Raw genomic sequence first — 233,932 nt, 5'->3', positions numbered from 1 at the left:
GAATGTTTATTAGTAAGTTGCTTTGGAAAATTCTGAGAAAAATAATTTCTAAATCCTGCTGATTCTTAACTCTTTGAGGCCTAAGCAATTTTATTTCTTAAAATATAGATTTGGCTTTTAAGACAATTTATACATTCCCCCACTAAATGCTTATCCAACTTGACTTTGTGGAGCCCTGAATGTTCCTGGTATAAATGCAATATATAAATACTCTGAAATCAAAGCAGTTTTAAAAAGTCTTCCATGGTATATGATTTTATATGATACGTCTTCTACCGCTAAGGAAAGCATTCACACAGGAGGATAAAAATAGTTGTATAATTTTTAACCTTATTTCAGTATGCAAATTCAACCTCTTCCTTTCACATTATAAAGACCTGTAAAAAAATCAATAGCTACAGTCTATGTTTTATAATTGTTACAAAATGTCTTTCCCAGTAAATTTACAAAAAGTTCATAGCACAAAAGAATTGACTGAATAAGCCAAGTATAATTTAAGTAAGAAACAGAGATTTAAATAGTAATTTGAAATAACAGACTTTTTTCAAAATCGTTAAGTATAAATTAGTAAAACTTCAAATTTCAAAAATGCTATAATCTCCCTCCAACAATAGTTGCTAAATATAAATGCCCTACATAAATAATGAAGATGAAACCATCTGGTGAAAACTAGTTACATTTAGGGACTTGAAATTACAAAAAAACTTAAAGTTCCCGAAAATAAGTATTTCTCTAGCAAAGCATTAGAAATCTGACTAGAAATAGTGCCCTAATTATGACTGTTTGTACATGAATCTCCAACATTTTTTTCAAGAGATCGAGGATGCAATTAGATTTAGTTTTTTCAGCAATAAAATATACAATTACTACTTATTGTTAGGCTCTTTTGCCTCAGTTCAAATACCCCCACATTTCAAGTAAAACTCACTTTAGGTAGTGACCAGAAACAGGAAAAGAAAAAAGTAGTCACAATGAGCACTATAATATTCATGGTATAGAACTTGAGAAGACTAGCAAAGAGCTATCACAATGTGCACTGTTCAGAATAATTATACAATGCATATCTTTGCCCCAAGAACAATACTACAAATCACAGTGAAACTGTAGAACAGTGAAGACAAGAGATCTTTAAAGGAGACACATTACCTTTCAAAGGAAAAACAAACTGATAACTTATTTTTAAAAAATATTTTACTTATTTATTTTTAGAGAGAAGGGATGGGAGGGAGAAAGAGAAGGAGAGAAACATCAGTGTAAGAGAGAAACATTGATTGGTTACATCTTGTACACACCCGGACTTGGGATCGAACCCGCAATCAAGGCACGTGCCCTGACTGGGAATCAAACTGGTGACTGTTTAATCTATTCTTAGAAAAAAATTTTTTCCTGCATGGAGTAAGCATGATTCTCAGGTTATTAAAAACTAAGGGGAGCCTTGACTGGTGTGTCTCAGTGAGTTGGTCATTGTCTAGCAAACTGGAAGGCTGGCAGTTTGATTCCTGGTTGGGGCACATGCCTGGACTGCAGGCTGGGTCCCTGGATGGGAGCATGCAAGGGGCAACAGACCATGTTTCTCTCACACATCGTAAATCCATGTTTCTCTTCCTCTCTTTCTCCCTCCCTTATCCCTCTCTAAAAATAAATAAATAACATCTAAAAAAAAAAACTGAGGGGAGTTTGCCATTAGCTAACCTTCACTAAAGGAGAATCTAAAGATATATGCCTGACCTGTGGACATGGACAACGATGTGATGAAGGCCTGCGAGAATTGGGAGGCAGGGGCTGGGTGGAGGTGGGAAAAAGGGGGAAAGTGTAATAGTGAAAACAATAAAAAGTAAAGAAAAAAAAAGAGTGTACTAGAGATAGGAGGAAAGTGATCACATATGCAATGTCTGAGATACAAATGAAATGAAGACTTCCAGTAACAGCCTGATTGAGTAACAGCATTTACATTTAGGCTCCTGCCTGAAACACCACCACCAAGAAAATGAAGGGGTAGGAGAGAAGGCTTAAAAAGGGGTGGGAGGAACCTTTTCCTCTCCATTGTAGTGATCATTCCATGTAAGTAGAAACATCACATTGCACATTTTAAATATATGCTGTTTATTGTATGTTATTCATACTTCAATAACTCTACAGTATTTTAAAAAGAAATGGAGAGCAGCCCTGGTCAGTGTGGCTCAGTTGGCTGGAGCATCGTCCCATAGACTGAAAGGTCCTGGTTTGGATTCCCAGTCAGGGCACATGACCAGGTTGCAGGATCAATCCCCGTGGGGGAGAGTACGAGAAGGCAACCAATGTATGTTTCTCTCTCTCTCTCTCTCTCTCTTTCTCTCTTCCTCTCCCTCTAGAAGCAGTGAAAAAATGTTCTTGGATGAGGATTTAAAAAAAAAAGAAATGGAGATCAGAGGAATGCTAAATGTATGGATAAATATAAACAATATAAAATGATGAATGTAAAAAACAGCAACATTAACATTTTAAGAAAAGAATTGACATGCATGATCATAATAGCATATTATTCCAGAAGGAAATAATAATTCTGATGGGGATGAGGGTAAAGTTCAGGAAATGGGTAAAAGGACTGATTCACTTGAGACTTCGCTAAGTTAATTATGCACATTATTTTGGGGTAAACAGAAAGAATAGTATGAGAGTGTATTCTCATACTATTAACACTTCTAAACACTATTGGATATAATAGAATTAGAAAAAAATAATTAATCAGTCCAATATAGAAGGCAAAGAGAGAAAAGTAATCATAGAAAATTTTGGACAAATAGAAAGCACAAAATAAGATGATGCGTAATGTAAATAAATTAAATGCCTTCATCAAATACAAAGACTGTCAGACTTATTTAAAAAAAAAATCAGCTCTCTCCTGTTACAATTAACATATCTAAAATATGTTTCCAAAATAGTTGAAAGTAAGAGGATGGAAAAAGTTATATATCTTTATATGCCAGGAAAACATCAAATAAAAAGCTGGTGTACCTCTATTAAAATCAAACAAAATATACTTTAAGGCAAAAATCATTACTAGAAAAAACCAGGGTTGTTTTATTATATGAAAAGGGTCAAATCCTAAGAAAATACAACAAATTTAAATTGCTATGTACCTATTAAGATAGCTTCAAAATCTAAAAAGCAAAAGTGTTCTCTATGATTAATTTCGGCCAATGAGACCTAAGTAGAATTGTGGTGGAGCAATTTCCTTACATAAAAGCCAGCGTGTGACCTTTGGCTCTTTTGTTCATGCTTTCCTCCTTCCTGTTGGCTGGACATGGTTCGACCATGGAAATGAGGGCCCGGCACAGTGGAGGGACCTGGATCCCTCTGGACTTTGCAGAGTGGAACCCGTGGGGCGGACGGCTCACTCCAGACTGCTGTAATAAAGTTCTGCCCACTGTAAGCCACTGTTTTTGGAGTCTCTTTCTATCACCAGAAACCTAATCCTGACTACAGATTGAGTTTACAGAAGCTAAGGAAGTAGAATCTTTTCAAAGGAGGGGGAAACCCGTCATGGCTTTCCTAATCCCAAAGTGTTCCTGTGATGTTATTATAACACTTAGGTAATCAAAATGAGAGAAGAAAAAATAGTTTCCTCATATGACAACTGCAATATGTTGCATATGGTTTTTAAATCTATGCTTCTGTCTCTTACTCTCTGCTGATTTGCCAGTTAGGAAGGAAATAGAAGATTAATTTGGTTCATTTAGACTTCTTTTTCTTTTTTTGACTTCAAACACTTAATACCCATGGAAATTGCTACAAGGTCCATTTGTGCTTTACATCTTCTATGGAAATTTAATTGATTAAATGGAATATTCCTCAGAGGTGCACAGATTCTAATTTCTGTTCTATAATATCTGACTACAATCTGCTACTATTGTTGTTTTTCAATCCAGTGACAAGACCCAGAGAGGAATTGCTCAAGCACAAACGCTTGCCAGGAAATACTATAGGAAAAAGAAAATTAAACATAAAGTCAAAGGAGGATTTCAATGTGGATAACCAAAGCCTGCAACCTTGCTAAATGCTCTTCATGACCCAAACCCTGAAAGCTAGTAGATTCTGGCACATTTTGATTGGTTCAGATCCACATGGGAGTGCATCAGAGGGAGTGGCCTAAGTCCTCGAAGAGCACAGCAGCTTGGGGAGCTCTATCAGTGAACTGAAAAAGGGGTTTCCCAACTTGGGAACCCATGAACTCTTCCCAAAGGGCATGTGGGCATAGATGGTTTATAGGAAATCAACTTCTAGATTCTACATTCTTTCTAAAATTTATATATCTGAAAATGTTCCTATGTGCAAAACATCATCCTGTGTTTTTCCTCTTACCTCCCTCTTTACAATCATCCTTCTCCCACTTTACAAGACTTTGAGATATATTCCAGTCAATGAAATCATCTCATCATTGAATCTGATTTTCTTACAAATATAAATCACACTGAATGGTAAAACTGATTTTCATTGCAAAAAATTGTGTCCATCATTTCATTATTAGAAAAGGATAATTTGGTTTTTATCTATTTAATGTACAAAGTTGAAGTGCAAAATACTACTAGTCACCCAAAGAATGCTTCTATTCTCAAACTAAGTAATATCCTCCCTTAGTCATGTTCTCATTTGGTAAAGACACATGATTTACTAGGCATCTGGAAACTATTCTTTTAAGACGTCTTCACTGCTTCCTTTGGTGTTATTGGGAGACATCACCCGGATATTATTAATCCTCAGTTTGTTTTTCCAAAATATCAAGTCTCACATTAAATCTGTAATTCTCCATGAGGATTTCTGGAGTAATCACTTGTTGGCCAGACTACACATTTTCTATATCAAATAACTTTTTCAACATTCCAGTGTAGTTTGCTCTGCGTTTCTACTTTTTAAAATCCAAAACAGGTACAAAGTGCTACTTGATGTAAAATAGGGTTAAACATTTTTTAGACTGTTCTCTATTCTTAGTTATACAAAAGAAAGCACTTATAATAAGAAATATTTTGAATAAAATAATTTATAAAAATATTTAGAGTATGCCCTGGCTGGTTGGCTCTGTTGGTTGGTGCATTGTCTACACCAAAATGTTGTGGGTACAATCCCTAATTTTGGCAGAGATGAGAGGCATCCCACTGGTGTTTCTCTCTCTTCCCTCCTCTTTCTCTAAAATCAATAAACATATCCTAGCGTGATGATTAGAAATATCTTTAGAATAATTGCATAAAATTAAAGAAGCAAATCAGAACACTTAACCATTAATTCTGGCCATTTGTCCTAGATATTCTTATTGGAAGATGGAGAATACGATAAGATGGAGAATATATGGAACACCATTACATTCATAATGTAATGGAAGTAAAGGCCAAAATTAGAACACATTTGATGAATGATGAATAACATAATGAAGAGTGCTTTGGTAGACTGAATTATTAATTCCAGTGATTCTTTCACTCTGCTGTGGTGGTGTCATATATCCACAGCCTTGCCATGGCTTCATGGGGTGCAAACTCCACCCTTGCATTCTGGCTTGGCCATGTGACCTGTTTTGGTCAATACGGTGCCAGTTGACATGATTCAGAGACTTGGAACGTCCATGGAAGTGATTCACCATGACACAAAACATGCCACAGATAGACATGGCCCCTGAGTTGGGTTCCAGAAGGAGACATGTGTAGCAGATTCACAGACTAGAACCAAGCCCTGAAAACAGCCGGAAGCAGAGACACTTAGGCCAAAACTGCATCGACCAAATTACAATGGAATCTGCAATCGACCTAAAGTCCCATGAGTGTAAGTGTATGTGTATCATTGAGTTTTGGGTTGATTTGCTATGCAGTATTATTGCAGCAATAGTTAATTGTTACAGAAGCTTTACCTCCTTTAGTGGCCTGTGTCCATCCTGACTAGATTTATTAAAGTCTAGATTATGCTTAGCCAGGCCTACATGATGGAGAATGAGCTTCCTATAACATGGTTGCTCCTGGTTATGATTTTTTTCTTAAAAACCATAGTGATGGGCAACAGCTCTTACAGTTGTCTTTGGTAGTGCTCAGCATATCCATATTTGTAAATAACATGCTTGAACTGCTTCGTGATTTTTTTTTAGAGACTCATTGACCTTTTACTTTGGAAGAAGAAGATATGATTCTGTTACTATCACTTCTGCCCCATGCTACTCACATTCTTCCCCTGTTCCAACACCTGCAAATTCGATTGGAAGGTCTCTTAAATGTCAGTATATGTAGCTTGTTCTTTTGAGGATGGTCAGTTCCAATCGTTTTGCCTAAAAATGTAAGTTAGGTTGCTAGTGTGAGAAACATGGCCAAGGAGAAGGGGCTGAGGGAATTCTCAACATTCAGTGTGCCCGCACTTACTCATTTCCTATGATTTCAAAAAACTGGTTGGTGCCCTAATTTATAAACCTTTCTTTTGGGGACAATGATATGGGGATCCAGCTACTAAGCAGTCTTCCTGTTTTTGGTCCACTCTACCTTCAAAGATGCCTCCAAGTTCTGGGACTTTCCAGGGTCTGTGATTTGTAAGTGCTTTATTTTTATTGGCTTTGATCCCTTGAAGCTTCCTCCTCTCTCTTGAGCCATTTCAGCTCTTCTGCTTTCTATTATCCATATTTTTTTAAATAAGCTGCATCTATTTCATCTTCCCTCCCCTTCTCTTTCCCTATTGTCATTTTAGTGTTTTTTTTTTTAATGTGCCCACGCCCATATTTGACTGGGAGTCTAGTAATGTGGCATGTAGGTTTAGTTAATCATATAGACCACCTTTTAATCACTTTTATAGCTGTTGTTCAAATTGGGAAGAGAATGTACCTCTCTAGTTTCACTATCTTTTTCTTTTAGACAGTACTGAAGCTTATAACGTGCTTGCCCTATTCCTCAAAGAGTTCAATTTGAGATTACAGTCATTTTGATTATTTTCTCACTCAAATTTTCCAGTTAAAAAGCCAATAAACTGCATTAGATGTAAATACAAGATGAAGATCAGAGAAAATACTTTTCTTCCATGAAGTTACTTCAAGTCAAAATGGTTAAGGTTATCTTATGGTTTTACTCTATAATCAAAATTATTTTGTTTTATACATAATAACCTGTTATACTTTGATATTTGACTTATGACCTAATTGTAATGTATGTGTATATATATATATATAAAAAATTTAAATTTACTGAGAAATGTCCTATGTCTATTGTTTTTATACTGTCCTGACTTTTTACTACAGGAAGACAGGCTCATTGTAACACATCAAAATATAAAGAGGTGTATAAATAAACAAATTAATAATTCTTCCCCACCCATTCATTTTTTAAGGTAATGTATATTATTGGTTTGCTGTATAGCTAGTCACAATTTGTACATATACCTAAAAAGTAATATGTTAAAGTTCTTTCACTAATTTAAGACATGGGGAGTTGAGATACAATAAAGAATTTATTCTAGAATGAGGGCCTAGGATGAGATGTAAAATTGTGAAGTCTGTAACTGGAAAGTCAATTTCCTGATTCACCCATATTGAAGTTATAGAAGGGAAATGAGTGGATTTCCAGGGGGGGAGCTTTTTTAGAGAGAACTGTGCTAGCCATCTCTTCTCTGCTCACCTGCCCCCAACCTCATTTCAGAAGGAAGGAAGAAGAGGGCTTTAAGGAAACCAGTTAGCTTAATATGTGTCCTTTGCCTGGTGCAGTTGGAAGTGGGGTAGGACACAGTGGACAGGCCTAGGGGATGAGTGACAGGCTGGGTCTAGCGGCTTTGGCTCTAAAGTACAGGAACGCTTTTAATGTGATGGGATTGGCCTGCACTTTCAGAGTTTGTTGGGTAAATAATGTGTGTGTTCTTCCTGTGGGCCAGATTTAGGCTGTGGGGGTAGGGGAGCAATACACTGGTGGGTTTGGAGGAGGAGGGACGGCAGCTGTAAGACCTCCAAAAACAGTAGATGTACGAACTGCTAGATTCCCAAGACTATAGCCTGAATGGAGAAACTTGTTCTGGGACGGAGTGAAACAATGGAAACGGCAGCAACAGTACAAAGTTTCTGAAGAGCCAAGAGAAACAACCACAAGAGAAAGAGCCAGTTTAGGCTCCATGCAGAGAATACAAAACTACCTTACTGACAGGGCAGATAACCTAGAATTTTCCTTGTCCTGTTCACACTCCTCCTTTCATGTCTTTTCTCACCTGAATGGTTACAGTGAAACTCCAGGTAGGAACTAGCAGAGATAGGCAGAAATAAGAAGCTGACCATGTATTCTACATGTCCCATGGCTGGTACTTTGGCCGATCTGGGATCCCTGCTTTTTGGGATGACCCAGGCCTTTATTTATGAGAGGTCTTGCTCTCTTTAGGATGTGGTTGCTGTGATTTCCAATTCACAGTTCTCACAAGGCATGGAAGTACTAAGAGCTGGACAAGTGAATCCCCAGCCTCTTGGCCCTTGGGTTCTAGGCATCCTTCCTGGTGGTAGCATCTTAACTGTCACAGCGATCATGGTCAGTCAATGACCTGACTAGCACAGTAACTCCTTATTGTTTGGTGGAGTTCACTGGCATGAGGACCACAGAGTAGCCAGGTGGTAGTCACAGCTTCAAGTTTAAGGGAACTCTTACTGTATTTCCTGTTGGAAGCAATTCCCTCATGGGAACTAGAGCTTGTAAATTGGCAGAGCCCAAGGTTGTGGGAGTTGGAAACTCCAATTCCACAAGTGCGTCACTAAGAGTTATGGTGGGAAGGTTCATGCCTTGGTTTGCATACCCATGAATTCTAGCTATTAGGTAAAAATTGTGCTACCTGTCAACTGTGAATTCAGTGCCTATACCAACATGTTGGGGGATGGACACCCAATCCAGTAAGGTGTTGTACCATACTGGCACAGGTGGGACTTTGACACGCCACTCCACTATCCTAATACAATGGCAGCCTCAGGGTAATGGGGGTCATGGTAAGATCAGTGGCACTCACAGTCATAAGCCTATTGCTGCATCTCTGTTGCTCTGAAATGAACCTCTTGTTCCGAGGCAATATATTACCTGAATTGGATAACCCAGTTCTGCCAACAGAGTGCCAGGCACATATTGTTATACAAAAGAGCATTAATTGAATCACTTAATATCTAGGAGGTTAGAATCTAAGGAGATGGAGTCATTTCATTTCCAGACCATTGGCCTTGGTCTGCAGTATGTGTCACTAAGAAATACTTTTGGGCACAGGGAGGCAGTTGAGGCTGGACTTCTTTGATTGTTGGTTTTGTCTGTAAAGGAAGGTAGGACCTGGAGAATTTGGTATTTATCAGACTTCATAACATTTTCTATCATCAGAATTCCTGTTGAAATGTCCCCCCAAATTTTGCCGTTGAGAGGCAATCTTGTACAAAAATGAGATCTAACTACATTATTGTACAATATAAGTGACTATACATTCTCATAAGACTTACGAGGTTTCACATGCCAGAGTCCTTTCCTGACTGAGGTACTGGATACTGAAACCAACCTTGCCTCTTACCTTCTCCTGGTTATGACTTGTAAATTCTTCGTTGGCTGCCTCACACCAGTGGACCCGTGTCTAAAGCAGGTGACTGGGCTCCTGAAACCTGCTGACTTCTCTGTTTACAGAACATAATGTATTCAACTGTGCCCCACCCACCCAGAAAATTCATATGCTGAAATCACAGCACCTCAAAATGCAACCTTATAGGAGATAGAGTCTTATAGAGGTAATCAAGTTAAAATTAGTTACTGGGAGGAAGGGGACCTAATCCAATGTGACTGGTGTCCTTAGAAAAGGAGAATATTTGCACACAGAGATAGGCATATAGGAGAATGTCACACGATTATGAAGATGGCCTTCAGAAAGCCAAGGAGAAAAGCCTGGAAGAGATCCTTCCCTCACATCCTTGGGAATGAACAACCTTGATTTTGGACGTCTAAGCTCCAGAACTGTGAGACAGTAAGTTTCTGTTGTTTAAGTCATCCAGTCTATGGTACCTTGTTATGGCAGCCCTATCAGATGAATACATAGAATCTATGCCTGAACTCTATTATGCACCAGAGGAGCTGGCCTAAGCCAGGGTGGGTGGTACAGAGAGCATATTTAACTGACATAAAGTTGCAGGGATGGGCCAAAAACTTTCAAGTCTTTCCCAGGAGCCCTTGGCAGATTCTCTAAAGTTCCTTTGGAAGAACTGGGTCACATGCCCATGTGCTGGCTGTAGGCAGTGCTGGGAAAGGCCTCTCTGCTCCAGCAAGCTTCTGGGTGCGCTCTCAGTGTTAAAGGCTCTTTACTAAAACACAGCCATTTAGAATCATCATACTTGCTCTACCAACTGTGTACTAGGAAATGTGGGCATTGCCTTTCTGGTGTTTAGCTCAATAAAGAATGTCAGGTAGCAAGCCATCTTTGACCAGGTGATTAATCAGTTTCATTCTTTCCTTGTGTCAGTCACTTTTCTAGACTTGAAAGAGACAGAAAATGTCCCCATTTCTTGGAGCTTAGTAGTGGTAGGAGACAGGCAATAAAACAGACTAGCTGAGATAGGTCCTACTGGGAGCGACTATGTGGCTTTGTTAGTTTGGGCAGTCTACACTCTGTGGGAGGTAGTCTCTTGTGCTGAGAGCTGAAGGCCAATCAAGTTAGTGCCTCAACGAGGCAAGGAAAAATTGGAATAAGCCAGATGGGAATTGTTCAAATTTAAATATTATTACATGCTTTTTTTTTTTTCTTGGAAAAATCTCAGGTTACTAAGTTCAAATTTTGCCATCAGATTAAGTCATGGTATATTCTGACACTTGGAGTGAATTTGGTATGGGCATACTTTGGAGATATTGCAGGTTTGATTCCATATCATCGCAATAAAGCAAGTCATGATCTTTTTGCTGGTGGGGAACCTTGCTTTCAGTTAGTACAACATGCAACATCTGTGAAGCGCGATAAAGCAAGGTACAGTAAAACAAGGTATGCCTGCAAGTGAGGACACAGGTGCTCAGGTGTGGTGAGCCCTGGATTCTTCTAGCTGCAAACCGAACAACAGTCCTGAAATTTATAGTTCTCTAAGCCCAGTGCTACTCACATATTATATAACTGATTAAAATCCACAGGTAAAAATCAAGTCCCCAAAGGAGCTTCCCTGCTTCTAGGACTATTCCAGTCTCCAGTTTTACAGGCTGGACTCTGAGCTTCAGTAGATTGTGACTTGCATCAACTCTACAGGTATGGTGCTGTGGTTGTCTCAGAGCATAACCTATCCATTTTTTGAATTCAGATTATGTATCTATTGGCACATAATCTTCCTTTCTGACTCGTTGCAACTGTAGGCTTTTCCAGAGATAGAGGTCTGATCAGGCAACATGATTCCACTGCAGCAACTTTCAAACTCTCAGAAAAAGAAGAGCGGAACCAAAACAAAGGCCAAATATCTCAATCTCATTTCTTTACGTGTCTGCAGAGAGGCTCAGTTTTTCAGTCAGGACAGTATAATATCCTGACATCTTGTGAAAGCTCTAACATCATTACATACCTGCATCTTGGGCTTTAGGGCAAGAATCCCGTTTTAGTTCCTAAATAGTCTACCAACTTAAATTATCCAGCGCTGGTCCCTAAACACTCACCCTCACCCCTCCCCCTGCCCCCCGCAAGATTGAGGCTCATTTTCTTTTTCCCCCCACTTCCCTCACAGAATTGGAGCTCTTACTGGAGTGTCTACTGATGCGGTCAAGGATTTTCTTATTGGATAAAGGTAAAAAGCACTAAAAACCATGGAGAAATGTTTTCATTCCGTCCAATTCTCTGAAATAAACTGCTCAAGAGCAGCATCTGCTTTTCCAGTGAGTTTTAGAATGTTCTACCACATTTGCTTTTGGAAAAAAACATTTAAGCCTCAAATATCCTGTGAGAGGCCCTATGCTAGTTTTGAGAACTCAGTTGTAACTTAGGTAGAACACCTGTCTGGAAGCCTGTAGCAAAACACAAAACGGCGTTTCTAACGCCTATTTTCTCTTTCTTTCTGTTGTATTAAGTTGCTGCGAACACCCCTAACTGCGGGTGACCTTAATTAAGGTACACATAATCCACAGGGTGAAGCGAGGCGGAGCGAGTTCATGGGAAAGGAGGCGGAAAAACAGTGTTTCCAGGGAGGTGACCAAAACGGAGCAGCGGGGTGCAGCCCTGAGCGGGCAGGGCGTCCCGGGACTTGTGGCGGCGGCGAGGCGGGGCAGGAGCGCGGGGTGGGGGCGCAGGCTCAGCTCCGCGGTGCGGCGGGGGCTCCGACCCTTCTTCTGCCCGGCCGCGACGCTCTGCGCGCACGCGGGGTGCCGGCCGTTTAGCTCGCTCCTAGCAACCGGCGGGCGCGCACTAGTGGGCCGCCGTGGAGCCGGGCGCTGCAGGTGAGTGCCCGGCGCGGGCGCAGGGTAGCCTTCTGAAGCCCGCCCCTCCCGGGGGCCGGGACTGCGGCCTGCGCTCGGCCAGCGCGGCGTCTTTGCAGCCCTCCGCGTGGTTCGAGGAAGGGGGCCTCTCCCGGACCCCGCTTCAGTCCCTCTGGCCCTCTTTCAGTTCTCTCCTCGGCTGGAGAGCCGCCCCGCTCCCCTGCTCGCACTACCCCCATCCAGCCCCGGCCTCCTCGCAGACCCCTGCTTTTCCCCGGACCTGGGGGTTTTCTACTTCTTCGCCCCGCGCCCCCAGCTCTTTATCTGCTCTACCTCTCTGGCCGTATCCCTGCCTCTCTTGCCCCCTTCGCCTTTCTCCTCGCGCTTTGCAGTTTTGCCTCCTCCTCCTCTGTACATTGTCTTCGCTGCCTGCCCCTTCCCGCTTTTCCTCATACCCCTCACCCTTGGACCTCTTTACTCCAACTCGGACGCTTTTCGTGTCAGTTCTGAAATTTTAGTTTTTCTGCAGGTCTCATTGAGGAGCGTTATCATTCTCAGAATGCCGGTGACTCCTAATCCATGGTACCAGCCACATTTCTAGATCTCAGAACGGATGCTCACATTCCCGTAGCCTCATAAGGAATTCAGTTTTGCAGAAATTATACATGAGTGGGTTTCATTTTATTACAGTAACTGGAAGCTTGTAACTGACCATTAGGGAAACAGATTCTATTATACTTATTAGGTTAGTAGAGAAAATAAGTGCCAAGTGATTCTCCATTTATGGAAACACACACATGCACAGAAACTTTTGTCCTAATTTTGGTTGTTAAATATCTTTAACATCTTACTGTAATTCAAAGATATGTACTATGTGTTCACATGCCTTCGTATGCTTTTGGCTTAAGCAACAAACCATGTTGCTTAGGTCAAAAGAACGCATGGACTAGCAATGGATAGTAGTAACTGGGGAGCATCTTCTCTTGGTAAAAAGTGTTCGTTTTTGTTTTTTTTCTCCTGAGTCATACTGGCCATTTTGAACACCACTGGAATTAGTTGAATGAACACTGTAGTTTTCATTTTCTTGTTAAATTAAGCCATCAGGAATTTCTAATAAGATGAAAAACCACCGCATTACCCTGTTTTCATTTAAAAACTCAGGCCTGCAAAACACTTATACCTTTTTAATATTTTTAAGGTCTCATACATCATCTCCTCTTCTTTGGGATGCTCATAGAACCCCTGAGATTTTCTTAGGCCTTTGCTGAGCAATTTTGTTGAATCAAGCCTGTCCATTGCTGCAGCTCCTGATTTGCTAGACTGAGAAAAACAATTTTAAAGAGATTCAAGTATGTTACACTTAAATTTCTATAAAAAATTTATCATGATGAAAAGAAGAACTTTTTGCATTTATTAGCTTTTTAAGTGTCTTCCAGGGAGTGGCTATATGGTATGTTGCCTTTCACAGTTTTCTTTTTTTTTTCCTTTCAGATTTTTAAAAAATTGTTTGATTGCAGTTGTCCCCACTTTTCCCCCATTACGCTCCTCTGCCCTCCCCACCTACAACATTCAATCCTCTCCCTCCCTTTGTTTTTGTTCATGGGTCCTTTATACATGTTCCTTGACTTGACCCTTCCCCTTCTTTCTCTGTTATCCTTCTCCCCCATCCCCTCTGGTTACTGTCAGTTTGTTCTTTATTTCAATGTCTCTGGTTCTGTTTTGCTCACTTGTTTGTTTTGTCGATTAGGTTCCACTTACAGGCGAGATCACATGGTATTTGTCTTTCGCTGCCTGGCTTATTTCACTTAGCATTATGTTCTCCAGTTCCATCCATGCTGTTGTGAAGGGTAGGAGCTCCTTCTTTCTTTCTGCTGTGCAGTATTCCATTGTATCAATGTACCACAGTTTTTTGATTCACTCATTTATGCAATCTATGTAATTTCACAGTTTTCTTGAAAAAGATAAAAGAAGGAAATGCTGCACACACTGTAGCTTTATAAGATCACCAAAACAAGTGTTATGCTTAACATTAAAAACAAACAGAACTGTCCACCTGAGTCTTTCTGTATAAGATGAAGCTACTGAGTATTTGCACTTATTCTTAGTTTGCACTAATTCTCACAATACTGGGAAACTTAAGAGTGTCACACATTCACATCAGTTCATGTCCTTGTGTTTGGCACCTTCCAGTAGAAACAACACTCTGGAGTACTAAAGCAAATGCACAAAACAAATTCATACCTTAGCGATGTACATTTTATTTTACTAGCACTTTCATAGATACATGTACATAAGCACATGTCTCAACCCTATCTGATACAATACTCAGTTTTTATAGCAGATATATTATAGTGCCTGCTTTGCTATTCAGTAAACAAAATTATAGACAGTAATCCTACATGTGTGCATAGTTTTAAATAATGATAGTACCCTAACTGTAAAATAAAGGAAAATTAAAAGAAAAATAATTGTACTAAAGTATCAGCATGAATAAATAATGAAGTAGTCAGATGGTCTAGCCTTACATAGAATTACTGCCAATGTATTAGCTCTAAGTGAAACTGAAGCAGACATATCATTGAAACTTAAATTGTGTGACTAGTGGAGCCGTCAATGGTGTGACTTTCCAAAATGCTGAGCTCTTGGTAAAGGTCCATATAACACAAAGTATGTACAGCCTTCCTCTGATTTATTTGGTAGTTGCAATCCTGGAAAATCCAGTGTTTATTAAAACTGTGAAAAAATACTTTGTGATTATTTGTAAAGTGGAGTACTTATCTGAAGTTTTTCATCTGCCTGATACCTGGAGATTGCAGCAGAATTCTTCCATGCGGGGGACTGTTTTGGACATTGCAGGACATCTGGACCCTCATCACTAAATGCCAGTGATGTTCTCATTCTCTCCTTTTGATGATGAACTGTCTGTACAATATATCTGTACTGCTACTCAGAAGGTGATACCACCCCATGAGAACCACTGATATAAACATCCCTGTTGCTGAATTGCAAAGTAAAATCCCCCAGTTATTTCTGTAGAATCTTGCTACGTCTATGCTTTTACAGTAATAATGAGGGGAACACTAATTATATTCTATGTTTAACTTTATAACCATTCTAATATTCTGGAAGATTCTAATTATCCATGTTATTACAAATGAATAAACAGGCAAGTATAATTTATCTAAAGAAAGTAACGAATATCTATTATGAATCAATGTTGGAACTTGTTTTCTAACTTGGTTCTTATTTAGTGTTTCAGAGAATGATATCTTTTTAAAAAATATTCTTTTAAAGACAAAGTTAGCCAGAGTGATATTTATTTAATTTTAATTTCTGTTTTAAATTTTAATGCTAGACTGTTTTGGTAACTGATTTTGATAAATAGCCTAACAAAGATTTTCTTCTGTTCTTACATTTCTCACATTTGCTCCTAAGAAAGTTATAAATTGCAATAAAATATGGGCAGAGAGTAGAGTATTTGGATTGCTCAAATGTCCTGGATGATAGGATCAGTATGTGGTATACCTATTTTTAGAGAAAATTAAAATTATATTTCACAATAATGTTCTTATTCTATTTCTTATTAATTCCTAAGGGACTTGGGGAACTCTCAGAGCTTCCAGAATCATGTTCATCAGTCATCTTTGCGCTGATGCCGATGTGATGACGATAAGAAAGGATAACAAAATTAATAACATCACTTTAAACAATGTGTGGCCCAGCTCAAAAGAGCATTGCTCATTTTACCTTCGTCCCCAGCAGAGCTGCAAATCAAAGGCCAATTCTTTTTTCCACTCAGGAGTTTTCTGTTTCCATCTGGGCCCTGGGGAAATGAGGAAGAAGTATTCATTTCAGGGCAGACAGAAATTGGAAAATCCTTAAGTCCAAAGTTTTACTCAGAGCTGGATTAGTGAATATTAACTATTTTATTGAATTGAGCAATTAGATAATTAAAAAAAATCAACCTCTAAGATGAATAAACAGAATGTGGGTTGGGCAGAACTAGTTTAAGATCTTGAAAGTAAAAAATTTCCAGTGAAAAGGTAGATGCTGTCTCTCTTCTCTGATATAGGGTGTGCTAAACTCAACGCTGAGTATTGTTGGACCCATGGGTGTGGCACTGACAAGATCAGCGCAGTGGACTGCCGCTGGATATGGAACGAGAACCCTGGAAATTACCCCTCTCAATGAAGCAATATTGAAAGAAATTATTATATTTGTGGAGAATTTCATCTATAAACACCCCCAAGAGGCAAAATATGTTTTTGTAGAACCACTTGAATGGAAGACCGATTTGGACCCCTCAGCGTTTGAATCGGGTTATGTTGTCAGGTAAGTCAGCTAATTGCTTCTGGAATTGAATTATCTTCATTGTACATATTTTTATGGATTGATTGTGGATTTTGGGCAAGTCATTTAACATCTATGAATCTCAGAGGATTGAAAGTGGAAGGTAGGGGGTGGGTAGGGCAGGGGAGAGTAATGGGGGGAAAATGGGGACAACTGTAATTGAACAATAAAAAAAAAACCAAACCTGTGAATCTCAGAAATCTTCTAACCCTGGAATTGCAAACCGGAGGTGCTCGGGTGAAATCTAGGATGTTTTGTTTGACCAACACACTAATTTTCAATTTCAATTTGAACTTCTTTTGCTAGGGGATGCATTCTCCAGGTCCTGCTGCCAGCATTAGCTGTCGTTTGCTGTCTGGCCCTTCCTCTCATCTGTGTTGCCTACCAGACGCCAGTAGGCATTGCTTTTGTAACTTCTGATGTAGACATACCTTCTGGCATTTAGATCTATCAGTTTCTGAGGTGACAGAGGGAGAATGGCAAATTTTGCTCAATACAAGGGAGGGACTTGTTAACAAGAAATATTATCTTCAAATGAGAACTTTAAAAATCTGAGTGTAAAAAAAGAAAATTCTACTTCCATTTTACCTCATAAGCCATCAATTTATTGCTTTTGAACAGAGCCAAATTATAAATTTTATATAAATTTAAATAAATGTTATATATTATATAAATATAAATTATAATTATCTATTATATATAAATTTATATATATATATATATATATATATCATATTTTGTTTTGGTCAGCTTCTGTTTATTTTCCACTTCAGGCATTCTGATCTTCTTTGGTTTTGCATGTGGACTTTTAAAGTCTGACATATCAAGAACAGCTCCCTAACTAGCCAAAACTTCCTAGAGATGCCTTTTCCATTTTTCCCCTTTGGAGTTATTTGTGAGAATAAAACTCATAATTTTATTTTTAGAACTGTAAAACCATTCTTGAACTGCAGTTCAAGAACTCTCTAGTTCTGACATCATGCTCTACCTTTTCTCTGAATTCTGAAATCTTTTTAAAAAATATATTTTATTTCTAACTCTGCTATGGTCACTTTCTGCCATAGTGTTTATTGTTCTTTGTTGCTCCCACCTGCGTTCAATGTAGTATCATACATTCTTCTTTTCTTAACCTTTGAAAGGTGAACTCATCTGCAAAACCAATTAAAAACATGAATGACTTAGTGTAAAGACAGACTTAAAGCAGATGTCAAAGGGTGTCAAGATTGTCACTGTATCTTGGCTCTGTACTAATTTTCTAATTTCTTTTTGCTTTATATATCTCTGCACACAGTATTTATATACAGTGCTCCCTCTTCAGCAGGGTATTTGATGTTTTGATACCATGTATGTTTTGAACCAACTACCCCTTAATTGTCTTCCTCTGTCAAATTTACTATGCAACTTTTCCTTGGGCCAACTTTTCTACCCTTCATTCTTGCTTGTGACCTTTATTGATGGTACTGTTGATATTGGAAGGGATGCAAAGGTTCTGATAGTGCTTGTGGTATTTGAAACAAACATGCCTATGTGGCTTGATAAAAAACCAGGTAGGTACTGATAGCCCTGAAAAAGGTAAAGTCAATAGCTGAAATTTTGGTAATAATGGAAAATGACAAATGCTTTCACACCCAGGTCTTCATCACACCCATTGTTCCACTGCACAGCCCCTCCCCAGCCACAGAACTATCAGCAACCCATAGTAAGTTGGAATTGACTATGTCTAGCAACGTAACAAGTGATGTAAACCAGAGATGTTTCAAGAGCTAGAAGAATGTATTAGTAAAACAGCTCTAGCTACCTTATTCTTTTGTTCCCATGCACTCTTCTTGCTTAGCTGCTGGCCCTTAGCACGCTGGTAATGCTCTTATTTAAAGAGGGGAAGCTGTCCTTTTCAGGCAGGATTCAGGTCTGTAAATGCAGGTGGATGGCCAAAGCCATTATGAAGGATTTGGGCCTGGAGTCTCTGTATGTGTTCCTACTAAATAGGGTATCTTTGGATGTTTTAGAATAAAGGCAGATTCTTCTTTCTATACATTCTCTAAGGCCTCCTGTTGCAACACCAAGTCAGTTTTATCTACACTGAAAGTTGGTTGAAGTAGGTAAGCTTTTTTTTTTTTTGTTGATCTCTGCAGATATTTTGGGGAATATATTTATACCTGTGGCCGCACTTCTCATTTGATGTTGTGTATCTCCAAATGCACCCTCTGCAGCAGTCAATAAAAATTTGATCAGCCTTTTTCTGCATTAGGTTTTTTGGCATCTGACATTCAAACTGATCCTTGAGTCACACACTGAAAAGGTTTTACATTTCATCAGCTCTCTTCTTTCCTTTTTTGCAGGTTGATTTTAACTGAATACATAGGCATGGTGCTTTGCACATGTTGTATGATTCATTCTTTTCCTTCAGAATCATTCCCAGTGTGCAGCTGTTCAACCTGTAATAACATTTGTCATCATCTCTCCGTGTTCAGTTTGGGCAGGGGGCGTATCTCTTCTTTCATTTTAATGGAAATCATAGGTCTCCTTATTACCATTTTCAATTGCTTTTGTTCTTGTCCGACAGGATGAGATTAATAATCTTCCTGAAACACCTCAGAATGAAGCCCAGATCCACTGTAAACTAAAGACAGATGACACCGCTCAATGGTAACACCATCTGTTGGTGGTACACGCAGCTGGGGTCCTTTGATTCTTTAGAATCTAGCTCAGAAATTGATAAATTGGATAAGCATTCAGAATCACTTTGTAAAAATGTTACCTGTTCTTTTCTCTTTTTCTCTGGTAGAACAGTAATTTTTGAATCAAATTTACTTTGATATTGCAATATTTTAGTTGTGACTCTTGCTCTGCTTTGTCTCATGACCTGCATGAGTCGGGACAAAGTTATATGCTGCTAAGAGCCCTGAATGGATGAGGAGTCAGGACGCCTTGTGCAGTGGCCCTTTTCCCCACAGTGATGCACAAATCGCTCACGAGTCATACCTGTCTTGTCCTTAGTTTTCTGACCAACACCATGAAGGGATGAATTACGTGATCTCCAACCTAAAATAATGTATTTTGATAAAATTTCTAAGTCAGAGTGTTAGGATCATTAGCCATACTTTTTTTTTTTATTGGGCTATTTGTTTTTCATTCCTGAGAATTATTAAATTGTTTCTCAACTCTAGACTTATGTCCTATGTGGCTATTTAAGTTACAATGTTCTGGACACCAACCTAGACACTGGGGACTAGATAAATTTTCTTGCTGAGTATTTTTAGCTCCCTTCTGCAATTCCAGTTTAAAAGTTTCTTGATTGGGTCAGTGGATTTCATTTACAGCACATTCTTCTTGACCTTCATGAGGGGGTGCAGCATTTTTCCTTGTAAGAGTTCTTTTTTATTCAGGTGGGAGAAACTGTGAGCCCACAAACTGAAACCTGCTCTTCCACATCGTCCTTATAGCTGGCTCTGTTAAGTTACAGGTTTCAACTGGTAGGAGCAATGAAAAGTGTCACCTGTGCGCTTCAGTTCTCCCTTTTTCCACAAGGAATTTCACTTTCTCAAGTTAGTAGCTTGATATTGTTGGCATTATTTCAGCCTATAACTTAGTTCTCACCATCCACTTAGCACTGGTGTTCAGTCTTGATTTCAGGCCTTTAAGAAATCTCCCGAGTCCTAAGGGGATTACTCCGAAAGGTGTATTTTAGAGAAAATACACATTTTGTACACAATGCACATCACTGGCCAGTCTAAGAATATTTTATTCCTTCATTTTTTTCCCTATTATATTGGTTGAACAGCTTCTGTGTGCAGATACAATGTGAAGTACTGGGATAGAGCAGTGGGCAAGACTTTTAAAAAGCCTGTCTTAGCTTCCTATTGCTGCTGTAACAAATTACTTTATGCTCAATGGTTTAACACAACACAGCTTTATTGTTTTATGGTTCTGGAGGTGAAAAGTCTAAAATGAGCCTGCGAGCTAAAATGAATGTTGGCAGGGCCATGTTTCTTCTGGGAGCTGAGAGAAATTCATTCTTGCCTTTTCCAGCTTCTAGAGTCCACCTGCATTCCCTGGCTCCTGACTCTGCATTTCTTTGACCTCTGATTCCATTGTTACTTCACCTTCACTGACTTCACCCTTCCTGCCTTCCTCTTCTAAACACACTTACTGATTATATTGTAACAACCTAGATATTTCAGAGTAGTCTTTTTATCTCAAGATCCTTAACTTAATCCATCTGCAAAGTCCCTTTTGTCTCATATAGTAACATATTCACAGGATTTGTGGACTAGGATATGAACAATTGGGGAAGACCTTATTCTGACTCCTGCAGTTTCTATCCTCTTATTTCTGTTCTAGGGAAATAGTGTTAAGTAGTGGATAGTCTGAGTTTGTCAGATTTACTTTTTTCACATCTATTTATCTGCATTATAATTTAAAATGTGTTAGATTAAATCTTAAGATGTGGGCAGTTTTCCTAGGGATATCAGCATGTACTGAAAACCTAGGCAGCTTAATTAATGTTGTAAGTGATGGAAATCTATAGGGATATCACTGCCGTAAAAAATCTTAATATTTTTAAAATGCCAAATTTAAAAAAAAATCATTAAAATGGACAGAAACACAAATCTAGGAGAACCAGTAATTTTTGATCAGGAAAAGCCCATTTAGGAAGACTGCTTAAAATCCTAAAGTAAACCTAATTAAGGTGTTTGGAGTGGAAAAATGATCTACAGAGAGGATCTAGTTTGTCTTTTTTCATAGCTCTTTTGTTCATAAACAACACAGAGTAGCCAAGAAGATTTCTAACCACTAATTGCTATGGTGTAAAAATTGTATAAATAAAAAAACATTAGAAATCCTCAAAACATGAATGGTTCTGTGGAATTAGTGATTTTAAAAGATGTCAAACACATTGTTAGAAAAACAAAAACTCGTTGAATTCATGTTAGTTTTTAAGAAATTGCCTAAAATTTTCTTTCTGAGTATATATCATATTGCTCACTGTGATTTCTAATGAAGTGGGAAAATGGCTGAGCTTCTAACAAGAGGTATTTATATTCTCTGTTTTATAATGACACATGGGAATAATTAGCTGAAATATCTTAAATTCAACTTCTGCTGGCATCCAGGTAACCCTAAGCTTTCACTTTTTTTCATTTTTAGTGCAACAACAGTCAAATCAGAAGAAGCTGATAAAAATGGACAGCCTTTGCTATTTCTTTCTGTACCGCAAATTAAAGTTCGGAGCTTTGGGCAGCTGTCATGCTTGTTATTTATTGCCAAAGATACAAAGCTGAAGGAAGCACAAGCGTGCATTGAAGGTGATGTTTACACTCCAATCTGTGATTTGAACTTTTAGAAACATAATCTGGGGACAAATAATTTGTTACAGTCTTTTGAAAAAAGCTCTGTAACCTAAAAGGTAAAAAGTAATATGTTCAGCTTCATAAAAATGTCATTAATTTTACTTGGCTGAAATGTTATGCTGATATCAAATTTCTACTTTAAAATGAAAGGCCTAATATATTACCACTAGTAAGCTTCTAGATTTCTAATTTTAAAGAGAGCCTTTTTAGCTTCTGAACAACCTGAGGCTTGTAGCCTTTAAGGTCCATGTCAGGCGAGAAGACTGATGTCTGTGACCAGAATCCACACTCTCCCCTCACATACTGCTATGACGGATGACGACTTCTTTCCTTTAAAGGGAATGTAAGCTCTTCCTTTAGCAGAGAGAGTCCCTAATCATCTCCCTTTCCATTTGTCTCAGTGCTATTCCATTATAGACTATACAACTGCTGTGACAGTTACAGTCATTCAATGAGAAGTATTTTCCCTCTCTATTAAGGATATATAGTGTGCTGATTATTGTCTAATCTTTTACCATCCAAACAAGAATGTGACCAATTGCCTGTTATCATTGTGCTCTAAATATTTCTTAGGAAAAATACCTAGTGATATTCTGTATGGGTTTTGCTTTCTTGGAATCATCCAACCAGTGGGTCCTATGCCAAGGTACCTGAGTTCTGCCTCCCAACATCCTTTGCCACTGCTCATTGCTGTGAGATGGGAAGATGGCCTTTCCTCTTCTCTTTTTAAATTTGATTTAGGTGTGTACCTTAGGACAACAGTCCCTTTTTCTTCCTTGCCTACTCTTCCCTCTTGTGCTGTCCTGTACACCATAGCTGCTTTCATGAGGAGGAATGACATCTTGAGAGTAAAGCTGAATTCGAGAAGATAGTTAATAGGAATACAGTTGTTCACTAAATTCAACTCATATACATTTAATACACAGACTGCTGTATATCTAGATTGGCTAGATATGTGGTTTTTGCTGCATTTTGCCCTTTATAGGCACAACGCCTAGTTTTAGGTCCAAATTACATGGTTCCTGGCAATTTGGGAGTCAGTTTTGTATCTTTCCCAAGAATTCACCTAGTACTGCTTTTCATGAATTTTTATAGATGACATTCATAAGGTTGATAAGTTGAGATTGCATGATGGGAAGTACAAGGAAAGAGACCCAACTTTCCTTCCATCTCGCATCATGCATTCTTTCCTCAGCCCTGTGCCTTCTGCTCTTTCCTGGTGGCATAGCCCATATGCTATTGGGGAGTTAATGCCATTCTGTACTTCTCTTCTTTCATTCAGGTGAGTTTTCTGAATTAGTCGCATAGTCACTTCCCTTTTCCTTGTCCAAATGCGTATATATTTCATCTTGAATTTTTCCTAAACATTTTTTCTTTCTCCCTCATTCTCAATCATATATATTTTAGCCTTTATCCAACTCTGTTTTTAGCATCTCTAGATTAATCTTCCACATCTGTGTCAGCCTTGTACATGAGTTGGTATTTATGTTTTTCACTATAGTTTTGGTATGTGTGTAAATACTGACTAGATTACTTTTTCCAACTCTAACATCAAGAGACATTGAAAAGATAAGCAGTTTGAGCAGATGGAGAAGACTGGCAGGAGATCCATAGACTAAGGGAAGCATGCTATTTGGGAAAGAAGCATGCATTTGTGAATCCTGAGCATTGGTACACACACACACACACACACACATATGCAGCTCTAGTGATGATTCTTGTAAGGAGACCAGTACTTCCCTATCTTCAAATCAATTCTGAATATATTAATTGATGCCTATTTTGAACAATGCCTCATGGTCAACTAAAAAAACAAACCAACCAGGAATGTCTTGGCTTTTGTCCTATTAGGGAGGTGACATCTATATAGATAATATTACTATACAAGATAGAACATCTCAAAAGGTATAAGAAAGTTCCTAAATTCAGTAAATCTGAGGAGTGGACATTGATTCTAATTGGGTTCATTAGAGAAAACATAACGAAAGAAACAGCTGAGTGGGCGTCGATAGGTTTGTTCATCTTTGTGTTATAATAGAAGACAAGAGAATAACTTTTATTTATTTACTTCTTTTGGTCAGCTAACAGAAATCCTATGGCAAAAATCCTGGGCTTCGATTATAACACAGTGAAAGGAGACTCATCTGTATTCAATATTCTTGATAAAATTACTAATGATGATGATCCTGAAAGTGAGATTAGGATGAAGATTGCCATTCTGCTTAAGCAGCTGGATCTGCACCTTCTCAATCATTCTCTGAAACACATTTCATTGTGAGTATTTAAAAAAATAAACCTGTGAGTATTATAAAAATTAATTACAGAAAGTGCTTTTTTAAGGAAAAAACAAGAAAAATAAAGTATGGAAGTTATTGCTATTGATTTAACATTCTTTTTTTGGAAAAAAATTGTTTATTGCATGGATATTTCTAGTTCTAAAAATAAAAATTTTCTCTCAACATTGCTAAAATATTCTAATTGGGTTTCATCTAATTCTGAAGACACTAAGTGACCTTAGAATTTCCAGAGTCTCTTTAAATTAAAACTCTTAAATAAATTAAATTATAATGCAAATATCATGTACAGTTTAGCAGTTTTAAAACTTGTTCATTTTTCTAATGTTTTCTAGTATTATGGTATTATAATTAAGATATAAGGTGAATATTTAAATTAGTATATTTAATATTGTGTTAAACATTAGTCAGTAATCCCTGGATGGTTTGACAGTGTTATGAGATTATAACATGGCTCAAATTAGCTGCAACTTTGTTATTGTATAATTTAACTACAATTTTAATTATAAGAATGTTTCCCTTGACATAATGGAACGCTGACATGTATTTTTTGTAGAGGTTTTTAAAAAATGTTTTAAATGAATATCTAAACATTTGTTTCAGAGAAATACGTTTAAATCCAGAGGCAATTAAAAACGATGTAGAACTGCTCAAACGTTTCTCAGGCAAAGGAGAAGAAACGGTCTTGGAATCTATCAAATATACCTCAGGTTTATATCTTCTCAGATTCATTTATGTTATATATGTTTTCATAATTATTTTTCAAAATGCTTCAACAGCTACACTGGAATTTAATATTAAGTAAATGAAAACAAGTCCTGGCTGGTGGGGCTCAGTTGGTTGGAGTGTAGTCCTGTAAACCAAGAGGCGGAGGGTTTGATCCCCAGTTAGGCTATTTATGGAGACAACCAATAGACATTTCTCTCTCACATTGGTATTTCTCTCTCTGTCTCTGTCTCCTTTCCTCTCTCTCTAAAAGCAATGAAAAAATGTTCTTGAGTGAGAATTTAAAAAAAAAGAAAAAGCAGTTTTAATAATATTTCTTTTTAGGAGCCAACATATTTTACAGAACTCTAAACTGATTGAAAATTGGTTTCAGATTATGAATTTTCAAATGGATGTCGAGCCCCACCTTGGAGACAAATTCTTGGGGAAATTTGTTACGTGCTGGTGAAACCACATGATGCCGAAACTTTGTGCATTACTTGCAGTGCAGAAGGAGTATTTTTAAATGGTGTAAGTAATATTTATAAAACAGTATTGACATTGTTACTTAGCTTGATGTCTGTAAGTGCAGACACGTCTCTAGGATTGAACCCTAATGACCCCAGAAAGTAGAATATTGTTCTGTGGGATTCAGGCAGATTCGTTTGTTATGTGTATTTGCTGGGCCAATCCAACGTTGTCTCAGAATAAGCGCCATGGCAGGTCATTAAGTCAGCCTTCTGACAAATGGCCTTCCAAGGGACTCATTCCACTTCATAAAATGAGCACTGAGGCAACACAGACATAATAACTTCAACTTCCTCCCTAAGATTTGAGGGGCAAAGAGAAGAGGAGGGGAATTGTCAAAGTGTAGATGCCTGAAGAGGTGTCCCATGAAGCTGGGACCCTGATGTCTGGGAAGGGGCCACTGCCAGGCTGTGCTGGTGCCTTAGGATCTCAGAGGAGGGCCCTTGCATAGCTGGGACTCGGACCTCTGGAGAGTATAGACCCTGCTTGCCTTGGTGACGGTCCCTTAGGAGCTCCGAGGAGGAGTCCCCGCACAACTGGTACTTAACACCTCTGAGGAACGGTCCCTTCCAGACTGTGCTGGTCCCCTTGGAGCTCAGGTGGCTTCTATGACACCAGGACCTAGACCTCTGAGGAGTGAGTGGTGCCCCAGTAGTGCTGGTCCCTCAGGAGCGTAGAGGAGGATCTTGGCAGAACTAAGACCCAGGTCTTTGAAGATGGTGCCCTGCTAGGCTGACGATGGTATTTCCAGGGGTGTGTGATGAGCCCTGTTCTGAAGAAAAAACTCTGGAAATTAGAACCAACTGTTGCCATTGGAAACAATGGCCACTGCCAGGGATGTGGGACTGTTGCTGGGTTGACTAACAGGAACAAGGGATAACTAAGAGGGAGGGTGTCCCTTCTCCTCCTTTTACTTCCTGATGATTGAAGTGAACCTAACCTGGCAAAGGAGGAACGCAGTTTTGCAGATTCTCAGCCCAAGTATCACAAAGGAGAGTGTGGTAGGTGGGGAAGCTTCAAGCGGAGACAGATATAGCACATAACCTTCTGACATTTTTAGGTTAAAAAATCTTTGACTCTCATACTTGCTCACTGGACTTAGCTAGAAAGAGCTCAGCTTTCTCCTCTGCAACACCCTGTCCTCAGTGTCTTCAATGTAGTTTTGGGTCTCACCAGCAAAATTCTGGAGGGAGGACACAAATCCTTAATGGGGACCCAGCTATTACAGGGGAGTGACTGGAGAGTTGTCACACCTGGACTTGGGTTGGTATTGAATTGCTGTTGCTGTCTTCTAATTACTTGTAGGCACTTTTTCTGACACACCTTAGGGGCATTTCTTATCAGATGACATTTAGCTTATTTCTGCATTAGGAGGCAGAGATGACCTATATATAACTTTGCTTTTGGTTTGTTTTGTTACTTTAGAAAAGTGAAATCTCCACTTTGAAAATAAGAGGTTAAAAAAAAAAGAATGATTTTCTTTGACTGTCTAGAGTGGGACAAGGAGCCTTTGCTTCTTACAAAAGGCTATTTATTAATCCACAGACAAGTTTATTTGATGGAAACATCTAAGTATTCCTCTTAGTTTAAAAAATGAAACTGTTCAGTAATTACAAAAAAAGTATAACATACTGAAGTTATATGTACATATGTTGTATATATAGTCACATAGATACGTATACATATATATGTATTTGGTTGATGAAGAATAATAGGGGTAGGAAAGAAGAGGGACATGATAAAAAGAAAGAGACAAGGAGGGAGACAGAGGCAGAGGGTGGAGGGACAGGTGGTTGCAGAGAGATCATAACCCTAAAAAAGAATCCTGGAGCAACCATGCTACACACAGAACAAGAGCAGTGTGACAAATAGAAACACAGTCATTTCCACGGTGACATTCTCATCTTCAGACCTTTTGTGACTTCGTCAGAAGCTATTGAAGTCATAATGCACTTTCGCATTAGAGGAGCACAGAAGGAAGGAGGTCTTATTTCTGTGTTGAATAGCAGAGTGCCCCACCGCAGATAGGAGGTGCTCAGTAGAGGCTTGCTGAATGAATGAGTGAATGGATAACATTAAGTTAAGAGGGAAGGGTTTCACCTTTACGCTTCATGTATAAAGACTGCCACATGGGTCCTTTAGAGAAGAAAACAAGATGTGCACTTGGGTTGTGATGCATTGATCAGGTTTTTATATTGCTATTACATTAATAATAGCATCAGACTTTTTCTCTCAAAGGGCAAAACAGATGATGACGGGGAAATTAATTATGAGAGAAAAGGAGCGATTTATAAAGACCTTGTCACATTTTTAAAAGATAAATCAGCAAAATTTTCAGAAGTTATGTCCAAACAGGTAAGCTTTATAGTCTCTTTTGAGCTTTCATTGCATTATATTACTTGACAACAACTTTTTATAGTATATAGCATATATATAGTATATAGTGTTAAATGATTAACCTAAGGATAAAGGACTCAGTCCTGTTAATGAAACCTAGATGTTTTGATTATTTTCATCGCATGATTACTCCCTGACTGAATTGTCATAATCAGTGTGCCAACTGCATGTGCACAGGATTTTTTTTGTGTACTCCCTGGTATTTGAAATAGTGCTGAACAAAGAAACCAGTCAGTATAATATTTTGTGAAATAAAATTCTGGTTAAAGCTGCCATAGATAAGGAATGACAGGCAAGAACGATAACGTGATACACTTAAGCCAGGCTGATTTTCAAGCTGGTGGCACTTCAATAGACCCACACGAGATAGGTCATCGGGTCCACTTTCTTCCTGACCCCGCCACTTCTGGAGCGTTCCATCTTCTCCCCAGACTGCTCCTTCCCCTGCCACGGCACATCCCTTGGTCGTCATCCTGTGAATGCTCTTTGTTTCCTAGTGTTTGAGCACTTGTTTCCGGGACCCAAGTTTTCCTTTGTTATTACTGTTCTTTTTATAACTCTATATACATAAAATGTAAAAGTTGCCATTTTAACCATTGTAAGTGTATCATTCAATGGTATTAATTACATTTACAATACTTTGCAGCCATTACTCCTGTCTCTTCCAGATCTTTTTCATCATCCCCAACTAAAACTTGTACCCATTAAGCAATTACTTCCCAATTCTCCTTCTCCCAACTCCTGGTAAACTCTAATCTACTTCCTATGTCTATGAATTTGCCTATTTTAGAGATTTCATGTAAGTGAAATCATATAGTTGTCCTTTGTGTTTGGCTTATTTCACTTAGCATAATGTTTTTAAGGTTCATCCATGTTGTGGCATGTATCAGAACTTTATTCCTTTTTATGACTCAATAATATTCCACTTATATGTATATACTGATTTTGTTTATGCATTCATCTATTGATGAATACATTTTTTGTTTATTGTGAAAAATGCTATGAATATTGGTGTACAAGTGTGTGTTTGCATCCCTGTTTTCAATTGTTTTGGGTATATGCCTAGGAATATAATTTCTGGGTCAAATGGTAATTCTATGTTCAATGTTCATTCATTCATTCATTCATTTATTTAATCTTTATGGGGAAGTGTGAATCCTAAAATTTTGTTCTTATTTTTCAAGACCATTTTGACTATTTGGAGTTTTTTTACTTTGTATGTGAATTTTAGGATTGGTTTTATCATTTCTGAAAAAACAATTGAGATTTTGATAGGGATTCTACTGAATCTGTAGATTGTTTTTGTTTGTATAGTGCTGTCATCTTAACAATATTAAGTCTTCCAATCTGTGAACATCGGATGTTTTTCCATTTGTTTATATCTTTTTTCATTCCTTTCTGCAATGTTTTATAGTTTTCAGTGTACTTGTCTTTTGCCTCCTTGGTTAAATTTATTCCTAAGTATTTTGTTCTTTTTGATGTTATTGTTAGTGAAATTATTTTCTTAATTTCCTTTTTGATTGTCCACTGCTAATGTATAGAAACACAACTTATTTTTCAGTGTTAAAATCAGATCTGATTTTTAATGTGAAATTCAAAATTGAATCCTGTAACTTTGCTAAATTCACTTTTAACTCATTTTTTTTAATCTTTAGATTTGTCTACGTATAAGATTAAGTCCTCTCTGAATAGAGATAGTCTTCTTCCTTTCCAATTTGAATTTGTTTTTCTTTTACTTGCTTAATTACTGTGGCTAGAACTTTCAGTGTTGAATGCAAGTGATGAAAGCAGGCTTCTCGTCTTATTCCTGATCTTAGTGGAAAAGCTTTTAGGCTTTCCCCATTAAATATGATATTACCTGTGGGCTTTTCATATATGGCTTTTATCATATTCCTTTCTGTTCAGTTTTCCTTTTCTTGGCACATCCCTTCATTTTGGTAGAGTTTCCTGAGTTGCAAAGGTATGTTGGAGGGAAAATTTGAGGATTAGCATGCCTGAAAAAGTCTTTATTCTTCTCTCACTTGTTGTTTCTATAATGTCAGTTTGAAAATAATTTTTACTTAGAATTTTAAAGACTTTTTTTTTTTATGTGACTGTTTTGGCTTTTGCCATCTAATGAAGTTTTTAGAATTTTCTCTTAGCCCTGATATTCTGTAATTTTCATGATGATATGTTTAGTGCCAGTTGTGTGTTTTTTCATTAATGATGACATATGTTCACTAAAAATGGAAAAATACTGTTTGCATTATATCTTTAATCATGTTTTCCTCTCTGTTCTCTTTTTGAAACTTTCTTGCTGGATGTTGGATCTCTGAGATTGATCCTCTGATTATCTTTTCTGTCACCACCCCCCTGCCATTTCTATAAATATTTCTTTACTTTATCTTTGAAACGTTGTGTATGTCTTTAAAATTTAAGCTCTCTTATTTTTAACATTTTTTATTAATATTTATTTTTACCCATCATATGCTTTTATTTCTCCTGGGCAAAACCTAGGAGTTAAATGCCAAGGTCATATGACAGTTGTTTAACTTTTAAGCAACTGATAGACTGCTTTCCAAAGTGGTTGCAGTATTTTACATTCATTCTGGCAGTCTGTGAGAGTTCCAGTTCTTCCACATAGTCATCAATAATGGACAAGCCTTTAATTTTAGACATTTTTTATAGGTATATAGTGGTACCTCACTGAATTTTAACTAGCATGTCTTAAATGTACCTTTTCATATGTTTATTTGTCATTCAGTATGTCTTATGTGCTGAAGGGTCTATTCAGATCTTTTTCCTATTTTCTATTAGATTGTTCGATTTCTTATTTTTGAGTTGTGAGAGGTCTTTATATATGCATTTGGCGATGTATTCTGTCAGATATATGATTTGTAAATATTTTCTCCCAGTTTGTGGCTTGTCATTTCATTCTCTAAATAGGGTCTTTCAAAGAGCAAATGTCCTCGATTTTGAAGTCCAACTTATTAGTTTTCTTATACTGTCGTATCTAATAAAGCTTTGTCAGATGCAACTAATGTCTCAAGATGTTCTCCAATGTATTCCTCTAGATGTTTTCTAATGCCCTGTTTTACATTTTAGATTGATGATACATTTTAAGATATTGTTGTACATTAGGTAAGGTATGGATCAAAGTTGGATCTAGTTGTTTCAGCACTGTTTTTTGAGATAACTACCCTTTGTCCACTGAATTACCTTTATATCTTTGTCAAAAATTAGTTACTGATTTGTGTGGGTATATTTCTGTTTCTTAATTTCTTTATACCAATATCACACTGTCTCGATTACTATAGTTTTATAATAAGTCTTGAAGTCAGGTAGAGTCAGTACTCCAATGTTGTTCTTTTTCAAAGTTGTTTGACTATTCTGAGTCTTTGGCATGTTCATTAGAATATTTAAGTCTGTTTTTAAATTTCTTCATAAAAAGCCTGAAGAACTTGTGATTAAGATGGTGTGGAATACGCAGATAAGTTTAGGGAGGACTTACATCTTAACAATATTGAAGCTTCCAGTCCATGAATGTAGTACATATCCCATTTATTTAGGTCTGTCTTAATCTCTCTCAGTAATGCTTTGTAACTTGCTGTGCAGAGGTCTTACACATCTCTTGGGAAACCTGTCTATATTCATATTTGGGGGCTATTGTTAATCCTAGGTTTAAAATTTTTATTTCTGATTATTTGTTGCTGTTATATGAAGAAACACCTGATTTTTGTATGTTGACTTTATATCCTGAAACCTTGCTAAACTTATTAGTTCTAGTATCTGGTTTGTAGATTCCAGAGGGTTTTCTATGTAGATGATCATGTTGTCTGTGAATAAAGATCATTTTACCTCTTCCTTTCCAATCTCAGTCATTTTATTTCTTTTTCTTTCCTTAATGCACTAGCTGGAACCTCCAGTATAGAATTGAAAAGAAGTGGTTTCTTGTTCCTAATGGCAAAGGGAAAACTTTTTGTTTCTTATTAAGTACGATATTAGCTGTAGGTTTTTCACAGATGACATTTATAAGATTGAGGAAGTTCCCCTCTATTTCAAGTTATTGAGAACTTTTATTAGGAACAATGTTGGATTTTTATCAAATGATATTTCTGTACCTATTGAGTTAATTATGTGTTTTTTTCTTTTTTAGTTTAATGTGAATTGTGTTGATTTTTCTGGGACAAACTTCATTTGTTCAGGATGTATTATTCTTTTTATCTTTTTGGATTTAATTTCCTAAGATTTTATTTAAAAGTTTTACATCTGTTTAAAAAATTATTGATGTGTAGCTTTTTTTCCTTTAATATCTTTATCTGGATTTGGGATCAGAGTAATACTGGCCTTAAGAATTTGTTGGGAACTTTTCCTCCTCCTCAAGTCTCTGAAAAGTTTGGTGTTCTTTCTATTTTAAAAGATTGGTAGAACTCACCAGTGAAACCATATGGGACAGAAGTGTTGTTGTGGGAAAGTTTTAAACTACAGGTTCAACACATTTACTAGTTACAGGGCCACACAGGTTATCTGTTTTTCCTTGAGGGAGCTTTGGCAGATTGCCTTTAAAGGGATTTGTTCATTTCATCTAAGTTGTTGAATTTATTGGCAAAAACTTATTCATATTATTCTCTTATTAGATTTTAATATCTGTGGAATCTATAGCTGTTTTTACCTCTCTCATTCCTGATATTGGTCATTGTGTTTTATTTTTTCTTGATCTGTCAGGCTAGAAGTCTTTCAGTTTCTCAATATCTTCTAAGAACCAGCTTTTGGTTGCAATGATTTTTCTGTATTTTTTTTCTACTTCACATTGTTATTTATTATTTCTTTCATTTTCTACTTTGGGTTTCACTTACTCTTATTTCTCTATTTTTTTGTCATTCATTTAATTTAACCTAGCCAAAGTTTTTTATTGATTAGAGAGAGAGAGAAAGGAAGGGGGGAGAGAGAGAAACATTGATTTGTTGTTCCACTTATTTATGCATTCATTGGTTGCTTCTTGTATGCGCCCTGACTGGGGATTGAATCTGCAACCTTGGCATATCGGGATGACGCTGTAACCAACTGGGCTATTCGGCCAGGGACTAATCTAGTCATATTCATATTTAATGGTTTGGTGGTTTCAAGTGTGAATACTATTTTACTTGGAGCATATAAAAAAAGGGTCATAAACTAAAAATTTTCACATTAATTAAAAGAATTCTCTTAAATCTACATTCTGCTATATAGAGAAGCTATTAATCTTTTGGAGAAGGGCATTCCCCAGGGGATACATTAACCTTCTGGTGCTAACACGTGAGCATCTCATTAGGGGCAGCAGAGTGGTAAAATGTAGGGCAGTCTTCACTTTTTAAAAAAAATTGTAAACGTGGATATATTTTATTGATTTTATTTTTTGTTTTTCTTTTTTTGTTGTTGACACTATTACAGAGGTCCCTCGTTTCCCTCCCTTTAGCCTCCCTCCACCCAGCTCTCACCCCCTTCCCTGGCCTTCACCAAATTTGTGTGTCCATGGGCTATGCATATATGCATATTGGCGGATCTATTCCAGTCCCCCCATCCTCCTCTCCTCTGAAGTCTGTCAGTCTGTTTCACGTATCCATGCCTCTGGTGTTATTTTATTTGTTTTGTTCACGAGATTCCACATGTGAGTGAGATCATATGCTCTTTGTCTTTCTCTGACTGGCTTATTTTGCTTAGCATTATGTTCTCCAGATCCATTCATGCTGTCACAAAGGGTAAGTTTCTTCTTCTTTTTTTACAGTCATATAGTATTCCATTGTGTAAAAGTACCACATCTTTTTTATCCACACATATACTGATGGACACTTGGGCTATTTCCAGATTCTTTTCCTACCATAGTGGTTGACAGTTGGGAGGTGCATCCTGTTTTTTTTTACATTCTTTTTTTACATTGTTTGGCCTGTGTTGGGTTTCTGGTACTCTTCTTCTTGTTTTGTAAGGTGGTGTGTTAGATTGTTGATTTAAGAATTTTCTTCTTTTTGAATATGAGCATTTAATGCAATAAATTTTCCACAAAAAGCTTAAGCTGCCTCTCACATATTTTGATATGTTTTATTTTCATTTTCATTGTTTTGTGTACTTTAAGGAAAGTTTTTCTTGACACTTCCTCTTTGATCTATAGATTATTTAGAAGTCTACTGTTTAGTGTACAAGTATTCAGAGATTTTCCTATTATGTTTCTGTTAAGGTTAGTTTGATTTCATGTGGTCAGAGGTTACACTCTGAATTACTTTAATTTTAAAAAATTTGTTGAGATGTGTTGTATGACCTAGGTCTATCTTGGTGTATACAGGGTGGGGCAAAAGTAGGTTTACAGTTTCTCCTATGGGAAATAATACAATAATTGATAAATAATAATACAAGAATATACTCTGTGTTTCACATACTCACAACCTAGTTTTGCCACACTCTGTACCTTTTAGATGCTTGAACAGAATGTATATTCTGCTGTATTGGGTGTCATGTTCTATAAATGTGGATTAAATTACATGGTCTTGGGTGGTGGTGAGTTCTTCTGTGTCCTTGCTGATTTTCTATCAGTTGTTGAGAGAGGTGTGTTGAAGTCCTCCAACTGTAACTGTGGGTTTGTCTTTATTTCTCCTTTTAGTTCTGTTTGTTTTTGTGTTTACACCTCTGCTTATGAATTTAGGATGATTATGTCTTTTTGATAGATTGACCAAAATTTCATCATAATATAATGTCCCTCTCTGTGCTTGGTAACTTTTTTCTAAAGTCTACTTAATCTGATGTTAATATAGTCACTTCTGCTTTCTTTTAACTAATGTTTCCATGGTATATTTTTCCCTTTTACTTTCAAGCTACCTATATCATTTTATTTAAGTTAAATTTATTGTAGACAACCTGTAAATTCAGTCATTTTTTAAAATCCACTCCGTGAAACTCTTATTTACTTATTGATGTGTTTAGATAATTTACATTTACTTATTGATATGTAAAGGTTTTAAGTCTGCCAGTTTACTTTTGTTTTCTGTTTATTCCTTCTGTTTTTCATTTCTATTTTTTCCAGTTTTTCTTTGGGTTGAATATTTTTTTGAATTACATTTTCATTTACCCCTAGTATTTTGAGTGTATCTATTTGTACAGATTTTTTTTTTGGTTGTTACTATAGGTATTGTATTATATTATGCATACATAATTATCATAATCTACTTAACAGTTTATCAGTTTGTGTGAAGTATAGAAATCATATCTCTCTTCAAGTACCTTACCCTCTCTCATTTATAATCTAGTTGTCTTTATTTCCTCTACATACATTGATAACCAATGAGACAATGTTATAATTTGTGCTTCAACCATCAAACATCATTTAGAAAACTCAAGAGGAAAAAGCCTTTTATATTTACCCCTAATTTTATTCTGACCATTGTTTTCTTCCTTGCAAGTTTCCTTCTTTTACTATATCCTTTCTGTTTAAGAACTTACTCCTTTAAGGTAGGTCTGTTAGTGACAAATTCTCTTAGCTTTCCTTCATCTGAGAACATCTTGAATTCTCCTTCATTCCTGAAGAATGTTTTCACTGAGTATGGTATTCTGGGTTGACAGTTCTTTACTTTCAGCACTTGAAAAATGTTGTTCTAGTCCTTCATGGTTTCTCATGAGAAATCTGTTATTGTAATTGTTTTTTCCCTTTTAGGTAAAATATTGTTATTCTCTCGCTGCTAAGAATTTTCCTTGTCTTTAGTTTTATGGTTTGATTATTATGTGTCTTGGCATGGATTTTGGGGTTTATTGTGTTTAGGTTTTTTTCGGCTTCTTAAATTTGAGATTTATGTCTTTTTCCAAGTTTGGAAAAATTTCAGACATTATTAGAATACGTTTGCAGTCTGACTTTCTTACTCTTCTCCTTCTGGGTCTGTGATGACATGCATGTTGGATGTTTTTGTTATGGACCCACAGATCTCTAGGCTCTGTTCACTTTTTTCTAATCTGTTTTCTCTTTGTTGTTCAGATTGGGTAATTTCTCTTGCTATATCTTCAAAGTAATATATTCTCTCCTCTCTCCTCTCCGTCCTCTTGCTGAACCTATCCAGTGAGTTACTTTGGTTTATAGATTTCAGTTTTGAGATTTCTCTCCAGTTCTTCTTTATATCTTCTACTTATTTTCTGAGACTTTCTAGTATTTCATTTGTTTTAAATCTCCATAATTACTCATTAAAGCATTTTTATGATGGCTGCTTTAAAATCTTGTCAGATTATTCTAACATCTATTTCATCTTGGTATAAGCATCTATTCATCATCTTCTCTCATTCAAGTTGTGATCTTCCTAATTCTTGGTATAATGAGTGATTTTTTATTGTCTGAGACATTTTGGCACTTATATTGTGAAACTTTGCATTGTATTTAAAGCTTTTGTTTTAGCAGTCCTTCTCTGACACCTCACTGATAGAGGTCTGGGGTTATAGCAAGGTGGGAGTAGAAGTCCAATTTCCCCACTTAGTCACCATTGACAGCGCTGGTGGTACGGGTGCATCATTACTGCTGGGCAGAGTTGGAAGTCCCATCTCCCCACTGGGCCTCTACTACACGACCCTGGGTAAGAGGGGGGAGGGTGCTTTATTACATTCTTGCCGTGGGGCCTCCACTGAAACCATGGAAGATGAGCCCATCACTGCTTGGGTGTGGTGATATTACGGTCATTGTAATAAAAGTTTAGTGCCATTGTACTAACAGAAGGTATTTTGTTATGATTTTAGTTCTTTTAAATATGTTGATGTATATGTGTCATATATATATATATCTTTGTATATGTAATTAATTTGTCTGACATTAAATAATATTGCATAATTTCATAAATAGTTTTAGTGCCTTACAATAGTATATCCTGAGTGCTTCTCCCTATCTTTTGTAATATTGTTGTCATACATTTTGTTTTACATATTATTAAACCTTCAAAACATTGTTACTATTTTTCTTCAGTAAATTACATTTTACAATGATTAAAAGTAATAGTCTTTTATATATATTTTTGCCATTTCTATAGATTTTCATTTCTGTGTATAGATCCATGTTTCTGTCTGTTATGATATTCCTTGTGAATAAAGAACTTCATTAACACTTCTTCTAGCACAGGCCTCCTGACAATGAATTTTCTTGATTTTTGTACATCTGGGAAAGCCTTTATTTTTACCTTCATCTTTGAAAGATTTTTTTATGTTGCAGTGTAGAGTTTTGGGTTGATAGGCTTTATTTTTCTTTTTCCCTGTTAGGACTTTAATGATATAATTCTCATTTCTTATGGCTTGCATTGCTTCTGATGAAATGTCTATTTTAATTTTATGTTCCTCCTCTGTCTACGATGTCTTTCATCTCTGAATAGATAAAGATGTTCTCTTTATCCTTGGTTTCAGCACTTTGAATATGATGAATCCCAGTCAATGTAGGGTTTGAATTTAATCTTTTCTAAGGTTGGTGAGAAGTGAGGAGGGTCAGCCCTGTGGTTGTATCTGTTTGTGCTGCAGTGGAGGTGAAGTTTAGAAACATTACTGTCAGTCAATTTCCAATGAAGGATTTGATTGTAAAGTTGTCTTTATTCAATTTGTGTCACTAAGCAACACAAGTAAGATGTATCTGAGACTTTTTTTCTGAATTTATCACCAATGTTAATTTTCATTTAGCTCTAGATGATTTCCAAAGTGGTATCATTATAAATATTATTATTAATTTTTTCTTTAATACAGCAAATTAAATTGAATGAAGAATTGCAAAAGGAAAAGGATCAGCCTAATGAGACACATAAGAAGAAAGAAGCAGATGCCTTACCTAAAACTAGTAATGGTTCAGACAAGAGTATGCTGCAGAAGAAACAAATTAATTTGGGGAAACGTCAAATGACCAAGAGATTAGAGCCAAGTTTAAACTGGAAGACCACTGGTGATTTCAAAGCGTATGTAGACATTTGCATGATGGGATTTTTAAAACATCTTCAGTGAGCACGTTTGCTTAATTTTTCACATAACTTTATTTCATAGTAGAAGAATACAGAGTAGTAAAAAAAATACCTCCTTCCACAATATAAGTTGATACCTTCCTGCTCCTCCTTCCTATTTCAAGCAGAGAGACTTGACAGTCAACAGGGTTTGTATGTGGGCTCTGTGAAGGGAAGGGAACAACACAGTTCATTTTCATGTAAGTGGTGAGTCAGGGCAAATAGCTCATGAAAAAGATATTAAAACACATGGAGAAATCACATGGGCTACTCTATTAACTGGGAGGTGAAATTTTTAATTCAGCCTTTTTCATGTACATATTTTTTTCAATTAAGATTTACTTAAGTATTTAATGAAGACCACATAGGTGCCAAGGACTGTGCTAAACCTGGGAACATGAAAAATCAGATACAATCCCTCCTGTAATGCTGGGTGGGGAAGGTAGAAAAATAGCAACTATGATCAGGGCAGTACGCTACTAGATTAGAAGGTACAGAGTGAAGGACTTTCACGATGATGGCAGCCTGTGAAGGCCTGCTCCTAGTGCAAAGCAATACTGAACAAACTCTATAATTATATAGAATGCATAGCTGTGCTTAAAGGACAAAAATGTGTGTGTAGATGAGGCTGGAGCTCATCATCATTCTCTGTGTCAGAAAGACATATTATTTGGGTGCATGAAAATGTTGGAATATTTGTATACATTTCTATTTTAAATTTCCTATTAGTCCGCATAAAGTAATTAATAAAGGTGTCATGTTTTTAGCCACAGAATGTCGCTAAGAGACACCCACAAGGAAAAACGTGGGGGAAGACTTGAAAAGTCAGCGCCGTCTGTTTCACCTGGAAAAACACATGCCGTTCGGTATGTTTCTGTTAACATGACTAGTTTTTAAAAGCCATTTCTTACACAGTGCACTAATGTTAATCAATGGCATTCTTACTGTTATATATTGACAGTTACTAGGAATGTTGTAAGAATGATTATATTGAATTTCTTTTAGTGCAGAGTTACTGGAAGAAATGGCAGAAATCTTACATTATCACTTGGAAAAAAACAAACTTTAAGAAGAAGCTCTACTACAGTTACACTGTTTTGGGGGAATCAACATAATAAACTCTTCAGTTTGACTAGTTATTGAACTTTTCATTTTGAAATATCTGTAGATTCACAAAAAGTTGCAGAGATAGTACAGAGAGGTCTCATTTACCCTTTACCTAGCTTCCCCCATGGTTACATCTTGAGTAACTATGGTGCAGTTTCAAAACCAGGAGATTACCATCAGTAGCACATATATGTATACTTCCACACCATTCTATCACATGTAGATTGGTGTGGTGACTATGGCAATCGGGAGACAAAACTGCTCCTGTGACCACACAGAACCCCCTCCTGCTGCCCCTTTATACTCACACCTTTTCCCCCTTCATTCCCAATTCCTGGCAACTATTCATCTGTTTTCCATTTCTAATATTTTGTTATTTTGAAAATGTTGTATAAATAGAATCGCACATTTTTGATACTGACTCTTTTTTCATCACCATAATACCCTTGACGTTCATTTAAGTTGTTGCATGAATTCATAGTGTCCCTTTTTATTTCTACCTAGCATTTCATGGTATGGATGTACCATAGTTTAATTATACACCTATTGAGGGAAGTTTTAGTTCTTCACAGTTTTTGGATATTAAAAATAAAGCAGCTGTGAACAATCATATACAAGTTTTCATTTCTCTAGGATAAATGCCCAACTGCTTACATGTATAATAATTGTGTGTTTTGTTTTTTAAGAAATTGACAAATTCTTCCAGAGTAGCTGTACCTTTTTACTATCCCACCAGCAATGAATGAGACTCAGTTTCTTATCCTTTCCAGCATTTGGTATTGCACCATTTTTAAATTTTAGCTGTACTAAAAGATGTGTAGTGATGTCTCATTGTTGTCTTAGCATTTCTATAATGGCTAGTGATATTGAACATCTTTTCATGAGCTTATTGCTTATGTACATTCTTCATTGGTGTCTCTGTATGTCTTTTGCTTATCTTCTAATCAGATCACTTTTTTTAAATGTTGAGTTTTGAGAGTTCTTTATCTATTTTGGATATCCTTGGTTGGATGTGTAGTTTGCAAATATTTTCTCCTCTCTATAACTTGTGGTTTCATTCTCCTAATATAGGGTCTCTCATAAAACACGTTTTTAATTTTGATAAAATTTGGTTTATCAGTTTTTTCTCATATGGGTTGTGCTTTTATGGATTGTCATGTCTAAGAACTCTTCAGTAAGCCCTTAGTCCTGAAGATTACCATCTTTGTTTTTCTCTAAAAATTTTGATTAAAGACTGTGATCCATTTTGAGTTAATTTTATAAGGTATTAAACTTAGGCCAAGGTTCATTTTCTTTGCTTATGGATATCCAGATAGCCTTTTCACCATTGAATTGCTTTTGTACTTTTGTCAAAAATCATTTGGGTGTAGTTATGTGGGTCTATTTCTGGGTCTCTATTATGTTGAGTTGATTTCAATATCTGGCTCTTCAGTACCACACTATCTTGATTATAGCTGTATAGTAAATCTTGAAATCTGGGAAAGTGATTCTTCTCACATTTAAAAAAAAGTTTTAGTTATTTTCTTTATTTCCACATAAATTTAGAATCTTGCTGTATCTATTAAAAAACATGCTGAGGATTTTGCTGTCTTTACTGTGTAGACTCTTCTAATCTATGAATACTATATGTGTCTCTATTTATTTAGGTTTTTATTTTTTTCAGCAGCATTTCATAGTTTTCAGCATCCAGGTTCTACAAGTTTTGTTAGATTTAGATCTAGAACTAGGGAATCTAGTGCTATGTTGAATAGCAGTGGTCAAAGTGGACATCCTTGTTTGTTCTTGATTTTAGGGGGGAAGCATTCAGTCTTTCATGAGTTAGTATGGTGATAGTGTAGGTTTTGTACATATTCTTTATCAAGTTGAGGAAGTGCCCCTGTTCTTGGTTTTCTGAGAGTTTTTAATCACTTATGTACATGTTGCTAAAAGAGTAACATTATAACCATGTCCCTGCTGTAGCATGAATACATTTATTATATGTTGTTGTTATTCCCAGTAAGACTGTCAGTAAGATTGAGGAAGTTTTTAGTGAGAGCTCCTCAGAGAGCGAAGAAGATGAAGAACCACCTGATCATCGTCAAGAAGCAAATGCTGATCTGCCATCAGAATACTGGCAAATTCAGAAGCTGGTGAAATATTTGAAGGTAAGGCAGACTTTCTGTACTGTGTTTGCGATGTTTATTTTAAACTCTTTCCCCAAAAATGTATATTTGCTTCCAAGTTTATTGTATGTTTCTTTCAAATAAGGGTTGTAGGCTTCCCTATTTTTATTTAAATGTGTTCAAGGGAAGGTCTTATTACCTCAAGGGTAACAAGGTTCGTTCTCATGGAGCAGCCAGGCTGCCTGGTACCAGCTCTCTTCCCTAGCTGGGGAAGCCACCAGATACTGTGACTTGCCACTGTGTTTTTGATTTGCAGTATGGTGTAATGGAAAGAGCATGGCTTTGCAAGTTGGACTTGAACTAAATTTTATGCTGTTATCACTAGCAGCGTGGCTGTTGAAAAGTTGGTTTTGAGCCTTATTTCTTTCTACCCATGGAATAAAAGAAATATCTATCCTATAGGATTAATTTAAGGATTGAAGAAACATTTGAAACATGTGGCATAGTGTCTGATACATTGTAGGTGCTTAAAATACATTTCCATTATTCTCTTCACTAAGAGCACATGTGTGAAAACATTGTATGTAATAATTGGCCCTATAATGTTGTATTTAAGTTGCATGGGGGGAACAACTCAAGGAAAATTATTTGCCAAAATTCAGATTAATATTAACTTCTGATATCAGATAGCTGATACTGATAATTTTTGATATCAGATAGCTGATATTTAGGCCATGTCTAAAGCTATAGCCCAGAAGTACTTGTGAAAACAACATTTTGACGTACTGTTTTCCGTGTCTTTGGTCAAATCAACATGGGCATTTGCAAGTGGCTTTGCATAATTAAAGATATTTTTATGACTCCTAAAGTGCTAATGGGTACTTTTTTTGTGCTTTTGATGTCTTCCCAAGCTGACTGATAAAATAGTCTATTTGTGCCTATTTTTGTGATGTCATGAAGGCGCTCTGCATGGACACAACCTTCTAGGTGTGTTAGTTGAAAAAGTTTTCCCTGCAAGAAAAATGTGCCCCCTTGCTCTGATGGATACAGACTCAGATGCAGTTCTCAGGAAAAAAAAAAGTTTTCCTGAATTCTGAATCCCTAGGTAAAGTAGCCAAGAAATTGAGAAAATGGGAAAAACTGTTCTAATTCTCCTTGGAGAGTTAAAATTTAGACATTATTGATTCGAATAAAGTTACCAAATCATTGAAAGCAAGAGCAGTTAATTATCTTAACTTTGGTGATCACTCCACAGTGTATATGTATATCAAATCACCACATTGTACACTTAAAGTAGAGACAATTATATTTGTTGATTATTCCTCAATAAAGTTTAAAAAAAAAACAACGAAGAAAATGCTGACAGCACAGTCAAAATTGAAAGTAGACATTTCCAAGTGTCAGGACAGGAGCAAGTAGGAGAGAAGTGGTCACAGACTGATCAGGCAGCCTTGCTTGTAGCAGTTGCCATGTTCTAAATGTGTGTCTGCTGCTAACGGTGAGTCATTCTTGCATAACCATTAATATGTTTATGCGCATAGTATACTTTGTACAAATTCTAGTAGTGGTGTTCCAAGAAATAACAAATTTGGAAGCAAAATAAGTTGTTAAATTTTAATTGAAATTTCCACCTGTGATTCTATGTAGCCTTGTCAAGCTTGCTAAGTAGATCTGAATGTTATGTTATTTGGATGTACTACCCAATAATTTTGCTGGCTTTTTTTTCAGTGTTTGAATATTATTACAATTTGTTCTTTCTAAGTAATTTAACAGAAGAAATGCAAAGAGAAGATGATGTGAATATGTTGTGGAACACTCCATTTTAAAACCAGAAACTGATCTAAAATCTGAAGTAGCTAAAAAACAAAGACTTCAGTGGCCAAACCAGAATCAGGACAAACAGATAAAATATTGTCATCCTTAAAAAAGGAAATGACTTATGTGGAGCAAACCCTAATGTCCACCTTGGCTATACTTTTGGAAGCCTCTTAACAATTTGACCAATGTCAATGCAAAATGAAAGATTTTTTTTTTTTACATCTGGAGTATTAGTCATAAAACAAAAACCAACACTGTTGGGTAGGACAATTAATGCTCTGTGTGCTTTAAAATTTTCATTTTAAGAATTATATATTATAAATGATATTGATTATAATCTTTCAATGTTTAAGATGGCTTTTACTTGGCATTTATTTTATATTAATATTCCCTTCTTTTAGTGTTTTTTTGTCTCAAATATCAGGTGGAGATCTTTTTAAAATGTTATTACAATATATATAGTTTTTTTTTTATAGAAAACCTCTGGAAATTTCAGTATTTCTCTCACAAAAAAAATGATTCACTGTTTAATGTTATGGAAATTATTCTCTAGTATGGTCATGATTATTATTTTATAAATATAAATAAATTTTAGGAGAAAGTATGGAGTAACTTATGATTTCTGGAATTCCTGGGAATTCTGGTTTCTTATTCCAAATCTTGAAGATTCATATCTGTTGGGAATTTGGACACACCAGCAGGGAGTATAGGCTGAAGCTCAAGCCGCATGGTCCTGTACCCACTTCACAGGTGCCTTTGTTAACAAACTGTACAATCAGCAAGACAGTTCAGCTGAGCATCATGGCATGATGTCTAGACTCAAGGAGACCTTCCTGACAGTACCATGATCCTTTACTGAACTATAGAGCTGCCCATGGTCTCTCCCCTACTTTTAAGGAGCATGTCAGCTGGGGGAAGACTGGCAATGCAACATTTTGTCACCCAGTCTTGTGCAGCTTGAGCCAGATAAGCGTGGGTGGTCAGACATGGCCTTTGGAAGATTTGGAATGGCCCTGTTGTTGATTCGAAGAATTCTGGGCTATTAACTGCATTTCATTATTAAAATGAAAAGAGTCAAAGGGGCAGAAACATCAGCAGGGCCAGGAACAGAATTACAGAGTAGTAGTTAGAAGCATGGTCTTTGATGTCAGAAAGGCTTCAGTTGACTTGGAATCTGCCATTTACTAGCTCAGTGGCCTTGGAGTTGGTGGACCTCTCTAGACTTAACTTTGCTCATTGGTCATGATGGCAAAATAAAAGTTTCCATATTTTAGGATTATTATGCACAATAAGTGAAATCTAATACATGTAATGTATTGGCAATAATAATACTTCCTATTACATACTATTACCATAGAGAGTGTTTGGTGTGGAGATTTGACACACACAGGTGGCCTTCAACTTTTGTTTAAGTTTTCTAGCAACCAACAGAAGGAGGGAAATGCAGTGAGTTACTACAGTGAGGGAAAGACTGACCATAATAAGATAGAACCGACCCAGTTGCCCATGTGTATAACCCACTCTGGTGATAAGAGCAGGAAGAGTTTTCTCTATGAGGACTTACTAGGGCAGCCTGTGAATGAGGTAATGAATGATTTCTTCAATAATAGCCTCCCAGTGAACATAGCAAAGAGGTTCTCCAAATAGTTTAATTATTGGATAACTATCCTAAGTTTTTCAACTATTTAAGATAAATCCACATAATACCAGGCCAAAAAGGGATGCACTATTTCTGTCCCAAAACAGCTAAGGAAAACATTTATTGATGAAGTGCTACTTAAGCTTGCACAAGTTCTTCATCAATAAATTATGTGCAAATGTGATACTTTTGGCCAGACAGTAAATTGCTTGGAATTATTATAGTTCCCACAGGTAAATATTCTTAGCATGGCCAATAAAAGAAAAAGTATATCTACAAATGATTTCAAGGTTTTGACACAGATAAATGTTTTATATGGAGACACAAAAGGATATTAAAAGTCTATGAAATGCAAAATCGAATGTCTCTAGGCAATCTCAAAATAAATTTTAATGACATTTTAATTTATAAAAATATGCCTAAATGTAGACTTAAACTAGCAGAGAAATGTTAATGTTGACATGACTTTCTACTTATAATTTTCCAAGTACAGCAATGTCTGTGATTGTTGAAAAAAATTTGATGAGCTCATTAATACCCAAATAGGTTGATGAACTATAGCTTATTATTTATCCAGAGCTATGAGCTCAGATCTTGGCACTCAAGTAAAGGGAGTTTGTATTTAATTATTTGGCTTTGACATACGTTCATTACATCGTGCAAGTTTTATATATGTATATATTCTTTTAATCTGGATTTTTTAGAAACAATTTAAATTTTAAACTAATGAATACTTTGCATTTTTATTCACCAACCTTCCAACTTCTTTTTTCCCACATAGCTGACGACTCTGTACCCTAATTCTAAAGAAGCAGTAAACCCTTTCTTAGCCACCTTAGTGAGATACACTTATATTCTGCCTTCTTCTATCATTACGGTTCAGCAGGTCTGTCTTATCAGCTGCTTCTTAAGTGGAAAGACCATATTAAATTTGCATCTTGCAGAGGTCTCGCTAGTAAGCACAGCCTCGCCTTCCCACTCTTTGCCCAGAAGGTGTGGTGGGGAGAGCACAAGGCCCTTGGGGGACCAGGCTGCGCTTTTTTTCACACTTGGGTCTTTGAGAGCAGTTCTTCTTCCTTCTGAACTAGTCATTCCTTCTAATGTCGCTCTCTTTCCCCAACTTCTCTTCCTCCCCTCTTCTTTTCTGCTCCCTTTCTCCTTGTAGGTGTGCTATTTTGTATACCAACAATATTTGCTAGCTTTGTATGGGTATTATTTTTTCCCTGGCCAGGACTGCTTCAAAATATTACAGTTTGCTTTGGATCAGTTCCAGTGACTGGGGGACATGGTTTGTTAAGGTATATGCATCACACTAATTCTGTGAATCTCTCTAAAAGTACAGAAGCTTACTCATTTCTAATGAGGGATGTGGAGAACTCCTTTGTGAAATAGGAGGAGAGTTGGAGGGCTTTTTTTTCTTTGTAAATGTGGACTTATGAGTCACAAGTATTATAACATAAACTAGTACAAATGGGTTCTCTTTGGTAATGTGAGATAAAATGTTGAAAGGCCATAATTATAGTAGACCTGCATTTCCTGCACATTAGTGTAAGTATTCTTAAAGGGAAGAGAGAACCTCAGGACCCAAGGTTTTAAGCCCACTGAAATCCATTTCAGTGCAGATTGGGTACAGAATTTAATACCATAGGATCAATAGATCCAAGAGAAAAATGAGAAGTCTAGAGTGAAGCCAAGAAATGGTTGTCAGCTTTGAGGTGATCTGGAGGGATTTCAAAACCTGGGTCCAGAATCATGCTTTCCCCGCCTGAAGGCATTTCCCAGGACGGTGAGTTGAGGGTGAGATGTCTGTACCATCCTGGCCTCAGCTCCAGGCTCAGGTGGAGTAATGTGAGCAAGCAATTTGGAGACATCTGCCCCTGCTCTGAAGTGCTCTGTTGGGCTGGTCTATTTTTGATTACTTGCTCCAATAATGGAGGAATCTAGGATCAATACCCAGGCCTATTTCCCCAGGTAACCCCCTTCCTGGATGCCTATTTCTGCACCTGGGATTTTGATAAGAGTTCACCTGCGAGGGCAGAACAAAAGGATTGATTGAAAAAGCTGAGTCCAGCAAGGTGGCATGCAAAATGAATCCGACTGGGAAGTGATAAGGGGCTTGTGTTGATAGTGGGGCTGTTTTGGGGGCTTGGACTAGGATACTGTCCTCGGAAACACAAAGAGATGACCAAAAAAGGCAGAAGGCCAGTTTATAAGGTAGGTTTGGTTTAGGACAGGTTAAGTGTGAAGACAGTGAAATACCCAAATAGATATAGCCCATGCAATAGTTGGAAATGAAGGATTGAAATTCAAATTATTCATAAAAAATGAAGCTACCTGTTTGGGAGCTGGGGGAATGAATGAGACTGAGGAGCAAGACTAGAGCCTGTGGGCCTGTTTTTGTATTTTTATCCATAATTGGATGTGATCTCTTAATAGCTAATCAGAAAGTTGCTGCCTCTCACTTGAGTTGGCATTGGGTAGGCCAAAAAGTATATTTTCTCTGTAAAATAAAATACACACTTTTTCATTTTCACCAATTACTTTATTGATTTGGATATTTTGAGTATGTTGACTATCTCCCACTATTGGCTTCTAGTGGGTAGAGGCCAGGGGTGCTGCTAAATATTTTCCAATGCATAAGACAGTCGCACAGCAAATAATTATTTGGGCAAAATGTCACTAGTATTAAGAAACTTCTCAAACCACTTTTGACATGTTTGATCAGTCACAGCATCTTCTCTATACACTTCACAAATCTTTTTTTGCATTTCAGTTGCATTTTTACCTTTCTTGAAATAATAAAGCATAATATGTTGGAAAACGCATATTTTCTTCCATCTTCAATATTAAAAATGGCTGCACAAAAGTTCACCAATTTTGATGTTTTCTTTAAATGAACACTGATATAACAGCTATCACAATACGATATAAAAAAATTGTTTCAAATGAAGTTAAACACTAGAGTTATCATATGGAAAGAACATAGTGGACTTTCTGGCCAACCTAATGCAACAAAGAATATTTTTTGGATCAGAACCACTATACTAAAACTGGTGGTCTTTCCTCCTATAAGCAGATTGCATCATTGGCCTTAAAAAAAAAATAAAGTAGCATTTTATTTGCTACTTTCATGCAACTAGCTCTTTGACACAAAAGATTAATGAAAGGAAGATAAATAATTTGGAAGATTTGAAGCAAAAAGAGAAAAATGTCTATTTTTAAGGTAAGCTTTCTTTGCATTGAAAGCTGCTATATACTAAAACACAGAGGAACTAGATATGAAGACTAGGGAGATTATGGGCTTTTTAATGGAAAAATCACAAATGTGGTACCAGCCTTGAATGTAATACTGGGGAAGTCCTTGGTTCCTGTGTTCTGGGGAAATAGTGATATTGTGTGAACACCTGTCCCTCAGTGGAAAATGTGTGCTGTAGATGGCTGAGTGGCAGCTTATGATGACAGCTGGACATCACCACACTTTTATCCTCTCCTCCCAGACGTGTTGGTGAGGGGTAGTGCCCACTTTATTCATTCTATGTGGTCAGTTTCATAAACCACTTGTTTTGGTCTCACCTTGCACATGAGCCAGGGGTCTTGATAGTTTTCCTTCTGTTCTGTCATGGATCCACAAATTCAGAATTCTCAGGCCATGAAAAGTAAAGGTGCTGGATGATTCCCTGACTTAGCAGGGGCGAGGACTCTTCTTCAGAGTCACATCGAAAGGAGGACCATATCGCAAATCCCACAAGGCTTCCCAAGAAACACTCAGGGCTCCCTCCCTGGCAAGGCCTGGATTATCAGCAGTGACATTCTCAAACATGAAAACTTTGGTTAAGATTGCTTTTGTGGTGCTCAATTCTTGATCCTTGACAAACTGATTAAACAAAACACACCCTGCTTAATTGGTTAAATAGTTCTTCTCAGTGGTAATTGGGAATGAAAGTAGGCTTGCCTACTTTCATGGTGCTTTTTACTTTGTTGCACTTCACAAATGTGTTTTTTACAAATTGAAGGCAAGACCATCCACCAGCAGAAATATTACAACTCGAGTTATTGTGATACTTTATCATGGTGGTCTGAAATCCAACCTGTAACATCTCCAAGGTATGCCTGCATGTAATTTTCATCACAGGAATGTGATGTACTTTACAATCAATTCCCGTTAATTAAATTCCTTTCCCATTACTTGAGTTTTGGAGTGTCAGGTAGTGTGATCTTAGTTTCATTGGTGGAAAAGCTGAGAAATGCTGTGCTCTTGGCCACACAGAAGGTGGCTGCGGGCCAGGACGGCATCCAGGTTTCTATCTTTATTGCCAGTTGCCTGGTTATTCTGTCCCGCTCTCAAGAAATTTAGGGCCCTAGGGGCCCACAGGCCTTGCTGTTGTAAGTTCCTATTTTCTCTCATTTGGTTTTCTTCACTTGTGTAATCAGTAAACTAAACTGGGATCACTTCTTAAGAAAGAAATTCAATGGCCATTTTTGCAAGGCCTTTGAGAGTGTGCTCTTTCACGAGGTTTTAAGATAGTGCAGTGTTATTATTGTTGAAAAGGATTGTTCATAAATGGAAAACTATGATCACTGTTTATGCACCCAAACACCAGTAGTTAGAAAGGATAATTAGCTCCTCTTTCCTGAGGAACGGTCTTTTAAATGAAGACGTGTATTGTTAACATTGATATAGCTTAACTTAGAAAACATCTCCATGATACAAAGGGAAGAAGGACTTGGTGTGTAAAAAAAAACCTATGTGCTGGAAGTCTTAAGATATTTTAAATCCCAATAGCTAACAAAATTTTTATTCAGTAGAGTTTGCCATTTCTGTTTTTCTTTTTAAAATAATATTGTTTAAGAAATGAATACATTTTAAGTATCTGGATTTTCTGAGATGTGTGTTATTTGTATGTTTATACAGAGGGAAAATGTGGGTTTACAGTTGTATGAAAAACAATTTATTCTTGTTTTATTATTTATTAATTATTGTATTTATTATGAATGACTGTAAACCTACTTTTGCCCACTGCTGTATTGCCCACACACAAACAAAAAGAATTAATTCCTTTTATTTTTATTGCAAAGAAGATGGTGGAAGTGATGGATAGGCTTCTCATATCTACAAATAAAATAACATTTTTAGTTTTGAGTTTTAATCTCTTGTTGCCTCCTGGCTATCCTAAATAAATAAAAGTAAAGAAAAAGAAAAGATAATTAGATGAGTATGGTAATACAATGCTACTGAATCATAAAAATTTACTCCACCACTAGCTATATTATATGGCCATATCAACTTAACTACTGATAAATGACAATATTAAAAACCTTATGGGAAATCTCTTAAGCTTTAACCATTCATTCGTTTATGAATGCACAGAGTGAATTAGCCCAGATAGAGCATAATTATATGATACACACTGTCCATTGAGTTATTCATAAGATTTTTGATTGGGAAGAATTTGGATATCTAAGGCAATTTTATATAATGATCTTAAAATGTTTCTGAGGAATCTGCTGACTGATCTGTCACCCCATTTTTTGTTCTGCAAAGTATGCTTCCCCTTCAAATTTATTTTAGAGGCTAAAAATATTGGAGAAAAGTAGCACTGCATAGTTCTCAGTTTATGTAAGGTAGTAGGCTGCTTTACTTTTTATTTAAAAAATGCATATTCAGTGGAAGCATATACTGTGCCCATGAATAGAGACAACTAACATCATTAAAATGTCTGTGCTACCTACCCAAAGCAATCTATAGATTCAACGTGATTCCTATCAAACTACCAATGACACATTTTATAAAACTAGAAAAAATGCAAAAATTTATGTTGAACCACAAAAGACCCTGAATAGCCACAGCACTCTTGAAAAAGAAGAAGAAAGTTGGAGGTATCACCTACCTGGTATCAAACTATGCTACAGGGCTATAGTAATAAAAACAGTATGGTACTGGCCTAAAAAAACAGACATACAGATCAATGGAACAGAATAGAAAGTCCAGAAATAAACCCACACATATATGGTCAATTAATATTTGAAAAATGAGGAAAGAACATACAATGGGATCAAGACAGCCTATTCAATAAGTGGTGTTGGTAAAATTGGATCGATACATGCAAAAATCAGAAATTATACCACCTTACATCATATACAAGAATAAACTCAAAATGGATTAATGACTTCAATATAAGAACTGAAACCATATAACTCTTGAAGAAAACATAAGCAATAAAATCTTGGACATTTCTCTTAGCAATGTATTTTCTGACATATCTCTTCGGCAAGGTAAACAAAAGGACAAATAAACAAATGGGACTACATCAAACTAAAAAGTTTTTGCCAAACAAGGGACACAATCAACAAAAAGAAAAGACAGCATACTGAATGGGAGAACATATTTGCCAATGATGCATTCGATAAGGGTTAACATCCAAAATTTATAAAGAACTCATACAACTCAACACCAAAGAAAACAAACAATCCAATTAAAAAATGGACAGAGGACCTAAATAACCACCTCTCCAATGAGGACATACAGATGGCCAATAGGCATATGAAAAGATGTTCAACATCACTAATCACAGAAATGCAATTAAAGTCACAGTGAGATATCACCTCACATCTGTCAAAATGGCTATCAAATCAACTAACAACAAGTGTTGGTGAGAATGTAGGGAGAGAGAATCCTCATGCATGGGGAATGCAGATTGGTGCAGCCACCGTGGAAAACAGTATGGATGGCCCTCAAAAAATTAATATTGAACTGCCTCCTCACCCAGTGATTTCTGTACTGGGTTTATATACAAAGAAACCCAAAACACTGATTTGAACGAATTTATGCATCTCTATGTTCTTTGCTGCATTATTTACCACAGCCAAGCTATGGAAGCAACCCAAGTGCTCATCCATCATCAGTAGATGAGTGGATAAAAAAGTGGTGGTACATATATATAATGGAATATTATTTGGCCATAAACAAGAATGAAATCTTACCATTTGTGACAACATGGATGGATCTAGAGGGTATTATGTATGCTAAATGAAATAGATCAAAGAAAAAATACCATATGATTTTACTTATATGTGGAATCTGAAGAACAAAATAAATGAATAAGCAAAATAGAAACAGACTTATAGATGCAGAGAACAGACCAATGGTGGCTAGAGGGAAGGAGTGGTGGGAGGATGGGTGATAAAGGTGAAGGGATTAAGAAGCATAAATTGGTAGTTATAAAACAGTCATGGAGATGTAACATACAGGATAAGGAATATAGTCAGTAATATTGTAATGACTGGATGGTGCCATGTGGATACTGGAAATATCAAGGGAAACATTTTGTATATGATTACCTAGCCATTGTGCTACACACCTGAAACTATAATTGCAAAAAATAAAAACAAACAAATGAAAAACACATTCATGCCCTGCTACAGCAGCCTGCATGCTGAAGAATTTCTAAAGGAGTAGGAGGTACCAGATTTGGTGTAAGTGAGCTTTCATTTTACATACGCTTATAATATCTGTTGTAATCATTTTTGGAAAGTGTATATTTGTAGAATGAATATTAAACTTCATGTCCCTTTTTGGTCCACTAGTCTCTGAGATTCCGGCTGGCCGGGGCTGTAACTCTTTCCCAGCCTTTGCTCTCTGGGTTGGTGTGGCTGTCTCACTGTGGCCTCCTAAAATTTCTGTGACATGCAGGACATAGCAGAAGCATGCTACTCTTTTGGTTCTCCCCTACTGCCTTCTGCACTTAACGTCTTACAATATTCTAAAATGCATTAGCATATGCTTGTTGTAAATATTCAAGCCATGTAAAAGAATAAAAGTGAAAGCTGCCTTCCAGATATTTCTGTTAATATACATACATATTTTATCCATAAAACAAAGGCACATTATTTGTTATTCTACAATTTTCTTTTCATATATAGTGTTAAGTCTTGGTGATCTTTCTTATCTGCTTCAGTACTTTTAATTGTTGCATAGTATATTTCACTCTAGGTACTGGATGGGGCAGAAGTAGGTTTAGAGTTTGTATGGAAAATAGTACAGTAATTAATAAGTAATAATATAAGAATAAGTGTTTTGCATGCTCACAACTGTAAACCTCCTTTTGCCCCATGCCATAAATATCAATAATGTAATGGTTCCCTTTTTGATAACTGGTTAGGTTATCTCCCAAATCACTTTTTGTTACTACAACAAGGCTACATGAAATATTTTTACATATTGTTTAATATATAAACTATTTCTGTAGAATAACCATTTTGAAATGGAATCACAGGTCAAAGAGTATGCACATTTAAAATTTTGATAGTTCTACTGGAGAGAGGTTGTTCAATGGGTATAAAAATTTCACTCATGCAAGATGATTAAGTTCTAGAGATGCGCCGTGCAGCATAGTGCCTCTAGTTAACATTACCGTATTGTGCACTTAAATAAGTTAAGAAGGTATATCTCATGTTAAGTGGTTTTACCACAAAAAAGGAGGGGGCATAGGGAAACTTTTGGAGGTGATGGAGTTGTCTGTTACCTTGATTGTGGTGATGGCTTCACAGGTGTATGCATATGTCCAAGCTCATCAAGTTGTATACATTCAGTATGTGCAGCTTTTGTATATCAACTATACCTCAATAAAGCTCTTTTAATGAAAAGAAAGAATATGTGCCCAATAGGTTTGAGAAGTAGTGCGTTAATTTTTTTTTTAATTTAAAGGGAAATAAGGAAAAATAAAAAGCCAACCAAGCTTGTTTATATAAAAATTTTTTTGACACTCTCTACAGAAAGCAAACATCAGTTTACCCTCTACCAGTAATATACCAATGTTTTTCAACTTTAATACAGAATGAGATCAGCAAGGCTCTTAAACACAAAACAAAACAAAGGCCCTAATTCCCAGGTAGCATTCATGGAAGTATTAATTGAATTGGTCTGGAAAATGTCTGGGCATTAATAGTTTTTAAGCTCCATTTTTTTTTTATTTTAGCCAGTTTGGATGGGGAAAAATGTATATCATGTGAATTTGCTGATTCTTTATTACTAGTAAGACTGATAATTTTTTGCATATGTCAAGTAGCCATTGTATTATATACCTTGCCTATTTTTCTATGTGGTTTTTTGCTTTTGGTTCTAGGCAAACTAGTCCTTTACCATGTTATTTGCAATTTTTTTTAATTTGTCATAATGTCATTTTATCTATACTTTATTATAAAAACTTAGAAATTGTACATTAATAATTATAACAACTATTTTCTTCATAGGTTATGGGTTTTGTGTCTTAGGAACTAGAAAAGTTTTTCTGAAGCCAAAACAGAAATATTTTCTATTTCCTTCTGGTAGTTTTAAAGCTTTTAAAAATGTTCAGGTCCATCTGGATTTCATTGTTTTTCTCTAGATGGTTAGTCAATTGTATCACACATTATTGGCTCATTCACTCCTTGCTCTAATGATCTGAGAGGCTATTTACTTTTACTAAATGCTATACTCGCATGTGAGGGTTTGTTTCTGGATCTTTCTCTGTTGGTTGAATTGATTTATTTGGGTGTTCCCATGCCAGTTCCATACTAATTATTATAGCTTTTGTATATTTTAATACTTGATCGGGCAGAAAGTTTTGTTAAAATATTTTAAACTAATTTATCAATTACTTTGTGATAAATTGCAATTTTAATTACATTGAGTTATCCTATTCAGAAATATGGTTTGACCCTTTATTTATTTATTTTTTTGTGTACTTTAATAAAACTTACTTGTTTTTATCCATATTTCTAACACATTTCCTCTGAGATTTAATCAAATTTTTGTTATTATTATTTTGCTAATTTTGACATGGGAACATTTTTCAGATTACACATTTTTATTTGTTATTCTTAGTGTATGGATGTATGGAGAATTACTAATTTTTTTAATGTTGCCCTGTATCCAGCCACTTTACTGAGCTATTTTACTAATTATCATAATTATTGTTATTTACTAATCCTTTTAGGAAAACAGTTACATTTGATACAAACTTTTCCTCATTGTAAAGACTAGGACAGCCCAGGGGAGTGTCAGTGTCTATAAATGTTCCATTTAAAAAGAATGTGTAGAGAATTCTTTCATTGTTCTTTACCTATTCTCAATAAAAATGCTTAGCAAGCTTGTAAAATAGCAATCTGAGTCCAATTTCTTTTTTCCTCTGGAAGAATATTTTCTTATTTTCCTTCCTGGATTTCTCTAGTCCCATCTCTTGAGTCTTAGGTTTATGAGGGCTGAATCATCAGTATAAAAATCAGTTTGCAAATAAATGGAAGGCAAAACAATATATTTTACGGCTTTGACTTTTGTGGTCATATGTCACTCACTTTGAGCATTGACTTTTACCATTTTGGATCCTGGGAGAGGGAGAGCCTCCGTAAGCCAAAGCTCTATGTTGGGCCCCAGGCCCTCTGTCGTCATTAATAAACAGTCATTGGCAGGGGCTCCCTTCTCTTGCTGAGTGGCATGTTTGGAGGAAACATGCTGGGAGCATAGAAAGTCAGCTGGATGGCTGTGTGAGGGCTGTGTCACCTCGCTGGGTCTCGCCCTCTGCCTCTTGGTTGCAGGCAGTGGGAACAGGAAAAGAGGGTCCTCTGTCCCCACTCATGCCTCTGCCTGCCTTCTTGTCTCACTGCTGCTGTACGGGGCTCTGACAATAGCTGGTAATGGCCCTTTGAGTGTGTGGCCCATCAGAGTTTCGTGTACTAGCTTTATAATATCCTTTTCTGAACCAAGTTACTCGAATTTTTTACCGCACATGATTAGTCATGCTGGCCTCCTAATCCAAGTTATTCCCTTCTTTAGCCCCTTTTCTGCATGGCTGCTGTAGCCGGAGTGGTCCCTACAAGTCCATACTGGCCCCCTCTAGCCAGGGGCCTCTTCAGCCAGAATGATTTCTTAAAAATGTATCAGCTCATGTTAGTCTTCTCCATCCCCGCCCCTCCTCCCCAAAAAGCAACAGCCCTTGAATATTTCCTATCACTCTTCAATAAAGACTAAAATTTTCAGCCTGACCTGCCAGCCCAGCTGGCTTTGTTGCCCACCTGTTTCATCTCTGACTACTCTGCGGCTGCCCGCTCTCTGGGTCTCAGTCACACTGGCCTTCTTTAGGTCTTCAACATGCCATGCCTCACTCCACTGCAGGGCTTTGGCAAATACTACATTCTCTGACTGACACGCTTTTCATCACTTCCCTCCACCTCCAGGGAAAGCACCCATTCTTTGTCCAGACCTCCGTCCAGGCATACATTCCTCAGGAAAACCTTCCCTGATGCCCTTGCCTGGTCCCCTATTATAAGCTTCTGTAGCCCCATGCTCTTCTTCCTACAGCACTTCTCATACTTAAAGTTTTCATATGTTTGGATGAGCTTTAAAAAAATTAAAATCTTCTCCACTAAATTGTGAGCTCCATGAAGGCGAACACCGTGTCTGTATTTGTTTACCTGATGTCCAGGGGCCTAGCTAGCATTAGACTTGGTGAATAGTAAGTGAGCAAGTCTGTTGAATGAAAGAATACGAAAACAATTTCAGGCAGCTTGCTTCCTGATTTGATCTTGGATTCATTCTTCATCTCAACTTAATAAATGTTATTTGTTCCTTATCAGCAATAAAGAGGCTGGAGAGGGTATTGCTTTGTATACTAAATAGGACGATGCATTTTATTTCAAAGATTGTATTTAAGACAATGAAAAACATTATTTAGAAAAGTATCTTGAATTCATCCTTCCTTTCAAAAAGAAATTTTGAGGAAAATGAGAGAAATCAGTATTTATTCAACCTTTGCATGTTTGAAAATTGATTGTGACAATGAACAAATGCCTCCTGGTTGTAGAAGGGAATGTGAGCTGCAAAATATCTGCAGGTGGACAGAGCCAGGAGAGATCTGACAAGAAACAGGGAAAGGAAGACAACCAGCAAAGGAATTACATTAATTTAAGGAGTAGAAAAGCTTATTGGAAGCATTCTTCAAAACCCTTCAGAAGCTAGTAAAATAATATTTTACTATGTTTTCTCCAGCTCTTAAAACATCACAAATGCAAATACATGATAAAATGTGAAAATAAGGATTGGCAACTAATTACATTCTCAGGGGAGATTTCATTAGAAAATAACCGTATTTGTAGTGCCTCTCCACAGTTAGATGTTTATGGCATTTGGTAAAGGGGAACGAACATTTGAAAATCCTTTGACATAGCTGGTATTTAAAGGATAGCAATTGGCTAACATTTGTGGCTCTGTACGTTGAATATTTTGGCTCCAATCCTCTGGTATTCATTCTGAAAGATTTATAATCCTTCGGGGAGTGTGGTCAGTGACAAGGGTAGAACTAAATCCTGAAATGTGGAAAAACTAACTTTCCCTAACATAAAACTGTTCTAAAAAAAAATCCCTCAAGTCTATGACTATGTTTCCAGATTTTCAGAAAAAGCTCTTGATTTACACAAATTTCTTTTCTATACGGATCTAACTTTTAATGATAAATGTAAATTTTCCACCTTTTGGCTTCAAAAATGGTCTAGAGGTAATTCAGAAAAATATATAATCTTACCTTTTGGGCATCTGCTGCAGTCCCATGACTTTTAAAAAATGTATTTTATTGGTTATAGTGTAAATAATGAAATGAAGTTCAAAGGATGGAAATAATCTAGAAGAGAAAAATTGAGAGACCTTGAAATGAAATAGGAAACGACGATTGTGCTGAGTGTATAAAGGATAAAATTGCTACCAAAGAAAATATAATGCAAGAATAGCAGTCAAGAAGGTCCTTGATCATGTACAGCTGAGAATGTCAGGACTGCATTCTTCAGAGAGCTCGGAGACTCTCCTGGCTTGACTGAGCATGACATGCTATCTGACGTCTTCTTGTTTTCCAGTCATGCTTGGGTCTGAAGCCACTGCCTAAAGAGCTCTCACTCTGAAGCTCTTGGTTTGCAGCTTCAAACGTGTAATGTTAAGAGCCCAGCTCTGTTCCTGCAGGTACCCCAGGGGAACTTTCTGGTTCCTTTTAACCACTTAAATTCAGAAAAAGAGCCTTGATTAATGAATTGTTTTTCTTTGCTTTGCTTTTTTCTACATTATTTCCTTTACTTAATTATAGTTAGCATGTAGATTCTTCTTTATGGTTTACAAAATATATGCCTTTTGGTTTTCTAAGAGGCACCAGAAGTGCCAGCGTGTGGTGGCCCAGTGCCCCTAAAACAAGGGAGTTTACAAAGCCGACAGTAGTATATAGATACTTACTATTATATGTTTCAAAACCATCTGTGGGAAACTTGGTGGTGGTACAGTTTCTCTTGATATTGAGAAAAGGATGTAAGAGCTGCAAGAACAAAACTTATTATGTTAAATGTAAATAATAAAATTAAGGTTGTCATTCTAAACTTAATTTAGAATATAGGGCACAGCCTAGATTACCCAGAAGGAAAATTAGTATAAAAATGGAAATAGTCAGTGGTATCACCACAGGATAGTGGTTCACGACATCTTTAGAAATATGAAGGGAATTTTCTGGAAAGAAGTAAGAGGAAAGGTTAAACTGTTCCATTTTGACTTTTGATGCTTGCCCTCTGGTAATGCCATTTCAGTTTCTTATTTAAAAAGTAACATATTGTGTTGAATTTACAAGAGAATTTGTGTACTAGCGTGTGCGATATGGAGGGCATTGGGCATTTTTGTGCTAAGTCCATATATTACATATATGTACACATATATAACAGATACGGCAATATAAGTTAATGATTAGCAAATGAAAATAAAGATGATTTGTAGTGAGAAAGATTTCTTTGAGATCATTTGTACTATGCTTTTTTCCCTTTCTATTGAATTTAGTGGGGTGACATGGAACAAAATTATACAGGTTTCAGGTGCACAATTCTACAACACATCCTCTGCACACTGTATTGTGTGTTCACCACCCTAAGTCAAGCCTCCTTCCATCACCATTTATCCCCCTATATCCTCCTCCACCTCCCTTCATCCCCCCTCACTCTGGCAATCCCCACACTGTTGTCCATGTCCACGACTTTTCTCTCTCTCTCTTTTTTTTTTGGTTAATCCCTTTACCCCCTCCCCGACCCAGCCCCCTTCACCCTGACAGCTATCAGCTTATCTATGAGTCTTTTATAATTTTGCTTGTTAGTTCATTTTGTAAGATTCCACATGTGGATGAAATCATATGCTACTTGTCTTTCCCTGACTGGCTTATTTCACTTAGTGTAATACTCTCCAGGTCCATGTGTGTTGTCAAAAAAGGGGAAGATTTACATCTTTTTTATGGCCAAGTAGTATGCCATTGTGTAAATGTACTACAGCTTTTTTGTCCACTCATGTACTGATGAACACCTGGGCTGCTTCCAAATCCTGGCTATTGTAAATAACATTGCAATAAACTTACGGGTGCATATATTCATTTGAATTAGTGTTTCAGGTTTCTTCAGTTATATTCTGAGAAGTGAAATCACTGAGTCATAAGATAGTTCAATGTTTAATTTTTTGAGGTAAGTCGATACTTCTTTCCATGATGGCTGCATGTCTGCATTCCCACCAACAGTTCAAGAGGGATCCCTTTTCTCCACATCCTTGCCAGCACTTATTGTTAGTTGATTTATTGATGATACCCGCTCTGACACAGTATGAGGTAAAATCTCATTGTAGTTTTAATTTGTATTTCTCTGATGATTACTGATGGTGAGCATCTCTTTATATGTCTGTTGGCCACTTGTATATCCTCTTTGGAAAAGTGTCTCTTCAGGTTGTCTTCCCATTTTTAATTAGATTGTTTTCTTTGGTGTTGAATTATAGTTGTTTATAAATTTTGGATATTCATTATCAGATGTATCATTGGCAAACATGTTCTCCAATTCAATGGGTTATATTTTCATTTTGGTGATGGGTTTATTTGCTGTGCAAAAACTTTTTAGTTTCATATAGTCCCATTTGTTTATTTTTTTCTTTTGTTTCACTTGCCCAAGGGTGTAGATAAGAAAATATTTGCTACAAGAAATGTCTAATATATTACTGCCTAAACTTCTAGGATTTTTTGGTTTTGAGTCTACTGTTTAAATCATTAATCCATTTTGAGTTTATTCTTGTATACAATGTAAGAAGGTGGTCTAGTTTCTTTTTTTAACGTACATAGCATTCCCAACAGCATCTATTGAAGAGACTGTCTTTACCCCATTGTGTGTTTTTCCTCCTTTATCAAATATTAATTGACTATTACCATTAGTATCTTGATAGGCATTGCTTTGAATCTGTAGATTGCTTTGGATATAATGGACATTTTAATAATGTTATTTCTTCCGATCCATGAACATGGTATATGCTTCCACTTATTTATGTCTTCTTCAATTTCTTTCTCCAGTGTCTTACAAATTTCTGAGTACAGGTCTTTTACATCCTTGGTTAAATTTATTCCTAGGTATTTTATTGTTTTTGAATCAATTGGAAATGGCATTATTTTCTTACTCTCCCCTTCTGTTAGCTCATTATTGGTGTATAAAAATGCAACTGATTCCTGGCTATTTATTTTGTATCCTGCTATTTTACTGAATCCACTTATCAGTTCTAGTAGTTTTCTTTTTTTTGTAAACTCTTTAGGGTTCTCTATAAACAGTATCATGCCATTTGCAAATAATTACAGTTTTACATTTCCTTTCTAATTGGATGAGTTTTATATCTTCTTCTTTTATGATTGCTGTGGGTAGGACTTCTAGTAGTATGTTGAATACGAGTGGTGAAAGCAGACTTCCCTGTCATGTTCCCTACCTTAATGGGAACACTTGTAGTTGTTGCTCATTGAATATGGTGTAGGCTGTGGGTTTGCCATATATGGCCTTTATTATGTTGAGGTATGTTCCCTCTATTCCTGCCTTACTGAGAGTTTTTATTATGAATTGGTGCTGGATTTTATAAATGTGTTTTCTGCATCTATTGCATAATCATGTGGGTTTTCTTTTATACTTACCCAATATTTATTGTTTTTAGAGAGAGAGGAAGGCAGTGGGTAAAGGGGGGAAGTGAGAAAGAGAGAGAGAGAAGAGGGGGGAGGGAAGAAGAGAGAAACATTGATTGGCTGATGGGGGGGTCAAACCCACAACGTAGTTATGTTCTCTGACTGGGAATTGAACCTGCAACATTTTGTTGTAGAGGATGATGCTCCAATCAACTGAGCCACCTGGTCAGGGCAATCATGTGCTTTTTATCCTTCATTTTGTTTATGTGATGTATCACATTAATTGATTTGTGGATGTTGTACTAACCTTGTACTCCTGGAATTAATCCCGCTTGATCTTGGTGTATGACCTTTTCAATGTATTGCTGGATCCAGTTTGCTAATGGTTGAGGATTTTAGCATCTGTGTTCATCAGGGATATTAGCTTATAATTTTATTTCTCTGTAGTGTCTTTTTCTGGTCTTGAAATTAGTATCTTGCTGTCTTCACAAGAAGAGCTTGGGAGCATTCTGTCCTCTTGAGATTTTAGAATAGTTTGAGAAGGATTCAAATTAGTTCTTTGAATGTTTGATAAAATTCACCTGTGAAGCCATTGGGTACAGGACTTCTGTTTGTTGGGAGTTTTTTGATTACTGCTTCAATTTCACTAGGAGTGATCTGTCTATTCAGATTCTCTGATTCTTCCTGATTTAGTATGGGAATTCAGTTCTACTAATTTATCCATTTTGTCCAGATTGTACAATTTGTTGGCATAGAGTTATTTGTAATATTTTCTTACAATCTTTTGTATTTCTTTTGTGTCAGTTGTTACTTCTCTTTCATTTTTTATTTATTTGAGTCCTCTCTCTCTTTTTTCTTTATCAGTCTAGTTAAAAGTATGTCAATCTTGTTTATATTTTGAAAGAATCAACTCTTGGATTTATTGATATTTTGCATTGTTATTTCAGATTATATTTTACTTATTTCTGCACTGACATTTATTATGTCCTTCCTTTTATTCACCTTGGGCTTGTTTTCTTTTTTTTTCTTTCTTTTTTTTTTTTACCAGTTCCTTTAAGTGTAAAGTTAGATTGTTTATTTCAAATTCTTTTTGTTTCTTGAGATAGGCCTGCAATACTATGAATTTCCCTCTTAGGACTGCTTTTTCTGTGTCCCACAGATTTTTGATTGTGTATTCTCATATTTTATTTGTTTCAAGGTATCTTTGATTTCTTCCTTGACTTCATTGTTAACCATTCATTGTTGAGTAACATTTTATTTAGCCTCCATGTCTTTGTGTGTTTTTCAGGGTTTTTTAAAAATTGATTTCTAGTTTTATACCATTGTGGTCAGAGAAGATGCTTAATATGATTTCAATCTGCAGATATTTATTAAGACTTGTTTTGTGTTCTAACATGTGGTCTATCCTAGAAAACATTTCTTGTGCACTTGGAAATTATGTATCTGCTGCTTTGGGATGAAATGCTCTGAAGATATCAATTAAATCCTTCTGATTTAATGTGTCATTTAAGGCTGTTCCTTGTTGATTTACTGTCTGGAAGATCTATCCACTGATGTTAATGGGGTGTTAAAATCCCAGACTATGTGTTTCTGTCAGTCTCTCCCTTTATGTCCATCGATATTTGCTTCACATATTTAGGTGCACCTATGTTGGGTGCATAAATGTTTACTAGGGTTATATCCTCTTGTTGGATTGTTCCCTTTATCATTATGTAATGTCTTTCTTCATCTCTTATTATAGCCTTGGTTTTAAAGTCTATTTTGTCAGATATAAGTACTGCTACCTCAGCTTTTTTTTTGTTTCCATTTGCAAGAAATATCTTTTTCTATCCTTTTACTTTTATCTTTCATTTCATTCTGGTGGGTCTCTTGTGAATGGCATATATATGAGTCATGTTTGTTTTTTTTCCCCATTCAGCTACGCTGTGTCTTCTTATTGGAGTGTTTAAGCCACTTACAGTACATTTAAAGTGATTATTTATAGGTACATACTTATTGCCATTTTAATCTTTTAACCATATTCCTCTCTCTTTCCTTCTTCTTCATCTTATTTTTCTTCTTCTTTCTCCTTCTCCCCTTCCCCTCCCATTCCTTCCCCGTCTTCTTTCCCCCTCCTCTCCGCTTCTTCCTCCTCCCTATAACATTTCTTGTAATTCTGGTTTGTGGTACCAAACTCATTTAGCTTTCCCTTGTCTGGAAAGATCTTTATTTTCCTTCAATTTTAAATGATAGCCTTGTTGGGTAAACTAGTCTTGGGTGTAGGTGTTTGCTTTCCATTACTTCAAATATTTCATGCCAATCTCTTCTGGCCTGAAATGTTTCTGTTGTGGAATTAGATGACAGTCATATGGGATCTTCCTTGTTAGATAACTATTTCTCTTGTGGCTTTTAAGATCCTTCCTTGTCTTTAATCTTCGCTGTTTTAATTATGATGTGTCTTGGTGTGGGCCTCCCTGTGTCCATCTTATTTGGGACTCTGCACTTCATGGCCTTGTGTGGCTTTCTTTTTTCATCAGGTGAGGGAAATTTTTGGTCATTATTCCTTCAGATAGGTTCTCTATCCCTTGCTCACTTTCTTCTCCTTCTGGTATCTCTATGATGCGAATGTTTTTACAGTTCATGTTGTCCCATAGGTCTCTTAAGGCTTAAAGTATCCTCATTTTTTAAAACTCTTTTTTAATTTTTTCTGCTCTGATTTGGTGGGGTTTTTTTCCTGCCTTAATTTCCCAAACACTGATTAGATCCTCTGCTTCATCCAGCTTATAATCTACTGATTCTTTCTTCGAGTATAGTCTTCATTTCAGGTATTTTTTTCTTCATTTATGATTGGTCCTTTTTTATTGTTTCTGTGTCCTTTGTCATGCTTTTGAGCATTCTTAGAACCATTACTTTGAACTCTACATCTGACAAATTGTTTGCCTCCATTTCATTGAGCTCTTTTTCTAGAGATTTCTCCTGTTCTTTCATTTGGGGTCTGTGTGTGGGTGTGTGTGCATTTTGGCTGCCTCTTTGTGTTTTTGTATGTATTAGATAGATCTGCTATGACTCCCATTCTTCATGGGATGGCCTTCTATGGAGTCCAGTGGTGCCATCTCCTTGATCACCTGACCTGGTTGCTCCAGGAATGCCCCTTGTATGGGTAATGTGGGCCCACTTGCTGTAACTGAATCTTGGTTGCTATTGGCCTATTTGTACATGAGATCAGTCCGCAGGCTGGATGACTGTGACGCTCAACCCTGACTATGGTGTGTGGGCTGCTGTGCAGGTGCTGATCATACAGTGTGGAATTCACCTCTGCATGGTTTGGTGCCTGCTTAGATCTCCCTTAAGATATGCTGCTTGTGAAGCTCATTGGATCCTCCTCCGGATGTTTTCTAATGCTGGTCATTGGGTGTATTGGTTCTGGTCCTCTTGGGAGATACTCTGGTGCAGACCAGTGTCAGATGCTGCCTCTGACTGGCCCTTGCCAGCCTGTTTGGAGCTATCAGCAATCCACAATTGTGGCTGCTTTTGCTTGGCCTGGGTGCATGTGAGAAGGACCCACCTGCACACCAAGGCTGGCTTTTACCAGCACCAGGCCTGGGAGTAGGACTGCAAAAATCCTAATGTACCTGGACAAGATCTGTCTGTCTGCCTTCTCTGTTGGCTGCCTGTAAGGCTCAACCACTGAAAGAGTCTCTGGCTGTATTCCCCAGTAAGACATAAGCTCCACATGGTGGGGCAAGAGTTTTCTAAATCCTCCACATGGTGGGGCAAGACCAGATTGTGGGCTCTTGCCTTCTTCCAGCCTGATGCTTATGGAGGGGAGTGCTCCCTCTAAAAAAGATGGTGTCTGCAGTGTGGGAGAGTGACTCAGCACAAAGATTCTTGTCACTGTCCCTTTATCTGTCTCTGAGAGTCACGAACCCCAGACTCACTCCATACAACTCTAATCTGCTCTGCCTTCCTTCTGATGGAGGCCAGTGTGAAAAGCTATAAACGAGCTTTTGTGTATTGGCCCTTAAAAGGATGTCTGTGTTTGTAGAGGACTCCCACCTCTTCCTGGTGGACAGAAACCTTGCTGTTTTTCACAGCCAGATGTTATGTGGGTGCCTCTTCCCAGTTCTTGTGCTCTGGGCTAGGGAGCCCAGCTTGGGGTTTAGAACCCATGCTCCTCAAGGGGATCCCTTCATGGCTGAGGTCCCTACTGCTATGTGAGTGGCTCCAGCCTTTTTGCATCATTGCCCTTCCTACCAAGTCCTTGTGTGGCTTCTGCAAATCCTTAGTTATAAGACTCCTGTTTAGCTAGTCTTCATTTGGTTACTCTGGATGATTGTTCTATATTTTAGTTGTAATTCCAGTTTGGTCCTGGGATGAGGTGAGTGTAGCTTCTACCTCCTCCACTGCTATCTTGGATCCTCTAAATCGAGGTGCGCCAAACAGAACGTCTGGAAACAGACCTCATTGAGAAAGCTCTGAGGAAGCAAAGATCCCAGGAACCCTGAAGCCTTTCCATCACAGCTGCTTCTTTGAGGGTCACCATACTGCCCTCTGGGATCCTTACTCCTGCAGCTGGGTAGGATAGATCTTAGCAAACTCAGCATGTGATTTTCAGTTGAGGACTTTCACTTTTTCACATAAAAGAGGCACTTTAATGGCTCCTTTTTGACAAAAGCAAATATTCAACAACACTACTCATGAGCTTTGGGGACATTATTATTTAAAATAACAGTTAACAGTTACTTGAACATAATCACCTCAACAACTGCCTATGAAGTCGGTACTATGTTTTGAGGTAGAAAACTAAGGCTGTCTCTTATGAGCACCTTTTATAAAATAGTTTATTCTTAGCTTTTATGTCTTCTGAACTATTTCGGTGTCTTCTGAACAATTTTAGTGCTTATCCTATAACTTTTATTTACTAGTCAGTCTTAATATCAGTAGAAATAACATGCACTATGATATGTTCTTCAGAAGATTTTCAGGCATTAATGCACAGTGGACATTGCAAAAGAGTCTGCAACAACTTCTGATTTTAATTTGCTAGCAGGTCAGTTTCACTATCAACATTGATTTTTTAAAAAATCTCACAGATAGTTTTATTGCAAAGGAATGGTTCTCCATTACTCTACATGTGTTGATTGATTTGTATGATTCTCAAGGCTGGGCCAGCAGTTTGCTCATGACAGTGAAGCTTTGTATTGTTATCCTTCAGTTACCCACTGCATCCTCACCAGTTAATAGAATTGCCTCCTCTTTTGTAGTCCCACAGCCCTTAGTCTACCTTTTCTTGTTCTCAGTATGGACTGCTTTACCGCTTCTCACATGGTTTCCCTTTCTCCAGGTTTTCCTTGTTGCAAGAATGTATGTACATATATATACCTATGAACATATGTAAATCTGTATGAATAATTTTCAGACATGGTTTGCATGGCACAGTATAGTGTTCAATAACTACAGGAACCACCTGTTACCTCTACATAAGACTTGTATTCTTGAGTTGCTCTATCAAGGCTTGCCCCTTGACTATTTAATACACTAATACCACCTAATGTTGTAGCTGTTTAAAGCAGGCAGACCACCTTTAAAAGTTGACTCGTAATTGGAATAATGTTTTATAACACTCTGTACAGCTTTTGTGTGTGTGTGTGCTTTAGCTCTACGTGATTCATTTAACACATTATAACCCACTCAGAGAACTTTTAAAACAAGTAATGTGCTATGTGTATGGGGAGACATATTTCCCAGTTCATGGATTTATAACTGTTTAGAGAGTGATCTTATTTAACCTTTTTGTGGCATGGCGTTTTCCTAGGGAGGAAATCAGATAGCTACGGTGATTGCATTGTGCTCAATGAAGGATTTCAATTTAGCGCAAGAGACCTGCCAGTTGGCAATCAGGGATGCTGGAGGTCTTGAAGTTTTAATCAATTTACTTGATACAGACGAAGTCAAATGTAAGGTGAGTGGCTTTGTCATTATGAATGAGGGACCTGTTTATATCCTGTCATGGGTTTCTTCTTAGTGCTAGTGTCTGCCATTCCTGCTGCCTGGTTCTCATCTCTGCTATTGTTACTGATAACCTGCTACTTTTGCTGGTAGCTGCTCTTCTCATCTCTCTGCTTTTCTTCTGTCTCTTCTGATTCTTTCCATTAGTACATGCTTCTTAAATGATGAGTGTTTATTTATATAATTGAAGGAAAATACAGAGACTGTAACACCTGGGAATAGAAAATTTTTCTCTAAAAACTTAATTGAGGGAAAGTTTTTGGTAGACTTTAAAAATACATCACTGGTTCTGTATTAGGCACACATTCATCTATAACCTTTTTTTTTCCCTCATTTAGATTGGTTCATTAAAAATCCTGAAGGAAATCAGTCATAATCCTCAAATCAGACGTAATATTGTTGACCTTGGGGGCTTACCACTTATGGTTAATATACTTGATTCTCCACATAAGAGTCTGAAATGTTTGGCAGCTGAGACAATTGCGAATGTTGCCAAGTTTAGAAGAGCCCGGTGGACAGTGAGACACCATGGGGGCATCACTAAACTGGTGAGTACCACTGCCATCGTCGTTAGCACGCCAGCTGCCACAGAGATATCAGCTCCCTGCTGTCCTTCGTTGCCACACCCAGACATTAGATAACCACAGGGCATGTTCTGGGCATCTTCTTTTCACATAGTGTCCTTGAAAATTGTTTTTGTACATTCATACTAGCAGGTGGCCAAAAAAATTATTAAAGCTTATTTTGCAAAGATATAAAATTTAAAAAATAGATTACTTTTTACCTGTTGCATTGGTAGGGATAGACTCATGTCTGTTTACAGTGTTGGTGAGGGGTGGAGAGCGCCTGTGCAGTGGGAAACAGCCTGGTAGCCCTCGCCCTCTAACGTGGTGATCTCACCATGAGGATTGTTCCCGAAGTGACAGAGGTGCAGGCATTCATCTTACTGTCATTAAGAAGAGAGACAACTGAAAACAGTGTGTTTTACAATATGAGATTAGTAAAATAATTTGCAGTTTATCTGTAAGAAACATCTGTTTTCAGCTATCAGTATTGTGTTTGGGAAGCTGATTTAGTAACAAGGAATACATCTATATTTAATGCTATATAAAACCATAAGAGGATTAAAACAGATGGACGTATGATCCCAAGTTTTAAAAACCTACCTAAAAAGTACAGAGATGATACTTGAAATACAGAAATTTGTTCATAGTGGTTTTCTCTGAAATGATTACCAAATTTTCTTCCTATTTTCCATATAAGCCAGTTTGTTGTAGAGTATTACTTTTATAATAAAAACACGATTATTTCAATAATTGTCATGGAAAGATAAAGGTTATTCTGCTCAACACCTTTGCTGTGGCAGGAAAGTCCTTAATAAAGTACAACATGGAAATGCATTTCTACCCTTCTTAGTAAGGATCAGCAGATCTTGTGTCTGTCCCACAGCTTGTATTTATCACTTTTGTACTTTAAATTCCTTAAGGTGAGGGGTGTATCATGTATATTGTAGTGTCATCCACACTACTTAGTCCCATACCTTAAACATATAAAGAGGTAATAATTATATATTGAATTAATATGGATTTAAAGTGAATATATGCACAGTGAAAGTGTTCCAAAATTTAATAAAAAAGATTCTGTTTTCATTTGTAATCTGTAGAGCACTATATGTTATGATTATTTGCTTCAAAAATAGCATGGGTTTATGGATGGATAGATGGACAAATATATGGTTAGCTATGTGATAAAACAAATATGACAGAATGTTTATTATAGAATCTAGATGATAGGTATGTGGATATTGCTGTATAGCTGGTGCGCAATTCTTTCAGCCTTTGCATATGTTTGAAAATGTTCATAATAAAATATTTGGAAAGGTAGTTATAATTATGATTATCATTATTTGCTTAAATAACAAAATCATATGGTAAGCTTCTGTGGCTTTCCACTGAAACTACTCCCATTGAATTATAATAAAGAAAATAAAAGCTGGACTTGGAGCACAGCTTGGCCCCTCCAGTGTGCAGCCAAGCCTGGCAGGGGCAGCCAAAAACTGTGGACTGCTTGTAGCTTTGAATAGGTTGTTGAGGGCCACAGTGGACAGCATCTGACACTGGCTTGCACTAGCTTCAGACAACATTGGAGTAGGATCTAAAGGGAGATCCCAGCAGGCTGGCACTAAACTCTGCTGAGAAAGTTGCCACTTGTTCTTTTTTATTATTTTCTTTATTTTTTCTTTATTTATTGCTTTACTGTTATTTTTTGTTTTTTTTAATTTTTCTTTTTTGTTTCATATCTTATTTTCCTATTCCTTTTCTTTCTTTTCTTTAAATTTTAATTTTTTGTTCAAATACATTTGTCTCCACCTTCCCACCAACACTTTCCTCTGCCCCGCTCCCCCACCTCCCTCCCTCAATCCTTCCCCACTTTGGCTTTGTCCATGGGTCCTTTATACATGTTCCTTGACTTGACCCTTCCCTTTCCTTTTCTTGCCCCCCCCCTTCCCTCTTGACTGTGTTGGTTTCTTTTTTCTTTCAGTGTTTCTGGTTATATTTTCCTTGCTTGTTTGTTTTTGTTGGTTATGTCCCACTTATAGGTGAGATCATATGGTATTTGTCTTTCGCCCTCTGGCTTATTTCACTTAGCATAATGCTTTTCAGTTCTATCCATGCTGTTGCAAAAGGTAGTAGCTCTTTTATTCCTTTTCTTACTCTATTTTTCTTCATTTTTCCTTTTCTTACATTTTTATTTCTCTTTTTTTTTCCATTTTTCTTTTCCTATTCTTTATATATTTTCTCTTCATACCTTTCATATTCTTCCTTCTTTCCTTTTCTTCTTGTATTCTTCTTTATTATTTCTTCTTTTCCCCTTTCTTACTCCTTTTATTTTGTTGTTGTTGTTGTTTTGTTTGTTTTTGTTTTGTTCTCTCAACATGTACACAACAGTTTGCACAATGTGATCAGGGTTGAGCCTCTCAGTCAGCCAGGCTGAGGGGATGAACAGGCCAAAAATAATCAAGAACCACGTAACACACACACAAGGGACATTCCTAGAGCATCCAGCTCTGGAGATCAAGGAGGCTGCACCACTGGACCCCACAGGACACCAACTACATAAGGCCACTCCAAGAAGACTGAGAGTCATAGCAGTTCTATCTAATACATAGAAACAAATGCAAAGAAACAGCCAAAGTGGTAATACAAAGAACAACACCCAAATGAAAGAAAGGTAGGAATCTCCAGAGAAAGGGCTAAATGAAATGGAGACAAGCAATTTATCAGCCCTGTAGTTCAAAGTAATTGTTATAAGGATGCTCAAGGAAGTTAGAACTACAAGGAACTTAATGAGACCTACAATAAACCTAGTGAGAACAGCATTATCATGAAGAAGAACATAGAAACCATGATTAAGAACCAGTCTGAAATGAAGACTACAATATCTGAAATGAAGAATACAGCAGAAGGAATTAAAAGTGGGGTGGAGGAAGCAAAGGGTGAATCAGCAATTTGGAAGACAATGTAGAAAAAAAAATCAGAGAAACAAAAAGAAAAAATCCCTAAAAAGAATGAGAATAATTTAAGAGAACATTGTGATAACATGAAACATAACAATATCTACATCATAAGGATGGATACCAGGAGAAGAAAGTGAGCACAGGATAGAAATCCTGTTTGAAGAAATAATGAAAGAAAACTTCCCTAACCTGGTGAAGGAAAATGTGACACAAGTGCAGGAAGCAGAGAGTCTCAATCAAGATGAACCCAAAGAGACCCACACCAAGGAACATTGTATTGAAAATGGCAAATATTAAAGATAAAGAGAGAATCTTAAAGGCAGAAAGAGAGAAACAGTTATCTACTAGGGAGTTTCCATCAGGCTGCCACATGATTTCTCAACAGAAACACATCAGGCAAGGAGGGATTGTCAAGAAGTGTTCAGAGTAATGAAAAGAAAGGACCTGCAACCAAGGATACTCTTGACAACATGGCTGTCAGGGAAATAATTGGAGGTGAAATAAAGAGCGTCTCAGACAAAAACAATAACAATAACAATGACAATGCTAAAAGAGTTCATTGCCACCAAACCAGCATTGCAACAAATGTTAAAGGGACTACTTTAAGAAGAAGAAATAGAGAGAGAGAGAAATATAGGTATAAAAAAATGGCAATAAATAAATACCTATCAATAATAACCTTAAATGTAAATGGATTAAACATTCCCATCAAATTACATAGAGTAGCTGAATGGATAAGAAAACATGTCCTTGATATATACTGTCTACAAGTGACATACCTCAGAACAAAAGATACACACAGGCTGAAAGTGAAGGTATGGAAAAATAATTTATGCAAATGGAAATGAAAAAAAGCTGGGGTAGCAATACTTATATCTGACAAAATATACTTCAAAACAAAGACCATAACAAGAGACAAAGAAGATCACTACATAATACTGAAGGGATTGATCCAACAAGCAGAAATGACCCTTGTAAACATGCATGCACCCAATATAGGAGCACCTGAATATATATATTTAAAAAAACTATTGATGGACTTTAAGGGAGAGATCACACTTTAATACCCTACTGTCACTACTGAATAGATCTTCCAGACCTGCCCCCCCCCCCAAATCAACAATGAAACAGTGACTTTAAACAACACACTAGATCAGATAGATTTAAGTGATCTTTACAGAACATTTTATCCCAAAGCATCAGAATATACATTCTTCTCCACAGTTCTTGCAGCATTCTCAAAGATAGAACACAAGTTAGGACACATGACAAGTCAACATATTCAGAAAGGTTGATATCATATCAAGCATCTTTTCAGATGACAGTGGCTTGAAACTAGAAATCAACTATAATTAAAAAAACTCAAAAATATTCAAACAGTTGAAGGCTAAATAACATGTCATCAAACAATGAATGGGTTACCAGTGAGATCAAGGAAGATATTAAAATTACCTTGAAACAAATGAAAATGAAGACACAATAATTCAAAATCTATGGGACACAGCAAAAGCATTTCTGAGATGAAAGTACATAGCATTACAGGTCTACCTGAAGACGCAAGAAAAATCTTGAATAAACTATCAAACCCTACACCTAAAAGAACTAGGAAAAAAAATGACAAGAATAGCTCAGAATGAGCAGAAGGAAAGAAATAATAAAGATCAGGACAGAAATAAATGGCATAGTATCTTAAAAAAAATACAAAAGAACAGTGAAATGAAGAGTTGGTTCTTTGAAAAGATAAACAAGATTGACAAACTTTTAGCCCAACTCATCAAGAAACAGAGAGGATCCAGAAAAATAAAATCAGAAATGAAAGGGGAGTAGTAACAACAGACATTACATAAATGTATGAAAAACTATATGCCAACAAATTGGACCATCTGAGAGATATGGACAAATTACTAGAAATATGCAATCTACAAAACTAAATCAGAAAGAATCAGAATACCTGATTAGACTGATAACAGCTAATGAACTTGAAGCAGTAATAGAAAAAAACAGTTCCAGCAGACAAAAGTCCTGGGCAGAATGACTTCATTGGCAAATTTTACCAAATATTCAAAGAAGAACTAACACCTATTCTCCTCAAACTATTCCATAAAATTCAAGAGGAGGGAAGACTTCCAAGCCTTTTTTATGAGGCCAACATTATCCTAATTCCAAAACCAGATAAAGACACTACAAAAAAGAAAATTGTAGGCCAATATCTCCAATGAACATAGATGCTAAAATCCCCAACAAACTTAACAAATCAGATCCAGTAATACATTTAAAAGACCATATAGCATGATCAAGTGTGATTTATTCCAGGGAAACAACTTGAAACAATATCCACATATCAATAAATGTGATAAACCACATAAATGAAATGGAGGATAAAAATCACATGATTATATCAATAGATGCAGAAAAAGCATGTGATAAAATCCAGCACCCACTAATGACAAAAATGCTTAGTAAACTGGGAATACAGGCATCATACCTCAACATGATAAAGGCCATAAATGAAAAAACTACAGCCAACATCATACTCAATGGGCAAAAACTAAAAACATTTTTCTTAAGTTCAGGAACAAAACAGGGATGTCCAATTTTACCACTCTTAAGCAATATAGTAGTGGACGTCCTAGCCACAGTGATCAGAAAGAAGAAATAAATGGTATCCGAATTAGAAAAGAGGAGGTAAAACTGTCATTTATATGCAAAGGACATAAACCATAAAGTCTATACCAAAAAACTAGACCTAATAAATGAATTCAATAAAGGAGCAGGATACAAAATTAATATCCAGAAATTGGTGCCATTTTTGTACACCAATAATGAATTCTCAGAAAGAGAAACTAAGAAAACAATCCCTTTTACTATTGCACCAAAAAAAAAAAAAGTACCTAAAAATAAACTAAACCAAGGATGTAAAAGTCCTATACTTGGAAAACTATAGGACATCGAGAAATAAATAGAGGAAGATATAAACAAATGGAAGCATATACTGTGTTCGTGGATTGGAAGAATTAACATCATTAAAATGTCCAAACTACACAAAGCAATCTATAGATTCAATGCAATTCCTATTAAAATACCAATAACATATTTCATAGATCTAGAATAAATATTTCAAATATTTATATTGAACCGAAAAAGACCCCAAATACCTTCAGCAGTCTTGAGAAAGAAGAACAAAGTTAGATGGATTACAATACTAGATATCAAAATATAATACAGAGCCATTGTAATCAAAACATCCTGGTACTGGCACAAAAGCAGGCACATAGATTGATGGAATAGAGCAGGGAGCCCAGAAATATACCCACACCTTTATGGTCAAATTAAAATTTGATAAAGGACTCAAGAGCATATGATAGAGTAAAAATAGTCTCTTAAATATATGGTGTTAGAAAAATTGGACAATTATCTGCAAACAAATATGACTAGACCACCAGCGTACACCATACACAATAATTAACTCAAAATGGATAAAAGACTGAAGCCACAAAACCATAAAAATCCTAGAAGAAAACAGGCAGCAAAATCTCAGACATCTCTCAGAGCAATAGTTTTGTTGATATGTCTCCGAGGGCAAGCAAAACACAGGGGAAAAAACCCCTCAAATGTGATCACATCAAACTAAAAAGCTTCTGCACTACAAAATCAAGAGGGAACACACTGCAGGGGAGAACATCTTCGCCAATAATACATCTGATAAATGGTTAATCTCCAAAATATATAAAGAACTTATACAACTCAACACTAAAATGTTTAATGTCACTGATCATCAGAGAGATCTAAATTAAAACAACCATGAGGTATCACCTCACAACTGCCAGAATGGCTACTGTTAATAAATCAAGAAGCAACGAGTGCTAGCAAGGATATGGAAAAAAGGGAACTGTAGTGCACTGCTGGTTGTAATGTGGACTGGTGCAGCCACTGTGGAAAGCAGTATGGAATTTCCTCAAAAAATTAAAAATCAAACTACCTTTTGACTCAGTGATCCCACTTCTGATATATATCCTAAGAATCCCAAAACAACAATTAGAAAGAATGTATGTACTACTATGTACACAGCAGAGTTATTGACAATACCAAAACCTGGAAACACCCCAAGTGCCCATCAGTTGAGCAGTGGATAAAAAAGCTGTGGTACATTTACACAATGGAATATTATAAGGCTGTAAAAGAGAAGGGATTCTTACCCTTTGCAACAGCATGGATGGACCCAGAGATTGTTATGCTAAGCAAAATAAGCCAGTCAGATAAAGACAAATACCATATGATCTCACTAATATGTGGAATTTGATGAACAAATTAAACTAACAAAATAAAACCAGAGGCATGGATACATGGAACAGACTGGCAAATGTCAGGAGAGGAGGTGGATAAAAGACAGTAAAGGAATTAGCTGAAGAACATACATGCATAGCCCGCGGATATAGACAATGGTGTGGTGAGGCCAGGGGAAGGGGTGGCAGGGGCTGAGTGGAGGTGAGCAGAAGGGGGCAAAATGGGGACATCTGTAATAGTGTCAAGAATATATAATTTAAAAATAAGTGAATAAAATTAATGACTTGTATTATCAAGGGAAAAAAGAAACAGATTGGGAGGCCTGGTTTCCCTTCCTTCATGGACACCCTGACATATAAACTGCCTTTTGTAACATCTTTAGTGACTGGTTATTGCAAAGAAAAGAGAGGATCCTGGCAGCTGTGCCATTTGATTTGGTTGGATTGGTAGTGCAGGTAGAGGGCTGTGTCTCATGGTTTTCATAGTGCATAGACCACTTAGTTCTCATTAGAAAGTTCTAATGACTTTAGGGATCCTGCCTTTCTGAAAAACCAAGCTGAGGATGTGGTTTACAGATCTTACTAATATAAATGTTTGAGCCATATTAAGAAAACACTGTTTTGATAGGATTAAATTGCTTGTGGGAAAGAAATGTAAAAGCTTGCAAATCTGGGGGAATGTATATTGAAGGGTGTTGCTTCTTTGCTTTCACTGACTGCTGTGTAGTATGAAAGTTAGTTTTAAAGCATGTTCTTATTTTTTATGGAGGTGAGCTTGGTAGCAAGCCTCTAGCCACTGTGAGATAAATTAAGTTTTATTGGAAAGATTCCCATGTACACTATGTTTATCTATTTTGTAGGTCGCTCTACTCGACTGTGCACAGAATTCTGCAACACCTGCTCAATCAAGTCTGTTTGACGCCAGAGATGAGGAGGTGGCTCGCTGTGGGGCGCTGGCACTGTGGAGCTGCAGTAAGAGTTATGCAAATAAAGAAGCCATACGTAAGGCTGGGGGCATTCCGTTGTTGGCTCGGTTGCTGAAGACGTCGCATGGAAACATGCTGATTCCAGTGGTGGGGACATTGCAAGAATGTGCATCAGAGGTACTCAGGCCATTTACCTTGAATTTCTTTAGCTGAAAAACAATTTGTAAGGTTATCATGACTGCTAAGAATTTTTTTTCAAGAATTCAGCAGCCTATTAGAGAAGATGACGCTAATAGAACAATAATTAAAATGGTATTTGTGTGATTTATTTTTGAAAACATTGACTAAATTCTTATTGTTATAGCAATGTTAACCTTGGACTTTAGTGTTTTTTCTAAGAAAGTTTATTCAGTGTAATTATTAAGAAATGTAAATAGATACTTACATGTGCATTATATATTCATAAATATTTATATTCATATTCCTAGGAAAACTACCGAGCTGCAATCAAAGCAGAAAGGATAATTGAAAATCTAGTAAAGAACCTAAATAGTGAGAATGAGCAACTGCAGGAACACTGTGCCATGGCCATCTACCAGGTAAAGTGGATCCTCTGGACATTCCTGGTATTCTTCAACATGTAGGTTAAGACAATGTTTCTAAACATGAGATCTCAGTTTTCGGGGAGTGAAACTCAGAAATCTGCATTTTTTACAAGAACCCCAGGGGTTTTCATGCACGGGAGGTCTGAGAACCACTGTCCTGTGCTAATGACAGATGCCTGTATATTTTAGAGAGAAACCTTCCCTCTAACATGTCTGATTATTTACAGTTCTATGAGACACTTGCATATTTTTGCCTGCTGAAATGATTTGCTTGGTGTAAAATAGCTAAAAATGTGTATGGTCTCTTTTTATATATCCCATTCAAATACAGTGGTCTTGGAGAAATTTATCTCCTACCAAGGCAAGATGGATGAATGAGTGCATGTGTGTATATATTCCTGTTTTATCTGTTTGTTTATTTTCATCTTCATTTTTTGGTGGGTTATAAATTTCACAGTTTATCAGGTTCTCAAATGACAATTTCATTCAACATTATTCACTCTAATGTTGATGAGATGTTGTAGTAACTTAACTCTTGTTTACATCAATTAGCCTATGGTGAAATTCTTTTCATTATGTCTTTTTGTTTAAAGTCTGTTTGTTATGTCTGTTTGTTTAAACAGAACCTGTTGGTGATATTAAGTGAGGACTTATTGTATACCAAAAAAACAGATTAGAATGGTAAAAGGGAAGAAAAGATGGCTGATTACTGGCCATGTCAGCTTCTGCCTAATCAGAATAGATTTCCTAGAGGAATGCATTTTAAAATGTTCTACATGAGAGTGTACCCCAAAGATAGAGTCAGAAAGAAGGTTCATATCAAAAAAATATTGCAATAATTTTTTAGGGACACCATAACAAAGTACAACACAGTGGGTGGCTTAAACAACAGATATTTATTTCCTTATAGTTCTGGAGGCTAGAAGTCTGAGATCAAGTGTCAACAGAGTTGGTTCCTTCTGATGTCTCTGTCCTTGGCTGGTAAATGCCTGTCTTTGTGCTTACATGTCATTCTCCCTCTGTTTCACTTGATCTTTCCTCAGTGTCTTAATATCCTCTTCTTATAAGGAAATGTGTCATATTGTTTTGACACCTCAATGACTTCATTTAACTTTAATTACCTCTTTAAAGGCCCTGTCTTCACATACAGTCACATTCTGAGGTACAGGGGTTGGGACTCCAACTTATGAGTTTTGAGGACGTGCAACCGGCTCATAGCAAAAACATATAGTCTTGACTGTATATGTACCTCATATGAGTAACCATTAAGGGTCAGCTAGGAATAATGATTAATTTTTGAAAGTTGCAACTGAACCAGAATAGAAAGTCACAAATGGAAGTATGGCAGGTGCCTCATGGTGCATTACAATGAGGATTCCTTCTAGTGGTGTTCATTGATGATGCATTATATGTATCTGTTATCATGTGGCCTCAGAGACCAACTGTATGCTGAAGACAATAGCAAACCTCACTAAATCATCTTTTGGCTCTATAACCTGAGAAGGATGATCAGTTGGGAATATCTGTGCAGTACACATCTATTTCAAAGGATGACTCAAACATGAATAAACATATTTGAATAAAATGTCAGTTTCTATTGATATAACCCACTGCTCTGGGCAACATTATTGGGAGAAATTCCTCATCTCTTAGATTTTGTGAGTCATTGAAGATCTGAGTCAATTCCTGTCACTGGTCTATATTCTCTGCTATGTTTTTCGAGACTCTGGGTTGCATCACTGCAGAAATCTTCCATCCATGTATGTGGCATTCTAGGTTCCCACCTCAGAACTGGCTTGGGAGAATTGTTAAAATATGCTATGTACAAACTGCTAAACATCACCAAAACCATGTAAGAGAGGACAGACATTGCCTATAGAGAGGAATTATTCAATATATTTTACTTGGAGGCACCCTTAAAAAATTAGACTCTGAAAAGAATGTTCGTGTCTACTAGAATGGCAGCCTCTTTAATTATTCCTGAAATCTTGATGTGCCTTGCTAACTAATAACCTCTGACTTGACTTTTTGTATAGTGTGCTGAAGATGAGGAAACCCGTGACCTGGTTAGGCTGCATGGAGGACTTAAACCCCTGGCCAGTTTGCTCAATAACACTGATAATAAAGAACGTTTGGCCGCTGTCACAGGGGCAATATGGAAATGCTCCATCAGCAAAGAGAATGTAACCAAGTAAGAGAAGGCATTATATTTTCTGTAATAAAAATAAGGCCACCAAAACATGGTCTTATAATTTAATACTATTTTAAGAAAGGGTCAATTCTTATGCTACTCCTATAGTTTTTATAGATGCACATTTTGGACCAATTTGGCAGAATTAAGGAATTCTTAGAAATGGAAGACCCCTACTTCCTATCCCATCATCTGGCGATGGTTTTCTGTGCCCCACCAGGGCTCAGGGGCTTGCTGACATAATCTTTATGTGCAAATGGGCTGTTTTGCATATGGGCAGCCACTTAAGAGAGAAATATTTCTTGTATTTCTAGCAGAGACCTATTGAGGTGAGGAGATGAATTTTCCACTGAATCTTGAAAGATGGAAGTGGTTCCATTCTTCTTCCTTTTATGAAGATAAACAAGATGAGTCAGCTAAATACCACCTAACCAGTTAATCTTAAAGAGTAGTGATTTTGAAATGATTTCATTGAATTTCAAAGTATTTGTAAACTTTATGACCATTTGATTTAATCTAATGTTCAAATTCATCTCTTCATTTATTTATACAGTTCTCACTCTCTATGATGGATGTTCTGAGGCAACCCTTCCTTGTCCCAGTGTGATGATTATCTTAAACCAAAAAAAAAAAAATCACATGTCCAATTTAACACAAAATAGATTTATTTTGCTTTGTTTATATACAATGGCCTCTGTAACATAGAGAAAAAGTGGAATTGTTGCTGCTCAAATTCGGAAGAAGTTGGAGTTTTTTTAGAGGCTATACAGCATAGTGGTTAAGGGCAGAAATGGCTGGATGTGCGTGCCAGCTTCACTATTTACCAACCTTCCGATTAACTTTTTGAAAATGGAAATTATAATAGCATCTACATCATAGTGTTTTTTTAAAGGATGAAATGAGCGTATAGTTGGCATTGAGTAATTTTTAGCTATTAGTATTATTACTATTAATTATCATCAGCTAACTTTATACCAAAAATAATACTGTTTTCCTCGTTCCTTCCTTTCCCATCTCTTTTCCTTGTCATAAACCTAGGTTTCGGGAATACAAAGCCATTGAAACTTTGGTGGGACTTTTAACTGACCAACCCGAAGAAGTTCTTGTGAATGTGGTTGGTGCGCTGGGAGAATGTTGCCAAGAATACGAAAACCGAGTCATTGTCCGGAAATGTGGTGGCATTCAGCCACTTGTGAACCTCCTCGTTGGAATAAACTATGCTCTTCTTGTCAATGTGACAAAAGCAATTGCTGCTTGTGCAGTAGAACCTGAAAGTATGACGTAAGTGGCACTACAGACTGAAAGATTTTGAGAGCATTAGGGGAAACTGGTAGCCATGGAATACTGTCATCACTTAAAACTGGTGTGCACGAATGATGAAAAAGTAAAATTCATTTATGTATAAATAACCACCAGGTTACCCACTCATGACTTACAGAGCCAAATTGTTCCCTTGGATGAGCTGGAAGCCTGAAGCTGGGCATATTGGGAGGACTTCAAATACCCAGTAATCAACTTTGCATGCAGAAACCTTAATCAACAAAAATTTTCTTTGTACCCCAGGGAAGAATTATCTGCCTCACTGAGATTTTAGGTAGTTCTAGGAAGAATTTCTATTGTATCCTTCTTGTTTCTCAATTCAAGTCAACAAACATATTTCGAACACCTAATAAGAGCTGTGAACACATGAGAGGAAAAAACAAAGGATATTAAGCTCTGATCTTGGTCCTTGAGCAAATTATTGTCTAATTAAGAAGGCTTAAATGTGGGGCAATTTAAGATCAATAGCAAGATTGTATATCTAGAAAAGAAGGACCCTGTATGGGTCAAAGTTGTTGTCTTAGGAGTCTTCAGAAAATCAGAAACAACAGGGTGTAAGGGGGAGGAGAGAGAAAGAGAAACAGAGAGATTGGTTGATTCATAGACTTTAGGAATTGGCTTATGCGATTGTGGAGGCTTGGCAAATCCAGATTCTGACTGAGTAGGCTAGCAGTTTGGAGACTTAGGAAAGAGTTGTAGTTTGAGTTCAAAGGCAGTCTTCTGGGAGAACTCTTTCTTGCTCAGGGAGGTTAGTCTTTGTTTTATTAAAGCCTTCAACTGATTAGACAAAGCCTACTGATTAGGGGTGGTGGACTTGACTTTACTCAAAGTCCACCAATTTAATGTTAATATCACCCCCCAAAAATCTTCATAAAAATAGGTAGGATAATATTCAGCCAAATATCTGGGCATCCCTTAGCCCAGTCAAATTGACACATAAAAATGAGCTATCATAAATTCACCCCTTTTCAACTTGGCACTCGTACATGCATCTCAAACTGTACTTAATCTCTATATAAATACAATAATAATAAGGTCATACTTCTGTCTAATTATCTTGCATATAACTAAAATGCACTGATCATTTTCCCAGAAAGAGAAGCAAAGTCCTTGGGTGAGGTTTAATCTTACTGATATCCTGTAACTTAAATATACTATGATGTAAAGTTAACAAGGCTTAAAAACTATGATATAAAGTCATGATACATGATAAGAGGATAGGAGAGGAAAGAAAACAAAGATACACACACACACTTATAACAAAGTAGGAAGAAATACCTGACAGCCACAGTCCTCATTTCTGTATCTGGTCACATGGCTGTCACTGGTATTTGTAACTACCTTCTTTTACTACCCAGTAAGTTAAGGTCATGCGGAAAGTAAAAATTTTGCTAGTATGTCACTAGGGTTAATAGTAAGTACTACTCCCATTCCCACACCTTGATTCCTGGACCAATGAATTCTGACTGTGGGAGAAATAGCATCATATTGTTTACAGGTAGATAGCTCCATTGACCCAACCTGTAGAATTCCAGAAGTCTAAGAGCCTTCCTGCATTTCATCCCATCTTTGTTCCTTTCAGTCCAAGATGACAGTTTTTCTATTGAAGTAGTTGATTGGATCCATGACTCACACCTGTAATTTCTTTGTCATATGGTTGTCTAATTATATCCTTGATGTTTTATTTCTCTGGAATGTACTCTTTCATTTTTTTCCAATACAAATAAGCTGAACATTTTTGAAATCTTCAGATTTGGTTCCTTTCAGCTTAACAATTCTCTCTCCTCTTGCATTTTACTATAATTAGTAAGGAATAACCAAGCTGCACCTTTATCACTTTGTTTAAAAATCTTTTTCTGGTAAAAATCCATGTTTGTCACTCACAAGTTTTACCTTCCAAAAAGTCCTTGAACACAATTCAGATAAGTGTCTTGCCACTTTACAACAAGGATAACCTTTCCTCTACTTCTAATGACACATTCCTCATTTCCATCTGAGATCTCGACAGAGTCACCTTTAGCTACTTGCACATTTTTAGGTCACAGCAGCACCCTACTCCCCAGTACCAAAATCTATTAGTTTTCTAGGGCTGCCATAACAAATTACCACAGACTGGGTGCTCAAACAACAGACATTTATTTTCTCACAGTTCTGGAGGCTGTAAATCCAAGATTGGTCCTGGCAGGGTTGGTTTTTCCTAAGGCCTCTTTCCTTAGCTTGCATATGGCCACCCTCTTGCTGCCACCTCACATGGTAGTTCCTTTGTGCACTTGTGCCCCTGGCATCTCCCTGTGTGTCCTCATCTATTTTTATAAGGGCAGCAGTCAGATTGGATTAGGACCTCCCCAAAGGACTCCATTTGAACTTAATCACTTATTTAAAGACCCTATCTCCAAATATAGTTATATTCTGAGGTACTCAACATAGGAACATTTGGGAGCCATAATTCAGCCCATAACAATTGTCATAGTTAGTTCTCTGGAGGAAGTGGATAAAGTATATCATTAATGAATAGAACCTATTCAAATGCATGGAAGAATAGAGAAACATGACTGAGGGACACATAACTAGAGACCTGAACAGTGAGAGAGCATGCAAGAATGGAAAGACCAATCTGAGGAAGACGAAAGTAGGAGATACAGTCTACAAATGCGATGAGGTCAGACGAAGAGCCCTTGATGGCTAATTTTATCTTCCTGAAATCTCAGCATCACCTTCTTGAAGCTGTGTGGGCATTTAGCCTAGCAGGTGCTATGGAGCAAGAGATCAGTCTCCATGCCTACTTTACTAATACCGGATAAAGACAAAACATTAGGGAAGTTTCCATTGTCTCAATACTCTGGCTCTGCCCCATTTTGAGTTCTATTGACTCCTCTGATTCCATTAAGAAATGAGGTAAAAGGCTGAGTCATTCAGACAATACTAATCAGAAGTTTTCAAGCTATTAAGGAGGTAATTTAAATTTAGGACTTGTATTATATAAGTAGTGGACTTTAGGACAGGCTAACATAGAGCTTACATATTTTAATAGGTTATATATTTTTATTTTGAGTTATTTATTGAGGAGAAAAAATATATATCCTATACCGTTTCATTTTGATTCACTCATTTATAACTCATTTAGGGGCTGCTGTGTACAGATATACCCTGCATAGCTGTAGGGAGTGCTATTCACATAGACTGCTATGTAAAGAGCACCATACATTGTGTGGCCATATATGAAACCCTGCTAAAGTGCAGTTTACTGTCTATTTCATAATTTGATTTACTACAGAAGGCTTATACCCTGTGCCAATAGTTTCTGGTAGTATCTTCTTCTTTCAGCCCACCTTCCTGGCCTTTGAAAAGAAGAATCATTTGTATTTGATTGTTTAGGCCTTCTCCCTTCACAGGAAACAAAAAGTCTTTTGGGTTCTCATCACATCGTCTAACCACATGGCAGATACATAGGTACTAATGCCTCCATAACTCCTTTTGAATTTGGTTATTAGAGTCTTAGTCTCAGGTATTTCAGATACTAAGGAACACATGTTGCATACATGCTAACTTTAAGGAAAGAATATTAGCTGGACTTATTAAACAATTTTCTAATATATTTATCTTTTTGAAAAACATGGTATTCATAGAACCTGATAAACACTTGTCAGAAATGATTTTATTTATTTGGATCTTTGGCTCCTCAAAACATTGTTTTTTGTCTATTCAAGTCTACTAACTACCACCAACTACCTCTGAACTTTTTTTGAATATATCTCCTCCTTTCTGCTGTCATTTGAGGTTCTGTCATTGTTTACCTGGACTAGTAAAGCAGGTTCTATTTGGTCTTACCAAGGTCTCTCCCTTCCCTTTCCATGCCTTCCTGCGCAGTCTTGAAATTTATTTTTCTGAGCTGTAGATTTGATAATGTTGTTTCCTTGGCCCAAAGAACCTTCAGTGACTTCTCAATGCTTTAAAAAGAAAACAAACAAACAAACCAACAAACAAACCCCTAAGTTCCTTAGCCTGGTATTCAAAGCATTTGCCTTCTGACCCCATTCTACCTCTCAAGCTTCATCTTTTCCCTGCAAGTGTTACCTAGAGTTATAATGTTACTTGTGTTCTACTTATTCATTGAGCAAATATTTATCAAAAATCCAAAAACATTGTGATTGACAGAAGAGCAACTGGGTAGGAAGTGGTTACTTTAGCTGGACTGGAAGGAAAAAAGAGGAAGTGGAAGAGAGGAAAGGGGTCTCTGGGAGGATAATATCTGAGTCAAGACCTGATAGATGAGAAGGCACCTGAGGGAAGAACATATTAGACAAAGAGTGGCAAGCACAGAAGCTCTGAAATGGGAGTAAGCTTCACTTGAGAAGCTACCTTGAAATATTTTTATGGCTTTCATATAAATTTTATTATTGTCTGCTTTGTTAGTAGTATATGTTTTTCTATATCACTGTGTGACTATGTCACAAATCATCTTTTTATGACAACTACTGATTTCATAATAAATACGACAAATTTTATTTGTATAGATTACAACTTATTCTTGCAAAACTCCTGCTTCTCTTCTATATCTTAGATTTAATGATTTCCACATAAGTCATTTGTAGGTTATCTAGTTAGTGCCTAAAAATTCATCATTACATTGTTTTCCACAATGGGCCTCCAAACTCCTTTCAATATAAAGTAAATTTTTATATTTATTAATTTTTTAATTGATTCCATTCAAGAAAAGGCCAGACAGAAACAGCTACAAACATTTTTTATTTTGACTCTTATAAAATGTATGTTTTGAAGCAACAAAATGTAATGAAAGAAAAAGAATGACTCAGTGATAAACAGTAGGCCTTAAGGACATTTTGAGTGAATTGGGGAGACAAAGAAATAATTTTAAAATAGAGTAAATGATAAGATATCAATAAATAAAAAGTTTTTGGTAAATACGCAGAACTATTTTTTGGACTTTATGAGAGGCTTGACTTCTGGGTAATAATATGCAAACTGCAATAAAGAGCAGAAGTAGAAAAAAGTCCCAAACAAGGAAGTGGCTGTAACTCCAAATCTTAAATGTGAACTCACCTGCAAAATGCTGTGAATTATTGGCCTGTGTCTAAGATGCTGTCAGCTAGCACATGCCTCTTCAGATGGCAGGCTTTTCCCCCCAGGTAAGTATCATGGTCATGAGATGCAGAGCAGACATTTGTTTCATAGAGAACAGAGACTAAAGGAGTGAATGGGCCTTGGGAGAAATGAAGAATTTCCCACCAGAGACCTAGTTTTGCATTATAAAACATCAGGATAGTGGAACCTAAGGAAAAGTCATATGGATATGTCATTTTCTGTTGTCTACAATGGTCTCCTAGCCCAAGGAGACTGCCAGATACTTAGGAGAAAATAGGATACTAGAGACCATGATTGCCAGATGACAACACAGTGAAACTATAAGTTCATAGAGATTTGTCATTAGCTAGATCCACTATTTGAATGCTCAAAACTTAATGAAGATGTGTTTTTAGGACAAAGAGAATTGCAGATTTTTGTGGGATTATGTTTGAAGTAATTTCATCACAAAGAGAAACAGGTAAATTCAGATAAATAATTTTGCCACAATTGCAAGGCCATTTATAAAACAGCTAAAAGAAATTATGTAAAGTTTTACAAAAAGACCTGACAATACAATTTAAATAGTTGTAAAAAGCAAGTTGTAGAGTCCAGAAGAGAAATAGAAAAGTCATTGAATTAAAAGCCTGGATAGAAGCAAAAGAAATATATGCATGGTATATAGGAAATAGAAAATGAAATTAAAAAGAAAGATAAATTATAATAGAGAAATTGATAAATATTGAACCCCAGGAGATCCAACATAAAAATAATTGGTGTTCTTTAAGAAGAGGTTGGAACCAATGGACTATGATCTTAATGAAAGATATAACAGAAAAAATTTTTTTGTGAATCTGTAGGTAAAAAGACCCTACTAATATTGATGCAAAATGGCCAATAGTTACACATCCTGATAAAACTTATTTGCACTTCAAAAATAGAGGAAAAGTTCAGTGTATGTAGGCAAAAGGAGCAAGCTGTGAGGATAGATTATCTTTAAACTCCTCCACAGCTTGTTTTAATGTTGAAAGACATTTGTTGAGTGACGAAATCCCTCAGATGAACATCCTGAGGGAGAGAAAATACTGTCCAAGAATTTTACACCTAGTCAAGTCTCTCTTCAAATATATAGGCAATAATACATTCTTTATCATATAAGAAACTAATGAATATAATACTCACTAGCTCTTGAAAAACTGCTTGGTTACAAAAGTCTTATCAATCAAGAACTTAGGAGTATTTCAAAATAGCAAAACTGTGGCTAAAAGGTGCAAATGGAGACCATTGAATTCATTTAAACATTAAGCTAAAACGTAACAATAGAGGAATTACCATTTGGGGGATCCTCTGCATTTTATGGATATTGATAATTATAATGTAATAATACAACTGACAAAAGTAAAAACAAAGTCAGTGCAGGGTGGATAAGTGTGCAAATTTTATCCTCTTCCATATAAATCAATAGATACTGTACACAACATTATTTTTACCTATCATCTATCCATTCATTTATCTTTCTTTTATCGATCCCTCTATCCTTTATCTAGCTATAGGCATAAGGTGATATCCAGAATAATTAATATTAACTGTTCATGATTGTTATTTCTTGATGGTAAGATTTGGGATCATTTTTATTTTCTTCTTTGTATTTTTCTATACAGTCTGTATTGTAAATATATATCATCTTTACAAAATCAAAGTCCTTGTTTAATACCTTGCACTACCTCAGTTTATTTTGTATAGGCTATACTGTTTGAGAGTATGATTCTGGAGTCATTGTCAGGAAGGCCAGTCTCATCATTTACCAATTATATTTCCTTTAACAAATTATTGAACCACTTGGTTCCTTGGTTAAATATATACAATGGGAATAGTAAAGGTAACTTTTCCATTGGGTTGTTGTAATGATTAAATGAATATATAAAATGCTTGATACATAATAAGTGCTAGGTAAATGTTGGCTAGTATTGTTCATGTAGCAGTAGTGCCAATTAATAGTTATTGTAAGTGATAATACATAAATAGAAGATTAAAGTCAGACCACATAGTATCTACACTTATCTACAGATTAGTCCCTTTATTCTGTTTCCCATATTATGTTAATTATTATATTTAATTTGCTGCAACTTGAGAACAAGGGGGCCCTAATTGGTGAGTAATTCACTTTAAACTTTCGCCTACAAACAAGGAGCTTTCAGAGTAGGTATAGGCATGTAAATAGGCGATTATAATTTAGGCCTTTGTGCATTATGCTGATAAGTTTGGATCTTGTTTTAAAACATATTGAATATTATTAAAGGATTTTAAGCATAACTTGAGGCAGAGAAACTTGTTAGGAGATCATCACATGCCAGAGGTGAAGGTAGCTTAACCTATGCCGGTGAAATATAATGTAATAAAGAATAAAGAAATTGACAGATTAAGAGATATAGAGAAAATGGATAGGACCAGGTGAATGATTAAACTAGAGGAATAATGGTACCACTTACTAATATAGACAATATAGTTAGAGGGCTGGTGAAGGAAGAATCAACTTCACAAGGGGAGAAACAAGGAGAAATTGTTCATCATAATATATTTAATGCTTAATCCAGTTCCAGGCTCCGGTAGGTACCCAACAAACATTTATTGTATAATGAATGAATGGTGAATTCAGTTATGGTTGGGTTGACCTTGAGGTTCCTTTGGAACATACAAGTGGTGATGGCAACTAGACAATTAGATATTCATGTCTTAAAACTTACAGTAGAGATATGGATTGGCCATACAGTACTATGAATACTTGGTAGCTGAAGTTATGCATATATGTGAGAGATTGTGAGGAAAAGAAAGCAATGTAAAATGAGAGGGACAGAAACAGAATCCTATTGAACCCGATCTTTTAAGGAAAATTGAAAGAACAAAAGAAGTACCTATAAAGAAACTGAGAGGGATGAGCCAGGGAAACTTCTAGAAGAATTATTGAAAAAACAAAGGGAAGAGAATGTTTAAAGGAGCTTAAGGTGGTCAAAAATGTCAAATTCTATGACAAGGCCTCATAAAATGAAGACTAAACTGACCTCTCTTGTGCAAGAAGGAGGTTGATGAATTCTTTTGTACTTATAAATATGGTTTTCCCACATTGTTTTCGTAAACGCACTAAGGCAGTTTCAGAAAGAGTATTTTGAGCTCGGTAAGAATCCAAACAGCATTACGCTTGGCATCGTGTTTTAGACATGGCTATTATCGCTAGATTTGTAGGATTTATTGCATCTTTGAGTTTTAAGTTACATGGTAAAGAAATTTCAAATACCTCTCCCCTGTGTAAGTCTTAAGTAATTTATGGATTAGGAACTTATTTTAATGACAAGCAGTTTTATGTTGTAATGATTTGTCTGAAGCTGTTGCTAAAAGTTAGATCTCATATCAGGATAAACCTATACTCATAGCACAGTTTTACTAACTTTGTGCAATAGAATGCATAAGTTAATTCTCTTCCCTTAATAATAATATTTTGGCCACTGAATCAAAAGTGGTTTTTCAGAAACTAATTATTTCATGTGTGATTTTTTTTTAGTACTTTAGGCCACTGCTTTTAAAAACTCAATATAAATTATTGGATATTAATTGTGTCCTTCCCTAGGATCTGAAATGGAAGAGATACCTTGACATAAGTTTATAAAAATAGGTTTATTCATGCTTTGTTTTCCTTTCTCATTGACTTTTAATGTGTCTTTGATATGTATAGAATTCATTGGGGGTAAGTTGGCCTTCAAGCATATAAAATCACATCAATATTACAAAAAACAGGTAACACTAGTGTTTTGTGGAATGTTATTTTCTAATAAAATTCTACCAAAATTTAAACAACAAAAAATATAACAACTAAAAATTTAAGAAATACCTTCTATTTATTTCCCACACTTAAGGATCTTTACTTTTGCTTTTTAAAATTTTATTTAAATAACATTAGACTAATAGAAAACTGCAATAACAGAGAGAGTGCAGAGTATAGGGAGTTCCCAGGTACTTATTATCCAGCTTCTCCTAACATTCCACATAACCTGAGTGAAATTATAGAAACTTCATTTTTTTCAAGTACTTTTGTTTTTTTACTTTGAGGAATGTTTTAAAAATTTTTTCATGTGGATTCTGTCCATTTTAGTTCAATTCATTCCCAAGTATTTAATCTTCCTCATCGGTGGTGTAAATGTTTTTTCTTTTTGCACTTATGTCCTTGAACTGATTGTCTCGATGAACACAACTGAGTTTTGGATGTTAATTCAATATTTTGCTGCCTTACAAAATTCTCTTACTCTGTGACTTCATTTTACTCTTAATTCTCTAGCACAGTGGTAGACAAACTATAGCCCACAGGCCAAATCCTGCTTTTGTAAATAAAGTTTTATTGAACATAGTCACATTTATATTGTCTTTGGCCACTTTTATGCTACAGTGGCAAAACTTAGTAGTTACAACAAAAACTGAATGACCCACAAAGTCTAAGTTCTTATCTAGCCTTTCACAGAAACATTTGCTGACTCTACTTTAAGAAATTCCAGAGAAAGTTTTATTTTTTCATAAATTCTTATTCTTTAAATTGATTTCTCTTTTCTAATTTCATTAGCTAATTCCATAGTAAAATGTTGACTAGTAGTGGAGATAGTGGGTCTCTTTGCCTTGTTCCTGATTTCAGTGGAAATGCCTCTAGTGTTTCTCTATTAAGTAAAATAATGTCTTGAGCACTGAAGTTTATATATTTTATCCCATTAAAAAACTTTTTCAATTTCTATTTTAAAGTGTCTTTTAATCAGAAGTAGGTGTTGAATTCCATTAAAGGCTTTTAAAGGATTAGTTCTCTAAGTTCCAGTTTGATTTTTCCCTTCTATCTCTTATTATGGTGAATGATATTAATGGGTTTTCAAACACTGAACTAACCTAGCATTCCAGGAGTGTTTCATTTGGTCGTAAAGTACTATTTTCTCAATGTGGTATAAGATTCCACTTGATAATATTTTACTGAGTATTTTTGTAATGATATTGATGATTGATATTGATCTGTAGTATTTTTATTACATTACTTTTTAATGGTATTTTTTCCATTACCATTTACCACTCTACTCTGTTCCACCTCCACACACTCCCGTCCCCCTGCAACCCCCACATTGTTGTCTATGTCCATGAGTTTTTTCTCTTTTTTTCCTTTTTACTCAATCCCTCCAGACCCCCAACCTCCCCACTCCCACAGGTGTGAGCCTGCTCTCTATCAGTGAGTCTCTCTCTGTTTTTGATTGTTAGTTCAGTTTGCTCATTAGATTATACAATATGAGTGAAATCATATGGTAATGTCTTTCTCTGACTGGCTTATTTAATTTAGCATGCTGTTTTCCAGGCCCCTCCATGCTGTCGCAAAGGATAAAATTTTCTTTTTTTTCTTCTTATGGGCCAGTAGTATTGCACTGTGTAAATGTACTATAGCTTTTATCCACTCATTTACTCATGGACACTTAGGCTACATCCAAATATTGAGTATTGTAAATAATGCAGCAATGATCATAGGGGTGGATATATTCTTTTAAATTAGTATTGTAGGTTTCTTTGGATAAAATCCCAGAGTGGAATTGCTGGGTCAATAGGCTGCTCCATTTTTAATTTTTCCAGGTTAACTCCATACTGCTTTCCACAGTGGCTGCACCAATCTGCATTCCCACCAACAGTGCTCAGGGGGTCTCATTTCTCCACATCCTCGCCTGCACTTGCTGATTTATTGATGATAGCCATTCTGATAGGTGTGAGGTGATATCTTATTGTGGTTTTATTTTGAATTTCTCTGATGATTAGGGATGTTGAGCATCTTCTCATATGTCTGTTGGCCACCTATATGTCCTCTTTGGAGAAGTGTCTAGTCCGGTCCTTTGCCTATTTTTTATTTGGATTTTTTTTTTTGGCGTTGACTTTTATAAGTTCTTTAAGAATTTTGGGTATTAAAGCTCTTAACAGATGTATCATTGGTGAATATTTTCTCCCATTCAGTGTGTTGTCTTTTTATTTGTTGATGGTTTCCTTTGCTGTGCAAAAACCTTTTAGTTTGTTGTAGACCCATTTGTTTATTTCTTCTCTTGCTTTTCTTGGCTGAAAAGATATATCAGAAAAAATATTGCAATCAGTAATGTTCAAGATTTTACTGCCCATGTTTTCTTCTAGGATATTTATGATTCTGAGTGTAACATTTAAGTCTTTATCCCATGTTGAATTTCTTCCTTTGTGTGGCATAAGAAATTGGTCTAGTTTATGTTTTGCATATATCTGTCCAATTTTCCCATCGCCATTTATTGAATAAATCATCTTTAACCCATTGTATGTTTTTGCCTCCTTTCTTACATATTAACTATAAAGGCGTGGGTTTATTTCTGGGCTCTCTATTCTGTTCCATTGATCTATATGTTTGTTTTTATGCCAGTACCATGCTGTTTTGATTATTATGAACTTGAAGGATAGTTTTCTCTTAGGTAGTGTCATTCCTACAACTTTCTTATTCTCTTTCTCCTTCTTCTTCTTTCTTCTCCTTCTCCTCTTTCTCCTTTTCCTTCCCCTTAGCCTCCTCCTCCTCCTCCTCCTACTGCCCCTTCTCCTCCTCCTCCTCCTCCTCCTCCTTCTCCTCCTCCTTTTCCTTCCCCTCCTCCTCCTCCTACTTCTTCTACCAATGTTGCTATTTAGGGTCTTTTGTGGTTCCATATGAATTTTTGGAATATTTGTTCTAGTTGTGTGAAATACACCATTTGTACTTTGACAGAAATAACGTTGAATCTGTAGATTGCTTTGGGTGATATGGGCATTATAATGATGTTAATTCTTCCTATCCATGAACATGGTATATGCTTCCACTTATTTGTATCTTCTTCAGTTTCTTTCTTCAGTGTCTTATAATTGTCCAAGTACAAGTCTTTTGCCTCCTTGGTTAAATTTATTCCAAGGTTTTTAATTTTTTGGAAGCAGTTATGAATGGGATTGTTTTCTTCCTTTCCCTTTCTGATTCTTCATTATTGGCATATAAAAATGCAACTAATTTCTAGATAGTAATTTTGTATCCTGCTACTTTGAATTCATTTATCAGTTCCAGTTTTTTGGTGGAATCTTTAGGGTTCAAATATGCACTATCATGTCATCTGCAAATAATGACAGTTTTACTTCTTCCTTTTCAACTTGGATGCCTTTTATTTCTTCTTGTTTGATTGCTATGGCTAGGATTTCCAGGACTTTGTTGACTACAAGTGGCAAATGTGGACATCCCTGTCTTGTTCCTGATATTAAGGGGAATGCTTGTAGTTTTTGCTCATTGAGTATGATGTTGGCTGTTGGTTTGTCAAATATTGCCTTTATTACATTAATGTATATTCCCTTTATTCCCACTTTTCTGAGCATTTTTATCATAAATTAGTGCTGTATTTTATCTTTTTTTTTTTACATCTATTGATATAGTCATGTGTTTTTTTATCCTTAATTTTCTTTGTGTTGTATCATATTTACTAATTTGTGGTTATTGAACTAACCTTGCATCCCCAGAATAAATCCAGCTTGATCTCGTATATTATCTTTTTGATGTATTTCTCTATGTGGTTTGCTAATATTTTGTTGAGGATTAGCATCTATGTTCACCAGGATTATTGGCCTATAATCTTTTTTTGTAGTGTCTTTATCTGGTTTTGGAATTAGAATAATGTTGGGCTCATAAAATAATCTTGGGAGTGTTCTTTCCTCCTGAATTTTTTGGAATAGTTGAAGGAGAGTATTAGATTTTATCTGAATATTTGTTAAAATTCACTTGTGAAGCTTTCTGGTCCAGGCATTTATTTTCTGGGAATTTTTTGATTAATGCTTCAATTTCACTAGTGTATTCTGTCTATTCAGATTCTCTAATTTTTTCCTTATTTAGTTTTGGAATATTGTATATATCTAGGAATTTATCCATTTTTTCCTGATTGTCTCATTTGTTGGCATATAGTTGTTCACAATACTTTCTTACAATCCTTTGTATGTTTTTGGTGTCAGTTGTTACTTCTCTTTCATTTCAGATTTTATTTACTTTGGTTTCTCTCTCTCTCTCTCTCCCCCCCTCCCTCCCTCTCTTTTGATGAGTCTTGTTAAAGTTTTGTCAGTGTTATTTATCTCTTCAAAGAACCAACTCTTGGTTTTATTGATATTTTGTAAGGTTTTTATTCTCTCTGTCATTTATTTCTGCTTTGATATTTATTATTTCCTTTCTTCTGCTTACTCTGGGCTTTGTTGTTCTTTTTTATTCTTCATATATTTTTTCTGTTACCATTTATTCCTCTTTTACACCCCTCCTGCCCCCGCAATCACCAGACTGTTTTTCATGCCCATGAGTACTTTTTCCTTTTTGCCTGATCCCTGTGTTTTTTTGTAGTTCTTCTAAGTGTAGGGTTAGATTGTTTACTTGAGATTTTTCTTGCTATGAAATTCCCTTTTAGGATTTCTTTTGTTGTGTTCTGTAGATTTTGCGTTGTATGTTCATTTGTTTCCAGGCAACTTTTGATATCTTCCTTGATCTCATTGTTAACACATTCATTGTTTACTAACATGTTATTTAGCCTACATGTGTTTGAATATATTTCAGTTTTATTATTGCAATTACTATTTTTTTTTACCATTGTGGACAGAACAGATGCTTGACATGATTTTAACCTTATTGTATTTATTAAGACTTATTTTATTTCCTAACCTGGTCTATCTTTGAGATTTTTCCATGTGCGCTTGAGAAGAATGTATGTTCTATCTGCTTTGAGATGAAATGTTCTGTAAATATCAATTTAATCTATTTGAACCAATGTGTTGTCTAAAGTCACCATCGCTTTGTTGATTTTTTGGTAATTCTCACCTGAGGATATATTCATTGATTTTAGAGAGAGAAGAAGGGAGAAAGAAAGAGACAGACAGACAGAGACAGAGAGGCAGAGACACAGAGAGAGATACATTGATGTGAGAGAAACATCGATCAGTTGCTTCCCAGGGATCAAACCTGCAACCTAGGTATGTGCTTTGATGGGAATCTAACCAGAAACATTTTAGTGTACAAGATGATGCTCCAACCAACTGTGACACCCAACCAGGGAACTTTGGGGATTTTTTTTCGTCTGGAAGATCTATCCATTGATGTCACTGGGATGTTAAAATTCCATACTATGACTGTATTGCTGTTGATATCTCCCTTAAAAAATGTTGGGTGTGTATATGTTTACAAGGATAATATCCTTTTGTTGAATCAACTCCTTTACTATTATGTAGTGACCTTCTTTGTCTCTCTATGGTCTTTGTTGTGAAGTCTATTTGGTCTGATATAAGTATTGCTACCCCAGCTTTTCCATTTGCAAGGAATACTTTTTTCTGTCCCTTCACTTTCAGTCTGCTTATATCTTTTGTTCTGGGGTGGGTCTCTGGTAGATAGGATATATATATATAGGACAGTCATCTGGGCTCAGGAGGATATATGGAAAGAGTCTCCAATTGGGCATGGTGCCAGGGGACCCCACAGTAGGTGCCCAAGTACTTCATCCTAGTCCCAGACAATAGCTTCTGAGGGAGACACTCCAATTTTCTCAGCTCTGAGCAGCACTCCCACCTGTGGAACTGAACTCAGTAGGGTGGGGCCACTGGGCCTAGGGAAGGCAGCTCCTAACATTCTCCCATTGGGGGTGGTGCCAGAAAGCCTGTATGGATGGGGTGGGCACTTCTTACCCTTCCCAGAGTAACGGGTGCTGAGCTCACAGAAGATATAGGAGTGCCCCGCACCAGCCTGCCAAGGTAGCCACACAACCCACGACCTGCCCATCTGATTCCTGGACTGAAGCCTCCCCAGGAGACATGTTCTGCAAGTGCTAGCTCTGCACAGTTCACTGATCCCCCTGTATGACTGAACTAAGCAGGGCAGGGCCACACAATGGCAGGGCAAGCCTAGTGATTCAGCAGGTATGGGGGAGATGTTGGCTGTGCACTCCAGGTGGGAAGAATGGTCTTCTTTCCAAAGATACCCAGTTCAATCACTGCCTGAGTCTCCTCCAAGAGCGTCTCCAGAAAAAGAGCACCACAAAAGTCCCTGCTGGGTGCAGCCATCAGGCCTCTCTGCAGGGCCCGAGCATGGCAGAGTAGTGTTGCCAACAGTTGGAGGACTGAGTAGTGTACTCTTCAGGCTGGTGCTGTAACAATGGGAGTGATCCACCCTGGGAAGGTGGCATCTGGGTCTCCAGCAGACTCCCTTCTCTCCCAGGTAGACTGAGTCCCCACGGATTTTCACCATCAGATGCTATGCAGGCTCCTCTTCCCCTCCTTGCTCTGGGTTAGGGATCCCTGCATGGGGAGGGAGTTTTGCAGCCAAAATATCCCCCTGGCTTCTCTATGTCATTTGTGGGCATGGGGGCCTTCTCTACCTCCTTGGTTAAAATGTTTCAGTTCAGCTAGCCTTTAGTTGATTATTCACATTGATTGCTCTATAATTTAGATATCAATCCAGTCTGGGGCCAGGAGTAGGCGAGTGTAGCTTCCCCCTACTCTGCAGCCATCTTGGGCTTATTTTAGTTGGGTTGTATGAATTCCTTATACAGTCATATCTCAGTACTTGTTGGCTTCAGAACTTATCAAACCCTGTATTTGTCATATCTGATGAGAAAAATATGTTTCAACACTCGGTACTTGCTTGGGACTCATTGCACATGCTACAGCTTGTATGGGTCACAGTGCTATCCTGCAAAAGAAAATGCTTCATTGTTCAGTACTCATTGGTTTCGGCACTCATCACAAGTTCTGGAATGAATTAATGGTGAGTACTGAGGTATTATTGTATATTTTGATTATTTACATTTGATCGGATAGTGTGCAAATATTTTCTCCCATTTCAGACTGCTTGTTCATTTTGTTTATTGTTTTCTTTGCTAAGTAAAAGCACATATGAATATAGAGTGAAGATATTTTTCTATAAATTCTCAGAGGATTTTATATCCAGCCTTGCTAGATATAAAATCTTTGGTTCCCACTTTCTTTCATTGAATTTTAAAAAATGCTGCTTCATTGTTGCCTTGTTTCATACCCTTTTTTAAAAAAAGTCTGATACTAGGCTAATTCTTTCATCTTTGTAAGTTACTTGATCATTCTGTCTGGAGGCCCTGAAGATTTTTTTCTTTATTTTTTTTTAACATTCTAATACTTTTACTAGGTTTGTCTCAGAGTTGATTGCTAACTATAGTTAACCTGAATAATAGTTTATACAGGAAAGACAGGATAAATGCTTTTATCTTCCTTTTGAAAAAAATCAATTTTCAAATATATGTGTTGTCAGGAACCCTAGCAGCTTCAACAGTGATAAGAAAGGCTGTTTTTTTTTATTTTTTTGATTTTTTATGAACTCATGGATCTTCATGATTTACCTCAGTTCCTACTGTTCTTTTATACAAAATGTCTGGTATACATGATTCAAGACATGCTAACATCCTAATATCTTAACTTTTTCATTATTTCAAAATAACCTTAAAATCTAAAGGTTAGCTTTCAGATTTAGGTAGCTGCTTATAAAAGAGTAAATTTCATGTTCCTTAGAAGATAATAAAAAAAAGTGTTTCTGCCATGGCTGGTGCTCAGTTGGTCGGCTAGTGTTTTGCAAACCAAAAGGTCGCAGGTTTGATTCCCACTCAGAGCACAAGCCTAAGCTGTGGTTTCCCAATCTGGATGCATATGAAAGGCAACCAATCAATGTTACTCTCCATTTCTTTCTCCTCCCTTCCCTCCCTTCAATAAAGTGTTTCTATTAATATTCTATAAATACCTAGGATTCTAAGAAATTTTACATAATTTACCTAAATATATACTAATTCCTAGAATTTATTCTATAAAATGTTTATCTTCCACACATTGTAAAATAAACATTTGCTGAACTGATTGTTACATGGTCTAGTGTTATGTGATCATGTAATGAAAGACTCTTTTTTAAAAACATATACACAAGGATAGAATTAAAACTTACCATGGAATCTGTAACTCTAAATATCCTGTGTTCTGTGGTATAAACATAATTATGTTGCCTTTACATAGTGCCTTTTTAAAAATTTTACATTAGGTTTATTTATTCATTTTAAAAAGGGAAAAAAGGAAAACTAAGCTTGTTTGTATACAGAAGAGACTTAATCTCTTTGTGGCTGCCCAGAGATTTCTTTTACCACAGAAACAGTCTTTTTAGGGTTTATATAAGACATAAAATAGAATGTGTGCTTAACATGTTTGTATCAATAAGAACATTTTTACTTCCTTTTACATTTCTTTTATTATTTCTTTTTCATCTGTATACCTTTTAAGGAATATGGATTTAACTGAGATAACAAAATGCCAATTGAAAAGTACTATGTAAATCATTTAATCTTCTGAGTCTTAGTTTTCTCATTGTAAAACAAGCTCTAGGGACTTTCAATTTGAGGATTATGTGGATTTTATTTCTGCACATTATATATCTCATCCAGCCAGTTGTGATATGGGCTTAGTTCAATAGCTGAATAAGTGGGCTGTTCACTACTATTTCCTGTGAGAGAGGAAAGTGTGCATGTTCACAATGAAATTAAAAACACTTTAAAAACTTTTAGCCCTGGTTGGTGTGGCTTAGTGGATTGAGCGCTGGCCCGTGAACTAAAGGGGTGCCAGTTCGATTCCCAGTCAGGGCACGTGCCTGGGTTGCAGCCAGGTCCCTGGTGTGGCTTGTGAGAGGCAACCACACATTGATGTTTCTCTCCCTCTCTTTCTCCTTCCCTTCCCCTCTCTAAAAATAAATAAATAAATAAATAAATAATCTTTAAAAAAAATCTTTTAATTTATAAAATGTAACACACATGAAGTACAAATGTAAGTGGACACATTGGTAAATTATTGGAAAGGGAAGACTCATGTAACTGCCATCCAAGCCAAGGAGAATATTTTCCTTCCTCAGGAACCTCCCTCGCAGCCCCTCCTTTCATAGCCCCCTTAGTGCCACCTCTCCTCACTCTAGAGGGAGCCTCTCTCTTGCCTTTTATGGTAATTAGAATCTTGCTTTGTTTTCATAGTTTTATGCTTGACAGTGCATCACTATAAAATATAGGGTAATTTTGTTTCTCTTTAGAAACAAATGGAAATATATAGAATGTGTCGGATTTTGTCTGACTTTTTTTGTTCAAAATTTTAGATTACTAGTTCAGTTTGATACATTTTAACAATTGCATTCACTGGTATAACTACCAGCCAAAAGAAAATATAAAATAGTTTCTTCCCTCAAGAAAATTTACTCATGTATTATCCAATCAAACCCTACTCCCACCCTAAGGAACCACCTTTTGACTTCCATAGCTATAGATTAGTTTTGGTATTCTGAGAGTGGAATTTCTGAGTCCTAGGGTAGAAGTTTAACTTTATTAGAAACTTCCAAATAGCATGCAAAAGTCATTGTACAGTTTAACATTCCCATCACTGGCAGAATTTGGTGGTGTTAGTCTTTAAAAAAAATTTAATCCTTCTAATAGAAAAAAATGGTATGTCATTGTAGATTTCATTTGCATTTTTCTTATAGCTAATGATGTTGAGTAACTTCCCATGTGCTTATTGCCCATGTGTATTATTTTGTAGTCTATTCAAGTGTTTTGTCCATTTTAAATTGGATTGTTTTAGTGATTTAAAGAAGTTCTTTACATATTCTGGATACAAATCCATTGTTAGATTTATGTGCTAAAGAATAATTTTCCCTGTCTCTGTGTCTCTTTTAATCAGTCCCTCTCAGACAGATCATGGCCCATTGTTTTTATAACCTATGAGCTAAAATTTGTTTTAAAAAACAAAAACAAAACAAAGAAGAATATGCAACAGAGATCATGTTACTTACAAAGCAAAAAATATTCCCTATATTTATCTTTACATAAAAAGTTTGTTAATCCTTGCTCAAGTGGTTCATCAGCATTATTCATCTTGTTTTTATTACTTTATTTCTTGTACTTATTTAGGGTTTACTTTTTTGCTGCCTTTTCTAGCTTAAAGTGAAAGTTGTTACTGTTGATATTATAGGCCAATTCTTTACTAATATAAGTATTGCATTTAAAGTTATACATTTCCCTCTAAACACTGTTTTAGCTCTATTACACAAATGTAAATTGTGTTTTCATTTTTATTCAATTCAAAATATTTCCTACTTTGTGCGTTCTCTTTGGCCTGGGTAAAAATGTAAATTTATCCAATAATAATTTTAATGTCTAATATTTAGGGAGTTTATCTTACTACTGCAAACATTTAGGGGTGTTTATAGTTGCATCAGACCGTTTTTACAGTTATCCTTCTGCCTCCAGAAGTGGTAGGTGTCTTATCATTGGGTGACCATAAATATTAACATTTGTGTTGGTGCATTTTTCACTGTTTTAGGAAAACCTTCCCTCCATTGCCTTTAATGCACTCATTGAAATTATGTACATTTTTTAATAGAGGAAAGAAAGGATAAATTATGTTTTGTTTATGCATCCAACATGTTATACAGAGTTGGTTAAGCCACTCTACTTTCCATGGTGGAAGGCAAGATGGGTTTGGTGGCCCAGCATGAGGTGTCATGAGTTCATAGGAAATCTCTGTGTGCAGGGGAAACCAGGGGTGGGATATCCAATCCAATGAAATAATTAGAGCATTCTTTGGGGGCACAACTTAATGTGGGCAGACAGAACCCAACAGATTGAGGGGGGATATCCCCAATGAGAACCAACTGTTTTGTGGTGACAGAGCCTGAACTGGGCGATGAGGTGTCAAGACAATGAAATAGCCTGGTGTGAGAAGTTGGAGGCAGAGCAGGGTGAGGAATGCAGACACACAAGTGAAAGGTGGTCCAACATATGTTCCTAGAATCAAAATAGGCTAAAGGGAGTGTCCAGGTGCTGGGTCAGCCCAGCATGGTGAACCAGAGCCAAAGCTGGTGAGGAGAACATCTACCAAGGACATGGGACAGGGATGAAGATGGAAGATTGGTTATATACAGGGAGACTGGGCAGATAACTAAAGATGCAAGTCAGTTTCTCACTGTCAGTGAAGGGAATTACAGGGTGAAAATAAGAAATAAACAAATCTACAACTATGGTAGAAGATTTTAATAGCCCTTTGTAGAGTTGATTAAAAAAATAGAAAAAAAAAGTGAAGATATAGAAGACTGAACAACACACCTAAACAGCTGGCCTAACCAACATTTTTAAAACACTATACACAACAAATGCTAAGTATACATTTCTTCCCCCAGAGCAAAAGGAATATTTAGAAGATAGACCACATGTCAGAGCCATAAAGCTGAATATGAAAGAAATACAATCACAGAAAATATAATCTCTGACCACATAGTTTTAAACTAGAAATCAACCACAATGCAGTATCTGGAAAATATCCAAAATTTTAGAAATTGAGCAAGCCTTGCAAATAACCCTGGAACAAAGAGAGCTCACAAAGAAAAGTAGGAAATATTTTGAATTGAATAAAAATGGAAATATAATTTATGGTTGTATAACAGAGCTAAAACAGTATTTTGAGGGAAATGTATACTTTAAATTCTTATATTAGAAAAGAATTGACCTATAATATCAGTAATAACAACTTTCACTTTAAGCTAGTAAAAGCAGCAAACATTAACCCCCCCAAAATATAATAAATAAAATAATAAAAATAAGATAATCTTGATAAACCACCTGTTTTCTGATTGTATAAAGTGATTGAGGACATTTTCTCTATGCTCCAACATTAAGAGTTGATGAATGTGAGGTTGACTGAATAACTTTGTTTAATGTTTATCGATAATGACTATTTCTCCGTGTTGGAGACAACACTGGATACTGGAATACTCTCCCCTAGGGCCCCCTGGCCGGCTCTCTCACCTGGTCGTTATTGCTCAAATGTCACTGTTTCATGGACGCTGTCTCCTTGCACTCTGCACTTCCATCCACTGCCCTCTGTTCCTCTTCTCTGTTTTACTTTTCTCCGGTCACTTTTCAGCATTTCATATATTATATAGATTTCTCTTTATTTTATATCTTTTCCCAGTACCTAGATTTCTCTTTTGTCTTATATCTTTTCCCAAAAGAATATAAGCTCTACACTCCACAAGAGCATGAATTTCTGTTTGCTTTCATAATGAAAAAAACTCCTCGTGCCTCAAAATTTGCCTGGTACATGATAGTCAATCTGTTAATATTTACTGTAAGAATAAATATTTTTTTCTGAGAAAAAGTTTTTAGAGCTTTTCTAATCATATAGCTTACAGAACTATCAAAGGATAGACTATCATCCTCCTTAACCACGGCCAAGGAATTCTGGAACATACCTTTCCAGAGGCTGGTACATTGACATCTTTTTTCCAGATTTGGTCTGCCCTAGCTCTTTAAAATAATACATAGAGATAAAATACAACCTTTCAGAATTTTTATTAAAAAGTAAAATTCTTTTTTAACCATGGTTTTTCATAAGGATGATAATTTAATTCTGATATTCACGTATGTTTCCATTTTTACTGAATTGCCAACTTGGTTTCCAGACCTATAGGTTTCATTTGCATCCTTTAATGTGGTTTAACAACATCAAGTTCTTTGAGGCCAACCACATTTTTTAGTTTGAGCCATTGTCTTACAACAGTATTTATCAGTGTAATTTTCGGCAAATATTAAGAACATTTTGGAAATCATGCAAAATTATGGTTTCAAAATAGATGTATTGTCATTGCCAGAAAGAAATGCTACCACCTTAGCCATGCCCACTATGTGGGCACAAATGCTTCACGTTTGTTCGTATGTGTGGTCTCAATGGGCAGGCAAGCCAGCCAGACCTCTTAGCAATTCTGGCAAATGTTAATATAATAAAAGAAACTGAGAAACATAAGCACTGTGTCTGTTTTGGTTTGTTTGGTTTTTTTTTAAAATAGGCAGAATATGTATATGTATTCGTCTTTCGAGAACTGTTATTCTGCCAGCCATGCAGTTTGATTTCTATGATAAAATTAAAGATTTTGACATAATTCAGTTTTATTTTTAATAATGTCAAAGAATTAATGTTAAATTGTATTGATATTAAAAACAAGAAGAGTTAACATAGTACTGGAAATGAATTCAGAGCAAGATGCTGATCAAAATAAAAAACTTTGTGAAAGGAGGTAGGCCTACTGCAAAGGGACAGTGGTGTAAATTAATGCCATCTATTAGACCATCATTGTATATGCAAAAAGCAAAAAAGTTGTACAAAAATTCTATACAAATGCACTTTGGAATTAGAGACAACTTCAAATGAAAACTTATTCTACTGGTTAGATTTAGAATTTGAACATTTGCTTTGCAAGTATGAGGTTAAAAATGAATGTATTTGTGTTGGAGAGGTTTTTGATTCATTGAGAAGGGAGGCTGTCTTGTTGTGGGCCCACCAGATGCTCACTGACCACTGTAGTGTGCTTCAGACATAGTGGGTGACGTATGGTCCTTCTCTCTAGGCGATTACACAATAATTGGGGAAGTACGAAGCATGGCCACAATAAGGCACAGCACTGTATTACGACTGCCAGAAAGGGGACAGCAAAACTCAAAGGAAGCTCAAAGGCAGGAGAAGCTGGAGGATCTGTGGGAGAGGCTTTGTTTTTAAAAAGGTCCTCTTAAAAGATGGATTGTTATAGAAAACATTGGCGATGATGTGGGCAAAGGCTTATTTATAGTTGGGAGAATTTCTGTGGGCTGTGAGGAAACCAGTGTCTCCCTTATGTGTTTGCAGGGGACCCCCTGCATGCATCTTTTGTAGCATTTGTTACATAGATTACAATGGTCTCTTTATCTCCCTCACTAGACTCTAGTTTCCTGAAGGACAATTAAAATCCTCATTACCTGTATTTATGAATTTCTATCCCTGCTGAGATTTATTTGTAACCTCAAAATCAATATTTAGAGCACTTTGCCGTAATTAACAGACGTGTGCAGAGTAGTGAAAAATTTGCGTCACCTGATGAGTGTTTCCAGCTGAGGCCGAACAAGGCCATTCTCTGCCTTCTGGTTTTAACTCACACCGTAAACAGGTATCCTTTCCACAGTCTATTTAGTGTCATGTTTTTCGCAGTTTTATGCTTTGAGCTGGTGATTTTGTTTAAAATGGCCCCTGAGCAGAGTGCTGCAGAGCTGTCTTGTCTAGTGTTCCTAAGTGCAGGGAGGCTGTGATGTGCGTAAGAAAGAAAATGTGTTTGATAATCCTCATAGTGCTCTTGGCCATGGGTTCCATGTTAATGAACCAACCATCTATATTGAATAAGGTGCCTTTGAACAGAAACACACATAAAACAAGGTTATATACTGATCAGTTTTTTAAAATGTTCTGACCAGAGGCTTTCAGGCACAAAATTTTCTATATCCCCTAGGAGCTATAGTTCAGTGTTTACTAATTCACTGTTTGCAGTGACTTTATAGAACGTACCTACCTAAGTAATGAGAATTGTATCTGTCAAGTCAGTGTGCTTAGCACTTAGTATTTAAAAGATGGCACAAGAAGTTTAGGAACAAATGCCTGCATATGGGGAATTAGGAGGAATAAACCAGCGCACTGGAAATGTTAAATACTGAGTTCAGGAACTGGGGTATTGATACCATACAGGCAATGGAAGCTGTTTGGAGACTTTATCCTGCGGTGATCTGTGAGTGTTGATTGAATGTGCTACATGGTGTGATGAACAGAATAAACAACCCTGGGGACCGCTCTCAAGGGGTTACTGCAGAAGCTTCAGGAAGATGAGTTTCCCAGGGATTTACAGGATCCATTGGAACTGAGGGAAACTGAAGACAGAAAACCAAGTTTTGTAGCTACTGCAGCAATCCTGATAGGCGGTTGCAAAGACCAGCATTAGGGTGTTGCAAGGAGAATAGAGGAGTATGGGGGTGGGTATCAAGTTATTGTGAAGTAAACATCAACAGTCAATGTCTGGGTGCCGAGGGACGTGGAGGTGGAAGGACAAAATAAAATCTGAAGTTTAACTTTTAATTTTGCCTCTGACTTTGTTAGCTCCTGTGTTTGCAAATGTTTTCTGAAAATGTTTTTCTCCTCTAAGGTTAGTGCTCTGTAATGTACTGAGTTCTCTTCAGACACTAGCAGTGGGGTTACAGTCCTCATCCTTTATAACTAACCAGCTGATGAACTGCATTGGGTTTGGCGTGAGAGCTGGGGCAATAGGTCTGATTTTCATAGTTAATTGTGAAATTTTGCAGGGTGGGGGAGGGGTGGCCTCAAGAATTGGGTTATCCTTTAAACTTGTTTTAAACTGAAAATGTGTGCCATCCAAGTGACTTCCACTGTAACGATAAGTTATCTCCAGCCTTATAGAGATGAATATTACTAATGCAGATTTTATTACTACATTATGAGAGGGTAAGAAATCTATCATTTCATTTGCTGAGAAAATACAGAGACCTGGGGACCAGCACTAATTATGATTTCAGTGACATATGTAAAGCAGTAAGCTAAAAAGTTTGTAAAGTAAATCCTTCTTTGTGAAGTGCTCAGTATCTATTTTTTATAGTTTCCATAAATTGAGAAATAAAACTTTGTTTTCACGCAGAATGAAATCAGAAAGCTTTAGGTTTAGGTTTAGTTAAACTTTAGGTTAAAATACTTTCTCAATACACTTTTTTTCTTATTCAAACTTATTTTTTAAAGAAACAGTTTATATCTTACTATAAGTTATTTGCATTACTGGTTGTTTTATATGGTTATGTGAAAATGACATCCTACTTGGAACCATTGGAATAATACATTTTTTTATCTGGAAAATTCATCTCAGATAATCAAGAAATGTAGATGTAGATGATTTTATGTTTTCAAGAAAAAAATTGAATGGCATTTTAAGCTAGTAGTATTTATTCTATCTGTGGCTAAATACCACATGTGTTTAACGCAAGTTGAGGTTAAAAATTAAAGGAATCTTGATGTTCTTTATCTCTTCTCATCTGCTTTGAGTTTAACATATCTTTCTGAACAAAGCCATGTTTGTAAAGGATATTAAGTTTTGTTTAGCCTTCTTCTCAACTGCAAGTACTCCGTGGACCTTAATGCGAGGTTCTGCTCCCTGGACTGATTGATATATAAACAGAAGACAGATGGTGTAGAGATGACTCTGATGATAATTCATTTTTCAGCTAGTCATGAAGATATTTTGATTACAGAGTATTTAAGTAATTATAACACAGTCTGCAATGTTAGTCTTGCTGAAAAGGGAGCACATGGAAAACAACTTACGTGTTTTTCATGCCTAACAAAGGATGCACTGTGGTGTAATGATTTTAATTCCTAATGCTAGATTAGGACTGGAGGGGTTTAAAATATGTCACATTGTAAGGTAAGTCAGCTAAACACAGACCAAATAAAAAAGGTAACTCCGCAGTTTTGAGGCATAAATATTTGTTTTGGGAAGTATTTAGATGTTACTATGTGAAAGAAAGCAGTATTTTTACATTTAGGTAACAGTCTGTGTACAGCTAATTAAAAAATTACATGGCTTGATTTTAACTTTATGTGAATCGTAGTTCCCATGGAGTTTGCTTTCCATGTCATGAATTTAAAGCCGAAATCAGAACCCTCACAATTCAACAACAGGCTATATCCCTACTGTTGTGAAAGTTTTGAGGAAAAATCCAAGCAAAATATCAGAAGGAGAAAAACTAATTAGAATTGTGGAAATAGATAGACCACTTACATTTCCATTTGCACATATGAATTACAATTTATACCTCTATTTTTTGTTTGCTTGTTTGTTTTACAATAGAATAATTGCTCGCTTAGATGGAGTTCGTTTGTTGTGGTCCTTGCTGAAAAATCCTCAGCCAGATGTGAAGGCCAGTGCGGCTTGGGCCCTCTGTCCCTGCATCCAAAATGCTAAGGTAACAGAATACAGATCAGTTAATTCTGGGATCTCTAATACTATATTGAATAGAGTCGCAACAGGTCAATAATTGCTTTTGACTTATTTTTGGTCAGGTTTATCTAGTGGGAAAGAGCACTGAATATCTGTGCCAAAATAATTTTTGAGCAATGCCTTTTCCTGGTCAGTTTTTAAATGCCAGACGAAACTAGGCTAAGATGGCAGTGCTTATGAAGTCCTGCCTGGCTGGTACAATTGAAACAAGTACCCCAGGTAAATCAAGGTGAAGAGTTGGCCATTTTAATTTCTTGGATGATAAGAAATTTGTCTGCATTCATTAGCTGCTTCCAGAAACGCAAGTTCTATCTTACTTATAGCCTGAAACAACAGTGAAAGATCACTACATTTTTTGTTACCTTGAAAAATTAATTTTACAAATTCCACTTTCTTGTTTACCAATAAGGACTGGATATAAAAACCTCTAGATAAAATGTTTTACGAATACAAACACTGAACTGTAAGTTCCTGAAGTCTTTTAGCTCTTCATTTGTAAATTTCATTATCTTTAAAAGTTCCTTTTCAGCGTATTTTGGTTTTGTTAAATTTTTGGCTATAGGTTTATAGATGTCCCTTTAAGATTTTTCTTGCTAGAAAGATATTTTTCTCTGTTCAATATTTTTATTTTATTTTATTTACTTTTTATTTATTGATTTTAGAGACAGAGGGGAAGGAAGGGGTGGGGGAGAGAAAGAGAGAAAGAAATGTCTATTTGTTGTTCTACTCATTCGTGCATTTATTGGTTGACTCTTGTATGTGCCCTGACCAGGAATTAAGCCCACAACCTTGGTGTATTGGGATGATGCTTTAACCAACTAAGCTACCCGGCCAGGGCTCTCTGCTGAATATTTTTATCTAAAGGATTTAATTTCTATAATAAATATAATGTGACTCTAAATATCATCCTAAATATTTGTGACTATAAAACAATCTTTTGTAAAAAGTGAATTGTGTTGTATACTAATAGTAGAGGGAGACCTCTTACAAACTGGTTAATAGAAAACCATTTTTTACATTAGCAAAATAATAAATAAAAATAAAACACCTCAAATGTTAACCTACAGGACAATGGACAGCAGTCATATATCATGTGGCAGCGAAAAATAAATGTTTTTTAGCAAGCTATACATCAATGTCGCTATATCTCATAAACATATTGAGCAAAATAAAAAGTTTCAGAAGTAGATATACAATATAATTCTTATTATACAGGATTCAAAGAAAATTTTGAAATGCAAAATATAAATGATATTATTTGGGGAACAAGAAAGAAGCCTATTGGGGAAAGTACTACACGTCCTTGAAGGATATCCTCATTAGTTATATGAACTAATCAGCCCAGCCCTTCTATCATGATATGAACAACTAAGGATCAGCAAATATTTAAAGAAAGCTAATGATATTGGAGACAAGCCCAGATTAGAAAGAAGAACGAACTTTAAAGGAAACAAAGATAATGTAAGAAATATAACATAACCTTAAATTTTAAAAATTAATTTACTCAGAATGACCTAAGGGGAATACTCTGCCCAACATGGCTGCTACAAAGAAAGAAGTATTCATGGACTGAGAGAGTATTTTTGGAAGTTAAAACTATATTTGGCAAAATAATAAATTTAATAGAAGAGACAAATACTAGACTGGATATGACTAAGTAATACTCTGGAAGAGAAAGTCTAGTAAATAACTAAGAATGTAAAATAAAATTAAAAAGACAATAGGACTTGAAACATGCAAAAATAAAGACAGCAATGGAAAGAAAGAAACAATCATTTAAAAAAATGTGTGTGTGGGTGTGGGGAAGTTTCTGTAAACTGAAGAGATAAGGAAAGATTACAGTCTTCAGTTTGAAAAGACTCACTTAGTGCCAAGCAGGGAAAGCAACATTATCTATGCTTGACACAGATTCAAATTTGATGTTTCCAGAGTCTAAAGGAAGGAAAAAAAGTTACATAAGAATAACAATTATACCAGTATTAGACTTAACATCATTTGCAATAAACTCTAAAAGAAAATGGACTTTTAGGAGAAAATATTTTTTATTCTAAAATATATATCCAGCAAAACTAGTACTTAACTGAGTGTAAAGACTGAATAAACACATTTTTTTTTTAGAATTGTCAGGACTCAGGAAACATCACAAATGAACTGTTTCTGAAACGAATACTTTAGAATATTTTCCAAGAAAGCGTAAGTTTCTAAGAAAAAGAATAATGAGTTATAGAAACAATAATGAACAAATAATTAGAATTTATAGTCAAATATGAATTTGTGTTGATAATATATCTTTCAAATTATTAAGAATTTCTTAAAAAGTAATGGCATAAAATAAAATAAAAGCAGACATCACCACAGTAACAATTCATATGATTTAAAAAACTAGTTAGGTAGTGGAAGGCAATAGGTAAAATATACTAAAGGTTTTTACTTTTTCCGGGGAACGATGTTATGGATACTGGTTGATTATCCATAATCACCAAAAATGTAAATTTAAATATAGAAGCCAATATTATCATCGGTGAGATACCATTTTATATAGTTAATATTTCTACTTAGTGCTTTTATTATGTGTAAATTATGCCGTTAGTCTTAGGGACTTTAACTCCAAATCGGCCTACTTACTATTTGGCCTTAGGAGATGTTCCAATATATTCATATTCGGTATTTCTGCCCAGAATTTCTGTCTGGAATAGCCAACTGATCCCCTATGCTAGCAACCTAAATTGAACCACATTCAAACTTTAAACACAACACAGCCTGCCTCTCTTCAAGCTCTTTGCCCCAAGACCTAGACTAGGTCCAAGTCTCCACGAAGACCCCCTATTTGTTCCATTTTTCTTAACTTCTCCCGCCCACTGCATGCTGTGAACTCCTACCAATTTAGTGTTTTTGAATTCTTCTCAAGAAGGAGAAACTTAGTTCCCTTATCACGCCTGAGGGAAAGATGGACTCATGAAGAATAGATCTCTGCTTGTTCACTTCACTTCCAAGAAGACTTTTTGCGTGATTCCTTTGTGAAGAAAAACCCCCATGGCTCCTGAAAATACAGGCTGTTTTAAACTTGGAGAACTTCAAAAATGTAATGCTACAAACTTTGAAATCTGTTATTTGGTCTACCACTCTGGGGGTATATTTTAAAAATGTCTTTGGTGCATGTGCCATTTGGAGGACCATTTGGTGGGGTACCATTGTGTCGATAATGGGGAAGGCTCTGCATGTGCGCGGGAAGGGCTACATGGGCCATCTCAGTACCTTCTGCTCACTTCTGCTGTGAACCTAAAACTGCTCTAAAAATAGTCTGTTGTTTTGAAAGAGCCTTTTAAAAATCATTTGAAAGTTTTATTATTTAACTCTCTTTTATACTTGTTCAGTTTTAGAAACTTTGAAGTAAAATTTTAACTGTAATGCTTTCAGTCAGTGCCATCTTCAATGAGAAATTTAAAAGTTAAAATTAAAAAAATGTTTTTCAAAATTCACAAAACTAAACAAGTGAAAATGAAATGTATATAATTGCATTTTCAAATGTTGAGGCTTTTATACTTCTGAAGGAATTATAGGATAAAACTGCACTAAGACTTTGGGGCCATGCTATATTTATCTTAAGCTTTAAACAATGTTTAAACAACGTTGCTTAAACAGCATTTTACATTTTATTGATTAATCCTTTTCAGACTAAACCAAATCAGTATTTAAAATCCATGAATTATTGATCTATTTGTTTTTATAATACTTATACCAAAAATGAATCACAAATCAAAAATAGAAAAGGTTTTGTACTTGATTCAATTTTTAACTTATGACACAGGAATCTAAGGGTTGAATGAGCTTTCCTGTCAGTTTCATCCTGTGTTACAGCAAAGGAGCACAACATCGTCTGTTACTTTCCTTGGCTGCCTTTAGGTACCTGTGAAAGCCCCAAGATATAAAATGATGCCAGAGAGAAACATATTGTAATATTAATAGTTATTGGACTGCATTTATACTTATAAGCATTTACATTTAAATTTTCCATTTTGCCTTGAAGAGCTGTGTGGCAATGCATGAATGTAGTAAAATTAAAAGTTAGCGATGATTAATTTAATCTCTGGGTATATCAAATAATTTCATTAATTCAGTAACATTTATTTAGCACTAACTCTTTGCTGAACCCTGTGAAGGTACACATTATATTTTGTACAGCCTCCTTTTTTATGCATCTCAACCTTCATGCAATTAAGTTTCCAGTTTTTAAAAAACAGTGGGAGGTTAAATGAAACAAACTTTTACTTGAGCCTTTCTAGAATGTTCTTTCACATAGGGAGAGCAAATAAACTTACCTTTAACCTATTGGTAAAAATTTGACCATTTTCCCAGGGATATGTTTTTATAATTGACGTTGTGTCATAGGTGAAAGAGCAGTATTTGCCTTGGTCATTTGTAAAGTCATAGTGCATTTTACAATCAATTGCCGTTTAGATTAGCTTAAATAATGTGGATTAAGAGACTTGTAAATGTTTGTATGTATGGAATTTCTTTATGATCGTATTCTATATCACCATCCAAAACTTATCCCACTTGATTAAATTCAATTTAGCATTTTAAAGTAGCATTTTATATATTGTTTTTAAGTAAATTAAAATTGTTTGCTAATAGAATTATACATTCTCAGGAAGAGTAAAGGCAGGAAGTGGGGTTTTTGTTTGTTTGTTTGTTGTTTTGTTTTTTTTTTTTTTAGTATGCTAGGCCCTCAGCTTGCTAAAAATATTAGAACCAGACAAGATCATGCCAGAAATGTTGGCCCATTCTTTCCTCCATCTCCCCACCACTCCCCCATTCAGGTAAGGTTTCTAAGAAAAGTTGCCTTTTATTTTTTAAGAAAGCATTTCCACCTTTTTTTACATAAGATACTTTGCAAGTCATTTTAGACTTATTAAGTGATGAATCATAGGATTTGGCATTATTTTGAAATAAATAACCTCTTTGTCTGGATTATCGGCACTGGCAGTAATGCCGCAGAAACCGGCCATAGTCAGTGATAGCGGAGAGCGGCGCGCAGGGGAGGAGAGCACAAGCACGTCTTCAGACAAGTTGCTGCCCCTTCAGGGTCCTGCCGCGATTGCGAGGCATGGCGAAACCTAAGCTCACGATGTATGTGTCCATGTGGAATGGATACGGTGAAATGGCAATCGTTTGAAACAGATGTTATCCATTTTTTATATTGTTAACAGCATACATATTAGAACACATTGTCAGATCTATCTGTGAAGAAAATGAGATGTAATAATACTTCTGGTGAATATGTTGCATCTTTTCCTACTTGGAAATATTTAAAGCTACCGATCAGTGAATGAGCCAGGCAATCAAGTACCACAGTCAAAGACTTCAGTAATAAATTGTGGGATAATTGAGACAAAAAGATTGATGATGTAAGTTTGCATGGTAATTATTTTGTTGTTATGTGCATGAAACAAATGGAATGTGGAATTTTCATAATATCCTACACTTTCACTAGTAGACCAGTGTCTCAATTAGAAGGTTTGAAAATTTCCTTCATTTTGAAGAAAGTCAGTATTTAATAGTTTTTGGTAGCTTATCAGTGATAAAGTAAATCTCTTAGTGAAAAAAGTATATTTTGCCAGCTTGATAATTATCTGTCCTTTCTTTATATGATTAGAAAATCAAAGTGTGAACTGTGCATTTGTTTTATGGTCTTGTATAAAACTCAAAAGTTTATCTAAGACAAAAAAACAAAGAAGACCATCTTTAAAAATTACTCAGTGTTCAGTCTATCAAGAACTGAAACAAAGAGAGCTGAACTAAAGTGAACTAATTACAGAAAATTCAGTGCATATTTTTCAAATTTTTATTTCAGTGTGTACCATTTAAAGTGTTTTCTGGGTTAGACATAAGGAAAGTTTATGTTGTTGTTTTTCAGTTAAGATTGCTAAAAAGGACAGATCCTAAGATTTGACCTCTGCGGTGATCTTATTTAGTAAACTTCCTGAGCTTCAAGTATGCTCGCAGACAAGTAACTGCTTTGTGAAAGTGGGAGAGATTTGTAACTGAAAGTGAAAAGCTGTTCCTTTCAAGCTGAACGATCAAACACATTTTTTGAGAAAAACAGTGGTTGAACAGGTGTTTAGTATTAGGAACTTGTGATGTAAAGAATGCAACAACTGAATCTGGCAAAAATCCATGTAGTATTAAATTCTTTGTTCATAAGAAGCAAAGCTCTAGGCTGCAGAAAGTCAAATCAAATTTGTGCAAAATGCAAAATCTCGTATAAAAATGTATAATTGTGTTACATCATTTACAATCATTTTCATGCCTTTTGCCCACATTTATATAAAAATATCACTGCATTTTTATATTTCTTTTTGTCAGTGTTGCAAGATAGTGTTTAATTTCCTCAGTTGTTTCTTTTGTTAAGGACTAAAAGATATTTATTAAGAAAAAAGTAAAAGTTAATACTTTTAGCCCTTTCATAAGAAGCGATTCACAGAAGTCATATTAATTTATAATCACCACTTCCTTATAAGTTAGATAGGAAACAGATATTCTTATTTTAGAATAAATGCTCTGAATGTGTAAGTAAGTTGTAGTATTAGGAAGAAAACTTAAATAATCTCTTTCAAATCAGTAATAAATCTATGAGATAATTTGCATTGTAACCTTCTTAAACTTAATTTTGCTAGTTGTTTAGAAAATAATGTCTGGTTTTGAATGTTGATCTTGGAGGAAAAAAAAATCTCTGGTAATTTTAAAACCAGTGGCCTTAGGATCAGCTCTAAACAGAGAAGCCAGTCAAAGATATTTGAGCATGATTACTCCAAGGAGAAGAGAAGAAATTAATTTCTGTGAGGTCCAAATACAAGCTTGGGCAGTTTTAGTCAGGAATGTTGAGTGCTGTGTAGATGAGGCCAACCTCCCGACTACAGGTGTGACAGAACACAGCTGATCAAACAGGACAGGAATTTGACATCACTCCCTGTTTAACTTCAGCTGCCCAATGAGCCATGCCCAATCAGTAAGCCACAGAGAACCTGGAGGAGCCTTGTGTAGGCGGAGCAGTTTCATACTAAGAATCCTGCCATAAACACGTTTATGAGCTTGGATTTGGTCATGTTTGGGCCCAGAATGTATAGCTGTCCAACAATGTGCCAAAGACTCTGTACTTTTTTCCCCCAATCTAAAACCTCTTTAAAATATGATTTGTGTTTTTCGTTCTGCCTGCCTATTTTGGGTCTGCTATCATTTTTAACTCACCAAACATATAGTTCTCAGTGTGCTGTTCCTCTGGCCCCCGGTCCCTAAAATCCTAAAAGAATAAAGTGAACTATATTACAAATTATTTTCTGTATGCCAGATTTTCAAGTGGGGATAGGAAGGGCCAGAACAAAAGCGAGGGTGTTAAGAAGCTTCTCCAGATCACAGCTAAAAGTGTCACCATTAGCATTTAGCTAGAAAAGGGGAGCAAAGGGACTTAGAAACTGAGCTGGATAAACTGGTGGACATAAATAAGCCTTTTTGCTTCACCAGGAAGCTACCACTCTTCACCTCCGAGGGGATCATGGCATTGCTCCACCAAGGGGATTAACATTCTTCCCTTCCCCTACTCCGGTACCAGATTGTTGGGAGGCACAGAGGAAGATGCTGGACTATTGAGCCCTATCAGTTTAACTAGGAGGTACAAACCCATTATGGGCTGGTAAAAGCTTGGGAAGTTGATTGGTCATTTTGAGGGGGCACCTGGTCTGTGCCAAGCCCAGGCTGATGTGGTCCCAGGGGAACAAAGAATCTCTCTCTCTCTCTCTCTCTCTCTCTCTCTCTCTCTCTCTCTCGCCCCTCTCTCCCCAACCCTCATCCGGTGATGCACTGGCCTTATTTGTTCATGTGTTCCCTCACCCAGGAACACATGACCATGTGGGTCTAGCAACTACCGGGCCTGTGGCAGATGGCGTGGGCTCCAAAATGACAAAGCTCTCTCCCGCTTGCCTGATGACGCACACTTGCATGGTGTATGGACCTGCCCTCTCTGTAGCTGTGTGGCCTCTACATGCATGCTCCGGGAGGGAGCCTGAACACTGCAACACAGCAGTGGACTGCAATGGGAAACACACACTAAGCTAGCTGGATGCTGCACTGGATTGGACAGGCCTGTAACATGGAGCAGAAACTCTGGACAATGGCTTTTGCTTTGGCCTTGCTGAGGTTAATGTTGGAATTTTTCACGGCAAGGTAGATAGAGATAAGACATTGGGAAGTCAGGAAGGAGCCCCCTTAATTTTACATCATCAATATACCATATGAAAGAGTCCCATCCTCCCATGCAGGCCTCAGGAAATTCTTTTCCTCTAGACACTGAGAGAACTTGTTTTCCACAGATAACAAAAGGACCACTATCTATAGGTCAAACTTGTTGCTTTCACTTGAATTCTTCTCCTCTGCTGCTGCTTTCCTATTCCATGCTTCTTAGCCCCAACTTCAAAAAGGGCTGCAATGGAGTTTGCTAGTCTAGGGAGGGGAAAGACTAACAGAGATTAGTAAACAAAATTGAAAGTTACAACTGAAGGTATAACTTATTCTAAATAGGTATGTACAAAATTGTGCGAACAATTAGCTACTTATGAAACCATTCACCCATTTAATTTTGAAAGTACCGTTATCAGTAATGTTACTTTATTATAGAACCTCTTCCATTAAATTAATTATATCATTCTATCTACCTTAGCCAGAAACACCCAAGAGCACACATTGCACTTCGTCACTGTCAGAATTCATTGCCTCAGATCTCATTGGGACCTTAGTTCCTAGTCACCAGGTTGTATCCCTCCACTTCTCTAGGCACATAGCTTCACACAAGAAATATCCATAGGCAACAGTTGGTAGTAATATTTTTTGTATTACTTTTTTTATTGCCTCCTTTTATGTATGTGGAAGCCCTTCTGTTACCTTTGTTTTCAAGAAGTGAACTATATTTGGGTTCCCTCTTTGGAATACTTTTATTATACTGCTTCTGGACCCTAAACTCAGGATGCTCATGACTTCAGCTGCATTGTATTTTGGATTATTTTCTTCTAAGAGTATTATAGTTCAAGGTTTACAAGTAAGTGTTTAGTTCATTTTGAGTAATTTTTTATATGATATAACATAAGGGTCCAACTTCATTCTTTTGTATATGAAATTCCAGTGTTCCCAGGGTCATTTATTGAAGATTTTACTTTTCCCATTGAATGTTCCTGGGAGTATTTTGGTCATGACAGAATGGCTTTGTTAAATATCATTTAAAATAATAGACAAGGGATTATTTCTGGGTCTCTATTCTGTTTTATTGGTCTACATGCTTGTTTTTATATCACACTCACACTCTTTTGATTACTGTGGCTTTGTAGTATGTTTTGAAATCAGGATATGTGAGACCTCCAATTTTGTTCTTCTTTTTCGAGATTGTTTTGGCTATTTAGGGTCCTTTGAGATTATGTATGGATATTAGAATGGATTTTTCTATTTCCACAAAAAAATTGTGATTTTGATAGGGATTGTATTGAACCTATAGATCACTGTGGGTAGTATTGACCTGTTAACAATGTTAAGTCTTTTAGTCTAAGAACAAAAGATGTATTTTTTAATTATTTTTGTTGACATTATTACAGATGCCCCCCATTTTCTCCCCTTTGTCTCCCTCTACCCAGCCCTTACTGCCCCCCCCGCGGTGTTCACCACAGTGTTGTCTGTGTCTATGGGCTGTGCATATATGTATGTATGATCTTTGGCTCGTCTCTTCCAGTTACCCCCACCACTTCCCTTCCGAGATCTGTCAGTCTGTTCCATGTGTCCATGCCTCTGGTTTTATATTGTTAGCCAGTTTATTTTGTTCATTAGATTACGCATATGAGTGCAATCATATGTTATTTGTTTTCTTTTTCTGACTGGCTTATTTTGCTTAACATAATAATCTCCAGGTCCATCCATGCTATCACAAAGGGTAAGAGTTCTTTCTTTTTTTATAGCTGGGTACTCTTCCATTGTGTAAATATATCACAGCTTTTTTATACACTCATCTACTGATGGGCATTTGCGTTGTTTCCAGATCTTGGCTGTTGTAAATAATGCTGTTATGAACATAGTTGTGCGTATATTTTTTTCTGATTGGTGTTTTGAGATTCTTAGGATATATTCCCAGAAGTGAGATCGTAGGGTCAAATGCAGTTCCATTTTTAATTTTTTGAAGAAACTCCATATTCTTTTCCACAATGGCTACACCAGTCTGCCTTCCAACCAGCAGTGCACGAGGGTTATTTTTCTCCATATCCTTGCCAACACTTGTTGTTTGTTGGTTTATTAATAGTAGACATTAATAGTGGTAGGTGTGAAGTGTTACCTCATGGATGTTTTCATTTACATCGCTCTGATAATTAGTGATGTTGAGCATGTTTTCATATGTCTACTGACCATCTGTGTGTCCTCTTTGGAGAAGTGTCTATTCAGGTCCTTTGTCCATTTTTTAATTGAATTGTTTCTATTCTTGGTGTTGAGTTGTGTAAATTCTTTATAGATTTTGGGGACTAACCCCTTATCAGATGTATCATTGGCAAATATGTTCTCTCGTGTGATGGGGCCCTTTTCACTTTGTTGATGGTTTCTTTTGCTGTGCAGAAGCTTTTCAGTATTGTGTAGTCCCATTTTTAAAATTTTTTTCCTGTGTTTCCATTGCCTTAGAAGACATAATCAGCAAAAATATTTCTCTGAGAGATGTCTGAGATTTTACAGACTATGTTTTCTTCTAGGATTTTTATGGTTTTGCAACTTACATTAAAATCTTTTATCCATTTTGAGTTTATTCTTGTGTATGGTGTAAGTTGGTGGTTTATTTTTATTTTTTTGCACATGCATGTCCAATTTTCCCAACACTATTGAAGAGACTATTTTTACTCCATTGTATGCTCTTGGCTCCTTTGTCAAATATTAATTGGTTGTAAAGGCATAGGTTTATTATTTGGCTCTCTGTTCTGTTTCATCAATGTGTATACCTGTTCTTGTGCCTGTACCAGGCTATTGTGATTACAATGGCCTTGTTGTATAGTTTAATATCAGGTATTGTGATCTCTCCAACTTTGTTTTTCTTTCTCATGATTACTAAAGCTATTCAGGATCTTCTTTGATTCTATAAAAATTTTTGGAATATTAGTTCTAGATCTGTGAAATATGCTACTGGTATTTTAAAAGAAATTGTGTTGAATATGTAGATTGCTTTGGGTAGTATGGACATTTTAATGATGTTAATTCTTCCAATCCATGAACAGGAGGATATCTTCCCATTTATTTGTATCTTCTTTAATTTCTTTCAGCAACATTTTGTAGTTTTTAGTGTACTAGTCTTTTGCATTTTAGGCTAAGTCCCTTTCTATGTATTTTATCATATTTAATGCTATCATAAATGGCACTGTTTCCTTAATTTCCGTTTTGGATTTTTCATTATTCCTGTGTAGAAAACAACTTCTACATGTTGATTTTGTGTCTTATAACTTTGCTGAATTCATTTATTAACTCTATTAGTTTGTTTTAGAATCTGTAGGTTTTTCTACATTTAAGATCATTTAATTTGTGAAGAGAGATAATTTTACTATCTCCAATATGGAGATTTTTTATTTCTTTGTCTTCTCTTTCAGCAGTTTGATTATAATGTGTCTCAGTGTATATCTCTTCAGGTTTACCCTAAAGTATGCTGAGTCTCTAGTGTGTGCCCTTTCCCAAGGAGACAAAAAGATATTGCTAAGACCTATGCCAGAGAGTTTACTGCCTATGTTTTCTTCTAGGAGTTTTATGGTTTCAGGTCTTACATGTAAGCTTTTAATCTATTTTGAGTTTATTTTTGTATATGGTGTAAGAAAGTGGTCCCATTTCATTTTTTAATGTTTCTGACTAATTTTACTAATACCACTTATTGAACAGACTGTCATTTCCCCATTGCATATTCTTCCCTCCTTTGTCATCGATTAATTAACCATATAAGTGAGGGTTTATTTCTGGGCTTTCTGTTCAGTTCCATTGATCTCTGTGCCTGTTTTTGTGCTGGCTCTGATTTGATTATTATAGCTTTGTAGTATAGTTTGAAATTAGGGAGTATATACTTTCAACTTTATTCTTTCTCAAAATTGCTTTGGCTATTTAGGATCTTTTGTGATTGCATATAAATCTTAGGATTATTGTCTGAGTTCTGAGAAGGATGCATTTAATAGTTTGATGGGATTGCATTGAATATGTAGATTGCTTTGGGTAATATGGACATTTTAATAACATTAATTCTTCCAGTACATGAGCATGATATATCTTTTCATTTATTTGTTTCCTCTTCAATGTATTACATTTTTCAGAGTACAAGCCTTTTATCCCCTTAGTTAAATTTATTCCTAGGTATTTTATTCTTTCTGATAAAAATGTAAATGGAATTATTTTCTTAACTTTTCCTTCTGCTAGTTCATTAGTGTACAGAAATGCATCAAGTTTCTGTATATTAACTTTCTATCCTGAAACTTTACTGAACTCACTAATTCTAGTATTTTTTGGTGAAATCCTTAGGGTTCTCTATATATTGATATCATGTATCTGCAAATAATGACATTATTACTTTTTCCTTTACAATTTGAATGCCTTTTATTTCTTTCTTTCATTTATTTTTCTTATCTGATTGCTCTGGCTAGGACTTCCCATATTATGTTTAACGTAAGCAGGGAGAGTGGGCATTATCTTCTTCCTGGTCTTAGAGGGAAAGCTTTTTCTCACCACTGAGGATGTTGCTGTGGGTTTGTAGTTACTGATCTTCATGAGGTTTCCTTCTATATGATGAGTTATGTACAGCTTTCAAGGCTCTCTTTTTTTAAATATATATTTTATTGATCATGCTATTACGGTTGTCCCATTTTTTTCTCCCCTATATTCCCCTCCACCCTGCACCCCGCCTCCCACTAGCATCCCCCCTTCCCCTGCTTAGTTCATGTGCATGGGTCATCCATATAAGTTCTTTGGTTTCTCCATTTCCTATACTATTCTTAACCTCTCCCTGTCTGTTTTGTACCTACCATTTATGCTTCTTACTCCCTGTACATTTTCTCCCATCCTCCCTCCTCCATATCCCCTCTCATCTCCATTTCTGTGATTCTGTTCTGTTCTAGTTGTTTGCTTAGTTTGTTTTTATTTATTTATTTTTTAGGTTCAGTTGTTGATAGTTGTGAGTTTGTTGTCATTTTACTGTTCATAGTTTTTGATCTTCTTCTTCTTCTTAGACCAACCTCTTTAACATTTCATATAATAAGGGCTTGGTGATGATAAACTCCTTTAACTTTACCTTATCTGGAAAACATTCTATCTGCCCTTCCATTCTAAATGATAGCTATGCTGGATAGAGTAATCTTGGATGTAGATCTTTGCCTTTCATGACTTCGAATACTTCTTTCCAGCCCCTTCTTGCCTGCAAGGTTTCTTTTGAGAAAGCAGCTGATAGTCTTATGGGAACTCCTTTGTAGGTAACTCACTCCTTTCCTCTTGCTGATTTTAAGATTCTCTCCTTATCTTTAATCTTTGGTGATGTGATTATGATGTTCCTTGGTGTGTGCTTCCTTGGGTCCAACTTCTTGGGGACTCTGAGCTTCCTGGACCTCCTAGAAGTCTATTTCTTTGGCCAGATTGGAGAAGTTCTCCTAAATTATTTTTTTCAAATAAGTTTTCAGTTTCTTGCTCTTCCTCTTCTCCTTCTGGCACCCCTATGATTCGGATGTTGGAATGTTTTAAGTTGTCCCAGAGGTTCCTGTCGCTCCTCATTTTTTTGAACTTGTGTTTCTTCATTCTGTTCTGGTTGAAAGTTTATCTCTTCCTTCTGCTCCCAATCATTGACTTGAGTCTGGTTTCCTTTCCTTTACTGTTGGTTCCATGTAAATTTTTCTTTATTTCATTTTGCATTGCCTTCAAGGTTCTTTTTTGGCCTTTCACCTATTTGATTATGATGAGTCTAGGTACATATTTCTTAGTTTAAAGACTCCACCCTTTACAACATAACAGGTGTGCTGAGACAAAGAAATATGGCCCAAATGAAAAAACAGATCAAAACTCTAGAAAAAGAGCTAGCGATGAGGAGATAGACAACCTATCAGATGCAGAGTTCGAAACACTGGGTATCAGGATGGTCACAGAATTGACTGAGCTTGGCCCAAAATGGAGGAAGAAATGAAGGCTACATAAAGTGAAATAAAGAAAAATAGAAAGGGAACCAGCAGTGAAGGGAAGGAGACTGAGAGGCACTCAAATCAATGATTTGGAACAACAGGAAGAAATAAACATCCAACCAGAACAGAATGAAGAAACATGAATTCAAAAAAAATGATGACAGGCTTAGGAACCTCTGGGACAACTTTAAGCGCTCCAACATCCAAATCATAGGGCTGCCAGAAGAGGAAAAGCAAAAAGTTGAAAACTTATTTGGACAAATAATGAAGGAAGACTTCCCCAATCTGGTGAGGAAGTAGACTTCCTGGAAGTCCAGGAAGCCCAGAGAGTCCCAAAGAAATTGTACCCAAGGGGGAACACACCAAGGTACATCATAATTAAGTTACCCAAGATTAAAGATAAGGAGAGAATCTTAAAAGCACCAAGAGGAAAGGAGAGTGTTACCTACAAAGGAGTGCCCGTAGACTCTCAGCTGATTTCTCAAAAGAAACCTTATGGGCAAGAAGGGACTGGGAAGAAGTATTCAGTCACTAAAAGCAAGGATCTACATCCAAGAGTATTCTATCCAGCAAAGCTATCATTTAGAATGGAAGGGTAGATAAAATGCTTCCCAGATAAGGTAAAGTTAAAGGAATTCATCATCACCAAGCCCTTATTATATGAAATGTTAAAGGGACTTATCTAAGAAATAGAAGAAGATCAAAAACTATGGACAATCAAATGAAAACAAGCTCATAATTATCAACACCTGAACCTAAAAAACAAACACAAAATGTAAGCAAACAACTAGAACGGAACAATCACAGAAATGGAGATCACGTGGAGGGTTATCAGTGGGGAGGGGGAGAAGAATGGGAGGGGAAAGGTGCAGGGAAGAAGAAGCATAATTGATAGGCATGAAATAGACAGGGGGAGGTTAAGAACAGTATAGGAAATAGAGAATCCAAAGAACTTATATGTATGACCCATGAACATAAAGTAAGGAGGGAGGAGAATGTTGGTGGGCAGGGTGGTGCAGGGTGGAGGGGGGAAAAAGGGGACAAAAAAATGGAGACAACTGTAATAGCATAATCAATAAAATATACTTAAAAATAAATAAAAATTAAAAAAGAAAAGTAAAGGAATTCATTAAGATATTGGTTATAGAGGTTACAATTTCTCATCATATTTGGAAAGCTTTTGCCATTATTTTTTTCAAATATTCTCTCTTGTCTTCTCTTTCTCCTCTTCCAGAATTTCCATATATGTATATTGGTGTCCTGTTGGTCCCTGAGGATGTGTTTATTTTTTTTCTTTTTGTTCTTCAGAGTAGGTAATATGAATTGACATATCTTCAAGTTTACTGAATCTCTCTTTTTCCTGCTCAGATGTGATGTTGACCCATTTAGTGAATTTTCCTTCATTTATTGTACTTTTCAATTCAAGTATTTATAATTGATTTCTTTTCACATAATTTAAATCTCTTTATTGATATTCTCTGCTTCTTGATATATTGTTATCAGACTTTAATTGTTTAATCACGGTTTCCTTTAGTTCCTTGGCGGGGGGGGAATATATATATATATATACACACACACACACACACACACACACACACACACACACACTGATTTAAAGTCTTTATCTAATAAGTCCAACATGGTAAAGGCTTCCTTAGTGTTAGATTTTATTGACTGTTTTCTTTGCCTGGGGCATACTTTGGGACACACTTGGCTATTTTTTAAATGTCTCATAACTTTTTGTTGGAAATGATTTTAAATGATATAATGTAGAACCTCTGAAAATTAGATTTCCCTCTTTTCAGGGTTTATGTTCTTGCTATTTGTTGTTGTTTGGTTGTTTTTTTTTTTCTGTTTTTCGTGGGTTTTTTTTTTTTTTTTGCTAGTGTCTGTTTGTTGGTGACTTTCTTGGATTCATTCTGCAATATCTGTGTTTTTTGCCGGCACGACCACTGGGTTCTCTGCTCAGTTAGTTCATCAGCTAGCCAATGAGTTGACAGAGATTTTCTTAAATGACTTGCAAATTGAGTTTCTCACCCTTTGGTGAGGGTTTCTGTGTGCATTTTATGGTGCACATGGAACACTCCAAAGTATACAACTCTGTCTTACCCCTCACTTCTGCTTTCATAGTACCTCAAGTTCAGTCAGAGGTGAGCAGTTGGACTCTCAGGTCTTTTTTGGACATGTGCATAACCCTTTGAATGTGGCATTTTAGGTCCCCAGGAGTATGTTGGAGTTTTTCAAAGCCCTCTATAGACATCTCATTTTAAAGATTTTCCTTTTAATGTTTTTTTGGCCAGCCTGTTGTCTCAGCTGATATTAACATCTCAAACACGTTTTTGTTAAATAATCGCCACTGATAGACTTTCCTCACTGAGTGAGCCCTGAGGTAAAGACATACCTTTGGAGTTTGTCCTAGATGATACCACTCAGGCTCACTAGTGATCATTCTGTTGGAATGGCGCTCTTTTGGGAGCTCTAAACCTGTCCTTCCCCTTCTGTGTATGCGAGGCTTCCAGTTTTCCCAGACACCATGGTCATAATGCTTTTGGTTTTCAAGGCTGTTGCAGAGCTGGGGATAGGGATATGAGAATAGGCAAAGTTAAAATAATACAGAGCTCACTGTTCTTACTGAGATGCAGACATTGTTTTTGAATAAACACTCACATCAGTTTTTAATTTATTTTGACAGTTCTTAAAAAGTTGATTTTGCCATTATTTTGCCATAATTCTCATTGCTGTTATATAGGATCAGATCATAGAGGATCAGGATACCTCTGTTTATTCTTAAACTAAATATGGGCATTTGAGTTAATCATTTTTACAATGATGCTATGCTTTTGGAAGTAACAGCAACATAATTGGACAATTACCCAGATTGGCTTTTCTTCACTTAGGATACACATACCTTCAGGGCTTTAAAAAATATTCTCATACAAGGGCGCTGATCACTGTTCTATGTGTTGAGATTGAGGTCTAGGCATTCATATTTCTAAGAAATCAACTCATGTGATTATTATGTGAGACCAAGGCTGGGAACCACTGATCTAGATCTTAATCATTTTGAACCCCACAACATAATATCATGCCTGATATTTCTGAGGCTTCTAATCTTCCAAATAAATGAATGAATGTATGAATGAAAGTGTTTTGATGGTATAAATAAACATATTTATTATCTAATGACAAAGATGTATTTGTGGCAACTCATTCTTTTTTAGATTTTAAAAAAAGGATTGAATATGTAGTAAAATATTTATTGCTATCTTAGTTATGTATATGAAAATAATTAGAAAATAATACTAATAGCAGCTATTATCATATTCCAGGCACTTTGAAATATGCTTTATATGTATCCTCTTAACAACCCTTAAGAGATAAATACTACTATTAGTTCTATTTTACAGATGAGGAAATTGAAACTTAGAAGTTAAGCAGCTTGTTCAAAGCCATATAGCTAATTGATGAAGCTGGGATATGCCCCAGGTGTTCTCACTGTGTAATTTAAGCTCTAAACCCAGTGGTTCTCAAACTCTGATGCACACTGGCATCACCTAGAGATCTCTATGGATGCTGGCTTCCACCGCCATACCTTCTGATGTAATTAGTGTGGGGTACAACGTGGGCTTAGGGGATGTTAAAAATTCCCCTGGATGCTTCTCGTGTGCAACAAAGTTTGAGAACTACTGTCTTAAAAACTGTATTTTATGATTACCTGAGGAATTTAACATCAGAATGCTTGGATAAAGTTTTTACTTCAAACTATCCAAATAGCTTGCTTGGTTTCTCAAAGTATTATATAGAAACATATAATGTATATTTTTACATGTTATATAAAAAAAGTTTATCTCTTTCCCTTGAAAATTGTTCAACCCAATTTTGCTAGAATTCCCATAAGGGTAGTATGTGTGAATCCTGGCTGTGTAGTAATTCATTTGTAAAAGATATTAGGATTGTGGCTAATTCAAAGTTTAATGTGAACAAATAGGGTAAAATGACTGCTGAATTAGTGCATACAGTCAGCCACACTAGCAGAAGTATGGTTTCTAGGTCACAGAATATAAGAATTCCACTATACTCTGCCCTATGCAGACCCCGTCTGGAATTCTGTGTTAGTCTTTGGGCATGTTTTAAGAGAAATTTTGATAAATTCAAAATGAGGCCTATGAAAACCACTTAATATGGAAATCAGTCAAAGATACATATTACATAAGATAAGGTAAACAAAATACCAGGCTTTAAATATGAGAACATTCAAGCAAATGAAGATTAGTGACAGTTAGTATAATGTTATATTTCAGGTTCATTATGAGTTGAATAGACTTATCTGCTGAACTGGGAAGCTAACCACTTATTTATACAAAAATGTGATGTAACAGACCCAACAAGTAAACTTTTGCAAAAACAATCTCTTCATAACTGAAAACTCTGTTTTGTTTTTATAAATATGCCATTACATATAGTTAAATATTTTTCTGTCATTTTTTGGTTTCAAGTGTTGTTCTTAGCCTGATCCACGCAATGTGCTCTTCAGATGCAACTGACTAGATGTTAACAGGAAATTGCTTCATTTATCTTAATCTGTGGGTTATTGAGCACCAATGAGAAAAATGTTTAAATAAATAATATTTTTAAATTTAAAAATTATATACATATAAATGCATATGTATATTATAAATAATAACTTTTTATGATAATATGACAAATTTGTTTAGCACCTGTACTACTTATAAATTTCTTTTAAATACATCATTGCTTAAGAAAGTTGTTTAATTAACTCTGTGAGCATCTGGATACACAATAGTACCTCACAATTTAGACCTCCTTGTTAACAAAATATTGCATCTAAAGTAGAATCAACAATGTAAAATGTAAAAATCACAATTGCCTGTGATTTTTAAGAAAATTGTTTAAATTGTTAAATTAGGCTAAGGAAGTGTAAAAAATCAGAATTAGTAAGTGTATTTTCCTTATTTTTCTTGTGATTTAATTGGATTAAGCTGCTCTCAAAGTATAATGCATTTTCTGCCATGGTAGACTATGAGGGCTGCATCATTTATTTTACCTGAAATTTATTTATTTTTCTTTAGTTCAGAAGCGAAAGGGTAAAAATTGATGTTCCAATTTTGATTTTTGAAGAACTACATTGGAAAGTGTAAAGTAATTCTAAATCAGCTATATATAGATTTATGTATTTAAAGCTGTAGGACTTGTTTAGTAGGAAGAGAGCAAGGATCTAATTGTGACAGAGCCATAAGATTGTTTCCTTGAGTATACAATGTGGGGCAAAACTAGGTTTACAGTTGTAGCTATGGAAAATAATACAAGAATTAATAAATAATACAAAAATAAATTCTGTGTTTTGTGTACTTACAACTGTAAACCTACTTTTGCCCCACCCTGTATATAGGTTGTATTTAAAGTTTTAAAAACATTTAACTTATTGAATATACTTTTATTTATTTACTTATTTATTTTTTATTGTTATTCAATTACAGTTGTACCCATTTTCCCCCCATTACTCTCCCCCTCCCTACCCCCGACACCTCCCACATTCAGTCCTCTCCCCTCCCCTGTTGTCTTTGTCCATGGGTCCTTTATATGTGTTCCTTGGTGACTTTTCCCCTTCTTTGCCCCATTATGTCCCTCCTCTCTCCCCTCTGGTTACTGTCCGTTTGTTCTTTATTTCCATGTCTCTGGTTCTATTTTGCTCACTTCTTTATTTTGATTAGGTTCCACTTATAGGTAAGATCCTATGGTATTTGCCTTTCACTGCCTGGCTTATTTCACTTAGCAAAATGCTCTCCAGTTCCATCCATGCTGTAGCAAAGGGTAGGAGTTCCTTCTTTCTTTCTGCTGTGTAGTATCCCATTGTGTAAATATACCATAGTTTTTTGATCCACTCATTTACTGATGGGCACTTAGGCTGTTTTTAGCACTTGGCTATTATAAATTGCACTGATATTTCACAGGTATATAACAAACATTTCAAGACTTTATAACCTTATTCGGGGAACCATAAATGACCCCGAATAACCCCAACAATTTTGGGAAAGAAGAACAAAGTAGAAGGGATCATAATACCTGATATCAAAGTATATTACAAGCCCACTGTAATCAAAACTGTCTGATACTATCATAAGAACAGATACATAGATCAATGGAACAGAATAGAGAGCCCAGAAGTAAACCCATGTCTCTATGGCCAATTAATATTCCACAAGGGGGGCAGGAGTATAAAATGGAATAAAAATAGCCTCTTCAACAAATGGTGTTGGGAGATCTGGACAGCTACATGTAAAAAAATGAAACTCTACCACCATCTTACACCATACACAAAAAATAAATTCAAGAGGAGTAAAAGACTTAAATATAAGTTTAAGGACTTCTATGACACCATAGAAGTCCTAGAGGAGAACATAGGAAATTTCAGATATCCCATGCAGCAGTATTTTCACCGATATGTTCCCTAGAGCAGGGGACATAAAGGAAAGAATAAACAAATGGGACTTCATCAAATTAAAAAGCTTCTGCATGGCTAAAGAAAACATCAGCAAAATGAAAAGGGAACCAACCATATGGGAAAATATATTTGCCAATTACACCTCAGACAAGGGTTTTATCTCCAAAATATATTTAAAAAATCACACGACTCTGATCCAGGAAGACAAACAATACAATTAAAAAATCAGCAAAGGACCTGAACAGACACTTCTCCAAGGAGAACATACAGAGGGCCAGAGACATATGAGAGGATGCTCAGCATCAGATGCAAATCAAAACAGCAATGAGATACCATTTCACACCAATCAGAATGGCCATCATAAACAGATCAACAAACAATAAGTGCTGGCGAAGCTGTGGAGAAGAGGAAATCCTAGTACACTGTTGGTGGGAATGCCAACTGGTGTAGTCACTGTGGAAAACAGTATGGAATTTCCTCAAAAAACTAAAAATGAAACTGTTGACCTGGGAATTCCACTGCTGGGATTATACACTAAGAATCCTGAAACACCAATTCAAAAGTACCTATGCACCCAATGTTCATATGAATATACTTTCAGAATAAAATTTGCCTGTTTAATTTTGGTTTCTGACATGCTATTCTAATGTGAATGTAGCATTTTTGAAATTTTTTATATGCAATGTGCTATTTCAAAATCTTTTCCAAATACTATATTATGCATTGTTTGGTCTTTATATGGCATAAAGCAGGGGTTTTATAGACTTTCAGGATTAAAATTTCTGCTTTAAGTCATGTCGCACTTGCTTATATGTGCTTTAAAGTTGTATTATGTACAAGGGCTTTCCAGAAAAAGTCCAGCCATTGCTAATATAACGAGAATGGTTTGCATGACATAGATGTAACCTGGCAGCCAAAGAGAGTGGACTGGAATGTGTATGCATGAACAATGATGACTTCACTGTACTAGTAAGTGGGGGCAGTAGATGCGATTGAATGAGCATGTGTACTGTGTGGCTGTCACATTCAAAATGACTGAGTGAGTGGAGCAGTGAGTCTGTATCAAATTTTACATTAAGCTTGAACAGTCCTCTGCAGACACTATTCAAATGATTCAGAAGGCCCCAGCTATGGGCAACTGGTGATTGGCAGCTTTATCACAACAACATGCCTACTCATGAATCATGTCTGGAGCAGAGATTTTTGCAAAACATCAAATCATCCAGATGATTCAGCACCCTTACAGCCCAGATTTGGTGCCCTGTGACTTCTGGCTTTTCCCAAAACTAAAATCATCTTTGAAAGGGAAGAAATTTCAAAACATCAGTGAGATTCAGGAAAATACGACAGGGCAGCTGATGGTGATTCTAACAAAGGATTTTGCAGAGTGTTTTGAACAGTGGGAGCGATGCTGGGAGAACTGTGTGAGGTCCCAAGGTGCCTACTTTGAAGAGGACTGAGGTGTCATTGTCCTACATACAATGTTTCTTGTATCTTGTATCTTCTTCAATAAATGTCTCTATTTTTCATATTAAATGGCTGGATACCTTCTGGACAGACCTCTTAAACCTTACCTTATCAGAAAACTGTCAACTTTTTTTGCTGGAGGCAAGAGAGGGAGTTTCATACCTATTAGATTATGAACTAATTGGAAATAATTTGGGTCTATGCCAAAATATTCAGTTTTCTATTCTATTCATTAATCTGTAAATAATGTATTAATATTTTCTTATTAGTTGAATTTTAATCAAATGTATTCAGCTACTTCATATTCTTCATCTTATTTGTGTATTTGACCTAATTTTGTTTAATTTGAACTTGACATCTTTTCCTAGTATTCAACCATTCAAGCTTTAATAGCACTATGAAGGTGTTTCAGGCTCTCTTTTTTAAATTACTGTTTTTGTTTGTCTTAGAAATGTCATTGGAAAAATAGCTCCATCATTTTTAAAATTGTACTCCTCTAAGTCGTGAAGATCATCTCACTGTTTATAAACTAGGTGTAACCTGATAAATATAATTGTTGGTACTTCCAATGTATTTAAGCCCACAGTGTATAGTGAAAAGACACTAAATAAGGAATTGGGAAATCTAAAGTTTTTAGTTTTATCACTAACCATTCATGAACCTTGAGCCTTCTCGTCTATAAAATGGGGATCTCATGCCTCCTTAAGGCAGACCTGTGAAGATGAGATAAGTGTGCGGAAGTCCTTTGTAAACTGCAAAAAGAAAAAAGGGGGGATATCTGTTGTTATTACAAGTAGTAGTAGTAAGGGTTTTTCTATTACTGATGAAAATTTTAATTGTGTATAACCCATATTGTACCAGTGGTGAAATTGGCAAAGACTAGTTTTTAAGATATGTGAGAAGGTGGAAAATGTGGTGAATTTGCCCAGTTGCTTAGCATTAATGAAATACAATTTTGGCAGGGTAATTACTTTTTCCACCCTCAAATATACTGTCTCCCGTTCCATAAAAACTATGTGAGGCACGATGTCATATGTTTAAAATTTTAAACTGAAAAAGAAAGAAAGAAAGAAAGAAGTCTCACCTTCAAAACAAATAAACAAACTTTAGAGAGGTCTGGAAGCTCGAGTCTTAACATTTCACTGTCCCACAGACTAAAAATTATAAGGCCTTGTTGCGCCGTGCCCATGATCTCACTGAGACTTTGGCTCCCGATATATCATACCAGGCACCTTAGGAAGTTCTTGGATCAGAGGCAGATGTGATCACTTTTGTTATTTTTCCCAGTATCGTCCCAGTTCTGTGACTTACTGTGTATACTGATAAAGCAGCAAGAGAATCAGGCTGTCCCAAGACTGTGAGAGTGACTTGATCATATCAATTTATATTCCTTCTTACAGAGTTAAAACTCTTTTCTTTTTAATGTTTGTGACTATGGTTAAGTATTTAAACTTATAATCTCCTTTTTTAAATTTTTTTCATAATTCAACAAACATGTATTGATAATCCATTGAGTGACAGAGGCCAAACTATATACCAAGAGAGAATCAAAGAACAAGACCAGGGGTCTCTTATGGAAGAACTCACAAATTATTGGGGAAAGGACCAATAAAAAAATAATTACAATATAATGAAAAATGGCTTTGGTATTAAGTAGCCAAATCAGATTTTAGTATCGATTGATTCAGCAGTTCAACAATGTCATCAAGAACCCAGGCTATTCTTCCTGCTTTCTGCTCTGCCAGTCTTGGTGTGACCTGTGATTATTCCTTATTATAAATAGGAAAACTTTTCGAGAAGATTCCTAGGAGACATCACCTCAGAACTCATTGGCCATAATTGAGCCATAACTAGCCCACCCCTAAACAAATCATTGACAAAGGGAATGAGACTTTCAGAATAGGCCTAGGACAGTCAAGGATGTCTCTGGAGTGTAGAGGCACTTTCTCCTGATGCTTGTGTGTGAGAGATACTCAAACAAAATCAAAGCTTGGCAAACACAGGGGAATGAGGAAATGGATTTAGGAGAAAAACATCTACAAGGATACAGAGGGAAAGGAGTGGGAGGAAAAGCATGGAGAAGATAGTATTGATTGAAACTACTATTTTAAACATGTATTAGAGAACAAATTGATGCTTGCCAGATGGGTGGGGGGTTGGGAGACAGGGTGGAAAAAGTGAAAGGGATTAAGAAGTACAAATTGCCAGTTATAAAAATAGTCATGTAAAGCACAGCATAGAAAATATAGTCAATAATATAGTAATAACTATTTATAGTGTCAGATGGGTACTAGGCTTATCAGAGTGATCATTTCACAAGGTATATAAATGTTTAACCACTATGCTGTACACCTGAAACTAATATAATATTGTATGCCACTATAACTGAAAAATAAATTTAAAAAAACAAAAATGAAAAGAACAAGTAATGGAGAAATAGATGCTTATGTTATTCTTGGAAGAAAGCTCATCGATATATCAAATATAATGGAATTTCAGGAGCCATGATAGAGACATTATTAAAGATATACAGCATCTCAATTTAATCTAGCAGGGAAAAAACTAGATCATAAAAGTTTGGCTGAGAAAGTAACCTTTGGCTTGAATATTCCCAAATAGAATAAGTGAAAAAGAAAATAATGTGAAGATACATTTTTATAGAAGGTTGGGCTCTAAAGTAAGCACATAAGAAAAAAATCAGAGTGAAATTTAACCTTATATATTCCTGAAATTGCCCATTCAGTATACATGCAGTATCATAGTCTACAGTCCTGTAGGATTTTAACTGTAAAGTCCCAGACCATGTTAGTCTAAAGGACAGAAAAGAAATCATGCCTACATGGTCTATGCATGAAGATGATTCTGCTTTTAAAGTTACTTTTTAAAGAGGAATAAATAGAAGATTCTATTGTTTTTACTTGTCTATTCTATTTTAATATGAAATCTCTGTAATCACTTAAACACAGGGCTTCAAAACTTATGAACCAAAAACTGATAGAACTGAAAGGAGAAATAGAAAAATCCACAATTATGGTGGGAAATTGCAACACTTCTTTCATTGCAGTCAACAGGAAAAAAACAGAAAATAAATGAGGATATAGAAGACCTAAACAATTGTACCAACCAACTTAAATATAACGGATAATTATTAAACATTTCACCAAACAACACCAGAACACACATTCTTTTAAAGTGCATTTGGCACATTTACAAAGTGGGACTATATTCTGAGCCATGAAACAAACCTTAAGGAATCATAAAAATTAAAATCATTCAAATTCTTTAATTATAGAAGCCAATAGCAGAAGGATAGCTGGAAAATTCCCAAATGTTTTGAAATTTAAAGGCATTCTTCTAAATAACCATGAGCCAAATAAAGAACTCACAAGAAAATTAGAAAATATTTTGAATTGAATGAAAATGAAAACAAAGCATATTTAGCATTGTGGATACATTCACAACACTGCTTAGAGGAAAATTCATAGTGTTACAGACCTAAAGCAAATAAAGAATAGGTAAGTTTTTACTTTTAAAAACTAGTGAAAGAGGGCAAATAAATCCCAAAATAAAAAAGAGGAAAGGAAATAATAGTTAAAAGAAGAAATTAATGAAATTAAAAGCAGAAAAAAAAAACGATAGAAAAATAAAAGGCTGGTTCTAGGGAGAAAAATCAATAAAATTGATATACTTCTATTTACTTTGCTCAAGAGAAAAAAAGAAGATACAAATTACCAGTGTCAAGGATTTAAAAAAAGGGAACATCATTATAGGGCCTACAAACACTAAAAGGATAATAAGCAGATGTTATGATCTAGATATTAAACTACTCTGACTTACTCTAAGAAAATTATGCTTAAAAACAAAAACAAAAAAACCCCTGACCCTGACTGGTGTGGTTCAGTGGGTTGGGTGCCGTCCTGCAAACTGAAAGATCGCCAGTTTTATTTCTGGTCAGGGCAAATGCCTGGGTTGCAGGCCAGGTCCCTGTTTGGGGGCATGAAAATGCAACCAATCGATGTTTCTCTTGCACATCAATGTTTCTCTTCCTCGTTTTTTCCGTCCCTTCTCCTCTCTCTAAAAAAATAAATAAGTAAAATCTTAAAAAAACCCAACAACCCTGTTCATAGATGTTTATAGAGGATTTATTCATAATTCAAAAATCTGGAAAGAGTCCAAATACCCTTTATATGGTAAATAGATGAAGAGTGGTACATCCACAAAATAGAATGTTTTAACAATAGAATGATTTAACAATAAAAATGGATAGAATACTGCTACATGAAACACTATGGATTAATTTCAAATGTGTTAGAAACCATATTCAAAAGGCCTATACTATATCATTCCACCTATAAGACATTCCAGAAAAGGCAAAAATATAGAGACAGAATCAGATAAAAGGTTTCTAGGTACTGGGAGCAGGAAGAGGTTTTAACTCTAACAGGATAACATGAGGGAATTTTGGGGGTGATGGGAAGGTTCTATAACTTGAGTGTGTTGGTGGTTACATGACTAACGTATTTGACAGAACTCAGAACTGTACTGCAAAAAAGTGATTTTTACTGTTCACTAAAAAAAAAAATGAAAAAGAAAAACAATTTCTATGACTTTAAAAAAAGATGTATTAAAGGCTAAGTCAGTTTTCAGGACTGAGTAGAAGTTTAGGAAAACATCCAGATAAATAAAATAACGTCGTTAAAGATGTAAAAAACATGACACCCTAAGGAACAACCATAATCCTAGAAGCTGGACTATAGTTTATGCAGACGAGTATACTGGGAAATATGCCCTGGTCAGGGGGCTCAGTTTGTTGGAACATCATTCCATACACCAAAAGGTTGCAGGTTTGATCCCCCACCAGGGCACAAACCCAGGTTGTGGTTTCAGTTCCCAGTCGCAGCAGATATAGGGGGTAACCAATTGATGTTTCTCTCTCACATTGATGTCTCTCTCTCTACCTCTCTCTCCCCCTCCCTCCCATCCTCTCTTTCTAATATCAATAAGCATATACTTGGGTGAGGATTAAAAAAAAAAAGGGTATACTGGGAAATAAGAGGATAAGGTTGGTCCAGATAGTGAAATGTATGCTGAAGAAAATGAATCACCAATAGAGGATTTTAAGAAATCAGCAGTCCCTTCCTTTCTCATTGTCTCTCGTCTTTTTGGAGGTCTGACTCATTATCAAGCAGACTCCTCAGGAAGGGTCTGCACTAGCAGCGTTCTTTGAAGTCTTTCATGTTTTGTACTTGAAGGTTGTTCTGGCTGGATATTAGAATCCTGACTCACATTATCTGTTAGGTAGCCTGCATGCTATCCCTTCGCCTGTGCATAAAACATTACTATGGAAAAGTCTAAGGATAATATCATAAGCTTTCCCTTAGAAGTGACTTGGTCTTTTTTGCCTAGATGACCAAAGAATTTTTTCCTTCTTTTTTTTTTTTACCTAAGTCCAGCAGTTGTACTAGGATGTCTTTAAGGTAGCCCATTTTGGGCCATTTTTCTCCTGTTCTAAAAGGTGGCTTTTCAAGGTGTTTTCAGGTTTTATTACTTCAGGAATGAGTTATCTTGGATTATAATTTTTTAAAACTTTGTTCTGTTGTTTACTTTGTTTCCTTCTTAGAGACTCATAAACATATGAGGTCTGTCCAGAAAGTATCCATCCATGTAATATGAAAAATAAAGACATTTATTGAAGAAGATACAAGATACAAGAAACATTACACACAGGACAATGATACCCCAGTTCCCTTCAAAGAAGACACTTTGGGACTTCACATAGTTCTCCCAGTCACTATCAGCTGCCCTGTCATATTTTCCTAAACCTCATTGATGGCCTGAAATCTCTTCCCTTTCAAAGGTGATTTTAGTTTTGGGAAAAGCCAGTAGTCACAGAGCACCAAATCTGGACTGTAGGCGGGCTGAGTCACCTGGGTGATTTGATGTTTCACCAAAAAACTGCACAAGACGTGATGCATGAGAAGGCGTGTTGTCATGATAAAGCTGCCAATCACCAGTTGCCCATAGCTGCAGCCTTCTGAATCATCCAAATAGTTTTCACGGAGGAATGTTTAAGCTTAATGCAAAATTTGATGCAGGTTCATTGGTCTACTCATTTATTTTGAGTGCAAAAGCTACAGTACACATGCTCACTCAATGGCATCTACCACCCCCATTGACTAGTAAAGTGAAGCTGTCATTGTTCATGCATGCCCACACCAGTCCACTCTCCTTGGCTGCCAGGTTACACCAATGTCATGTAAACTATTCTCGTTATATTAAAAATGGCCACACATTTTCTGGACAGACCTCATATGTTCGATGTCTGCCTACTCAACTCTCGAGTTTTTTGTTAGCTCTTTTCCCACCATTTTGAGGTTTTCACATTTTCTATTTATTTAAAGATATTGCCTATATTGTTTTGCAACTGTGCTTCTTCTGTTTAGTTTTCATTTCCAAAATGAATTTTTCATTATGAATGTCTTTTACCATCTTTAAATTTTTTTTACTAATTACATAACTTATGAGCATTAAAAGTTTTAATTTATATTTTCTTCTCATTGCTTATGTGATTCTTTCAGCTCATTTTTAATTATAATAACTATGGAAATTGATTACAGTCTTTATCTTTTGCTCATGTTTAAGTGAAATGAGTTTTCATGATCTTTTAGAGAGAGAGAGAGGGGACAGGGTAGTATTTCTAATTTCATGGGTCTCAGGGTACCCTTTCTATTATTTTCATAGTGGTAGAAAATGAGTTCAGGCTCCTTTACTCCCCTCTCCCCGTTTTCATCTGAACTTTTCTCATCCCTTCATCCCAGTGTCCTTGTGTTGCTCAGTTTGGATGCAGCCCCTAAACAGTTTCTATTCAGTACAGGGCTTTGTTTTAGGAGAGAGCTTTAGTTTGTAGTTCTAAAAATTCACAGTACTCAGACCTGCAGAATGTTTCACCATCAGACCTGGTGGCATTTTTTAGTCTTATTTATCAGTCAGAGCCTGAAATGTCCATTTCCAGGTCCTGTTGCTGTTGTGAGCTTTCTAGTGAGACCTAATGGAAATTAATTTTTCCTTGTTTTCAGGGCATTTCCCAAGCCTTCCCTCCTCAAAAGTCTGGCACTGTCCTTAGAGCATGTGGATTTTGTGGTTGTCAGTAGTGCTTGTTTTCTGGGGTTGGTAGAGATACCTTGTCATCTAGTATCATTTTATACATTGTCCATTTTTTTTTGTTTTGCTGTATTAGTTGCTTTATAGGGATATTCAAAAATTATGCCACCATAAAGAAGAATTAAAAAAGAACCATTTGTGACAACATGGATGGACCCAGAGGGTGTTATTTTAAGGAAAATAAGTCAATGAAAGACAAATACCATATGCTTTTACTTATCTGTAGAATCTAAACAACAAAGTAATTGAACAAACAAAATACACAGGAGGATCCAAGATAGTGGCAGGAGAGGTGGAAGCATCACTAACCTCCTCCTAGGACCAAACTGGAGTTACAAATAAATTATAGAAAAATCATCCTGAAAAACCAACTGAAGACTAGGTGTAGAGAAGCCTCATAACTAAAGACTTAAGAAGAAACTACATCACCACATCGAGTCTGGTTGAAAGTTGGAGGCACAAGAGGACCAGCGAGGCTCCCATGGGCAGCAGCTGAAGTTTCAGTGGTCGGGAGGGTTCCCGCTGAGAAGTGTGGGCTTCCCCCTGAGAGTGTGAGATCTAAGCCCTCACACTGGCATCCCCAGCGTAGAGCACCTGAGCTGGGAAAGAACCTCAGATAACATCTAGCTGTGAAAAGCAGTGGGATTGCTGTCTGCCAGGGAGAGATGGCTAGAAATGCAACCACCCTCATAAAGGGCCAATGCAAAAATTTCGTTTGCAACCACTTACCCTGGGCTCCATCATAGGGAGAACAGAGTGGATTAGAGCCACATGAGGAGAGTCTGGTGTTGGTGGCTCTGGGGAGAGAGCTGAAGGGCCAGCTTCCAGGACACCTGTGCTCAGTCATTACCCACAGTGCAGAAGCCATCTTTCTTGGGCAGAGCACTTCCTTCCATGTGGCATCCGCCCTGTGGAGGAAACAATAGTCACACCCCAGAAATCAATCTAGCCCCACCATGTACAGCTTAAGCCCTGCTGAGGAGTATAGCTGGAGGCTCTTGCAGTGGCTAGGCCTAACAGGCAATCTGCAGGCAGAGGCAGATCTCTGGGTGCTTTGAGACTTTAGCTGGTACTCCCCCAGGCCTAGTGCTGGTAAAACCCAGACTTAGTGTGCAGTTTGGCCTTTCAGCATGCACTCAGGCCCAGTAGAGGGAATCACACAATCTGTGGATGTCTGATAGCTTGACCAGAGCCAGTCACATGCAGCATCAGGTGCAGCTTCTGCACCAGAGTCTTTGCAGATCTCCCTGATACTAGAAACAAATACAAAGAGGCAGCCAAAATTGGGAGACAAAGAAACAGACCCCAAATGAAAGAACTAGAAAATTATCCATAAGAAGAGCTAAAAAAATGAAGGCAAGCACATTATTAGATACAGAGTTCATAATATGGATTACAAAAATGATCAACAACATGAAAAAGACACGGACACTATAAAAAGGACCCATCAGAAATAAGAATGCAATATCTGGAATAAAAAAAAATGCACTGGAAGAAATTAACACTAGGTTAAATAAAGCAGTGTAGAGAATCAGTGATTTGGAAGACAAGGTAGGGGAAAAAACAGCAGCAAAAAGAAAACAGAATTTTTAAAAAATGAAGATAGTTTAAGGGAAATTTGGGATAATATGAAGCATAACAGCATCTACATCATAGGGGTTCTAGAAGGAGAAGAGAGAAAGCAAGGGATTGAGAACCTATTTGAATAAATAATAACTGAAAAATTCCCTAACTTGGTGAAGGAAAAGACACACAATTCCAGGAATGTAGAGAGTCCCAAACAAGTTGGACCCAAAAAGGCCCACACCAAGACACATCAAAATTAAAATGGCAAGGCCTAAAGACAAGGAGAGAATCTTAAAAGCTGCAAGAGAAAGGCAATTAGTTACCTACAAGAGAGAACCTGTAAGACTGTCATCAGATTTCTCAGCAGAAATATTTCAGGCCAGAAGGAATTGGTAAGATATATTCAAAGTGTTGAAAAGCAAGGACCTACAACCAAGGCTACTTTGCACAGAAAGGCTATTATTTAAAACTGAATTAGAAATAAAAGGCTTCCTAGAAAAGAAAGAGCTAAAGGAGATTGACACCACCAAAGCAGTATTATGACAAATGTTAATGGGCTTTCTTTAATACTAATACTACTACTACTAAGAAAAAGAAGGTATAGAAAAACAGAGGAAAATAGTTAAAAAAATAAAATGGCAATAAATACATATCTATTAATATCACTTTAAATGTAAATGGCTTTAAGGCTATAATCAATAGACATAGGATAGTTGAATGGATAAGAAAACATGACCCATATATATATACTGTCTTCAAGAGACCCACCTCAGAATGAAAAATGCACACAGACTAAAAGCAAAGGAAAGGGAAATGATATTTCAAGCAAATAGAGAGGAAAAATATCACTGGGGTAGCAATAATTATAAAAGACAAAATGTACTTTAAAACCAAGGCTATAGTAAGATACAAAGAAGGACACTACATAATGATAGAGGGAACAATCCAGCAAAAGGATATAACCCTAGTAAACATTTATGCACCCAACATAGGAGCAGCTGAATATGTAAAGCAAATCTTGATGGACATGAAAGGTGAGACTGACAGAAATAGAGTCATAGTCAGGGATTTTAACATCACATTGACATCAAGACAGATCTTTCAGACAGAAAATCAACACAGAGCTGGTGGCCTTAAATGACACACTCAATCAAATGAATGTAATTGATATCTTCAGAGCATTTTACCCAAAAGCAGCAGAATATACATTCATTCCAAGTATACATGTAACATTTTCTAGGATAGACCACATGTTAGGACACAGAACAAGTCTCAATAAATTTAAGAAGATTGACATCATCTTTTCGGGACACAATAGTATTAGAAATCAATCACAAGAAGAAAGCTGAAAAATACATAAAGACATGAAAGCTAAATAACATGTTATTAAATTATGAATGAGTTAACAATGAGATCAAGGAAGAAATCAAAAGATACTTTGAGACAAATGAAAATGAGAACTCAACAACCCAAAATCTGTGGGACACAGAAAAATCAGTCCTAAGAGGGAAATTTACAGCATTGCAGGCCTAGTACAAGAAACAAGAAAAAGTTCAAATAAACAATGTAATGTTACACATAAAGGAACCTGAAAAAGAATAAAGCCCAAAATGAGTAGAAGGAAGAAAGTAAATAATAAAGATTAGAGCAGAAATAAACAAAATAGAGTCTAAAAATAATACAAAGGTCAATGAATCCAAGAGCTGGTTCTTTGAAAAGATCAGCAAGATTGACAAACCTTTATCCATAATCATCAAGAAAAAAACAGAGAGGTCTGAAATGAATAAAATAGAAATGAAAGAGGAGAAGTAAAAACTGACACCAAAAAATACAAAGAATTGTAAAAAATATTACAAACAACAATATGCCAATGTGGATGAAATGGCTGTATTCCTAGAAACACACAATCCTCAAAAACTAAATCAGGAAGAATCAGAGCATCTGAATAGACAGATTACACCTATTGAAATTGAAGCAGTAATAAAAAAATTCCCACAAACAAAATCCCTGGACTGGATGACTACCACACATTCCAAGAAGAACTAACAGCTCTCCTTCTCAAATTATTCAAAAAATTTCAAGAGGAGGGAAGACTCCCAATCTTATTTTATAAGGCCAGCATTATCCTAATTCCAAAACCAGATAAAGATGCTACAAAGAAAAAAAAGTTATATGCGAATATACCTGATAAACATAGATGCTAAAAATCCTCAAGAAAATATTAGCAAATTGATTACAGCGGCATATCAAAAAGATCATTCACCATGATCAAGTGGGGTTTATTTCAGGGATGCAAAGTGGGTATAATATCTGCAAATCAATAAAAGTGATATATCACATAAATGAAATGAAGGATAAAAACCACATGATCCTATCAATGGATGTAAAAAAAATCATTTGATAAAATCCAGCACCCATTTGTGATCAAAATTCTCAGCAAAGTGGAAATGGAGGGAACCCACCTCAATGTAATAAAGGCCACATATGACAAACCCACAGCCAATATCAATGGGCAAAAACTGTAAGTTTGTTACCATTAAAATTGGGAACACAACAGGGATGTCCACTTTCACCACTCTTATTTAACATAATGCAGCAAGTTCTAGCCACATAAATCAGACAAAAAAGAAGAAATAAAAGGTATCAATTGATCATGATACTGTATATAGAGAACCCTAAAGAGTCCACAAGAAACTACTAGAACTGATAAATGAATTCTGCAAAGTACCAGGATACAAAATTGATATCCATAAATCAGTTGCATTTTTGTAGGCCAATAATAAATTATCAGAAAGGCAAATTAAGAAAACAATGCCATTCATGATTGCTTCAAAAAGAATAAAATATCTAGGAATAAATTTAACCAAGAACGTAAAAGACCTGTATTTGGAAAAATATAAGACACTGAAGAAAAAAATTTAAGAAGATGGAATTAAGTGTAAGCATTACTGTGTTTATGGATAGGAAGAATTAACATGATTAAAACGTCTATACTACCCAAAGCAATCTATAGGTTCATTGCAATTCCTATCAAGATACTAGTGACATAATTCACAAAACTGTAACAAATATTCCAAAAATTTATATGGAACCACAGAAGACCCTGTATAGCAACAACAATCTTCAGAAAGAAGAAAAAAATGGAGGCTTCATGCTACCTAATATCAAATTATACTGTGAGGCCATAATCAAAACAGCATGGGACTGGTATAAAAACAGACATATAGATCAATGGAACAGAATAGAGAGCCCAGAAATAAATCCACACCTTTATAGTCATTTAATGTGGGAGCCTCTGTCCCACAGAGTCCTCCCGGCCATTGCAGATGAGGACCAAGAGTCGTTCCAGACACACTTTGTCTGCCAGGACAAAGGGGTGATAATTCCCTCTAGTGGAGAATGTTCCAAACCCTTCCCTGAAGTGGCTTTTATTGAAATCAGTACATGCAGGGGTATACAGCCTGTATGCAAAGCTTATCAATCAATGCCTAAAGGCTATATTTTCTGTAAATACAGCAGAAAACAAATACGGATCATAGATAACAATTGAAGGAACACAGAGATTTTCCTCACATCAGGGTCTGTTAGACGTGCTGATATCAGATGGTTGTTAAGATTTGGCTCCTGAATTCAGGAATTCACTCAATCTGTTTGGAGCTTAAAAATCTGGTTTATAGTAACAGGGCTTTACAAAGGAAAGCAAGCTTCAAAGGGTACAGTGCATTTTTCAGGCCTGATTTCCCACAGGAACCCTCAGTGCTAGCATCAAGTCATGTCTGCTTCCCAACATTCCCAGTTTTCTGGTTGAGACTAACAGGCCTCTTTCAAGGCCTAGCTCGTGCAGGGCTGCAATTCCCGTACTACACACAGTGGTCCTCAACAATTTAATATTTGGCAAAGGATGCAAAAATATACAATGGGCTAAAGATAGTTTATTCAATAAATTATGTTGGAAAAATTGGACAAATATATGCAAAAATGAAACTAGACCACCTTCTTACTCACACACAAGAACAAGCTAAAAACTGATTAAAGACTTAAATGTTGGACTTAAAACCATAAAAATCCTAGAAGTACATACAGGCAGTAAAATCACAGACATTTCTTGTAGATATATTTTTTCTGATATATCTCCTCAGGCAAGGGGAACAAAAGAAAAAATAAACAGGACATCAAACTAAAAGAAGATTTTGCACAGCAAAGGAAACCATTAACAAAATGAAATGACAACCCACTGATCAGGAGAACATATTCACTGATATATCTCAAATATCCAAAATTTTTAAAGAACTTATAAAACTCAACACACACAAAAATAAACCCCCAAACAATCCAATTAAGAAATGGACACTGGACCTGAATAGACACTTCTCCAAAGAGTATATACAGATGGCCAATAGACATATGAAAAGTTGCTCAATGTCAATTATCATCAGAGAAATTCAAATTAAAACTACAAACTGATACCATCTCACATCTGTCAGAATGACCATGATTAATAACAAACAACAGGTGTTGGCGAGGATGTGGAAAAAAGGGAACTCTTGTGCACTGTTGGTGGGAATGCAGATTGGTGCAGCCACTGTGGAAAACAGTATGGAGTTACTTTAAAAATTAAAATAGAACTGCCTTATGACCCAGGGATACCACTTCTGGGAATCCAAAGAAACCCAAAATACTAGTTTGAAAGAATATATGCACCCCTATGTTCATTGCAGCACTATTTAGAATAGCCAAGATTTGGAAGAAGCCCAAGTGTTTATGAGTAGATGAGTGGGTAAAACATCCATGGTACAGTTACACAATGGAATACTACTTGGCTGTAAAGAAGAAAATTTTACCCTTTGCCACAGAATGGATAGACCTGGAGAGCATTATATTAAGTGAAATAAGCCAGTGAGAGGAAAGACAAGTACCATATGATTTCACTCATATGTGGAATCTAATGAACAAACTGAACTAACAAGCAAAATAGAGACAGACTCTTAGATAAAGAGTGGGCTGACAGCTCTGAAGGTAGGGGTGGAAGGATGGAGCAAAGGAACTCATGGGCATGAACAATAGTTCAATGATTATGTTATGTTGGGGGGAGAAGATGTGGTGGATGGAAGTAGAAGAGAGTATAAGGTGGATAAATGGTAATGGAAAATAAGATACAAATTGAGCTATTAAAAAAAACATAGAAACAGACTCACAGATATAGAGAACAGACTGATAGTTGTCAGAGCAGAGGAGCTTCGGGGTATTGGTGAAAAAGGTGAAGGGTATAAGAAGTACAAATTGGTTGTTACAAAATAGTCACAGGTATGTAAAAGCATGGCAATGGAAATATAGTCAATAATATCATAAATTATGTATGGTGCCAGGTGGATACTTGAAATATCAGGGGAATCAATTTGTAAGAGTATATAATTGTTTAATCTTTATGCCATATACCTGAAACTAATATAAAATAATATTGAATGTCATCTGTAATTTAAATTTTTTAAATGTATGCCATCATCATCTTTTCAGATTTCCTCTTGGTATTTTTTGGAAAAAAAAATTATGTAACTTTGTAATTGAGAAATTAGCTTATTGACACATATAACATCTCTTAGAAAAGTTGATTTTTTGTGCCACACTTTTGAAGTTCCCAGACATTCTAAGGGGCATTGTTTTTGCATTTGAATTTACATGTGTGTCAACTTCATTTAACCTAGTATGTGGTTAGGATTCACATACCATAATTTTCTGTGTATAATGTGCTCCCATGTATAGTGTGCCCCCATGTTTTTGGCCCAAACTTTCAGGAAAAAAATCTTTCACTTTAATTTTTTAATTCAATGTTTTATTTATTTATATTTAGGAAAAAAACTGATTATAGTATTCCAGGGTATTATTTTGCATAGGGATATTGTTATTGCTTTCCAGAGTTACACTTTTAACACATAAGCATAAATAAAATAATTAAAAACATTTATATATATATATGGAATCAGTACTACCCATGTTTAATATGCACCCCTATTTTTTTCCTTAAAAATTTGGGCAAAAATGTGCACATTATGCGTGGAAAAATATGGTAATTATGATACTGTAGAGTGGCTTTGGGATCAGGCATGTCTGGATTCAAATCTTCGACCACTTATCATTTTTCTTTTTACATATTTGTTTTTCTAATTTTTTCCTCATGGAATTACTCCCTGTACAACAACTACCAATAATATCTCAAAGGGTAATTTGGATTAAATTGTGTTGGATATTTGACTGAAGATTAATAAATTCATATTTACATTCTTTTGATTTGATTGCATCCTAATGCATATAAATGTAGTAAGGTGACAATGTGGAAAACATTGGAAAGCATAATTTATTTTATATTACATAAAAACTTTATTGTGGAATTCCAGGAAAAAATGACAATTAAATAATTTTATTAATGTGTCAGAACTTGTAAATGTGTCCTAACTATCAAAAAAGGTATTTACATTTGACATTGAGAACAAGGTCAACAATATTGCTGACATCATTTCCCGTAGCAGTTGAGAGAGGCAACAAGTTGTGGAAAAAGATGCTTTACCCTTATGCTTGAGAAGATCCTGACTTGGTCCCTCCTTCACCATTTCCTAGAAACTTAATTTGTTTTGTTATGCCCTCTGTGAAAGCTTCCTCTTATATCTATGAAATTGTACGTAATCAAATTCAATGCATGTTAATTGAGCATATGCACTCACTGCTAGAAAATGGCAGAAGCACTGGGCAAGCAACAAACAATGACTAACAGTTTCTACGCTTTTGAAATTCCCAGTTCAAGACAAAGGCAAACCAACAAGCCACTACTGCACGGAGTGTAAGCGCTATTATAATATAGAAGAAGCAGGTAGGAGCATCTTAACCCAGACTTCAGGTTCAGAAAAGGCTTCCTGAAGAAACTGGTACCTTAGTAGCTGAGGATGTGTAGGAATTCTCAAGCTAATAGGAAAGTAGACATAAAGGGCACGCACAAAAGCATGGAGACATGTGCAAGCAGCACACTTGAGGACATAAAACTTGAAGGACTATTGCATAAGCAGTGTTCCCAATACGGGCTAAAGTTCAGACTCACCAGGAGAGTTTTTAGAAATACAGATTTTTTTTTATAGGCCCTACCCCAGACTTAATGAATCACATTTTCAAAGAATGTCAGGATGCTGATGATTAGCTCCTGTGGAGACCACTGGCACGGGGTGTGTGTGTGGAGGTGGGAGTTGGAGAAGGGGGATCAAGGCAGGGAAAGTGAGGCAGGGAAGCGGGGGATACACCGTGACGGGCTTGAAAACCAAGTGTGGATTTGGGTTTCATCCTACGGGCAGCAGCAGAGATGGAAGGGTTTGAAGGGTGTGGGGTGAGGTGATCAGGTTTATGATGTATAAAGATCACTAAGTTTACTAAAACACGGCCCCTCTGTTCCTGATGGATACAATCCAGCTTATGAGGGTCAACGTCTTTGAACCTCAGTTTTAAAAATCTAAAGTGGAAATAAAATCTATTTAGCATGGTTGTTTTGAGGGTTAACTGAGAAAATTTATGCAAAATGTCTGATATATATGTGGAACTCAAAAGATTTTAATTTCTGTAATTTGAGAAATAATGAGTGGACGTCACACAACCACCATCATACATCAGGGGTGGTGGGCATTTCTGTCCAACCATCTGTCTTCAGGTTCCTCTGACAAATTCATTTCCTCTGCCCACACCTAGAACACAGAGACAGTGCCCACTTCTATCTCAGTCCTTGCTCTTTCACATTCTTAACTCCAGCTACAAACTTTATGCAGATATCTTCCAAATCTCTATATACATCCTTGGTTTTCTTTCCTGAGTTGAAACACCATATCTCCACCTGACTCTTGGATGTTTTCCAATTAATTACCTGTGGGCAGTTCATCCAAATTATGTGTTCTAACACCTAATACCACCCTTCCCCACTCCAACAAAACAAAACAAAGCCCTGCCTTTCCAAAATTAGCACCATTAGGTCAAGCCAGAAACGTGGGAATCATCACTGATTTACTTGTCGTTATTTTCTCTAATCGGGCTTCACAAGTCCACACCCTTCTCTCCAGGCCTAGACCATCGCCCTCATCCCAACTATCCTGTCTTTTACCGGAACCACTGAAATACCCTCTGAGTTCCCAGCACCAATCTTTGCCCCACCTTCAATCCTGCAATACTAGAGACCTTCCAAGAAACAAAATTGATAAAATCCCCTCCCTACCTCACACCCCTCCTCACTTAAACCTCTTTACTAACTTTCAAATGCCCATAAAAGGAACTCCAAACTCTGTTCCAAGGCTTATAAGATCCATTCCCCCATTCTCTTTCCTATTTTATGCTCCTTAACAATTGTGGACTAGAAAAAAGCCACTTTCTCTGTCACTCTCAGATCTATATTTCACCATGATTTCTCTACCCAGAATCCCTGTAGCATGCCAGGCCTTAGGTTACAAATGTCCTCTTGGTCCTCTTGGGAATCAGTCCTTGAATCTTCACACCAGCTGACATTCCCATGTTGGGTGTATTTGCAGTGTCTTTACCTCTTCCATCTTAGGGTTCTTCATTATACTTGTCATTTCTTAATGCCCATGTTCCCCACAGGTTGTAAGCGACATGATGTCAAAGGGAAATACTGACTCAATCCATGTTATTCACAGATTTGAATCACTCAGGGATTAAACTAATTGCTAAAAATTTTGAAACTAATAACCTGTTCAGGAATTCACCTAGTTGCTAAATTTTTTTACATGAACATTTTATTTTTTATTTTTAAAAATATTTCATTGCTTATGCTATTACAGTTGTCCCAAACTTTTGCCCTTTGCCCCCCCAGCCCAGCCCAGCCCCACTTTCATAGTCAAACCCCACACCATTATCCATGTCCATGGGTCCTTCATATATGTTCTTTGACTAATCCCTTTACCTTCTTTCAGTTAGTTCCTCCCTCTGCCCCTCTTACAGCTGGTTGGTCTGATCCATGTTTCCATGCCTCTGGTTCTGTTTTCCTCATCAGTTTATTTTGTTCATTAGATTCCTCTTATAAGTGAGATCCTATGGTATTTGTCTTTCACGGATGGCTTATTTTACTTAGCGTAATAGTCTCCAGTTCTATCCATGCTGTTGCAAAAGGTAGGAATTCCTTCTTTCTGCTGTATAGTATTCCACTATGTAAATGTACCACAGTTTTTTATCCACTCACTTACTGATGGGCACTTAGGCTGTATCCAGATCTAGGCTGTTATAAGTAGCACTGCTATGAACATGGGAGTACATAAATTCTTTTGAATTGGTGTTTTGTATATTGAGTATATTCCCAGCAGTGGAATTGTGGGGTCAAAAGGCACTGAAGAAGATACAAATAAATGGAAGTATATACTGTGTTCATGGATTGGAATAATTAACATCATTAAAGTATCCATACTACCTAAAGCAATCTATAGATTCAATGCAGTTCCTATTAAGATACCAATGACATATTTCACAGATCTAGAGTAAATATTTTAAAAATGTATATGGAACCAAAAAAGACCCTGAATAGCCTCAGTAATCTTGAGACAGAAGAGCAAAGTAGAATGGATCCCAATATCTGTTATCAAACTATACTGCAAGGCCACTATAATCAAAATAGTCTGGTACTGACATAAGGGCAGACACAGAGATCACTGGAACAGAATAGAGAGCCCAGAAATAAACCCACGTCTTTATGGTCAATTGATATTTGACAAAAGAGGCAAGAGCATGCAATGGAATAAAGACAGTCTCTTCAATAAATGGTGTTGGGAGAAGTGGACTGGTACTTGCAAATAAAAAGAGAAGAAGAAAGAAAGAAACTAGACCGCCATCTTACATTATACACCAGGATAAGCTAAAACTTTTTGTAACTCCAAAATCAATACTCTTGTCACCTTCTTGGTTATTCTTGGACATGCACAGAAAGGGGAAAACTGAGTTGCCCAATAGGCATGTTCTCAGCTAAGGTTAAACAAAACGATGCTCTGCCTTCTTGTTTCAGCTCTCATCCTGTTAATAAATGTCCATTTTGCAGTCTACTTAGTGCCACATTTTCCACATTTTTAAAAATGATTTTACTGTTTAAAATGGTGCACACGAATAGTGCTTTCTAGTTCCTAAGCACAAGAAGGCTGTAATAAGTCTTATGGAGAAAATACATGTGTTAGATGGTTTCATGCAGGCACACGTTATCATGTGTTATCCATGAGATCAATGTCAACGAATTAATATATGAGATAAGATGCCTTTCAACAGAAAAACAGAGACTTGCAGGAACCTAGCACTGTACTTCTCTTAAGAGCAATGGTTCAGTATTCACTAATTCCACTTTGTGATGATTTTATAGAATGTATCTACTGACAATAATAAAGTTCAACTATATTTTGTTAACCTTTATATCTCCAAGAGTTAGCACACTGACTCATAATAGCTGTTTAATAGATTGTTCTTGGAAGCTGAATTGTGTATATGTCTATATACACACACACTTTATACATGAATGCATAGAAATTATATATAATATAGAAATAAAAACTGAATTTGTTTTTTAATGGCACAGAAATACTTCACAGGTTTATCATTAATTTTTATTTTAAAAATGTTAAATATCAGTTTATTATTGATATCATCTTTATTTTTGTTTTCTTCTAGGATGCTGGAGAAATGGTTCGTTCCTTTGTTGGTGGTTTGGAACTTGTTGTCAATCTCCTGAAATCAGATAATAAAGAAGTTTTGGCAAGTGTATGTGCTGCTATTACCAATATAGCAAAAGATCAAGAAAATTTAGCTATTATTACAGATCATGGAGTTGTTCCTTTATTGTCCAAACTGGCAAATACAGTAAGTAATATGTCTTTATTTTAAATGCAAATTGTCATAAGACATCATGGTATAGAGGCAAAAACAATGTATAAAACGACAAACACCTGGGTTCAAGTTTAATATCCACCATTTAATGAGGTATGAGATTTGGGTTAATTTATTTAATTTCTCTGAGACTAATAAATGTTAAAGTATGCTTTAAGCTGTACAGTGTTAATATGCAAGTACCTTGTCAAATAGACGCTGTTTTTACTGGAAAGTAAACTGGTGACTAATGTGTTATTGTAGAAGTGTTAACTATCATTTTTCACATCATTATTGTTATCCTTAAGATAATTGTTCATGCCAGCTTTAGAAATTAAATGTGCCTTCCCCATTCTAGCAGGCTTGGATCGATGGCATTTCTGAGCTAGGGGACTTTGGCAGTCACTGTACTGTTTATCCAGAGTTGTGTCAGATATAATAAGCAGCCTTGAGAGATAATGATTTCACCATGACCAGAGGTATTTGAGCATGGCTTGGACTACCATTTGGCAGAAAAGTCACAGACCAGAAATTCAATCATTGTAAGGATGTTTGGTCTAGAAGGGCCAGTCTAATACTGAGTTCCTAAGAATATCTGCCAGATTCAGTTAAGGACACCAAGTTGTTGCCTGAATCAAGAGAGCAGTACAATTAATAAACAGAAAACTGTGTCTTTTTTCAGTTATATTATACCTGTACAATTAATTACACATGAAAAGAAGGATATAGTGTTGTAAAGAATACAGAAAGGAAAATGGCAGACTCAAAGCACGTCACTGTTTGCTGCACTGCCTTCTCCCTCTTGGGAATCAAGGTGTACTACTGGTGTGGTGTTCCTAGGGTGATGAAGTAGCATTAATCCACTTATTCTAGTTAAGTAAAATGCTATCTTGAGAATGTCCTGTATTCCGTAACTATATGTATTACTAAACCATTTGCAGACCTGTAATTTTGTCTTGTGCGTATATTTACTGAAAAAGATATTGAGCCTTGAGTAAATGATAATAATACCACCAGACAAATAACTAATGCCAGGCCCCTGATCACCTTTGACTTCATTGACAATGTTCAGTTTATAAAATGAGAAATCAGGATTGAAATTTGGTCTGTTGGTGACCCGCCAAAATATTAGCTCCCTTCAAGACAACACCTGAGTAGCCAGCTAGTCCTTCTCTCTTGACTCATTGGCATCTTAGCGGGTAATAAACATCTAGTACATAAACATGATCTCACAAGATCATTATAATACGTATGCCACCATTCGTTTCTTTTATGCAGAATAATGATAAACTCAGGCGTCATCTAGCAGAAGCCATTTCATGCTGCTGTATGTGGGGCAGAAACAGAGTGGCCTTTGGTGAAAACAAAGCAGTGGCTCCATTGGTGCGTTACCTGAAGTCCAATGACATCAATGTGCATCGAGCTACAGCTCAAGCCTTGTACCAACTCTCAGAAGATGTCGATAACTGCATCACCATACACGAGAATGGCGCAGTCAAGGTACAGTTGGTTGGCTTTGTGGTTTTGTACAAGTTAGGTGAATGTAGGCTATAAAGAAACTTCAGTAATGTTAAAGTTTTACTGGAAGGGGTATTTGGACACACAAAACTGCCTCCTTATTGAATCAGAGCTGCAGTTGACTTACGTGTTATGAATTATGCTGCCCAAAGAGTTGCTTGGAGAGAGAATTTTTCTAAGTCAAAGACTATAAAATGTACTCAGTAAAATAAGTAATCATTCCATAATTTGAATTTGATTAAAGAAGATGCACAGTGTAGGAACAATCAATGGTATTCGTAATTCTATTTAATATATTATTTATTTAGAACTTAAGTAATAAAATATAGGCACCAACTATAGCAAAGAAGCTGACTGAAACAGCCACTAATCTGCAGTTTTATCCATAATAGGAAAGTACCAGTTCAAAGACACATTTTAAAAAAAATATATCTGTGTGTCAAATTTTCTTTGCCTTTAACCAATATACAAATAGGAAAGTTTCTACACACAAACTGTAATGTATCTATGCATTATGTAGAAACTGCCTTAGAGCTTCTGAATGCAATATTTTGATGACAACAAATATAAATATACCTAAAAGTACATGAACAGCTTACCTGTATTAGGAAAAATTGATTTAAAGTACTGGTTCTTCTCTACATCTTGTTTCCTTCTACAATATAATTTTACTGTTTATTATCTCAATTGGAGCCTGCGACAATGCATTTACATTTTGATATGCATGCCTAAAGTGGGCTTGATCTTTTAAATATAAGTTAATAAAATTTCCAATTAATCATATCTGGTCAAATTTATACATGCTGAATATGAAACATCTTTCATGGAATAAGACTCTTAAAATGACAATTGATAATTTTTGAAGTGATTATTTTAGTTTATCTTTCAATTCTATTATAGTTTAATATGTTAATTTTCTGAAATTAAACTCAATTTACATATAAATATGTCAACCTTTCCATTATAAATCTGTTATTACAGCACATAGTTAAGTCAAATTAGTTTCTTCAAGCTAAAAGCTGGCATAAAAAGCGCCTTTTAAACTAAGCACTAATTTTTCAAAGTAAATTATAAAAAAAATATATTGGAATGCTAACCCCAAGTTGCTAATGAATGATAAAAATGTTGTCACACTTCAAAAAAAAAAGACATTTCTAATTTAAAATTACTGTATACATTCAATCCTTGCCTAGGACTTGCACAACCTAACATGCCATAGGTACTCGTATACAGTTTAAAAAAATGAAGCTATAAAATTTAATTAGTCTGGTAAAATATCTGACATATAACGTATGCTTAGACAATTGCCAGTTACTACTAAAAATCAGAAAATTTTAAAATTTAATAAGGTTTGCATGTACCATTCAATTGACATATATGCCAAGTGTATATGCAACTCTCAATTATTTCTTCTAATGCAAGTCAATAGATAATCCAAATCATTTATGAATTGTATTCTGCTATGAAAAGTGTTGAAACTGTGTTCACCCACCCACACAGCTCACATGTATTAGAAAAAGAAGATAATAAAAACGGTTAGTGTGAGGGGACAAGAAAGAGAGAAGCAAAGGAAGGGTCTGTTGCACTCGAGAGCCTTTCCCAGGTCGTTTTCCTGTATCTTGAGGGCCTCTCTGTCTTGTCTATTTACATTCCTAACTACCTGCTATTTCTACTGGAGGATAACTGTAAAGGTAGGGCTTTTTTTTAATGTTACTCTGTAGAGGCAAGTCTTACCCTGGGCTCTCCCTCTTGGGGCCATGGGGAAAACATTCTTTGATTTTCTTTAAAGAGGAAAAAAATGTGTCATGCTGGGTTTAGGTAGAAAAACCAGGGTTTGGTAGTTGCTTAGATCTGGAGAATAAAGAAAAAGGTTGGTCAGAATGACTCCAGGTTTTGGGCTAGATGAAGAGAGAGATTTCTTAGCCAAGATAATGCAATAAAATATTTGGCACAGTAGGATGGTTAAAATACCTGCAATGAATGTGTCACAGTGTGTCACTGCTAAAATTTCTGACATGAAATGCATATAAACTTTATCCACTATTTTGGCAAACCCTGGCTGTTTTTATTTCTAATTGCTACGGAACCTTTCTGGTCAAATGCATATAGTGTTATTTCCCAGGTCTGCGAACATTCCTGCTGCAGCTGCTCAGGGGCAATGTTGACAGACTCTTTGACAATCACCAGAGTCATCTTGTCACCCTGTTCATAAGTAATTTATTCCAGAGTTAGCTTCCTTCGTCATTCAGTTTCCTCAGCAGCAGTGGCTTATGTCATGCAGCGTATCTGTCCCATGCCAACTTATGTTTATTCTATAATAACAGTGAAGGAACAGGATTGGGGGTCTGGAACACATTGAGCTCAATTCCTAATGTTCAATTTAAATGGTCAGTTTGAATTTTCAGTCAGACTTAGTGCTGTCCACTAAGAATGTAATATAAGCCACATTTGTAATACTAAATTTTCTAGTAGCCAGAATTTAAGAACAGATAAAAGAAACAGGTGAAATCCATTTTAGTAATATATTTTATTTAACCCAATATATCCAAAATATTATTTCAACATATAATCAATATGAAAAATACTAATATTTCACTTTTTTGTGTGCACTAAGTATTAAATAATTGTGTTTTATAATACATCGCAACTTGAACCGGACACATTTCAAGTTGTCACCAGTGACCAGTGGATTTCTAATTGGACAGCACAAGTCTAGAGACAGGAAAGAGGAGAAATTTCAGGAAGTATCAGTGAAGAGGGATTAAGCCATGATGAGGGTGGATGAGATATTTTTGGCACAGGGTTTAGAGAAGCCTGGGAAATCTCTACATTTTTCACTCACAGAGCGTGTGAAATAGGAAGAAGAGCTGTTAGAGTAAACCCAGGAAGTTACTAGGTTAACCAGGTGTTCTAGAAGCCAAAGGAAGAGTGAGTTTCCGAAAGATTTGTGTTCAAACACTACTAAGCAGTCAACAGGATTTCCTGATTCACTTATGTTGAAAAAGAATCCTGCGTCCTAGCCTTTGCTGGTAAGAATCTCTTCTATATGAACTAATAAATCCCCTGCTCTAGTAAATACAATGTGATAGGAATAATTCAATCCTTATGCCCTTTTGGATTGCACACAGACCTCCTTAAAAGTATCATAAGTAACCTGAAAGTATCAGCATAGGGTCTTGTATCACCACAAAACCTTATGAACATGGATGCAGTGATGTTGGTAACTCCGCTGAAAATATGAGAAATCTAGGAGATGTATCAAAGTTATTTACACATTATAACAGAACTGTAACATAAGAAAGTAAGGGAAAGAAGTTGCAGGAAAAACTGAGCAAGACAAGCCATGTCCTAAGACAGAAAAAATGATCAAGTAGAAAGATGATGAACACCCATAGAAGGAATTAAGCTCCCTGCCCAGTGGTGACCTTGGATTTGTTTTCTGCAAATGTCTGTATCAGGCAAGCAAAAGCTACGTTATGACCTCTGACTTTCTGGAGAGCAGGGAATTTAAGAAATTGCAGAAAACAGAATCAGAAGTGGGTTCAGCAGTGGGAGAGTGAGGGGAGAGCACTTCGGTTGGGTGGAACGGGATGGCCGTCCTGGCTGCCTGCAGACTCAGCACGTGGAGTGGTGTTCCAGAGAACCAGGAAGACGGCTCCATAGTTTTTGTAGCCTGGCATAGGAAAAAAAAAATCTTTAAAACTTTTGAGTCAAGTAAATAGACTTTAGAGACTGAGATCACCGAGGGTTTCAGGGTCGATATGCAGTCTACATACTTTATGTTTCATTGAACTATAATGTTTTCTATTAATTGAGACTCTTAATGTGCCTTTGTGGTTTTGAGTGCTTTCCTCACATTTCAGATATTTCCTTGAGTGCTGGGTATTGTCCACTTGGTGGAAATTAAATTACTTAGTAGTACTATTAAGTATAGTAACTATATAATGATACTACATATAGAGTTTCTGATTGACTTTTTTCTTACTATTCACATTTTTCCATTAAAGTGAGAAAGAAATTTATGACTACTTAAGGGTTTCCCTAAGTTTGATTTCAGTGTATTGTGTTTAACTTAATATCAATACATAAATCAAGTGTTTTTCTTATTTCTTTTTTATGTTTTAACATAAAAATGTAGTAGCTTTATTAAGGTAGAGTTGACATACACATGCATATATTTAAAATGTAAAATTTGATAAGTTTTGACACACACGCATATCCAGTAAACCCTCTTTCTTGCCCTTCTCTGTCCTGGGGCAACTACTGATCTGCTTTCTGTCAGTACAGATTAGTTTGCATTTTCTAGAATTGAACTTAAATGGGATCATATAGTATGTACTCCTTTTTTTGTTTGGCTTCTTTCACTGAGCTTAATTATTTTCATATTCATCCACACTCTTGCATGTGTCAGTAGTCCACTCTTTCATTGCCGAGCAGCATTCCATCACAGTTTGTTTATCCTTTCATTGTTGATGGACATTTGAGTTATTTCCCATTTGGGGTTATTACAAGTAAAGCTGCTATAAACCTTCGTATACAAGTCTTGATGTGGACATATGCTTTCACTCGTCTTGAATAAACACCTAGGAGTGAATGGCTGGGTCACTTGGCAGGTATATGTTTAACTTTTTAAGAAATTGACAAACTATTTTCCAAAGTGGCTATGCTATTTTAAAACATTCCCACCAGCCGTGCATGACAGTGTGCTCACCAACACTTGGTATGTTCATTCCTTGTTGTTTTAAACATTCTAATAGGTAGGTAATTCAATCTCTTGATTTCAATGTCAGTTTTCCTAATGACTGATGGTGTAGAACATTTTTTCATGTGCTTATATATCTATTATATAACTCGTTTGGTAAAGTGTCCAATATTTTTTTTTTTTTACCAGTTTTCAGTTGGGTTGTTTGGTACTGAGAATAGAAGGCTTGAGGGTTTTCATGTTTAAATGGTGGTTTGGAATAATAATATGAAATACATAAGGACTTAGAATTATAGTGCTCACATGTTCTGATCCCAAATCAGGAATTTTAGCAATTTATATAGAAAGTTTATAAGGGCATAAAATTAAACCACATTTATACATTTAACATATATTTAGTATACATCTAAGTCAATTTTGTAGACAGTATTAAAACTATATCAAATTTGACTAGCTAATAAAGGCAGTGATGGAAAGACTAGCTCAGTGTTGTCTGATTCCTTTTTCTAAGTGTTTGTTAAGTGTACTCCTTATCCAGCACTCCTCACGTATCGCTGTAGGGGTGGCTTCCGTGGGAATCATGTTAAGATTCAGATTCTGAGCCGCTTGGTCTGGTGTCAGGCCTGACATTCTGCATTTCTCACAAGCATCAAGGTGCTGTTGCTGCCTTCTGTCTGAGACTGTACTTTGACCACTAGCAAGTCCTTGGCCCTTGGGGGGCCGAGAAAAAGGGAACACGCCAAACACTTGCCTCCAGGCCACAAGCAGCTTTGTCCCATTTACAAACAGTATCTGCTTTTCTGCTAACAGGAAAAAAGTGTAGGAAACCCTTCTAGAAGACATATAGCATATTCTTTGATATCCTTTCAAAGGCAATAAAATTAATTGCATGGCCAGGAGTCTCAGATCTTATATTCCTATTTTCAAAGCCTACAGTTTTGAAGGCAGTATTTTAAATAGACATGTGTCTCTGTGCATGCTGGCTCTGCTTCAGTATAAGGAATTGACCTTGATTCTGCTCAGTTACGCCCACCCCACTCCCAGCAAAATAAATTTCCTTTCCCTTCTTGAAAGCTAAAGGGGAATAAAGGTGAGAAAGAGAGTTGTGTTAAGTGTAGCAAAAGACTATATAATAATGAAAGTAATATCTTTTTCTTTTTCATTTATTTGGCTTCCTGTGTGCCAGATACTATTCTAAAAGTACATTTACACACAATTTTTCTTTGAATCTTTTCCATTATCCAATGAGGTGGGTATTATCATCTCCATTTTACAGATAAAGAAACTTGAGTTTCATAGAGCTTAAGTAACATATCCCAAATCACGTTATAAGGAAATGACACAAGAAATAGGGTTCTGGGGTCTGTTTCCTTAACTCCCATTGCCAGGTAAACCTGAAGGTCCCCAAGGCATCGGTGTGGGTGTGGGCATGCGTGTTTACGGCTGTGTTTGAAAGCCTAAGCCTGAATGAGAAACTCCCTGAGGAGGCAGAGCAACCGTGTGGGAGGGCAGAAAGGAGAATGGAACCTGACAGAGAATGGAACCTGACATTCGCACGGTGGAATGGTCCCTGTCCTTGCAGTCACAGCCCTCCCATCCTCTTGTGAAAATACATCCCAAATGTTCTATTTCTCTCCTTAGTTTCCATGATTTTCCAGCCTCTCTTGCTGCCCTTGCAGCTTTTTCATAGTCTTAACTTATGCCAATTAAACATTACTAGTAAGAGTTATAGACTATGAAGTTCAGCCAAATGATTTTATGATTAAAAAATTATTTTTATTTCTATCTTTAGATAGACTTTAATAAGCGTAGCTACATTTTCCAAAGGTAGGTTTAGAAACTTGGTATAGGTAAATGGAAAAGGTGAAATTAAGTCCAAAGCTCATGTATTCAGGTTTTTTAGTATATACATACACCCCCCCCAGAGTATAAAATACTATTACTATTTACTAAATTAACTAATATCAACCTTTATATATCATTACCTTTCCTGATGGCCTCAGCATAAACCTTCTGTTTTCAAACCCTTCTCTCTTCTTGCTTAGTTTTGGTGCACCTGTTCCAAGACACTTTCTCAGACTTGGGCTAAAGTAGCTTATTCCTCAGTTAGTCTTCACTCAATGCTTTTTGTTTCCTTCATAGCATTCACCACACTTGGTAATTATTTTGTTCATTCACTTGTTTTGGCCAGGCCCTTCTTATGGTATCTGTGAGGGTTATGAGACTCTTGGTCCTACTGTCTCCTGAGTTCTGGGAGTGGTGAAGAGAAGCGCAGGCCCTGCCTGTGTGGAGAACTCATGTACCATATACTTATTCTGTTCCTCTACTTTAAATTTCACCAAATAATTGGAGTAACCCATTAAATGAATAATTAGCAAATATTAGAATAGTAAGGCTGGGTTGTAAGAGATGTCAGTGATTTTCTTAGACTAACAAATAGTTAATGTAAATATGTATGTTTTATAGAAAGTATATTATAGGATAATCTCTTTTTAGAATAGCAGCCAATCGCTGAGTATCCGCTGCTGGGCTAGGTTCTTTATTCTTTATCTCATTTAGTCTCCAAATAACCTGTGATCCAGGCATTACTGTGCCCATTTGAAAGATTTGGAAGCTTTAGTTCAACAGTGTCAGAGATGTGTCCAAAGTCCCATAGAAAGAAAGCAGGATCCGTAAGGACGCCATATATTGCAAGCAACACAAATAACTCAGATAACCTTAGGCATCAAATAAAATACATGGATATTTGACAGATCTTATAGGCAAGAAAGTAGCAGAGCCCTAAGAAGGACATGGGAATCAAAGGTTTTTATTCTCTTTTCTTTCACTTGCCATCTTTCTTCCTTTCTGTATTCTTTTTATTTTATTCTCTCTCTGTGAGTTGGCTCTCCTTGTTTCTCTAGTTTTTTCAGCTGTTTCTGCAAGGTTTACTCTCCAGTCACCCAGGGAGACAGACTACATATTTTTCTCAATTTCAATTCAAGGCACCACAGGGAAAGGAATCTGATTGGCCCCGTTTGGGAAAGTACCCACACCTAGTCCAATCAACTGTGGACAGCAAAACAGCCTGGTATTTTACAAAACGGCTTCTAACATTTAGAACTGGAGTTACAAAGACAGTTAAGAGCATTCCTTGTGAGTTTGAAAACAGTGTATATTAACGGGAAGAGCCATGATTTAGATTTTAGGACCAATTGATGTGAGAAATAATTAGGTCAGTTGACATTCACTGCCTTTTACTATCATGCTATTATTCAGTGTATTGTGAATTATATATACTTTTATTGTGATGTTATCATTCCAGATCTTTCAAAGATGTACAGAGGCTTTCATCCAATATTTTAAAAAGTTGTGCTTTGTAAAAATTTTAAGTCCCTGCTTACAGCTTTGGCTTGCTTTATTTATTATTTTAATCAATAACTTCTTATTTATTTATGTTTTCAATTACAGTTTAGATTCAATATTACTTTGTATTAGGTTCAGGTGTACAGCATAGCGGTTAGACAATCGTATGCTTTACAAAGTGTTCCCCTGATATTTCCAGTAACCACCTGGCCTCATACATAGTTATTGCAATATTATTGACTGTATTTCCTAGGCTATACTTTATATCCCTATATAAACTATTTTGTAACTGCCAATCTTTACTTCTCAACCTCTTAACATTTTCACCCGGTCCCCAGATATGTTCTCCCATTCAACGGGTTGTCTTTTCATTTTGTTGATGGTTTCCTTTGCTGTGCAAAAACTTTTTTAGTTTGATGTAGTCCCATTTGTTTATTTTTTTCTTTTGTTTCCCTTGCTAAGGAGATATATCAGAAAAAATATCACTAAGCAAAATGCCCAGGATTTTACTGTGTGTTTCCTTCTAGGGGTTTATGGTTTCAGGTTTTACATTTAAGTCTTTAATCAGTTTTGATTAAAGGTGGCCTAATTTTGTTTTTTGCATGTATCTGTCTGATTTTCCTAACACCATTTATTGACTAGATTATCTTTTCGCCACTGTATGTTCTTGCCCCCTTTTGTCAAATATTACTTGACTGTATATGTGTGGATTTACTTCTGGGCTCTCTATTCTGTTCCAATGATCTATATATCTGTTTTTATGCCGGTACTGTGCCATTTTGTTTACTATGGCTTTGTAATATAGTTTGATATCAGGTAGCATGATTCCACTAACATTTTTATTTTTTTCTCAAGATTGGTGTGGCTACTTGGCATCTTTTTTTGTTTCATAAATTTTTGGATTATTTGTTCTAGTTCTCTGAAATACATCATTGGCATTTTGATAGGAATTGCTTTGAATCTGTAGATTGTTTTGGGTAGTATGGACATTTTAACAGTGTTAATTCTCCTATTCATGAGCATGGTCTATGCTTCCAGTTATTTATATGTAGAGAGAGAGAGAGAGAGAGAGAGATGTATATTATTTGTCTTCAATTGCTTTCTTCAGTATCTTATAATTCTCTAAGTACTGGCCTTTTACCTTCTTCCTTAAATTTATTATGAGCTTTTTTTATGCCATTGTAAATGGGATTGTTTACTTTTCAGATAGTTCATTATTCGTGTATAAAAAATGCAACCATTTTCATATTTATTTCTGCCCTTATCATTATCATTTTCTTTTTTCTACTCAGTAAGGGCTTTGTTTGTTGTTCTTTAAGTATACGATTAGATTGTTTATTTGAGATTTTTCTTGTTTCATGATGTAGGCCTGTAATGCTATGAATTTCCCTCTTGGGACTGCTTTTGCTGTGTCCCATAAATTTTGGGTTGTTGTGTTGTCATTTTCATTTATCTCAAAGTATCTTTTGATGTTTTCCTTAATTTCATTTTTAGCCCATTTATTGTTTAGTAACATGTTAATTAGTTTCCATGAGTTTGTGTGCTTTTGTTTTTTTCTTGTAATTGATTTCTAATTTCATACTATTGTGATCAGAGAAGATGCTTGATATAATTTCAATCTTCTTCAGTTTTTTAAGACTTGTTTTGTGTTCTCACATGTAGTTCATCCTAGAAAATGTTCCATGTTCACTTGAAAAGTATGTATATTCTGCCACTTTGGAATAAAATGTTCTGAAGCTATCATTTAAATTCACCTGATCTAGCCTGTCACTTAAGGCTGCTTTTCCTTGTTGATTTTCTTTCTGGGAGATCTATCCATTGATGTCAATGAATGAATGAGGTGTTAAAGTCCCCTACTATGACTGTACTACGGTTGATCTCATCCTTTATGTTTATCGAGATTTTCTTTATGTATTTAGGTGTGATTGATCACTTTATCCTTTTGTAGTGTTCTTTTTTTGTCTTTTATAATAGTCTTTGTGTTAAGTCCTTTTTTGTATGATATAACTATTGCCACCTCAGCTTTTTATTCATTTCCATTTACATGAAAATTTTTTTCCATCTCTTTACTGTTACCTGTGTGTGTTTCATTCTGAGGTGGGTCTTTTGTAGACAACCTATCTAAGGTTCTTGTTTTCTTATGCAGTTTAGTTACCCTATGTGTTTTGATTGGTGCTTTTAAGCTATTTACATTTAATTAATATGGATAGGTATTTATTGCCCTTTTATTCTTAGTACCTATGTTCTTTTTTTTTTCTTCTTGAAGAAGACCCTTTAACACTTCTTGTAATACTGGTTTGATGATAATGAACTCTTTCAGTTTTTCTTGTCTGGAAAGCTCTTTATTTCTTATTCAACTTTAAATAATAACCTTGCTGGGTAAAGCAGTCTTGGATGTAGGTCCTTCCTTTCCATCACTTTGAATATTTTGTGTCAGTCCATTCTGTCTAAACTGTTTCTGTTCAGAAATCAGCTGACAGTTTTATGAGAGCTCCTTTGTAGGTAATTAACTGTCCCTTTCTTGATACTTTTAAGATTCCCCCTTTATTATTTTAATTATAACTTGTCTTGTGGTGGGCCTCTTTGGGTTCATCTTGTTTGAGATTCCCTGTGCTTTGTGGACTTGTGTGTCTTTTCCCTTTACCAGAAAAGGGGAATTTTCAGTCATTTTTATTCAAATATATCCTCAATCCCTTCTGATACCTCTATGATGTAAATGCTGTTATGATTCATGTTGTCCCAAAGGTCCATTAAACTATCCTCATTAAAAATTCTTCCTTCTTTTTGCTGCTCTGATTGGATATTTTCTGCTACCTTGTCTTTCAAATCACTGATTCAACCCTATGCTTCATCTAACTCACTTTTATTTATCCCTTCTAGTATAAAAGGTTTATTCCTTCTAGTATAGAAAGTTTATTCCTTCTAGTATATTTTTCATTACAGACATCGTATTCTTTATTTCTGATTGGTTTTTTTCTATGGCCTCTATACCCTTTGTCATGTTGTCAAAGTTCTCACTAACTTCATTAAGCATCCTTATTACCATTGTTTTGAAATCTCTATATGGTAGATTGCTTGACTCCATTACATATGGTTCTTTTTCTTGAGAATTCTGCTGTTCTTTCATTTGGGGCATGTTTCTTTGTCTCCATTTTGTCTGCCTCTCTGTGTTTTTTCCTGTGTGTTAGGTAGATATGCAATGTCTTCCAGTCTTGGTGTGGTGGATTCGGTGGACTTATGTAGTAGGTATCCTGTTGGACCAAATAGCACAGTCTCCTTGATGATCTGACTGGATAATTGAGGAATGTTTCTTGTGTGGGTTATGTGAGCCCTCATGTTGAATTGGAGTCTTAATTGCTGTTGGCCTACCTGTGCATGTGGTTGACTCTCAGGCTACTGACTGTGAGGATCAACCTTGGTCACAGTGTATGAGCTGTTTTTGTGTGGGTGGTAGCCTAATGAAGAGGAATTTGCCTCATCAGGGTCTGGTGCCTGCGGGGCGCTCCCTTTGGATGTGCCACTTACGAAGCTTATTGGATCCTGTTCTAATGTTTTCTGAAACTGACCACTGTGTGTGTTGGTTCTGGGGCCTCTTTGGAGGTACTCTGGTGCAAGTCAATGTCAGACCCTGCCTGTGACTGACACTGAGCAACTTATTTAGAGCTACAAAATCTACAGTTTGTGGCTGCCTCTCCTGGTTCTGGTTGTGGGATAGGCCAAGCTGTGTATCAAGGCCAGCTTCCATCAGTACCAGGTCTAGGGGCAGGTCAGCAAAAGGCCCAAAGCTCCTGGAGATTGGCTTACCTGCCACCACCTGCTGGCTGCATGTTAGGCTCAGTCACTGAAAGAATCTTTGGCAGTACTAGAATTACATGAGGTAGATTCTCAGTGAGTTACCAGGAGGGGCAAATGGTGTTCACCAACTTGATACATATTCAAAATTGGTGCCAATGCTGGATCTGATAGCATTGTCACCCAGCAGTAGTCCCATAATGCACCAAGGCTAGCTGCAACTCACTGGGTGCCCACAGACCTTTGAGGTTATGTGGGGTGTTGGAGTCATCAGGGGGAGGCCATCAGAGTTTGTCAAGTCCAGACAGGCCAAGATTTGGCCATGTGTAGGGAGGGCTCTACACCAGTTGGGCATGCTAGGGAAAAGTGGCTCCATCCTTGATGCACACAGCTCAGCATGTCCTGGATACTGCCTGGACCTTCTGGAAAGTTCAAGCTAGTCAGGGAAGGATTCAGGGGAGTCAGGAGAGTGGTATTATTGGATCTCCCAAAAGAGGGTGTCACCAGTCAGACTCATGGGAAGCCATACCCTCCACCCCCAGAGCCATACAACTCAGTCTCTCACTCCCTGATTCAGCCTACACCTCTACACCCCAAGCCCAGGTAGCTGACTCCTCCATGGGGTGTCAGCTCTTCAGGGCAGAGGTGACAGGGAGTCTGAGGTGTGAGTCTATTGCATTCCCCTAGGCTGATGCTATGTGGAGGGGAGTGCTCAACTCAAGAAAGATAGCATCTTCAGTTTGGGAGAGTGACTCAGCACAGAGACTCTGGTGGCTGTCTCTTCAACTCTCTCCCAAGAGCCACACAACCTAGCCTCTCCTCACACAACATTATTCTACTCCCAGCTGCCCACTCCCCATTAGAGCCAGAGTGAGTGGCTGTGAATGAGATGTAGTGTGTTGATCTTTCAAGAGGGTGCTTGATTTTTTTGCAGATTCCCATCCCTCTTTTGTAGACAGAATCCCTGCTGGTTTTCACAGCAAGATGTGGGCTCCTCTTCCTGGCTCTGAGCTCTGGGCTTGGGAGCCAGGTTTGGGGTTGAGACCCCAGCCTCCTCAGGGGGAACATTTGCAGCTAAGCTGTCCCTTTAGACTCCGGTGCCACATGTGGGTATGCAGCTAGACCTTTCATTGTCTCCCAACACCCTACTCCACCCTTCTTCTCTATATTAGTGTGGCTTCTGTAAATTCTTGGTTGTAAGACTCCTTTTTGGCTAGTCATCCGTTGATTATTCAGGTTGATTGTTCTATATTTTAGCTGTAATTCCAGTTTGGTCCTGGGAGGAGGTGAGTGTAACTTCCACCTACTCAGCAGCCATCTTGGATCTTCCATACAACTAAAGAACTTGCTCATAACTCAAGCTTTGTGAGTTAAATGGATGTAAATTATAAAATGTGAGAGGTAATTATTTATAGTTTTATTGAAAATATTCCAGACCTAGCTATTGCCAAGTACTGATGTGGATTTAGCATTCTGAAATTTAAACAGTAACTTTTGGCTCCTTTTTGGTCAAATGCTTTGTGAGTAAATGTGGTGTATTATTATAATGTCAAGCTAAGTTTAAGAAAAGACACTCCTTCACCATTTTAAATCTGTGCAAAACAGTCTTTGTTTTATACACATATAAACCTGTTAAGCATTCATATGTTGGTTTTTGGATTTTTAAACTTGAAAAATTACAGATTCTCAGTTTTGTATCTGTCACTGCTGGCTCCAAACTTTAAATTGAAACCACAGGATATATTTGGCACTCACACCAAATTAATGCTTTTCCCTTGCATTAAATAGGCTGCTACTCAGTGATTAAGAGTTCAACTACATGGCCAATAACATTAGCACAATAATATATCCAAGTCACTGTCAAATATGCAAAGACTGCTTAAATTTGGGGCTGCTTAAAACCAAAACCCTGTCTGTCATGTTGCATTAAAAAAAAACCATGGCAACAGGTAAACACCCTCATATTTTATTTTTGTTTAGCTTAGGGGAAACTGATGAAAGGTAGCAACAAAAAGTCATTGCCGTCCCTGTTGTGAAATGACTTATCACGTATGAACCTCCCTTCCTGAGTTGAGTGAAATGGGATACCGTGACCTTGATATTTGCTACTGAGTGTCATATTTTTTGAGATTGTTACTTACATATTCTAATAAGTTTCCTATAGAATCATTGCCAGATAAGAAAATATTTTAGGGTTAAGGAATGTTGGAGTCCATTAAACTTAGATTTGGGGCTGGAGAGTTTTTCTTAACATAATCATGTTACCAACATTAGGCACATCAAGCTATATTACAGCTTTTCTGATAGCAAATAAAAAAAGTGACATGACAAGGGAGTTTATCTCATCTAAACTGTGCAGTCCAGAGTTCCTTACATTTAAATAAGTTTGGATATCAAAGCATTAGATTGGCATAAGATGCTTTTGGCACATGTTAAAGCATCGAGATGGTCTCAGAAAGAGACACTTTTTCTGCCAAGCTGTAGGTCTGTTGGCGCTGTTCTACAGTAGCTATGCCCCACAGCTTTTTTGGTGATAAATGATCCATTTCAAATAAATGAAATGGCAGCCAACTCTGCAGAAAAAATCACTTTCAAAAAAAGAGAGACAGTTTTGCAGGGTCAAAAATGCACAAACAGTATGGTAAAATAAAGTATATGCTGCTCTTTTTCATGGAAAAGATTGCTACTGCTACATTTGCCAAATTCAATCATTGTGCCAAAAAGTCGAGGAATCTGGCAGGGGCTAGAGAGTGCAGTTCCATCTTTCATCTATGTTTCTTCTCTGTATTTATCTTGCTTCAGAAAATGCCGGGAATGTCTTTTCCTTCCGACTTGGCTCTTTTGCTCAACCACAGAAGTACACCGGGCAGTTTCTCATAATTGTTTGGTTACTTATGGTGCAGTCAGTCTTTAAGCTTGTGAGAAATATATTCTTTCCATTGAAAATTTATGAAAAGCACCAACAACTATTTGTTTTCATTTTCTGAAAATTAGTTCAGGAACAAAACAAAATCACTTTTATTAATTGGCAGCTACTTGACTCAATACACAAAGGCAGGAGGCCAGCTCATTATTTTTGGCCTTCAGCTGACCCAGAATGGTTTTCCCGTATAAGAAGCTATTCACAGATGCTAGACGTAAAAATTAATAATAATAATAATAATGGTATTTCAGACTTTATGAGTAAGTAGCTTTTGGCACTGAGAATATATCTTCTCTCTTTCCCTTGAACACAGCAATCCTGTTATATACAAAAAGTAAACAGTGCTTGAATTAGCACGTTGGAGTCTTTAATGTACCAAAAATATGCATGCATTAACCTTCCCTTCTAAGGCTCCTTTTTTTCCACTTCCTTAAGGATCAATCAGGTTTTGTTATTTAAAAAAAATACAAAACTTTTAGGTTCTTAGGGGGCTGTGTTTCCTGTATTTTTCAACCTATTGCCATGGAGTAAGATGTGTCTTTGAAATGTCTTTGGAAACAAATTTAAAAGTACAGGTGCTAAACAAAAGTTACGTTTTTAAAATCAAGGTAATTATAGCTTATGCAAATTTGAATCAGATCAACTACATCTGTGGTTCAAGGCTGATTAAACATAATGGCTTATCCGTATGGTTAACAAGTCAGGACTTGTTTATAATATCCTAGTTTGCAGTGAGCTTTTAGGAAAAAGCACTTCCTTCTCTAGGTCTTTGTTTACCCATGAGTAAAAGTAAGAAAAATATTTCTAAAGTTTAAGCTATCGTTCCTTATAACCCAAGTTTAAAATTTGAATTCCTGAGGAGGAAAAAAATCAGGCAAACACCCCTAATGCTCCGTTTACAGCAATGGAAACGACATGCAGCTTGAGAGGGTCTTTTTACTTTACAGCATGGGGTTTAGTATTTATACCTCTGCTTATTGTAAGAAGTAACATAAAATATGCACACCAACTACTGCAAATGTTGATATTTTCACTAGACCATGATTTTCTAATTGGGGGAAATCTGATCAAATTTCTGCAAAAATAAATTTCTAAGGTGCTTTTTCTTAGATGGTCACTTGCCAATGAACCTACTTGTCAGAATGTCTACCTGTTATTTTCATTCTATTTTGTATCCAGAGAAGTAAGAATGAGAATTTCTTTGAAAATTTGTCATCTTTTCCAGAGAAGGGTAGAAACACTTATCCAAGATTTGTTTCATGATCACTCAGAGACAGGCCTGTGGGTGCCACTGGATCGATCCCTGCGGTCAGGGGACAGACAGATAAAAATGCTTATGACTTGGAGAGGCAGCAAAAATGCTGACTTATTTTACAGTAAAAGTGTGTGTGAACAGCAAATGATCACAGATCTTTATACATATCTGGATGAATATGCCTTTCTTGTGCCAAAATGTGCCCTAAGTTTTGCTTGTACAAGTTGCAGAAATCCTCTCAGTGGGGCAGTTGGGGAGCTGGAAGTAGGAAACTCAAGAGTCTGACTTCTGAAGCAAAATAGCGCCGAGCTCTTTTCTGCAAAGCCAGAGCAGGTCCCATTTTTATACCTATCTGACCAAGGGTGTGTATATGATTCAAATTACATAAAGAATTGTTACAACTCAATAAGGAGATAAATGACTCAATTAAAAATTTAAAAAATATCTGAATAGACACTGCAGAAAACATATAAGATAGCAAACAAGTACATGAAAAGATGTTAAACACCATTAGTTATCTGAGAAATTCAAACCAAAACCTCATGAGAGACCACCACATACCTAGCAGAAAGGCTAAAATTCAAGAGTGACGATACTAAGTGCCCAAACTATGTGGAGGAACCAGAACCTTTGTATACTGCTAATGAGAATGCAAAATGACACAACCACCTTGGAAGACAGTTTGCCAGTGTCCTACAAAGTTAAACATGTACTTACCATGTGACCCAGCACCCAAGAGGTCTGCCCAAGAGAAACAGACACGTATGTGCACACAAATATCTGTATGTGAATAGATACAGCAACATTATTCCTAATCACCCAAATATAGAAACAATCAAAATATCCCTCAACAGATAAATGGGTAAACAATGAAAGGCACATCCATACAATGGAATGTTACCCAGCAACAAAAAGAAACAAACCACTGACACATGCAGCAACATGGACAAATCTCAAGACCAGCATGTTAAGTGACAAAAGCTCCATGTTTGTATTTTTGAGGTTTAGTCATGATTCTCTTATTTCATTAGATTTGACTTTTATTAAATCAATTGTCCATGCTTCAGGACCATTTCAAGTTTTACCTGATAATGAGTATTAACCAGAATTATTAATCAGACAATTGAGAATACTTACCTTTAATATTTAAATCAAAACCACCAATATGGCTTACCTGTATTTTTCATATTCACTGAAATACTAAAGGAGGACTTCCCGTCAAGATGGAGGCATAGGTAAATACGGCTCACCTCCTCACACAACCACAGCAAAAACTGCAGCTAAACTACAAAACGTTTATCATCCAGAGTAGTCAGAATATCAGACTGTATGGCAGTCCAACAACCAAGCTCACTCCCTCTGGGCTTCAGCACCAGGGCATCAGCTGGAAGGGCACAGTGGCAGGCATATGGGGAGATACTGAAGTGTCTGGCATCATATCAGGGTGAGGGTCAGGGGGCAGCTTCCTCCTGGACAAAACTCCAGAGAACCAGGCAGTGGCATTGTCCCCTTTCTGAGCCCTCCCCTACACAGAGCCACAGAGCCACAATACAGTATCAGAGGCTTCATCAACCTAGTTCATATTGGATGCCCCACCCTGGCAACTACATAAGGCTCCACCTCATCCAACTTACCAGTGTGCTTTTCCACAATAGGCCACTATTAAGGCTGGGAGTCAGAGCAGCTCTACCTAATACACAGAAACAAATATGGGGCAGGGGCAGGGGGGCTGCCAAAATGAGGAGACAAAGAAATATGGCCCAAATGACAAAACATAATAGAACTCCAGAAAAAAAACTAAACAAAATGAAGATAAGCAATTGATCAGATGCAGAGTTAAAAAACTGGTATGTTTTTTAGGATGCTCAAGGAACTCATTGGGTATTTCAACAGCATAAAAAAGACCCAAGCAGAAATAAAGGCTACTTTAAATGAAATAAAGAAAAATTTACAGTAAACCAACAATGGAGTGGATAAAACCAAGAATCATATCAATGATTTGGAACATAAGGAAGAAAAAAACACTCAATCAGAACAGCAAGAAGAAAAAAGAATCAAAAAAAGAAAAACAAACAAGGATAGGCTAAGGAGTCTCTAGAACAACTTTAGACATACCAACATTTGAATCATAGAGGTGCCAGAAAGAGAAGAGAAAGGGCAAGAAATTGAAAATGTATTTGAAAAAATAATGAAAGAAAACTTTCCTAATTTGGTGAAGGAAATAGACATACAAGTCCAGGAAGCACAGAGAATCTCAGACAAGATGGACATAAAGAAGATTGTAATTAAAATGCCAAAAGTTAAAGAGAGAATCTTAAAAGCAGCAAGAAAACAGTAGATAATTACCCACAAAGGAGTTCCCATAACACTGTCAGCTGATTTCTCAAAATAAACTCTGCAGGCAAGAAGGGACTAGCAAGAAGTATTCTAAGTGATGAAAAGCAAAGACCTATGACCTAGATTACTCTATCCAGCAAAGCTATCATTTAGAATTGAAAGGCAGATATAGTGCTCCCCAGACAAAGTTTAAAGCTAAAGAAGTTCATCATTATTGAGCCATTATTCTGTAAAATTTTAAGAGGACTTACCTAAGAAAAAGAAGAAGATTAAAACTATGAACATTAAAATGGCAATAAATTCACAACTATCAGCAATTGAATCTAAAAACTAACTAAAGCAAGCAGAACAGGAACAGAATCATAGATATGGAGATCATTTGGAAGGCTATCAGTTGGGGGGGGAAAGAGAAGAATGGGGGAACAGGGACAGGAATTAAGAAATTCAAATTGGTAGGTACAGAATTGACAGGGGGATGTTAAGGACAGTATAAGAAATGGAGGAGCCAAAGAACTTATATGCATGACCCATGGGCATGAATTAGGGGGGAGATTGCCAGAGGGGATGGGACTGCTGGGTGGAGAGGGGCAAAAAGGGAAAAACTGGGACAAGTATAATAGTATAATCAATAAACTATATTTTAAAAAAGAAATCCTAAAGGAAATAATGTCCTATCATAAAAGAATGATTGAACAGCTTATATGCACTAAAGCTGCCACACGCCATTTCTTAAAAATAAGATCTGCAGAATTTTCTAATGTACTTCTTATAAGGTATAACCAATGATTTACATGTAAATTTAGGTAGGGTTTGAAAAAATCATTTTAGATGGTATAGATTAATATAAGTATAATTCAGGCAAATGTCCCAAAGTTAGTTCATTGGTCCAACTTAGAAAATGGATAAATCTGAGGGAAGACCCTACTAATTAAATAAATAACACATAGTACAGGGAGATGAGCATGTATTTGGTGCCAGACAGAACTGGGTTTGAATCCTGGCTCCTTCATGGTGTGTGCATCAGAATCCTGTGTTTTTGTTTGTTCTTTTAATCCTCACCCAAAGATATGTTTATTGATTTGAGAGAAAGAGAGATCAATGTGAGAGAGAAACATTGATCCATTGCCTCCCATATGCACCCCAACTGGCGATCAAACCCGCAGCCTTTTGGTGTACAGAACAATGCTCCAAACAACTGAGCAGTCTGGCCAGGGACAGAATGCCGCTGCTTTGATCAGGAGTTGAATTCTGCCAAGTCCAGGCTGTGGGTATGAGATAGGTAGCTTTCTAAAGTGCCCCTCCCTGGATTCCAGCCTCATTCCCACACACTAAACCAACTCAGACAGCAGCTATCAAGTCCTCAGCTGCAGTGTTCTCTGTGTGGACAGAATTTGAGGGGCTGCCTCTCAGGAGCATTTCTCCTTGGCCTGAATGTTATGTGGATGGGCTCCGCATTTGTGGTGGGATCTGACGCTCCTCAGAGAGACTGCCGGAAGGACAGGGCTGCCTTGGAGAGTGGGTTGGTCCTCCCTTGGCGGGGCCAGCATTGCAGAGGCCACACGTATCTACAGATACGAGCGAGCTGGTGCAGCCACCTCTGCACCTTAGGCTGTATGTTTTATTGGGACCTATATGACCATATGTAAACTCACAGCACATCATAAGGTCCCTGACCATATAAAACTGAATCACACAAGATAGTCAAGTTTCTGTTTGTACCTACAAAATCTTTTTATGAAAAAGTCAGTTCTCAGGCAATTCCTTCAGAGACCATATGAATCACATATGTGTCCTCTGAATGGAGAATTTGGGTTGTTGGTAAACAAGGACATATGAAAATTAAATGGAGAGCCTTGGCTTACGTCTACCCTGTCAGGCTTTTTCTGTCAAAAGCCTTTTCTGTGAGCAAAAACTCATAAATCTACCACTGTACCTTTAAAAATGCTAACTTGGTTTCCTGCGCTTTGAACAAGGTCTCGTGTGACCGGGCTCCTGCCTGCCTCTCTGCCATCGTCTTGTCCCTCTCTCCTTGTCCTCCCTTGTGCCATGGAGTGCTGCATGCCCACCACCATCCATCCTCCGCTCTTTGATGATAGTGTTAGCGCAGCACAGGGCTGCCAGCCACAGAATACGCACCTCAGCCTCCCCTGAATCTCAGTGTGACCGTATGATTAAGTTCTCACAAATAAGAAGTGAGAAGTCATGCATGCTACCGGTGTTTCTTGCCCTACCTAAAAGGAAGCACACATTTCTCTAGGTCTACTCTGTTTCTGGAGGCTGGAGGGGTAGGGACCACTGAGGCGGCTTTGGACTCAGAGGTTGGCAGCATGTTGAAGGTGGCAGAGCCATGCTGCAGCCTGGGGCCACTTGCACTGTTACATAAGAGGGGAAAAAAACTTCCAAGGTTATTTAAACCACTGAATTTGGGGTTCTTCATGTGAAAACAGTTTATCCTGGACTCAACTTAATAGACTCATGGGACATGGTTTGGCAAGCATTGGCTACTGTGGTGTGAAGAGAAACACGCTCTTGGGTGCAGGCAGCTATGCACCAGGATGTGCTAGCGGAGAGCAGAGCCGGGCTGGATGCCCCTCAGCCCTTCCGCTGGCACCCCTGTGCCCTGCACAAACTGCAAAGCCACAGGTGGCCCCCCTGCTCTTCCTCTGCCTGGATGGCTCCCAACCCCCACCCCACATGCTGTGTTGCTCAAATCCATCTTTCAGGTTCCAGACGCACTCCTGTTCTTCAGAGAAGTCTACGCCCCCTCCCTGCCCCGATCTGTGCTCTCCTAAAGGCTTGCATGTCTCCCCGTCTTTGCTGTACTGAGTTCATTGCTTGTCTCCACAGACTGTAAGGTTCCTGAGGGCAGCAGGCAGGCCTGTCACGCCCACTCCTGCTGCCCCAGGGCAGTTCATGCCATGGAGCGGAACACAGTAAACATTGGTTGAATGGAGCAGTGAACTTTATCCCATTTTTAGTCCTGCCACATAACCACACTATCCTAACACCAAAATATTCCACAAAGATGAAAACAAAAAAAGTATTTGAAAAGGGAAATATATTGGCATTAAGCCCCCAAGCTTAAATTGTTTATTTTAATTCGTGAACAATATATAAAGGGGCTGAGTTCCTCCCCTGTATTTGATTTTAAACTCCCTATTTTCCCTGCTGCTAGAGAAGTTTAATTTTTCTCTGATTTTTTTTTTTTTCAGTTTGTGTCCTGGAAAACTAAGGTGATAAATACAGGCAATCATTGCAAAGTATGACTATTGCCGGGCGCTAATGTTTTCAAATTGCTGATGATTTTTAGGGACACCACAAACTGGCTGCACTGTCCAAAGCATTTGGCAGTCATCGCTGGCAGCAGGAAATCGGACTGTAAATTTAGAAAGCATTGCACCATATTCAGGAATGCACCTCCAAATTACCTCCAAATATGTCATGGTCATGTAGCTGGGGTTTGCAGTGAATTTAACTCCCCTTTATTATGTATTTTGTGGTACATAAAAAAAAAACTTCAAAAAGCATAACTGGGTAAGGAAGAAAGCCAGTCTGTTGCATGAAGATAAAAGTTTCATCACAGATTCCACCTGCCACCGCCAAGTTGGGAACACCATTTTGCACTGATGATTTCTTATTATATACCTTTTGACTTTACTGAAATTTAAAAATTATTTATCTTACTGCTTTAATGCTCATTAGGATAATATTCTCAGTAACTGCTTACGTCAGAGTAAATTGATAGGGTGTAAAATTGATAGGGTGTAAAATTGATAGGGTGTAAAAGAGATGTTACACGAGAGCTTTAATATACCATAGGATCATGGAGAATAAGATTTGCATTGTGAACGTACCCTGTCGAAAGGCAACATTAAATCCTTTTGCCTTATGTATTAAGCAATAAAGTTTGAGAGAAAAAATAACATTGCTGGTTATGTATACTCTGGTAATTCATGAAATGTGTTCATAGCTGATGGGCTTCTTTACTGTGTTAGTCCCAAAAGGAACAAACTGGTCATTATGTAGATTTCCACGTAGGTTCTTAATAAAGTCCTATACCAAAGCAATTAAAAGGAAATGTTAGTGCGTCTGTGTGTGTTTACGAATTGTAACAGCATGATGGGGAAAGAAGTAAGCTTTGCTATGGTTAGGGACCCTGACAAGGGGGTTGGGACAAGAGATGGAGTAGATGCAGGGGCGACTCTTCCTTGGCCACATTCTTCAAGGGTCAGTACGAGGAATAATTTTATTGAACAATTTGAAAAAGAACACACATGATGAATTCCTGTGTGCGAATACAAGTAAACTGTTAGGCATATTCAACTAGAGTGATCTAGAGTTGTCGTACTCAGGCAAGAGAGTGACTAGTAAGTTGTATTGTGTACCGGAGAAAAATAATTTAAGTACATTTAAAAAGGAGTATGAGTTGAAGTGAATGAAAGGATCTGAGGAGTAATTTTGAAATCTTCTCAGCCTTGTTTGTGCTGGAGCTGAAGTAGGCCAAGCATCCTTCAAAATACCATTTATTGTCTCAGCCCTGTGTTAGCTCCTAAATGTACTTGAGTGCAAATCCAATACAGTGTAAGAACAATAGTGCGTCATTGGTGGAGACAGCCCTGCAGAAGGGTCAGCCACAGGTGGGCCCTGGCACTCATAGATAGCTCATGGCACGTATGGGAACCACACATTCCCATGGGACCCACAGGGTACATTTGTCGAAACAATGAGGCCCCGTTGAGTGGGACCATTGCAAAGGGAGGCAGTTGACTAGAACAGATTTCAGCATCGGGCTTGGGAGTGGTGGCCCAAGGCCAAGGGAACCAGCCAGGCCTCAGAGAATGGAGTATAAGGTGTCCAGGGACCAGACCAGACCGGCTCCCTGCCTGTGGGTGCTGAGGCCAAGGGAGGCAATGTTCATGATGAGCGAGAGCGTGGATCTGGGGCTTGCGCTCAAATCCTGGCCTTCCCAAGCTCAGTAACTTTGGGCAAGTAGCTTAATCTCTCTATGCTGTAGTTTCCTCATCTGTAACATGGGAATATTAATAATAATAATCACTCTGGGTTTGTTGAGAGCATTAAATGAATCAGTATATATAAAGCACTTTGATGTATGGTAAAGTACCAATTGTTGAAATGTTAGGTATTGTCAGTCTTCTTTAAATTTTTTTTTATTTTTCAAATACAGTTGACATACAAAATAATATTAGTTTCAGGTGTACAACATAGTGATTAGGCACTTGTATAACTTAGGAAGTGATAACCCCAGTAAGTCTAGTACTGAGCTGATACCATACATAGTTATTACAATATTATTGACTATATTCCCTATCATGTACTTTATATCCCTGTGACGTTTTGTAACTACCAATTTGTACTTCTTAATCTCTTCACCTTTTCTACCCAGTCCCCCAACCTCCCTCCCATCTGGCAACCATCAAACTATTCTCTGTATCTATGAATTTGTTTCTGTGTTTTTTGTTTGTTTGTTTGTTTTGAAATGTTAGGTACTATTATTATTATCCTCTTGTTTCTCAAGGGATACCTACTCTCCCTGCCCTTCCTGGATCTATAATTGTGGGACGGGCAGGGAATGTCATTTCTGGAGGTGATAGAGTGATGATGAACTGAGAAAAGCCTGCCTGAGCTTTAGCTTATGTCTTAGAGGGCTTCCCCACCTCTTCTCTGAATCTGGCAACACTGGGCACGTAACAACCAGAGAGCAGGGCAGCCATCTGTCTCTGTCTCCTGGGTCCTCCACCGAGAGGGATAGGAGGGCTGTTCCCCTGGTCACTGGCTGCCGCATGCTTCACTGTTCACGCTGTACACAGTCTGAGGGCTGCACTGTGCCATCTTCACAGTGCCTTTCATATCACATCACAGGTGGTCAATAACCTCTTAATCTGGTTAAACAAAGGAAACAAAGACTTGCCCACCTGCAAGTCACACCCAAAAAGGTATAGTGGAGAAAAGATTTACATGGAAAACCTTGCCAGAAGTGTAAGATATGCATTGAAGAAAGCTAGGTTAACACAAAATAAGTATTGGCACAAATAAGCTACATTAGCACCATATCTAAATTGGTTTTAAAGGAAGATCAATAGTGAAGGGACAACTTTATTAAAATATTGAATCGGGGTCTGTGGACTGGTCCTGGAACAAGCTTAGGGATGTGATTTGTACCAGTTCTCCTCGGAGGAAACGGAGACAGGTCAGTATGACACATACAGTCTTCTACATGTATCATTTTTAAATATGACTATTTCATTTCTGCTGCCTAAAATGTATCACTTTGGCATATGATTTGAAATTTTATAAACCAGACATTAGGCTTAAATTTATCTTCTCTAAAATTTGTAAACACAAATTTTAAAATCTGGGAAGAGTAAGCAAGGTAATCACTCTTTCAGAACTCAGTAGGAATGTGTTTAAACTATGTTTTTCCAAATGTCTAGCTGAGACTATCAGAACTGAGGGAAGGCGTCTTTAGGACTGGCGTGCAGTTAGTGGTTTGGGGCAATGCTGGGAGAGTCAGTGTGGATCGAGCAGCTTTGTGTGGGATGAATGCGTCACAAGCATGCTAACATCGCTAGTTGAGGGCTGAACAGCAAGGGGATGTGTTCTCTAATGAGAAAGAAATTTCAGGAAGAGGACATCAAATTCCAGAAGTGAGGACATGAAAGGTTAGCCCTCTCTTACTGTGACAATGAGTGGTTTGTTGTGAATCATGGAATTGGAGAAGATACCTGGGGGGCCTACAGGGGTAACAAGAAGGAGCAGGCAGAGTTCTGGGACCCGTGCCCTATTTTCTCTTTAAGTGTCCCATTTTATCTTATACAAGGTGGGGCAAAAGTAGGTTTACAATTGTTTATATGGGAATTAATACAATAATTAATAAATAATAATACAGGAACAACCTCTGTGTTTTGTGTGCTCACAACTGTAACTTACTTTTGCCCCAGCCAGTATGTGTGCAGTTATGTATACGTGAGTTTCACAGAAAAGTTAAGGTTTTGTTGGGGGGTGGGGGGCAGAAAGGAAAAGAGTTACACTGATGGAAAACCATTAAAAAAAATTGCTGGCCTAGATTCATGCTTAGAAACTGTCCTGCTGTTCTGAACATCTAATTTGTCAAAAATCATGCAAGATAGGATCCGAAATGAACAAGATCTTTGCCAGAAGAGGAAGAAGAATTGTACTGTTTTAAAATTCATTCACTTTCTTTCATTGAAATTTGAAGTTTTTGAATAGATGACAACAAGAAATATCCTTTTATATAATTTTAACAAAAAGGAAAAAGTGAAATTGATACTTTAGTTATATGTGAAAAACTTTTAGGGGTTATCAGGTTTTTTTCATAGTTGCTAGAAACATTAATTTGTGAAATTTCACAATATTTTTTAGGTTCCAATTTAAAAGATCTTGGATGTTAGTTATAGGTTTTCAAGAGAGAAATTAAGAAAGCACAATCACACTTGACTTACTCCTTCCAACAAACTGTATGAGAGAAGGAAAACATTTCCCCAATGGGTAGCAAATGATGAAACAGGCTTTTCAAGTATACTTGATAACCAACAGGGTGCAATGAAAGGAAGGGCAGGAGAGGCCTTGAGAATAAGGTTAAGTCAACTGGAGTTTAAGAAAAGCAATTATTGGGCCAAAAGAATCTTTCACTTAAGGTTATTTCCCAAGAAATTAGTCATTTATTTTCATCTTATGAGTTTAGTTCCAATTTAGTAGGAGCAGGGAAAGCTATTTCTTTGACATTGAAGAAGAAAAATTGTGGCTCTTTTCTCCAGCCTTTTGCTTTATTTTTTCCATATTAATCTACTTTTGAAAGCTTAAAAGAAATCAAAATAAAACTGGGAAAATGGTTTAACTAAAGGTTTTTTTCCCATTTTCAATTCATTGGTTTCATCTCTTCTGGATATCTTCTCATTTTTACCCTCATGGGGGATGAATTCTGTACCCAATAAGGTATTTTAAATATTAACATGTCTGCCCTGACCCGTGTGGCTCAATGGATTGAGACCGTCTGTGAACCAAAAGGCTGCTGGGGCGACTCCCAGTGCGGACACAAGCCTGCGTTGTGGACCGAGAGGCAACGCATTGATGTTTCTCTCACACACAGATGTTTCTGTACATCTCTTTCTTTCTCCCTTCCACGCTCTCTAAAAAATAAATAAATAAAATCTTTTAAATATTAATATGTCTTTGGTTTTGAATTCCTTCTAATAATGTCCCAATGTTTGGAGATAAATATAAATGCAAACAATAAAACATTAAGAATTTAGACTGATTCTAATATTTAAGAATATTGTGGGAATGTTATCCATTTTAATATATCCACATTTAGATCATTCTTGGCCTGGACTTATATAAACAATTTTTAACATTTTCGTAGCTTGATAAGACTTCATTTTTACAATTTTACATCAGATTTTTATAAATTCTTAACATTACCAAGACCACAGTTGCAAACTGAAACAAAATCCTTCCATGGGCAACTTCTTTATGTAATTCAGGTAATTGTTTTTAAGGAAATAATTTTTGTCTTTTATTGTTTTAAAACATTTCTCTATTATTGATTGTAAACCTAGGTCTGTATTAAGTAGGGATATTACTCATATGAACTTGTTTCAAAGGTAAAAAGAAAGTTGAGGTTATAGGCAGAAAAATACCTCAAGTTCCTGCTCACAAGCACAAAAGTATCTGTAGCTCCTTTTGTAACATCTTCTCTCTGGTCTTTGAGTAGTACTTCTCCTGGCTATTCCTGCCTACTATACTCCTGATCCCATTTTGTCTCTCCAGAGCTGGAAATTCTGACATTGGCTATTCCTTCTAACTTCTGCATATTCCCTCCTAATCTCTCTTTGCCTTCTTGCTCATTTCCTCATGCTCTATCCATTGATTACATCCACTGTGGGATCCACTGTATCAAAAGAGTAGCATTCTCTGAAGATCTTCATTGCCCCAGCTGCTCCTGGCTCTTCGGCCCATTACCATTGGCTTTTACCTTAAAAAATTCAGAGGTGCTCTATTAATAATCTCTAGGATTTCCAAACATCTGAATCCAAGGGACTCTTTTCAGCCCTTACGTTACTTAATCTCTCCAAGGCATATTACAATGTCGACCCTATTATTTCCTTGAAGTGTCACCTTTCCATTGTTTCTGCGATCCCACAGTCTTCTGGTTCTTTTCCTAACTTTTAGATGACTCATCTCCTTTGCAGGCCTTACTCCTTTCTGGCCAAACCACTTCTTATAACTTTTTAAGTGACGTAAGTAATATATGTTCACTGAAAAAAAATTAGAAGCTAAAGATGAACAGAATGGAAAATATCAACTGCATTCTGCTTGAGAACCCCTTTGGGGAACTAGAATTCTATGCCTGGAATACTGGGGAGCCATTGACATATTCTGAGAAGGGGAGTCAGTGGGTCCATTAAGCCTTTCAGAAGTTATTCCCGTTTGAGACTATAGGAAGATGAATTATACAGCAGTTCAGCAAGAGACACTAGTGGCTTTAACTAAGGTCATAAGCACTGAAAATGGAGAGAAATGGATGGATCCAAGAGATGTATGGGAGTTAAAAACATTAGGACTTGGTGACTTTTTTTGGATGTGAAGAAAGAGGAAAAGGGTAGAGAGAAGACGTCTAAATGTCTAGGTTGGATGACTGTCTAATAGAAGCAATCTGCTTGTGGAGGAAAATGAGAGATTTTACTTGGGACATACCATCTTTGAATATCTTAGAAAATACAAAGTAGAGATGTGATTCATTCCTATGATGTCACATATAAATAGCTTGATAGATATATGAAGTCTTGAAGACGCAGATTTGAGGGCCATGGTTCACAAAATAATGAGAGTGGATGGCATTTCTCTTTGAGGGTGTATAGAGAAAAGAAAAAAGTAAGAGGCCTGTAGGACGTACCATGATACCCTGATCCATGCCATCCATGACAGGCAAAAAAGATTCCACAAAAGAAGCAATTAGAGTATTAATATCCACCCAAATCAGGAAAGTGCTATTCTATCCTAAAGAAGCCAAGAGAAGAGTCAGATATGAACCAAAAGTGCCTACTGGATTTATACCAAAGTGATTCCTGATAACCTTGAAAAAGAGGTAGAGAAATTGAGGCAGCAAGTGGAGACCACTCTTTGAAAAAGTTTGGCCAAGAAGAGGAAGTGGAGATGATAGCTGGAAGGGAAGGATAGGGAGCTTTGGTTCATTTTCTCTTTTGTCTTTGTTTTGTGTAAGAGACAGGTGAGTTGAGCATGTTTAAATGCTAATTGGTAACAGCAGGATGAGAGGGCAGGCAGTGAAGACACTGGGAAGAGTGGGGATAATGATGAAGTGAGCCTCCAGAGGAGATAGGGAGGTAAGTGAATACAGAGCTTGAGGTAAGGAACTGAGTTTAGCTTGAAGGAGAGACCCCTCTTGTATAAGATAGATGACAAGGAGGAAAGGATGGGTATACTTGTGATGGAAATCTGTGAATATGATGATAGGGAGCTGGGCTATTTCCCTTTCTTTGATTTCTATTTCCCCATCAAGTAGGAGGCACAGACACATGCTGGGAGTAAGAGAACTGGGTGGTAGGTCAGGCACTTTCAAGAGTGTAGAGAAGGTTTTAAATAGCTGCTGTGGAGAATGAGAGTTGATGACAGAGACATCTGGATGGATTGCCAGGCAGAACTGGGAGCCAGCTGACATGACAGATCATGAACATGTGTGCCTTTGTGTCAATCTGTGAGTGTGATTTGAATTCTGATTGAGGTCCTAGATTTGAACTTACAATATTGGTGTGGTAGAATGGTAGAGAGAATAGAACTGAACCTAGTGACAGAAAAGCAGCTGACATGGTAGACCATACAGTGTAGGCCCCAGAGTAGGGAGGCTGTAAATATAGGTGAGTACTTCCTTTGTTCTTGGTCTCATTCTGTCTCTCTCTGTACCTAGAATTTCTTTTTTAAAATTGAGTTCTAAGTGACATATAGCATTATATTGGTTTCAGGTGTACAACATAATGATTAGATGTTTGTATTACACAGGTATATTGTGAAGTGATCACTACAATAATTCTAGTTAACATTCTGGAATTTCTGATAGAGGGCAATTAGAGATAGAGATGGAACAGTATTAATAAGGTCCAGGTGTAACTATGAGAATGGTTGACTAGTTAATGTGAAGTAGAGGTGAAGACTGATAGAATTGAGGAGGTCAAGGTCTGATGAGGGAGAACTGCTTTTTGTTGTGTTTTAATTTCATGTTTTTCATTTTATTTTATTCTTTAATGTCCATAAATTTTAGAAAAATCTCAGGTTTAAACTAATAGTTGTCTTCAAATTATTGTTTCTCAAGAACTTTCCATGCTTGAGAAAACTACAAAGTGCTATAAATCTCCAATAATGGACATACATAGTCAGTATTTTCCAAATGTGAGTGACCACTGGGACACTTTTCTTTCTTTCTTTTTTTCAGTTATCATTTTTTTTCATTGAAGTTCAAGTACCGTGGTCTCCATTTTTCTCTCTACCTCTCCTCCTTGCCCCACCCATCCCTGCCTCCCACTGTCAATCCTACCCCCTTTGGCTTTGTCCGTGTGTCTTTTATATATGTCCCTTGTCGACCCTTCCCCTATTGGGAATTTAGGAGAATCATTCTTTTTAAGGAGAAAGGGCAGAAAAGAGGAAAGACAGATGAGTGATCCACTGGAAAAATGAAAGCCTAGTTCAGAATCAACATGGCACTTTTTAAGAACCACATCATGCTGCTAATAGATGTCATTTTAAGTCACAATTTTATTCACATTACAAAAAATATATATGTTCAGTAGCTCAGATGTTAGCTAGGGCCGCCATTCCTCTTATCACATAGGAAATATTGGCTGAAACATCCCTGTCCTTCCCTTGCCCTGAACAAAGTCTAATTAATTGGAGGGAATTCTGTTTATTCTCACAGTCTTCTTCAATTCCGACCATTTGCTTCAGGTTACGTATTGTCTTGCTCTTATAATCACGTTGTCCCTATCTTACATGGAGCCGACCTAGACTTGGAATTTGACCCTTTTTTCTTGCGCTCCCCAATAATTCTACCCCGCCCCCAATGAAAACAACAAACAAAACTAAAACAAGAATATTCTTCTAAAGCCATTGTGTTAAAAAAAAAATCAAATGTTGGAGTGATGGAAGGGAATATACATTGCAGCAATGGCAACAACTTTCAGATCAAGTATTAGATATGTGGTTCTCAAAAAGTGCCATGTTGATTCTGAATCAGGCTTTCATTTTCTTCATGGATCACTTAGCTGTCTTTCCTTTTCTCTGCCTTTTCTCCCTAAAAAGAAAGAGTCTCCTAAATTCCCAATCTGAGCAATTCTGTACCTTCAATATCAGCTCCAGATCTTTTTTGCATATCAAAAACTTGGCCTAATCATTCAATTCAGGCAAGATATGATAGAGACTCAGATCAGAGCAGTGGAGGTTATAAGAAGAGGTCAAATTTTGGGTACATCTTGAAGGTAGAGCCAACAGGTTTTTTTCATGGCTTTGATAAGGGTTGTGAGAGAAAGAGAGAAGTCAAAGATACTGGAAAGTCTTTGACCCAGGAGCTGGAGGGATGAGCTAACCTTAGCAGCAATGGGGACCCTGTGAGAAAAGCCGTTTTTGCCTGGGAGGATCAAGAGTTCAACTTTGTCCATGTGAAATTTGAGGTGAATTTTTATATTCAAGTGGAGATGTCAAGCAGGCAATCAAGTAAGGAGTTCGGGTCAGAGCTAGAAACATATTTTGGAGGAGTCACAATTAAATTTGCCTAATTATATTCTGTTTGTTGTACACACACACACACACACACACACACACATACAGTAAGTCCTCACTTATCATCAGTAGGTTCTGCAACTTAAAGTGAAATAACATATAACAAAACCAATTTTAATTTGTTAATTGATATAAAGAGGAGTTAAGTTCTTACAGCATCTCATCAACATTATAAGAAAATGACATTATTCAAGGACCTGCTGGACTTGGTCTTGTCTCAACTGCATATTGATAAAGTTCCTGACTGCTCTATGTCCTAGAATGTTTTACCCCACAGAAATGTTCTTTGACCTGCTACTAAGAGCCAGAGGAAAGTCACAGTGAAACCCAACCCAAAGCAGAAAACATAACGCACTCTGTTCCTGCTACTGTATTTCTCTAGGACCTGCAAAACCCAGTGCACATTACAGCCGCCAGAGGCCTGGACTGCTGTGAACCCTGTCTCCTGGGGCTCACTCATGTCTCCAGGAGGGCCTCTTGGAACCTACCATGGAAGCAGAACTTGACAAGGACTCAGACTCAGTTCTGCTGAGCTTCCCCTCCTGGCCTCTTGGCATTCCTTACACAGAGGTGCCCACCCACATGACCCCCAGCCTGCACTGAGTAGCAGCAACCTGACTTCAGGAGAGGGTCAGTGGTGCCAGTCAATACTGGTCACATTTGGCATCGGTCACTTGTTACTCACATCAGGTTTAGCGTACAGTGCCCGGAGTGTGTTTTTACTGGAGCAATAATGGCTAACAACTAGAAAGCGGTTACTGTGGGCCAGGCCCCATTCTGAGAACTTTACAATTATAGTGAGTTTAAAAGCAATTGAACCCGTTCCAGCTGACACCATGAGCTTCTGCCCAGGGCATGCAGAGACTTCCTGCTTCCCTTTTCTCTAATATAGAGGCCCGAGCAGAGTCCCGTAATCTTCTCTTCCAGCTAGTAATCAAATTATTCTCCATTTCTAGCATTCTTTAGAAGAAGGTTTTTAGGGCTCTTATTATATGACTATACTCTGTTTCTCCCATGCAGTACTCTAGGTGCAACAGTATTATCAGTGAGTCTGTGGGTCTGTGTGTCTGGATACAAAAGGTCCCTAGTGGGAGGCTCCTGAAAAGATATTATGGAACAAAGACCAGAGGACAAACGTAAGTGTGAGCGAACATCTGCACAGACAAAGCGCTCTACGGAACAAGCAGAACCCCCTTCCAAGCGTTGGGGACGGGGCCTCAGATCATGCAGACATGGCAGGCACTCCTGTCACAGGAGGCAGACAGACACCGCTAAGAGGCAAGCCACAACCAGCGAATGTAAAATGTGTTCTGAAGCCCAGGCCTCGGGGGAGCTGTCATATGAAATAAATTACCAAGGATCAAAGTCAGGATGGGAAAGAAACTGCTGTGGGGTCCCCGCCGCCGCAGCAGAGCCAGCCTTGGAGAGCAGGGCGGCCACCTGCGGGGGTCCGCCCACGTGCATTCCGTGGGACCGGGCCGGCGGTCCTACTGCAGCCACGCGCAGGGCTTGCAAACTAGACAACAGCAAGTGGGCTCACAGTTCAAATCAGCTCCAGGAATGCAAGATCTTTCTGGAAAACCCGCTGAGCTCACTGTGCAGGCAGGTATTTCAGAGCTCTTCCCGCTCTAATTAAAACTCTCATTTCCTGTCTGCTTTCACCCAAACAATGTCTAGTCAAACCACAAGAAAATCTGTTATCACTCAAATTGGTACCTATTTTTCATACAGCTGAAATGTTACATAAAATCGTAAACAGATATAAAAGTAAAAATTGAATGCAGACGGCGATCCCCATGCTACGTTGGTCTCACCTGCAGGGGACGCCAATCACGGGTCGCAGCTGCCTGATGAGGGCATGCGCCTTGAGATCAAAGCCTTGAACGCTGGAGGAAGTATTTGAGTCAGTCCAGCCCACAAACCACGCTTTGTGCCCCTGCCCTGTCCTCATTCACGCCAACGTTGTAAAAAGTTATGTGTTTCAATGATGTTTTAAGGTGCCCTATGCAATTAAGTTTTAAAGCAAGGGGGCTAGTTTTCCAACAGTGTATATATGAAACTCCCAATAAATTTGAAGTCCTTGAGTGCACTTGGGGGAGAGGGAGGATTAAAAAAAGGAAAGTTTTTGAAAGGAACAAACACTTCAAAAAGTTAAACCTGAGGTGTTTTTCCCCCTTATAACATTAAGGATATTTTCACAGTTGGAAAAAGTCCACAGATCAAAAAATATACCGAAACAATGTGTACTGATTCTAAAATCACTTGTAGCTAATTTGCATCTCACTTTCCTAAGAAAAATACTCCTTTTAAGTAATTAGTGCAAAGTATTACAAACCATCTTCACCTTGCCATGTGTGTTGGTGATCTGAAAACATGTTCTGTTCTTTCCTTTCTGCTAGCTGCGCATCAAATGCGGGATTCTTTCCTACATTTTTGTTATGTGCTGTTTATATTTGTTTGAAAGCATTCCTCTGAGAACTCTAGTTTGCTTGTGAACCTCTTATGAAAACCAAAAGCATATATTCCTTACCCTAATTTTAAACTAAAATCCATACTACTTATGGGTACTTAGCCTGTTTTTCAGATGGTGGTTTAGGAAAGCAGTTTGCCCTTATTCAATTTGTAAAGCATCATTAGCTACCTAGCCTCTCAGTATAACAAAGCAACAAGTAACATTCATTGAAAACAAAATAAAATTCAGGAAAACAATTAATTCAAATAACAGTATCACCAAAGAGGAGCCCAGGAGTACTTCTCAAATATCGAGCCATTCGTATCCTGAGCACACAAAAATTCTATACTTCTAACACTACACCCTTGGTTGAGAATGTTCCTGGCTAGGGAAAATGGGAAGAGCAGGATAAATTAACCAGTAAAGAATAAATCACAGTGCCTGGTACATAGTAAATTTGGTAGCTAACCATCTCATGTTGTGCAAATGTTAGGTAACTTGTGGGCCTGATGCCAATGAATTACTCGTGGTGCATTTGAGGAAGCAACTCTGACTGCCCACCACAAACACCATTGTATGCCCTACTTTTATCCTTTTATCCATTTTTTTTAAATTTCCCACTTGCCTGTACTTTAGGCCTTTAAAATACTAGACTGCTGGGCCCCGCTGGGTAAGTTTTTAGGCTATTAACATTCACTCACCACTACATAGGATATAGAATGAAGCCTCATGGTTTATGCAAGGAACTTAGACAAAATTAATTTCCCAAAGAGTAGTAGTCCTCTTAATGCATTCAGGACTAGGAATTAGTCAGAGAATAGAAAAAGTGATTTACAGATTAGAGTCATTAAAAAAAAAGTCCTGCGATGATTAAACATGGTATTCTCACATCAAGCGTGTGAATGCACAGTAGATGCTCCCTTCAGCAACCCTCATCTGGTTGCCTCCTGGAAGAGCCAACATGCTGCAGGCTCTCTGTGAAACCCAGAGATGCCAACAGCAAGTCAGATACTATGATTAGTACATTTCACACTCACAAATCATTGGTTTGTGTAACATGAAATTATGTAACTGACATTACGGGTTTGGGAATAAATGCAGCTGACTCTTGGAAAGCCAGCGGGGACCGTAGAACACTACCAGATATGAAGGAGTATGGGCAAACGCAGACATTTGGCAGGCATCAGGCCAAGCGGCTGCTTTCCAAGGGAGTCGTGCAAGGTGGCAGTGGCAATAGCTGATGCCAAGTGAAACCTGGGGGGTCATTGGTACCCATGGAGGTCAACCAGGAATGAGGGGGGGCCTGGAGCAAGTGCTGACAGGGCCAGACTGACCTCTGGGCCAAGATTCCTGCTTCCTCATTGCTCCCAAATCAACCACGGCTGGGCTCCAGGGAGTAAATGCCAGAATCAGACTTCAGAACTGGTGAAATAATCACCATCATAATGAACACCATTTCTGGAGCACTTACTTTGTTCTGGTCACTGGGTTTATGAGATTCAAATGCATAACCTGTATGAAGCCTCGCTACATCATGGTCCAGTCATGACATGGAAGTGCAGTCAAAGACACAAAAGCCTGGCAACCAAGTAGTAATTGAAAGTAATTTTAATCCTAGTTTCACTCTCTTAAAAATAGAGAGCAAAATCATTCACTGTTAAATGTCTTTAAAGTCCTCCACCAACAAAAGATGGGAAGGTTTTTATAGAGAAGACCCAGAGGCACGGTATGGTGCTTACGTGGTTGCCCTATTTGGGAAAGCCTAGGTGGCTCTTGGTAATTGGTTGTCCTTAGGTTTCATTTTCTCAGATTAGCGTGCATTGACTCTAGTTTAGATTTTGGTTTGCCTCCAAAACCTACCAAGGCACTATAACTACCTTATCTAGTGTCCTCCTTGTTTAAGCATATTAACAATGCAAAACTTGCAAGGCATGAGCTTCCCCAAACAGCCCTGTTTCCCTTACTCAGAAGAGAAGACTTCATTCTCTTGCATCTCAGAAGAATAGTTATATCTCTTTGTTTTTCTCTAGAATTTTCCCCTTGCTGGTGAACTTCACAATTCAGAAAACTAGTCTGGAAGCAGTATGAATGAATGATCAATTACAGGGGGGCAAGAGAGAATATGAAGACAGCAAAAACCTGTTGTAAGCTTTACAGGGGTGGGGACAGTAAGAATAGAGAGAAGCAATATAGAGCAATAGAGATAAGTGAATGCCTTTGGTAAGTGTAGGCAGTTGAATCATAAGAATATGCTAATTTGTTAGATGGAGTGAAGAGAAGACAAGAGTGGAGTAAGTGTGAGGCAGGGAGATTTCTGGCTTGAGCAACTAAGAGAATATATCTATTAATGATATGGGAGAATAATGAGGAATTCAGGTTTAGAGAGAAAAACATTTTAAATTTCATTCAGAATATATTACATTGGAGATAGCTGTGAGACTTCCATTTGGAGATATCTAAGAAGCATTGGCTATGAAGTGTACTATTAAAAAGAAGGTTCTGAAGTAGAGATATAAATTTAGAAGATGGTTCCACCTGAATGGTATTTGAAGTCGGATAGTTAAAGAAACCATCTAGGAAGAGAGAACAGAATGAAGATAGAAAAGGAATTTGTTCTAAGAAACTTGAACAGTTAAAGTTGGGAGGAGGATAAAGAACAAGCGAGTGAATTGTGGGAAGATGAGGACAAATGGAGAGAGAGAAAATCAGGAGAGTACGGTAATAAGAAAATTTCAGAAAGGATGAAGTAGTCACTTATATCAAATTGTTAAGGGGCCAAATAAGAGGATTCCTAAGTGTCTATTGCTCTTTGCAACGTGGAAGTTATTGATGACCTTTGAGAGGGCTGTTTCAATGGAAAGCTGAAGGCAGAAGCCAGCCTTGAGTGAGTTAAATGGAACTTAAGAGCAGAGGCAGTGAGTCCAGACAACTCTTTAAAGAAATTTGACTATGAAGGAAAGAAAATGAGTCAAAATGGTGGGTTTTGGGTTTTTTGCTTGCTTCTTTGTTTCTTGCAGGTGAGGGGGTTGTTTTTTAAGAAATGGAGACATGCTCGTAAATGATGATAGGAAGGGGTCAGTAGAGGGGAGAGATTAAAGACAAAGTAATAAGAAAAGGAGTACATGGTGGTAAAATGTCCTACGGAGGAGACTGGATGGCACAAGTGGAGTGGTGGACCATGGATAGAAGGAGAGAGACACCAGGGAGGAGAGAAGCTGGGTGAAGGTGCAGGTAGGTTTGCAAATTTGGTTAAAGGAGTTCCTGTCTAACGGCTTCTATCAAGTTTATGAAGGAGCCCTTAAAGGTAACCTGATGAGAATGGGAACTGTGAGGGAGAATTTGAGATTGGAGAAGAATGAAGATTTGAAATATGCATTGAAAAGAGTGAGGAAGTGACCTATTAGAGAGAGCCTTACTTAGATTACTGCACAGTAGTGAGAATTCACTTGAAATTGCATTTCTTTGCCTTGAAGTATACATATTGCCTCCAGTGAGGCTCAGTTATTGGTGAGGCATGGGAAAGGCAGAGTTGGTTATGGTTGTACTGGAGGAATGTCATAAGGGGGTTTAAGACACTGCTAAAAGAATGATTGAAAAGATGTTCTGTGGAATCGAAACTGGTTATGGAGGAAATGAAGACAGGAGATGGTTTAAAAAAACGTATATAGGCCAAAGGGCTAGCAGTTGTGGTGAGAACAAGCGAGTAAGTTCAATGGCCAAGTCATAGGAGTAGCGATTGTAATTAGAGAGTGTGAAGGCTGGATTGGTGACAGTGATGAAAATGAGGACCAGAATGTGATCTTGAGTTGGGGGTGCTAAAGTGCGGTGAGAGTCGCTGACAATGAGAAGGTCAAGGCGCTGAGAGACCAGACACCCTTCCATACCCCAATTTGATCAAGGTGTTCTGATATATACCTTCTAAATGTTTTATGTTTTTCCTTTATTATTTAAATTATTAATCCACCTAAAATTGGTGTTTATGTGTGAGGTTACCATTTTTATTCTATTTATTTATTTGTTTACTCTCACCCAAGGACATAGTTATTGATTTTAGAGAGAGGGAAAGGGAGAGGGAGAGAAACAATCTATGTGTGAGAGAAACATCAGTTGGTTTCCTCTTGCACATGCCCAAACTGGGCACCAAACCTGCAGACTAGGCATATGCCCTGGCTGGGAATCAAACTGCAGCCTTTTAGTTTACAGATACACTCCAACCAACTGAGCCACACTGGCCAGGGCTATTTTTCTCCTATCTGAATAACCAACTGTCCTCAAGCCATTTGTTGAATAGTTTAGTCCCTGAATATTTCTTGAATTCATTCCTTCATGCTATTCCTGGTTCCTGCTTTACTCAATCCGTATCACCTGTAGCCTGAAGTATTGTACCCTTCCGTCTCTTCTCTCTATAGTCTATATTCTATAAGTTGCCATAAAAGATGTATTTCAAAACTACAAATTTTACCATGTCACCCTCCTGATTAAAGTGCTTAAACAACTTTATTACCTTCAGAATAAAAGCTAAACTCCTAATCTGGCCATATTTAAGCTGTTTCATAGCATTTCTCCTTACAGTATTTCTTTGCTTTTCGAAGCATCCTTATTTTCTGACATCATCCACATTTGTACTCAAATGTCACTATATAATTCAAATTAAAATTTAAATCTTCATCAAGACTACTAATTATATCACAAATGATAGATTTTAAAAGTTCTAATTCATTTATTTGAAATTTATTGAATATACCTGTATTAGGTACTTTTGGGTACTCTAAGTTCCAGAGTTTACAATCTAAAGAAGGACAGAGAGCATTAATCCAAATATCTGTGTAAAGGGGAAGAATTTAAGTGTAGCAACATACATTTGAGTAAACTGTTATGAGAGTTCTGATGAGGGAGAAATGGCATTTTGTTTGACGGAAGTTCATGGCGGCTTTGTCAAAAAGTTATCTCGGTCATGAAAGATGGTTAAAATTTAGAAAGTCAGAGAAGGGGATGGAAGGGCATTTTAGGTAGAGGGGTAGCATCAGTCATGTCCAGAGAAGTGGGGAAGTACACTTGGAGTACAAGATGGAGCAGGAGAAAAAGGGATGGCTAGAAAGGTACACTGAGGCCAGAGCACAGAAATCCTTTAAGGTTAATAGACTGGCTGCTAAGCTAGCATTGGGAGCCAATGACAATCACCATGAAGGAACTGATATAATTAGGTGGTGACATGAGCAGGTGGACTAGAATGTAGAAATTAAGTCTCAAAGGGTGCATTCCTGGTGTGTTGGCTTATTCTAGGAGGTGGACAAGCCAGAAAAAAAAGCAAATTTCAAAGTAGAGTTCATAGCAGTTATATGACCAAAGAAAGGAGAAAGTTGTCTTGAATTTAATGAGAAAATTCTGACTTTGACTAAACATCATTTATATTTGTATTTGCCCAAAGAGAATTATTTGTAATTTTTTGGTGACTTTAAAAAATAATAAATTTTTAAAAGTATTTTCATAATCTAACGTTTTGTTTTTAGATTAGCAGTTTTATTCTCATTTTCCTTCTTCTCCTCCTCGTGTGTGACAGCTACTACTGAATATGGTTGGGTCCGCCGATGAGGAGCTCCAGGAAGCTGCAGCTGGTTGCATATCCAACATCCGCAGGCTGGCTCTTGCTACAGAAAAGGCAAGATACACTTGAAATTTGAACAGATATTACAAGCTACCAAATTTTACACGACAGAATATGTTACTCCCATGGCCAAGAAATTAGGAAACATTTATTAGCAAATCCTTTGCAAACAGACAAATGCCTGAATGAAAACACACAGATGAAAAATGCAAAGGATGCTTGCTGTTCATGCAAAAACTGCATGTATTTTTTTTGTTCTATTAAACATTTTGGGGATCTGCCATGTAATGAAATGTAAAGCCAATAAATTTGTGATAATTTTCCAGGAATTTGAGAATACATGTATACAGTACATATACATTTTTCAGTTATGCTTTTGCATCTGTGATGATTTTAATAAAAGATTTGGCCTTCCTGGTGTGCAGTTTTATAGTGAATGAGTCTTTAGAATTCCCTTCTGCTAAAACTATCTAATGGTCCTGTCATTATGGTTTTGTCTTTTTGATCATTTGTAACCCATGGGAGAGTTCTGAGGAGATGTGCTGATTTCACAAACTGTTACTGAATAGAATTCAGAGTTAAGCAGCTGGACTGGAGAGATCATCCCGAGGTCATTCCAACTTTATCCTAAATACTTTCAAACATCTGAGAAGATAATGTGTAACTGTCACTGGACCAGATCATGCAAATCACAAAAACATAAGCAATGCATGAGCTTTTTTTTTATTTTTGGACTTACATGGAATAAACAATAAGTTTTATTTCCCCCACAGGATTTACCAACACTTTTATTGAAAGAATGAACTTAGACTGATGTCAGGATACTATTACTTCACATAAAATTGCTTTGAATCTCTGAACTTGCTTTTAGCACACAAAGTACTTTTTAAAAAGTGGCTACAAAGGATTAATAGCATTTTATCAGGTTATAGAAACATTGGAAGCCACTTAAAAAAATCACATATGTAACCTCAGTGTGTTGAAATGTTTGGGAACTAACTGTCCAAGCATCTAATACTCACCAGGAAAATAACTTTGTGTGCATCAGCCCTGTAACCTGACAGTCTGGGTCAGTGCTTTAAGGAGCAGGCAAGGAGGGTTTATAGAAAAATATGAAAAAATACTGTGTATGCTTGTCATAATTTGGAGAAGATGATTAACAAAGTTGAATTAAATGTCAGTAATTTGTATGAAATGAAAAACCTGCACAGCATAAAATTACATGAATGATGATTTCTCTGATAGAAATCTAAGGCATTTCTGAAAATTTTAAGGTTTTGTAAAACACCAATTCTTCTCCATTGGTTTTCAAAAGAGGTTACAAGAGAGAATAATAGGAACAAGGAAATGATATTAATACTAAGAACTAAATTTAAATAACAGTGTAAATTTTTTAACTTTCAAAAGTAGATATTTCTAATGTTAAAGTCACCATGTAGCTTTGTTTCACTAACATTAAAAATAGATCTAGAGACACTGTGGCCAGGTGGCTTGGTTGGTTGAGCATCATCCTATGCACCAAAAGGTTGTGGGTTCAATGCCCCATTAAAGCATATACGTAGGTTGCAAGTTCGATCCCTGGTCAGGGCATGTACGAGTGCAACTGATCAATGTTTCTCCCACATCAATGTCTCTCCCTCCTTCCCTTCCTTCCTCTCTCTCTAAAAACTAGGGAACTATTCTTGGATGAAGATTAAACAAAAGAAAACAAAACAAAACAATAAACACCTAGAAAGATTCAGGATGGCGGAGGAGTAGGTGGAAGTTACACTCACCTACTCCCAGGAACAAACTGGAATTACAATTGAAATATCAAACAATCAGCCCTGGCTGGTGTGGTTCAGTGGATTGAGCACTGGCCTGTGAACCAAAGGGTCACCGGTTCAATTCCCAGTCAGGGCACGTGCCTGTGTTGCAGGCCAGGTCCCCAGTAGGGTGTGCGGGAGAGGCAACCACACAATGATGTTTCTCTCCCTCTCTTTTACTCTCCCTTACCCTCTCTCTAAAAATTGAAGTTTGTAGCAATACAGGCTTACCTAAAAAAGATAGAAACATTTCAAATAAAATGCCTAACACTACAACTTCAAGAATTGGAGAAACAACAACAAATAAATCCCAGAGCAAGTAGAAGGAAGGAAATAGTCAAGATTAGAGCAGAACTTAATGACATAGAGACAAAAAGAACAATTCAAAGGATCAACCAATCCAGAAGCTGGTTCTTTGAAAAGATAAATAAAATTGACAAGCCTTTAAGCAGACTCATCAAGAAAAAAAGAGAGAGGACCCAAATTCATAATATCAGAAATGAAAGAGGAGAAATAACAACTGATACCACAGAAATACAAAGGATTGTCAGAAACTACTATGAACTATTATATGCCAAGAAATCTGAAAACCTTGATGAAATGGACAAATTTTTAGAAAAGTATAATCTTCCAACACTGAAGGAGGAAGAAACAGAAAGCTTGAACAGACCGATAACAGTTGGGGAAATTGAAGCAGTCATCAAGAAACTCCCAGCACACAAAAGCCCAGGGCCAGACGGTTTCCCAGGAGAATTTTACAAAACATTTAAGGAAGAGCTAACCCCTGTCCTTCTCAGACTATTCCAAAAAATCCAAGAGGAGGGAAGACTCCCAGACTCCTTCTATGAGGCCAGCATCACCCTGATCCCAAAACCAGATAAAGACCCTACAAAGAAAGAAAACTACAGGCCAATTTCGCTGATGAACATAGATGCTAAAATCCTCAACAAAATATTGGCAAACCGCATCCAGCAATACATTCAAAAGATTATCCACCACGATCAAGTGGGATTCATCCCAGGGATGCAGGGATGGTTCAATATACGCAGGTCAATAAACATAATACATCACATAAATAAAATAAAAGAAAATGATCATCTCAATAGACACAGAAAAAGCATTTGATAAGGCACAGCACCCATTTATGATCAAAACACTCAGCAAAATGGAAATAAATGGGGCATTCCTCAACGTAATAAAGGCCATATAGGAAAAACCTACAGCCAACGTCATACTCAATGGGCAAAAACTAAAAGCTTTCCCACTAAGATCAGGAACATGACAAGGATGTTCACTTTCACCGCATCTTTTCAACATCATATTGGAAGTCCTAGCCACAGCAGTCAGACAAGAAAAAGAGATAAAAGGCATCCAAATAGGAAAGGAGGAAGTAAAGCTATCATTGTTTGCAGATGACATGTTAGTGTACATAGAGAACCCTGTAGACTCTACCAAAAAACTCCTCAACCTAATAAGTGAATTTGGCAAAACAGCAGGATACAAAGTCAATATTCAGAAATCAAAGGCATTTTTTGTACACCAGCAATGAAATAAAAGAAGAAGAAGAAATCAGAAAAAAAATACCATTTGATACAGCAAGAAGAAAAATAAAGTACCTAGGAATAAATTTAACCAAAGAGGTAAAAGACCTGTATGCAGAAAACTATACAACATTGAAGAAAGAAATTAAGGAAGACACAAATAAATGGAAGCATATACCATGCTCATGGATTGGAAGAATTAATATCATCAAAACGCCCATACTACCCAAAGCAATTTATAGATCAACGCAATCCCTATTAAGATACCAACGACATATTTCACAGAAATAGAAGAGACATTTCAAAAATTTATATGGAACCATAAATGACCCCGAATAGCCACAGTAATTTTGAGAAAGAAAAACAAAGTAGGAGGGATCACAATATCGGACATCAAACTGTACTACAAAGCCACTATACTCAAAACAATCTGGTACTGGCACAAGAACAGAGCCATAGACCAGTGAAACAGAACAGAAAGCCCAGAAATAAGCCCAGGTCTACATGGGCATCTAATATTTGACTAAGGGGACAGAAGCATAAAATGGAGCAATAATAGCCTCTTCAACAAATGGTGTTGGGAGAGCTGGATGGCTACATGCAAAAAATTGAAATTGGATCATCAGCTGACACCATACAGAAAAATAAACTCAAGATGGATCAAAGACTTAAATATAAGTCGCAACACCATCAAAGTCCTAGAGGAGAACATTGGCAGGAAACTCTCAGATATCCCACACAGCAATTTTTTCACTGATATGTCTCCTAAAGTAAGGGACATAAAAAAGAATAAACAAGTGGGACCGCATCAAAATAAGAAGCTTCTGCACGGCTAAAGAAAACATCAGCAAAATGAAAAGGGAGCCAACTCTATGGGAAAATATATTTGCTAATGATACATCAGATAGAGGTTTGATCTCCAAGATATATAAAGAACTCACTCGACTCCACTCCAAGAAGACAAACGATCCAATCAAAAAATGGGCAAAGGACCTGGGCAGGCACTTTAGCAAGGAGGAGATACAGAGGGCCCAGAGACATTTGAAAGGATGCTCGGTTTCACTAGCCATGAGAGAAATGCAGATCAAAACCACCATGAAGTACCACCTCACACTGGTCAGAATGGCCATCATAAACAGATCCACAAACAACAGGTGCTGGCCAGGCTGTGGAGAAAAGGGAACCCTAGTACACTGTTAGTGGGAATGCAGACTGGTGCAGCCATTGTGGAAAGCAGTGTGGAATTTCCTCAAAAAGCTGAAAATGGAACTTTTGATCTAGTGAGTCTCCTGCTGGGACTATACCCTAAGAATCCCAAAACGCCAATTCAAAAGAACCTATGCACCCCAATGTTCATAGCAACACAATTGACAATAGCCAAGTGTTGGAAGCAACCTAAGTGCCCATCATTAGATCATTGGATCAAAAAACCATGGTACATTTACACAATGGAATACTATGCAACAGAAAGAAAAAAAGAACTACTAAACTTCACGACAGCATGGATGGAACTGGAGAGCATTATGTTAAGCGAAATAAGCCAAGGGGCAAAAGACAAATACCATATGATCTCACCTATAAGTGGAACCTAACCAACAATACAAAGATGCAAGAAAAATAAGACCAGCAACACTGAAAGGAAAAGAAACCAACAGAGACAAGAGGGAAGGGGAGAGGTGGGGGGAAAGGAAGGGAAAGGGAAAGTCAAGGAACATATAGCAAGGACTCACGGACAAAACCAAAGGGGAAGAGCTGAGGGAGGGAAGGAGGGAGGGGGCAAGGGAAAGTGGTGGGGGGTAGGCAGAGACAAATGTATTTGAAAAAATAAATTAAAATTTAAAAAATAAAAAAATGAAATAATTAATCTTTATAAATAAATAAATAAATAAATAAATAAAATCTTTAAAAAAACAAGAAATATCAAACAATTAACCTGAATAACCAACTGAAGACCAGCTGAACAGGATTAATTTAACCAAGGATTTATAAAAGAAGCCACATTAATACTGGGTAGGAAGAGGGGCCATACAGCAAAAGTTGTATAGCCATGTGCCCACATGCAGTGCCTGAGAGTCTGGAGGAATATCTTAACTGCAAATGCTCCTCCTGAGGAAGGTGTGGCCTCAACCCCACACCTGGCACCCAAGCCCAGAGCACCAGAGTCGGGAAGAGGAGCCCACAGCTCGCTGTGCAAACCAGCACGGATCTGTCTACCAGAGAAAGATGGAAGTCTGCTAAAAAAATCAGGCACCCTCTTAAAAGACCAATGTACAAAAATCACGTTCATGGCCACTCAACCTGGGCTCCAGTGGAGGGAAAGTGGCTAGGAGTGGAAATAATGTGTGAGGGGAAACTGGGTTGTGTGGCTCTGAGGAAAGCCGGCACAGAGGTCTAGTGCTGAGTCCCTTTCCCAAACTGCACAAACCATCTTTCTTGGGTGGACCACTCTCCGCCGTATGGCATCAGCCTAGGGGAATGTAATAGCCTCACTTTTCGACTCATTGTCACCCCCACCTTGTGAAGCTCACACTCTACGGAGGAGTCAGCTGCTTGAGTCTGGAGTATAGAAGCACAGGTGGAATTAGGGGGTGTCAGAGACTGAGCAGTGCGGCTCTAAGCCAGGGACCATTCCCCCCACCTTCCAACAAGCCTGACTGGCAACACTCCCTCATGAGAGATCCAATAGCTCTATCCTCCTAAGTCCCAAAGACCCCAGCCTCCTGACCTCTGACTCTCCAGAAGTCCTGGGCAGAATCCAGGACAGACTGAGTCATGTGGCTTTAGTTGGCAGCTAATGTTGGTGTATCCTGGGACTATTGCTGCATGGCCTCGGATCCAACATTGGCACAAACTTCAAATCTTCATCAATCTGGTGAACAACACTCACCTGTACCTGGTGACTCAGGAGAACCTACCTCATGCAACTCTGGTATTATCAGAAGCTTTTTCAATGGTTGAGCCTAACAAGCAGCCAGCAAGGAGGAGCAGGTGCAGAGGTTCTCAGGGTGACTTGGGACTTTTGATGACCAGCCCCGGGCTTAGTAATGGTGAAAGCCAGCCTTGGTGTGAGGCTTGGCCCTTCCATGCACACCTAGCCCCTGCAGAGGAAGCCACAAACTGTGGATTGTTCTGTAACTCCAAAGGGTTGCCCAGGGTCAGTCACAGGCAGGGTCTGACATTGACCTCCACCAGAGTCTTTCCCAAGAAGCCCCAGAACCAACACACCCAGTAGTAAGCTTCAAACAACATTAGAGCAGCATCTAATTAGCTTTGCAAGTGTCACATCCAAAGGAAGATATTGGCTGGCACCAGACTCTGCTGAGGTAAATTCTGCCATGTATGGTCAGCACCTGCACAGCAGCTCATACACTATTGTGAGGATTGGTCCTCACAGTTAGCAACCTAAGGGTCAACCCCATACAAGGATGGGCCAATCACAATCCCAATTCAGCTACGACAGGGGGGCTCTCATAAGTCACACAGACATTCATGGAGTAACCAGCTCAGGTGATAAAGGAGATTGCCCCATTGGGTACCATAGGACACCTACCATATAAGGTCACCACCAAGTCTGGGAGATATAGCAGATCTACCTTACTCATAAAAACAAACACAGAGATACAGCCAAAATGAGAAGACAGAGAAACATGCCCCAAATGAAAGAAGAGGAGAAATTTCCACATAAAGAAATAAATGAAATGGAGGCAAGCAATCTTCCAGATATAGAGTTCAAAACAATGGTTATAAGGATGCTGAAGGAACTTAGAACTACAACAGCATGAAAAAGTACATAGAAATGATAGAAAAGAACCAGTCAGAAATGAAGAATACAATATCTGAAATGAAGAATATGCAACAATAAGTAAACAATAGGTTAGATGAAGCAGTGGATTGAATCAGTGATTTGGAAAGCAGTGTAGCAGAAAACACCCTATCAGAGCAGCAAAAAGAAAAAATAATTAAAAAATGAAGATAGTTAAGGGACCTTTGGGACAACATGAAGCATAACAACATCTACATCATAGGTGTACCAGAAAGAGAAGAGAAAGAGCAAGGGATGGAGAACATATTTGAAGAAATAATGACTGAAAGCTTCCCTTTTATGGTGAAGGAAAAAGACATGCAAGTCCAGGAAGCACAGAGAGTACTGAAGAAAACTACCCAAAGAGGCCTACACCAACACACATTTATTCATTCATTCATTCATTCATTCATTCATTCAAATACATTTGTCTCCATTTTCCCACCACCATGTTCCCCTGCCCCACCCACCCTCATCCCCCTCCTTCAATCCTTCCCCACTTTGTCCATGTGTCCTTTATATGTGTCCCTTAATTTGACCCTTCCCCTTCCTTTCCCTGTTTCCTCCTTCCTCCTTCCCTCATGCCAGTGTCAGTTTCTTTCTTCTTTCAATGTTGCTTGTACATATTGTTGATTAGGTACCACTTGTAGGAGAGATCATATGGTATTTTTCTTTCACCCCCTGGCTTATTTCGCTTAGCATAATACTCTCCAGTTCTATCCATGCTGTTGTGAAGGGTAGTAGCTCTTTCTCTCTGCTGCATAGCATTCCATTGTGTAAATGTACCATAGTTTTTTGATCCACTCATTTACTGATGGGCACTTAGGTTGCTTCCAACACTTGGCTATTGTAAATTGCACTGCTATGAACATTGGGGTGCATAGATTCTTTTGAATTGGTGTTTTGAGATTCTTGGGGTATAATCTCAGCAGTGGAATTGCTGGGTCAAAAGACAGTTTCTTTTTTAGCTTTTTGAGGAAATTCCTAACTGTTTTCCACAGTGGCTGTACCAGTCTGCATTTCCACCAACAATGTACTAGGGTTCCCTTTTCTCCACAACCTCGCCAGCACCCATTGTTTGTTGATTTGTTTATCATGGCCACTCTGACTGGTGTGAAGTGGTATCTCATTGTAGTTTTAATTTGCATTTCTCTGATGCCTAGTGATGATGAGCCCAAGACACAAATTTAAGTGGCAAAAGTTACAGACAAAGAATCTTAAAAGCAGCAGAAGAAAGACAGCTGATTTCTCAACAGAAACATTTCAGGCCAAAAAGGATTGGCATGAAATATTCAAAGTGTTGAAAAACAATGACCTACAACCAAGACTACTTTACCAGTCAAGGCTATCATTTAAAATTGAAGAGGAATAAAGAGCTTCCCAGACAAGGAAAAGCATTCATTACCACCAAACCAGTACTACAAGAAGTGTTAAAAGGTCTTCTATATGAAGAAGAAAGAAAAAGTAAGAGGAATATTGCTTTAAAGAATAAAATGGCACTAAATACGAACATATAAATAATCAATTTAAATGTAAATGGCTTAAATGCTCCAATGAAAAAATGTAGGATAGCTGAATGGATAAGAAAAGAGACCCATATATATGCTGTCTACAAGAGCCCCACCTCAGAACAAAAGACACACACAGACTAAAAGTAAAGGGATGGAAAAAGATATTCAAATGAAAATGAAGAAAAAGCTGGGGTAGCAATACTTACATCAGACAAAATGGGCTTTAAACAAAGTGTGCAATAAGAAACAAAGACAGACACTACATAATGACAAAGGCCTCAATCCAACAAGAGAATATAACCCTTGTAAGCATGTATGCACCTACACAGGGGCACCTAAATATATACATCAAATCTTGATGGGCATAAAGGGAGATATTGACAATAATACAATCACAGTCATAGTAGGGGATTTTAACACCGCATTGACATTAATGGACAGATCTTCCAGACAGAAAAACAAGAAAACAACAGCCTTAAATGACACACTAGATCAGATGGATATAATTGATATCTTCAGAGAATTTCACCCCAAAGCAGCAGAATATATATTCTTTTCAAGTGTACATGTTACATTTTCTAAGACAGATTACATACAAGGACACAAAACAAGCCTCAGTAAATTTACGAAGGTTGAAATCATATCAAGCATCTTCTCTGACCACAATGGTATGAAATTAGAAATCAATTCTAAGAAAAAAACTGAAAAACACGAACACTAAATAACATGTTACTAAACAGTGAATAGGTTAACAGTGATATCAAGGAACAAGTCAAGAGATACCCTGAGACAAATGAAAGTGACAGCACAATCCAAAGTCTGTTGGACACAGCAATAGCAATCCTGAGTGGGAAATTTATAGCATTATGGACCTACCTCAAAAAAACAAGAAAAATCTCAGATAAGCAATCTACTCTCAGAGAAACTAGGAAAAGGACAACAAAGCCCAAATTGAGTGGCAGGAGGGAAATAATAAGGGTCAGATCAAAAGTTAATGAAATAGTCTAAAAAAAACAATACAAAAGATCAATGAAAACAAGAGCTGGTTCTTTGAAAAGATAACAAGACTGATAAACATTTAACCAGACTCATCAATTAAAAAAAAAAAAAGAGAGGACCCAAATAAATAAAATCAGAAATTAAAAAGAAGAAACAACAACTGACACCACAGAAATACAAAGGATTATAAGAAAACATGAACAACTATATGCTTAGAAATTGGACAAATTGGAAGAAATGGATGGATTCTTACAAATATACAATCTCCCAAAATTGAAAAAAGAAGAAACAGAAAATCTGAACAGACTGATTTCAACTAGTGAAATTGAAGCAGTAATCAAAAAACTTCCAACAAACAAAAGTCCTGGACCAGGTGACTTTTCCCAAACATTCAAAGAAGAACTAACGGCTCTTCTCAAATGTTTCCAAAATATTTGAGAGAAGAAACGGCTCCCAAGTTCACTTTTGATGCAGCATTATCCTAATTCAAAAACCAAATAAAGACACTATTTAAAAAAAAGAAATTGTAGGCCAATATCCCTGATAAACATAGGTGCAAAAATCCTCAACAAAATATTAGCAAACCAGATCCAGCAATACATTTAAAAGATCATACCCCATGATCCAGTGGAATTTATTCCTGGGATATATGGTTGGCACTGCATCTGCAAATCAATTACTATGATACATCGCAGAAACAAAGTGAAGGATAAAAAAATCATATGATCATATCAATAGAGGCAGAAAAAGCACTTGATAATATCTAGCACCCATTTATGGTAAAAACTCTCAGCAAAGTGGGAATAGAGGGAACATACCTCAACATAATAAGGGCCATATATGACAAACCCACAGTGAACATCATACTCAATGCGGAAAATCGAAAAGCATTTCCCTTAAGATGAGGAACAAGACAGGGATGTCTGCTTTGACCAAAATAGTATTGTCAGGCAGTATTTTGGGGGGTTTGGGGATGGCTTTTTCTATCTTGTGTAGAAAACAGTAATGAAAACGTTCAATATGTTTCTTTCAGAATTGAATAAGTATAACTAATAATAATCCTTCCATTTAATACAAAAATACATTCATACAGGAGATATTATTTAGAGAAACAACTCTAATTAAGCTGTTTAGATTCATAACTGTTGGAAGAAAAGCTGTAAAATAATGTCAACCTATATATAAATGCTGTAGTAAATTATTTAAATATACCTAGAAATCATGGATTATGAGAGCTATAGAAAATGAGTAAATATATTACTGTCATATCTTTTATTAAAGGACAATTTCACATTGTCTTAAGATTTTTAAATATTCTTGGAATCAGTGGATCCTGGGAGTGAAGGGAGGCAACAGGCCCAAAAGAGCAGAGGCACAGAAGAGCTGGGTAGGTGGTGGGGAAGGAGGGCTTTTCCTTTCTAAAATGCTTGGTAGATGGGTCTTCCATTTGCACAATTAAATGTATAAATGAAAAGCAACACTGCCAATTTAAAAGAAACTAAGCCCTTTAAAATGGAGGAAGGAAACTAACATGAAAATTGTCTTTTGTATTTATAAGAATTAAAAAAAAAATTTTAAACCCTATATATGCAGTGAACCTTTAGAGTAAACAAGAGAAGCTGAATTTAAAGGTCACTTTTTGGCTTTGCGTGTGTGTGTGAAATGATATAACAAAAGTCCTCTAATTTTACTAAAAAAATTGTCAAAGTCATAGAAAGCACCTATAGCTATCAGAGAACAAAAGTGTGGACATCACACCATTGCTTTGCTACTGCATGCTGTGAGAGCTTATTTTTTTCATTAGCTTTTGTGTAAGTTTTTTTTTGTATTGATTTTCTGCTATTTAAAGCTGGCAACATTAATTCTTTATTAGTTTTCAGCGACAGGGTTCATTTTAAGGTTTTATTCTTCTCCAAGACATCCTGGGAATCCAATATACTCTAGGTAATAGCTGGCTGTTTCAGCTGAAAGGAGTTTAAGGTAGAAGGAATTTTAAATAGATATTCTTTGATCTTCTACTCTCTTTAGTTTGCAAGCTTTCCTCTTAGAAATCCTTGCCATGATCACTCTGCCCTTCTCAGTCAATGTTCTTTTAACTACTCTCAGGATGACTTGAGCTAAAAATAAGCTGTTTCTTTTTAAAACTTTTCTAGGTTCTAAAAGTGAATGGAAGGTTACTTTTCTCAGGGAGTGACTTTGGGAATCCTGTTATTTTGATAGATTTTGCTGTTTCCACTCTCCATCTCTAAGGCATTTCCATGGAATTTATTTCCACTTAAGAAAATGAGAATCTCAGTTGTTGACAAATAGACAACCAAGAGCCCTAAGTAAATCTTTTCCTTTTGTTTTACCTAATGGGACTAGGTTAAAAAGATAAAGAAAATTTTGCAGTCCAAGTAGTTGAAAATGTTTAATCTCTCCATGGAAGACTTGGGAATGAAATAGACTATGTCCATTCCTATAATTCAGTGAAAACAAAAAGCAAGCCCACTTCTTTAAGAACTTCACACCCTCAAGACATTAAATGCCCCCCAAACCCCATGTTTCTTTTGCACTTACATGTAGAAAGTGTAATTCTCTCCTTCAATGAGAATGGAGTAGAAAGGGAACCACATCTCACACAATGCTACTAAATGCAGGTGCTGTGGTTAGGTGCTTCCTACGCTTGTTCTCATTTAAAACACACGAAAATTGGTTAAATAGATAATTTCATATTATACTGGAATCTATCTAAATGGGCACAATCACTCTTCAAGGACAATTTGGCGATGTATACCAAAAGCTTTATCATTTTTTGTGCCTTTTGGATTATGCCCAAACAAGGGTGCTTACCACATCATTCCTTACAATGGTAAAAATGTTAAGAAAAAATTTGGTTAACTTAATTTTAGTTCAACCACACGATGAAACATGTTGTAGAACAATAGTTAATAACATAGAAAGCTATTCACAAGATGTTGTTAAATTGGAAAGCAGGTTCTGAAGCACTATGTATACAGTGTGAGCACATTTTTAAAAATTGCAAACATGTAGCTTACCACAATGAAAGACTACCGAACTTATACACACAAAACTGTGATTGTTTAAAGAAGTGATTATTTCTGAATGGTGGAATAAAAATGATTTTTGATGTCTCTATTGCTCATCTGTGTTTTCTAACCTATGTCACAATGAACATGAATTACTTTTTAAAAATTAAAACCCTCCCAATGAATTTTACTTTTTTATTATTAGGAAACTTGTCAGGCAGACACTCTTCCTAATATTAATTTTAAAAGAGATATCCTCAGTTTATTGATGGAGTGCACAACCAGTACAAATACCTTAGACAAAATAAGAATTGTAATTTCAACATCTAAAACACTATAAAATATTTTAATCTATAAAATATATATTTGTAATAGTTTCCAACTACAACTAATAACAATACAGTATAATTAAAACACACTGAAGTGACCCATATGAAAATTCTGAACATTTTCTTATTTGGTTTTAGTCAGTTAAGCAGCTGAACTCTATTCCAAGATCATGGAAAGAATACAAATAAAGTAACTCAAAAGGTCATCGATAGATTGCTTCATACAACATTGTTGTTTTGAAAATAAAAAATGGTTCTGATCCATTCACTTGTTTATTCTGTTATAGCTACCTAAAACAAACAATATTGTGGTTTACTGTCTCTTTATATATTTTGCCTGAATTAATCTAATAGAATTACACTGCCAACCAAAATGTACCGAACAAAAGTAAATGTAGTGCAGTCTCATAGACTTTTGTTCTCCTTTAAAGTGTCGTATTTTTCTTCTTTGTGCTATTGCTTTATGTTCTAATTGTTACAGTAATTTCCCCTCATTCCGGCAATTAATTTCCTTCCCCCCTTCCATTCTAATTTCTGTTTCCAGCTTCTGCTCCCATTTTCTCTAACAAGTGATTATTAAATTTTCTGATTCTTAAAATGTTTTATGCTTTAATTTTCATATATGCAAGATGTAAAGCTAATATTTCAATATGTTTCTGATGCACAAGTGTCACGGCTGACTTGAAATCATGTAACAGATGGAATGCCTATACTCCCAATCCATTAGTTTCAAATTTTTAAGTAAAATAATTTACTCTTTATTTGCATGTGTCAAGACAAAAAGAGACATTTCTTTGGCCAGTTCATGCCACCCTGATTTATTAGTTGATAAAAGACATCCTTTGCAAATTACATAATTGGCCCATGATGTTCAGAGTTAAGATTTGTCATTGAAGTTTAGATTTATGTCCCAATTTATTTTCATGATTGAAAGGTATGTTAGTATATATCAGTATGGTTTATATAGGCTTGAAGAATCTATAGCTGGTTGGCTTGTTCCTAAAGGAAGCCTATGTATCACAAAGAGAGTTCAGACAAAAATGTGTGGATAGCTAAAAGCAAATCCTTTTTTACTATTGGAAAGAAAACTGGCCTTTGTCAGTAGATTAGTTACATTAACAATTAAAAACCTAAATATCCACAAGGGTCAGGCAAGTAATATATTTGAGTGAAAGAGCTAGATTTTTTTTTTTAAGTAATACTAATATAATTGCCAAATGACCTTTAGCTTCCATGTCTGGGACACAAAGGGGAGCAGTAACACTGTGGGGAACTGTAGGGTACAAATTGCTGCTCATCTCTGCCTGGTCCTTGCCTTTCCCCAGCTCGCCACTAAGTAACCACTGTTGTAGTTTCTGTGTTTACGAATCTGACCACTCTAGGGACTTCATGTAAGTGAAATGATAATATTTGTCCTTCTGTGACTGGTTTATTTCACTCATGTTGTAGCATAGGTCAGATTTTCCTTCCATTTTATAGTTGAATAATATTCCACTGTATATAGATACACCACTTTGTGTTTGCCCATTCATCCATTGAATGACACGGGTTATTTCCACATTTTGGCTACTATGAATAAGGCTGCTATGAACATTGGGGTACAAGTATCTGTTCAAGTCCTTGCTTTCAATTCTTTGGGTTATATATCCAGAAATAGAATTGCTAGACTGAGTACAGCTATTTTTAAAACTTAACTGTTCATCCCCGGCCTGAACGGTTCAGTTGGTTGGAGCATCATTTCGTGCATCAAAAGTTTGCGGGTTCCGTTGCTGGTCAAGGCACCTACCTAGGTTGTGGGTTTGATCCCAGGTCGGGGCATATATGGGAGGCAATAGATGGATGTTTCTCTCTCACATTGATGTTTTTTCTGTGTCTCTTTATCCCTTCCTCTCCCTGTAAAATCAGTAAATATATCCTCAGGTGAGGATTTTTAAAAATCCAATTACCCTTTAAAAACCTAACAGCTATTCAAATCTATAATAAAAGTTGGTTTGGGGCATCTTTACCAGCAGGATCAGCGCAATGAAGATACATGCACACAGCAGCTCTCTAGAAGTGACTCTGTTTGTTAAGCATTTCAACAGTTTCACAGTCACTGACTCATAGACAAAGAATCCCCTCAAGTTACTTCAGTCAGTTCAGTATATTTTGAATTCTGAATGAGCCAACTTCTCCCAATATGTGATTCAGTGAGTGCAAATTAGGCATTTCAGAAGGTATAGTCATACTTTTGGAAAAATAGTACGGTCTTACAACTGTGCCACTAAGAGTACCCAAATGGCCTAAAAATGCACATAGCTCTCATAAGTTCCACTGTATGATGTTTAGGTTGTTCTGAAGGGCAAATGTGAGCTTTCTGCAACTCTTGTGTACAGTTCAGCACTTTCAGAAAGCAAACGAGGCTGACGGCCTCTGAAACGTTTATGCTGTAGCTGTGAGAACTGTTTTTTTGGTGGGAGCTGCCATGATAATTTGCTCAATTTGTATTGTGGACATAATCCAAACTTTCATACAGATAAGCCCATACAGATGGTGAAACTTGTTCCCTGCCGGCCTGCAAAACCCGCCCTCTGCTCCTGCACAGTCTTCCCCTCCGCTGCAGAGGAAAAAGAGCCCCAACCAAACCTCGTCTAGCTTGAATGTTGTGCACAAGTGGCAAGGATCTCACAGTTAGAACATGTTTTGCTTTGAAGAAAATGTGTTGCTTTTTAAAGCTTTGATGGTCGTTCCTAAATCTTCACTTGCAAGGTGTAAAACATTAAGGGATCACCTTAATTATTTTGTCCTGTTTGAAGCAATAAACAGCTGCTGACGCTGATTTAAAACAGAAGACAGGTTCACACATTGTATTCTCTGTGGATAATTTATTTGGATTATTCTCTTAAACTGAACTAATTATGAGCTAAAACAACAAACTTGAAGGTGCAAAGGAGAGTCTTTTCTTCCCCGCTTGTGAGTGCCGTGAATGTGTGAGACAGATGTGCTCTAGCCGAAACGTGGGGTTGGTCTGCTCAAATGGACGTTCTTTGTATTCTGGCTGTGTGGGGTTTGTATTTTTGGATAATATTGTTAATAATTTCTTCAAAAAGGATATTTCTTATTTGTGCCCTTTAGACAGAGGACTGATGCTTCAAAGAAGGAATGAGAAATTCCTCCTGAGCATTACAAAAACCCCATTTTATATTTTAAATCAGCTTCACTGATATTTAATTAATATTCATATAACTGCACATATTTCATGTGTAAAACTGGATGAATTTAGATATTCAAACACCCGTGATATTAGCACTATGTCAAAATAATAAACATATCCAACATCTTCCAAAATTTCCTTGTGTGACTTGTGCGTGTGTATTAAGAACACAACCTGAGAGTTACCTGCTTAACAACTGTAAAGTGCATAATTTACTGTAGTCCTGTTTATTATAAGCCATAATAGAACTCACTCATGTGGCATAACTGAAACGTTACAGCCACTGAACATCTCTCCATCCCCCACCCCCAACCCCTGACAACCACCATTGGTTTCTCTGCTTCTATGGGTTTGACTATTTTAGATACATCATATAGGTGGAATCAGGAAGTATTTGCCCTTCTGTGACTGATTTATTTCACTCAGCATAATGTCCTTCGAGAGAAAACCTTCAACTTATTCTTAGATTATCAGATGTAGTCCTGGCCCTTTTATTCAGAAATCAGGAGGATTAACACGAAAGTTTTTGATTTCCCTTCCCTCAAAGAAAGCTTTAATGTTCTAATTTTGAACTCCCTCCCCTGTCTTCTCTCTTACTATTCTCCTTCATATATATTCTACATGTAATCTGCTCAAAAAAATCACATATGTTGACTCAGATGTGCAAAAATCGACGTAATTTCCTTTCATCTTTACATCTCTTTCCACTGATGGTTGAAAAACTTGACTTTGCCAATTAAAAGTGTCTAGCCTCTCTTGATTTATAATAGCTCTCCTGCGTTAACCACCACAGCTTTCAGAGTTTCCCCCCTTCTCCAGGGTTCTTGCCTTCCTTACCTCTTGCCCCTGGTGGCGCCTGTGGGCAGGGGGAGTCTGGGAGGCACGGAGGAACCTCTACCTAAGTCGTGTCATCTTGTTCTTCTTGTTGGCTCTCCCATCACCAGCTTTCTCCACCCTGTCACTCTGCAGGGAGAGTGGCTTTCTCTGGTCACTGGGTACCCCATGCTGGTGGCCACCGTCATCGGGCTGGGGTTTGGGTGTTGTGCCAACATCTGTGCTGATACCTGTAGCCTTCCAGGGATTCTAGTCAAAAGGCCCCCATCTCGGCAATTACACTTGGGAACCCCTATCTCTTTGGCATCAGGGTGAGTCTTCTCAGAGTGGCCGGGCCTCCCAGGGGACTGGAACCTGCTATGTGAGGGGACTTGGGAAGCTTCTTGGACACCTCCTTCAGGCAGGTCAGACATGGTCCTTTGCTGACACTGGAATTCTCTGAGAGGCTTGACCTCCTTGGGGCTCTCTCTTTTATTTTTTATTTTGCCTCAGATTTCCAAGTAGGCCAAGTATTCGTGCAACCTCTTTCCCTTCTCTTCCTTAAACTCCCAGGCACTCCTCCCAAAGCAGAAAAGGCTTTCACCCTCCCCTGTGCAGTAGGAACTTGTTCAAATCCTATTCTTCATCCTGCTCCTCAGCCAACCCTCCAAGCTTCGGTTCCTTACACAAAAACTCTGCTCTAAGAGGTCTGAGAAAACTTTCTATTCCTGCTTGAAAGTCTCATTTCTTGAGGTTATTACTTATCTATAGACCAGATTCTTAGTTCTAGTTTGAAATTCAAAACTGAGCAAGGACTTCTTTGTTCTGGATAGTGTTCCAGCTCCCTTTCCCTGTAGAAAATAGTCTTCAGCTTTTTGGCTTAATGGAAGAAGGCTGCTGGGTTTTAAAAACAACCAACTAACCAAATAAACAAACAAAAAACAACTCTGGAAATACTGAGATGGAAAAATACACCATATGGTATTTTAAAGTATTGCCCACTGTGATCAGCTAAACTAAACTGTTTCTCTTCCCCAAATATGCTGGACTGTCCTGCTTCCACATCTTGCCTGTTTATCTCTCCACTTCAAATATATCCACAAATTCAGTTTTAAGTTCATACTTGATTTGTCATTGCCTGGCGTTTTACATTGGTCGGTGAGATGATTTCTCTTTTGATTCCAAATGTTTTAAAACAAAAATTGGCCGTGGCTGGTGTGGCTCAGTGGATGGGGTGCCAACCTGCGAACCAAAGTGTCGCCTGATTGGATTCCCAGTCAGGGCACATGCCTGGGTGGCAGGCCAGGTCCCCGGTAGGGGGCGCATGAGAGGCAACCACACATTGATGTTTCTCCACCTCCCTTCCCTTCTCTCTAAAAATAAATAAATAAAATCTTTAAAAAGAAAAATTAGCGATGAAACAATGGAAATGACTTCTTCCTGATGCTGGAGCTGAACTGGTGTACCCATAGTTTTTTTGGCAGCCACCTAACACTTTCAAAACAAATGAAAATACACAACATATGTATGGTAGCTAGAAACTCTCTAACAAATCAATGTTTACTCCTACTTGCTGAAAGATCTCTGGTTTGTGGCAGTGACCTTATCGTTACAATTTAGAGAAAATTGGCTTAAAACTACATAGAGTGAAAAATTCAATACCCTTCCCCTGTTTCTAGGAGTTCATGATGGGACACATTTTTCCAAGTTACATCATGATTCCGGTCATGGCTTGTTTCCTCTAAATTTTTAATTCTTTCAAGTCTTACCACTTGCAACTACTCCCCTTTATTTCCTTCATCCCCTTATCATCTCAGATTTGTGAAAAGTGCCATTCATCCAGAGCAAATATGAGTAGGAGACATTTACAGAAGACTCTGGGGTTAGAGAGGCACTAAAGAAAGCCTAATAGCACACTCAGCCCTGTATCCCAGCCATTCTCACCACCCAGAGCCTCTCACTGATGTCATCGGCCTTGCTGGGCTCCTCCTCCCTCACCCCCTCTTTCCTTTCCCCACAGCGTTGCCCCATTCCCAGCACTGCCTCTTCATCCCCCATAATGCTGTCCTTGCAGACTTAAATATTTCTCTATCAATTAGTGCTTCTTTTTTGGTGAAGCATGTTCTATTTTTTTAATTTTTTAATTTATTTTTTATAAAATTTACTGGGGTAACATCGGTTAATTAGATTAAATAGGTTTTAAGAGTACATTTCTATGACACATGATCTGTATATTGCATTGTGCGCCCACCATCCAAAGTCAAATCATCTTCTGTCACCATATTCTGGCCCCTTTTACCTTTTATTGCCCCCACCCCCTGCCCTCTGATAACCACTATACTATTTTGTCTGTGTCTATGAGTTTCAGTTTTATATCCCACATATGAGTGAAATCATATGGTTCTTAGCTTTTTCTGCCTGACTTACTTAGCATGACATTCTCAAGGTCCATCCATGTTGTCCCAAATGGCAGTATTTCATCTTTTCTTATGGCTGAGTAGTATTTCTTTGTATATATGTACCACATCTTCTTTATCCAGTCATCTATCAGAGGACACTTTGGTTATTTCCACGTTTTGGCCACTGTGTATAATGCTGTTATGAACATGGATGTGTATATTTCTTTGCAAATAAATGTTTTCAAATTTTTCAGATAGATACCCAATAGAGGCCTTGCTGGGCCATATGGTAACTCTATTCTTAATCTTTTGAGGAACCTCCATACTATTCTCCATAGGGGCTCAATTACCTTTTGTTGCTTCACAAACCATTCCAAACAACCATTTATTTACTTCTTGATTGAACTGGTCAGCAATTAGGATTGGACTCAGCCGGGACCCTCATGAGTCTGCTGTCAGTGGCGGGTAGTTTTTTCTGTTTGTGGCTGGGCCCTAGTGAGCCTGGGGCTGCAACTGGGACAAATGGCCTGACTTGGCTCCATGTATCACTTATTCTTGAAAAAGCTAGCCTGAACTTGTTCACATGGAGTTTGAGCTGGATTCCACAAAGGCAGGCAGAAGCACCCAAGACTTTAAAGGGACAACTGGTATACCTTGTCTTCGGCTGCACTCTATTAGCCAAAGCAAGTCAGCAGTCTCCATTTGATGGAATGAGCAACAAAGTCACATTGCAAAGAAGTGAGCATATAATGGGGTATGGTTGGGCTGGGGAATAATTACAGCCAATTTGACAAATAACTTACCACAGTTTCTTGACTTCTTTTATACAGAACTACTTAATTCTCTTTGCTGCACTCTGAACCCAGCCCGCACAATTCCTAAGGACTATCTTTCCACAATCAAAATAATCCTTAAGTTGTTTTAACTACAAAGACATATCTCTCCCCTCAGTATTTTGCAGCCACCTCTTACACTTCTGGTTTTTTGCTTCCCAAGAGCACATGGAAATAATACTAGCATGTGAATATATCATGTGTGTGTTGGGTGGGGGAGGGAGGATTGTAAAAAAATAAAATTCATTATTTGGCTCCTGAGATTATCGTGATAACTTAATTTTTAATTTTCAAAATGTGTTGTTATAGTGACTTTAAGATAAGCAAATACTGTAAAAACATATTTACATTTGCTTTATTTTATCCAACACAGAATTACATGAGGACAGGAATCCTAATACCCCAATGTGGTAATCAGACAGGTTTCTAACTACCCTGATACTTGCTGTAGGACATGGACCCACCGCAAACCATGAAATAGATTTCAAGTACACTGGAGATCATTATTTGTTAAAAAAAAAAAACCTATCATAAGGCAAAGATCCTTTCTATAATTCAATTTTAATGGTGGAGTTAATAAAGAACTAAAACAGAATTGAAACTTCTGTGAAAGTAATAAAAAAAAAGTAACATTCCTTTCCTAAGGAAAAGGAAAGAAGCTGATGAGGAAAAAATAATCAATTCTGGGAAAGCAAATTTCAACAAGTTTAGGACACTGGCAAAAAAAGGACTTGATGGGAAGAAAGGAGCCCAGAAGAGCTGGATGCTCTTTAAACAAACAATTTTGGCAGGTGAACAAACTATATGGGAAGTGCAGGACAGGGAACAGCTGGCCAAATTGGCAAAGCAGAGCTGTGCAAGGTTCTGAAAGGCAAATTAGAGAACCGAGAAAAGATGTCCAGCCAGATCACCAAGGATGAACAAAAAGAAGGGGCGCAAACGTGTAGGGACCACATCAAAAGTGAGAAAGATAATAGTGTAGGGTGGACATAAAAGGCCTCAGGAAGCAGTTAATTAGCTGCATGTATAAAACCCAAGTTATTATTGACTATGTTACCATTTGGCGAAGTAATCAGTCTTGGACTTCGTATATTTCTCTGCAAGCCTGTTGCCTGGCACCACAAACAGCATTGACTAAGATACATTCAGTTGTAAATAGCAGAAACCCTCACTTGAAATGGTTTTCTTAAATGAAGGGAATTTATTGGTTCCTGTAAATGTAAAGTCCAAAGGTAGACTAATCTTCAGGTAGAGTTTCACCAGGGTTTGAATTCTATTTTTCTGAAATTATTTTGGCCATGCCCTCTTCTGAATGTTGGCTCTACTGTTGGATGGGTTCCCTCATGGTTGCAAAATGGCTGTGGCAATTCGAAATCTCATCTCCTCACACCACTTGTTTCAGAAAACTTTGTCTTCCACCAGTCACTAAGCAAACTGTCTGGGCTTCATGCTGATTAAACTGATAACATAGCTCAGCTTAGGCTTAGATGTGTCCATTCCCGAAGAACCAACTACGGGGATGGATTTATGCTGATGTCCTTGAGTCATGCAGAGACTGGAACGTGGGGGCTCCATCTCACCCAAACCGCACCGGTACTCAGTGGGAAAAGTGGACAGTGGAGGGAGGCAGTCATTTAAAAGCTGGCATTGGGTATTTTGGGCCGCGAAACAGTAGCAGGAATAGACTGCTCTCGTCTGGGTGACTACAAAGACAAATGGCCAGAAACAAGGCTATCATGTAGCACACCATGGCAGGTTACAGAATAATCTCAGGGGTGAACCTTAATGTAGACCTCCCCACCTTCTGCCTTAAAGAAAAGTAGCAATTTAATGTAAAATATGAATACCTGCTGTGCAGCCATCTACCTTCTAAGTTACTGTAATCACTAGCTATGTGGGGTGTGAATCCCATCTCTGACACCGGACCTTCAAAAAGTGCATTCTTGTGCTTACAGCTCACTTCATAATAAAGCTGAAAACACTTCAGAGCAAATTCCCTTGCTCCATATGTCATTATTGTCCGAATAAATTATATTTTAATTTTAATGACATTTAATTGGCAAGAATAAATGTGAGTAATGCACTTTTACACTTTTAAATTAACAGTATTTTTACTCTATAAAGGATAATTTCAGTTAGTTCCCTACAACTATGGGCCTTGGGGTATTTGCAATTTCTGGAAAAGCATTTTTATTTCTTAAAGAAAATGTTTTAGTTCTTAAAGAAAATATTTCTAAACTTCATCGGCAAAATAAGAATAATTATACCTACTTCATATAGTGTCATGAAGATTAATATTACCACTTCAATTGCTTATAAACATTGCATTATTTGTATGTATAATGATATATTTAATTTTTGCTAACATTTAGCCTGCATCAATTTTGGCTTTTCAAAACTGGCATTGAACATCAAGAAGCTTTCTTATTTTTATTTTATTATTAATATGATTATTTTTTTAATTTTCACCCTATCATATGTTTATTAATTTTGGAGATAGAGGAATGGAGAGAAAGAGAGTGAGAGAGGTAGAAAGAGAGAGAAACATCCATGTGAGAGAGGAACATCAACTTGTTGCCTCTCATTTGTGCCCTGATATTGGCTTGAATCCACAACCTAGGTGTGTGACCTGCCCAGGGTTTGAACCCACAACGTTTCTGGTGTACAAGATGACACTCCAACCAACTAGACGGCCTGACCAGGGCAAGAAGTTTTCTTATTTTTAAAGGCAACTGCTTGCAAAATGAAAAGCAATTAAAACTTGCAAAAATTATAAGGAAAGAAGTGAATAAAACCAAGTACATGTAACAAGATATGAAAATGCCAAAAAAATTACAAAGAAATTGAAAACAGCAAAATAAAATGAAAGAATTGGAAACGTATTATTAAATGAATGTAAATGGATGTACCTCTTAAGAGATTAAAATCCTGTGTTTGGTCCAAAGCAACTCAACTTTATTCTGTTTATATAAGGCACTACAAGAAAAGTCTCACATGAAAATTAAAAAGATATGCAAAATAAATTAGGCAAATGGTTGCATAAAGGACCTGAATTTTTTCCGATTCTCTGCTCTGACATCCTCGTGTTAATTTTTAGGCTCATAGCAAGACAGTTGTAGCAATTCCAGGTGCCATACCAGAAATAGCAATATTCAGGTGGAGACTGCAGACCCATGGCTCTTGCTCAGAAGGCAAATTTCCCGAGGCTCCCCACCTACCAGCACACTGCATCTGGGCCAGCACTGGATCTCATGCCCAATAACTAATCAACTAAAAAACAGAGTGGACTCACCCTTCACTTCTCTGCATGAGAAAGAGGTGGCTACCTGGACAAAACTGAGGTTCTATTGGAAGTACAGGGGAAAATGAATTCAGATTGTGCAGTCAGTGTTGATTACAACACCAGATAAATATTTAACAAAGAAAAACTGAAATATACTAAGCAGACTTAAGGGCCAAAAAAAAAAAAAAGCATTGTTAACGATTAGGAGTTGCTCTACTTAATGATAAATTCACCAGGAAGATATAATTATTCTCATTCTGTACCTACCTAAAAACATAGTCTCAACAATACATGCAGCAAAGAAAAAGCAGATGTGCAAGGGGAAAAATCAACAATCCACAATGAGAGATCATAGAGAAAAAATTTTAACATACCCTTCTCAAAGAGAGACTCAGCAAATCAAAATTTAGCAGGGATTAAGAGAATATGAACTTCAGAATTACTAAGCTTGATGTAATTGATACATATTGTTAGAATGTACTGGGATGTGGACCTAAGCCACGGCCTATGCGGGAACAAAGAAGGTATACGTCACCGGCTAAATACCTGACTACGGGACTCCCCAGGTCAGAAGCCACAGAGGCGCAGCTTGCTGGTATCCTGCTGGAAACCTGTTAAATCCTCACGGCCCCCTGCCCTCTCTCGAGAGTGTTCTACAGAGTCACCACCCATGACACCTGGAGCAGATGGGCAGAGTGACTCCCCCTCCCGGGGGGTCTGCTTCACACCTTAAAAGCCCTTCTAATCTCCCTTAAGGCTGCCATCCCTCCGTTCGGGACCCAGCCTGCGCGATCACAGTGTCCCACCTCAAATAAAAGCCCTTGTTTGGACTTTTCTAGCTCTGGGTCCTTTGTTAGCCACCATGACTACCTAGCATATACATGTGAGTATATGTGTATGTGTATGTGTATGTGTATGTGTATGTGTATGTATGCAATCCTACAAATACAGTAAATACATTTTAATTTCAAGTACATGTTGAACATCTTCAAAAACTGATCATATATTTGACCACAAAGCACAACTCAGCAAAAACCAATGCAATAGAGTTACAAATGTAATCAATAGCTAAAGATAGACAAAAAAAATCCCAAACAAACAACGCACTAAATTCAAGAATTAAAAAACCCACTTCTAAATAACTCACGGGTTGGGAAAAAATCACATTGAAAATAACCATATAGAAATGATTTACAATGTTAACCCAACATATAAAAACACAGGATTATTTGCAAGGAAAATTCTTTCTGAGCAAATTGGACCTAATCTTTCTTCCTCAGCATATTTCTATCCAAAATGTTGACCCTGATAGAAAAATTTAGGAAAAAATTTACTTCTTCCATGTACATTGGGAAGACGGGCCTTTGTTCTTTCTTTCCTTGGGTGTTTTCATGAAGTCTCAGCTAGAGTCCATATGCTCTTCGTTTTCTCTTTATTAAGCATTTTTGTGGCAATTTTATAGAAATAGACTGTCCGGTGACGGTCAGCCTTTCTGCACACAGGAATGCTTTCCTCCTTCTATTCTACCGCTCGGCTGCCGGAGGAGCCTCCTGCTCCCCTGGTGGCCAGTCCCCAGAGAAACCTAAACGGCCAGGTTCTGCCAGCCTGACCGTCTCTTCGTGGACTCTGCCATGATCTTCAAAACTCTGCACGCGGGCAGCCTCGTATTCCTAGAACATCCTCACATGTGAATTTAAAAAACCTGTGGAAAGGAGAGACATTAGTTCAAAGCCATACATTTTTCTCCCAGCAGTACCGCGAATGAATTGTGTGATCAACCTGATAGAAGGAAGGAGGGAAAGAAATGAGCATTTCAGTGTCTGCCCTGTCACAGAGAAATAATAAACTCAAATAAGGAAGATAAATAGAATAATTTCAGCTTTCAGGGTACATTATAAGAATAATCCTTTATTATTTAATTGAAAATGGATTTCTTCTCATGAGTCCTTAAAATGCACAAATATTTTTACAGATCATCTGTTACAGTAAAGAGTGATTTTGCATATGGTTGCATTAAGGAAAACCTATTTTAGTTTCCTTTGACTTCATTCTAAGATCACAAATGTTGGCACTCTTAACCGAACAAAGGATAGACTTCCTTAAGTATGTTTCATGATAATAGCTTTCATTTTATTTTGGTTGGCTAGATGTACATTGCCTCTCCAAGACCTCAATTATATAACCTGGGATTTCCATATTGTTTTTGACAGAAAAGTAGAACAAAAATAAGTTATGCAGACCAAATTTGAAACACATGATATGGAATTGAAAGGACTTAGTGATGAAAACGTTGTCTGAGTTAGTGGTAATCAAATCTTGAAATAGATTTCTTCTTAAACAAGCAAACAGCTCAAAGTATTTGGCTTTGCATCACTATTTTTTCAAGCTTGAAAAGATTATATTGCTTCATCTCTTGACTATAGTATATTTACAGCTGGACTTTGAAACTGATGCAGTAAACATCAAACTCTTATTCCAATCTTGAGTTATACTCTCCATTAAGCAGCCTATGCAAGGCTCTGGCTTCAGTATTGCGGAGAGCAAGCAAGACTTTGTACACTTGAGGGAAAATAACAAGTTTCTGAAAACCATGGGCTGTTGCAACAGATGTTCTGCTTTTGTTGTTCCAAAGGATTAAGCTGCTTTAATCTCCTAATGCTATACAGCCAGGATACATTCAACCATTCAACTCTTATTCAGTATCTATCATTCAATACCCTTCAGGCTTTTAATCTATTTTAGGGTCATAAATGCTTTCGTGCATTTGATGAAAGCTATGGAACTGTATCTGCAAAATTTTGACCCTCATTTTAGTGGACTTGTGGACTCGTAAAGTTACTCATGGACCTCAGTTAAGAACCCCAACCCTAAAGAATCCGAGAATGCAAATTCTGGAGAAAAGCAGTCATTTTTCTTTAACTTTTGGGATAGGAGACCCTCTAATTGAACCATGGATGTACATAGGGACCTTCTATTTTAGCTAAGTTTTTAAAAAAAGGGTTCAGGAGGATTTTCAAAGAAAAAAACATGCGCAATTGTTAGAAGTATTTTAACATTTTCAATCTTATTTTTCCCCACCAAAATCTAAACCAATCTCACAAATAAATAACTAGTATTAGATTAGGTTTCATGTCCAAAAGGTTTAATTTTTTCCTCATTATTCTACTAGATAAAATTCTAATTCACAATTATAGGTCATCAGAACCGGCAGAAAATATTTTATGGCACTGACAAGTGGTACTGGATATTTGGATTGAAATTATGGAGAAATTTCCAACTAAGGACTACTTTCAGCATTCCGTCAAAGACTAAATCAAGGAACATACCACACTAAAAAAATGAACTATTGTATGCTTCTAGTTGGAAGTTGGGGCAAATGGTTCACATTCTTTGGTTGCATTAGACCCTGGAAAGCATTCCTACCTCTGTTATGGCATATGTATGTGGTTTTATAATGCACCCAATATGATGTCATTATTTTTTCCCTGTAAAGATGGAAGAAAATTGAGTGCTTGGTGTTTGAAAAGACTCATACACACCGTGATAAAGCTGTTTGCACCACAGTTTGATTTTCTCAAGAAATCCTCTTTCCTTTTCAACATTAAAAATTAAGTTATTCTTAGTTCTATGGAAACAGAATCAAGCTATCAACAAAACCTAATGATTGCAATACATTGCTACTGTAGCTAACCACTTAAATCATGCAAACAGTCTTCACTGGCATTTTTTAAAAGAAATTAAAATACATGATATAACAGTTCTTTATGAAATTGAGGCCTTTTCTCTCACTTTATATATGTGATAAAGCTGAATATCATATGTGTTATTCATTTGTTCACTGACCACACTGACGACAACTTATAACCAATGGCTATAATTTGATTATATCTTCATTTTCCACTATTACCGCAATATATAATCAAGAATAGGAAACATATCAACAGTCACTATATCAGCGAGGATATAGATACTGCTGTAGGTCAAACCAAAATACAGAGTCCAAAATAAGAGACAGGCTTATTTTTCTCCATCACACAAATACCACACTAGTACCAAGGGTTTATCCCATAAAATCGTCAGATGTCCCTGCTTCTTCTCTGTTGGTGAACTGTTGTTCAGGAGAGTTGGCCTTGTCTGTATAGTCCAGGAGAGCCTGCCAGACATATAATTAGTGTGTGGCAAGGAAGAGAAGGGCAGGGAGGGTACTGATCTTATAGGCTGCACATACCACTTATGCACACATGCATCTGATAGAGGACAGTCATATGCCCGCACCTTGCTGCTAGAGAGGCTGGACAATGTTACCTTCATTCTGCGTGGCCATGTGCCCAGCTCCAAGAACGTAATACCGTTTTTAAACAGGGAAATGGACATTGAGTACAATTAATAGTCTCTGCCAGAATTACCAGTTCTTGCCTATGAATCAAATGTTATGGGTTTGACTTTCAATTCAAGAACACTTGTCTTCCACATGGAACTTGTGCTCCAACAGAACTGTTTCTCACTCAACTTTTTTTTTCCTGGTCTTCATGGATCATAATTGTTAAGTAAACAAAAAACATTTTTTGTCTCTAATAAAGATTTTTGGTGATAAACAGAATTTTAAAAAACCGTTGAGCATTTTTTACATATTTTTTAATAGATTGATATTAAGCATATAAATAATTTAATCCAGCTGTAAAACAAAATATCTGCAGACACACACACACACACACACACACACACACACACCCTCCGACCCTCCCACCCACCCCTGGAGAGTATTTAGGCTCAACTCAGATTGAGAACTTGTTGGTTCTGGTGGCAGAGACTTCCAACGGGTGTTGCTGGCTTGTAGCCCCAGTTGTCTAGAGTCTGCATTTGGGGGACAGACTTAGGGGATTATCAGTTAGGGTTTTTTATTGCATATAATAGAAATTGACTCTGGCTAGCTTAAAGGGATAAAGAAACAAATTTATCATGATGATATGGAGGTTGCACATAGAAGAGAGAACAAAAGGACCAGATTTCATGAAAGACGGAAACAAAAGCAGGGCAGCCCTGGAGATCTAATGAAAGACCCTTCAGGACACATGTGCTCTAATGAATCAGCCGTGGCCATGTTCTCCTCTGTCGCCGTGCCCTGGATTCAAACTCCTGGGAGAAAACTCCAAAGCTTAGATACACTGGACCATGTGTGTCATCCTCCTGCCACAAACTCGTATGCTGAAGCCCTAACCCCCAGTACCTCAGAATGTGACTGTATTCGGAAAGAGGGTTTTTCAAGGGGTAATTAAGTTAAAATGAGGTCATCAGTGTGGACCCTAATCCAATCTGACTGGTGTCCTTATAAAAAGAGGAAATTTAGACATAGACACCTAAAGAGGAAGAATTCTGTGTGAGCATGAAGATGGCCATCTACAAGCCAAAGAGAGAGGCCTCAAACAAAACCCTGATGACACTTTGAACTTGGACTTCTGGCCTCCAGCATTGTTATAAAAATAAATTTCTATTGTTTAAACCACCTAGTCTGTGGTGATTTGTTATGGCAGCCTGATCAGACTAATCTATTTGGATTCTCTCTTTCTTAAGACTTCACAAAATTAAACAGAGGTAGTCTACCAAAGAAGGAGAAATAAGGGAAGAAATGTACAAAATAGAAAACATGATACATATCTCCAAACAGTCAAAGACTCTTTGTGTGTTAGAGAGATTAAATTTATTCTGTGTTACTCCATAAAAGAAAATGAATGTGAGGGGGGAAAAAAAAGAAAGAAAATTAGCCCTGGCCAAGTGGCTCAGTTGGTTGGAGCATCATTCTATGCACTAAAAGGTTTGGACTTCAATTCCCAGTCAGGGCACATACCTAGGTTGCGAGTTGGATCCCTGGTCAGGGTGTGCATGGGAGGCAGCCAATCAATGTTTCTGTCTCACATCAATGTCTCTCTCTCCCCGCCGCCTCTCTCTCCACCCCCTTCCTATCTCTCTAAAATCAATAAAAATATCCCCAGGTGAGGATTTTTAAAAAATTGATGTTATCAGAAGTTCTGAGAAAACATATAGTGACCTAAATATAATAATTTCCCAATATAATAAAATAGAATCAATTGTCTTGTAATATAATAGTAATTAAAAACATTATTATCACCTTTATAGGTAACATTGATTGAGTACTGCTACAAAGGGGAGCCCTCAAAAAAAACCAGAATTATCTTCTGGAGAGCAGGCCCCTTGTGTACAGGCTTCCCCTGTTAGGTGAGTGTTCTAGAAACCCATCTGTATCAGCGTGCCAGCTGGCGTTGTTGTGGGAGGTTGTGTTCAGGTTCAGTGAAATTTGTTTTGAAGACTCTTTCAGTGTGTTTGCCCATTTTATGAGGGGTGATTTACAAGCGCACCTGCCCACAATGCATTGAGTGTTCAGCAGTTTTTGACCAAACGGCACGACCCCTGTGCCCCACCTTCCCTATTCACCTGATCTTGCCCTGTGACTTTTTTTTGTTTCACCACATGAAAACATTTCCCTCAGAGGGAAATGTTTTGTCACTGTGGAAGAGGTGAAACAAAAAATGGAAGAAGCACTAAAAGGCATCAAAAGCAACAAGTCCAAAAACTGTTTTGAGCAGTGGAAAAACAATCTCAATAGGTCTATTGCATTAAATGGAGAGTACTCTGAAGGTGACTGAAGTTTAAAGATGTAAGAATAAATACACAATTTTTTATAAATAATATCCCTGCTTTTTGAGAGGATCCCCCCTTAATGCAGGAGCCTCCCTGCATTATGTTATTTAAAGTGCCAAACAACCTCATGACCAAGGGACCACTATTATCCCTGTTTATAAAATGGTAAAACTGAAATTGGTGAGTAATAAAACAAGATGTTCAACGCAGGACTATTTGAATTTGGAGCTAGAATTCTTATCTTCGCAAGCAATGCTACCATTAAAGGGATTCAAAGAGTACCCCAACCTGTTAAGGAGTCAGAAATCGTAATTTCCATGTTCCAAACTTGTGACCTTTGTTTCAGTTTTTTATTCCAGGGGACACTGTATTTTTCTTTGTTTCAGGCCTGGTTAGTACATTCTTGAGGGAAGCAGAGACTTAGGGGCTTCAAGAGCGTAGTTAATGAGAACCTCTGAAAGGTCAGGAGATTGTTGAACTACATGCTTTACTGTGTAAGACAGGTAGGAATTGCCAGCTCAGAAATGCTCGGAGCATTCCCAAGATTTTAACTCCTACCCAGGGTGCAGGAAAGGTCCTTCAGGCAGTGTTTGTAAGTTTTGTGTCTTCTAATCACTCTGCTCTGCATCTTGTTACCATAGATGTGACTCAGTGATAATTTTTTTTTCTTAAAGAATTTACTTTTTGGGTCAGACTGAAATGTTTAGTGCCATCTCCTCTGCAATGTATCATCCCTCTTAGGGTAGCATTTACCAGCCTAGGCTGTGCACCAGGAAACCTGGGAGAGCTGTGAAACAATCTATTAGCCTGGGCCTCCTTCCCAGAAATGGTATTTCAGTTGGTCTGGAATGGGGCCGGAGCATGGGTATTGTTGGAACTTGCCCCCAGTGCTTCTCATATGCAGCCAGAATTGAGAACCACCGTCTAAGAACTATATAATCTAACTGCACTTCAAACTAACAATGAAACTCCATTTTTCTATAAGAAACCTATGTGAACTTTTTCTAAGTCATAAAAGAGTCAGACTCTGTCTCTGGCTTTTATCCTTCCTAATAAAGGGTTTGATGGTATTAATAAATCCACCTTGTCAAACAAAATGGGCGTGAAACTGTTTCTCACTCACTACCAACAGCGCAGGAGATTCCTGATATAGTTGTGAAATTTGACTGATTGATGTCTATACCTTTTTGTTCTAGATTATTATACTTTCATAATCTATTTCAGTTAAAAACATTATGTACGTGAAAGGAAGTTGCTAAGAAATGGAACTTAGTTGTGCGATAATTTATTGCAACACAACTGCATAACAGCCACACTGACAGAGAGTGGTAGTGTTCACAGCTCACACGTCAGGGCGACTTGAGGGTTGGCTCAGCAGTTCTGCTGATCTTGGCTGGACTGGTTCACACCACTGGGGGTCAGCTGGCCATTGTCTGACGCAGGTGACTAGAGTGACAGGGCTCAGTTCACATTTCTCGTCCTCAAGCAGGCTCGCCCAAGGATATTCTCCTGGTGATGGAGGAGGTGTCAGGGAGCAAGACCCCGATGCCCTCTTCAAGGCTTTGCTTGTGTCAAGTCAGCTAATGTCCTATTAGCCAAAGCAAGTCATCTGAGCCCCGTGTTAAGGGATGGACAGTCACTCCACCCACTAGCAATGACAGGGCAAAAGGTGTGAATACAGGAAGAGAGAATTGAAGCTATTATTGTAACTCTACAGCTGTTGGAAAAATAAATCCAATAATATCAGGCTCTGAAATGGACTATAAAAACAAAAGATGATGATATGATGAAATAAAAGGTTGGGACTATAATTTTTAAGCACAAATGGGAGACCAATGGTGTAACTTGTCAGCTTCCAATCTGCTCAGTAACCGAAAATATGAAGGAAGAAATTGCCTCCTACTTTCTATCTCTCTTCTATTTAAAATAGGACTGTTAAACCCAATGGAATATGGATAAATTATAATGTATTCAAGGAAATTTGAAGGAAAAAAACATGTCACTGTGAAGACATTTCAAAACAAGCAGTTAAACTGTGTCATAATATATCAGTGAAATCACTGAAATTATCGAGGAATAAATATATGTTTGAGTCAACTACTAAGGAATACATTGATTAGGTACAACAAGCTATATCCTTAAATCTCTCAGTTACTTCAAAATCAACTTTGAGATGCTATTCTATCCAATTTAATATTATTTGTTTACCTGATTTTAAGCAATAAAACAGATGTTTGGCAGAATGTTATTAAAATAAGGAGCCTGACATTTTTCTAGTAGCTCTGAACTGAAGTTCCCTGGTCTTTTCAATTTTAGTTAGGTGTTTCTTTAAATGATTTCACTTACAGACAAATCTAAATAAAAGTGGTTCTTACACTTTTTATCATCCTAAATTTGTCCTGGATCTTGATCTGAATAACCAGATATAGTTTTTTAAACTTTACAAAAATACTTTAAACTGGCTTTATGATATTTAGTAAAAGTATCACATTATTTTGAAGATTTGGAATACAGAAGATGAGTATCTGTGTTAATGCTAAAATTGTTTTCTCTTTGAATCAGATTAATTACAGAAACAAAGGAAAGACATATTACCAACCATCTCAATGTAAGACTCAGAAAAATAGAAATCAGTGGCAGAATTTTAAAATCTGGCATAGATAAGATAATAAATTACAAAGTACACACAGTTTTTTAATGTTTAGCTATCATTTTTTTCACATTAAGGAGTGCTTTTCCATAAATGTGTTTATATATACATATATATATGTGCATAAGTACTATATTTTCTAGACAAGAACATTTTTGTACTTGAAAAAAACTTAGAGATCGCCTTATTTGTCCCCCCAATTTATACATCTGGAAAGTAATCCTCAAATAAGTTGAAGAGTTCTGCCAAAAATCATGCCATAGTTTAAGCATCACCATAATATCTAATACTTATGTAGTTTACAAAGTATTTTACACTCACTATGTCCATTAATTTTAATAATACCTTTGCTAAAATATAGAGTACAGTTCTTACCATCTTTAGTTTTTGGATGAGTAAACCAAGGCACGGAGATAATACATAATGTATCCAACATCACAGAACTGTAAAGAGACACAATGGTCACATTATACTCCTCTGCCTCCTTACAGCATCAAAGTAGCCTAGTTGGAAATGCAAGTTAAAACAGAAGGAGATGCCACTACATACCTATTAGAATTAGAATGCTTAACTCAAAAAGACTGACCATACCAAGTGATGGTGATGATGTGGAAGAAATGAAACTCTCTTATCCTGCTGGTAGGATGCAGCATGGCATAGCCACTTCAGACATAACTTGGCAGTTTTTTTAGAAGTTAAGCATATGACTCAGCCTTTCCACTCTTAGGTGTTTACCTAAAAGAAGAGAAAGCCTAGGTCTGTACAAAGGCTTATATACAAATGTAATAGTAACTTTTTTGTAATGATTATAAACTGGAAACACAACAATATTGATGACTATCAAAATAGTTATACTGGTTGGAAAAAACCCCAAAAGGGTACATAAGTGGTGATTTAACTTATTTAAAACTCTACAAACCTTAATCTTTAGAGACGAAAAAGCAGATAGGGTAGTGGGGAGCAGGAAGGATCTGGAAATAATAGAAAAGGCAAAGAGGAAGTTCCGTGGTAATGGAAATGTGAATTATGTTGATTGTGGTGATGGTTTCATGGTATATGTATTTTAATCAAATGGTACACATTAAAATATGCAGTATACTATATGTTTCAATACATATGTCTACCTCACTAAAGTATTAAAAACAAAAAGTGGCTCAGCTGAAATCAAGATTCTGAAAAATCTGTTTAATTATACCTAAACTTGCTAGTTATACTGATCCAAGCAGGTGTCTTTCTACTTCTTTGACTGAAATAAACCATAGTGATCAAAAAGCTCACAGGTAAAAAAAAAAATAACAAGATGGCAGCATAAGTAAACACAGCTCACTTCCTTGCACACCCAGGTCAAAATCACAACTAAAATATAGAACAACCGTTATTTAGGACCATCAGAAATCGAGCTGAATGGAAGTCTGACAACTATGAAATGAAAGAAACCACATCCATTGAGATTGGTAGGATGGGCAGAGACATGGAATGGGCTAATTCCACATTCATGTGTGGTGGATAAACATTTGGGAGGGATATTTCAGGACCAAGGAGTCCCAGCCCCACACCAGACCCCCAAACCCAGGGTTCGAGTGTCAGGAAATAAGTCCCTGTAACTTCTGACTGCAAAATCTAGCGGGGATCTAGTTGGTGGAAGAAATTTCTAGAGTCCCAAGCAGTTCCCCTTAAAGAACCCACACGTGGACTTACTCAGATTCACACCCTTTGATTTCCAGCACCAGGGTAGCAGCTTAGAAGGGACCACTGGCATGAAGGGAGAAACCGAAGGGTCTGGCATCAAGGAGGGAGGTGAAGGGCAGCTTTCTCCCAGAAAGAAAAGCAATCAGAGGTCATTGTCCCTTTTCTGAGCCCTCCTCACACAGAGCCACAGAGCAGGTGGGTGGCACATCTGAGATTCCATCACCCTGGCTAACATTGTCTGCCCCACCCTGGGGACACCCTGTGACTCTGTCTCACCCAACTTATGTCCCACCCAAACTGGTAACTGTGACTTTTCCATATGAATGGCTGTTCTTGGCTTGTGTTCCACAACTTCCTAAATCCTCTCAAACAAGCAACAGCTTGCCCCTGGCCCCTAAATATCTTGCTAAGTGGCCCCAACCCAGCACTAGCAGCAGCCTAGATTCACAGCTTAGCTTTGCCTGGGAATCTCAAAGCCCAGCACAAGTGTCAGCCATCTCAGATTGCTTTGTAGCTCATGCAGACTGGCCCCAGGCAGAGCACAGGGGTAACTGACCTTGGTCACCATCATCTGGGAAATCCCAGAGTCTGAGTACCCAGTGGACAGCTACAGACCATGTCAGAGCACCACCGCCCTGCCCCTGAACAGCTGATCCTCCACGGAGGGTGGAAGTTTGTCGTAAGTGGTCACAATCAATTCTTGCAGCTAACTGGCCTGGGTAAATTTCTCCCATTGACCTGCCAACAGTAATCAAGGCTCAACTACAAGAGGAGTGTGTACTCAGATGACATGAAGGGCGCACCTTGAGTACCTAGCATGGGTGATAGGGTAGGCTGTGTTACCGCACCCTACAGGACACCTTAGTCATTACTACATTAGGCAACACTACCAATACATGGAGTCACAGCAGCTCTATGTAATACATAGAAACAAAGACAGAGAGGCTGTCAAAATGAGGAGACAGAGAAACATAGCCCCAATGAAAGAACAAGTCAAAACTCCAGATAAAGAACTAAAGAAAATGGAGATAAGCAATCTACAAAATGCAGAGATCAAAACACTGGTTATAAGGAAACTCAAGGAACTTAGTGAGGACCTCAATAGCATAAAAAAGATCCAGTCAGAAATGAAAGATGCACTAATTGAAGTAAGAACAATTTACAGAGAATCAACAGTAGAGTGGATGAAGCTGAGAATCAAGTCAATGGTTTGGAACATAAGGAAGCAAAAAACAACCAATCAGAACAACAAGAAGAAAAAATGAATCCAAAGAAAATGAGGATAGTATAAGCAACTTCTGGACAACTTCTAGTGTTCCAACATTCACATAAGGGGGATGCCAGAAAGAGAAGAGAAAAGACAAGAATTGGAAATCTATCTGAAAAAATAATGAAAGAAAACTTCCCTAATTTGGTGAAGGAAATAGACATACAAATCCAGGAAGTACAGAGAATCCCAAACAAGATGAATGCAAAGAGACCCAATCCAAGACACATCATAATTAAAATATCAAAGGTTAAAAATAAAGAGAGAATCTTAAAAGCAGCATGAGAAAAGCAGTTATTTATCTACAGACGAATTCCCGTAAGACTGTTAGCTGATTTCTCAAAAGAAATGTTGCAGGCTAGAAGGGATTGGCAAGAAACATTCAAAGTCATGAAAACCAGGGGGCTACAGCCAAGATTGCTCTACCTGGCAAAAATATCGTTTAGAATCAAAAGGCAGATAAAGAGCTTCCCAGACAAGAAAAAATTAAAGGCGTTCATCATCACCAAGCCATTATTATATAAAATGTTAAAGGGGCTTAGATATGGAAACTATGAACAATAAAATGGCAATAAATACATATCTATCAATAATTGAATCTAAAAAACAAATTAAGCAAAAAGAAAAACAGAGACAGAATCATGGATACAGAAAGTGTTTTGATTGTTGCCAGATGGGAGGGAGATATGGGGGAATAGGTGGAGAGGTGAGGGGATTAAGAAGTACAAATAGGTAGTTACAGAGTAGTCATGGGGTGTAAAGAACAGTATAGGAAATAGAGTAGCCAATGAACCTAGGCATGACCCATGGACATTAACAATGGTGTGGGGATGCCTGAGGGAGTGGGGTTGCTGGATGAAGGGGGCAAGGGGGAAAAATCAGGACAACCATAATAACATAATCAATAACATATAACTTAAAAACTCAGCACAAAAAATAAACTAAAAAACAAAATAGCAATAACATTGTCACACTTTTATGCCTTTTGCTATAAATTCTAACACCAAGAAGTGATGTATCTTGTTCATTTACTCTGTGTTAGTAAAAACAAGGATCCAATTAGAGAGGTATACTTAGCCCATGCTGGTGAGAGTACAAATTAAAACAATCTTTTGGGGAACCTAATTTGGCATAGCACTTTCAAGGGCCTTAAAAGTCATCCTATTCTTTGGTCAGGTAATTACATGTCCAATTGTTTAAACTATGCAGATGATCTCAAAACAAAAAGATCTGCACAAAAATTTCTCCTCCAAGCATTATTTATAATAGCCAAAAATGGTAACAAATTTAATGTCCAGAAATAGAGAAATTCTCTTTTTTCTTTCTTCACCTGAGGACATGTTCATTGAAAATTATATATATATATATATATAGAGAGAGAGAGAGAGAGAGAGAGAGAGAGAGAGAGAGAGAGAGCCTTTGATGCAAGAGAGAAACATTGATCAGAACTTTTGATATACAGGACAACACTCCAACCAATTGAGCCACCTGGCCAGGGCAGAAATAGGGAAATTCTTAAATAAACCATGTTATAGTCACTCAATGAGCTATTCTATAACAATTAAATAGATAACTTGTAATGGTTTTTAAAGAATCACCTGAACACTTTTCTGGAGAAAGTGAACCCAAATCACAAAATATCCTTTCCCTTAAAACTAATGAAATGAACAAAAGAAACAAGGTAAAAAAACAAAAGAAAAAACCTGCACTCAGAGAGAAGGTCCACTTCTTATAATGATACCTGAAAAGTGGAAGTCATGCCATATATAAAAAGATAGAGACCAATAAATTATGTCATTTAGATGAGCTCCTAATTGTTTGTTCCTGAGTTGTAGGGAAACGAGAGGGAGACAGAATTCTAAACATTCTTGTGAATCCTGCTGAGTTTGGGGAAGGCTTATTTGGGACAGAGAAGCAAAAGAAAAGTAACAAACTCTTGTAGAAGGGAGAAGGAGCCCTTTTACCGTGTCAGTATGTTACCAGTGACAGGGAGGAAGGTCCTGGCTCACCATTATTGTTTTCCTTGATGAGAGGAAGACATGGAAGGCGCTGTGGAGTCATTAATAGTAAAGCACAAACTGCTCAGCAATAAATAAGAATGTACCAGAATAGAAGGCAAAGGAGAAAGAAAAAGAAGGCAAGTCAATTTGCAAGAGTAGAAGGATGGGGTAGAGCAGCCATGGGAAATTTCTACCATTCCTTGGCCTCCCACACCCCTGGACCAAACCCTTTGGTTCTCCCCTTTTAAAACACCCGAGACATAGTGGCATTATTCACAATAGCAAAAAGTTGAAAGAACTCAAATTTCCATGAACTAATGATGAATAAACAAAATGTGGTATATTCATACAATGGAATATAACTTGGAAATAAAAGATGAAATACTGAAATATGTAGAAACTTCTTTTTTTAAATATGACCTTTTATCCTTTCTTTTATTTATTTATTGAATTGGGGTGGGGGGAGAGAGAAACATCCATTTGTTGTTCAACTCATTTATGCTTTCTTTGGTTGCTTGTTGTATGCGCCCTGACCAGAGATTGAACCCACAACATTGGCCTATCAGAACGATGCTCTAGCCAACTGAGCTACCCATCCAGGGCTGATCTTTTCTCCTTTCTTTCCTTTTTATTCAAACTGACATCTTCTAGCACCTTGACTCCTCTCTCTCCCTTGCAGATCTATTCCCTTAATTATTAAGCCCTGGGGAAAAATGAGGTTCTGATCAGCATCAAATAATCTTAGAACAAAGCCTCAGCTGTGTTGACAACAGAGACAGTTTTCATCAAACTAGAGATAACATCTAGGCCTCAGTTTTGTTTCACCTCCAGGCCCAGAAAACCAGTGAAACCAGACAAAGTGACACAGTGGCTGACATCAGGACCAGAAGCTAGTGACCAGATGCCCTTTCATAGACCAATTAGTAGAGACAACGACCCTGCCACAACCCCAACTCCCTTAATCACCATGATTAATGATTCTTCTTTTATACAGGTTCTGGCACAAGTAAGGCCTGCTTGAGTGTGGTTAGTAGGGTAATAATACAGGTGTAATAATTTATAGTTTTAATTTGAACATTTCACCTAAAATGTTATTTGGTGTGCTTGAGTGTGATATTGCTATGTTACAGAATTACATACTTATGATTTTGTAATGAAAGATTTAATAATAAAAAAGGGGTGTTATTTGTGCTGGATTGTGTATAACCCACCCATTAAAAGCCATCAGCTCACCTGTGTCTCCGGGTATGGGCCACTTCCTAAAAAGAAACCCTTACTTTCTTTGCTGCAAACTCCTGTTCATGTCTTATTGGGCTTTAATGTGTACAGGCAAATGGACCCCTTTAAGCCTGGTAACAGTATTGATACATCATACAACTTGAATAATAGAAATGTAGTATACACATACAATGGGACATTATCCAACCTTAAAAAAGAAGGAAATCCTGTAATATGTGACAATATGAATGAACCTTGAGGATATAATGTTAAGTGAAAAAAGCCAATCCAAAGGGTAACATAGTATATGATTTGTTTACTTGGCATACCCTTAATAGGCAAATCCATAGAAAGTAGATGAGTAATTTCCAGGAACCTAGGGATGGGGGAGGGGAGGCAATGGGGTTGGGGAACAAAAGGGAGAGATTGCTAAGGAGTAGAGGGTTTCTTTTGGGGGTAATAAAAATGTTCTAAGATTAAATAGTGCTCATGGTTGCACAACTCTGAATATATTAAAAACACTGAATTGTACACTTTAAAAGGATAAATTTTATGGTATGTGAATTCTATCTTAATAAAACTATTATTTAAAAAAAAAAAAAGAAGCCAGAGAAGAAAGTAAACAGCAGTAGGGAGAGCTGGGGGAAATGAAGGAAGTGACTCTTAGCTGAAGTGCTACTTCCTGAGTTGGGAGAAGCTTAAAGAAAGTCTAAGGATGTAATAAGTGTGACTGCTTAGACGGAATTAGTCCTATTACAGGTCTTTAAAGTAAATGATAGAAGAAAGATCAGGCCTCATTCACTGTAAGTGACTGATCAAGTACTCACTGAGCTCTCCCTCTTCATCCGCAACCTCAGGATTCCCCCCAAATACCCAGAGCACCAGCACCCACTGAGGTCTTAGATAAGTGAAAAAGGAATCCAGATGACTCGCTATCTTTCAGATGAAGAGTCATTACCTTGGTAGAGCTACCTACAGCAAAGCTGTAATATATTAACTATATAGAAATACACTACAGCACGGAAAATCCTGAAAGGATCATAGGAAGATAAAAGGTAAGCAATCCTTGCTCAGAAAATACAACCTAAGAACTAGAAGAAAATTCCATATAAAGATAGAAATGGACATGGTATAAAGAATGTGAAAAGACATAATTAGATTTAGAAAAAATAAGATATTAGAACCATGGAAATTGTGATTTAAAAATGAAACCCCCAACCTGACTGGTGTGTCTCAGTTGGTTGGAACATCGTCTGTAACCAAAGGGTTGTGGGTTCAATCCTTGGTCCCGGCACATATGGGAGGCAACCAATCGATGTTTCTTTCTCACATCAGTGGTTCTCTCTCTTCCTTCCTCTCTCCCTTCATCTCTAAAAGCGATGAAAAAAAAGGTCCTTGGGTGAGGATTAAAAAAAAAATAACACAACCATTGCAAAACAAGCAATAACACTAAAAGAGATTTTTGGTCTCTTTTAATGACAAATAAAAAAGATTTACAAATATATATATACACACATACACATACACTTTAGGGTTACAAATATTTATTTATTTACTTTTATTAGCACTTATTTTATGCTGAATTTACTCACAGACCGTAAGTTTTTGTTTCTTCAATTTCTTCTGGGACATCTTTTTCTTCTGTGCAACACCCTCCTCTGGTTTAGGAACAACCTGCTCTTTTTCTGTAAGGATCACCTCAGCGTGGCAGGGAGAGCTCATATATGGGTTGATCTGCCCATGAGCTCTCTAAATTCTGCACCACACCTTAGGAGCTTTGTTCACCTGGATGTGCTCAATGACTAGAGCATCTTCATCTGAAACCTTAAGGTCAGCATTACTCTCTGAATTTTTAAGCATGTGCAGCCAAACTTCAGCACTCCTTTTGGGCCACTCACCTTGTGTCCAGCCCCACTGCTTGGTCTGAGTGCACCTATCACCATTGTAACAATAGAATGGCACACACTGCTCTGTAAAGTGACATCCTTAGACACTTGCCTTTCAGATATGCATACCCTTGATGGTCTGGACAGTATCATGAGTGTTCTTAAAGTGAACACAAAGATTTGAATCTCTTGATTTCCATGATTTTGTGGAGTTTTTTGGGGGTCAAGTGAATAGCAAACCATTTTTTCTTATGGAAAGAAGAGGTTACCCCTGGCTGCTTATGGGAAGAAGAAGAGCTACAAATATATATTTAATACAATAAGATTACAAGAAAATTCCCAAACCTGATACAAGTAATTGTTTTGAGGTGATTGAGTTACGGGTCTTCTTTTTTTCTTTTTTTTATGTTTCTGCATTTTCCAGTTTTTTGTAATATGCATATATTACTGTTATAAAGTATATCTTAAACACTAATGGTTTTTAAGGCACCGTTGACAGGCTTGTGCATGGGTCAAGTTCTATGTGGACGGAGTGTGACAGCAACAGACTTTCGATCTGAATGGCAGGCCAAATAACGTTACATGAAGGTTTATTACCCTATCTCCACAAATCTCATTAAAATTTCAAAGGAGATACAGTAAAAGGAATAAATCCATAACAGTGCTAGAAACCAAGGGCAAGTATCATCAGTAAATCAGATACAAAGGATCTCTGTAGGACACAAAGCAAATGAAGTTGATTTATGAAGAAATCAGACTTGAGTGCCTATAACTGCAAGTGCACATGGGCAAGGATGGCCAGAGATGCAAGTCACCATCCTCTCAGCAAGAACCTTCTCAGCAACCTTGGGTGGAACCAGTAAACCCATTAGGCCAAGAGAGCCATGTTCTCTTAGAGGGATACCTACTGAAAACTTCGCAGAAGTATGAGGCTAGTAGCCTACAGAAACTGGCATTTTCACCAGAATAAAGCCTGAAAAACTGAGGTACTGTAACAATGGAATCCTTGTGGAGGCTAAATATGGTAATTAGGTGGGGGGAAGCAGTGGAAGAAAATGCCACATATTTAAGAAAGACAAATTTTCAGATTAAAAGATATCCCCAACCAAAAAAAAGGCTGAGCAAGGATAACAAAAAGAGCAAGAAAGACAGCTAGACATAGCCTGTTTTTCAGAGACTAAAAATGGAGGAAAGGCTACCCAAATTACTTTATTAGGCCAGTATATCCTTGATATCAGAACTGAACAAGGACAATAGAAGCATAAAGAAGAAATAGTCTCATCTTTGAATATAGATGCAAAACCAAGTCAGCAATATACAAAAAACAATAACATAGAATGATATTTTAAAATTGTATCCTATTAATTAACAAAGTATTTCAACATTAGAAAAATATAATAATGTAATCTGACACATAAAAGATTAAAGGAGAACAAAACTTACTCTTATTTCTAAAATTGAAAAACGTTTGATAAGCATTTTAAGTCACCGCTGCCATTGGAGTGCTTCCCTTTCCCCCTTTGCCTCCTGATAGGAAACGTTAGTGGGGGACAGAGCCCTGGGAGGCTGACCTCCCTGGGGGCTGGGGTCATGGCTAAATGCCATCTAAAGGGGAACAAACTTGGTGAGGAGCTGCAGCCCCACAGCCTGGACACTTGTGCCCTCAAGGCCAAGCTTGCTGAGTGGCAGCAGGTGGCTCTGGAGGCCGAGGAGTCCAATGAATAGAGGGCACTTGAGGCCAATGACAAACCAGGGCGACCTGGGCTCAACAATGAAGAGATGTCGTGGACAGTATCACCAGGCAGAGCCAATTCTGAGACCCAGGTCATCAAACAAGGAAACGACTGAGGTTGTGAGAGGAGACTGCTGGAATTGGAGCAGCCGCTGGCCTCCCACCCAGTGGGAGTGAAGACAAGGATGAAGCAAGAATCACCCCTCAGCTTCCTCCCACCTGACGCATCTCAACTCAAGCCAGACACACAACAGCTGCAGGGTTGCAAGAGGCCTTATAAAGAAAACCCTGGATAGGGTGGGATATAGGGTATTTGGGCACTGAGAGGATATAAGGGGCCACTTTCCTCGGCCTCCTTCTGAAGAGGATGAAGAGGACTTTGATGACATCCTTGTTGTCAATGATACATGTTAACTGTGACTTCCACTTCATGGTGCCCTGAGACCAGGGTAGTGGCCACCCACTTACAATTGAGGGCTTTGCATACCTGTGGCCAGAAGTCCATGACAGCTATGGGGTTGGAAGGGGTCATATGTGCTTTGAGATGAAGGTCAATGAGGAAACCTCTGTGAAGCACTGTCCATCCACGGAGCCTGACTGGCATGTCGTCTGTACCACACGTCGCCTGTATCAGCAGGCCCCTTGACTCCTGCAGCACTCAGCTAGGTGGACAGCCTTTCTCCTATGAGGCACTGGGAAGAAGTCCACCAGTAGTCGGTATGAATATCACAGGGACAAGTTTGCAGAGAACGATGTGATTGGCTGCTTTGCGGGCTTTGAATGCAGAAGTAACAATAAAAGTATCCTTCACCAAGAACAGAAGTGGGTGGGCATTGCTTTCCAAATTCAGAAGGGAGCCGTGGGGCGGGCCTCAGGCCCCCTGCCCTCATGTCCTAGTGAAGAGTGGTGCAGGGGAGTTAACTACCATCCTGTCCTTCCTGGCTCCACCTTCCTCTGAGTGAGAGGGTCCGGGCACTGTCAGACCAAAGACCAAGGCAGACTGGGAGATTCCTCCTTGCTGGTGCTGATAAGACTGTGTGGGCAATCAAACATGCAGCCTCGAACCCCTCCAAGAAGTACAACATCCTGGGTGCCAGTGCCGTCATGGATAAACGCAGGTGATGAATCTACACCTGGTCCAGCAGGCCACCCGGTGCCTCAACCCCCTCCTCCAGTTTGCCTCCCAAAGAAATGCAACCATATCCTAGACCGGACAGCTGTTTATGGGTCAGCCCAGAGACAAAGCATGAGATCATCTGAAGGCTTCCAGCGCAAAGCTATTGTCATTTGTCCCACTGCCAAGGACCTAAAAAACTAAACAGTAAAGGGAAACGGCAAGAAGGAAAAACATACACCCCAGATCAGGCAGTCTTGGAAATATAAGACAGCTTCATGTTGCCAGACTTTGGGGACTTCCTAGAGGAAGTGCTGTTCACTGAGCCGCAGTGGAAGGAAGCAGGCAAGCTGGTGAGGCCATACAAAAAAGAAGGCCAGGCTACTCCTGGAAATGCGCTTTAACAACTGAAGCGGCGGTGGCTTCCAGCACTGTGACAACTGCACCCTGCCCCCACCAGGGCAACCAAAGTGGTTTCCAGAACCAAAGGGAAGACAATGGTGAGGGAGGCAACTACCAGGGAGGTATCAACCACAGCGGAGGTGGTGGCTACAACCAGAAGCGCTGTGTTAACAATGGCTGGGATAACAACTCCGACAACCGAGGCTCCCCAGCAGCAGCCAGCCTGCCCTTCAGCAGCCACCAAAGCCACAGCAGCCACCGCCACTGCCCAGGTACAGCCCTGCTCAGAACCCACGAGGGGCCAACAGCTACAACACGAAGAGCAACATCCCTGGCTCCAGCCCCAGTACCAGCATCCCCACTCCCATCAGTAGCTACTGCCCTCCACAGCCGAGTTAAACAGCGAAACACCCTACAACCAGGGAGATTGCAGCCAGGACTCTATAGCCCTGCTACCGCCACCTCTACCACCACCTGCCTATAACTATAGGCCCCTACACCCACCCCACTGCCGTCTCCCCCCACACAGACCTGCCCTCAGCCCAGCTGCAACCCGTAGCAGCAGTATGCCCAGCAGTGGAACTAGTACTATCGCAACCGGGGCCAGTGGCCGCCGTACCATGGAACCTATGACCACAGAAGCTACATCGGGAACACACAGAGGGGCACAAGCACTCAGTAGCCATGGCACTGCCGAGGCCCCTGCCGGCTTCCTGTGGTGCTGGGGGACAGGTCACCCCAGGGCTGTCTCCTTCCAGCCCACTGCCTCCCTTCTGAGGGGACGTCTTCCCCCACATGTGGCTGGGCATTTTCCTCTGGATTCAAATAGACAACGATGCCCTTTTATTTTCGGTTCCTCTCCCCATCCCCTCCCTCTTTTTCCTCTTCTTCCCTTCCCCGTTTTTGACAAAAGACCCCCCACCCCCTCTGGCAACCTTGGTCATACAGTGAGGCTGCAGTGGCTGAGGGGGGCCAGCTTCCTGTCCACTGTCCCAGCCCTGCTCCAAATTTTCAGTTTCTCAGACCCTCATGCAGTTGGTTGTAAATTCTTCCAGAAGCTATTTTACTGCCTCCTTTTCAGGAGTTAAAAAAAAAAAAAGCAAAAAATTCAAAAAAAAAGTTTAAAAAGCAAGTATAGAGGGAGGTGGCAGTGACAGAATTTTTTGTAGTTACGCTTTTATAAATTTTTAGTGTCCATTTTTACTATGGGTCAGCTGTTGACATTTCCTCAGGATAACCATTACTTTGCTGAGTTCAGGCAACCGAGGAAGCGCCACATCCTCAAAACAAAAGCAAACCACAGAATCATCTTTAACCTAAATTTTTATATGAAGTCTCAGTTTCCTGTAACTTTGCACAGAAACTTCTGTGTTGAATTAAATTGTAACTGTTTTTTATGTTTGGAGAGATTGTGACTATTGAATTTGAAACTTTTTATTCCAGACATTTTGGTAGTTTCTTATTGGATCAAGATTGTGAGAGGGAGGAAGGGGCATGGGGCTCCTCCACTTCAGAACATGAAGTCGCCCTACCGCCTCCTCCGCAGAGGCCTCCCAGGTGTCAGTCCCAAAGGTTTTTCCTAGAGCGATCCTCTGATTGTGTTTATTTCCCCTGACCCATACGTTTCAACAGGATTTTTAAAAACAGCACTTAAGAAAATTTAAAAAAAAAAAGTTTGATAAAAATCAAGTGTACATAATTTTAAAAAAAAAAAAAAAACCTAGCAAATCCAAACGGAGAGGTAGAAAAAAGCCAAATAATCACTTGTCTCCTCATTAGCCACATTCACTTTCTTCTCTCCTGAAAAAACGTCCACCTTTAATCACTCTCCTCTCATGGCACTTGTGGTTTTCAAATATGTCACAAAATCTT

At 37.3% G+C, this 233,932-nt stretch overlaps 1 protein-coding gene and 1 pseudogene across 1 annotated transcript; both read left to right on the top strand.

Moving 5' to 3' along the window:
* Positions 1-16,473: 16,473 nt before the first annotated feature.
* On the top strand, positions 16,474-187,977 carry ODAD2 (outer dynein arm docking complex subunit 2). The gene is made up of 19 exons (XM_054590234.1): positions 16,474-16,697; positions 21,864-22,021; positions 24,148-24,340; positions 24,964-25,070; positions 25,460-25,596; positions 27,832-27,948; positions 37,693-37,898; positions 38,708-38,806; positions 41,044-41,191; positions 66,360-66,506; positions 66,892-67,101; positions 75,214-75,456; positions 75,768-75,878; positions 77,921-78,075; positions 79,114-79,356; positions 105,272-105,386; positions 146,960-147,148; positions 148,433-148,654; positions 187,864-187,977. Exons 1-19 carry the CDS (start codon positions 16,474-16,476, stop codon positions 187,975-187,977), a joined length of 3,138 nt encoding a protein of 1,045 aa, XP_054446209.1.
* A 42,425-nt stretch (positions 187,978-230,402) lies between these two features.
* LOC129087654 (heterogeneous nuclear ribonucleoprotein U-like protein 1) lies at positions 230,403-232,742 on the top strand (annotated as a pseudogene).
* Positions 232,743-233,932: the final 1,190 nt, after the last annotated feature.

This window comes from Pteronotus mesoamericanus, unplaced genomic scaffold (assembly GCF_021234165.1).
Source record: "Pteronotus mesoamericanus isolate MK-2021 breed Mesoamerican mustached bat unplaced genomic scaffold, CSHL_Meso_final contig_130, whole genome shotgun sequence".
NCBI classification, from domain to species: Eukaryota; Metazoa; Chordata; class Mammalia; order Chiroptera; family Mormoopidae; genus Pteronotus; species Pteronotus mesoamericanus.
Note: the sequence above shows the minus strand (reverse complement) of the source record. Positions and strands in the feature narration are given on the sequence as shown.

Excerpts from the sequence above, each read along its gene's own strand:
- ODAD2 (XM_054590234.1), top strand. The coding sequence starts at position 16,474 with ATGGGTGTGGCACTGACAAGATCAGCGCAGTGGACTGCCGCTGGATAT. Across the intron at positions 37,899-38,707 it reads ACCACTGGTGATTTCAAAGC|CCACAGAATGTCGCTAAGAG; the intron begins GTATGTAGACAT and ends TCATGTTTTTAG. Across the intron at positions 105,387-146,959 it reads CCTGCATCCAAAATGCTAAG|GATGCTGGAGAAATGGTTCG; the intron begins GTAACAGAATAC and ends GTTTTCTTCTAG.